Consider the following 246297-nt stretch of genomic DNA (forward strand, 5'->3'; position numbering starts at 1 on the left):
CCCCTGTTCCGTATTTTAATTGGGATATTTTAGCGCTATTAGCAGCGGAGTCTGTGTATGCTCATCGCACTTTTCTTTCCAAAACATCATGAATGCAGGTCTGCACTCATGGACACTACCAGGTAGGCCCTGGTGTCTTGAAATGTACAAAACCCTGGATGTACCTGCTCATTTGATGAAGGTTGAGTTTAGTGCACAAGAACTGGATAGATGCCATAGTTCTGAGGAGCTGCTGTTTTTGAGGTTGAGTGTGTAAAGTGAAGAGAGGGGGGCGTTCAGGCTCTAAGGGAATCGCACCATATGTTATGTCAGCATTCATTACAGTTTTATGGAAGCCTACAGTGCTTTGCTTTCAGCTGAATATTTTATCTATGTATAGGATGTGTCTGCTTAAAGATGTGCAGCAGAAAGCAGGTTTATTATGTGATATTATTCTATCAAAACTGGCAAGGTGTACACTGAAACCAATTATATATCGCCATCTGGTGGTTTTAGAAGTAATTGCATAGAGATTAATTCATGGATGGTCATATCCTTAAAGGTGCATGGAGTGTGGAAATGCCCAATGTAACTACTCTCCTTTTAAACGTTTCTTCCTTTCTGTCTTTCTCAAAGTAGTAATGAATAAAATATGGATAAAACAACTGTTATATATTGAAGCAAAAATCACAATCATGAAGGTAGATTTTAACCAGGTTCTTATAACAAGAAAGTGTTTTAAAACTGTTCATGTAGCTCAGTTGGTAGAGCATTGCATTTGCAATGCAAGCGCTCATGGGATTTATCCCAGAGAACCTCATAATTAATAAAATGCATGGCTTGAAAACACTGCAAGTCGCTTTGTATAAAAGCCGGGGTGCCCAAACTTTTTCCTACCAAGGGCCAAACATCAAACCTGACTGAGGGCCGTGGGCCAAAAGTAATTGTTGCTATGCTATATTAAAATTAAATATTTAAAAAATAAATAAGCAAACATTACTCTGTTTATGCATAACTAATGCAATTTTATTTTCAAAGGTAACTGTTGTAAAACAAGAAATAATTTTTTAATTTACTTTTGTCTGTGTCCCACTGCCTTCACCTCTCCATAGTCTATAGTACCCGAGTTCACTGAATTTTGTGACGCCTTTAAGAATGCATGTACATAAAAAATATTATTCACTTTAAAGCCTTGCATTTAATGTCAATTGACATTTTTGTAATGTGCACATAAAACAAAACATGTTCAATTTTAGAAAATGTTTAATTACATGTGGCGTCAATGACGTTTATCATTTTTCCTTATCTCACGTGGCATGACGGGCCAAATTAAAAGTCATTGCGGGCAAACTTGGGCACCCTTTGGATAAAAGTATCTGCCAAATGCATGAATGGTGGATGTCAGATATGTCAGAACAGTATCAAAACCAAAGATGTCCTCTGTGACAACTTACCCCTTCTTCCCATATCAGACAGTATGGCTCACTATAGAGACATGATGTCACCGAAGCTCTATATGCAATGGAGTTTCTATTATATTTTTATGGCAATTGCAATGAAAATTTTTAATTGTTCATGTGTACCTTTTAGTAATTTAGGGGGACGGTCTATCCTCGTCTCAGACTAAAATGCATGTTTGAGCTGCCTTAATTTTAAAACATTAAAATCGTAAATATATTAGTGCCGTTGTTTTGTCTCAGGATGCACACCAGTAATGTTGTATTTGTAAAATATACTAAAATGGCCTAACATAAACAAGGCCTAGTCCTGAAATCATAAAAACCCTGTCCAGGTAACTGCCCCATTTAGTATTATTCCTCAAAGGTTTGTTCATCTACTGTTTACCCTGTTGGTCAAAAAGGACACTGGCACTCAGATAAAAGAATGGGTGAGGGTCAGTCACTATTATTTATTGTTGATATCATACAGCAATTAAAAACCATCTGAGACTGAATCACTGCGTATAGGTGAGCGGAGATGCTTGAACAAACAGGAATGCAATACCACATAAAAACAATAACAGCTGGCTGGCCTCTGGCTAAACACAAACCGAAATAATGGAATACTGCCGAATGCCAGACGGCCATTTAACAGTTCTGTCCAATTTCAAGCTTGCACATGAAATAAATACACATGCATGCAAAGCAAATCCTTTTCCATATTTAAACACACGATAAACACACACAGCTCAGTGAGCTGCTAAATGGTTTTGGAAACTTAAACATATAAAGCAGTGAAAAGAGACTTAAGAGACTAGCTTAGAAATGAATGGATTGTCTGTCTAAAAAAAGAAAGAGGAGAAGAATAGAATGAAATGTTAGGAGTAGGAAGAGAGTGCTGATGAATCGGAGATATCCATCATTAACTCTGCTGAAGGTAATGGAGTGAAACAGAGGACGGTGGACGGCCCCAGGCATCGGCACGCGCACCGTCTGTTTCCTTCTTTCAAACCAGACACTAAACTGCTGAGAACAGAACCTCATTCTACTTTGACACACCTTAATGGACAACCCAGCGTCTTTGGTTTTAACAAGCTGGACTCAGACATTAAGAGCATTAAGAGACAAAACAGATTCTTTTGAGTTGCCAGAGTCTGTTGCATAGATCTGCAAAGGGACCTTTGCTTTTTTTCCCTTTATCTTAAATGTGGATGAAAACTTGGCAGGACCGATCAAGATTTGAGGAAAGGCATAATTTTCTCGCAATTATGGTTTCCTACCAAAAATGCTAGGTTGTTTTATATCATTGTTCACTTAAAAAAAAGGCTGGGTTGTTTTAACCCATGCAGGGTTGGATCAGTACTGAACACACTGCTGGGTTAAAATGACCCAACTGCTGGGTTATTGTTACCCATGAGTGTTGGGTCAACCATTGTTGGGACATTTTTTGGGATAATTGAAGCTAAAGGCTAAAATAATCCAGGTTTTTTAGAGAGTACACAAAAAATGCTGGGTTATTTTCAATTCAGAGTTGGGTCAAAAAGGCACAAGTTGTAATTTAACCTATGCTGGGATGTTTTAACCCAAATTGCCAGATCTAATATAAACATTTTCTGGGTTAATATAACCCTAACATGTTAGGTTTGTCTCTTTTGACACAACACTGGGTTGAAAATGTATTTTAATTTGTATTAATATTGTAATTTGTATTTTTTTGCTTGAGAGTACATACTAGTGATGCACCGATGTATCGGCCGTCGATATTTATCGGCCGATTTTTGATGAATTTGAAACCATCGGCATATCGGCAATAGCACGAGAAAGGCGGATACCAATTGTTTATAAATTAACCGCATTAAGAAATCCATTATATGTAAAAAAATTACTTAATGTTGTATATAAAATAAATGCTGAATAGCAAAAACCACCTTTGAAAGTTGTCATGCTGTCTCATTATATTTGTTTTAGCTTAATTTGTGCCTCTCTTATTATGTTGGTCAGTTGGATGTTAATTAGATCCAATCCATGTTCAGTAAAAATAATTTGATGCAGAAATAAACTAGCTAATAGACCAACTGTATAGTATTGTATACAAGTGTTTAATATCGGTATCGGCCAGAAGTTGTCTGTTTAAATCGGTATCGGACCAACAAAATCCTATCGGTGCATCCCTAGTACATACTTTTATGTACTCGTGAGACATTTGACGTTTTTACTGTTTATTGATCCAGGCCTATAGTTTTTCTTTAAAATTAATCACGGAAAACCAACTAAAACTTACCAGCCAGCCATATATTAAAGCTTTAAATCTTACGAACTTTCAGAAAGCTTTATTTTTGCAGGGAAAACATACTGTATATAACAATAACTTTTATGAAACAGTGTGGAAAAACGTAACAATTCAAATAATTGCTAAATGTGGACAACCCAGAGAATATCATCTGAAAATGTAATGCAATTAAGTACACGCAGTCTTGGAAACTAAGAGAGGTTGTGGCATTATTCAGTTTCACATTAAAGTTAGATGTTTCCCAAAAACCTCAAAAATCAAGGGTTAAATGGCTTTATTTATAAACCAGCACCCTGCTTCAAGATATACAGCTATGGTGGTGTTTGAAATGCCTACACAGCCACAGTAGCTAGATTGGCATCTTTGTTATAAACCTCATTCCATGCCCTTTAAAGAGGATTAGACTCCTGTGCGAGTACAGCCGGGCAGCCAGGACACAGCTTTAAAAGGATTTTCCACCCTGATGTGAAGCCAAGCCACACAGTTCCACCAGCCAGAAGCATTTGACATTTTAACTCTTTACAATAATGCACTACAGCAGTGCTTCCCACTCTTGGTCCTCAAGGACCCCCTTCCAAAAAGTTTTAGATGTTTTCTTATTTAAAACACCAGATTCAACAGGTCAGCCTAACAAGCAGATGAATTAAATCAGGTGTGTTAAATAAGGAGATATCGAAAACTTTTTGGGAGGGGACCCTCAAGGACCAGGATTGGGAAGCACTACACTACAGCTTTAAGAAATCACACAAAAGGCATTAGAGTCTCACTTCCGAAACTCAATCATCCAGTCTGATGTAAAGGATGGCATGGCCAATAATGAATTTAAGACAACATGTGGGCAGGCACACTGGGTTTGCAAAGCTATTCATCTAGCATGGGTTTCTTCCATCTAGAGAAAAAGTATGCAAATGAAAGCACAATTACCTAAATGTTTATATTGTAGGGCTTAAATAAAAAGTCACAACAAAACATGCAAAGTCACACACGTTTATTGTCATTGATAAAAAGATATTGCAATCGAGTATCTACCATAAAACATTAACTAGCATCAGCAATAAAGATTCAGTGTCTAATTCAGACCAGGCTGGATATGCTGGCCTGCTTGAGGTCATCATGAAGATCTGAGATTGGAATGATGGCAAAATATCAGCGTTACCCTGCGGTCAGTTTTGCTAGCATTATGGTCACAAAACCATGCTATGAATATGCTTGAATTGCTACATGCTGGTGCAGTCCTTAAACCCCTGAAGGGTCCATTTTTTAAAAACCGTGAACCTTCAACTGTTCCTCCTTTACGATGTTAATCTGCAAAAACAGAGAGTGCTCACAATCAGAAAAACAACTTGCACGGGTACAAAAAAACTATAGACATTATTTCTTAACTAAAGATAGTTACCTCCATCAGAAACTGACAAATGTTCTTTCGCTGGTCACCTTGTAATTGAATCACCTCTCCATACTCTGGATGCTCAATCACTGTACCATTGCAGGCAAATTTCTGTAAAGTGAAAGTCCAAGATTAGTCTTCCAAAAAACATTCAGGATGCAAAACCTTAGAACTTCATTTATTGGAGAATTTAAATACCTTTTTAAAGGCCTTCACCAGCTTCTTTTTATCATAATCATCGGCGATTCCCTGCACTGTGGTCAGTGTCTTACGCCCGTTTCGTTGTTGGATCCTGATGTGGATTTTATCCTCAGTCCCGGCCGGAACCAAGTCGTCACCCTTAGTTGCATCAGCAAAGGGATCTATAGAAAATTGAGGATTGATTGAAGAAGAGGAAACAAAAGGCTTAGTGAAGATTGCAAGCAACAAACACAACACGCATAACTACAATGGGTGGTCGGTTTTATTGCACGTGGGGGTGCATGAGCAAGATTCAAACTAATTTTATAAGCAAGCAAAACACGACGTTTGCATACGGTTACCATTAACGTTACTTATGATGTATGTGTGCGTGTGAATGATTGTAACGTTAGCTGTATGCAAACTCGTGTTTATTAGCGCATTTTCCTACACGCGCTTGTTTGGCAGGGTACTTAAGTTTGGTCAATTCAATCTTAAATGTAATCATAGTCGAATAAAATCTATTCTTTTGTTGGATTTATGCAGTTAATCGAAGGATTATGCGTGCAATCGTTAATAGATTCACCGAAGTATAGCCTCGTGCACGAGGCATTGCAACTTACCAAAAGACTGGAGGTTCTGTATATTGGACATGCGATATTACTGCGGTAACTGTAACAGATGAAAGATGCCGGCAAACAGAGCCGTTTAGAGACGCTTGTAAGTTGTTGTTCTTAAAAAACCCGAAAGGCAAGGAGCGGCTTTTTGTAATCTGCCTGACGCAACTTCCAGTCCGTCTCCAGTGTGAAGCCGAGAGCACAGCGGAAGTGCTTAAATGCGCCACAGAGCGCGAGGACAAAGAACTTTAACTACACTCTCAGGTGCATTTAATTTAAAATTGTACCTTTAAATCGATATATACATAATTATCTCAGTATTTTTTTTTATCATGGTGTATAAACTATACGATTTTTTTTTGTAACGTTTTATGCAATTATTTGATTGTTAGTAAATTAAAAACAAATTTCATGACAGGGCTTTATAATGCGTTAATTGAGGTTATACAGTTAAAAAAAAATAAAGAATAATTCCTAAACTACACATTCGTTGCATAACTTTTATTTAATCCACGCTAATAATTAAAATACTATTTTTTTCTAATTATCAGTTGTTTTGACTGCTCGATTTACAATTCAAACATAAATTACGGATTAAAATAGTTAACTGCATACTGAAATGTATTCAGATTTTTTAAATTTGAGGTAAAATAAAATTTATATTTTAGCTCCCCGTTCTTCTTTGTGCAACCCGGAAGTAAAGCTAAGCATGTTTGCTGCGTAAGATGTTAAGGCTTGAAGGGATACAGCTAGGGCCAAAATATCATGAAATCTCGCATAATGAGCGTTTATAACATCCTAATCCAACCCAAACCTAACACTAAACCCATCATTTCACGGGATTTAGGCCGTAGCTGTATCATATCCTTCCAAAACCGCTGTTTTCCCCCCTAATCATACCCACTGAACCTAACCCTAAACCCAACATCTCGCGAGATTTGGTCGTAGATGTATCTCCTCTAGTCAGAATCTAGAAGAACTACATGGCTTATTTGTAAATTTGGCTTGCTTTTCTTTGCAAATAAGAAATAATGATTTTTGTTTAAAAAACATTAAATGAGTAATCTACCCAAAATGTATTATATTATATTTTTGTCCCATTGAAATTGTTTAAATATTGTAAAGCAACGTGGAAACGAGCTATGTATAGAATGTTTCTAAAATATAAGTTTTTTTTTCTTCAGTTTTTGGTGCTTTATGTTGCTGCCAGCATTAAATCTACATTAAAATACTGTGAAAATCATGTAAATATAAGTGGTTGCCGCCCCTTGCATTTTTCTCCAGTGGGTGGCAGTCAATAGAACTCATTCGGAAACTAAATAACCACCGAAGAAGTTAAGACTGCGTAACGATCGATTAGTTCGGTGATTTTAACAACTCCGTTTGGGTGTTCAGTGCAATGACGGGGTGGAGTTACCGATTATATTAACAACACCAGTAAACAGAAACCAAGAAAAGAGCACAGCTGCGGATTTGACAGAGACACAAGACCTCTCAACTAAAAAAAATCTGAGGAAAATATGTTTTCTGTACCTACAACCTTTCAGTCGCAGGTATGGATTTAATCGTGTTTAGCATTGCGTTTTTAACCATTCAAGTGAACAAACGAACGACATAAGAGTAGAATAGTAGACGTGAAAGTAGTTGTCAAGTGCATGTGTGTTTATAAAAGACACAGATTTATTTCTGAATGTAGGTAGGTATGACTAATAATAATACATTATAATACTAACGACCCAAAACAATGATATTTGCTGTTTTTAAGTATTTCTGATCCTTGTATTATACATCGAGAATAGACCTACGCAGTCACCAATGAAATTACATCATCTGATTTTGATGCTTACATCAGATCTTTACGACCTTTAAACTTTTGGTTTGTCAGCTAATATAAAGATTATTTGTTATTAATGCTATTATTGTTGTGTCTTTTGTCACATAAAATTATTTAGTTCTTTAGTAGCCTATACAAATATTTATGCCTAGCTATTGCTACCTGCTATGTATTTTGTTGACCTATAGGTTAACAGAGGTATTGCTGTGTAGGGTTAGTAATACTTAATTCTGGTTATTCATAAAAAAAGATAGATTCGGAAAAAGGGAATATGTGGACTTTTATAAGTGATTGTGTGTATGTTTAGTTTGCTGTATTGTCTTAAATTACTCACTGACAATAGCCTCTTTCACACAGTAATTCTGGTAAATTACCATGAATTTACCAGAATGAATTTACCAGTAAATACAAAAATGTGCTGTTCACACATGCAGTGACATTCCGTCTTTTTACCAGTAAGACATCATTCACACATCAGTATCAAAATACCGGTAAATTCGGAGAGAAAGCGGAAGTTACCTGTGGCGCGCGGCCGGCGAGCTCCGTCCGTGTCGTATTTGTAAACGGCGGGTTATGACTTAATATCCACGGTCCGTATTTTGTTGTTTTCACATCTGTGGCAAACGGTCGCGAAGTTGCTCGTGACCAAACAACATTGCGTTAGGCGGCGTCAAACGGAACCTGCGCGTTTGCATATTAGGCTTCACAGATGGTGTGTTAAGGACGTCGGCAATTTGGCAATTAGATGGTAAGCTGTTTTAAACAACTTTGGTGAAGAAATGTGGATGTTAACTTCAGGTGTGCTCGACTTTTAAGCAACATGTGTGTGGAAACGTCCGTAAACAGTCTGGGGAAAACCGCGTCACCTGTATAAAAAACTTTCTGATTGGCCCGCCCGATCTGTCAGCGCGGTCTGACGTCATCTAAATGCCGGTAATGCTATATTTTTCGTTCACACACAGCGCTTACCGGCAAATTACCGTTAATCTTACAACCTGTCTTACTGGTAAATTGGGAGCACTGATTTACCGGAAAGGTTCTGTTCACACATGACATGTTAACTGCAATTTACCAGTAAATTACCAGTAAAGACTGTATGTGTGAAAGGGACTAATGCACTGGTTTGTTATTTTTTATTTGCACTTTTTTTATTATGCAATGTGACCAAACAAACATTGGTTCTTTCTATTCTATTTTAGGGAACAGTGCCTTTGACCCATTTTATCAATGTGATCCAGTACCTGAAGAGTTCAGCCAATTCTGCCGTCAGCACATCAGTTCAGAGTTTACATAAAGACCTTCCATCTGAACATGACCTACTTCACAATGAGGTGACATTATTTTGCTTTATAGCCTTAGAGTTCATATTTGCATTTGCATTGCAGTCAGAACATAGCTTACGTAATGTCCTGGATTTCTGACAAAAAATCTTTTACAGAACAAAATCAACCTGAAGGATCTGGGTCTATCGGAGCTGAGGTTAAGTCACATAAATGATGTTTTGAGAAAACTGCTGCCTTCTTTTGATCTGGATGAGAAATCCATCACCAGCACCGCTCACACCTTAACATCATGGAGAACATCTCACATTTCCGCACCCTCATTCTTCCAAAACAAATATGGTGAGATTACTTGTGACATAATGTAATGATATCATGCTTGTTTTGAGGAATATCAGGCTCAGTGTTGTCTGTGTCCTTAACCATTTGTCACCATGTGTCTGGGAATAATTTAGACATCGAACCCACAACCATTGAGCTGCTAATGCAATGCTTGAACAGCTGAGTTACATTAACAAGTATATCTTGTGATGTCATTTGTTTTATCTTCTGCTTTGTTAACACAGGGTTCCCTCACAGACACACAGGACTCCTTGGATCTCCAGTGTTTTATAGGCAAAGCCCCAGCCCTCTTCATGCAGTCTGCACAGATTTGCACCATCTGCAGTGTAATGCAATAAATCATTACATCACATAAACGCAACATAAAGAGTTACTTGCATTGATAAATTTTGATGTATGCGTCTTTACATGTTCTCCTGCTTAGTTTGGGTCCAAAACAGAGGATTCAAGACAGTGAGATCCAAAACCAGATATCTGCAGCAGGACAGTCGTATAGAAGCAGAGAATTATACCCCACCATTAATAAAGGTTAGTGAATAGTGCTGTAGGTAATGCAGGCCTGCTCTTAGACATTATGGGGCGGTTTCCTGAACAGGGTTTAAAGTAAACCCTGTCTGGGAAACCGCCCTAATACTTTTCATAATGGCCTACCTTTGTTAATTTTCCCCTGCTGATTTTCTTTCTTCTTATTCTTCTTATTGTGTCTGTCAGGGTTTCCTTACCAAGGATAAGCAAACTGCAGAGAGTCTTGAGCAGGTATTAAGACACAAGGATGTGCCGGAGTCTCATGAGGATCCGTTTAAGGTCGGCTTTACAGAGGGCTTCATGAAAGCTCAGGCACTGACAAAGAGAACTCAAGGTAAAGCTTTTGAGCTTGTCAGAAGCCGAAACCCTGAAGACATTTAAAAATGGTAAAACAAACTAAAAATCCATTTATTTTTTCATTTTTAATAGATTCTGTAAAGAAGACGCGTCTACTTGTATTTGTGCTTTTCCTGGTTGGTCTTTATGGGCTCTCCAGAAGTCCGCTCTTCTCGGGCAAAGGATCATTTTCTGACGCTGGTTTGTTTCTCATTTTGTTCAGCATGGATGATGTATTTTTGTAGGCAAAACCTGGAAACGAACGTTTTAGCACTTCTGGTTCCCTTGTCCTAAAGTCAATAGGGTTTTGGTTAAACACTTAAAATAAGATTTAGGTTTAACACAAACTCAGGATATTTTCATGTTTCATTCTGCGACATACAATACAACAGTTTTTATTAACAGATTATTATTATTTTTTAGTTAAAAAGGGGGTTTGCTAACAAGCTGCTACTAAAATGGGACTACAGATGTTGTTATTACTATTTAAATTTATTTATTTGTAAATGTATTTAATTAATTAATTAATTAATTTAAATGTCTTTATTATTAAATTATTTATTAAAATTTGAAAGAGTTGTCAGTCAGAAGCTTGGTGGTGTGATGTTGATATTGAGCGACCGTGATGTAGCTTTACTTATAGCATAAAGTTAGCTTTTTATTTTTAGTAGTAAACGCATTCAGACTACAAAATCAAACAAAGTTGCGTTCGTTTATGAAGACTATAGTAATGGACGAAACGTTTGGGTATCATAACCGGTTGGTGATCACGGAGCTTTTTTGCGATATTTTAAAAGCCTTAGGAAAATTCCCATTGGTTTTTTTTATGTTAAAATGTTTTACCTATTCTGGTTATTCATGATCTGTTGTGTTGATATGGATTGACAGTTAGTTTTCGCACAAGCTCCAGTCTGGATTCAGCCGTGGATCCCATGCAGATGAAGAATTTCACCTTTGAACATGTAAAAGGTGCAGAGGAGGCAAAAAATGAACTTCAGGATGTTGTTGAGTTTTTACGAAATCCCCAGAAGTTCACAGTCCTTGGTGGTAAACTTCCCAAAGGTAAAATACCTTACTTTACTATTCTTGTTTCAGTTTACGTAGTTGTAAGTGGTTATGGTTGCGTGTTGGCTTGTTGTGTTTGTATGCGATTATATTTTGGACTAATTATGGTTGTGTTGAATTGGCTTTCTTAAGGTGTTCTGTTAGTCGGGCCTCCAGGAACAGGAAAGACCCTATTGGCTAAAGCTGTTGCAGGGGAAGCAGATGTGCCTTTCTTCTACGCTTCAGGTTCTGAATTTGATGAAATGTTTGTAGGAGTTGGAGCGAGTCGCATCAGAAACCTTTTCAGTAAGTCTTTACATCTTTTAGACAGGTCCTTGAAATCCTTGAAAGTTTGTGAATCTGGGGGGAAAAAATTCAAGGCCCTGGGAAGTTTTTGAAAAAATACATACATAGAGATAGGTCATAGGTCAAGTGCTTGAATCTATTTTATGCAAAAAGTTTTCTAAAAAAAAAAATCCATATTATTCCCTGTGTAGTGTAGGATAATATCATAAAAATTCTACACTTTAAATGCTTATATCTTATGTATACGAATGTTGATTCATACCAAAATACTTTTTTGCATAGTTGTGTTTGACACATGAAAACGTCTCGGGTTACGTATGTAACTGTTGTTTCCTGAGAAGGGAACGAGACGCTGCATCTCTCTTGCCATATTTCCTGCGTCCCTGTAACGCCGTCTTTACTTCCTGGCTCCCGCTTCACCCTGTCTTTGTCGTTAAGCCTCACCATTGGTTAAATTTGATTTACACATTCAGACGCACTTACCCCTGGATGCGTCCCCAAAGTGTCACCGCAGTGACGCAGCGCGAGTTCCCTCAAGTGCTCTCACTTGAAATGTGTTCTCACATTTAGTCCTTAAATTTAAGGGTATTTGGACCTGGAAAGTCCTTGAAAGGTCCTTGAATTTGAAGTTAACTAAGGTGTGGGAACCCTGTTTAGAGTTACATATTGAACATTTATTCTTGCATTACACATAGTAAGTAGCAAAAGAGTAAAAGGAATATTCCACTTTTATAAAAAAATCCTAATAATTGACTCACCCCTATGTCACCCAAGATGTTTGTCTTTCTGTGTTCAGTCCAGTAAATTATTGGGATTTCTTATGAAAGTGGAATATTTTTTTATGCTTTCAACATCACTTTCTGTTGTGATATGTAAATACTTTTCTATTTCCTTAATTTTTTATGTAGAGGAGGCCAAAGCTAGCGCTCCGTGTGTGATTTTTATTGATGAGCTTGACAGCGTGGGTGGAAAGAGAATCGAGTCCCCAATGCACCCGTACTCACGACAGACCATCAACCAGCTGCTGGCCGAAATGGATGGGTCAGTCCTCATCTGTTTGCTACATTTACTCTCTTTTTGGTATTTTTTTACTTTGTTCTCATTTGTATTTTTTATTTATTTCAGGTTTAAACCCAATGAAGGAGTCATCGTGATTGGTGCTACAAACTTTGCTGAAGCTTTGGACAAGTAAGTTTCTTCAGTCTTCCGTTTATGGCTGTTTTTATTACAAAGATGCAAACCAAAAATCCCATTTTAATTTCTTAAAAAAAAACTGTGCTGTTACATAACCAATGCCCATGTCTTCCTATATGTGTTTTTAGTGCTTTGATTAGACCAGGCAGATTTGACATGCAGGTCACTGTCCCCATACCTGACGTAAGGGGCCGCACTGAGATCCTTCAGTGGTACCTCAAAAAAGTTAAAGTTGATTCTGGTAAGAATGATTTATGAGGGTGTATACCTAATTGGTTTACCAGACCCCAGTCAAGGAGTGTTTAATAAATGCGTTGCCTTTAATACAGCTGCAAACCTTATCACAATAGATTCATGCAACTTTCGGTGACCGAGTACTGGCTTGGTGTCCTATGTCAGTTCCCTTCCCATAAAAATAAGAAATATAGACAAGGCAGTCAACCCTTATCAAATATCTGATCATCCATTGTGACCCCTGGTCTTCATAAATATCTACCATATGCATAGACTAAATGCACACACAGTTATCTGTAATTGGACAGTCCTGTAAAGTGATGTGTGTATTGTGTTTCGTAGCTGTTGATGCTGAAATCATCGCTAGGGGTACTGTGGGATTTTCTGGAGCAGACCTTGAGAACCTGGTGAACCAGGCTGCGCTGAAAGCAGCGGTAGATGGGAAGGAGCTGGTGACCATGAAGGAGCTGGAGTTTGCAAAGGATAAGATCCTCATGGGTGAGATTTTGTGGGCTCATGGGTGACATTTTAGGGATTTTGCTGTAAACCATCAGATTTTTCCTGACACTTCCATGTCTGTTTGCGAAGGCCCAGAGCGCAGGAGCATGGAGATGGATGAGAAGAACAAGACGATCACAGCCTATCATGAGTCTGGACACGCTATAGTGGCTTATTACACCAAACACGCCATGCCCATCAACAAAGCCACCATCATGCCACGCGGGCAGTCTCTTGGGCATGTAAGTGATCACCTGGGCAATTTTTAGCACCTGACTTTGATTGATATTGACTAGTTTGGTTTCTTCAGTCGAAAATTCTCAAATTGATCAATCAAATGTTTTAGGTTTAGTTTTATAAACCAAGATGTTTAAGGCAAGTGTATTATGTGCCGGAAGGCTCTGTCTTGTATCTGGTGATATATAATTAAAGTGATTTATGTGTCACAATACTTTCATCTGTGTTGACAAAATAATATTTTTTAAATAATGTTTAATGTATGTTTAAATAATAAACCCTTCATTGTTTTTCCGGTCTTTCTCAGGTGTCATTACTTCCTGAGACCGATCGCTGGAGCGAGACGCGGGGCCAGCTGCTGGCTCAGATGGACGTCAGTATGGGCGGCAGAGTTGCTGAGGAACTGATCTTTGGAAATGACAACGTTACAACTGGTGATGATACTTGATCACAGCAGATACTACTGTCAACTTTGATTTTCTTGATATTGTCTTTATTATAAGCTTCTGTGTTCATTTTTTTTAAACAGGGGCATCAAGTGATTTTGATGGAGCCACTAAAATAGCACAGATGATGGTAACGCAGTTCGGCATGAGTGACAAGGTACAGCTTTTGTCATAGACCCACAAATGTTAAAGGTTCATTTAATAAACATATTTGTTCGCAAACTTTATCGGCATAAAAGCTCTTTTTGAAGATGTTGCAGTGTGAATGCCTTGCCAATAATTCACCTTTGAAAAAAATAGATTTGCAAAGGAAATAGAGCCTATTTTTTTTTTTTTTTTGATATTGTGTAGGGCTGTCAAAAGATTAATCGTGAGTAATCGCATACAAAATAAAAGTACATTTTTGCATAATATGTGTGTGCACTGTGTGTAATTATTAAGTGCTGGGCAAAGATTAATCGCGATTAATCACATACAAAATAAAAGTACATTTTTGCATAATATGTGTGTGTGCTGTGTGTAATTATTATGTATATTTAAACACACACACACACATGCATATATATATATATATATATATATATATATATATATATATATATATATATATATATATATATATATATATATATATATATATATATATATATATATATATATATATATATATATATATATATATATATATATATATATATGCATGCATGTGTGTGTGTTTAAATATACATAATAATTACAATTTATTATTATGACTTTATTATATATATTTTATATATAAATAATATATATATATATTGTATATTATGCAAAAAAAATCACTTTTATTTTGTATGTGATTAATCGCGATTAATCTTTGCCCAGCACTATTTTGTGTATATAAACACACAAATGCATGTATGTTTTTAAGAACCATTTACATGTGTATATATGTGTTTTTTTTTTAGATTTTTAAATATATTATATTGTAATTAAAAAAAATATATATACATAAACTAAAAAAATCTTACATTTATATGTACGTATGTATGTATTTATATATACATAATAATTACACACAATACACACACAAATACATTATGCAAACACAAACTTTTTTGTTTTTATTTATTTTGTATGCGATTAATCTTTGAAAGCCCTTATGTGACCTTTTAAGAAAAATTTTTTCCATGAAGTTACATAACATGTTGGGGAACAAATTAATAAGTAATGTGACAATGCCCAAAAAATCTTTACACTTAAAGGCGCTCTAAGTGAATTGAAGCGTTTTAGACCATAAAACATTTTTTGTTACATACCAGAAACATCTCCTCACTATCTGCTTGCTGCCTGTCCGCTGATCAAACTGTAAAAAAGGCGATCTCTGTAGACAGCCCAGGCTTTACAAACGGCAATATCAACATAGTGGCCAAACCTAGCATCGCAAAACAAAGTATTCCAGCCAATAAACAACAAAAAGGATTTGGGGATGGGGGTTGGGCGGGGTCACGAAAGGGAGGGGGAGGAGTTAGCTACGCTCCGTCTCTTTGAAAACAGTTCAAACGTCAACAATAACTAACGTCTCGCAGATTCGCTTAGAGAGCCTTTAAGTCTAAAATGATATCACACAGACATTTATCTTTGCCCATTATATGTGGTACGCAATCTTATCGAGTCCTTCCACATACTGAAAGCCATTAAGGTTATGTGAGTTCTCACATTCCAAACTAAAATCTGGGTTTCATCCTAATCCTTTCCCTGGCTTCATACTCAAATCTGAACTGCATTCACCAACACACTTTACTTGAACCCTTTGTTGAATTACTGTTGTGCCTGTAGCTGCTGTTCACTCTTATCTTTTTGGTTTCCACAGCTGGGAGTGATGACCTACAGTGACCTGACCAGCCAGAGCCCAGAGACCCGAGCCGCTGTAGAACAGGAGATCCGAGTGCTTTTAGAGGTACAATACGCTGCTTATTCAGTTGTATTTTTGCCATTCATATTGTATGATTGTGGCTATTAAATTTCCTCTCTTTCTCTCTTAGGGTTCATATGAAAGAGCAAAAAACATACTTAAGACATACAACAAAGAACACAAGCTATTGGCTGATGCCCTGCTGACGTACGAAACTCTAGACGCTAAAGAAATTCAGATGATCCTGGAGGGAAGACCACTGAACGTCAGATGATGAAATCCTTTTCCTTTAAAAAGAGACATTAAAAGACACTTGTGTAAATAATCATCTTTCTTATAAGAAGTTTCTTGAAGAGACTTTTTAACAATCTGCCTTTATATTTTCATTTTACATTCAAGCAGGTTATTGGTTTTCACAGACTTTTTCATTCAACTGAGTCTGTAAATTGACGCCAGCAGTATTGCATTGCTGGGCTCCGATCTCTATGTGATCAGGTAAACGGTACATTTGTTTTATCTTTTGCCAGAAAGTAAACACAAAAAAGAAAGTTAACATGGAAATCAGATCTGAAATAATTTTCATAACTTTTGTTTTATCAAGTCATCAGATACAAAGTAAACATATTAACTTGTATAAGGGTGCATTTTCAGATCAAATGCCAAAGTGGGCGACCGCTATTAAGAAGTCTCAAAAAACATACAGATCCTTTAGTTTTTCATGCAACGTTTGAAACAAAACGATTCCGAATGTGACTTCAGTATGCCAGTATTATTTTTTTCACATAATACAGTCAATTTATATCTGTATATGTAAATTGAAGTGGTAGGCTGAATGCAAAACTGTATTTTTCTGAACTGTAAGCTATTTATTTGAATATACTATTCCAAATGTGGCTAAAAGTCATCTGCTGCCATCCCATCACACTTTTCTGTGTGAGTTTATAAATGGCTCAGATGACTGCTGTATAGATGTGTGATTGAAACCCTATAAATGTACTTTGTTTTGAAATTAATGCTATGTTCAGATCTATTTATCCCAGTCATGAGTGATACAATTAAATAAAGCTTATTAAAAAATCCATTGTGCTTTATTTCTAAATGTAAGAATGTAAAGCGAAATCACAAAAATAACTTGCATTTGGTTTATTTCGGTGTATCCGTTTCAAAGACCATTAAAATAAAACTACTCTAGTCTGATAATTACTGGTATCAGATAAAGTAAACTGGGATAATTATCAGTTATCTTATTTCAAGTTGGTGGTCCACAAACCGATTCTGGCTTCATTCACTATACATCTTCAGGAAAGCCAATTAAAATCAATCATGAATTTACACAGTCATCCCAATATCTCTGAGACAAAGCTTTGTTGTGTTCGCTGAAGGAAACTGAAGAAGTGTTTTACATCTCAGCTCAAGCCTTCAATTACAGGCTTTTGTTTCAAACCATCTCAATTATTGGTTACATACACAAAGAATTGCATCTAAAGATCCTTTGTTGAAAAAATGTGCTTTCTCATTGGTTTGCAGCCATGAAAGGCTTTAAAAGCACCTCAACGCTCTTCAGATAATACTAGTCGCAACCATGAGCTGAACAAACCTCATGCTTTCATTGTTTCTTGTATTTTGCTATTTAACTTTTTCAAAATATGATCATTCAAAACAATTGACAAAATGGATGAAGATATTGCTGTCATTGGCATTGGATGTAATTTCCCAGGAGGTAAACTTGCTTAGATAATTATATCATTTATATCTATGTTAATATCATGTTAAAGCAAACAAGAGGTATTTGTTACTTTGACAGGTGAGGGTGTTGATAATTTCTGGAAAGTTCTTGTGGAGGGTAGGAACTGCGTTGTGGAGATCCCAGATGAGAGGTTTAACAAGTCGGAGTGGTTTCATCCTGATGAGAACCAACCTGGAAAAACCCAGACGACCGAATCTGCTCTCATCGAAGGGTTCGTTTATTGATCAATTTATTGCAAAGCATTTCAGAAACATACTAATTTAAATAATCGGGATTAATTTTGGGTTACTTGTTTTTTTGCAGATTTAATGAATTTGACCACAAGTTCTTTGGTATAAATGAGGCTGAAGCAAACTACATGGACCCTCAGCAGAAGCTGTTGCTGCAGTGTGCTTATCGAGCTTTAGAGGATGCTGGGATGCCATTGGAAAAAGTGAGCGGAACCAGAACAGGAGTTTACATTGGTAATCAAATTGATTTTTATTGCACTTTTTACAATTAATGCATCTTTACAAGAAAATGCATTTTACTTCTTTAGCACTTTTCACAACTTTGCATTATTGCAAACAGCTTTACAGAAAATACATTTTAGCAGAGAATAATAGTAACGCCATTGTAAATGTTAATGTGGAGAGTGTGCCAAGTTTGTTTGTTTTTTGATATTATATGCTGTGTATTGTTTTAGGACTTATGAACAGGGATTATGAGACCCTTCTGAACAACAGTCCCAGCTCAATAACCCACTACAATGGCACTGGAACTGCCATGAGTATAGCTGCCAACCGAATCTCTTACACTTTTAACCTGACCGGACCCTCCTTTGCTATTGACAGTGCATGTTCTTCATCGCTAGTGGCTCTTCACTTGGCTTGTCAAGCCATCAGACAAGGTAAGGCCAACACAAATGTATCTACTTTACATAATGACAACAAATAGTATTTTTTTTTGTATACATTCAAGTATACATTTTCAGTGTGGCTAAAAGTTCGGTAACTCTGCAACTTACTTTTAAAAATGTATCTATACTTGATATTACTTTGATCTCCAGGAGACTGTGATATGGCTTTGTGTGGAGGAGTGAGCTGTATCATTGAGCCTCGAGTCTTTGTGGCCCTCAGCAAGGCAAAGATGATCTCACCTGAGGGCACAAGCAAACCATTCTGCCGCACAGCAAATGGCTATGGCAGAGGAGAGGGATGTGGTGTAGTCCTTCTGAAGCCTTTGAAAAAGGTTGATAATTTCATTTTGTGAAAAAAAAATGTATATTATGACTTTAGGTTATTGTTTTTAAACCAATAAATGTGTTTTTTAATGTTTTGAAACATTGTGTTTTAGGCACTTGAGGATTTTGATCACATTTGGGGTATTGTCAGCAAGACTGCTGTAAACCAAGACGGTCGCACTGTTACACCAATCACCAAACCCTCAATGAGCCAGCAGGAGGCTTTACTAAGCACCGTCTACTCCTCTGAGAATTACCTTGCGAACGTCCAATATGTAGAAGCTCATGGCACCGGAACACTAGTGGGAGATCCAGTTGAGGCGGGGGGTATCTCAAAAATCATTGCTAAAGCGAGACCATCAAGCTCTGGGCCTTTATATATCGGCTCTGTCAAGAGTAATATCGGACATACAGAATCTGCAGCTGGGGTAGCAGGACTCATAAAAATTCTGCTGATGATGAAGCATGAAACCATTGTCCCATCTGTATTCTACTCAGCGGATAATTCCAGCATAGACACTGAAGCTCTCAATCTTAAAATCCCCAACAGAGCCGAGAAATGGCCTTACTCTGGCTCCAGGATAAGGACGGCTGGACTAAACAGTTTTGGGTTCGGTGGCACCAATGCTCATGCCATCATCCAAGAGTATGTGGCTGTGAAAGCCCCTGACATGCAGACTCTTCAGTCTTCAAAACTGCTTCCTCTATCTGCAGCCACGGAGAAGTCGCTTAAAATGTGCATAGCTGACACTTACCAGAATATTTCTGTAGATGAGACAGTTGATCTACAAGCTCTTGCTTATACAGCCGCTTGCAGGAGAAGCCACGAGAGACACAAATTTAGGAAAGTCTTCGCTGCAACATCCCTGTCAGAGTTAAAATCTCTACTCAAATCCAGTGGAAACAAAACATTAGCTCAAACTAAGCAAGACCTAAAGCTGGCTTTTGTGTTTTGTGGGAATGGTGTTACGTATAGGGGAATGTGTAAGCAGCTACTTGAAGAGGAACCTATCTTTAGGGACAAGGTCAAAGAAGTGGAAAACTACTTGAAGAAGTTCAGATGCACCAGTATTTTGCAAAAAATCACAAATGATTATGACAACGAGGATTTCTCAAAACCAAATGTTGTCCAGCCACTTCTTTTTGCAATTCAGGTTGCAATTGCTCACCTTCTTAAGCACTGGGGCATCAAACCAGATATTGTTCTTGGACACTCTGTTGGAGAGGTGGCTGCAGCACATTGCTCTGGTCTGCTATCCCTTCAGGATGCAGTGAAGGTCATATACTATCGCAGCGCTTTGCAGAGCAAAGTGATGGGTGGAAAGATGCTGGTCATTGGTAACATAGCCATCACAGACGTTTTGAAAGTTCTGCCAGCATATACAGGAAAGATCTGTCTAGCTGCTGTGAACAGTCCTATGTCATGTGTGCTGTCCGGTGATAAAGAAGCTGTTGACCATGTGCACCACAAGATCCAGTCTTCATTTAAGAACAAGAATCTGTTTCTTCGTGTCTTGGATGTACCTGCTGCATACCATAGTCATATGATGGATCCTGTACTGGGCCAGATCAAAGACAGTATTGGGAATCTGACGCAAAATCAAATGGTGTGTGAACTGGTTTCTACAGTAACTGGAGAGATATGTCATAAAGGAGACTTTATAACAGGTGAATACTGGGCAAGGAACATCAGAAAGCCTGTTGCATTTGAACAAGCAATCAAAGCAGTTTCCAACAACAGGGCGAACGTAGTCTTTGTGGAAATTGGGCCAAGACGAGCTCTGCAGAGAAACATCATGGAGATCCTGGGAAATGACACCACAGTGCTCCCTACAGCACAGCCAGATAAAGATCATGAGACTATTCTCACTACTGTATCAAAACTGTTTGAGGTAGGGGTCAATGTGAACTGGAACCAGTTTTACAAGGGGTTTGAAACAAAGCCCATGTATATCCCAAGGTATCAGTTCGAGTGTCTGAAGAATGAAGTATTTTTTGAGGATGTAAGAAGGGGTAATGAGATAATCTCACACTGTCCACATCCACTCATACGCCCAAGTATACATGACAACAAAGTGGTCAAGTGCAACCTGTCACCAAGTACCACCTCCTACCTTTGGGAACACAAGAACAATGGTATAGCCATTGCCCCAGGGGCTTTATATGTTGAACTGGCTTTTGCATCTGTAATGGAAACAGCTGTGCCAAAAATGCCTCTTTCTTCATTACAGCTCTCAATCAATTTTCAAAGTTTGTTTGTTCTATCCAAAAGCTGTCCTTCTCTTACAGTGACACTTGAGACAACCACAGACAAAACCTCATTTCAGATACAATCCACAAATACTGTACATGCATCAGGTGATATTATCCACGTAAGGGGACCTGCCATGATAGAACATCGAACCATCCACCTGAACACAGTGTTGAAAAGATGTCCCTTGGTCATTCAAAGCAACGATGTGTACAAGACTCTTAACGAGGTAGGATTTGAGTACGGGCCTAACTTCAAACAGCTGGGTGACATTCGATATGGGCAAGAATTTAAGGAGGCAATCACCAGCATCAGGATTCCAGAGGAATTACTCAACCATCTCTATGAGTATTTCTTACACCCAGTGGTCTTGGATTTATTCTTGCAAATGTCCTCAGTTTTAACTAGCACTATCAGGCCTGGATTTCCTTCAGCAATTGGTGGCATGGTTATATCTGCACCTCCACAAAAAGAGATGTTCATGTATATAAGACAAACCAAAGATATGTCAGACTACCTGGAGGTTTGTGGTTGTTTCACTGACAAAGATGGACACGTCTTGATTGAACTAAAAGGCGTCAGAATTCATTTTCTGGAAAACCATGCACATATCAGGGAATCATGTTTTTTTCATAACCAAAGGATAGCAGTTGACACTGAAAGCAGTTTTTCACCCAGAATCAAGGCTTTGGTTTTTGAGGATACCTTGGGGATAGCCAGAGGTTTGAAGCCATGCTTGCACCCAGAATCAGTGTTTGTGCCCCCACCTGATTTAACAGAACGCTCCGGGTTAGACGTCCCAACCTTGCAGTCTCTTTTGAGCATGCTAGATGCAGATTTAAATGAAGTACTGTTTATCTGGGGTGTGCAGAGTGTTTCTAGACACAGGACACAGGACATTCTAGACAGCTTGTCAGACAACTGTGAACTTTACCGTCAAGTTGTTTTGTCTATGAGACGGTACAGACATGCTTGTTCCATTCGTGTCATAACATACAGATCAGCAGAAGGGACAGCTGATAAGATAAATCCTGGGTTTGTGTTTTCAGGCATGACAAGGGCATGTGCTGCTGAGCTGTCAGACATTTCTTTCCAGTTGATTGATCTTTCATCAGTCTCAAGAGAGGACATAGAGTCATTAGCTCATGTGCTGTACTCATACAAGAGTTTTGAGTGTCCAGAAGTCTTGATTGTCAAAGGAAAGGTTTACTCCAATATGATAACTCGAACTCCCATTACCACAGTCAGCAAAGCAGAGGTTGAATTAAAACCCTTGCAGTTCCAGGAATTTACTTTGCAGATCGCCAATCCCTACAAAGTGACAGGCTTATCTGCTCTGCCCTCAGACGCATCAGTTGGTGCTGTTGAGAGTAAAAGCGTTGAAGTTCAGCTCAACAAAATATGTGTGCATTCATCTGACTATTTTCCAGTTAGTACATCGGAACTACACTTTGGTCAGACAATGTACTGGAACAAGTACTCAACTCATAACCACAGCCTCCTGGCACTTGACTTCAGTGGGACTATTACTGCAGTGGGTAAGGATGTCAGCAAACTTAAAGTGGGAGATCATGTTATCTGTTGTTACCCTGTAAAAGCCACTTCCAAAGTTGTCCTCCCAGAAGCTGTTTGCTTTAAAGTAAAAAGTCTACCATTTCTAAAGGATGTTCCATGTGTCTCGTACATTGTCTTAATCTGGGAGATCTTACAATGTGCATTACCCAAGTCCAAACAACAGCAGAAGTTGGGCATCTTATCCACTGTTTGTGACTCTGCTCTGGTTAAGCTATTGATGCTTATAGCAAATAAATCAGGCTGGACTGTTTTCACAGAGACTGAGCTAAGTGAATTATCCCACAATGTAAAGCAGTGCCATCTTTTGGTCATTCTTCCTCCATATGACCTCTCACACCTCTCAGAGATCTTCAGTGTTGCCAAATCAAATAACATTGTTGTAGTGTGTGACCACAGGCAGACACTGTGCTCTTCATTGGATGTAATTCACAGGGACAGCGAGACAACTTGCTTGCAGACTCTCAGGATGTCTACAATCTTTCAGAAGTCACGTCTTAAGATGCATGGAGCTCTCATACAGAAATGGTTATCAGGGATGCATTTGCAAAGAGCATGGCTATCAATACAGACCAGCACATTTCAAGAAGAATCCTCTGAAAGTATGTTTCCAGAATCTACAGAGCATTCTGGATCCTATTTCAGTGCACAAACTCTGGACTTGATCGCTTTGGGGAGTGATGATGCTACAAACAAGATCTCAGCCATTCGTTTGCTTCCAAGACCAAAGCAGATGTTCTCAAATGTGGGTGTATACATCGTTTCAGGTGGTCTCTCTGGTTTGGGTTTTGAAACAGTTAAGTTTATTGCCCAAAGAGGTGGGGGATGTATTGTTACACTCTCACGGAGTGTAGCATCTGAAAAGATACAGGAGAACATAAACGCTCTCCAGAGAAGATATGAGGTAAGAATTCTGAATCTTCAGTGTGATGTCTCTGTGTTAGAACATGTTATGGAAGCCATTACTGTGATTGGACAACATTTTTCCTCGTGTCCAATCAGAGGGGTGTTTCACAGTGCTGCTGTGCTTCACGATGGGTTACTTGAAAGCCTTGATCGGTCTCTTTTCCATAAAGTCCTGCAACCTAAAGTATGTGGTGCTTTGAATCTTCACCATGCAACTCTGCACAGCCCAAAACTTGATTATTTTGTGTGCTATTCTTCAATCTCATCCTTCATTGGAAATGCAGCACAGGCTAATTATGCGGCGGCTAATTCTTTCCTAGACAATTTTTGTCACTACAGACATAACATTGGACTTGCAGGGCAATCCATAAATTGGGGACCACTTAAACTGGGCCTGCTAATGAACAAGGAAAACTTTCAACAATTTCTGGAAACAAAAGGACTCATAACCATGGATGTTTCAGAGATCCATAACGCACTAGAGCAATGTCTATTAACTAACAATATCCAGCAGGTGATCTGCAAATTCAGTTTTAGGAACCTAAAGAACCACGTCCTTTCCCAGAATGCATCTCTAAATTTTCGCCTATCTGCTTTAGTCGAGGAAGGACTGAAAAATGAAGCTCTTGAGGATTCCAGGGTAGATGTTCGATCATCAGCAATCGACTCCATTCGAAGAATTCTGGCTGAAATCTGCGGTGTAGATACTGATGACGTTCGCGACGAAACAGCTCTCATGACACTGGGAATGGACTCAATGTTGGCCATGACAATGCAAAATCGCTTGTTTCAGGATATAGGAGTGAATATTCCTCTTGTTGCTATACTTGATCCAACCAGTACGCTGTCCTCACTGACTGCACTCATTAAACCGAGTAATGTTGAGGATGGTGATGTAGATGTGCTCCTGTAATTATTTCCCTTATAACAACTTCTGTAAAGATAAACCTCTTGTAAAAATGCAGCATTGCTTTGTTGTAAGTTTGGTTATGTGGAAGATTTGTTAACTACACATCAAAAACAAAAGTAAAACATTTTATTCATTCATTTTCATTAATCCTTTCTGATTATTTCATGCTTCTGTACTACTATGGTGTCACGGGTGAGGTCACTTCTCTGCAAAATTTATAAATCCACTGGGGTACTCATGTTAATTGATATTATATGCAACAATAAGTTGTGTTCAACTTCACTCTTTGCCACAAGAACCGACAGGGAGATGACATCTACATACTACAATCTGTAGTGTGATTCCGTATTTCATTCGTCTGTCAGTTCTTGTGGTGACACATAAGGTCAAACACACCTATAGACTCATGGAAAATACAAGAAGTTAACAGAGAATAGTTTGACTAAGAATTAAAACCAACAATTTGCTGATATTTATAGTGTAAATGTAAATATGGCCACACAAAATTGGTTTAAAATAGTTTTGCAAATCCTTACATAGACAATCCTCTTTTCATGAGCTGTGTGAGGAAATATTTACTAACAGAGACGGTGGGTATATTCCCTTAAAGCGATAGTTCACCCAAAAATTAAATTCTCATGTTGTCCTAAACCTGTATGAATTTCTTTTTTCTGATGAACACAAAGAAGATATTTTGATAAATGAGGGTAAGAACACAGCTGATTGTAACCAATGACTTCCATAGTAGGAAAAAATATTTTGGAAGTATTGTGATAAATAATGAAGAAGATATTTTGATAAACAATGGTAAGTACACAGTTGACTGAACACATTGAATTCCATAATATTTTGTTTATCCTACTATGACAGTCAATGGTTACAATTTACTGTGTGCTTACCATCATTTATCAAAATATCTTATTTTGTGTTCATCAAATAAAAAAAGAAAGAAATTCATACAGGTTTATAACACAACATGAGGATGAGAAAATGATGACAGAATTTTCATTTTTGGGTTAACTACCCATTTAAAGGAAGGAATAAACTTATTGGCTGATTTAAAAAATAGAATCAGCTAATGAAAACAACCATTGAGATTGAACTGTAAAGTCATGTTTATAATAGGCGTCTACGTAGAAAACAAAACAGAAAACAATTTTTTTTTAAATTACAAATACACAACAATCTGTGTGATTAGTTTAATAAAATAAAGTTAAAAAGAAAAGTTTAAAAAAGAAATGTTTATGTAACGTCACCATGAAATGGTGTCCCCTCTTTGAAATGACCTCATTTCACTTCCTGTCATGAGGAATGGCATAGGGGCGTGGCTATCAGAGAATTATTTCAATAGACCCTTTTATTGTTTGTACACAATGATGACATGGCAACATATGTGTGCAGTTTGGCAACGGAAGTATGGCAAGAATCAGCAATGAAGCAACACCGACAGAGAAAGTTATTTAAAAAAGTTGACTAATCAACTTTTTCAACAAACTTACCAGATCCTTGTACTATAGTGGAGTAGAAGACGTTAGCAGATGGCCAAATATAAAGTGGCCAGATACATACATATGTATATAAGTATATTATATAAGTGCAACTAAACGCAATAACCAGACATTTTGATGCTGGGAAATCGTTTTAATAAACTTTTTGAGTTGCTAACACATTAAAACCAATGGGGAATAACACCACTTCCGTTGCCGAAATGCGCCTGCAGGCTATTTGATCACGTGGGCTGTAAAAGGGTCTATTATCCTCCACAACTGACTGCAAATTGCCATTCAGATTTGCCTCGATTTTGTTAGCAACGCCCAACTTCCAATGAAATCAAGTCCTGCTCTAATTTTATTTCTCATTTTAGAAGCCGTTTTGCTCACAATATGGAAAACAAGGCAATCGCTACTTCCATTTCAAGGTGACTAACTGATTATTAAGTGCTTATTTTCTCATTGTGTACATTACTTACATGAGTGTTTTTACAAATATTTTTTTACCGTACAGATTCATTATTGGAACAAACCTTTTAAAAACTGAACTAAACTTTTCAAATATTAAACAATGTAGGCATACTGTATAAACATTGTATTTTATAATATCAACCAGTGGCGGCTGGTGACTTCTTTTTTCGAGGGCGCTCGATGCGAAGTTGGTCACAACATGTATGTAGCCCGTCATGTGTGTGGTTCCTTTTTTGAAAATATGTGTTCTGCGCCTCAAGTGATCCTGTGTGCATCACATGTCTTGTCAAAATAAGTGCCTGCTGCAGACGTGTCTAAAGGGTTTATGATAAAAAAGACGCTCGCGTTACCCAGATACTCGCAAAATCTCATGCATAATCAGAGTTTACTGTTAAGGAAGTGTCTTCTGTGTATTTTGTGAACGTGAGCGTCTTTTATCAAAAACGGTTTTGAGGCGTGTGCTGCAGGCACTTGTTTTGACAAAACACGTGATGGTTCACATGACGCAACAAACACATATTTTGAAAATGCAAGCAACACACGTGACACTCCGAACACTTAATTTGAATTAGCACCAGGGCATGAAATTAACACCCGACCACGCGCCAAATGCGGGTGGATTTTGCAATTGGCGGGTAACACTGTCAATCTACCAGCCAAATTGGCGGGTAGCCAATGCGAATCAGTGATGCGCCGGGTCATTGTATAAACAACCCACTCCCGACCGACATTTTCAACTAACCTGCCCGTAATTGTTCAAAATAGTTTTTAAACTCGACCGACTGACCGCGGCCTGAATATCATTAAAATATTTTTGGATGACTCGTAACCGGCACCCGCTCATTTCTTATCAACCTGCGCATATCACTGATGCAAATTGAGTTATTCATTGAGAGGATGCGACTGCTGTTTCGCAACGTTCATGCGACTGGAAAGAAGATGAGGCACTTCTCTGACTACGTTTGGATGTGCGAGTAAGTATTAAATTGTTGGTGAGATGGGATGAGAATGCAATGCTGACATAGACTACAGTATAATCACAGTTGCACAGATGTGTAGTTCTGCTGTGACAGATCAGAACTCTTGGATGTGTAAACTTTAAAGAGAGTTGCGCTACTGTGTCTTATACTGTAGTATATAACATACATTTTGCGAATATAGTAATGAAAAACAACGTATGTGCGGCGTTTATGTGCGCAGTTTGTGCCCCCTCTGTCTCTGTGTGCGTGCGCGGGTTTAAGGGGACTCAATAGGGCACATCGGAGAGATGCGTTCCTAAAAGCATGTGTACATAAAATCTTTCTGCTCTTGACAGGGCACATATAAACAAAATTATCTCAACAGTATTCATTTTCTAATAAAACATTTCTTTATGTCTTGTGTATGTATAGAGTCAAAAACCAGTCTGTGCTGGTCTTAAAGAGACAGTAACCTCAATTAACCTACTTAAGTATGTGTCATTAATGTTAATCAAACAACCTAAGACAAAGAGAAATTCACTTTTGTAGCTCTGAAAAAAAATCTTTTTAATTCATACAATAAAGACAGTGTTATAATTCACTATTCGGGCAAAAAAAAAACTGGCTGGTAAAAAGTCTCTGTGGCAGGTGGATTTCTAAATCCACCTGCCACAGTGGCTGGTGGTCAAAAAAGTTAACTTCAGGCCCTGATTAGCACCCCTCGGATGAGCAGTCACGAACCGCCACTGATATCAACATGGCCAACATTAAAAAATAAGCACTTTAACAGAACAGATTGTGATATAGAATTACAATTACTTAAAATATACAAAAGTTTATATACGTGCAAACATATTTAAAACAAACGGAGGATAAGCATTTCATGAGATGGCCACATTTGAACAATTAAGACTAGGAACTTGGAAGTCTTGCATGTTGTTACCATTTCCTAAAACATGATTTGGATTTTCAGAGCCCTGTTTTGACTTACAATTCATTGTAAACACAGTATCATCGGAGATTGTATACATGTGAACATCATAAGTCTGCATATCCACTCGGAACATTGGGATAGTGCTGACCATACACATTTCATTATCGTGATTTTCCAGTTGTCATCCAAATGGCAGAGCACGGCTGATCTTGACATGCGTGATTGTTGGCCTGAATAGCGTGATTGTCATGAACGCTCGGCTCTTTAATTTCACCATCTTTTGCCTTTGGTTGAATATTATTGGTATGGCTATTCTTCATGACGTGTTCCTGACGTAGCTGGTGTGCCACTGCACATGTCAAAGAAGGTCAAGAAAACTGGGATGAAATAATAATTGTTATTAAACTGTAGAAAAACAGATAAATTATCTGAAAATACATTAAAAACAACTATCAGGTTAATCTCTGTGAATGTATGGCTTTTATTTGTTACCTTATTAAGTTGCTCTGTATTTTAACAGTAATATTCTTTTAAAATACAGTTTGTCTTAGTAAAATAACTAAGAAAAAAGTATAAAAACGTAATAAGTATGTGAAAATACATTAAAACATCTACCTTTCAGGTTAATCTCTGTAAAAGAATGGCTTTTATTTGTTACTGTATTAAGTTGCTCTGTATTTATAGTAGTTTACTTTTAAATATAGCTTATTTTTGCAAAACAACTAAGAACAATGTATAAAATACTTCAAAAACATTATTATGTAATTAGCAGGCTTTTTAATAAAAAACAAATATTGCATTTAAAATATATTTATATCCAAGCATTAAGAAAATATCAAATAAAGTGGGTTTAAAAGATAAAAAAGAAGCTTGTTATAAGTTGAAAATATGAAAAAGCTGCTCTACTTAAAAAAAAACTTACTTCAATTGGGAAAGACCTATAAAATAAGGGTTATTAACTTAATTTAAGGTGAACAAACTTTTATTGTTACCACTTAAAATATTTGAACATTTTCATCTTACATTTTTCACTTTAAAGTTGATCTAACTTTAATTTTTTACAGTGTAGCTTTTAATAAAAAATGTTATTGTTAAACTTGGAACAGATTCATAGTTAATCTTAGACTGCTCTGATAGTAGATCTACTTTATGAACCTATTCATACTTCTTAAAATTGTTTTGGAGAACAGTTGGTTTAAAAGTAGAATTGAAAGTTGGGTCAATGAAAAGAAACTGTATTTTGTCATTACATGGTATAAAATTACATCTAATGCAGATCCAAAATAGGACCACTTTTTTATTAATATGATGGAAAGAATTAAAAATACAGTTCAAATGCTTACAAAAAGAAATGAAAATATTTTATGTTGGAAACATTACTTACGTTGTTGTCTCTGCTCTTTGGGCTCCATCAAACCAGAGTGATATGAGAAGAAAATGACATCCAAGTTCATTCATGAACAGAGAGCTCCATTCATGTTATTTAATTACCTCAGTGTTTAATTGACCCAAAAGTGCCTTCACTTCTCAAAGCTTTGATTTTCTAACAATTGGTCCTTCACATTATAACCACACAACTTTTTAAATACAGAGCTCTTAGTGTATCAAAAGATCTACTTAAACTTAAAAATATTTTTATTATTGCAACCAGTGTTGCAATATCACTTTATTCCTGAATATAATTTAACAGAAACTCCAGAAGGTGGTGCTATTGATTATTTTAAGTATCACATGGAGTATACTGCTGCTGCCATGGTAACAGGTTACAAATAGAGAGGTCGTCTTGGTGATTGTGTGTGTTGGTTGGGGGGTGACACAGCTGCCATTCAAGGTTGTCATAGTGACTGTGTGGAGTGAGGTCGTCATGGTAATCAGGTCAAGAGGATGCTGTGATGTAGACTGACTGAATTTTTATTATCATGTATTTTTTATCTTATACTGACAAGTCAATACAATATTTGTACATAAATGTTTTTACTTTACATCTGTGACTCTCAGCAAAAGTCATTTTTTTGTGCTTTACTGTTTTCTACATAATGTAAAAAACATTTATGACATTATAACCTTGATTTGTTAAATATTTACTAAGTAAGATCATGTCAAAGATTGAAATCAATATAAAATCAAACTTTGATCCCCCGAATCTCATCGTTAGATTATAAGACTTGACATATTGTCACTTTTTTGGGCATAAAAAGTATGGAACAATTATGTAAATACTTTATTAGGTCACACCACACCTTTATTATTACAAATTATTATTACAAATTCAACATTTCATTAATATAAACATACTTACATTGCATTTTGAATTACCTGAGTTTGACATTTACAAAACATAATACTTTAGCAGTATAATATAAAAATAAAAAATGTTAAGAAAGCCAAAACCTACACCCGTTTAAAATATTTTTATATTTTATCATTTATAAAGTCCAATATATCATTTTAAATTAATTTTTCAATAATTTTTAGTTTGTTAAATATTTGTCCAAGCCCCCCATAGGCAGACTACAATAACACCCTTAATAGTAAAGAACTGAGGTTAGTTTTTACTTCCATTCGATACTGAGCATCTTACAGCTGAGTTCCCAGAGGCGCTGGGCCATATCATCATCCAGGGCAGCTTGAGTGCAGTTTGCAGGTGCGCAGTCACTGCATGGAGAGCAGAAGAAAGTTAAATATCAGCTAGCTTCTAATAGACTATTAAAATGTTACTGTAACTACCTAAAACCAAAGTTATTAGAAATCGGGGTTTATGACCTATATTGCATTCAAACATCCAGCTTTCTATTTGTTATGAGAGTTTGTAATAAGATCCGTATTCACTGACCTGTAATATTTTCCACTTTCTTTGTCCAGTTCAGGTGCCACGGCACAGTAGATGGTAGTCTGAGCTCCTTGCACAGATGTTTTAGTGAAGGGTCGAGCCATCCACATAACAGCTTGTTCAGGTTTACTCAAGTGCCTCCACAGATCAGTCTGCACCACCCCGGGGTGGAGAGCATACGTTGTCACTCCAGTACCTGAGACATTTTACAATTTTAATATCAATTCTTATTTTTATCCTTACACTAATTTTATAACCCAAAAATATACATAAATAAACCTTCTAGTCTTTTGGCCAATGAGCGAGTGAAGAGAATGTTGGCCAGCTTGCTCTGACTGTAAGCTTTTCGTTTATCATAGCTCTTCTCACTGTTGATGTCCTCCAGGTTGATGGCTCCCCATTTATGTGCCATGGACGATACAGTGATGATCCTGGCGGGTGCTGAGCTTTTTATCAGATCCAATAACAGGTATGTCAACAAAAAGTGACCTATGGGAATACGTTAACATCTATGATGACCCTTTGTACATTTGAAGAGCTTACATTTATTTATGTTTAGGTTAAGTAATTTCACTTTAATTGCAAAGAAAATGTCAGTAAACTGAAACGCCTAATTTTTACGAATGTCTCTTTATTTTATTGATATTTAACAAATTTGACTTTTTTCGATGCAAACTCCTCTAGTACATACATACATGCAAAAATATCAACTTCTAAAAAAGTCTTTCCTGTCCTTTCAGAATAAGGGTAAAACAAAAAATCAGTCAATTCCTAATAAACCTAACTTAACTAGATGGCATGCCGCCATTCATCCTTTTCTTCTTTTGCTGAACGGATTTTGCCAACAAAGGGATATTTCTGAATGGCCTGAGGCCGGGATTAAGCGGATTTGTTCATCAAGTATTTGTTCATCAAGTATTTGTTCATCAAGTATTTGTTCATCAAGTATCTCAATTTTTTGACGGAGGTGGCGTTTAGTGGCCTTTGCATTTTAGTTCTTCACTTACAGTTGAAAAATGGTGAGTTTTGCACAAATCACATACCGTTCACTTACCCATATGGTTCACCCCAATCTGCATTTCAAAACCATCAGCAGTTTTCCCATAAGGACAAACCATCACCCCTGCATTATTGATGAGGATGTTGACTTGTTTCTCCTCTGCAAAAAGACACCACAGTAATGCTTACATTACATCCTACATTTATGCATTTGACAGACACTTTCATCCAAAGTTCCTGACGGTGAGTGCAACACAAAGTATTCATGTTATCAGTCTAAGCCATGACCTTTGAGTTACTAATGCAATGATCTACCAACTGATCAGGAACAAAGCTTTCTAAAAGTTATATATATAATTCATTTATTTATTTTATAAACCATGTGTAGTTTTAATAATCTTTTCTAAGAAATATTATGCAAAAATTTGCATTTATTTATAAATATATCTCACCAGTATTTATCTTCTCTGCAAATTCCCTGATGGATTTGGTATCTGCCAGGTCAAGTCTACAGGTAACAACATTCTGGTTTCCTGAAGCTTCAATAACTTCCTTCAAGGCTGCATTGGCTTTCTCCATATCCCTGCAGGCCATGATGATCCGAGCACCTGAGGACAAAGCAACAACTCTGTAGTAAGAGACGAATTTGATCAACTTTGTAAACTCGCATGAAACTCAATTTGCCAACCTCTTTTCGCCAAGTCTGTGGCAGCGTGTTTGCCAATTCCAGTATTGGCTCCAGTTATGATAACAGTTTTGTTGTCGAGTGTGACATCTGATGACCATGAACGGAATCGGTTTCTAAAAAAAAAAAGGAAATTCTTTATATTATGATTCATCATTTATTCATTTCCAGCCATTCCATTACGTTAAACAGGTGTTGCTGTTAACTGTTCCCTATGATCACATGACTACATCAAATATTATTGACAATATGAAACAAAACGCCTTCATACCTCAGTGCTTGCATTTTGTATTGTTTGTTTGTATCAACGCGCAAAAATACTTAAGATGTAGTAGAGTCAAAGTGTGCTTCTATACTCTTTGGTAGGGTTAGGCAAAAAGACACAAACATTCACGTGACGTTTCAGGAAATACAGTAGATCGGTTGTTCGCTATTGGTCTGAGAGAACAAACCCCGCCTTTCTCACGCGTTTCTATTTATTTATTCTATTTTTAATTGTTTATTTTTCTTAAATACGAAAGTATTCTAGAGTTTTATTTCGACTGTAAATATCGCTGTTATCTTAAAAATAGAAAAATTTGACTTAATTTAAGAAAACAAAAATAAATTGATAATGTGATTCTAGATTTAACCAGCAGATGTCAGCAGACGCATAGGAAAAATTAATTAAATATAACCTTAACCTAAATAGGCTGATAAACAATTGGGAAGATAGATAGATCCTCTTATTGTCCTCAAAGAGTTGTACATGTACAACATTTGATGTACTCTTTGAATATTTATTCTGCTTGCAAAACATAGAAAATGGTTGATTATTAAAACCACGAGTATATACAGTACACAAATGGGAAAATACTTATATGTAATATACATGTATATAATAGTTATATGTAATATATATATATATATATATATATATATATATATATATATATATATTTGTGTGTGTGTGTGTGTGTGTGTGTGTGTGTGTGTGTGTGTGTGTGTGTGTGTGTGTGTGTGTGTGTGTACCTGGTAATTATCCAAGTAGCAATACCAGTATTTTTGTGTATATGTGTGTGTATATATAAACCATCTGTGGTTTTAATAATCAAACTTTTTTCTATGTTTTGCAAGCAGAATAATTATTTAAAGAGTAAAACAAAACAAAAGTCTTTGAGGACAATAAAAGGATCCATCTATCTATTGTGATTGTTTCTGACATTTAAAATCCTTACCCTTTTCACTGTGGTACATTTGCTGGTCACACAGGCAGACATTTAAACCAGGAAGTGAATTGTCAGCAATCAGATGACTGTTAAGTAAACATTTCCTTCCCATGATTCAGACAAGACAGTCACTGAGAGACATAGAAAGAGCTATAATTAAATCACCTCTGATTAAGACACATGTTTAACATGACACGTTGAATTGCTAAAACACTAAACCCCACTTTCTGAACTAAATCCCAAGTGGCCTAAATGCAGTTGTCAAATCATTCACTATTTAAAAAAAAGTTTAGGTAGTTCTTTTTTTTTGCAAAACTTTAAACACAATCAGCAAAAGTTCAACACAAATACAACAACAACTCAACCATTTTCACGCTTCTTTCTAATTATGTTTTTTTTTTACCAATTGTACACAATAGAAACCAGCTCAGACTGTATGGGTGATACAGGTGGGTTGTATGTTTATATACCAACAATGAATGGAAACAATATGAGAGGAAAAGAAGGAAGGTGATACTGTAGATGAGGTGGAAGATTATGAGGACGAGCAGGACCCCAGAGGAAATGCAAGAGGGTTTTCAAGAGGATTTATCCTCTGTTTACTGGCAAGGGACAAAGTTATCTGTGATGTGGATGGAGGCTTATGTTCAGACAGATGGGATCCTGAAACAGAATACATTTTGATTTTGCAGTTACACATTTTTGAGTATTGTAACATTTTTATTTGGGATTATTTTGGCCTTTGGACTGCTGGGTTTTGACAGAATTCATATGCTGCATATCAGATATTCACAATGAACTATTACTGTAATTGCAATACTTATAGTATATAATATATTCACTAAACTAGTGTTTACTTCAGTATTTTGCGTTAAACATATGTTGTTCTGTGTGTTATTATACTGTAAAGATAGTATCTAATGAATGCTCTTGTTGTGTGTATGTTCTGAAATCACTGTTTGATTCTGAGCGTGGCAATTTTCTAAATTACATTGTTAAACCAACTTCACTTTGTACAAGCCCTTTTACACTGATTTGTTTGTAAAGAATCAATGCATAATATAGGTAAAAGGTAGGACGAACCAGAATGCTTTATTGCATAGCACAATAGCCAGGCTGTCACCTCCTTAACATATGATTTATGAGTTAGCTGCCGAGTCAATGAAAGATGTGCTTTCCTGACCCACACATTATAATACCAGTTATTTAACCAGTTTCTATAATTAGACAGTGTGCACTTTTAGATATGGGTTATTCTGTTGTTGCTTGGTCTGTCAACATAGTCTGTGTCTGTTAACAACAAGATTTCAGAATAAATAGAAAATGATCTGAGTAAAACCATTGTGCATGCAGGTATTTTTACTTTTAGAGCATATAGTGTACTGCTTGCAATACCAAGCACACATACTGATAGGTTTAAATGCACTGTAGGTTGTTTTAGATAAAAGCATCTGCTTAATGCATAAACGCAGGTGTAATAGATACTAAAGGAGGTGAGGATGTACTCTGTCATAAATCAGATTACGACTGTAAATGTGTTGAAATACAATCTCTTATATACATGTATTTATTAAGCATTATGAACAATACCTTTATTAATATTTTTATTTTATAAGATTTACCCTCAAAGACCCTCAGAGAATGTTTTTATTAACCCTTAAATGCATGATATGTAATAACGATACAATCATTATGATATATTTGGGTCTTTAGCAACCCAGAATGTACACTGACCTCTAAACTTTGTTATTAGCATAAAACGGTCCTAATACTTTAATCATTTGCAACTATATTTTTTAAATTTTATTGGACATCAAGGAGTTTTCAAAAAATACATAACGATAAAATAAGGCCATTTTAAAGACTTTTTGTCTATTTACTTCATAACATGTTTAGTGATAGAAAATATGTCTTAAATAAAAACTGAATGAAAATGTAATGATGGTCTTTAGTGAACAAGTATTAAAGATCCACTGTGTAGATTTTTAGGGGCATCTAGCGGTGAGACTGTGAATTGCAACCAACGGCTCAGTCCACAGCTCGCCCCTCCCTTTCGAAAAGCATAGTGAAGCTACGGTAGCCGGCACACAATAAAGATGTCATCGTCTAAAACAACGTAGTGACAAAATGTGCATTATATTGTCCATTTACTGTAGAAACATGGCGGAGCAAAATAGCAACTTCTGTATAAGGGGACCCGCGGTGTATGTAGGTTTCAAACATCTCATTGTAAGGTAATAAAGACAATAAGGTTAATTTTGTAAGGTCTTTATAAACCACTGATAATATAGTTAGGCCTATGTATATTATATTACATTGCTGTCAAGAGATCCTTCTAAAAGTTACACAATGCACCTTTAATGTTATTTACAGGACAGATCTTTTAAGTAAGTCACAGATAAATACTTTAGCATTAAAAAGTATTTACATACAGTACTGATAACATACTGAAGGCTTCTGTAATTTATTGTGATCGCTATTTTATGGTATTTTTCCGGCACCCCAGCTGCCGGAATTTTACAGTTTTTTACAGATTTTTTTGACAGTGTTAATGTAAAATGACAGAAAACAGTATTTTTGTATCAAGGAAAATTTCTGTAATTTATTGTGATCGTTATTTTAGGGTATTTTTCCATTTTTACAAAAATATGTTTTTTGACAGTGTTAATGTAAAATGACAGAAAACAGTATTTTTGCATCTCTGAAAATGTCTGTAATATATTGTGACCGTTATTTTATGTTTTTTTTGGGCACCCCAGCTGCCAGAATTTTACCGGTTTTTATGTTTTTTTACAGTGTTAATGTAAAATTACAGAAAAAACTGTATTTTTGTATCATGGAAAATTTCTGTAATTTATTGTGACCGTTATTTTACAGTATTTTTTCCATTTTACCATTTTTACAGGTTTTTTTACAGTGTTAATGTAAAATTATAGAAAAAAATTGTATCACGGAAAATGTCTGTAATTTATTGTGACCATTATTTAACGGTATTTTTCCGGTACTCCTGCTGACGGAATTGTACCATTTAAAATTTTTTTTTTACAGTTTTAATGTAAATTACAGAAAAAAATGTATTTTGGTATTGCGGAAAATGTCTGTAATTTATTGTGACCGCTATTTTACGGTATTTTTCCAATTTTACAAAAAATACGTTTTTTACAGTGTTAATGTAAAATTACAGAAAAAATATTTTTGTATCTCGGAAAATGTCTGTAATTTATTGTGACCGTTATTTTACGGTATTTTTCTATTTTACTTTTTACGTTTTTTTACAGTTAATGTAAAAAAAAAATTTTGTATAGCGGAAAATGTCTGTAATATATTGTGACTGTTATTTTATGGTATTTTTGGGCACTCCAGCTGCCGGAAGTTTACCGGTTTTTATGGTTTTCTTACAGTTTTAATGTAAAATTACAGAAAAAATATATTTTTGTATCATGGAAAATTTCTGTAATTTATTGTGACTGTTATTTTACGCTATTCTTTCCATTTTACCATTTTTACAGGTTTTTTTACAGTGTTAATGTAGAATTACAGAAAAAAATTGTATGGCGGAAAATGTCTGTAATTTATTGTGAGCGTTATTTTACGATATTTTTCCGGCACTCCAGCTGCCGGAATTGTACCATTTTTCACAGTGTTAATGTAAAATTACAGAATTTTTTTTTATTTTGGTATTGCGGAAAATTTCTGTAATTTATTGGGACCGTTATGTTACAATATTTTTTGTAAATATTGCCGGGCTGTCAGAAATTTACCGGTTTTTACCGATTTTTTTTTTACAGTGTATGTGCCAGTTTGTCGTGCTCTTATTAGTCTCTACAGAGCTTCAAAAAAGCTCATCTTTTTTTTTATTTTTGTTATTAGTGGTTGTATATTGTGTGTTTTTCCTTTAGTCATTAGCTTTGTAACTATTTAAATACGGTCTTTTGTCACAACATTTTGAGAAAAGGTTCTATTATGTTGCTGCTCACATTAGCGAGCAGCGACATAATGAACCTTTTCTCAAAATGTCAGCGTGTCAATGCATGATGCATGTATTCTGCAAGTTTCTCATAGATAGAGCATTGTTCATCTAGTCTTTATAATCTTTACATTAATCATTATCATCTATGTCAGTCACTTTAGTTTTTTGTGTTTGTTTTGTGAAATAATAGATGCTGAGGATTTGAGCTCTGTGTCAACAATTGAAGAGTTTAAACACCTTTATATGCCAGTATATCCAGATGCGACTCTTTTGTATTGTTAGCTCATATTGATTTTTGTGAAATTCGACTGAACATAAACACCCCCATGACCTACAAAAACAGAACAGTATGTAGCCTATTATAATCCTCAATTAAGTTAAAAGGGTGTGACTTATGTCATATGTGCTAAACCATAATTTACTAACGCCACAGCTTGCGATGGCGCCTATGTAATTCAGAGTTCTGAGCGAAATCTCCCACACATCAGAAGATTTTCTTTGAAATGACACACAGAATGGAAACGGTTCACTGGAAATGGTCAACAGGAGCCTATTAGTTCATCAAACAGGGGAAAATTCAATTCATTTATTTTTAGCAAGCAGACACAATGCAGCTACCTTCACACGATTTTCTGGTTTTCAACCTGGTGTGTTTCAGAAACGTCCCAGGTGCAACTGACCACACGATCCCTTTCCCCCAAGATTAAATTACCAGCCGTAATTCCTCTTAATCCCACCTGCTTACTGTCTAAGTAGAACAGATCACCTCAATAACAAACTTGTTGTCTATATGCATGTCGCACCTGCATCACTTTTTTGTAATGGTGCATGAAGCACTGCACATTCTAAACACATGACCTGGGTTATTTTAATACTAGTATGCAGGAGTTAACATTATAGGTCAGATGCACTGAACTGTAACTCATGTCTGCAGCGCCCCGCCCACTGCTGTGAATATTTCTGTGCCAGTTTAGCACTGCTGTGTCGAATGGAGATGTAAGACGCCCGACCTTGTGTTCTGCTACGGCGAGTATAAAAGTCAAAACTGTCAATGTAACAAAGAAATAAGAGAGTAATCACTACTAATACTAAACTAACTGAAAGGTCAAACGTCTATGAACTGGTCACCTTTCACAGTCATCTGCTGCACCATTGGACAACATGTTGGGTAGCAACCAGCACACCCGAGTATACAGACAGATCGAGGCATGATCAGCAAGATCACTCTTGATTCAGCTTTAATACTTTATTCAAGGTTAAAACTCAGACTTACGAGTCTTAATGTATGCTAAATTATATAAAGTTATATTGTTGCCTCAAATGTAACATTTAGTTTTTATCTGAAGTGGCTGGAAACAATTTATACAAAAGCCAACAACAATAGTAGGGCCTACACTAATGGGAGTATCTAAATCTTAAAATAACCTGCTAATGTTTATTAAATCGCATTCTTATAAAAAAAATTTAGCACCTTGTTTGTTTGAAATAATCTTAAAAGAAAGAAGAAAGAATAGGACAGAGGGTGGTTTAGAAAGTTGTTTAGGGAAAAAGAATTGGTTTGGGTGTAGCACAGAGGACTGGCGTCACATGGGGGATAGTCGTGTACAAAGTCTCTGAGATAATCAAAAGGAAAACACACAGCTTTTCCTGTCTCGGGACAAATATATGTCTACTAAGCTTTTCATCCTGCTTAAAAGTTGGACAAGCCAGGTAAAGGCAGACAGATGTAGGGTTATTGTACTGTGAAGTTTTATTCCTGAAGTACTTGATTTGTCACGATGACTAATGCAACGCTTAATCCAACTTAAGATACAAGATTGCACATGCAGAACGTGGGAACGTTTCCTTTTCTACAGCATTAATGTTCGGCATTTTCAAAAGCCATTACTGAGCAAAGGAAACAAACCTCATGACCTCATGATATTGATCTTTATTGAAGGTTATTCTGCAATTCAGGTCAGTAGTCACTCTTACAACCTCAAATTGACTGGTAATGTTGCCAATCAATTACTGTACATATTGAACTACACTCTTAAAAGGTCTGGGTTATTATAAGCAATGTTGTGTAAATATTAGACACAACACATCCTGGGTTAAAATTTACCCATGCTAACAACCCAACACTGAGTCATTTTTAAACCAGCATGTGTTCTGTCCAATATTCACCCATTATGGGTTAAAAATAACTTTTAGAGGAGTGATCAAATAGCAAGCTGTATAAATCATCCACTTTTAAATATTAATTTTGTATTTTGAATTGCTTTTAAAGTTTTGTAAGGACACATCAGGGACTAGCGTGGACACATAACGGACTGTGTTTGGCAACTGGACCAGAAACACATCTAAAAAAATCATTATGTTTATCCTGCACTCTTAAAAATCCCTTCAGGCTTTGTTTTCCCTGCCCAGTCTCATGTAGATGCGTATAAATAGCACGAAGTGTGAAAATCGTGCAATACATACGCCAAATTCCAATTGGGCGTGCATATGATACGCCAGTGCTTCCCATTCACTTAAACGGCGCATATTTTTTTATCGTTTTATTTAAGTTTTTTTTTTAACCCCTAAACGCTCATCATTTTCTGTTTACACCTCTGGCCCTTGGGGTTTATATAACACCAAAACTGAAAGTATGATTGTAAGAAAAATATACATTTTCAATAATACAAATAATATATGTTTTTTTTTTTTGTTGACTTCTTATCTATACAATAAAGCTGTGTTTTGAGAGATTTGCTTCATTAGCTTGCCTTGAAAAATATCGAATTTTTATAAAAATTAACATAAATTATGATCTTAATTTGATTGAAATTGTTTTTAGATATTGATCTGGGTTTTAAGTGTTGAATTCAGCCAACGTTTTTTTTAAAAAAAACATAAAAGATTTACTGTTTAGGAATTAAATCATTTCAACCAGCAGATGCCCATAGAGACCCATTCATTTATTGGATATGGAACCCTGCTCAAATCATTACTTAAGTGATACATTTTGTGAATTTATGTTTATATAAACATTAGAAAGGACATTAAAAATAAATATTATTTCAAATAGTAATTTTTTATAGTTTTTGATGCACACTGAGTGTAAGTGTGTGTGTGTCTGTGTGCGTGTGCGTGCGTGCGTGTGTGTGTGTGTGTGTGTGTGTGTGCGTGCGTGTGGGTACGTGTGCACGTGTGTGTTTGTGAGTGTTCATGTGCGTGCATTAGGTCACACCCCTTTATATCTTATTTTCTGCATTTGTGACTGATTTTATTTGCCAAATTCCATACAAATGCTCCCTGTGGCAGTCATACCTTTGTGTGTGTGTTTGTTTGTATGTGTTTGAGTGAGCCTGTGTTTTTTGCATTTGTCCCATTTTTTTGCATTGCATTTGTGCACAAGAACCAGGCCTTAATTTCTGTGTCAACATTTTCAGATTTATGCTGGATTTATTGATATTTATTTTTTGACAAATGAAAAAAAAAAATTGCATTTCCCGTTCACTTTCAATTGGGGTCATATTGACCCCAAGGGACAGAATAATGAATTTTTTTTTACATACCTTTCGAACAACCGAATCAAGCCCAGTTTTTTTGTGTATGTAAAGATAGATTATTTAGGAAACGTCACAAAGTTTTTTATCTCTGAGATGAAGGGAACCTTTTTTTTAACTAATGAAATGTCGTTTGGGGTCATATAGACCCCAAGGACCGATTGAGGGTTAAACCATTTTCGCTTGGGTTTAGGGTTAGATTTCAGATTTGCTTAAGGAGGTTATTTAATATATAGGTTTCTCCATGTTTTTGTCTATATTTAAGCCATGGTCCCTTGGAGTTGGGGTTAGAATTGGGATTTGGGTTGGGATGTCTTTTTAAAAAACCCAAGCAAAAATTGTAAAAAAAGCAAAAAAATTAGAAACCAATAAATAAAGCGACAAAAAAAGATGTGCCGTTTAAGTGAATGGAAGAGACATATCATATGCACACCAAATTGGAATTTGACGTATGTATTGCACGATTTTCACACTTTGTGCTATTTATACGCAACTCCGTAAGACTGGGTTCGTTTTCCACTCAGAAATAATTTAGTTGTAATAAGTCATATATCAATTTTGAGAATACCATGTTTTTTTAAGATAAACAGCATGGTACATGAACAGTACAATCATTAATACCATGGCATACTGTATACAAACTGTTACCATTAATACGGTTGTATATGAGTTTTAAAGCTCATTATACCAACTTTGTTGAAAAATACATTGGCATGAATACATTCAGGACATTACTGTGTCACCAATTCACAAATTTTTATTGCCACCATCTTGAAAGGTACAGTTTCCCTTTCTGCTATCAGAATAGCAAATTGCATATCTTATATAAAATTACTTCCTTTAGTAATGAATCATGATGAGTTGCTCTATACATACAGATGCCCACATTATTTGCTGTATTTTGCAAGATGGAAACTGATCAGTATCTTTCTGAGGCTCTGCGGTTTAGCAGAGAGGCGAGCAAGCATCTATCTTTAGTTCTCACCTCTCGCTCACCTCTCAAGTTTTGACATAACATCATTTTCATTGGCTTTCACCTACTAGAAGATCAGGAGTGGTTTGTCTCTTTAAGCTTTCTGTAGTCTGCTGTAAATTCATTAGGTAGAAAGGTGTGTCGGGAAAATGAGGTTTCTGTTCAGAAGAAGGATGATTCACATCAAAACCAATTTAATTTCACCCCGTCGATTCATTTTGAATCATTTAAGCCCAGAAAGAGGTGGCTCGTCAATGACTTCACCATCATTAAATCAAAAGACATCACTTAACTAGACACTCATTAGTTTAAATGAGTGCCGTCTAAAAAATAGTAATTGTTTGTATTTATCAAAGTAGCAAAGTTCTTGATATCATGGTTGAATTAAAGAGCAGGAACCATTCGTGATCAGGTTTTTGTTTAAAAAGCACAAAATATCAGTGAAATATTTTACTAAGATTGATCTTAAAAGAAAAATATAGCGTTTATCTAATGCAACTCCAATGCAACAAAGACATAGTGTTTAGTAAAATGCTAATTGTATTTAAAACATACGTCACATCTGTGAGGGACTGAAACAACCTTCAGATGTCATTGATGTGGATTTAACTAAGATGCTTACTGCTCTGTGTTCTGCATAAAGATAATGAGATCTGTCCTATTTGTAGAGGAAGTTGAACGATAACCCAGACCCATAATTTGGGTTGGTAAGGTTTCACTTTTATTAGAATTTTAGCCATTTGTGACCAAGTCTGTAAAGTAAAAACCCAGCTAAAGTCATTTTTCTTTTTGTTATTTAATGTTTTCCAGATAAACCAATCCTATATAATGTAAAAGAACATTCTGTTAAAATACAACCTTGATATCTGAAATACTGAGTAAGGCCATGTCAAAGATTTAAATGAATGTGAAATCAATAATTGAAATCAAACTTTAAAGCTCCTAATCTCATTATTATAACCTGGATTAAGTCACATACGTTTTTGTTTTTTTCTGAAGCAGCGCTGAACTCAAAGTGTGCAAAGTGCATAAGTGCTATTGAACTGAATGAATTATCAAAATAATAACAACAATACAATCCATTGCACTCACTAAGCTTCTTCTGATGTCATGAAGTGGTTTGAATCTAAACTGAAAATGCTTATATTGAATTTCCTCACTATAGTTGATAATTTCATTATGTTGTGTAAGATTAGGACAGTGGTCTCCAAAATGGTGCCATCGGGGACCAGGTTGCCCACACAGAGTCTGTGAGTTGCCCATCAAAGCAAATTCTATTAAATGTACTTATTACATATTTTTTTATATTGGCTTGGCTTCTTTTATGCATGTACACATTTTAAACAATAATAAAACAAATAAAATAAAGTAAAGTAAAACACAAAAGTTTCGGGTAGACTATATACAAAATTTAGCTTTCCAGATTGTTTTATCAGTTTAGTGGTTTGAATCTAATCTGAAAATGCTTATATTGAATTTCATCACTATAGTTGATAATTTCATTATGTTGTGTAAGATTAGGACAGTGGTCTCCAAAATGGTGCCATCGGGGACCAGGTTGCCCACACAGAGTCTGTGAGTTGCCCATCAAAGCAAATTCTATTAAATGTATTTATTACATATTTTTTATTTTGGCTTGGCATCTTTTATGCATGTACACATTTTAAACAATAATAAAACAAATAAAATAAAATAAAATAAATGAAAGTAAAACACAAAAGTTTTGGGTAGACTATATAAAAAATGTAGCCTTCCAGATTGTTTTATCTATTGTGGGAGCCCTTGCTTACAAATTTGAAGACCCCTGCATTAGAAAGTAGGCTTACATTAGTATGCATGAAAATGCATTTTACTCAACTCGTTTTCCCTATACCTTGATATCGTAATCTTGTGCAGCGTTGTAGTCGACAACACCCATTAGCACTGTGCCTAAAATTTGTAAAAAATGTCACGGGCCAACTCGCTAGCATTTGTGCTTTGCCGAATTTTAGGCCTTGTTTGTTGGTGATCTTTGAAAGTTCCTATGAATTTTGAGTCATTTATATTTAGCATACATTTGTGTGTTACAATGGAAGCCCAGTGTCAGTGACAGGTCAGAGAAAATACCGTATGTGAATCTTCCCATCGCATGCATCTGTAAATAAAGAACTGGGATGTGTGCAGTTACTGTCCACAAACATCACCCTTGAAATGTTGCATACTCATCACCGGTGTCACAAACCACTTCTCTGTTTAGCGTGTTGGGTGTTTGTGAATCAGCTCCAGGCAACCCTTACAGAATGATTGCAGTACTAAGATCTCCTCGATTACCAAGGACAAAGTCTGATTACAATCATTCTGTCGTACAGTTTAAGATATGTTTTGACTTCAGATAAAACACGGTATGCATGTTTACATTGGCAACACGTTGGTATGTTTCCATTGAATTGCTTTGTTAGCCTTTGGTTTTTATTTTATTTGTATTTCTATAAATAAAAAGGCAGTGGATTTCTCAGAAGAGTTGGATTCTCAAACAACATTCTTTAAATGTTTTCATAAAATGTTACCAGAAAATGATTCGATTATTATCGGCATGCCCAGAAACCTTAGTCATCATTAAATAGGTCTGGTGTGGGTTTAGGTGTGATAAGTTTCAAGATGAAACCACCCTGAGAACTTATGAAAAAAAGTCATAAAAGTCAAAAGTCTTTCTGTAAATCGTTTTGGGAATGACACTTTTTGACTACTACAAGGAATGAGATCAAAGGTGTTTTGACCGCATAGGTGAGGATTGTTGATGAGTTTTTATCTTACAGCTTCTGTGGGTCAACAGTTCACAAATTCATCATGAAACACTCTTTGGTTAAATTCACAGACATCTGCATCATTTACCCAGCTTGGTTTATTCATATCCAAGGGTTTAGATTTGAATAGCATTTGAATAGTAATTCTGATATTGTGCTCAGAAAACCTGCTAAGAACATGCCAGGGTCATACCTAACCCTAAATTCAAAACAAAGAAATTGCTTATACTAAATAAATGTGTTTAGAACCATTAAGATTTTGTTTAGATTGTGACATTAAAAATAAAGGCATGTGCCATAAAAGAACCATTTTTGGTTCACAAAGAACCTTTTACTCAAAAGTTGGCAAATAAAATGTTTCTTTCTCATCTTTTATAGCAAAAATAAATATTTTTTTTATAGTTTTGTTGATGTTAAAGGTTTTTATGGAACCAATACAACCCGACAAAGAACCTATTAGAAACTTTTATTTTAGGGCTGCATTACGATTAATTGTGACTAATCACTTGCAGAATAAAAGTCTTTGTTTACATCATACAGTATATGTGTGTGTACTGTGTATTATAATTATGTATATATAAACACACACATGCATGTTTAATTTTAAGAAAATAATATATTTAAATATTAAGTATTAACTTATATATATTTATTATAAATTTTATATATACACATTTAAATATTTCTTAATTAAATACATGCATGTTTGTGTATTTATATATATTATTATACACAGTACACACACACATACTGTATGATGTAAACAAAAACTTTTATTTTGCAAGTGATTAGTCGTGATTAATCGTTATGCAGCCCTACTTTTTTTAAAGTGTGTAAAAATGTAAAAAAATCTTTAAAGTATTGTGCCAATGTAAATTCTCAGAAATACATGTCAAAAGCTGTCACCGGGACAACACCCATTCAAAATATCCCATATATGTCTACAATCAATGTAGGTACAAATAGGCCCTTGAGGCACTATTAATATGAACTCTGTGCACTTTTAAAAGAGTACCACCCCCGATGTACCAGCCCTGATGAAAGCTTTTGGACCATTCTTTAAGAATGTACTACATGTTGTAATGCATTGGCTGATATAAATTATTCTGTACATTACACACTGTAAATTCCTTTTTGCACTTAAATGTTTTAGTTTAATCAGCTTGAAGGAGTCATCAGGAGTCCTTTATTTAAAGTATTATCATTGCTTTAATGTATAGGATTGTGATGTCTGCTTATTAAGCTACTTATTGTGTGTTTAACCCACCCAACACCTACAGTTCACTTACCGGTCATTAAAAGTTTCCATGCAGGACAACAATAAAAACCACCTGACAGAGAGGCTTCTGTGTAAGAATTGAACACAATGAAGGAAATGAGAAATAAAAATAGGTTGCATTTGTAAACAATGTGGCTTTTTATTATTTTCTGGAACAATAAGACACACGTTTTAATTTTGTGAATGATGTCAAACTCTAACATGTGACCATGGACCAGTCATAAGTACATTCTCAGAAAAAAGGTGGTGCAAAAGTTGTCACTGATAAGGTACCTTTGCAAAATGTACACTTACAAAGGTGCATATTGGTACCTCAAAAGTACACATTGGTACCTTAGAGGTACATACTGGTTTCTCAAAGGTACATATCTGTACCAAAATGGCACCATCCCAGTGACAAAGTTTGTACCTTTTTTCTGAGAATGTATGGGTTTATTTGTAGCAATAGCCACCAATACATTATGCCAAAAAAATCATAAGGATATCAAGTAAACATCATGTTCTGTGTAGATATTTCCTATCGTAAATAATCTATTTATTTACTATCTATAAAATGTATTTATTTATTTTAATGTATTGGACAACTTTAAAGGTGATTTTATCGATGTTTAGATTTTTTGCATCCTCAGATTCCAGATTTTTTGTATGCAAAAAATATGCCGGCTTAACATTGTCCTATCCTAACATTACATCAATGTAAACCTTAATTATTCAGCTCAATTTAAATCTCAATTTCAAAAAATGTACCCTTATGACTGGCTTTGTGTTGTAGGGTCACATATTAACAAAATATGACTATGCATTAGCTACGACTTTGATATTTTGTTATCATGCTGTTTGCCAGGACGTTTGTCATGCAGTGCATCCTGTCATCCAATTCCTAATCAAACAGTCGTCCAGACTTCTCGACTCATTACATCAATCGACAACCACTGTTGTTTCCTCATTTTGCCTTTTTCTGTCTATTTAAAGATTCATTGTGTTGGTCACTATCCATCCTATATTTGGAACCGGAAGTAAATGTGTTTTTCAGTATGTTCAGCAGGTGTTACCAACACAACAAGATTAGACATTCAGTTTTATGCTAAACTCTAAAACAATCCTGATCGTACATATTATGATTACATTGTTGCCTGTATCGAGTTTTGAGTGTTATTTTAGTTTACAGGGACTTTAGCAACAGTGAGGTCAGGTTACCACATGATTCAACTAACAAATGATCAACTACCACAATGTTAAGATACCACGTATTCAATTTCAATTGTTTTACATACAATACTGCCAAAGCATTAATACAAATGCATGCACACGGCACACAAAAACACACACAAAAAGTGCATCATAACCAAATCGGAAAAAAAAACTCTGAATACTTTCAGAATTTACTGTATATATGTATATATGTTTATATACTATGTAAATATATAATATTAGGTAAAAAAATATCCAGTGAAGCCTCATCATACTGTTACAACTCTTCCTCTATTTTAACACAATAAGTTATTTATCTCCAAGGTTTCCCTTTAGATTTGTTTGTTTTAGAGACTGTCTTTATTTTGCTTGTTCTAGTTTAATTATTGGATTGTGCGTAATTTAAGTTATTTTGTAAATAATCCTCAAAGTTTGATTATTTATTATTATTTATTATTTATAATACTTCTGTAAATATATGCAGTGTATATACAGTACAGTACAGGTACATATGTGATCCTGGACTACACAATCAGTCTAAAGATGCAGCCAAAAATAAATTTTTATACATATTTTTATGCCAAAAATCATTTGGATATTAGTAAAGATCATGTTCCATTAAGATATTTTTACATTTCCTACCATAAATATATATATAAATGTTTATCATACTGTATGTGTTGCCAAGGACTTTATTTGAATTTTTTATTAAACATAAATGAAGATGATATATGAAACAGAATTAAAACAGTTAATGGATAACATAGGTGTCATAGTTATGCCTTAGTTTGTTAGTTTTTCCTCATGTTTGTCATTTACTCCATTCATTTGGTTATTATCTGTTCCTATTATTTCTTGTTTGATTTAATTATCTGTCTTGTTTATCTTTCTCTTGTTTCGTTCATTCTCTGTTGTTTGTAGTGTATGTTTGCAGCCCGTCTGTTTTTTTTCTTGTTTATTAATTAAAGTTTATCATTCTTTGTCCTCCGCCACACACATCGATACAATAGGACAGTAGGACACAACACACATATGTGATAATGCCTTTCTTTAGGCTTGGTTGCATGTTCAGACGCTATGCAGTAATGACCACTAAAAGTTTACATCACAGGTTGAGCATTAAAAGTAAAGCGTGTCAATTTTTTCAACAATAACTATGCTAAGGTTTCCCATTGGTTGGGCCGGTGTTGCTATGTTGAATTGTATGGGATGATCAAACAAACAGATGAGTGTTATTACACTAACATTCAAAAGTATGAATACACTAACATGAATGTGCTTTTAAATCAGTTCACCAAAATACTAAACCAAAGCATTACAATACCAATATATGAGAAATGTTTGAAATAATGGATTTATAGTTTTGTTTATTTAAAAAAAGCCCTATTTCGGAAGCATTCATTTAATTTACTAAGGAAACTCTGTGTTAATTTGTTATTTGTGAAATTTTAAATCCATCCATTCTCCAAATCTGCTTTTCCTCTGCAATGTTATGGGAGGACTGAACAGGCACACCGGACAGATGGCCAGTCCATCAGTGGGCATACATTTTACATACAAATTCACTCTCACACTATGGGCAATTTTAGTACTTCATTCCATCTAATCTGCATGTTTTTGGTTTGTGGGAGAAACAGGAGAACTAGTTGGAAACCCACAATGACATAGGGGGAACATGCAAAGTTTACACGAGCAGGCCTGGAATCAGGAACCTTCTTGCTTGGAGGCAACAGTGCTACCCACTGAGCCCGTATAAAATTGTTTACAGTAATTTTTGAACAATTTATTGCATCAACAATGCAGCTGTATAATAGGCTCCAGTTCTCCATAACATTGCAGATGAAAGCAGATTTGCAGAATGAATTGAATTATTTAAAAAATGTTTTAAAAAAGCATTATACTGACTTTAACACTTATGGGTTGTTGGGGACATTTTTGGTTTTATTTTGGGCAACTTTATCTGTGTTTCAGAAAATGGAATGATTTTTGGTAACAAATCTTATATTGAAATATATTTTGAGAAAATACTTTTACATTTTTCAAAAATGTACCAATATACTGTGGGCAAATTTACTACCCTTTTGGGTTGTTCATGGACAAAAAATTATCAGATGATTTCTTTTCCTCTTTTTTTTGTTGCATAAATCTGTTAATCAACCTCAGAACTGATCAAAACTACCAAATGTTTACAAAAATGACACGATTTTAACTCTTTAATTGCCAAGTTCATAAGTGATGTCACTGATTTGGGGAAAAACAAAACAAAATGACAGATTTTCAATATAAAAAGTGATTGTGAACTGGATCTTTTAAAAAATTGCTCACAGTCTTGGGCATGTCAGAGATAAGTAAAACATTGGCTTTGATGCATTTTTAGTTTTTATGCAGCATCAGATTTTATTTCTTTCTCCCTCATTTGTTCTGCGTGGCTGTTTTTGCCCCATTGACTTCCATTATCCCAATTTTTTTTCATTGCAAAGCCATGACATCATATAATCATGCATTCTTGATTGTTGGTGGTTTTTTAAAGATGTAAAATTTGTCATTTTTACTTTTGATCGCCATGCATGTGGCACCATTAACCCTTTAGTAGGCCTGTGCAAAAACAGAGCTTAAAGGGGCCATGGCACAAGATTTTTTTTAAAATGTCAAATAAATCTTTGGTGTCCCCAGAGCACATATGTGAAGTTTTAGCTCAAAATACCATATAAATAATTTATTATAGCATGTTAAAATTGACACTTTGTAGGTGTGTGCAAAAGTGTGCCGTTTTGGGTGTGTTCTTTAAAATGCAAATGAGCTGATGAAATTTAAACACTGATCACAATGATGGTTGTTTGTTGCAATTAAAACTCAATTGTGCTTTTCTCTGCACTAAATGGCAGTGCTGTGGTTGGATAGTGCAGATTAAGAGGTAGTATTATTATAATAAGAGCTCCTTATGACATCATAAGGAGAGCCACATTTCAACGACCTATTTTTTTCATGTGCTTGTAGAGAATGGTTTACCAAAACTAAGTTACTGGGTTGATCTTTTTCGCATTTTCTAGGTTGATAGAAGCACTGGGGACCCAATCATAGCACTTAAACATGGAAAAAGTCAGATTTTCATGCCATGGCCCCTTTAATGTCTGGCTTTTTCCCCAAATCACTTAGTAACTTCGTGGTGTATATTAAAAGTCTGAAGTAGCTAAAAATATTTGTACACACCACCTTTGACTCCTTAATTATAAAGCAGCTTGACCGCAGAAGTGGATGTTAATATATTCAAAACATCTGAATGCTGATCTTATTTAAAGAAACTCTCCCCTGTCCTTTGCATGCAATGAGGTGCTGACAGATGGTAATGGGAGAAGCTTTAACCCAATAGGCCATGAAGAAACTCAAGCCGGTCTCAAGCGTATCTTGGCACTCAAGTTCACCCTGGGTACCACGTACACTTGATAAAAGCCCAGAAAAAAATGACTTGATGAAAGACAGAAAATAATATTTGCTAAATTATTTGTTAATAAAAATAGTAATTTGCTTTATTTAATATGCCTGTCAAAAGCTCTGGCAGGATGAACAGTAACCTCTTACTTATTATAATGTCTGTATGGGCACGCAAGTCTGGCAGGACCAAAGCAACCCGAGGTATCATCTAAAATCCAGTTACACTGACTTTCTTGGCTGCACAGCAGATGCCTGTTTCAGTTTCTAGATTAATTTATGTCACTGCTGGAGAGTAATCAAGAATTACAGGTTTGCAGACGAAACATAACTTTTGATCAGACTCCGAGAATCTGAACATTTTCTTCATTACACCTTGTACTGTTTGGTGAAAAACATTAGTAAATGTGTTACCTAACATGAACTAACATAATCAATGTGTTTAGTTAAATGTGCATCAGCCCAGTCTCACGAATTTCATTATAGTCACGTAATTTTTTGATTCTTTTTTCGTGATATTATCAAAAATGTTAGCGTTTTTTCATAATCGTATAACGAATTCTTGTTTTTGTGTGTTTATCACGTATTGGTTACTCAACTGTTTTGTTCTATTTTCTTACCATTGTCGCTTCTGTTTAGGCTTAGATTTACATAAAATGACATCCCTACCCAACCCCAACTCTAACCCTAACGCCAGGCGACATATAAAAAAAATAAATTAGAAAAATAGCATTAACCATTATATAAAGTGACATTCTAATGCAAGGCCCAAATCTAACCCTAAACCAAAGTGACAGTGGTTTAAAAATAGGAAAAAGTAGTTGAGTAACCAATACGTGATTTCAGCAGTAACAACATAAACAAGCGGCTGTCGGGTCCGCACGTAACTTCCGGTAAACTCAGCTAAGAATAAATAACAACAAAGTAGTTTAAACATAGTTTATTTATTTAACAAGCAAAAAAACAACACATAGATTACCTATGAAACCAAAACATTTGTTATTTTCGACGAGGCATTTGTTCAAGAGATTAGTTTAGCAACTAGTCAGACCACTAAAAAAACAAAACCGGAAGTAAAGTTCGAATCCAGACGTGTATCGCGTCAGCTCACGTGCATCCGATGAGACCGTCTATACGATCACAAAAATGAATCAAAAAATTACATGACCATACACAAAACCTCGTGAGACCTGATTTTAAAAAGTATTAATTCTTAAATGTTGTAGAAGTATTGTTCATTGTTATTTCATGATAGCTAATTCTAACTAGTAAAATGTTACCAATACGTTTATGTATTCAAGCCATTGTAGGATTATTTTCTTGATAGCGTGTGTGTGGTTTTACAGTGGCCTACCCCACCAGACAGTAAGCTTCCTTCCGTGTTCCTTCTTTTTCCTTTTGGTTATTCACAAAAACAGTCACACAACTATACAATATTATCATAACATCCCTTAAAACCATGGTTTTATTATAGTAAAAGTGTATTCAAATCTGGAGGATCTAACATTTTTGACATTATTGCATCTATTACTTTGGCACACACTGTCAGAAAATTGTCAAGAAATTGTCCCTACAGTAGCTGTCATTGGGGTAGTACACTTTTAAAAAGTAGGCTAAAAACGTACTTTTTAAAGGGTAGGCCTACTGCCCAAGCGACATCTTAAGACCATTGTTTGCATAGTGCATGATAATATCCTATTATGATAATACTTTTCTGGCAAAGTAAGGCAGGGTGTGTGCTGTTGGTCTAGCTTAATACCAATGATTTTGGAGGGGGGATTTAAAACCATTTGTATAACCAAAGATTAACAACAAATATTATGGTTAAACTATAATGGCTGCAGTAAATCCTTGGTTAATTTGTGGTTTCGGTCCAAATGAAACTAAAGAAGCATGGTTACTTTACGAGGGTTGGGGGAAAGGATCTGATATACTTTGAGGTCAAATAAATATGCATATGTTCATAATTTTATATAAACCATATTTGTAAAAGTTTTAAAAATCATGCTTACAATACCAAGATAAGGTAGTTAAAATATTCTTTTATGTAAAATAATGATCCCAATGTTGACACCAAATCATTCCAGTTTTTTGTCCACGTACTTGGACATCACATTATTTGTTGATTGCACCATAATACTTAATTCTGTGTAACTGGAACTTGTTGTACCAAACATGTTTAATTTTCTCATATCTTGCATTTGCATCAGAACAAGCTGTTCAATAAACTGAGTTGCGAAGTGCACAGAGACAATGCGCACGCACTGAAAAACAAAAAGACATGCACATTCACATTCTTCACGCCTGAAACACAGATCTGTGCGCCCACATGGACAGGGAAAGATCTGATCATCCACATTTTTTTTGTGCACTGAAACAAATCTGCGCGTCCACAGCACTGAAATTTCTCGACTATTCCTGTCTTTAACTTGCGCTGGCATTCCCGAAAAAAAATTTTGGTAAGCTTCATAATGCTTAAGGATTCAGCATTCTTCATCAAAACATTGTTTGAACAAATATAGATTTGAGGAATAAGGTTGGGAACCACTGGGTTTCATCATGCTTACACTCATGAAGTATACACTCACCTAAAGGATTATTAGGAACACCATACTAATACTGTGTTTGACCCCCTTTCGCCATCAGAACAGCCTTAATTCTATGTGGCATTGATTCAACAAGGTGCCTAAAGTGTGCCAAGAAAACATCCCCCACACCATTACACCACCAGCAGCAGCCTGCACAGTGGTAACAAGGCATGATGGATCCATGTTCTCATTCTGTTTACGCCAAATTCTGACTCTACCATCTGAATGTCTCAACAGAAATCGAGACTCATCAGACCAGGCAACATTTTTCCAGTCTTCAACTGTCCAATTTTGGTGAGCTTGTGCAAATTGTAGCCTCTCTTTCCTATTTGTAGTGGAGATGAGTGGTACCCGGTGGGGTCTTCTGCTGTTGTAGCCCATCCGCCTCAAGATTGTGGGTGTTGTGGCTTTACAAATGCTTTGCTGCATACCTCGGTTGTAACGAGTGGTTTTTTCCGTCAAAGCTGCGCTTCTATCTGCTTAAATCAGTCGGCCCATTCTCCTCTGACCTCTAGCATCAACAAGGCATTTTCAACCACAGGACTGCCGCATACTTCATGTTTTTCCCTTTTAACACCATTCTTTGTAAACCCTAAAAATGATTGTGCGTGAAAATCCCAGTAACTGAGCAGATTGTGAAAGATTGTCTGGCACCAACAACCTCAAAATTGTTTAAATCACCTTTCTTTCCCCTTCTGACATTCAGTTTGGAGATCAGGAGATTGTATTGACCAGGACCACACCCCTTAATGCATTAAAGCAGCTGCCATGTGATTGGTTGATTAGATAATTGCATTATTAAGAAATTGAACAGGTGTTCCTAATAATCCTTTAGCTGAGTGTATATCAAATGAGTAAATCAGAATGCACCAACATATTCATTTTGATCTATATGAAACATATTAAACTAGTTTGAATGTCTTTCAAGGCTTTAACAAGACTTTAATTTCATGTAATATGCATATATGGGTTACACTTTATAATAAGGGTCCATGAATCAAAGTAAACTAAGACATAAATTTATCTTTACTTCAGCATGAACTAATGCTAATGAGTTAATGCATGTACTAATCATAAACTAATGAAGAGTCATTATTAAGTACAACATGACATGTTTTTTCATTGTTAGTTAATGTAATAATTAACAATGAATAAATGTGTTGAGTCAAGAGTCATGTTGTAGTTAATGAAGACTCTTCATGAGTTTATGATTAATACATTGGCCTCTCCTTTTAAAAATAGCATTTGTCAATAAGCAGAAGCGAGCGACTTTTAAGTTTTGAATGATTATATCGGCTGTGTGAATTTTGTCAATGTTTTGGTGCACGCTAGATATCCTTAAAGCAACACTATGTAGTTTTTTTTACCTTTAAATAATGTCTCTAAAATTATTTCAGTGATAGAACAACTTTTAACTGGACAAATTGTACTGTTGCTGCAACCTGAGCAACCTCCTAGCTGCTACAAGCACACTCTGAAAGTGGCGGTGGATGGTAGGAAACACAGCCCCGCCCCTCCCCCTGCCTGCAGAAGAGTGTCTGATACCAGGCACTGTTGCGCTTTTCAACCACATGGGGGAGCTGTAAGTCATTTTTACATGGAAACTACATAGTGTTGCTTTAAGGCAAACATATTTATAATAAATCCCCAAAACTCTCATTTATTAAGTAAGGGATAATGTTACCCCAGTTTATTTTAAGTTGTCAGCTTGTTCATTAAAGCATGCATTTTAATGAATGATTTCCCCAAATGTAGTGAGGTCATGTCATAATGGTCATAATGCACACACTACTACTGGTTTGAATGTTTATAATGCAAACTTTTACTATTATATACTAACAACAATGCATGGTGTACTGCACAGTATTTAGTAAATATCATATTTGAAACATATAGCCTCAGTTTGTTTAAATGGTCAAACATACAGTAGTGGCACCAGCCTTCTGTACTGTACTTCAGTTTAAAAACACTTTCGTAAACACTTTCGAGGAAAACCCATCACACCTTGACAGCTGAATCGGTTTGAACAGTTGTCATTTGACACACACATACCAGAAATGTATTATGGCTGTTTGAGCTGTGATTGCTTTGCATGCAATAAAATCTATTGTGTTTTGTTGGTTTGTTGTTATTTCCCAACCTTAAGCATTTTTGAGTGCATTCTGTTCGGGCTGTCAATGGGTGTATCAGTGACTGCCTCAGGCGGGTAGCCTTTCCCCTGTTATAGAGACTGTAATAATGCCACCAAGAACAAATCAGCAAAAACCAGCTTTCTAGGAAACTGCACAAGGTATGAGATGAATCTGGGGTGTGAAATTCCACACATGAACGCCTTCGTTTCATGTGCAACCTCCTGTGTATTACTGTGTACCTAACCCAACCATGTTACTTTATGAATACAATAACTAAATATACAAAGGCCAAAACATGCAAGAAAATCCTTAAACAGATTCTATTACAGTTTTTCTGAATTGCTAAAACAATAAACCATATTCTCTGAACCAAATTCCCAGTGGCCTAAACCTAAAACGTACAAACTAAAAACACCAAAAACACATTTTACACGGCAATGCACTTGTTTTGACAGGCAGGCAAATGTTGAACACAACTAACACAGTAAACACAAATTTGTTCACACTTTTCCTAATGATGTTTTTTACCAATTGCATGGATTGAAAACTGTCTGGGAGGCGTAGGAAGTGCACAGAGCAGGACACAAGAGCTGATGCAATTGGCATCAGTCCAAACACAAGTACTGCATACGAACATATTGAAAGTACTATTACTAGCACTACTTACAGTATATTTACTGAACAAAACATGTGAATACAGGTCGGAGCCAATGGCGTAGTGGGCAGCGCTCCGACATATGGTGCAAACGCACTTCCGGCGACCCGAGTTCGAATCCCGGCTCGAGGTCCTTTGCCGACCCCATACCCCTCTCTCCACCCTCTACTTTCCTGTTGTCTCCTACAACTACTGTCTATCAATAAAGGCAAAAAATGGCCCAAAAAAATATATATTTAAAAAAAAAAAAAAAAAACATGTCAATACAGTAATCTAGATTTTTTTAACAGTAATTTTTAAGTTTGTTATATTCAATAAACATTTTTTCTGTAATGTCCTGGATGTTGTGTTTTCCATTTTTTTGTGTGTGTGTGTCTAACGCAGTGGTCACCAACCCTATTCCTGGAAATCTACTTTTCTATAGAGTTCACCTCCAACCTTAATCAAACACATCTGAACCTGCTAATCAAGATTTTCACGGATACAAAAAAATAGGGGCTGAAGCAGGGTTGGATATAAAGTGGGCAGGAGGGTAGATTTCCAGGAATAGGGTTGGTGACCACTGATCTAATGGATTCTCTCTGATATTATTGACTCACATGTGTATGATTTGAAAGCTTGGTTGGATTTTAATTACAGGAGAAATGGTTTTGAAGGGATTGTTCGAGAAGAGTCAGGGGTTTTGTGAATTTAGTTTATGGATTTGGTTTTAAAGTGCACCTATTTCAACGTTATGTTGTGTGTTTGGTATAATGAGCTTGTGTGGTTTATGGCATGGGCGGACTGGGACAAAAATTCTGCCATGGCATTTTGGACCAGACCGGCCCCTCGTTCCATAATGCACACATTTTCGGTCTTTTTGGTCTCTTAAAATTTGTATACCACACATCGATTTTGCTATCCTAACATATGCATTTTAATAGCTAGTTGCATTTTATTATTTGTGATGAGCATTGACCCATGACCCAATCATGTAGCAAACCTTCAGCTTATAATTTTCAGTTATGTGTTATGTTACACGGAAAAATTCTTTGTGGTTTCTTCCGATAATGGAAATGCAGTGAGGCCTGAAAAGTTACGGTTATCTGATCATTGAATGTGTTATGATAAACTGAAACACGAAAAGCAAGTTGAAAACAAACATTTTCCCCTGGTTACACCTGCATTAAAGCCACTGAGATGCAACAAAACAGCCAAAGGCAGATAGCATAGGTAGACAAGACTGTGTGAACAACCTTTGTGAACTCAGATAGAATAATAAACTGACTGCATAACAGATTGTTGTGATAGTTTTTCTCAAAAATGAAAATGCTTCATGATGCCACAAGAACCATTTTTGGCTGAATGGTTTCATAAATAACATTTAATATCCGAAGAACCTTTACTGCAAAAAATGACTTTCTTACTTAGTGTTTTTTTCTTGTTTCAGTAAAAAAAAAAAATCTTAAATTAAGATGTATTTTCTTAATGAGCAAAATGACTTAGAAAAATAAGTACACTGCAAAAAATGATTTTCAAGAAATAAATTCTTAGTATTTTTGTCTTGTTTTCAGTAGAAATATCTAAAAATTCTTAAATTAAGATGCTTTTCTTGATGAGCAAAACGACCCAAGAAAATGAGTCTAGTTTTTAGACCAAAAATATTAAATGTAAGTTTTTTTTTTGCATAAAACAAGCAAAAAAATCTGCCAATGGGGTAAGCAATTTTTTCTTGAATTTTTCTTGAATTTAGTGTTTAAGAAAAATGTTCAAGATTTTTTTGCTTACCCCATTGCCAGATTTTTTTGCTTGTTTTATGCACAAAATCACTTAAATTAGATTTTTTTATTTTCTTGGTCGTTTTGCTCATCAAGAAAAAGCATCTTAATTTAAAAAATTTTAGATATTTTTACTGAAAACAAGACAAAAATACTAATATTATTTTTTCTTAAAAATCATTTTTTGCAGTGTATAGTTTTGAAACAAAAAAATATAAACCTTAAGTAAATTAGTGCTTACAACAAGCAAAAAAAATCTGCCAATTGGGTAAGCAATTTTTTTCTAGAATTTTTCTTGAATTGAGTGTTTAAGAAAATGTTCAAGATTTTTTTGCTTACCCCATTGGCAGATATTTTTACTTGTTTTATGCACAAAATCACTTAAATTTGATTTTTTTATTTTTTTGGGTCATTTTGCTTATCAAGAAAAAGCATCTTAATTTATAACATTTTAGATATTTTTACTGAAAACAAGACAAAAATACTAATATTTTTTTTCTTAAAAATCTTTTTTTTGCAGTGTATAGTTTTGAAACAAAAAAATATAAACTTTAAGTAAATTAGTGCTTACAACAAGCAAAAAATCTGCCAATGGAATAAGAAATAAGAAAAAATTTCATAAACACTTACTTCAAGAAAATTTTTCTTATTCCATTGGCCGATTTTTTTATTTTTTTTGCTTGTTTTAAGCAAAAATTAGCTTACATTTTATTTTTTTTGTCTAAAACTAGTCTTATTTCCCTTGCTCATCAAGAAAATACTTCTTAATGTAAGAATTTTTAGATATTTATATAAAAAAAGAGACAAAAATACTAAGAAAGTCTTTTTTAAGATGTAAGATGTGATCAAGTCAATGAATCCCCAGCTAAAGTAATTTTTTATGATTTCCACATGAAATCATCCTACGTAATGTAAGAACACTGCGTTAAAATATAACCTTGATATCTTTAATATTAACTGAGGTCATGTCAAAGAATGAAATCAATAATTAAAATCAAATATTGATGCTCATATGAGACTTTAGCCTGGGTCACATTTTTGCAGTACGTATTGTATTAAGATCTCAGTCTACCTGCTGGGTTGACCTTCACAGTGACATTTGCCCTTGTACCTCAGTACCAAATAACAGAGTCAACCTATCAGTGCAAAGGTTCCCAAACTCATCATGACAGTTTTATTGAGAAAAGTCTTGTGTAGGTTGCTGTGGTAACACTTTAGAAACTAGGTAGTTACACATAAATGAATGGTTAGTGCTGCATTAACACTTTAGTCACTGATAACTCAAAAGTGAATAACTTATCAGTAACTTTCGGTTTGCGGAGTGTAACAACTAATTACTTATTTAATAGTCATTATTAACCACTACTAAATGCTTGGTAAAAAAATCATTTATGATATTTATTACATTAAAAGTGCATGCATGTTTAAAATTTTTATCTGCAATGATATGTCTTCTCTCACTGAATCTTACAAACATGGGAACGGCTGTTCTGACTGCAGTGTAGCTTGTAAGGATGCTCTTGCATGTTACCTACACTGCAAAAAAAATTTTCAGTAAAAATATCAACAACAAAAAAATCTTAAATTAAGATGCTTTTTCTTGATGAGCAAAACAACCCAAGAAAATAAGTCTTTTTGGACCAAAAATATCAAATTTAAGTGATTTTGTGCATAAAACAAGCAAAAAAATCTGCAATAGGGGTAAGCAAAAAATCTTGAACATTTTTCTTAAACATTAAATTCAAGAAAAATTCAGTGCCTAATTCAGATTTGTTTGCTTGTTTTATGCACAACATCACTTAAATTTGACATTTTTGGACTAAAAACTTGACTTATATTCTTGGGTCGTTTTGCTCATCACAGAAAAGCATCTTAATTTAAGAATTTTTAGATATTTTTACGCAGAAGACAAGACAAAAATACTAAGAAAATTTTTTGCAGTGTACAATCAGTGGCAACCGGTGACTTCTTTTTCAAGGGTCCTCAATGCGAAGTTTGTCACAACATGTATGTAGCTCATCATGTGTGTGGTTCTTAATTTCAATGTTCTGCGCGTCGAGTGATCCTGTGTGCATCACGTGTCTTGTCAAAATAAGTGCCTGCTGCAGACACATCTAAAGGGTTTATGATAAAAGAGACACTCGTGTTTGCCAGATACAGTTTTAATCAGTTTTTACTGTTAAGGAGTGTCTTGCATGTATTTTGTGAACGTCTCTTTAATCATAAACAGTGTTGACGTGTATGCAGCAGGCACTTATATTGGCAAAACACATGATGCACATGGTTCATATGACACAACAAACACATATTATGGAAATGCAAGCAACACACGACACTCCGAACACTTATTTTGAATTAGCGCCCCTCGGATGTCATGAGCCACCACTGCCTACAATACATTCAGTTTACTTGAGTGTGTGTGTATAAGAGTTATACATTATTCACTCTCATTTACATCACCCAGACTATATTCTTATGTAACACATTGATCTCGGTAGAGTGGGTTTGTTTGGTGTAAGGTATTGTATGTCATGTTGGCATCAGTAACTCTTTCCCACATCATTACATCCATTCCTCTGCATCCGTGGCTATTTCTGTGTGAATATAAATGAGATTGCGTTATGATGTCATTAAGGTTATGAGGCAGCGAGTCAGCTGACTTCCCCTGACTCCAGCATCACACAGCTGACAAAACACCACTGACTGCGCTCGGGTACACATCTGTTATGAAAGACATGAGTAAGGAGGAGGGGGTGCACATGGCAAACTATGTTTTACTGATGATGCATGCTCCATTAAAGGTGCCGTAAAACTGTATTTACGTAGGCATAGATGAACAATAAGAGTTCTGTATGTGGTAATGACATATTGTGAGCTTCAAACACTATTGTTTCCTCCTTCTTATGTAAACCTTATGCGAACGAAACTGGGAAACAGGCCAATCTCTACATAACACCAACTGTAATGTGGAGATGTACACCCCCTACATTAAATTACACATTTAAATAAGTACTAAGTTAAATATGTATGTTGTTACAATGCTAAAAATAATGTTGTGACTGCTGCTTAGTTAGCGCTATTTGCTAGCATTTAGGCTGACGTTCTAGCATTACATAAATGTCCATTAACAATTTTCAAACAATTGATTATTCCTCAAATGCCATATTTTCATTTGATACAGGCTCAGACATTAAGGGCCCTATTTTATCGATCTAAGCACATTGTCTAAAGCGCACAGCATGGTCTAAACGTGCGTGTCCGATTCCACTTTTGCTAATTTACAACGGGAAAAATGGTTTATGCGCCAAGCGCACAGCCTAAAAGGGTTGTTCCTATTCTCATAATGAGTAATGGGTGTGTTTTGGGAGAAACGTGCAAAAATTCCTATTTAGAAAGCGGAATTTGGAAACTGAAAAACTAAGCGGAGGAAGAAGACCACCAGTTTAAGAATAATGTTAAAAAAATGTGTTGTTTTCATTTTATTGAAATTGTTATTTTTTGGATTGAAACCTTTAAAAGCTGTTTTCTTTCAGTAATAGAATTAAAAATAGCAGGCTTTTAATTGATGTAAATGTATTGATATCCTACATAATCATTGTAGTCTCATAAAATAATTTGCAAATATGCAAGAAAGGGTTTGTACTTAAAAATACAAAAAAGAGATAAAGAATTTACAAACTTGCAGAGAGCCGTTTCAGCACTCAGACAGCGCCATGTTTTTTTTTTAAAAAAGCATTACTTAAAAAAGGTTCTCATCTCACCATATCCACCAGTACAGAGTCATCATACACAATAAATACGTGGGAAAGCATTTAAAAACATTTAAAAATAGATGCATTTGTTTAAAGTCTCATAATCGGTCTTCATTTATGTCCAAGAGACTCAATAATAATCTTTTACATTTTAATCCTTTAATTTTTCATATATAAAAGCGTTTTAGTGCTGCTGCGCATCCATGTATGTGATAAGCAAACCCGCGTTGTCGTCCCGTTTATAGGCGCATATTACTAACGCGCTCATTAAATTTAAAAAAAACATATTTGCGCCATTGACTTTAGACTTTAGAGCAGGTTTTAGTTGGTCAATGGCGTGGTCTATTTTAGTAGCCTCAAATAGCAACGCGCCAACAATCCACCTAAACACTCCTCGTTTTTAGAACAGAACGCCCATGGGCGCAAAATTGGGCGCAAATGCATTTGCTATTTAAACAACGTGGCACTAAATGTGAAAATGATCATTGCAGCGGGTTGTAACTAGCAAAAGACACTTGCGTCGCGCATTGCACTGCTTGGCGGAGGGTGTATGATAAAGCCCAAAGTCTGTTTGCACACACACAGATCTACTGAAGTAGCTGCTCTGTGAAACAGCCAATCAGAGCAAAGCTTAACATTATTAATCATGAACCTTTCATTCTAACCATTTCATTATTTAAGCAAATCTTAATGTTGTTAATGGACATGTAAAACCATCTCTGGATCATTTTGCCCTTAATAAAGCCACATACCTTTTATCTAGATATCAGGGAACATTTTATTTCAATGCATTTTTTGGCACCTTTAACATGAAAAATGTACCTGCTAATCATTAGGAAATAGAAATGCAAGAAAGGTTCAATCTATGCTTGTTTACTCTGCAGTGTTTGTAGCTTCCCTGTGGAGGTTTTAATGCAGTGGTTATAAAACATACTGTTGCTTTGGCTATCCTTTAAGCCTCGTGTTCACTTAAGCCAGACTGTTTTATGTTGTACCCGATGGTGTACTCGTAAAAAATAATGTAGTATCCTCGGATGTAACCTGTAAAAGCGATAGTTCTGATTTTTTGTTCTGATAAACAAAAATGTATAAATTTTGAGCAATGTTTGTAACTAAGCCATTTTAATTTATAGTATTTTGGAAAAAGCAATGGTTCTCCTGCTATCTGCTTGATTTTAAATGTCTTCGTGTTCACCAAAACAAAGACATTTAAACTGAAACGACTTGAGGGCGAGTAAACAATCCCTTTAAGGTTTTCTTCTAAATGATTTAAAACACAATAAACATTTAAGTATCTCCGGTGCATCACAAAGTATAATAAAAATGTAGCAGGACCAAAACATGAAACAGAAGATAGGCATAAAATATCTTTATTTAAATTCTCCTCTTTGAAAATAGCAGATGGCTACAACAATATTGCTTAAATTCCACCGGATTTCAAGTGCATACACATTACACATTTAATAAAACGAAATCCCCTGGTCCCTGTACTAACCCCATTATTATGAACTCTACACTGTAAAAAAATTCAGTAGAAATTACAGTATTACCGGCAGCTGGTTGCCAGTATCTTAATGTAGATTTTACATTTATTTACTGGCAACAGTTTGTTTAAAGTTAAATGAACATTAAACATTTTCAGTCTTTATCTTCTACAGTAAGTTACTGGCAACCAGGTGCATAATTACAGTGTGTAAAGTTTTTTTAAAGTGTATGCTAATGTCATATTGGCATGTGGTTTTTATTAAGACTAACATCTTATGCATTGCAGTTCAACACAACCTATTGACAAGCATGGCGTTGCGAAACAACAAAAGGAACAGCACATTAAAGGAATTATTCAAGTAAAATAAAAAATCATGCAATTATTGCTACAGAATTCAAGCAAAAATCTTGTGCATAGCATTGTTACAGATAGCATATTATAAAGAACCTGCAGATTTAATGACGGTGTGCATAAATATATCATTATTCCATTGCATTGCTACATGTTGTGCGTTAAATCACATGGACGTTCTCTCGTGTGTATTCGTCAAAGGGGATTTTTCTCGCAGTCTGATAGCACTGTGCTGTTGGTTGTGTTAAGCTGCCCTGATGCTGAGATTACAGCCTGGCAGGGAAGGACAGCAGCCAGCACAGATGGCATCGCTTCGGGTGGAGTCTGTACCCCTGGTGTCTTAATCTGAAATGCTGGCTAGTCTCTAGAGCACTAAAAATATAATTTAAAGACCCCTAATGCCCTTTTAAGACTTAAATACACTCCAAACAGTATAGTACATATCATATCATTTTTATATTATATAAGTATCTCTCTATATATAATATTCTCTATCTCTATCATATCTATTTCTCTGTATAAATAATCGAAGCACACAATGTTGGCACATATATTCTTAATTCAAGCATTTGCGCTATGAAACCTAAAACAGAGTCTAGACAAACACAATGAGATCTAGGAGAAAAGTGCTTCCTTTAATCTTGTCACACATTGGACAGCTGTTGGCTTGACTGGCATCACCTCGGGCCCAATGTCCGCACACGACGAAAGGAAAGAAGAGGCAGGGTCCTCATTGGAAAGACGCACGGACCACGCGGCTCTTTAGAGGCTGAGGAGGGCGATAGTTGTTCACCATGCAACATGCCTCTTCATCCTCCTTGGAAAAGCGAAGGCTACGGAATCTTTCCATCTGTTTATGGAATAAAAGGAAATGTGAGAAGTGCCTGTTTATGTACGAAAAAACTTTTGAAGATACCGATTATAGGTTTGCAAACCGTTAAACATTAACTGTCCTGAACTGAATGCAACTCTTATTCATTCACATTTCCAAGAGAATTCACAATAGGTTAATTTTTATGCATAAAGTCAATAATTCAACAGGAAAGTGTAACTGGCAAATGAGGCATGGCCATCTGAGGTTATGTACACAGCCGAGACCTTGAAGAGCCAACCAACGTAATGACATGGGTGGTGTTAACTTTCACAAAAGCACTAGATCAAGGAAAGTTTTATATACTGTATTTAGATATTTCAAATAGTGTATGCAGTAGCTCCCAGTCTGATATGTTTTGTACATAAAAATGCATTTAATCATCACATTATATTTTTGTCCTATCGTAAGTGCATTTTTTATTTCTTATGACCTCATATGAAAATGTCATGACCTCTTTTTAACTGTGAACTGGCAACATGCAGCCATCCAAATCTTTGCTGTGCAAGATTTCCCATTTCACTGCTAAATATGCAAACTCCTCTATGTTTGTGTTACGGCTATAAATGAGCATGACATGAGCAGGACCTGAGCAGGGCTGACGCTGATTGGCTCCTTGCAGACAATCCATGTGACGCTCTCGAGCAAAGGGGGTGTGGTCAGAGACCCCGGGTAGGTCCAGTAATTCAGTGACGTCGGGAGCAGGACACTGGGGTCAAAGTTCGGAAATGTGGTCTGCTGTCCCTGCAAGATAAAACGCACAGAGTGTGACATTGTGGAAGCCTGTAGAAATCCATTTTTTTAAAATTCTTAGCAAAATGTAATTGGTGGACATACCTTGCATTGAATGGCATTCATTACTTCCAGAATCCTCTGAAGTCCAGAATTGTCAGTGCCAATCTATTGAACAAAAATGAAGACACAAACTTTAATGTGGCCATAGTGAACACTGCAAAGCGATATAAAATAATTCACCAGATAAAAAGAAACGTATGACTGTATACAGACTTCCAAAAAGACTCCAACTACAGCGAGACCATCAGGTTTACTGGCCGCTTCACCGAAGCTGGAATATGCTGTGTTCCAGTGAACCAAATGGAGCTAAAAAAATAAATTGAAACATTAATACTTATTTATGAGCATCAAAGAAAACATATTCATGTCTAGGACGGTTACATACCTCGGCTGGATAACATTTCCCATTGACGGTGTGTTCAGAACCTTTGTCATCTCTGTCCCCCCAATGAAAATGGAACTGTTTGAGTCTATAGATGCCTGAGATCGGACCTCCTTTTAGAACTGCCCCAAAAAATGTAACAGATCATATTTTGGATGTGATGTCAATCTTAGTGACATTTCCATTGTGTGATTACAATTCTTGGAATACAAAACTTGTTAAACAGGTTCCATCTGCCCATTCATTTTACCATCATTCACACAAATGATAACCACAACAAACTATTCACTGCTTGGCACATGTTAAATAAAAATGTGTGTACTTATATGTGATTTTTTTGTCTGAGGTTCTTGAGTGAACTAACATTACAGTAAGCTAATCACAGATGAGCGTCAGCGTTCTGAAGCGAATCATCTTTCGTGTACGCGCGTCAAAGCGCAAAATACTTTTTTGAACTGCGCGCGCGCTCATGGAGCTGAGGATGAAAACAGAGCTTGTGGCGGTGATAATAACACTTTACATACTTTAGGATAGTAGTTAGTGCACTGTACAAATTTTTTTTTTTTAAATGAGAATAAAAATGATGCGCTGTCACTCTAAACAAACGGTTACGCAATCTGGGTTATATTAACACACTAAATGCGTAAGATACATGTGTTATAATGGAACAACACATTTTGTGTTAATTTTAATTTATTTAATAAATTTAATTAGGCTAACTCAAAATGGCACATCATGTGGTAAATAACACAAACAATGTGTAAATTACCACATCCTTTTCAGAGTGTTTGTGGATGTTCACACGTTGTAAATGTTGTTAATGCTTAACCATGTAAAAGTGAAAGCCAACGGTCTAGACTCGCTTTCTAAATGCGTAATAATTACGTACCATTATGTAGATACTTAAATACATATTAAATAGCAAGTTGCAATAAAGCTTTTATATTTGTGTCAAATTCAGTAATACCACGTCTGCAGATAACATCATTATTATATAACTTTTCCTTCAATTGTAATTGTTATCTGTTATAAACAATGCGTCATTTAAAATGCCCTGTGCTAAGTGAAGCTAATTATTATACAACATTCAGACAGTCAACTCAGCATAATAGAAAGTTAACAAATAAAGGCACGCACTTGAGCTGTCGACGTCGTCGGCAAAGGTGACTTGGAAGGAGTGTCCGTTGTTAAGGATGTCCATTGAAGTGGATGGATCATACTTCAGAGTAAGTGGCTGTAATGAAGAATCATATGATGCACCTTTGGGTATTATGTCTATAGGAGACTGCCGTGGTCCGTTAGCAATCGGGAAATTTTCACACCATTTGTCTGGTCCTAAAAGGGAACACAAAATAGTTGTTATTATATGAATTTTGGATAAAAATACATTCAGATTAAAAACGGTTATTTTTGCAATTTGTTGCATTTAGGGAAAAATACTATGTATGTATTCGTGTGGAACAAACATCCATTTACTTCAAATAAAACACTTATTAACACACACAAAAAAATTATTTATGTGAACCAAAACAGCATGTTATTTGAAAAAAAAAATATGCATTTATGACAGACATCTGTAAAGCTATATTGTACTTGTCACACATTGTGCTGACTGCGCAGTGGCCAAGGTGAACATGCCATTGCAAAGAGATCTAATGTAGGCTGAGACGCGTAATGCATGAAGAGACGCGTAAAAATAGACATATTTGATTCATCCTCGCCTGACTAAAGATGTTTCATTCACATGTAAAACCCACACGTGTCATGCATCTGTGTTATTATAATTGTCAGAATCGCGTGGGGGTCTTACCGTTATGTTTCGCGTATCCCCATCCTTTGGACATTTTGACAATGTAGCGCGTGTCCTGCCAGATCTACAGTAACATCACTTGCAGGTCATCAGGTTTATATAGAGACGCGCTGGACGATCTTTCTTACCGGGTTCGTCCCCATGACCGTAAATTAGGTGTTATCACCAGGAGGAGCTACCAAAGCAAACGCTCGTGTGCTCTCTCTCTCTCTCTCTCTCTCTCTCTCTCTCTCTCTCTCTCTCTCTCTCTCTCTCTCTCTCTCTCTATCTGTGACTCCTCAGGAATGTGTGATCTGACAGCGCACTACGTATAGTTGTGGCACGCCTGGCTGTTATGACGTAACGTGATACTGAAGCGTGCCATCAGTCATCATTTATTGTTGATGGTTTTATTAGAAATTTTGCTGTAATCGATTTAAACTTTAAGATCCCCATATAGACTTCATTGTGTTATGCTAGATTTTGCACAGTGTTGCTGAAAGTCTATAAACTATGAACTGTTTTATGAAAGGCTTATAAAATTCCTAGACAGTATAGTGTTGTTGAACTTAATCTTAGAAATAATATTTACAGTACCTCAGCTTATCAATTCACAATAGTTAATACTACAGATTGCTACAGTCTAAAAAATAAAGTAAAGTAATTCGTGTAGCATACGGATTACTTTTATAGGAGTGGTTCATAGGTGTGGTGTTTTGGAAAGCAGTGACTTAAATGGCAAAGAAGTGGCAACATGTAAGATTTGTGTTTAAAGGAGAGAAGTTTGTTTAGTGTTGTACAAAGCACGGTGTGTATTGTTTTTCAAAAAGTGTGAAGCTGACAGTGTCATACTGAGAGTCAGGTTTCACTAACTGTGTGTTATTTACAGTATAAAACCTTTCTACTTGTGTGTGTGTTTTGACAAAAAGCCTTGATTTTAAAATTGTGCTAAACAATCGTAAAACTTTGAAATACCACTGTACATGCCTACTACAATTTGCTCTCTGTTGGTCTAAAAGTATATTATTATTATTATTAATATTATTATATTTTAAATGCAACAATTTAAAGCTGTAAAGTTCAGTCTGAAATTGTCTATACAAAGTGAATGACCGCCACCTTGTGGTTGAAAGTCATGGTTTTAATTTTAAATGGGTCATCATTCCTACTATTTGTGTCCCCAAGACATAATAGTGTATATTTTATTTAAAAATGTAATTAAGTAATACTATTTATTTTAAAACTTGCCTTATATGATGAACTCCTCTCCACCATAGAAAACAATGTCATGTACCTAGAATTAAATGAAATTAAAAATAATTACTCATTATTTAGGACAAGTAGGCTGAACTGCCATGTCCGCAATTATGCTTAATTTTAGTTACAAATAAAACTAATTAAATAAAATAAATTTCTATTTATAGAAGAAACAAATTTTGAGAAATATTGTTAATAAAATAAATATTGTTAAAAATCTCCCTCTATGGTCAATGTGTTGTTTACCACATGAGTAGTAATGGCCGAGTTTAGCATAAAATGTCACTCCATTTACCGTCCAATATATTTTTTGTACAGATTAATAAACCCTATTTAAGATGAAATTATAAAATCATGCTAAAAACAAAAAGGAAAGTACGATTGATATTTTAACAACTGATTTATTTCTATCTTTCTCGTCATATTTTAAATCACACAAACTCCATATCGCTAGAGGGCGCCAGTGAGTTTGCAACGTGAAGGAAATACGAAGCAGACAGTCACGGCAGACACGTGCATGTTTGGATAGCTGGAGCTGTCTAACGTTACACGTATGGAATAGATTCAGTTTTCTTTTATGTTGCTGTAATTGTTTTCTAGGATATATCTAATCTACCGTTAGCGTGATCGAGCTACAAGTAGTTTTGTTTGTTTGTTTGTTTGAAACGGTCACAGTTAAATCTACGTCCAGACAAGGCTACAAGGTAAACATGGCCAAAAATAAACAGAGAGGCAAAAAACAGCAAAATGTCTTTCAGGTAGCGAGCAGACAATCAAAACCCAAGAGCAAAGCAAAACCTGTGAAGACCTCCCTAAAACACGTAAGTTATAGTTTTGTTTTTTAATGGATGTGCCACACAGAGGATTGCAATTAATATTGACATTTCGCCTTCAGATAAACACTTTAAAAAATGAAAAAGTGGAAAACTTAAATCAAATATTCACCGAAGTACAGAGGGATGTGAAGAGTTTATCAAAATGTACTGCCATTGAACCAAAAAAAGGACAAAAGGTAAACATCTTTAAATGTGCTGCTCTTTTACTTTCGCTATTATAAAGTGTAGTATACTTCTCTATTAAAGTAATTAATACACTTATTTATGTATACTGTAGTTTCTGTAGTATTATCTATATAAAGTGAGTTGATAAACTGTGCTATACTGTAGTATTTATTTACTATAATAAAGTATTATAGTAATAATACCCTATGTTGATCTATACTATACCATTATGTGATATAATGTATAGTGAATTCATAAACTGTAGTATATGGTAGTACTATAGTAAAGTGTAGTATACTGTAGCATAGCATATTCTAGTAATAATGCACCTTGTTAATGTATGCAATGCTATATTTGATATTATCTGTAGTGAATTGATGAACTGTAGTATTTACTATAGTAAAGTGTAGTATACAGTAGCACAGGGGTCTCCAACCTTTTTGTGAACAAGGGCAACCACAATGGATAAAACGATCTGGAGGGCTACTTTTTGATATAGTCTACTCAAAACTTTTTTGTTTATTTTATATTACTTGTTGATATGTTTTAGTATTGTTTAAAATGTTAACATACGTTAACCAAGCCAAGCTAATATAAAAAATATGGAATAAATACACACAATTGAGATTATTAATAGAATGTGCTTTGGCGGGCACCTCACAGACTGTGCGGGAAACCTGACCTTGACTGTTTAAAACCTCGGTATACCTTGAAACCGGTAAACAATGTGAAACTAAAGCTAATGCCGTATAAATGGTTCAAATATTAAACATAAAAATATCTTGTGCATATACTTGAAAAGTGTATTTGTACTAACCTATTTTATTTTATATCTGATACAATGACATTCATACATTTAAGGTGTCTGAATAGTTTTTGGAGCCACTGTATATACAGCAGTGGTCTCCAACATGGTGCCCGCCCAAGCACATTCTATTAATAATCTCAATTGTAATATTTATTTATTGCATATTTGGTTTTTTATGTATGTTAACATTTTAAACATGATAAAACATATCAACAAGTAAAATGAAAAATAAAATCAGATGTGGTTTCCCTTGCTCACAAAAAGGTTTGAGACACCTGTTATACAGTATGTTTAGATCATGAGGACTGAAATATATTACTGCCTCTTTTAGGTGGTCAGAGAAGCTCCACAGGAACCTGTAAACGTGGACAATGCAGCGCTGCTTTTCTCTCAACTTTAGATCTTCAAAGTTTTTTATGGCAAAGGATCAAATGGACTCTGGACAAAATCATTTTGCATAAATAGCCCATCATACCAACTGATCATCTATATAGTATATTGCATGGGTATGCCTGAGAGATTTTGTTGTGTGTAATAATAACTTAATATTTCTTCTTGCCCTTTGAATGCTGAGAGATGCATTATATAGTTTTTTTAAACAGTGGAGATTTTTTTCTGCATAACATAGCCCAAAAATAACTTTCCCTAATGCAGTAGATATTAAGATGTGAATATTGTGTTTGTTTGTCGAAGCATAAAGAGTAAAGCTATTAAAAAATGAATGGTACTAATGAAACTGAAGTGACTGCGTGTAATGACCTCTTACGAACACTAGAGGGCGAACATTCATTATGTTGATCTTACTTAAGCTGTGGTGGTTAGATGTGGATGTAAATATACAGTATGATGTTCATATGTCATTAAAACATTATCAAGACTCATGACACAAATGGTCTAATAATTATATTTTTTACACTCACCTTCTCATTTCTGTTTATCTGTATGATGATTTAGTGAAGTGCAAGTTCCCCTATACAGTTAATGTAAATATAACATTACGTATAAATAATGAATCTCTCCTCTGTTTTGTAATGTAATTATCTGCTGTGGTGAAATGCTCCATTATTAAGCCATAAAATCAGTTTAGTATTCATAGCAGGAGCTTAATATCCTAATAGAAAACTGCACATTAAGCTTTTTCATAAAAAAAATGAAATTGCTTTTCCTCAAAATGCTTTTTGAACATTTTCCCCTTCAACTTAACAACAGCACAATGTAGGTAATTCAAAATGTTTGCAATTTAACCTGTCAATATATACCTTCATCATATTTATCACTGTAAAAAATCATTTTTTACCATTAATCTGTCAAGAGCAATATTTTGCCTTTTTAGAAACTCTTCATGTTGCAACAGTTGGAGCTCTTTCATAAGATTGCAAATATAAAGAGCAATGCTTTATTTTCAAGCATCTGTTAAATCAACACAGCATCTCGACATTGCACGGCGTTCATCTTGTGAAAAGCTAAAAAAAACAGATGATTGCTTTTTAAACGGCATAACAAACAGTTGCTAAGCACTTTTAAAGAGACAGGAAATTTGTGTGTTTTTGTCACACGACTGAAATGATAAAAAGCTGTACATGTGCATTTTCTGTACACCTGTCATGTCTGCGTGATGTCTTGATCTCTGTAATGCTTTCTGGCATTTTGATTTTGAGCTTTGCATATCTTGCACGATACCAAAACATTTTAACACATCCGAATGTGTCAGGCAAAGTCTCTCTCGATTGCACTTTGGTCCTGCCATGTTTTCACTTGTCACATCTGCACCGGTTAATGTGTATTAAGGGGTTTCTTTAGAAACAATGTTTGTTACTTAAGCTGTCTGCCATTTTTTCTGTGTTAGTTTTGTTAAGTTCAGCATGATCTGAGTCCAATTTTTGCACTTAAAATTCCAAACACACCTTGTTGCTCTCTGCAAAACCTCCTGGAGAGCATAAAACAGGTCAGATCAGTCAACAACAGTGGAGTGGAGATGATATTGACTTCATCCGCTGGATGCCGGATCTGGATGAAGTCAATCAATGTTAATTCCTCAGTGCTTTCCGGTGGAAATAAGATGTACGTTCAGTTTTGTATTCATCTGGTATATCGAAATGAAAAGCTTGTGTTTATTGAATATTATCTCAGATTTGCATTTATCCTTTAGTAGATGATTTTATCCAAAGCAACTTACAAATGAAAGCGCATTTAACATTTGGTCAGAGAAGAGGGTGACATTTTCATTTTTAAAAGATACTTGTGAAGTCGGTAACACTTTACAATATACACTCACCTAAAGGATTATTAGAAACACCATACTAATACTGTGTTTGACCTAGTGATGGCAGAAACGAAGCTTTTCGAATCAATTGAACCAATTGCTTCGAAAATTGATTCAGTTTTTCGAAGCAGTTCGAAACCCACACACGCTGGCGACCCCTGCTGGTCAAAACAGTGTAAAGCAGATCTGTCCACACATTTTACACTTTTTTTTACAAAATAATAGCAAGATTTTTATTAAAATAAGTTAAAAAAATTATTTAACTTAATTAAGACATAGTTAAAAGTGTATTATGTGTTTTTAGTTTTATTTAGGGCAAACAAATGAATAAAACTAACTACCCTTTTAAAGGAGCGGTGAATCAAATACTCAATTTTAACTTGATAATTTGTTATATAAGAGGTCATCATACTTAAATGAACATCCTGCAAGTTTCAGAACTGAAAACGTCCGTGCTACTGAAATATAACAGTTTTTGGCACCAAGCCAGTAAAACAAGCCAGTGTGGAATTCGGAAATCTATGACGTCAAAGTAGAATTGAAGCACCGCCCCATAGCCAAATACAAGGACCACTTTTGTAGCCCCACCCACAGCTTCGCGTGACACACGTGTGTCTCAACAAGTAAATAGGTGTGTTCGAGATCATCCGGCGCTGCGCAGACCGATCGGCGAGGTTTGCCGCTTGCAGGCGAGGGAGGAACTGAAGACGGAGCCGTGAAGCCGGACACCTGCTGCTTGCCGTAGTGACGTGTGCGCCGTGTTTCCTTGTTTTTAATCGCAAAGGAAGTGAATTAAAAGCTGAATTTGATAAAAACAAACCTTTTAATAAAAAGTTGCAACCAGAAACATTTTATATCGAATATTTTAATTGCTGCTGCTTATACTGTATACCCGAAAATAACGGGAAACAAGCCTATATTATTAAAATACCAATAGAGTTTGTTATTTTCATTTTTATTTTAATAATGCACTGCTTCAAGTCAGCCACCGATCGGTCTGCGCAGCGCCGCGTGAAGTCGAACACACCTAGTATGTCTTTAAAGATTGACAAATGTAACAAAAATGACTTTTAAATACATTTTTTCTGAGAGACTTTTATTTTGACGCGGTGATCTGTTATGATAGACTGGAAACGCATTTTCGGTTGTGGAAGAACCGCGTGGGAACAACACAGAAGCTAAATACTTTAATTCGGAGGCTTGGAACATAACATTAAATGCATGGAAAAAGTTTGCTTTTTAAGAAGTTCCAGCTCGTGTGGGGAGTGTTTGTTAACTTTGTGTACACGGATTTATTTGGAAAGAAGTCGATGCTGGATTTGCAGAGAGACTGTGATTAAAAGCACCACTTATATTGGATCTGACAACAATGACACAGCATTATACACAGTAAGACATTTTACTTTATTTAAGTTACTGCATTTCACTATTTCTTTGTTAGAAGAGATCGCTTGATATGTCCTGTTGTAACATCCGTGTCTAAACACGTTTGTTTGACTGTTTTAATTTACTAAAAACATTAAACGATTAATAAAGGTACAACACTTAACAATACGACTGTAATTTAAAGGTAGAAATATACAAAAATAGTTATAAGGAAGGATTTATCAGCCGCAGTTTAGATTCTGATGCCCGTTTACTGTGTTTTATACGGTATTTAGGCGAGTTACGTTTGAAAGGTCAAACACTCAACAAAGCTTATTTTTTATCATATAACTGTGGTATTTAACATTACGTGAATGTAAAAGCAACTTCACAAGCACAATCGAAATATACAAAGTTATTGATAAGGATTTATTAGCCGCAGTTTAGATTCTGATGCGCTTACTGTGTTGTATACGGTAATTTAGTCACGTCGAGTTTTGTTTCTACTTTAATATACGTATTGTCATTTATGTGTATCATATTTAGCACCCAGAATCTTTTGTGGCTCAAACATATTTGTGTTCGGCTGCTATTTTTTATCACATTAATGTTTTTAAAACATTTGCCCACATGTAATGAAGCTGTCCAATCATAGCAGTGGGTGTTTACGTCCAGGTCTTCAAACGAACCATTTCTCCAGAGAGCCACTAATCCATGTTACAAAATAGCCTATTACTTATTGTTTTTGATGTTTTTGAATGTAAAAACCATGCAGACATCAGGCAACAGTATAAAACAATAAAATCAACAAATTCACCGCCCCTTATAATTATGCACATTTTTGTCATTAAATCTGTCTATAAACAAAAAGTAGACAACATGGCAGTGTTATTAGTCAGAAGGATAAATGTTTTATGAACTTTCATAATAAAACTGACCCGAGTTCACCTAAACTTATTAGACACTGGTCATGTGATCAACTCCCCCTAGTGGTGAACTATCGGATTTTCGAAACGTTTCGAAACACTTATGACGTAATGAAGCCTCATTTGCTAAAATCACGTGACTTTGGCCAGTTTGAAACAAGCCCTGAACCACTGATTCGAAACAAACGATTCGTAAATGTTTCGAAGCCTCATGAAGCAGTGCTTCGAAAACGACCATCACTAGTTTGACCCCCATTTGCCTTCAGAACTGCCTTAATTCTACGTGGCATTGATTCAACAAGGTGCTAAAGGAGAATTCTTTAGAAATGTTGGCACATAATGATAGGATAGCATCTTGCAGTTGATGACGATTTGTGGGATGCACATCCAGGGCACGAAGGTCCCATTCCACCACATCCCAAAGATGCTCTATTGGGTTGAGATCTGGTGACTGTGGGGCCATTTTAGTACAGTGAACTCATTGTCATGTTCAAGAAACTAATTTGAAATGATTCGAGCTTTGTGACATGGTGCATTATCCTGCTGGAAGTAGCCGTCAGAGGATGGGTTCATGGACGTCATAAAGGGATAGACATGGTCAGACACAATGCTCAGGTAGGCTGTGGCATTTAAACGATGCCCAATTGGCACTAAGGGGCTTAAAGTGTGCCAAGAAAACATCCCCCACACCATTACACCACCCCCACCAGCCTGCACAGTGGCAACAAGGCATGATGGATCCATGTTCTCATTCTGTTTATGCCAAATTGTGACTCTACCATCTGAATGTCTCAACAGAAATCGAGACTCATCAGACCAGGCAACATTTTTCCAGTCTTCAATTTTGGGGAGCTCGTGCAAATTGTAGCCTTTTTTTTCCTATTTGTCATGCAGATGAGTGGTACCTGGTGGGATTTTCTGCTGTTGTAGCCCTTCCGCCTGAAGGTTGTGCGTGTTGTGGCTTCACAAATGCTTTGCTGCATACCTCGGTTGTAACGAGTGGTTATTTCAGTCAAAGTTGCTCTTCTATCAGCTTGAATCAGTCGGCCCATTCTCCTCTGACCTCTAGCATCAACAAGGCATTTTCACCCACAGGACTGCCGCATGCTGAATGTTTTTCCTTTTCACAACATTCTTTTTAAACCCTAGAACTGGTTGTGCGTGAAAATCCCAGTAACTGAGCAGATTGTGAAATACTCAGACCGGCCCGTCTGGCACCAACAACCATGGCACGCTCAAAATTGCTTAAATCACCTTACTTTATCATTCTAGCATTCGGTTTGGAGTTCAGGAGATTGTCTTGACCAGGACCACACCCCTAAATGCATTGAAGCAACTGCCATGTGATTGATTGATTAGATAATTGCATTAATGAGAAATTGAACACATGTTCCTAATAATCCTTTAGGTGAGTGTAGTTGCATTTTTTAAAGGGGTCATAGCGTGAAAATCAGACTTTTTCTATGTTTAAGTGCTATAATCAACCTAGAAAATGTGAAAAATATCAACCCAATAACTTTTTGCCATTTTCTGCAAGCATGTGAAAAATTAGGTTGTTCAGATTTCACCTGTTTTGTGAGGTAGGTAGCAAGGCGAATTACAATAATACCACCCCTTAATCTGCACTATCCAACCAAAGTACTGCCATTCAGCACAATTGAGTTTAAATTTCGACAAAACACCATCATTTGCATTTTTTCTGCTCATTTGCATTTTAAATGACACACCCAAAAATGGCACACTTTTGCTCAGCCCTACAAAGGGGCAATTTAAACAAGCTATAATTAATGATCTGTGAGGTATTTTGAGCTAAAACTTCACATACACACTCTGGGGACACCAAAGATTTATTTTACATCTTTAAAAAAATCTCATAATATGACCCCTTTAACATTAGTAAATGGATTAGCTAACATAAACTAACAATGAGCAATATAGTTAGCATTTATTAATCTTAGTTAATGCCAATACAATTGTACATGTATATCATTGTCTTTTAGATTTAAAAAAATGTATATGCTAAAAGGAATATGAATATTGTAGAAGTATTGTTCATTGTTAACGCATTAACTAATGTAACGTCGTATTCACCCACACAAATGTCTCAAGATCTAATCACCGAGAAGTCTTTCAGCCATGCTTAAACGGCCAATTAAAGATTGTCTGAGAAGTCTAAACATCAGTAGAGCACAGTATGTGCTCGTATTCAGCCCTTAACGGTTTTAGCAAACCTCATTTCGCACACAATGACTCACTGCTCACATCCAGCAGACCTTCATAATTATAATAACCAATCCAGTGATTAACCTTACGTCCCCACGTCACGTCCAGTTATGCCCTGAATGCCACCAAGATGAAGACAAAGCTACTGCTGTTGTTCACTTTAAGACTCAAATTGATTTAGCTCCTCTAGAGTCCGTAATGAAAAGCTTCATTAACACCTAAGCTTCAGAGAGAACCACATGTTCCTCTACAAATCCTTTAGCAGTTTTAAAAGGTTTTCCTGGAAAACGTTGCATGAGTCACTCTCAGATACAAAGGGTTTTTGTATAGGCATTTTTTTTTATCAGTGAGGCTTGATGGAAAATTGACTTTGAGTGTCTGACAGACTGATGTAGATTTGTGTGACGTCTAAAGCTGATTCAGATTCAGAAGTAGTGATTGAAGTGATTCTGTGTTGTTGAGAGAATAATCAGTTTTTTCCTTTACCAGCTCATGTTCTGTACATTTCACTTTGGCTGTATTGATTAGATACTGTAAAGCCCGTTTGATTACAGAAGCCCTTGAGAAGTTTTTAGACGGGTGTCTGAATGCTTGACCCGATGATTGATGGAGAGAGAAAAGTCTGATCAATGGATAAACCCATGAGATGGATTCTCAAACTTTTCTTGCACTTTCACACTTGTGACTTTAATACTGCTTTTTCCAAGTGGTTGTTGTCCTCAGGGCAACATATTGTGTTTACACTGGGACAACATTTTTGTAAATAAAACCTAAACTCACCATAAACATAACTGAACCCTAAAATGAGAGGGAAATGATGAGAGAAAAACAATGGTCTAGAAGAAGCTAAAACTGTAAACTTATTTCTGGAATCTGATTGGTTGATTGAAATGTTTTCCCAGGGTCAACAATGTTGCCCTGGCCCCTGAGGACATCAACCACTTGGCAAAATCAGGAGAGCTGTGCCAATAGTCAATCTTTTAAAGGATTTTTCTAGATTTTTTATTCTAGATTGCATAATTATTTAAATAATATGCAGAATTATATGTTTGGTTATACTAAATGTACTTTTCCAGACAAACTTTTTCTTTGACTTGCATTGATTGAGGGTTTTTGGGGTGGCTTGGAAATTTCACATTCCCAAAAACTTCTTATGGACTCACATTAAATTTACACATTTTATCCAAAGCGACTTAAAATTTTTATCAGTATTTGTTTTCCCTACTGTAAAAAATATGTTGTACTTAACTCTTTCACCGCCAGCGTTTTAAAAAAAGTTGCCAGCCAGTGCCAGCGTTTTTCATGATTTTCACCAAAGTTTAATGTCTTCCAGAAAATGTTCTTCTTCAAATATACAAACATACAATATACCAAATGAAAGAACAGACCCTCTGCTTTCAAAAAAAAAAAAAAAAAATTTCATCCTACCTTCAGTGGTTCTTTTGTAATCAGCTTTTGAATATGGGTAGGTTTCTGCAAAAACACCACATTTTGAGCAAAAAGCAGAGATAATTCCATTTTTGTGACGGACTTTTCATAGAGTTCCCATTCAGAGCGATCTTTAAAACAGACACGGACATGCAGCAGCTTACCATAGGGCAATACTTCCGAGTTTAAAAAGTTGCAGAAGGGCGCCACCTAGTGGATAATAGCGCTATTGCGGAAAGACAGAAAAATACGTCATTGGCGGGGAAGCGTTTTCTCTTGATTGACGAGATATCTCATCAATGGCGGGGAAAGAGTTAAATGTACAAGTCATTACAAAAAATTCTTATTTTTTTGAGTTGGTGTAATTTAAAAAATAAAGTTGAACTTTATTAAAGTTGAATTTTTACAATATATAGCAACTCCTCACTACACTGTTAAAAGTGAAAAGTTAGATCAGCTTAAAGGCGGGGTGAATGATTTTTGAGAAACGTTTTGGAGAAAGGAGTCGAGCCGAGTACCAAAACACACTTATAGCCAATCAGCAGTAAGGGGCGTGTCTACTAACCAACATCGTTGCCTGGGTTGTGTATGTGTGGGGCGGGTCTATCAAAAGAAGGTCCAGATTCTATTGGGGTAGGGATGTGTTTGTTTAGGTGATTTCAAATGTCAACATTGGCTTTCAGAGATCATGCACCCCCGCCTTTAAATAAAAAAAACTAATTTAATTTTAAGTTAAGAAAATTTTTAGATGTTACCAATTTAAGTTGATCCAACTTTACTTTTTATAGTGTAGTCAAGAAAGTTGAAATTAATTGTATATTCAAATTAATTAAACTTAAAGTGCACCTATTTTATCGCTAAAGAACAACGTTATTTTGTGTATTTGGTATAATACAATGTGTTTGCAGGGTTTATGGCTCAAAAAAAAATTGTTTGTAGCTCCAGATATCCTTCCTCAAACGCATTGATTTTGTACAAAACTCCTTACCATGTTTAAATGATTCGCTCACAATGCAATGCTAACAGGAGTTAACTTACAGGCTGTGAGTCCGAAGCGGGAGGAATTATGATAATGTCAGTCTTGTCTACATCACCAATCCCAGGAAGTAAACCGTTTGCCTTAATCCATGTGTTTGTTGTAATCCAAAAAAGGAGATTTACGTTGGAGAACTTGTGTCATCGTTTACTTTGAGGTATGTACCTTTTGCATATCGTTAACATGTACTATACAAACCAAACGAAATGTAAAATCGTGAATCGGACCATAGGTGCTCTTTAAACTATTTAAGTGTAACAATGAATTTTTACGGTGTGGGTGGAACCCATAACCTTTTGTGCTGTTAATGCAATGCTGTAACTGCTCTCATCTTAGTACTCATGTTTTGTGCACACAATTTCATGGCAATTCATATTTATTTTACAAGGTGGCTATTTCGTACAATCAAGTTAATACAGTTTTGTAGGATGTGCTTTCGCCCAAGTGACATTGGGTTTAAGGCTGGGTATCACTAATGTTTATTTTCTAATAATCTTATGATTGTGTAAGCTTTGCGTACAAATTCATACAAATTAATTACCTCCCAATGTGCATTCCTGTGAGACCAGGTTGTTTAGTGATATTTGGTATAAAAAGCATCTGAAGAAACCGTTCATTCGAGGATGACATAAATGTATCTAAAATCTCAAATTTTGAGCTCAAAATGGCTTTAGTTGACAATTATCGACCGCTGCTGGCCTGTGACCTCGCAGAGTGATCGCCCATCAGTCGTACTTCAATCAAAACCCAAGGAACATCAGACGGTGGAGAGATATGGACCCCAAACATCCCTGAGACTGATAAGGACATGGAAGCGTTTCCAGCTCCAACAATGTTGAAGGAAATCAATACGCAATTTTCTCTCAGAATCTGGGCTGGATCCACAAAAATCCATTTTCCATTTCTTCCACCTGAGTTTCCAAACAGCTGGGTCGACAGCTTCAGCTCCTGAGACGATAGCAATTACGCTTCCCTGTCTGAAGTCACTTAATGACTTGTGTTAATAAATCTAAATAAATAAACAAAAAACTCTGGCAAGGCTTTAAAATAAGAGAAAGGGCAAGCGGTATTCCAGGAAGTTTATATCCTACAACAAAAAGTTCATTGCCGTGTTTGTTTACCGTGCAGTAATTAACTTTCAAGAACTCATAAGAAAAAGCAGTAGGATAGGACAGAGAAGACACTCACTTACACCCTCGATGTGCATGAGTGCCATTTCACAATTTACTGGCCTGACTGAAGAAGCAGCCCTGAAGAGAGTAATGAACAAATCCAGCCAGAACTATCGGCTTGTGAAAAGACTCACATACCCATAAGGTCTCTCTCCATGCCCTTGGGACTAGGAACCCTTGTTAGTAAGCACAGATCCAAGACTAAGAAATTCACTTTGGCACCCAAGGGTTTGCTTAAAATAGCATTTGTACTCCACATTAATAGCTCTTCATGGGTTGATGAGGATTTCTGGTTCCCAGAATGCTTTGCATAAGAGTGTTATTTTATAGTTTTATTCTTTAAAGACTTGTTAGTGTTTAATGTTTATTTAACTTTGAACAAACTGTTGCCAGTAAATAAAATGAATTTAAATCTTCAGTAAGTTACTGGCAAACAGCTGCATAACTACAGCTTTTTTTTTACAGTGAATGTAATCAAAGTGAAATCTGGATTACATCAGGTTGGGAAAAACTCTTTGTCACTGTTGCTTAATAGTGGGGATATTGAGTAAAAATGATCTCCCAAGCTGTTACTGCGGCAGTACCCTTTAAAAAGGTCCTTATATGTATCATTTACAGACAGTATTTGGTACTCTTTAAGTGCAAAGGTTTACTTACTGCTCCAGTGACAGCTAGGGATTTTTTTTTTTGACTTTTTTCTGACCTTGTTGCACTTCAATTTTAAAGTTTAATGAACTAAAATTTACAATTTATTTCAACTTTCTTGACTAGCGAGGAGTTGCTATAAAATATTAAAAATAAAGTTGAACTAGCTTAAGTTATTTCAACTTAATTTTAAGGCTTTTTAATTTTAAATTTTGTGCTATAAATTGTAAAATAAATTAAACTATGCAATTTAAGAGCAACAATTAATTTTATACTGTCAAATTTGCAATGACAATTATAAATGTAAAAATCTTATAGTGGAGAAAAGATCCTTCAAACTAGAAAAATCAGTCGGTAATCAATTTTGGATCCTGGGGCCTCATTTATAAAATGCTGCGTAAAAACCATCCTAAATTTGATCTTACGATCATTTCACAAAAATGCGTACGTGTGATTCATAAACCGAACGTACGCGCAGAAAACGCGCGTACCCCTTTCAAATCTATAAATCAGAAATGAACTTGAACTTGTGCGCGCAGCCGAGCAGTTTCAGATCTCCGCCTTTAAACGATGCGTAATTAATGTCAGACATATAAAAAGCGCTTGTCAATGTTTAAACCGAATTTCAAACAGCAAGAATAGCTTATATTTCCAAAAACCTGCAGCAATCAGACAAGCAAAAGTGCGTACGTCTGCTCAGACCCTGACGTGGCGCTAAGCACTTTTCCACGTCAAAGACGGTTTTTATAAATATGGACTTTGCCGTGGATTTTCGCCTACGCACACTTTACAATCAAATCTGTGCGTACGCACGCTTTATAAATGAGGCCCCTGATGTCTGATCCTGACGATGGATCCTGACGTTGGATAATCGTTGGAGTTTGACGTCAAAATTCAACGTTGGAGTTTGAAGTCTGATCAACGTTGGATCTTGACGTCGGATCAACATTGGATCTTGACGTCCGATCAACGTTGGATCTTGACGTCCGATCAACGTTGGATCTTGACGTCCGATCAACGTTGGATCTTGACGTCCGATCAACGTTGGATCTTGACGTCCGATCAACGTTGTATTTTGACGTCAGATCACCAGGCCACCCCCTGTGCACAGCCCTGACTATTTAATATGTGCAGAAACCCTTAAGGTCAGGAGTGGGGATCCCTGGTTCCTGGAGGGCCACTGTCCTGCAGAGTTTAGTTCCAACCCTAATCAAACACACCTGCATTTCATTTCCAAGTAATCCTGAAGACTTTGATTAGATTTTTCAGGTGTGCTTTATAGGGTTGGAACTAAACTTTGCAGGACTGTGGCCCTCCAGGACCAGGGTTCCCCACCCCTGCTTTAGATTGTAAGCTAATATTTCATAATAAATGTCCACACATACATATACTGGAAAAACATTTATGTTGTCAGTTTGCTGAATCTACTTGTGCTGGATTTTGACATCAGATCAACGTTGGACTTTGAATTCAGATCGACGTTGGATTTTGAAATCAGATCGACGTTGGATTTTGAATTGAGATCAACCTTAGATTTTAAATTCAGATCAACGTTGGATTTTGATGTCGGATCAACATTTGATCTTGACGTCGGATCAATGTTGGATCTTGAAGTCCGTTCAACATTGGATTTTGACGTCGGATCTTGATGTCGGATCAACGTTAGATCTTGACGTCGGATCAACATTGGATCTTGACGTCGGATCAACATTGGATCTTGACGTCGGATCAAAGTTGGATCTTGACGTCGGATCAACGTTGGATCTTGACGTCGGATCAAAGTTGGATCTTGACGTCGGATGAAAGTTGGATCTTGACGTCGGATCAACGTTGGATCTTGACGTCGGATCAACGTTGGATCTTGACGTCGGATCAACGTTGGAACATGACGTCGGATCAATGGCGGATCTTGACGTCGGATCAATGTTGGATCTTGATGTCGGATCAAAGTTGGATCTTGACGTCGGATCAACATTGGATCTTGACGTCGGATCAAAGTTGGATCTTGACGTCGGATCAACGTTGGATCTTGACGTCGGATCAACGTTGGAACTTGACGTCGGATCTTGACGTCGGATCAATGGCGGATCTTGACGTCGGATCAATGTTGGATCTTGACGTCGGATCAACTTTGGAGTTTGACGTCAGATCACCGGGCCACCCCCTGTGCACAGCCCTGATTAAGACTATTTAATATGTGCAGAAACCCTTTAGGTTGTAAGCTAATATTTAATTTCCACAGACATATACTGGAAAAACATTTATGTTGTCAGTTTGCTGTATCCTATTGTGCTGGATTTTGACATCAGATTGACGTTGGATTTTAAATTCAGATCAACGTTGGATTTTGACCTCGGATCAATGTTGGATTTTGACCTCGGATCAATGTTGGATTTTGACCTCGGATCAATGTTGGATTTTGATGTCGGATCAACCTTGGATTTTGACGATGGATCAATGTCAGGCCAATGTTGGATTTTTTGGATTTTGACGTAAATACCCAATTTTAATATCTGCAGAAACCCTTTAGGTTGTAAGCTAATATTGAATGAATTAGTAATTTGGTAGTTTGTTTTTGTATTTCGGTCAGTAATGATTTGCTCTCTGTCTTCTAAAATTGCTAACAACTTAGCAAGCAAACAGGTACGTCTGTAAGATGTCTGCTAAAGAGTTGTTTTTCATCCATTCTAAATCGAAGACTTCTACAATGTGTCTATATGACATCTTCTAGGAAACGTCTCAGAGACGTATTGCAGATGAGCAAACGATCAAAAAACAACATTTTGCAGATGTAAATGCAGACATCATATAGACATCTCCGAGATGTATGTGTGCAATCGGTAACAACAAAATATCCACATTTTTAGAATTACATTTAATGTCTTATTAAATTAAAATACCCACTCATAAATATAACCAAATCTGTGATTGTTGGCACACTTTGTAGAGGAAAAATACAAAAAATGCCTTCACAAAAAAAAGAAAACAAAAGAAAGGAAGGCTGCTAAAGGCAGTTCAACATTGGATTTAAAGCTCCAGCAAGTCATCAGGTAAATCATATAGAATATTTAGCAGTTTGTCACACTTTAAATCTTGTTATTAAGTATATTATAATCACTTGTTTTAGTTGCTACTAGTAATCTATAATAATAATCATATTTTATTAAAACCAGATAATAGTACCCCCCCCCCCCCCCCAGTGCCCCTTAAAATGTCTGTGCACGGCTCTACTTGAGCTAATATAATATAAATGTTAATGAAGATTTGTGCAGTGAGCTGAGAGATGAATATTTGTAATTCTGCACAACCACTTTAACTTTTGGATATGAAATTGGATATTGCATTGCATCTTTTCCAGGAGTAACTGTTAAATAAATTAGGCCTGGAAAAAGTGAATATTCTATACTATTATATCAATAAAGACCTAAATGAAAGTTTGATGGTTGAACATAAAATATTTTTTTAAGTCTTAATAACTTCTAGGGTTAATAGTCTTGTAAATGTTGAAATGAGATCAGAAGAAAGTTAATACAATGAAATGGTTTCATGTGAAGTGGCCAGTGGCCCTCATTAACCTTGACGTTTGCTTTTGATGTTGATAAATTGACTGTGTTTGATTTGCCATCTGTTACAGCTGCTCTCAGGTGCATCCAAAACAACGACAGGTGCTGCAGTCGCTCCTCACGCGCACACACAATGTCATTGCCAAGTTCTCTTTGAACGCACAGCCCTGCAATATATTTCGTATGACTCGTACGAGTACAAAGCCGCTCTACGCATACACATTGAAACAATTTGCAATACCAATCCCGCAAAAACTAAAATGCACATGTGCGATTTACGCGTACAAAGTATGTAAATCCATTGATCCACTACACTGTAAAAACTAAATTCTGTAGAAATGACTGTATTACTGGCAACTGTTTGCCAGTAACTTACTGTAGATTTACATTTATGTTATTTAGGGGCAACAGTTTGTTCAAAGTTAAATAAACATTAAACATTAGAAAGCCTTTATTTTTACAGGATTAAAGTAAAATAACAGCATAATGCAAAGCATTCTGGGAACCAAAATCTAAAGGAAAAAACAGAAAAGAGTTGATGAGGATTTCCGGTTCCCAAAATTCTTTACATGAGGCTGTTATTTTATAGTTTTATTCTGAAAAGACAAAGACTTGTTAATGTTTAATGTTCACTTTAAACCAACTGTTGCCACTAAATAACACAATTTAAATCTACATTAAGTTACTGGCAAACGGTTGCATAACTACAGTAATGTTTTACAGTGTAAATTTTTATCTACAATAAGTTACCGGAAAACATCTGCATAACTACGGTAAATTTTTTGGATGATGTAAATTTAAATCTACAGTAAGTTACAGGGAAACGGCTGCATAACTACGATTTTTGTGTAAATTTAAATCTACAATAAGTTACCAGGAAAATGCATAACTCACTGTAAAGAATTTGCTGTAATTATGCAGCTGGTTGCCAGTAACTTACTGTAGAAGATAAAGACTGAAAATGTTTCATGTTTCATAAATTTAAATCTACGGTAAATTACCGGCAACAACCTGCAAGTTAAACTGTAATTTCTACAGATTTTTTACAGTGTACGTTTTTCAATGTAAATTTAAATCTACAGTAAGTTATCGTGTTTTTCTTCAGTGTGAATTTAAATCTACAGTAAGTTGCCGTGTTTTTCTTCAATGTAAATTTAAATCTGGCTGCATAACTAGGGATTTTTCTACAGTGTAAATTTAAATCTACAGTAAGTTACCGTAAAACGGATTTAAAACCAACAGTAAGTTACCGTGAAACTGCTGCATAACTAGGGGTTTTTCTTCAGTGTGAATTTAAATTTACAATAAGTTACCGTAAAACAGATTTAAAACCAACAGTAAGTTACCGTGAAACTGCTGCATAATTAGGGGTTTTTCTTCAGTGTGAATTTAAATTTAAAATAAGTTACCATAAAACGGATTTAAATCTACAGTAAGTTACCGTGACACTGCTGCATAATTTAGGGGTTTTCTTCAGTGTGAATTTAAATCTACAGTAAGTTACCATGTTTTTCTTCAATGTAAATTTAAATCTAGCTGCAAAACTAGGGTTTTTCTTCAGTGTGAATTTAAATTTACAATAAGTTACCGTAAAATGGATTTAAATCTACAGTAAGTTACCGTGAAATGGCTGCATATTTAGGGGTTTTTCAGTGTAAATTTAAATCTAGCTGCATAACTAATGGTTTCATTCAGTGTGAATTTAAATCTACAGTTAGTTACCGTAAAACGGATTTTAATCTACAGTAATTTCTTCACTGTGAATTTAAATCTACAGTAAGTTACTGTGTTTTTCTTCAATATAAATTTAAATCTAGCTGCATAACTAGGGGTTTTTCCTTCAGTGTGAATTTAAATCTACAGTAAATTACCGTGTTTTTCTTCAATGTAAATTTAAATCTAGCTGCATAACTACGGATTTTTCTTCAGTGTGAATTTAAATCTACAGTAAGTTACCATAAAACAGATTTAAATCTACAGTAATTTACCGCAAAACTAGCTAGGTTTTTCAGTGTAAATTTAAATCTAGCTGCATAACTAATGGTTTTTCTTCACTTTGAATTTAAATCTACAGTAAGTTACCGTGTTTTTCTTCAATGTAAATTTAAATCTAGCTGCATAACTAATGGTTTTTCTTCAGTGTGAATTTAAATCTACAGTTAGTTACCGTAAAACGGATTTTAATCTACAGTAATTTCTTCACTGTGAATTTAAATCTACAGTAAGTTACTGTGTTTTTCTTCAATATAAATTTAAATCTAGCTGCATAACTAGGGGTTTTTCCTTCAGTGTGAATTTAAATCTACAGTAAATTACCGTGTTTTTCTTCAATGTAAATTTAAATCTAGCTGCATAACTAGGGATTTTTCTTCAGTGTGAATTTAAATCTACAGTAAGTTACCATAAAACAGATTTAAATCTACAGTAATTTACCGCAAAACTAGCTAGGTTTTTCAGTGTAAATTTAAATCTAGCTGCATAACTAATCGTTTCATTCAGTGTGAATTTAAATCTACAGTAAGTTACCGTGAAACGGCTGCATAACTAATGTTTTTTCTTCACTGTGAATTTAAATCTACAGTAAGTTACCGTGTTTTTCTTCAATGTAAATTTAAATCTAGCTGCATAACTAATGGTTTTTCTTCAGTGTGAATTTAAATTACAGTTAGTTACCGTAAAACGGATTTTAATCTACAGTAATTTCTTCACTGTGAATTTAAATCTACAGTAAGTTACTGTGTTTTTCTTCAATATAAATTTAAATCTAGCTGCATAACTAGGGGTTTTTCCTTCAGTGTGAATTTAAATCTACAGTAAGTTACCATGAAACGGCTGCATAACTAATGTTTTTCTTCACTGTGAATTTAAATCTACAGTAAGTTACCGTGTTTTTCTTCAATGTAAATTTAAATCTAGCTGCATAACTAATGGTTTTTCTTCAGTGTGAATTTAAATCTACAGTTAGTTACCGTAAAACGGATTTTAATCTACAGTAATTTCTTCACTGTGAATTTAAATCTACAGTAAGTTGCTGTGTTTTTCTTCAATATAAATTAAAATCTAGCTGCATAACTAGGGGTTTTTCCTTCAGTGTGAATTTAAATCTACAGTAAGTTACCGTGTTTTTCTTCAATGTAAATTTAAATCTAGCTGCATAACTAGGGATTTTTCTTCAGCTTGAATTTAAATTTACAATAAATTACCGTAAAACGGAATTTTTTTAATCTACAGTAAGTTACCGTGAAATTGCTGTGTAACTTTTTTAACTACAGCAATTTTTTTCATTGTATTGTCATGACATTTGTGTAAAGCAGACTGTACACTGATGACCATGTACGTGTATAAAGTGACCCAGACCTTTTAAAAGTAGATGATGTTAAGCTGTATGTAATCCTGAATTTAACAGACTATTGTAGTCCAAAATAAATCTAGAAAAAATTAGAACACTTGCGTTTTTGTAAATTTTAATATTGTGATGGTAATGACAGTCTTCCCACCATCATGAAGCTTTTAGCCAGACCACAAATGAAACAACTGAAAATACATAAAAATAACAAACATGCTAATCATAAAAATATCTTTACAAAAAGTTTACATTTCTATACAATGATGTTGTATAACTAAACCTCTCAGCTTAGCAGTTACGATAATATTCTGTATAGAATCTTTTTTCCTCTCAAATCACGATTTCAAAATATTTAAACTATTTCTTGTCAGTCTGTTTCAAGCTTCACACAAACAACTCACATACTTCATTTAAACAAATTAATTATGTACAGCAGCAGAATGAATGTCAGCAAAACAAATATTAATATTTTGAAGCATTTCGTGTAAATCTGCCATAGAAAAATAGAGAGTTCATTATGACAAACTCTAAACTCATTAACATCAGAGAAAACATAAAACATGGATATAAAGCAGATGTAGTTTGATAGACCAGTCATTAATCTACTGGATTAAAACAGTGGGATGTGACACACACATGTTCCGGGGTCTGACAATATTTAATTTTGTGTTGAGGAATGTGTGGCAGTACAGCGTTAAACTTTTTATATATAATTTTTTTATATATCTTGATAAATAATGGAAAAAATGGAAACCACTATACACAAAACATATTTAAAAAAACTGGCTTTGAAATAAGTGTGAAAGACTGCATGACATTCAACAAATAAACACAAGCAAATTACAAATAGGGTTGGCGGACAGCCTCATTAAACATATTCATTTTTAGACATATTTAAAAGCTTTCATGTTTTAAAACTCTTTAAACAGCTTCCCTGTTAACACTGAGGGTGACAAAAATGACAGGTTACATTTTCTGACATTTAAGGCTTTTTTTCCACACACAGACTGTTGCACTGTAAATGGTAAAATCACTTAAAAAGTCCCATCAATTCCCAAAGTTTGATCTGTTCTCAAAGAACACGACTTTTAAAGAAAATACTAAAGTGAAACGTTCACGTGATGATGATCTTTAAAACTTATTTTACAAGGAGGTCTGTAAATCAAAACACAATTGAATGTAACGTTATCATAAGAAAGACAGCAGAAGTGACCAGCAGATGCTAAATGGCGTCCAAACATTTGTTCTTCCTTCAATTACAGCCGAGAGAAAGTTCACAGCCTCTTTTGAGAGATGTCGGTCTTCTCAGAGTTAGACGTCTTGTGTCGATATCCTCTCCGGATTGAACACAAGTCTATGCATAGCACAACATTTAGTGAACAAATAAATCGCAAAACAAAAATATCTATTAAAACTGGGGATGCACCGATATATCAGCCTATAATAAGCAGATACAAGCAATCGGACATGGTGCAATTGTTTAAAAAAACGTAGATGTTGCACTTAATGTTTTTTCAATCTCTTTAAGTTTAATTAACTTGGATTTACAAGTCATTTCAACCTACTTTTTCATGAGTTGCTGTAACTAAAAAAATGAAGTTGAATTAGCTTAATTGATTTATTATTTATTTAATTTATAGAAACTCCTCACTAGTCAAGAAAGTTTAAATGAATTGTAGTTTCAAATGAATTTAACTTCAAAAAATAGGTGCAATAAATATTTTTTACAGCATACTAATTTGAAACACGGCGTAAAAACCAAGACTATTGTTATCTATCGGTATTGGAAAATGTAATTTTTAAGTAATCAAAAATTGTTATCATAAAAGAAATGTTGTATTGGTGCATCCCTAACATACATTAATCCAAATAAAATTTAAATAATAATAATAAAAAACATTTTGCTGACTCACCTTCAGTTGTCAATGTCAGACACATGATTTTCCATCTAAAAGAGAAATACAGATTCAATTTAGTAATGCAAATGTATTTGTTTTTTTTTTACTACCCAATAGCTTTTTGTTCCATCACAGCTGTGAAAAATAATTTGCTACTTGCTAGACAGAAACAGATGGCATTGAAGTACATCTTCTCAATCTAGAGAGCATTTTACTGGACAAAAATATGGATACACCTGTGAGCGTGAGATGAGTCGATATTTTTAGTCCATCAAGAGGAAGACGCATGCATATGTCTGCTAGAAATAGTACACTAGCGTATAGAACCTCTCTAAGCTAATGGACACGAACTACATTCCACGAAAAATCGATTTTGGATTCATGGGGACAAAAAAGCCGGGCGTAATGTGCCTGAAACGTTTTTATGTGAAGGCTCATTATGCTTGTGCGTGGCGGCTCTGTTGAGAGTCACGTGAAAGGGACTTTATAAATATGGATGAACAGTCTGAATGGTACGAAGTCCATTAGAGAGAAAAAAAACACAGAGGCAGAACATGAACCAAACGTCTCATTTGATCTCAGATGGGCTGGTAACTATCAACAGGACCGTGTGGAAACGGATACTTTGATGGTTCGGCTATTAAGCTATTAATCAGGTAAAACAGATCTTAATCTACTGAGATCAGGGTTTTAAAACATTTTCTTTTCAAACTGAAGCAAATTTGAAGCTGTAGTTTTGGTAAAGAAAAGCAGGCAGTTAATCTTGCATAAAAGAGTTCTGTTAGATGTTTCCACTTCATTTCCACAGTTTTAGGAGCTCATTTGAATACAGACTTGCTGTATCGGTCATCCTAAAGCTTTTTTGACTTTGCTCTTGGTCCTAGTGCCATTTGATTCTTGAGCCTCTAGAGGTTCTGATTCTGTTTTAATTACTACTTGTGACAGGCGAGGGTAAAAACTGAGACACAAGTTAAAGGGTCATTGCACTTTTTTTTGAAAATATGCTCATTTTCCAGCTCCCCTAGAGTTGAATATTTGATTTTGATCGTTTTGGAATCCATTCAGCCGATATCTGTGTCTGGCGCTAGCACTTTTAGCATAGCTTAGCACAATCCATTGAATCTGATTAGACCATTAGCATTGCGCTAAAAATAACCAGAAAGTTGAGATATTTTTTCCATTTAAAACTTGACTCTTCTGTAGTTACATTGTGTACGAAGACCAATGGAAAATTAAGTTGTGATTTTCTAGATATATATGGCTAGGAACTATACTCTCATTCTGGCGTAATAATCAAGGACTTTGCTGCTGTAACATGGCTGCAGCAGGCGTTGTGATATTACGCACTGCCCGACAATAGTCCCCTTGGTTACTTTCAATAGGGGGGAATATTTTCGGCTGCTGCGTAATATCACTACGCCTGCTGCAACCATGTTACGGCAGCAAAGTTCTTGATTATTACGCCAGTTTGAGAGTGTAGTCCAAGCCATATCTGCCTAGAAAATCACAACTTTTAATTTTCTGTCTGTCTTAGTACACGATGTAACTACAGAAGAGTCAAGTTTTAAATAGGAAAAATATTGATACTCTTTGGTTATTTTTGAGCGTGATGCTAATGGTCTAATCAGATTCAATAGATAATGCTAAGCTACGCTAGCGGCAGACCCGGAGATCAGCTGAATTGATTCCAAAATGGTAAAAATCAAAATGTTTAACTGTAGAAGAGCTGGAAAATTAGCATATTTAAAAAAGTGGAATGTCCCTTTAACTTCTTGTACTTGTGTGTGTCTCTCTCTCTCACCTTCGTCACCTGTCTTTCATTCTCATTACCCTCTTGTCCCTGCCTCTCTTTTATCCTAATCTTCCTCTCGTCTCTATCTTTCTTCTATTCTTATCTTCCTCCTGTCTTTCTATTGTTATCATCTTCCTCTTGTCTGTGTCTCTCTTTCATCCTTCCTCACTACCCTCTACCCTCTCTTATCCTTTCACCCTGTTGTCCTGTTCTCTCTCCATCCTTGTCAACCTCTCATCCCTGTCTCGCTTCTATCCTCATCTACCTCTCATCTCTATCTTTCTTCTATTCGTATCTTCCTTATGTCACAATCTTTCTTTTGTCCCCCTTTCTCATCTCTCTCGTCCTTGTCCTCTCATGTACCTGTCTGCTTCTCATCTTCGTCTCCATGGTCCTTGTCTCTTTCCCAACCTCATGTCCCTTTCTCCCTTTTAACTTTCTGTCTATCTCATTCTTGTCTTTCTTCCATCCTCATTCCCCTTCCTTCCCTGTGTCCCATCCTTTTGTACTTGTCCCTCTATCAGCCCCGTCACTCTCTTGTCTTTCTCCCATCCCCATGTTTATTTCATTTTGTCTCCCTTTTATATAGTTTTTTCTTCATTCTTGTCTCTCTTTTGTCCTCGTCGTCTTCTGTCATCAACTTTCTTTTGTCGCGGTCTCTCTAAATTCCTTGTCTCCTTCTCACAGTGGCCCCATTCTCATTGTCTTTTCATTTCAGTCTCTATCTGGTCCCAACTCAACCCAACTCACTCACCTGTCTCCATAACTGTGAATAAATCAGCAGAATTAGCTTCAATAGGGATTTTTAGTCCCAGTGCTGCATGGGATGGAGATGACTTACCAGATCAGTGCTGCCTTCTTCATCATAATCATCCTCGCCTCCGTCGGTCATCTCACCCGCCTCCACGTCTAAGGTCCCCTCCCCTCCCTCTTCTCCAGAGTTCTCCGCTGTTTCTGATATTGACTCCTCATGCAGAGAGTCACAGTTATCCTCATACTTCCTATGGGATTCTGAGGATAAGAGCGAGCGAGAGAGCGAGAGAGAGAGAGAGAGAGAGAGAGAGAGAGAGAGAGAGAGAGAGAGAGAGAGAGAGAGAGAGAGAGAGAGAGAGAGAGAGACATGTAAAGATTGTGATTTATATAACAAATATCTGTCATATACAGAGACAGGTATTAACTCTTTCCCCGCCATTGATGAGTTATCTCGTCAATCCGCAATACCACTATTATCCACCAGGTGGCACACTTCCGCAACGTATAAAACCCGGAAGAATCGCCCTAAAGCAAACAGCTGTATGTCCGTCTAAGTTTTGAGGATCTATCAAAAGTCCTTTACAAAAATGGCATTACGTCAGCTTTCTGCTCAAAATTTGGTGAAGAAACCTACCCATATTTGAGAGGTCACAAAAAGAGAACTGATGAAGGTAGGATGAAAGTTTTTTTGTTTCGTTTTTTCTTTTAAAGCAGAGGGTTTGTTCTTTCATTTGATATATTTTATGTTTATATATTTAAAGAAGAACATTTTCTGGAAGGCATTAAACTTTTGTGAAAATGCTGGCGGGGAAAGAGTTAAAGCATGTTTCCCAGGTCAAACCCAAAAACAAAACAAAACTTCTATCATTTAATCACCTTAATGGCATTTCGAACCCACATTACTTTTACGTTCACTCTGGTCTTTTATATATTTTATTAAACATAGAACCTTTCAGATACATTGCCATACATTTTTAAAGCATCTAGCAGTGAGATTGTGATTTGCAACTACCGGCTCGATCCACCGTCTGAGACAACGTAGGGACGAAATGCGCTCTGTAGAAGAGTTTGGGCTATTATGGCTACTGTTGAAACATAACAGCCACTTCCATGTAAGGACCCCCGCGGTGTATGTAGATAAAACGGCTCATTGTTAGGTAATAAAAACAATAGAGTTCATAATGTAAGATATTTATACACCACCGATAATAGAGTTATGTAAATTATATTGCATTTCTATTCAAGAGATCTTTTTTAAAAGTAACACAGTGCACCTTTAACGTAAAAGAGCAGGGCCGAAAATGCAATTAAGAAAAAGATAATGTTTTAAACAAAGATATTTTTGGTGTGGTCAATAATTCACAAGTGTGGTCTATCTATACCTGGTGGAATTTTTAACAAATGTAGTAAATTGTTGCCTACAATCTGTGTGTTTGTTGTAGTCCAAAAAAAGGGATTTACGTTGGAGACGATAAATTTACTTTGGGGGTTTTACCTTTTGCTACTAATAATGTACTAATACACACTTACACACCAAAGGAAATGTCAAATCGTGAATCGAATAATCCGTGCTCTTTAAAGTAAAACAGTGCAAGATTGCCTTTATAACAGTCATGACAAATTGTTATCGGTCTCCCCGCCTGTCACAGAGATTGATAGCTTGTGCGTGCGCTCTCAATATTCCTCTCGTACGGCTGATGTTTGCACCCCCCTCCCTCTGGATTGGATTTGATTTCTGCTTTCTAAAGAGTTTTCTTTCATTCTCACCGCACTCGGCTCTTTGTTGTTTCTCGATCTTCTCCAGGCGGCCCAGAAGAGAGTCGATTTTTATCTTGATTTGAGTCAGTTCACGTTTGATGGTCTGGAGTTGGTCCGACTTTACTACAAGGGGAGATAAAGCAACAAAGATACACATCTGAGCAGATATACATTACAGTGAACGCATACGTTCGTGCATTATTATAGCCCACAATGGATAATTTATTTCTCAGCCAGTAAATGACTTGGTTTAAAGTATTTTCCTCCCTGTTGTTTTTAATTTAGCTTTACCCAAAATCTTACATGTCGTGCTGGTTGATATCATCAGACACTAGGAAGATTATATTTTCCATTTGTTTTATGGCATTTTAGTCAGTCAATACAACCTGAATAAATGTTTGAGCAAGATACAGATTATTAAGCGCAATATATAATTTATTTCCATATATTTTCACTTGTACAAAGCATGCTATTGTATTACGCTGGCCTTAACTAATGGCTTTTGCTTTGAACAGTACTATGCTTCATTACACGTTTAATGTTTCAAACCTTATTAAATGTCTCAATCAGTACTAAAACCACAGTGCATTCAGGAAATGGTGTCCAGTTCATTAAGTAAATAAGTACTGCTATTTAAGATCAGAATGCATGTAAAATATACATTTTAGCTGACCAAAGAGATAAAAATCATCTCTGTTAATAGGAGGTCAAGTCCATTACATCATGGGATACAGTATTCAATGTAGTGTGCTTTGAATATATACAAAGTCCCTTTAAAGAAGTCGCACCACTAGGCGGCCATGTTTGCAAAACATCCAGACCGTTATTTTAGTCATGCAAGATTAAAGTCTTATCTACTTAAATGTGAAAATACAGATATCTCTAAAATCATGTGCTAAAATTACAATAAAATGACCAAAATTAAACCTGTACCATAACTTTTGTTTTTTAAAGGATTAGTCCACTTTCTTAATAAAAATCTGGATAATTTACTCACCATGTCATCCAAAAAGTTAATGTCTTTCTTTGTTCAGTCAAGAAGAAATTATGTTTTTTGAGGAAAACATTCCAGGATTTTTCTCATTTTAATGGACTTTATGGACCCCAACACTTAACAGTTTTAATGCAGTTTAAAATTGCAGTTTTAAAGGACTCTAAACGATCTCAAAGGAGGCATAAGGGTCTTATCTAGCGAAACGATTGTCATTTTTGTCAAGAAAAATAAAAAATATGCACTTTTAACCACAACTTCTCGTCTTCCTTCTTTCTTGTAATGAGCCAGTGCGACCTCACTTAATGCGTCAAGAGGTCATGGATGGCGTATCGAAACTACCATCCCAGTGTTGACAAATGTGGAGAAAGAGGACCGTTCCGATGTTGTTGTATGTGGAATGATACTAATTAATGTCTTTGTGTCAGTTTATTGTTTAAAATGCTCCACAAATGTGCGTTTCATATATGTAACACGTGACCTTTCCACGGCATTACACAATTGAGGTCGCGCTGGCTCGGCACAGGATCGGAGTAAGACAAGAAGTTGTGGTTTAAAAGTGCATATTTTAAATTTTTCTTGCCAAAAATGACAATTGTTTCGCTAGATAAGACCCTTATGCCTCATTTGGGATCATTTAGAGTCCTTTGAAACTGCAATTTTAAACTGCATTTAAACTGTTAAGTGTTGGGGTCCATTAAAGTCCATTAAAATGAAAAAAATCCTGGAATGTTTTCCTCAAAAAACTTAATTTCTTCTCGACTGAACAAAGAAAGACATCAACATTTTGATTGACATGGTGGTGAGTAAATAATCTGGATTTTTTTTTAAGAAAATTGACATTATTTAAGCTTAAATTGGATTTAAAACTCCTTTTATCAAGGTTGTTTTAGCTAAGACCCATACAGCAACTTGGCAAGCACCTCATGCGACTCCCCCAGATAATCGTCAGTCTTTATCAATTGATGATTGGTGGTTTTAACTAAAAGGCGGGACTTACACTGCAAAAGCCAACATCCTAAGCTTTGCATTGTCTCCTATTCATATAAATATTTTATATCTTGTTTTATACAGTATATTTGATGTATACCAGTGATGTATAATCAAAATATCCAAATATCATCCAAAACTTTAAAGAGTCATCCAAAAATATATTTATTTATTTATTTATTTATTTATTTATATATTTTTTTTTTTTGCGGTCCGAGTTGGTTGCAGGTTAGTTGAAAACATCTATATTTAAAGTCAAAATATTGGATTATTGCATTCCAAGGGTACAACTTATTTTAAAAATGCATTGGAAATTCACTATTCTCAGCTGAACTGCACATCAGGACTGATATCACAAGTTGCAGGCTCAAAAATTTGACCTGGGAACGAGAAATGTTACAATCCTGTATTATCATTGTTGTCCTCTAAAACCGTATATTACTCGCCGGTCCCTCGGGCAAACTAGCCATCCAATTAATATGCTGCATGTCACACATGGTTGAAATGTTTATGATAATTGCCTGCTCGCCTAATTCATGTTGCTAATTTCTGTAAACTTTCAATGATTAAAATGTCCACTGCTTTTCAAGTCTGACAGCTGTCACATTAATCTCCCTCAGATGATTACACCACGAACGCAAACTGAATCTAATAAACACTTAAAATCACAGTTTGCATCTCAAAATGACCTTGCTGGGAAGTAAAAGCAGCGGAGAGGTTAGAAAAACGGGCAGCAGATGGGATCAGACACAGGATTGCTTTAAAATTATGGAAATGTCTCTTGACATCTTTCAAAAACAGTTAACTTCTCATTCAGAGCGGGATCTATTTCATAGGAAATATCAGAACTGAATAATTTATGACTTTCGGTTCCATTAACATTTACAAAGAGCTTTTTTTACTGATATGGGAAACCAAACTAAAATACTGACACAGTTCCCGCAATACCGTTTAGGAAAATATATACGAAATATAGGTGTGGGTTGGAAAAATGGTCAAAAAAAGTCTTGAGCTGACACAGGGGGTGGTATCCTTTCAAAAAATACACCTTAAATAGTATCTTAAAGGTATTTATTGCTACCAAATGTATACATATGGATAACTAAATGCTAATATTACGGATTTACTAGAGATAAATATAAAAAAGATCAGTTTTTTCAAGATAATTAGAGCTTCAGGAAACATCGGAGTGATTTGTTGAAAAATTCATTAGTCTGTATTTTCCTGTGGCTCCTCTGCTTGAGGAAGCCAGAGCTTGTCTACTGTCACCGCCGTCAGCCATGACAACACAGCGTGACCCGACACGACTGTCACACCGCTGCCAGCTTTTCTGCTTCCTCACAAGATGCTGTGTACACCTGCCGCCACCCGCTCGAGGCTCAAAGCTCAGTGTAGGTGGTTAGCTGACACGTCGCCGTATCTACTGAAATTCAGCAAACACATGTGCATGCTTGTGCGACAATTGGAATGGATTAAATAAACTAAAATAACAAGAACCTCCAAAACATTGCCTTCAAGCGTTTTTATTAAGTGTTCAATTTCAAAGAAGTATATAAAGACAATGATTGTTTCTCATGCTATTGGTCCCAGGAAACACACATGCTTACACTGTCCGAAAAAATCGTCAAAACTGGTCCCAAGTTGTCACTGAGGTACTACTGTGCACTATTGGCCCCAATATGTGCCTCTCTGATGTACTAATGCGCTCACTTTGGCACCAATACGTGCCCCTCCAAGGCACCAATGCGCTCTCTTCGGCACCAATACGTGCCCTTCCAAGGTACCAATGCGCTCTCTTCGGCACCAATATGTGCCCCTCTGGGGTACCAATGCACTCCCTTTGACACCAATACGTGCCCTTCCAAGGTACCAATGCGCTCTCTTCGGCACCAATACGTGCCCTTCCAAGGTACCAATGCGCTCTCTTTGGCACAAATATGCCCCCCTTCAAGGTACCAATGCACTCCCTTTGGCACCAATATGTGCCCCGCTGAGGTACCAATGCGCACTCTTTGGCACCAATATGCACCTCTGAGGTACCAATGCGCACTCTTTGGCACAAATATGTCCCCTCAAAGGTACCAATGTGCACTCTTTGGTACCAATATGCGCCCCTCGGGGGTACCAATGCGCTCTTTTGGCACCAATATGCGCCCCTCTGAGGTACCAATGCGCTCTCCTTAGCACCGATATGCACATCTGAGGTACCAATGCGCTCTCTTTGGCACCAATATGTGCCCCTACGAGGTTCCAATGCGCTCTCTTTGGCACCAATATGTGCCTCTCCGAGGTTCCAATTCATTCTCTCTTTGGTACCAATATGTCCCCTTGAGGTACCAATGTGCACTCTTTGGCATCAATACGCGCCCCTCAAAAGGTACCAATGCGCTCTCTTTGGCATCAATACGCGCCCCTCAAAGGTACCAATGCGCTTTCTTTGGCATCAATACACGCCCCTCAGAGGTACCAATGTGCACTCTTTAGAACCAATATGCGCCCCTCTGAGGTATCAATGCGCTTATTTGGCACCAATACCTGCCCCTCAGAGGTACCAATGTGCACTCTTTAGAACCAATACGCGCCCCTCTGAGGTATCAATGCGCTTATTTGGCACCAATATGTCCCCACCAAGGTACCAATGCACACTCTTTAGCACCAATATGCACCTCTGAGGTACCAATGCGCACTCTTTGGCACCAATACGCGCCCCTCCGAGGTACCAATGCGCTCTCTTTGGCACCAATATGTCCCCTCCAATATACCAATGTGCACTCTTTGGTACCAATACGCACATCTCCGAGGTACCATTGCGCTCTCTTTGGCATCAATACACGCCCCTCAAAGGTACCAATGCGCTCTCCGAGTTACCAATATGTTCCTTTAAGGTACTATAAAATCTTTAGGTGCAAAGGTGTACTTTATTGAAAGGGTACCGCCCCAGAGACACCAAGGGACAATTTTTTGACAGCGTATATTTGACAGCATTTTGGATAAAAGCGTCTGCCAAATTAATAAATGTAAATATTAATATAATGCTTTGTTGTAAAGAGCTGGTTTTACTTTAAGCAGAATCATCCAATTAAAGATTTTCTAACAGTTGTTTCTGCATATTAAGATGGGAAAATAAAAAAATAAAAAAACTATCATCAAATCATCTTTAAGCTGTGTTTATTTATGATTTATTTCTGTTGTGATTTGTGTTTATATGTTTCATCTTTTTTTGGTGCTATATTTGATATTGTTGTGCTTACAGTACAGATTTTTAACTGTTAGATTAGCTAACATTTGGTGTTTGCTAGGGACAAAAATATCCAATGTCAAACCAAACAGAACATCTGAATTTTTCATTAGCATTTCACATAATTTTGACCAAACAGTCAGTGTGCTTAACCAAACTTTTTTGGTTATAAAACTAATCTTCAGTTTGTGTTGTGTAGGAGGGGGATAGCTCCAGTCAAGTGTAGATGATTGTAAACAGTGGCACTTTTGTGTACATGCCATGAATATGTCTGCGTTGATATAAGTAAAGCCCCCGGAGGGACGACAGCACTGCAGTTAAGAGCATTAGTGTCATGCACCGCCGCTAATCTCAGCCTTTGAGCTCCACGATCGAAGGAGTCGCTAAGATGCTGACAGATGCTATAAAAGCCGCTACTTACGGCATAGAGATAAAATCTGGTTTAGTGTTATGAATTCTAATTTGCAAACAATGCGTGATGTTCACTTTTTCTGAATTTCAGTCTTTTTCTGAACTAATGCAACATTTCTGAACGCCACAAACCTCTTTAGTTGAATCAATACATTCTAGCATACACTTTCAATTTTAACAGTAAATTGCTGCAAGTTGCCGACTAACACGTTTTGTCTGTCCTGACTGATAGCCCATTAGCAAGTGATAAATAAACCTCTTTGGATAAAAGCGTCTGCTATGTGTCTAGACAAATTCACATGTGAATTTACACTTAAATATTTAGGGTTGTTATTATAGTAGATAAAAAATATATATCAAACCAAGTGACATTTACTTTTGAAAGAGATGTTGTCAAACAAAACATTTAATTTAAAGAAGTTGCATATTAAAAAAATATAAGAGAAATTTAATGTTTTACTGATTAACTTTTTTAATAACTCAAATATCAAGTAAGTTCAACTAGTAAAAAAATGGTAAGTATGCAAACACTTTATATACCAAAATACTTGATAAATAAATAGTAAAGAGCCCTTGTTTTTAGGCCAGACAGTTTTTTCATGATGAAATTAACATTCAAAAATATTCTTGTATAATGCAGATAAGCTAGTCTTACATTTCTGACCAGAGGTGAAGGACGACGATGACGATGGGGGTCTTGAAGAAGAGGATGAGGATGTTTTAATGGGGAAGGAAGTCTTCCCTCTCCGAGTGGATGGAAGGACCACCCGTGAGCGTTTCAAAGGAATCACGGCCCTCGGAGGAGGAGCCACACGTCCATGATAGTCAAACAGCCTGGACAGATAAAAGATCCACAAGAAGATTGAAAATAGAGATTTTTAACATCATTAAAAAATCGTAAAGTCAAGATTTTGATTCTAACATTATGGGGTCTTAAAGTTTTTTGTGTGGAATGCATCATTTTTATCCCTAGAATTAGCAAAGTTTTCTTTAAGTCAAACTTTCTTAAAACAGTGGGGAACAAGAAATGTTAAATAGCGCAAGCCCTTGCTATAATTTATCAGTCTTTTCTACCTCTGGCTGACATTTAGTAACTAATAAAAGATGAGATCAAAAGCAGGACACCAGAGAAATGAGACAGATCTTCTTAAAAATGAAAGCTCCATTTACTCAAGGCTAATAAAAATTATCCACACAATATCACCTTTGCTTTCATGTTTTAATTCTTGTCAAGGACAAACCGTAGGTGTTTAGCTTATATAAATTAAAAGAGATTTTTCTGTTTAATTTCTTTCATATCTTTGTAATGTTTCGATCTCTTTAAAAAAAACTGTGACAATTGCTTAAAAGCCATGAAAGACTGTTCATATACAACAGATGAAGAACTCAAGTGTTTAAACTTGCTGAATATGATCATATATTTCTAAAGGCATACATACCGATTGTAGAAATCCTCCCTGTAGTAATCATAATCAAATTCATAACCACTGAAAAAGGACAAAACAGAGATATAAGATAAGTGAAATAGTATTAACAGGTGTGTAAAGTCTAATAGGAAAACGTTCAGGGTTGAAAACAGTTCTTTTAACAGTAGGAGTCTTTATTTAGAAAAAAGATGAAATATTTTTGACCCTCAGTCATTCAGCTTGTATTTTTTTTTTTTTATTACATTATTGTACTATAGAGTGAAAGTTTATAAAAGTGTATCACGATGCTTTAAATGCAGAAATACTTTAATTATATAGTCAAAAAAATTTATTTAAAATGTATTTTACAATCCAGTTCCACATACAGTACTATGTAGTTATTGTGTAACTCTGTAATTACTAAGTACAAGCCCTGAACCCAACACTAATCCTAACCAGTGTTGGGCAAGTTGCTAAAAAAAGTAATTTATTACTAGTAGTTACTAATTACATCTTCAATCATGTAATTAGATTACTGTACAAATTACTCTCTCTAAAACTATTCAACTATGTATTTCTACTATTACGTATTACTATTACTTTCTACATTTTATTTAGTAAATCCTACAAAGATAGGCTTGAAACAGCTCGAATAAATCATATAGAAGTACATAAAAGTATATAAAAGTTCTGGTCACACATTTTAAGGTCCAATTCTCACTATTAACTAACTATTAACTACTTTTGCCTCTATATAGTTCTAATTACTGCTTATTAATAAAGTGAAGTAGTTGTTTAGTTAAAAGTATTTGTAGGAATTGGGTAGGATTAAGGATGTAAAATAAGGTTTTGCAAAATCAGACATTAATATGTGCGTTTTAAGTACTAATAAATATATTCACAAGAGTCACCGCACAACGTACCAATGGCAATAACGCTCGCTACGCTAAAACTCTCTCAAGTTGGCGAAGTTACCAAAATCGCAGTGACCTTTATTAACGCTCTTGGAGCTGTGTGGATTACTTTTGTGAAGATTGGTTGCGCTTTTGGGGGGTTTTAAAGTCAGAAGTTGTTCCCTGATCCCTATTTTCTCCCATTATAAAGCTTGGAAAAGCAAGGACATTTACTAAAATAACTCCAAATGTGCTCGTCTAAAAGATGATGGAATTACTGCCTAATTCACTATGAATAAAAGAAACTGAGAAAAATTGTGTCTTCAGGCCTGTGTGATCTGAAAACTGACATACTGATAGAGGGCATGAAGGACCACCAATCCAGACTTACATTTACAGTCCAATTGTCCGATCAGAAACATCCGATTTGATCGTGCACTTTGAAAGCGAATCAATTTGTACCCGAGGTATTAATTTGTAAAGAACAGAATCAAGCTTGCGTGAGTCACAAAATCTGATAGTACAGAACAATCCCATCCATCGGCACATCAATTAAAGACCCTGTTTACAGATAGATCAATAGACCCTTTTACTGTTTGTACACAATGATGACGTGGCAACGTATGCGCGCGCATTTGGGCAACGGAAGTATCGTAAGAATCAACAGTGAAGCAACACAAACAGTAAGTTATTTTAAAAAAATTGACTTTATCAACATTTTCAACACAGCTACCAGATCCGTGTACTATAGTGGAGTGGATAAAAGACGTAAGCAGATGGCCAAAAATAAAGTTGCCAGATACATATATACGTATATTAGTATATTATATTAGTGCAACCAAACGCAACAACTGGACATTTTGATGTTGAGAAACCGTTTTAATAAACTTTCTGAGTTGCTACCACGTTAGAACCAATGGGGAATAACACCACTTCTGTTGCCCAAATGCGCGCGCAGGCTATTTGATCACGTGAGCTGTAAAGGGGTCTATAATATTTGCCTCCAGAGAACAGCGGCGCTCTTGTAAACACAGTAAGTCATCAGTAACGGAAATCATTAAAGCTGCTTATTAACTGCATGGAAAAATCTGGATCCACAGCAACTTTGATAGCTTATTCCAGGCTAAACTGCACAAGTTTATAAAGACTTATTATTAAGCAATGTTTATTTGGCAACTTCAGCAATATGTATACTTTTTATGGGTCAAAGAGCTAACACAATATGCAGAAGTGTCTAAATGTCTGACACAAGTTTCTATTAAAAATTATTTTTAAATCTTTAAGCGCGACTTAAAGAAATTGCGAAGGATTTTCTTTTTCCGGGTGGATCATCAAGACTATTGGTCCTTCTAGTGGTCAATCAGGAGTGTTGCGCAATTGCATTTTTTTTAAAAGTGGAGAGGGCGCTTCTTTTCTAAAATTCGAGAAAATCCTCTGCTACACCTTTAAGGCTAAGGCCGTCCCAATTCAAAGGATGCTTAAAATTAGGCCTCAAAGTGTGTCTTTATTTCTCCACGCTGTTAAGGATAGAACGAATGGATCCTTCACAGCCGAGGCTATCTCAAGATTGCACACCTGTAACGGCTGAATATTTTAATAAACAATTAAAACCTTTATTAAATAAAATTGTGTTTAGCAGAAAAAAGTTTAGTATCATAAGTTTTGTTTTGTATTAATATTATTCTGTTTATGTTGCATATATTTATAAGGTTAATGGTTAAGGGTTGCCAGGCCTACGGTTATTATGGCAGGTCAATATTATTTCTAATATTTTGTTAAGGTCTACGGTTTTCCCATGGAATTAGGATACTTACGTAAAGCGCTTTGAGGTCTGCAGAAAAGCACTATATAATGAATTATTATAATTATTATTACTTTAATACTGTATTTTGTCATGTCCACGGGTTGAAGTGACCCCAAAAAAGTGATATTGTACTGAAAACAATTGTGCATGTTTTCGGCCAGTTTTGAAAACCTGGCAACCCTGATTTGAGTTTTCCCTATTTTGCTTTAATCAGCTTGTGTAAAATCTTGAATAAAAAATCTATTTGTTTGACTAGTGGCATAGAAAGTCATATTTCTATAAGCTTTGTGTTTATGCTATTTTCTGTCTCATTTTTCTTTGTTATTCTTCTTTTGTTTATTTCTATCTTCCTTTTTGGAAACTTTCTGTGCTATCATTGTTATTTTTAACACAAGTTGTGTTGTCCCTTTTATTTGTTTGAACACAAAATGAACGCAAAATGATACATCATGTGTTAAAATGACACACAGTTTGTTAAATAGCATAACACAAACAATGTGTACAAAATTAACATTCAAAATGTATGTGTGTATTCCTTTAAGATAATGTGCACTGAAATCACACACAATAAGAGCAGGAATAATTATTTCCTAAGTATAATTATAACAAGACTATTTATTTATTTATTTATTGCTAAGAAAGCAAATAGGGTTCATTTTCTTTTCACACCGTGTTAAAATGTGTCACGCATATCCGTCAACCATAGAAATTCGAGTGATGGTGATTTCTGGTCATTACGGTCAAAGTCACAAAAACCAGCTCATTATTTTTTTCTTTATGCACAACTCTCATTCTCTTTTGACTGCTTTATTCTTAACTAATTAACATTCACAGCTATTCTTTGTTAAATTTGCGCTGAAGTCCCCTGCCCAGGTTACAGAATACATGTAATGCATGCAGCTCATTTGAAATGCAAATTCATTCTTAATTAATTTCAAAAATACAATGAGAGGGAAGAAAAGAATTAAAAATGCATTAATTAGAAAACAAAACCATAATTATAAAAAATGCTCCTTTAAGCTCCTAAGGTACTGAATTCCAGAAATCCAGAAATGAAGGCTTCATTACATTCTTTGCGGTCAACATTAAAAATACAAAACTATTTATGAAGAAAGAATAGAAAGTAAATGCTAATATAAAAGCTAATATCAAGATCTCTAATCAAAGACATAAATTCCTTCTCAAACATTGCTTTTTGACTGATTTCCTGCATGATTAGTTTTTTCATCCTGTAAGAGTTAAACAAGCCAACTAAACCTATGAGACACAATTGCAGGATCAGCAGTTGAATGAATTTATGCTGATTATCACAGACTGGCAGCCGCTCCATTATCTAAACCTGATAATATGACAAATGTGCTGACGGCTTCATTCGGCAACCATGCTTCAATCTGCTCTACCTTCACTTTCCTAACAAGGGAATCAATGTTTACTGAGTGTTGGAGAGCAGCGATGACTTTTCTATTTACATTGCACTATATTATCTAAAGTGAACCGCAGAAAGGTGACGTATAGTTAAAATACCAATTATCAAATGTGAAGTATAGTGGTTGTCACACAAAGTGATATTCAAAAAGCCCAATACGTACCAGCCCTATTTAAACCTACAGTATGAGATACATGGAGGCAGATTTTTTGTGACTCACGACAGCCGCTTTTGCCGCTAAAAGACATGCAATGAAAAATTTGCAGTGGAGTTATTGCGTATGCATTTGTACGAGTTTACTAAGGTTTGCGCTCTTCAGTTTATTGGTCTGGATCGGAAAACCTACATGGGCTGGATTGTGTCTATATATCTGTGTTATTTACCTGGGCTTGTCTGTCTAGCATAAAATTGGAAAGACTCACCCGTAGACTGCAGTGATGGGTCTTTTGGTTCCTGGTTTGGGCCTGTAGGGTTTGGGCTCTCCGGCCATGTTGATATCTGCACAAACACAAAGAAAATGCATTTAAATTAAAACCTGATGTTAAGATTATGAGTAAAGAGTTTTCAAACCACTCACTGAGGTCATTTTTAACAATCAATGCAATTTTATTTTGAATTATCCAATATGATGATCTGGAAAGGAGCTGTGGGGGTACATTTTTAGTGGTCAGCAAATTATAAAACTTCACGAAGATACAAGTAAGCATACAAATAAACGTGCTTCAAGATGCCATAGAAGAACCATTTTTGGCTGAATGGTTCCATAAAGGACCTTTAAAATTTGAAGAACCTTTCTGTTTTATATAAGTTTCTTTGTAGTTTTCTTAGATTACCAAAAGGTAGATTGTTAAAGTGGACATATCATGAAAATTTGACTTTTTCCATGTTTAAGTGCTATAATTAGGTCCCCACTGCTTTTATCAACCTAGAAAATGTGAATAAGAACAACCCAGTAACTTAGTTTTGGTAAACCATTTTCCACAAGCATGTGAAAAAAATAGGTCATGGCTCCCCTGGTGATGTCAGAAGGGGACAATTCTGCCCCTTAATCTGCACTATCCAACCACGACACTGCCATTTAGTACAGAGATCAGGGGTGCGTTTCCCAAAAGCATTGTTAGCCAACGAACATCGTAAATTCCATCGTTACTAACATCGTTCAACAATTTGGTGTTTCCCGAAACCATCGTTCAAACAAACATTCGCAAACTGCATTGTCTTGACCTGTCGTTAGAAGCATTGTTCCTTGTTATTATCATATGTAGACTTACGTTGATCATGCTTTTGAACAAAATAAGCAAAAAACATGTAGTAGAGTCTATATCCATCATTCTAAATATATTACAATTTTATTTAACGTCTTTAAAATCGTAAACAGAATGAAAGCAATGCATTTGAAAACTGCGCATGTGCGCAGACGTACGTGCTTTAAGACCCTGGGGAATCCCTGGGAGGAGTGACGTAAGAGGGAACATGTGGGTGAATTAAATATCTTGAAAATAAACAACAGATAACTAAATCACGATAACAAAATCAGTCTTCCGATGCAATGTTATTTACAGCAATAATCTGACATTAAATACTTCACCTCCCACGTGACATCATCAACTATGTTGTTAAACCAACCAACATGGTTCAAACGACGAATGTGCGACAAAGTTACTATGCTTTCGGGAAACAGTCGTGACAAGGTAGTTCGTTTCTCCAACGATGCATCGTACTATGGTCGTTCAGCAACGAGTTACGTCGTTGTTTGGGAAACATCCCCCAGCTCATTTGCATGTTAATGGACACACCCAAAACGGCACATTTTTGCTCACACCTACAAAGTAGAGTCCGACCGATAAAGGATTTTGAACGCTGACACTGATACAAATGTTTGTTGGTTTTAAAATCTGATATTCCGATATATCGGCCGTTTTTTTTTTCCAGAAACGCGCAACAAAACATTAACGGATTTACTTTTATTGTCTTGTGACCAACTAACCATGAACTCACTTAACCGTTGTTCTCTCTGCCTGACTCTGGCTGGATCAGCAGGTTGCAGGATCTGTGACGCGTTTTACACGAGTGTTGCCAACAGGGAGGTTGTAGAGTGCCCTCTGGTGGACAAACTATACAACGGCAACAATCATGACATGATAGAATGCGGTTTCATCCGTTTTTTTTTAATATTCATTTATCGGCCATTATGAATGCAGATACCGATAGTTTGGAAAATGCCTAATATCGGTCAATAATATCGGCCTGCTGATATATCGGTTGGGCTCTACTACAAAGTGACAATTTTAACTTGCTAAAATAAATTATCTATATGGCATTTTGAGCTAAAACATCACATATGATTTTTTGACATCTTAAAAAAGTCTTTGAATAAATGCTTCTTTGAGAAACCAAAAACGATTCTACTTCGGCATTGCTTTGAAGAACCTTTTGTAGTACCTTTATTTTTAAGTGGCAAAGACTGTACACATCTTATACTAAACATTTACTGAAGGTAGGTATTTCAGAGATCAGCTCATCCCAAGAGGACCCTACAAATCAAAACAGTGATATACCTTAATCTTAAACTCGTTATTTCAACCATTGGACTTTATTCTGGACGCCTTTTTGAAAAGTACCGTATTATGTCAAATGTTTGCTTGAAAAATGTGCATTGGCATATACATTGGCTTCTAAAACTCAAATGCCAATGGCTTGATATGTAATGCAACGACATTCATACATATTTAATTGTGGCTGAAGCATTTTAAAACCTTCTGGGGCCGCTGTACATATCTATGGCTTCTATAGGGTCTAAAAGTCACGAAACATAGATGAGACACCATTTATCAGTACATCTAAAGAAAGATAACGTCTAAAAACAAATGGAGACAGGAAAGTAAAAGAGCTCCTGCATAGCTCAGTTGTAAAGCAAAAGGTCATGCGTTTGAAGCCAAGGAACACATACTGATAAAAAATGTATAACTTGTAATGCACTGCAAGTTGCTTTAGATAAAAGCACCTGCTAAATACATAAATGTGAAGAGATAGAGAATGATGAATATAAGACGATATTTCATTAAGCTGCTATAAAAACTAACAAAAATCTGTATATGGTTTAGAAATGAAATGGCTTGATGCTAAATATCTTTATCTGAATATCTCAATTAAAATTAAAAAGGCTACATTTTACAGCTCAACAAAAGACCCACGGTACTTGACCTTCTTGGTACATTCAGCTCTGAAAAAAATTGTTTTAACATGGATTTTAGGAATAGTTAAAAAATGAATATTTAATGGAATAACCCTGATTTTTAATCACATCTTTCATGTGTCATCTCTTGCTCTCAGTCTTTCATGTCACTTTCGAAGTTCAGATTTTGTTGAAATTGAACAGACACTGGACTGAAATGGTCATAATAATGGTCTAGAAATTATAATTAAAGTCAAAACTGGAGTGGTCTCTTATTTTTTTCAGAGTCGTATAAATGTATTTTACAAGCTTTTTTAAATCAAACCATTATCCGAGAGCGATACTGCAGAACACAAAGGACAAAATGTCTATGAGAAATATCTCCAGCATCTGACCTCCACAACCCAGCGGTGATGTTTTCTGAATTCTTCACACACGCACAGTTCTGTGGATTCAATAAAGAGAATTCAGGGTGGAAACTGCCACAGAGGTGCTTTAAGATAAATGTGATAAGGTTACATTCATATCTTATACCAGAGCTCACATTAATAGCTGTGTACAGACAGTCTGATACAACAGAACTACACACAGCAGTGTGTACACACAATACAGTGTGCAAACACAGATTTTATAAATTTGGAGTTGTAGTGGCTGAGTGATCCAATACATTGAGCTGTACAGATTATGTGACCTGAATTTGAGTCCTATGCCCATAATTCCCAATCTTACAGAAAATGTGCTACATATGTACTATATGCCTACTGTAAAACAGCATGAAAAGTATGGTGAAACACGGTCAGTAATAATTGGCCAAAACTATCCTTATAGCTGTTACTAGGGTGGTACCCTATCAAAAAGTAAATATTTGCACCTAAAGAGTTTGTATTAATACCTCAAAGATGCATATTGGTAACAAAAGCCCTATTTGGACCGTAATTGTTTCTTGCGGGGACGTAAAGTATTTTTATTATTTACGCTTTAGCTATGCTAATCTTGCAGGCTTCTTTGAAGATGGTCTTTGATTTCTGTATCCTAACCGTATTTGCGTTTTCTCTATCTGACCTTATCAGATCCACTGTGGATGCCATTTTGTTGCGTTGGCAGCCAGCCTTGTTAAAAACACAGGTGTGTAATTGGCATCGAGCATCGTTGTGATCATTGCTAGTTTAACTTCTGCTCGCTCGCTTCATTTTTTTTCTCTGGCTGTATGTGTTTTGCGCAGGCGCCGTACACACAAAGAATCTTGCTAATTAGACAATTGTTTTATCGATTAAATTTTTATCGACAATTAATCTAAGATCGATTAATTGATAACATCCCTAGTGTTTCTTTGCATGCAGTTTAAACATTGACACCTTCATAAATGAAATGATGAGAAGTATATGGGAACAAAGTTTCATCATCGCTCCACTACAGCGAGTGAAAGCTGATATTATAAATGTTTAAATGTTTATTAGCTGCAAGCGCTAAATACAATTTTAAAGGGGACATATCATGAAAATCTGACTTTTCCATGTTTAAGTGTTATAATTGGGTCCCCAGTGCTTTTATCAACCTAGAAAATGTGCAAAAAAACAACCCAGTAAATTTTGGTAAACCATTCTCTGGAAGCAAGTGAAAAAAATAGGTCATTGAAATTTGGCTCCCCCTATGATGTCAGAAGGGGATTATACCACCCCTTACACATGCAAATATATTTTTACAGACATCCTCATGAGACACAATTACCATCTGAATCGGGCATATCAGTACCTCAAAAGGTACATATTGGTACCAAATGCACACATATCTGTTGAATATTAGAACGTTTTTAAAGGGTACTGCCAAAGTGAGAGTGTATACTATTGCAGACATACCCACTACTAACATAACACAGCTAATAAATTATACAAGAAACAATTGGCTGTCGCTCTACATCAGCACAATGAGATAAAATGTTTACAGAAAACAAAGCTTTTTCCATATTCCTTTATTTATGTGAACTGAAATAAATGCTACAGCACAATGGGTTTCAATGGGACTCAACAGACTATCGATCTAACAAAGCCCAATCCTCAACAATCTCAGCCCATGGAGCACTGGCTGAATGTCTGATGCACAAACTTTGAGAATGCAGACTGCATTTGTTCCTTCAGCTTTAAGCCTCGCAGACGCTTGAGTACCTGTCCAGTAAAGGAGATCGCTTTACAGACGTGATTTATAGCAGTTACGGGAGGGTCAAAGTTATAGTCTGAAGGGGAAATTTCCTTTCATATGCATCTGCTCATTGGACTTCAGACGATTGGTTGCCTGGAGACAGATGAAGCCGAGCGGAGCTCTCCGTGGTCCTGAACTGTGGGTCGGCTGAGGGGGAGTGGCTCTTTTTCCCTGTTTGGATTGCAGTGTCATGAAAGCTTTCCATTGAGACACTCACAAAGAGACATCCGCAGCATCTGAAACCAGCACTGTCCTCAATGGAGATTTTTAAAAGCAGCTCTGATGTACAAACATTTGCACAATGCGGGGAGCAGAAACAGAGGGCCAAAACAGAATGTAGATATTTCAGCCCTTTATAAAAATGTATGACCCAAATATCAAACTGAGATGGGATAATAAAGTAGATTTTAAGCAAAACTTTTAGGTCTGTTAGATTTTAATAGTATCCACCGTTAGTGGTCCGTAGTGTGATGTACTGCACACTGTTGCACACATGTAACCTTGAAGGCAAGTGTCTTCATGATCATACTGTAGTAAAAAATTCTGAGAAAAGGTCTAGCATAATTTATTTATGTACTCTGTGTGATATTTTGTTAACTAAAAACATGACATTTATACATTTCTAATGTGCATGAACTTTCCAAATGTTATTGGGGGGCAGTGTTTAGCATTTACCTATGAAAAATGTCCTAAAGCATGGCCGGTTTTCGTCTGTGGCCAGGAGATTTCAGTTTATTGAAAGTCATTTCATCTTGACAGAAAATGAACTCAACAACACAGAGCTGCACCTGATTGTCTGTAATCACGTAATAAAAACTGTTTATTAGGATACTGGTTCACAAATGGTGATTCCCAAAGATGGGGTGCATGGCCCCCAAGGGAAACGATGGTAAATGCAAAAAATAAAATGCTAAATTCAAAATCTATCTGTCTGTCTGTCTGTCTATCTATCTATCTATCTATCTATCTATCTATCTATCTATCTATCTATCTATCTATCTATCTATCCGTCCGTCCGTCCGTCTATCCGTCCGTCCGTCCGTCCGTCCGTCCGTCCATCCGTCCATCCGTCCGTCTATCCGTCCATCCGTCCGTCTATCTGTTCATCCGTCCGTCCGTCCGTCCGTCCGTCCGTCCGTCCGTCCATCTATCTATCTATCTATCTATCTATCTATCTATCTATCTATCTATCTATCTATCTATCTATCTGTCCGTCTGTCTATCTATCTATCCATCCGTCTGTCTGTCTATCTATCTATCCATCTGTCCGTCTATCCATCAATCTATCCATCTGTAAGTCTATCTAGCCGTCTATCCATCCGTCTGTCAGTCTGCCTATCCATCCGTCTGTCAGTCTGCCTATCCATCCGTCTGTCAGTCTGCCTATCCATCCGTCTGTCAGTCTGCCTTATCCGTCCGTCCGTCTATCTATCCGTCCGTCCGTCCGTCCGTCCTTCCATCCGTCCGTCCGTCCGTCTATCCGTCCTTCCGTCCGTCCGTCCGTCCGTCCATCCATCTATCTATCCATCCGTCCGTCTGTCCATCCGTCCGTCCGTCCGTCCGTCTGTCTGTCTGTCTATCTATCTATCTATCTATCCATCCGTCTGTCCGTCTATCTATCTATCCATCCGTCTGTCCGTCTGTCCGTCTATCTATACGTCTGTCCGTCTGTCCATCTATCCATCTATCTATCCATCTGTAAGTCTATCTAGCCGTCTATCCATCCGTCTGTCAGTCTGCCTATCCTTCGTCTGTCAGTCTGCCTATCCATCCGTCTGTCAGTCTGCCTATCCATCCGTCTGTCAGTCTGCCTATCCATCCGTCTGTCAGTCTGCCTATCCATCCGTCTGTCAGTCTGCCTATCCATCCGTCTGTCAGTCTGCCTATCCATCCGTCTGTCAGTCTGCCTATCCATCGGTCTTTCAGTCTGCCTATCCATCCGTCTTTCAGTCTGCCTATCCATCCGTCTGTCAGTCTGCCTATCCATCCGTCTGTCAGTCTGCCTATCCATCCGTCTGTCAGTCTGCCTATCCATCGGTCTTTCAGTCTGCCTATCCATCGGTCTTTCAGTCTGCCTATCCATCGGTCTTTCAGTCTGCCTATCCATCGGTCTTTCAGTCTGCCTATCCATCGGTCTTTCAGTCTGCCTATCCATCGGTCTTTCAGTCTGCCTATCCATCGGTCTTTCAGTCTGCCTATCCATCGGTCTTTCAGTCTGCCTATCCATCGGTCTTTCAGTCTGCCTATCCATCGGTCTTTCAGTCTGCCTATCCATCGGTCTTTCAGTCTGCCTATCCATCGGTCTTTCAGTCTGCCTATCCATCGGTCTTTCAGTCTGCCTATCTATCCGTCTGTCAGTCTGCCTATCCATCCGTCTGTCTATCTATCAGTCTATCTGTTCGTCTATCTTTCTGTCTGTACGTCTGTCCATCCATCCATCTAGCTGTCTGTGTGTCTATCCATCTGTCAGTCTATCTATCTATCCGTCTGTCTATCAGTCTGTCTGTTTGTCTTGTATCTAATATATCTATCAGTCAATCGGTATATCAGTCTATCCGCATATCAGTCTGTCTGTCTTATATCTAATCTGTATATCAGTCTATCTGTCTGTCTGTCTGTCATCTAATCTATCTATCAGTCTATCTGTATACCAGTCTGTCTGTATATCAGTCTATCTGTATACCCATCTGTCCCGTATATCAATCCGGCTTATATCTAATCTATCAATCTATCTAGCAGTCTGTCTGTCTGTCAGTCTATCAGTCTGTTTGTCAGTAAGTCTAGCAGTCTGTCTGACTGAACACCAAATTAACCTCAGCTTCCATCACTGTTCCTGCTTGCAAGAGAAAAGCAGACGCTTACAGACAAACCTTAATTTTCACCCACTTAGCACGTGGATATGTCTAAGGGTACCTGCACGCACCTTAATGTAGTGCATGTACAGTAGCACATACATTTCTCAACGCATCTCCATTGGGAATCTTATTAAAAGCTGACATTCAGCATGGTGAATATCATCTGACATTTGATATGTCAGGGCAAAACGACCTAAAACCACAACCTGTTCAAACGATGTACTCTATATGGCCAACTGACTTTCATAACTATAATTTTTTTACATAGGAAACCTGCCTCTTTGCACTTTTAACAGAGCAATCACCATACTGTAGCCTTCCCGTAATGAAAATGAAATATATGTAGACACAGAAGAGTTGAGCATGGCTTACTTATGCATTCACTTCTTACTTTAAACATGTTGAGTATGGTGACTCTCATCTGCTCAGACCTATAAACACAAACTGCTTTATTTGCTACAGTTGGGTCTAGATGATTTGGTCAGTCTGACCAGCCAAATGAACAGCACTGAATATCATTCCAGCAGGGATCTCCACAAGTAAGTCCGCCTCATCTCATCCTAACTCTGCTGTGAACAATACCACGATATAACCAAAAAGCAAATACATCAAGTGCAGACTCTGCTTTAAATGAGTAAATAATGCAGTGCAGCATGTGCCCGAGGGAATTTGTGGCGTTAACGGCTTACGGTCCGTGATCAGAAACATCACGCGGCGGAATGGAACTGCTTGAGCAAACATAAACATCTTCAGCGTGGGCTCGCTCCGATAATCCCGCCGTACGAAACGATGATGGATTTTGATGATAATCTGGCTGTGAAATTTTCCTTTGCACCAAATCAGTTACAGCAATGTAATCACGCTATAAAAATCCTGTTAGCATGCTTTGAACTGGAGATCAAGAGATTTTCGAAGCCTGAAATAGTGGGACATCACCAAAGTGCACCACGGATTTAAAGCTTTGAAGCTGCGGTGGTGATTTGGTGATGTGCAAAAAGTTGTCCGGTTATGTATCGTCGGTTTAACATAATGTGACAAGATTATACGACTATATTTTTCACACTACAGAACAGTTACAGAACATTTAGCTCATAACTAAGGGGACACGCTTATCTGAACCAGACAGATCAAAGCCCTTTGCATTGGCTCTGTTGCTGTAAACAGAAGGCAGACTGATAGGATGGCTGGGATTTCCAAGAAATCCGTCCAGAGAATTAAGTGCATATGACTTTATCTTTTTGTCCTTGGTAAGCGGTTTTATTTCATTATTTCCCGTAAAGGTCTTCCACACATCTTGTGTCACCGGAGGAATTTCCATACCTTGTTCGCTTGTCACGAACACAAGTAAGACATCTGCCATACACATAGCTGGGTTTTTAATTGTACCATCAGGTATAACAGCTGGGCTGGGTGAATTTACAAGATCACAGCAGGAAGCGATGAATTAAGCGATTAAGTGATGTTGACAGAACTAATATGCATGATTCAGTCTGTAATGCAGATGTGCGCTTCGTCTAAACCAAACACAGTTACCTTGCAAGAATATCTTGGTATTGGGGGTTAAGTTCCTCTGAAAACCAAAAATATTTGCAACACTACCATCTACTAAACAAACAGCAAATGCGAAATTTTTGGCAATATGTCCGTTTTTGTGTGTCTAAATCAGTGGTTCTCAAACTTTTTCAGCGTGCGGCCCCCCTTGTGTACGCTGCATTCCTTCACGGCCCCCCCAAAGAAAATGTATGACAATTTTGTTCTAAAACATAACATTTTAATTAGACAAAACATATTAAAGTATACAAAGTAATTCTGTTGGTTAGTAGCCTTATTTTTTTAGGTTTACTTACACAGAATTTATACAAAATTAATGTATTTTATAAAATGTCATAAAACTGGGGCCCCCCTGGCACCATCTCGCGGCCCCCAGTTTGAGAACCACTGGTCTAAATGTGTCGAGTCTTAGTCTAGTAATCTTTATCACAGTCTTGGCACCGTTCCTCATGGCCAACTGGAATGATGACCAGGTCAAATAAATCCATCAGATGTCCACAGTGACTCTGAAATCTATAAACCTGGACTGACAGGGTTATCTCACGGCATATGACAAATCCAGAGAGAACTGTTATTATGGACAGGGAGGCATGCAGGCAGGTTTCACAGATAAGGAAAAATCTCTCTAAATGCAATCTGAATGTCAAAGAGGTCGCAATGAAGTGTGTAGCGGTTCATAGGTTTTAAAATTGCTATATTTAAAATGTGCTATACTTAAAGAGTAACTAAACCCCTGGTCAGAGCCTGACTCCACCCACTGGCAATATTTGAAAAATGCAAGAAAAGTGGGCAGATCCCAACGAAGATAGAGGGGACGAACTAAGCTCGTATTAAGTGTGTGGTGAGATCGTAACAAGGGCGTGGTGAGCTTGAACCTGCCTACGTCACGAGTCATTTTTTGGACCCAACATCCAATGGGAAAATTCAACTGCAGTAGCCACCGTTCAACCTGAAGAGGGCAGCAATCAGACGTTTTTACACCATATATTGTAGTATTGAAACACTTTATATCCAAATGTCAAAAAAATTACTAAAATCAATGAACAGCACTAATAAAGCATCATTCTTACAGATCATTAACTAAAAAAAGTTGGTTTAGGGTTTAGTTACTCTTTAAAAAAATGGGATTTATGGGTGGGAAGCATACATATTTAAACAGGTTCTGCTTAACACAAGTCTAGGTTAGTTTCACAAAAGAAAAATGCAATCTCGTGAACGTGCATCTGATGTTTTTTAAGTTTGCAAAGTTTTAAATATGAATATACATTTCTTACAAAATTACATTGATTGCCCTCAGAAGGCCTGTATTAACCCCCTAAGCTATCATGGGGTAATTTTCATTTTTGGGTGAACTACAGTATCACTTTAAGTACTACTTCAGTGACACCAAACAAGACATTATTATATTGGATAATGGATATCATTTAAAAATGTGATACTGTGGATAGAAAGATACTGTGGCTGTCAATCACGGTGTACCCTCAGAAAAAAGCACAATAGTTGTCCCTGGGGCGATACCCTTTCAAAATGTATATCTTGATACCTAAAGGGTGCATATTAATACATTAGGTCCTTATCTGTACATAAGTGGTACATATAAAGACCTTTTGAAGGGGACATTTCACAAGACTTTTTAAATATGTAAAATAAATCTTTGGTGTCCCCAGAGTACGTAAGTGAAGTTCTAGCTCCAAATACCATATAGTTCATTTACTATAGCATATTACAATACCACTTTGTAGATGCGAGCAAAAATGTGCCGTTTCAGGGTGTGTCCTTTAAAATGCAAATCAGCTGATCTCTGCACTAAATGGCAATGCCGTGGTTGGATAGTGCAGATTAAGGGGCAGTATTATCCCTTTGTGACATTACACGGGGAGCCACATTTCGATGACGTGTTTTTTCACATGTTTGCAGAGGGTTTACCAAAACTAAGTTGTTGTCCTTTTACACATTTTCTAGGTTGATAGAAGCACTGGGGACCAAATTATAGCACTTAAACATAGAAAAAGTCCCCTTTAAAAGGCTACCGTCTCAGTGACAGCATAAATACCTCTATTCTGACAGTGTAGTAGTAGATGCAAAACTATCACAGTTTTATTTATTTTTCAACATTTTCAATATTAATCTTAAAGGCTTCTTCTCGTAACTAACATTTTCCACTAGCTCTGGCGATGTGACCATAAAATTACAAAAAAATGTATGCAGCTTCTCAGTTAATATGAGGTAAAATAATTATAAAAGCTTCAGCAAAATGAATGATTTAGTATAACGTGTTACAACACAAGGTGTCCACTTCCTGATTTTCATGCACCTACACATTATCAGTATTGTATTCAATGGATCACAAATCTATCTAATATTGCCACTTGAACTCATAAACATGCAAAGCTGTGAATACTGGCATACAGTACACAATCTGCTCCAGTCCTCACACAAAGGGATATTAACATTTATGCAATTTCCAGATGCTATTATCCAAACTGACATAGTGTGCATATAAGCTATACATTTTTTATACAATGTGGGCTCAAACCCATGACCTTTTCTGCTGCTGATGCAATTTTACAAACTAAGTTAGGAGCATACGGACATATTTTATGACTACCATCTTTCCAGTGCTTTTTGGTCGTTTTTTCAACCCCCATCCTCATTCACTTCCATTACACGAAAAGCCTTTTGAGTTCTGCATCAGAAAAAAAAGTTCGGGTTTGGATCACTGGAGGGTGAATAAATGGGTTTTCTTTTTTGGTTGAACTACTCTTTTAATAATGGCTAATATGAAAGGTCTATGTCACTGCGATGATAATGGTAATGATGAAGAGGAGAGGAGACGCTCATGAAAGTGCCATTAAGGAAAAAATCTATGATGGAAAATATTAAGTGGCTTGATGGATTTGGGCTATTTCCCCTCAATGAAACATTAGAAAAGAACAACGTCTGAGTATTTTTCCTCAAGCAAGATTATATTAGTCCCTGAATAACAATGAAAATTTGCACAGTTGTACAACAATAGGTCACACAGTTGAGTTTTGAAAGGTAGTACCTTAACAAAATTCAGACATTATAACATTTTAAACATGAAATAAAACATGCAAAATAAATAAAAATAGCCTATGTGAATGGTGTTGGACATTTTGAGGATGTTATACAAACATACAGTCTGTCGTGCACAAAACCGCAAAGTCTAAAATCCAAGTGATAGCTTTCCAAATAATAATATTCAGATTTCTATAACAATAAACATCACCTTTCCCAAACAATAAGAATGCATTCAGTGCAAAACAACATATTGTGAAAGTTACAGAGTGATGCTTGTAAAAACTCACACCGGTAATTTCGACGTTTCCCTTTAAACATGGTCATGCGGAAGAGATCCAGTTTGACGGATGGAGATTCCGGTTCGTTATCGGACGGCAAGATCAGACCTTAAACCTCTCCTAGGTTTGTTGTTTATAAAACAGATCCGCTTCTTCCTAACGTGAGGTACCGAGAGCTACAATCAGAGCCGAGACGATACCATTAACGCTGTTTAGAAAGGGGTGCGGGTAACCGAATTGACGGATCCAACTACCGTGAAGATTTATGTGTTTAATATTCATGAGCCGTTCTTTGCGCGCAACGTCATCAGTATGTGTTTTGATATTCATGAGCCGCGCTTTCGCTATTGGAAAGTTGCCAAGGAACGTCAGCATGAGCTAATTAATATTCATAGGCCACCTTGTGCGTTACGTTCAAACAGAACTCGCATCTTATATAAAATAATACAGGATTTACGTTAAAAATAGTGCTAGAAATTGTGTGTTCATATGTTCAGATTGACGTTTTAAAAAAAACTAAAATGCAACTGTGTAAATTCTGGTTACTGTATTAAAATCATGGTTTTGTCAATGATAATCATTAAGGCAAAACACAAAACAAAAACATGGATACAATTTTTATTTTTTATTTTATAAGGGTAATTCTGTGTACGTGGTACCCCTGTATATTGTCCTATTGTATAATTGTGGAATATGTTTATTGTGGAAAATTGTATGTTACTTTTTAAACTGCACTGCTGCTAGAATCTATTTACACAATTTTCCCTTCTTGCACACCTGTTTCAATAATGTGACAATTAAATTAAATTAAATTAAATCAATTATTCATTGAACAAACCCACCAAGCACAAGACATTTGTTGTTTTTAGGCCATGACATGATTTAGCCCAAAAAAAAAAACATCATCCAAATTATTAGCCACCAATACAATTAAACAAAATGTTATTTGCATAATGTATTACAAAAAAAAGTCTAAAATATGCATGCATATTCTGATAAACTAATGTTAAATAAAAAACAAAAAACATGGTAAATATCACACAAAACCACCCTGGCAAATATCTAATCTGAGTTTCCAAGAAAATATTCCAGAATATTTAATTACAAACTGCACTATATTAAAACTCACTTTTTACATCCAAGTTCATTGTGACCCGACATCAATTTCATTTCAATCTTACAACTAGGATTTAGGAGCAAATTAAAATGACATAATTACAGTTTATAATAAGGTTACATGAAAAGCATCCTGTTATGTGCTGGGCATCCATCCAAGTTTTTTTTGGACATGTTTCACAATAAAACCTAACCATACTGTTTATCACATGAGCATATTTTATAATGAGAGAGAGCCTACTGTACTGTATGTTGTTAAGGATACAGAGGAAAAAATGTTTCTAATCTTGGTCATGATGACCGCATTGCCATGTTTTACCCTGCATTCAGCTCTGTTGTTAGGGAATATATAGAAAAGTCCTATCTTTCTAATAATGTGTAATTGATTCAGTGAGCTGTCAGTGCGTGGCTATCACTGTGTGGGTTGTTCCTGACCAAAATAGCTATAAAAATGTACTTCTCAAGATCCAATGCAGTGAGGAAGATACCGGCAACAATGCTGGACAATATCTACAGTCTCTAGCAAACATAAATTACATTCTCTAAGGCAGTGAAGGTTTTAGTTTAGCATAAATAAATGTGCTCCCATTTACAGGAAAGTTATTTATATAAACACAAAAAAGATGTTTGAATATTTTAAAATTTAGTATAAAAATTAAGAGGGTGAAGTGTGCACATAAATCAGTGTAAAAAGATTATATAATATTAATCACTATTTAATTTCAGTGTATTTTTAATGATGGTTTGATTTTAGTCCAATTAAAGCATCAGATGTCTGTGTAGCACGATTGCTACAATATGCCACAGACAGCACAACAGCACCATCTACTGGACATGCAACGCAACACTTTTCTTACATTATATCTATGCATAGCACTATTCAATTGGCAAAATTCTTAACCAAAGCTTGTGTGGCGATTGAGGAGGCCTATTTGTGACTTTAACTTTAATTAATTAAGGAACTGAAGTATTTTCCATAAATATTATTGATGTATCTTTAAAAATAATATCATGTGTTTTATGTTTATCATAGGCATACAGGGATCTTTATAAAGAACTTTCACATGAGCAAAGGCAGATTTTAACAGCACAACTTCATTACATTTGATCCTGTCCAAACGTCTACCTCACCATCCAACATCATCTTTATAGGTTGCAAAGAGCATTTTTATTTCCCTTTAGGGGTCTTTCTCGATAACCTTTATACACCCAACTGATGCTTTCTTTCAAAAATGGGTTGATGAACCCATTGCTATTTGGGCAGGACTTTTAAACAAATGGGCAGGGCTTTTAAACAAACTGCAACTTCTGCAACTTTAGCAAATGTTTACATTTTACTCCCTAAACAATTGAGACATTAAAGAGATCTCATCTGTCATTTTTCTTTATATATAAAAAAACATAGTGAGAGTTTCCCACACGGGGTTAACTTAATTCAGGACTAAACCTTAGTTATATTTAAGTACTTTTTACAAACATACATTACAAAAAACATGGTGTGCATCCTGAGCAGTGATATATGTTAAGATGTCAGTGCAAAATGTTTTTAAATTAAGACACATCAAACGTGCATTTCAGTATGGGACTAGGAAACCACTCCATAAAGTTATATAAATTAGGCCAAATTGCAATATTTGATCTGATTATATTATATATAATATAATGTTATTTTGTAAATGTGACAGATATTTTAGCAGTGCTATAATGATATAAAACATCCATAGTTAATGTGGTTGCATGGATATAATCTCCAATAATAGTGTGTAAAAAAAAAGTAGTTTATTTATCTGTCAATACTAGAGATATGAAATAATTAATACTAAATTATTCCGATGATTGTAAATGTTTGAAGCTATGATAATACCTTAGAGTTAGAGAGAGTTATCACATTATTGCTATATAAACATTCACTGGGGTGTCATAATGCATCACAATAAAATATACACACACACAAATATCTTAACAAATAATGGCTTTCAAAACAGTAAAAGCACCAAGCATGGAATCTTATGTGGTGACAAAAAGGTTGCAAAGAGCATTTTTATTTCCCTTTGGGGGTCTTTCTCGATAACCTTTATACACCCAACTGATGCTTTCTTTCAAAAAATAGAAATTATGAGGACCGTATTGTTCAGTTCAGTAGAGCTGATATCAACTGTGATAGCAGACAGTCTTGGGTTAATGGAGTGTGGTTGATGGGTTGTACGTTGCATCACAGCACAGAGATTGGCAGTCTTACAGTTACAGAGAAGGGCTAGAAATGAACTGAAAGTCTTAAAGCATCTGGTATTTAAAAAAGATGTTGCATCCTTTTGCACATATGCATATTTAGGAATTAAGGAGCTCTCAGATGCAAAAGCCTCTAGACGCTTTTCTACGCGGATTTAAAAGAGGAACTATATTGTATATATATAGTTCCTCTTTTTCAATCCGCTTAGAAAAGCGCTACGTTTTATTTTGTACCACCAAACTTGCTCGTATAACTACTCGTCTTAAATAGGAAAAACGTTGATGTGTTTGGTCACTTCTAACTTTATCTCTGAGTGGTACCATTGAATGAATGGGGCTAAGCTAAATGCTATCGAAGTGTAGCAGCGCGCTCCAGCGCTTACGTGCACGCACTAAGATGATAGAGGGATGTACCAACTCTTCTTAGTTAAGGTAATAACATATGTTAATATTGAAAATGAGTAGACTATTCCTTTAACGTTCGATTACTTGTTTTGTGTGCCTGAGCAAGATTGTACAGATGTGCGGCTTAGTTAATTTTTTTTTAAGAATCAGTGTCTGTTAAGTGTGAACATTTCAATGCATTTCATTTATAGTCTTTTAAAGTACAATATATCACGGATTTGAAACCTTCAGGCTTTAGCTGTTCTTACTGGAGTACAGTTGCACCTCCAAGCAGTTATGCTCTGTTGTCAGTTTGAGGTGAAATGTTATTTAGTTTGATAGACTGTAGCATGTGACCTTTAAACACACACAAAAAACAAAAATCATCATCACACGACTGGAACAGAAATATGAAAAGGTCCCGGAAAGACAGACAGGTTATCCAAGTGAGAATAGGATGGAGAGTAATCTCATCAGTTCTGTCAAGAAGATGTTAAGTCTGTACCAAAAAGCAACACTATCTCCCCATGCATTTCCGTTACCATTTCCAAATTTTCTGCTGGTCTCATGTCAATCAAACGGTGTATTATTGTCTAAGTAGATGCTTCTTGACTAAGCCTTAACCAGGGGTCAAAGATCAGGCTACACGAAACGAAAGGCTAGAGTAATACAACACGCTCTGTTTCACATCAGTGACTCTTAAGGTCTAATTCCCACTGCCTGTATGAGTCATAACACCCTGGTCATGTCCGGTTCTGATTAGGCACTGATCCGGGGTCAGTGCACCCGTAAACCCAAACTCTCCACTAAGCTAATTTAGACTCCTCAGTTGACAACAGACTGATCCGCAGCTTTGTTATAAATTTAGTCATAGTTTTCCTCCTGCTAGGAAACGGAAGGTGCTTTTGGAGATAAGAGGGATTAGGAATGGTGGGAATGGTTTTGTACAGCAAAGTAATCTGAGGGAGATTAGTAAAAAATGCATGTTTTTTTGGATAGATGTGTATCTGGTTCATGCACTAGGTTCAGTTAAGGTTAAATGTACAATTGGGGAAATAATATGTTACTTAAGATTATATGCAGTATGCAAATCAAACACATCTTGAACATTGGGGTGGAAAAAAATTTAATGCTTATTTATTTATTTATTTATTTTAATAAAAATATCAAAGTTTCGGATTATTGGGAGGGGGGCATATCCCCTTCAAGGTCTATTGTGGTTATGGCCCTCACAACTTGTATTCACAGCAACAATTTTTTAGTGATCACTGCACTTACAGTATCAGCCACAGTGTGGCGCTCCATGATTACTAAATCAGTTTTGCATCCATTGCTGAATTCAGGAGATGTCCAACACTGGCTGCAATTTCACAAAGAAATTATTAGTTAATACAATCTGATTTAGGCTCTATCAAGAGTTATTCATCCTATCTAGCGACTAAATTACACTTGACAGCGTAATTTTAACAGAATTGAAGGGTGGGAGCGAGAAGGAATATGGATTCATTTTCTCGGCTGATATGAAGTGCGTAAATCCGTGGGGAGCTCGTAATAAAAATGTCACCCTGAAATCGGGCCAAGGGTCAGTTTGTTTAACACTCTGGACCAGTGCTTCAATAATGTAAAGTAAGCATATTAAGAATTTCATTGTACAGTGTGACTTTTTTATGCACATGATAGTGAAGGTCTTGACGTGACTCGATTCGCCAATGGATGTCTTGACCCTATAAGCTCGACTGTATAAGAATGATAGACCCTCTGATGTAATACCAAGAAGCCTCCAGAGGAAAAAATACATCGCTTAAGGCTTTCACACCTCTCAGATGTTTCTCCTTAATTTCTAAACTGTAAAGAAATGCAATTTAGACAAATGTTTACAAGTGAGAGAAAGATAACATTACTAGAACACTATATGTCAGATAAAATGGTCCCAAGCTGTCACTGTGGCACAGCGTTGCCAGGTCCACAGCCTTTCGCCGGACATCTGAATTGGGATACTTTTAAACTGTTTCGGCATGTTGATGTTTTCCTGCGGATTACAGATGAAAATTGGGCTGTGAATAGTCATTGAATTGCTTTTGGACTCATTTTGAATGTTTTAATATGTGGATCTGGCAACCCTGCTGGGCAATGCCCTTTTAAAATGTCCTAACATATACATTTGGGGTACTAATATGCACTCAAAGGTACTAATATGAACACTATGAAATTTAAGCACACTAGTTTTGGAAATTTGTATATTGAAGATCACTTATTTATCGAATCGTTGTCGTTTTTTAAGTTGCACAGCATCTTCTCTCTAACAGTGGACAGATGAATTATTTTGGTTTTAAAAATATCTATTTAACTTATTGCTGTCTAGGTGAAACTATTGAGTTATTAAAAAGATCCCATTAGCTCATTTTGCTCCACTAACCTGCAAATCATTACTTGAACCGCAGGTGAAGACTTCAGGATTGACCTGAGGTTAAGTGTTTAGCTCGAGGGCAGCGCGGTAACAGGACAGCGATGGAATTTGAGTAACTCTCCGTTTCCCGGGTCACACCCACTTGAGATTAAAAACCTGCAACCGGAGGCAAGTGACACATTAGTCTATCCGACTCCTTTTCAGCGCGAGACCCGGAGGCAACTGGAGCTTGGACGGATCCCTCATTTGGTATTAGACGTTTGCCGTAAACTTCCCTGTACTTGCCTCCCTCTGGCTTCTCCTGCATCCTCCCCCGTGACATTTTTCCTTTTAACTGGAACATCTCCTGTATTTTCTCCAGGCATCAGCAGTAGATCAAAGAGGTTTACGGAAGGCTGGCGTCAAACTGCCGCATGAACGCTGTTGATGCAGTGCTGACGGTCGGCAGTCATGACTCAGTGCCTCGTTCCGACACTTACTGTGAGCGGATGCACTTTAAGATCTATTTTTTCCACATTTTATATACTTGTAATTACTTGGAGGCTGCATTGGTACGGTTAGATTGAAGAATAGGTGGGGTGGGGGAGAAAGCAGTCTGGTGTGATTTTATGAAGCACTCAGGGGTTGAAGAGTCATTACAAGTCCTGTGCACATGGTGCTGACACTTTCTTTTAAATCAACGGTAATAATAGACCTGAGTTTGGCCATCATGATGTGGATAAGTGTGAGTTATTTTGCTCAGCTGGAAAGAGAAAGGTCAGCTTTTGTCTTTTTATGGAAACCCTGAAGTTGTAAGGCCGAGTTCACACTAGAATCTTTTTAAAATCCTGGCCAATTATGAAATAATGGCTGCAGCACAAACATAAGGAGAATCTTGACTGATTTTCTTCTCTTAAATCTTAGACATGCTCACACTACAAGATATTATTAAGATTATGGTGTCAGTGAGAGCACTTTAAGTGACCTGTATACCAGTGGTTCTCAAACTGGGGGCCGTGGCCCAAAGGGGGGCCGCAAGATGGTGCCAGGGGGGCCTCAGTTTTATGACATAAAATACACTCATTTATCACAAAATTTGTGTAATTAAACCTCAGAAGAATTATGCTACTAACCAACAGCAATACGTTGTATAATTGAATATGTTTGTTTAATTCAAATAAAAAAATATGTTATACATTTTCTTTAGGGGGGCCGTAAATGTGTGCATTGTACACAAAGGAGGCCGCACGTTGAAAAGTGTGAGAACCACTGGAAATTGTGAGACTTTTTGACCATTTTTATTATTATTATTTACATTTACATATTTTATATGAGAGAATCATGTATGCGTTATGCATAGCGCAAAAATATGTTTTTCAAAATATTTTTAAATACATATCCAAATATTTAAAAATAAATGGTCAAATATGTAAAAAAAACTATATTTTTCACCAATAATTTTTTTGTATATTCTGAAATTTATTTTAAAAAATAAATATATTTTAAAGCCAGTTAATAAAAAAATTTTTCACATTGGAAGAAAAACCAAACATAACTGTTTTAAACAAGTTAAAATTAAATATATTTTCAACTTCAAAAAGTATACTTTATAAAATTAGATTGTATTTAGCTAGTGCTGGGAAAAGATTAATCGCGATTAATCACATACAAAAAAAAGTGATTTTAAGCATCATATACAAGTGTGTGCTGTGTGTAATTATAACGTATATATAAATACAAACACATTCATGTATGTATTTAAGAAACATGTACATGTGTATATATAATTATTTATATTTTTATATATTCTATATTGTATGAATAAATAAATATGTATATGTATATGTATATGTGTATGTGTATGTGTATGTGTATGTGTATGTGTATGTGTATGTGTGTGTGTATATATATATATATATATATATATATATATATATATATATATATATATATATATATATATATATATTTCTGAAATGTATATATATGTATGAGAATGTGATTAGCATATATTTGATTTTTTGATTCTTCATGGTTTTTAGCATATATTTAGATATATTTTGGCCAAGAATAAATTTCTTGCCATATAGGTTGTAAAATTAGAAATGTTTTTTCTTGCCCTTGAAATAAATTTTGAAATACTTAATTCAACATATATTTTCGAAAACTTTGTAACCATTGATTACACATTAGATTATGTGAGTATCTGGCAAACGCGAGCGTCTCTTTTATCATAAACCCTTTAGACGCGTCTGCAGCAGGCACTTATTTTGAGAAAACATAGTACATTCAAAGTACATTCAAGCTATACATCTTATGTATGCGTTCCCTGGGGATCAAACCCATGATGTTTTGCATTGCTAATGCAATGATCTAGCTACAGGATGCTATAATGGAGATTTAAGTGATTTTATACATTTAGGTACGCTGTAACAAACACTTTAACAAACACTCAAGTTTAACCGACTTGGATTTACAAGTCATTAAATTATATTAACTAGTAATGAGTTACTGTAACATTACTAAAGCAAATTTTACTTAATTTATTAAGTTATAGCAACTCACCATTTGTCAAGACAGTTGAAATGACTTGAAAATCATAGTTGATTAAACTTAAAAATGTAAGTGCAAAAAGAATTTTGACAGTGTACCTACAAGTTAAAGGCAGGAAGCATTTTTTTGACTGGATATGTTTCTAATTGGCTGAAAAGCTCCCCTGACTCATTTGAACTGTTTACAGAGCTCAGGGCTGTCAGAGTGACAGGTGTGATTTCTCAGGATGCCCGTTTTATCTGTCACACAGTTGGGACAATTTATGCACAGCATAAAACAACACTCTCATAGCGCTTTCAGCGAGAAACAGCACAGATAAACAGATACGTGTGAGGATGATGATGATGTGAAGAGATAGATCTGAATGTAAAAACGAGGCTTTGAGGATGAGAAATGCAGAAACTGGAGGTTTTGCATTTCATTACCTTTCAGCCATCATTAAATCATACTGATTCGAAACCTACATCCTCTCCTTATCGAGCGAATCAGATCTTTGATTCATGTTTGCATTAAAGGGCACTCTGAAGTGTCTTTGACACAAGCCGAGTAGAATTTTAATGACTAGATTGACTTCCTGGAGTTACTCCACCTTCTTGCAGAAAGTTTAAAGTAAAGATAAACATTGTATTAGTCACAGTAAAGTGTGAGAACAGGAGTGAATTAGAGGCGATTAAACCAGCAGCAATAATAAGAAACAATTAAGCTAACTCGATTCAAACTATAAAGTGCCGCCGGGATGACGTATTTTTGTAGCGGGATACTGGTTTCAAGAAAAAAAGGCCATTCATTATTTTTCCGACAGACTTTTGGATCATCTAAAAAAAATAACCTCTCTGTTTAACAAAAGTTTATGACACCCATGGGTGTTTCACACGATACACAGCAGTCACGAGTGTCTAGTTCATTTTCAATAGGAGATGTGCGGAAAGCCGCAAAACGTGGGAGTTACAAGGTGGAGCGGGTTCGGTCAGCACTAAGGCTTTGATCCGGTTCACGGAACGAAAACGAAAACCAGACAATTTTGATGTTTTTCAAGTAATAGAAATGAAACAAGAAACTTAAAAAAAAAAAAAAGTTCAATACATGTTCCGGAACAAAATCATTTATTTAAAATATTGGTAACCTGTTAATATCTTTAGTTTTTCTATATTATTTCTTTGCAATATGACTCGGTGAAGTTCACTTCCGGATGTCGTCGACTCATCTGAGAAATAAGAAGCTTGCCATCAGCAAGTAGCTTACTCAAGCACAAGTCAAAAATATTGTAGGCTACCAAGTAACTCTAGATGTTTGTTTTTTTAATACTAATTTGTGGTGTAACGGATCTCAGTTGATCCGTGATCCGTACAGATCACTACCCGGCTCACATGCGATTTACGGATTAATACGCAAATTTAAATAGGGTGAAAGTCATTTTCAATTTATGTGAAGCGACTGTTTATGCTGCATCTTCTTCCGAAGCGCCGTTTGGAATTCGTCCTCCATCTGTCTGTGTGCACGTGTTTAAGTGCACTCAAAAGTGCATACACGGAGAGACGCGTTTCAAATAGCAAGCGAACAATTTTTTTTGTTCTTGACAGGACACATACAAACAAAATGATCTCGAAATACCACAGTATTCTTTTTCTAATTAAAACATTTGTTTAAGTTGTTGGCCAATAAACGACATGGCAGAAATTCATGTATAATGCTGAAATGTAGGCATTTAGGTCAGAATTACAGTTATGCTGCTTACATAATGTAGCCTTTTTTAATGTTTGATGACAAGATAGAGACTTAAGGAAAATTATGTAGACTAATAATTTAAGTTTAATGTCCTAATGATCAGCCTACTTATTTGTATGCCCTACAGCTGACGTATGAATGTTATTAACCGGTTCGGGGACTTCATTTTTTGTTCTAACCGGTTCAGGAAAGTCAATTTTAGGGCTGAAGCGAAAACGTTAAAATACTGTTTCTGTTCGGAACAAACCAATTTGGAAAGAGTCTGGTTTAAAGCACTAGTCAGCACGCCTTGCTAATGCACCCAAAATCCTGCCCTAGCCGCAAACACAGCTCTTTCAGACAGGAACCCTTTGTAGATAAATGAATTTCACTAAGGGGGCGTCCACACCAAAGCTGTTTAAAGTGTCTGTAAACATCAGAATGCCAGCTGTTTTTTAAGCCGAGCACCAGCTTTTTTCAGCTGAGCGCTTTGGTAGCTGTGATACTTCTGCCTTGTTTTCAGTACAATGCAGCGGTTGGTTTCTGTGGTAATGTCCCGCCCCTTCTCCACTATGATTGGACGGTCGTGTGAGAACTGACATTGACGGGTGGAGCTTTTTTACCCAAAGTTAAATCTTTACAGACGCGGAAAAACTGCTGAGCGCCGATTTTCAGCGCGGAATAAAAACGGTAACTGCTGGCTTTTTTAAAAAAAAAAAACGCAGAGCTGCCATTGGAAACAAATGAAAATATACGCCGGCCACAGGGGGGTAAAAGCTTTGGTGTGCACGCCCCCTACATGCTGCACAAAACGCTCCAACTACCCAAGATAAACTGCACCAGCACGGCAATTCCGCCGCTTTCCGTATACCGTGTGAAATGCCCATTACACGTTTTGTCCAACAAGTTAGTCTGCACAGATGAACACAACTTTTATGTTTTTGAAGTCAAATTTCAGCATTTTATATTTTTAGTAAACGCATTTAGACTACTAAAAATTCATAAAATTGGTATTCATCTGTCAAGATTAACTTGTTGGAAAAAATGTAAGTATCTTTTTGTTAAACACAGAGCTTATTTTCTAAGTCTATGGAAAAAATGAACGACTTTTTTGCGAGGGAACCAAAGTACCGGTAACTTCCGGGTTGGCCTACAAAATCCCTGCGGCACTCTATAGAAGATAAAGTTAGTTGAATTTTAATTTTTTTTTAAGTTAGTTGCATTTTATAGTTTAGCATTGTTTATCAGTGCTTTCTTCAGAATAAATCTGAATCTGTTGAGGTTTATCATTATAGAGTAAACAGACATCCTCATTTGGACAGAGAAACGTTATTAGTTACCATAAAACCCCAAGAATGATGTACAATTATCTTTTTTTCCAATGATAACACTAAAAATGGGTATAAGCAAAGCCCTGGATAACCATAATAGCCATGACATTTGAAAGAGCCAAGGCAGCCACGTGTAAATGCAGAAACTCTTTCGGTGTAACGACGGCCCGTGCGGTTTGTGCGTAATCATTGGTCGTGCCGCGTCTAGCATGTATCCCGCTGATTGTGTCATAATAATGACGGTTGTCAAATTTCCTGCCTCTTTTCTTCCTTTAAAGATATTATTATCAATTAATGAGCATTTTCTGTACCTGCTGTCGCAAGATAACTGCCACATTGTATCTGGCACAAACACATTTTATTATCTAGCCTCAGGCTACAGCTGTGGGAACGAAACTCTTACCTTTCTTTATTTCTCACACACACTGATATTTACCCACGACTTTTCAAGCTCCGAGAAAGCTTGGCCGGTCTCAGACGGAGAACTACACGACAAACAGAGGGCTCACGCTGATTCATTTTAATAGAAATGAAAAGCCTCGCGTCCAAAATCGCCTTCTGTGTACAAACCCGCCATGTTTGTTTTCACTAAACCGAATTCTTTCATTGCGTGGCATGGCACAGGGACATTGTTTGCAGGGCACAGGATAAAACAAGCCACAACGCAAACACAGCTCTGTACCAAATTAAACCTAAGGCGATACATTGCTGCCTACCGTCTGCATAGGATGCAATCCTAGATCCCAACATCCTATCGTTCATGTAAAGGATTGCAAAAAGTACATTTGATTCAAATTGTTTCAAAGCAACACAATGATTCTCCTTACAGTGTCGGGCGTCTTAAAATGCTGTCACACTTTGTTTTTAGACAGCGCTCTTCAACAGGTTGATCTGTGACCGTAGGCATATGAGGCCTGTCAGTCGCTTCTGTTTGATTTGGGCAAATTGGTAGAAATCAGTGTCCAGGATAAACCCAAGAGAGAATCACTGAAGGGGAACGGCGTGCCAGTATCTGCTTATTACGCAGTATAGGCCAGAGAAAAGTGAAATGGATTTGAGCGCACTGTTACAACAAACAGCCCTAATTCTTTGATTACAAATTAGGGTTGATGTGCGAGGAAATTTTAAGCCGTAAATCAAAGCCGTGAATGAAAAATGCTCAAGGGCAGAGTTGTCTGATGTTTTCTTTGAAAGAGAAATTTGATTTCAGGTAAAATATACAGTAAAAGAGTTCAGATGCAAAACCATGTCTGATATGTTATCTTGTAAATGAACTTATGTTTAGGTTAAGTAATTTCCATTTAATGGCAATGACAAGGTTATTAGTCAAATAATTTTTTACAAATGTCACTTTAGTCATCGTTTCATTGGTATTTAACAAATTTTACTGTCTTTCGCAGCAAAAAAACAAAAATCTCTACTAAAAAGATCTTCAGTCCAAAGGGTCTGTTCTTTCATTTGATATATTTGTATGTTTATATATTTATAGGAGAATATGATGGAAAATGTGATGTAAAATAAAAAAAATGCTGGCGGGAATGAGTTAAGCACAAAAATTCTCATTAGGTTAATGCATCCAGGTTTTAGTAATGGTGCGTTCACACCAGATGCGGAAGAGGCGTCAAGCGTGAGTGATTTCCATGTTAAGTCAATGCAAAGACGCGAACAAGCATCATGCGGCGCGGTAAGCGCGAATGGCGCGGCATACGCAAATTGAGTTGAAAAATCTGAACTTTTTGCACTTTGTTAACCAATCAGGAGCTTGCTTAAGCTGTGACGTGATTACAGGAAGCTAGCGGAGGCAGAAAAACAAAACAACACTGGAGGACAATCATCATCGCTACACGAGACATTTTCGTACTTTTACAGAAATTAAAAGTATCTTTGGAAGAAAGTGAGTGACGAGTTAGAACAATCTGGTAAGTTTACTCAATTTGAGCTATATAAGCCGCTCCCATGACGCGAAATTATGCGTGAATGTCTCGAATGACTAGAATTTCATGCGCGAATGAAGCAAGTAAACTCAAAATGTTCAAGCGTCGAACTGCGTGCGAATACCGCATTTTTCCCACCTTTTCCGCATCTGGTGTGAACGCACAGTACTGTTCTTATTCTTATTATTCTCAATGATTTATATGAGATTCTCATATGCGTGATTGCATTTAACTCTTTCACCGCCAGCGTTTAAAAAAAAAGTTGCCAGCCAGCGCCAGCGTTTTTCATGATTTTCACCAACGTTTAATGCCTTCCAGAAAATGTTCTTCTTTAAATATATAAACATACAATATACCAAATGAAAGAACAGACCCTCTGCTTTCAAACAAAAAAAAAAACGTTTCATCCTACCTTCAGTGGTTCTTTTGTAATCAGCTTTTGAATATGGGTAGGTTTCTGCAAAAACACCACATTTTGAGCAAAAAGCAGAGATAATTTCATTTTTGTGACGGACTTTTCATAGAGATCCCATTCAGAGCGATCTTTAAAACAGACACGGACATGCAGCCGCTTGCCATAGGGCAATACTTCCGGGTTTAAAAAGTTGCGGAAGGGCGCCACCTGGTGGATAATAGCGGTATTGCGGAAAGACGGAAAATCTCGTCATTGGCGGGGAAGCGTTTTCTCTTAATTAACGAGATATCTCGTCAATGGCGGGGAAAGAGTTAAATATCAAGGTAACTGTATTACATTAAATATGTTAATTATAAAAAACCATGCATTAACTAAATGCAGTACAACAAATACCATCACAAGAAATACAAATATTTATAAAACGTATTGTCTTTGTAAATGACAGTCATATAAATTAGATTTTTTTTGGTTTGCATTTACACTAATGAGTATTTATAATGAGGTTTATAAGCACAATACAAAAATCTTAATGATCCTTAAAACAGGCTTTGCTTTTTCTTCTAACAAAATAAAACTTTATTACCAGGAACCTTGCATGCACGGAAAATTTTACCATTGTTTGTGTGTGTGTGTGTGTGTGTGTGTGTGTGTTTTACAATAACTGTAAACTATGAGAGAATAATATCCAACATACAAGACAAGCAATTTTTTTCTGTAAATGAGATGAATTATACGACATACGAGCACAATCCAGGCTAAATTTCAATTACATTCTCATCATTGCATTACCAAGTGACCTTCTGTTGTCACAGCTAGAATAACACAATTATAAAGAACCCACAGGAGTACCACACACACAAGAAACGTCCGGCCCGTTCGGCTCTCAATTACGTATGATAATTTTACCGTCTAAAGTCCTAGCACACGCCAGCAGCAACAAATCAAGACCAATGGGATGTCAGCGATGAGGACACTGTTTGTTGGGCTATCACATCAGAGCCTCAAAGTCTGTTTATAATGAACACACACACACACCATAATCAATCATTCGCGACGCATTGCGATTGCTCACAAGGTCAATGAGTGTTGAAGACAGATAGCCGTCTGGAAGAAGCTAAGCGTCTTATGCTGCAGATAGACCTTAGATATCGTAGAGAACCATGTATGAGATCATGTGGTAATAAATGATTAGAGATATTTATTCCTGCTCTTTCATCTCATCTTACAAACTATTTTTGGAAGTGATAAAGCATTAATGTGTTGAGAATTGTCATTGCATCTATCATTTCATAGCCATATCCATACTACACTATTGTAAGGCTAACACATCAATTTATTTCTTAATGCTATTCTGGCCTCTATGGCTATACTGGTTAATCGAAACACAAGTTGGGGAAGGACACTTTGGCATCTCCAAATCACCTAACCAGCATTTTTTCGGACTGTGGGTGGAAACCAAAGTATCTGTGGTAAACCCACATGACACACAGGAAGAAACTTTACACAGAAAGACCTCCCGACCTAGCCGACGAAACCGGGGACCTTATTGCTGTGAGGCAACACTAAGACTCTTTGCAGGAATGTATATAAGATATATATACACACCGTATCATAAAAAGATTTTACACACATTTATAATTTTATAATTTTATTTTAACGCTTTCAAAATATGGCAGCAGTTACATTTTTATTAGTTTGTTTATGATTGGCAAGCAACAAAGCAAGCAACACCACTATATAATTTTAGTGTTTATAGTATTTATTTTCATTATAGAGTCTATAATAAGTTTTATGTTGAAACTTCAAAAAGTTTTGTAAACATCGTAATGTTGGGTTGACTATAAAATGCATTATGAGGCCAAAGCTAACTGTGTAACCATTTCTAAACCTTAATTTCAGTGAGAAGAATAGATAAAGTACTAGGGGTAAATGGGGGAGCGAGCGAGAAAGAGAGAGAAATGGAGGATAAAAGATAAAGTGAGTTTGACCAGATCCCCAGGCTCCACGTGTCTAGTCTTTATGGTTTTGTGATTGCCACTATGATTATTTATCAGCATGTTATTCCTATTCCTGCATTTCTTATCCTCAAGAATGATGATGAAGTGCTGCAGTTATCCCACTGTAATGCCGTTTACATGGATTTTTCATTCGATTCGGGCACTTAAATCTACCTAATGGCGTCTGGAGAACCCGTACAGCGAGACAACTTCTCTAACCTTTTAGTCTAAGCTTTACCAATAAAATCTTCCTGTGTTACAGATGCTGTATATCTAATAGATTCGTCATCTGCACCTGAAGGCCATATTACCTGGAGAAAGCTATCCGATAACATTCCTGTTTATATCAATGGAAGTTGCTGGTGCACGACAGCTCCAAAAAAATATTTGAAATCTTGAGACCACAGTATTGAATTGTAGAAAGAGCAAAAATAATATAGCTGTATCAGTTTTTACTTGTTAGAGTTTAATAAAAAAAACAAATGTATCATGTTTGTACAATGCACAGAACTAATGTGTTTTAAACTGATCGGTTTATTCATTCGCCGCCAGCAACTTTTTTTTCTTTTTAAAAAGTTGCCCGCCAGCATTTTTTTTTTAATTTTCACAAAAGTTTCACAAAATGCCTTCCAGAAAATGTTCTTCTAAAAATATATAAACATACAAATACATCAAATGAAAGAACAGACCCTCTGCTTTCAAACAAACAATAAACAGACAAAACGTCTTTCATCCTATCTATATTTTTTCTCTTCTTATAAACTTCTAAATATGGGTATTTTCTTTAAAAATATTTTTTAGCAAAAAGCTGAAATAATTGCATTTTTGTTATAATTGCAAGGAATTTTGTTAGAGATCAGATTCAGAACGATTATTAAAACATACACAGAGTTTAAAATTAGTAAAAAAATGTATAAATTGGGTAAGTGCGCCATCTAGTGGATAATCGTGGTATTACAGATTAACATAAAACCTCATCAGGAACACGATTTTTATGCAAATGTTTTCTCTTAATTGATGAGATAACTCTTCAATGGTGGGGAAAGAGTTAAAGATCAGACCAACTTTAGTAAGAGAAATTAATTCAGGTTGCATTTGGAAGAAAAAAACTGAAATTGATAAATTGTTGAAGCCACTTTGAGTTTGATTTTTTGTGCTTTTCAGCCAATCACTCGAGCCATAAATACAATGTGACCAATCATTATAGAGCCTTGAGAAAATGACAAGACACAGATTAGCTGATGGCACACAAAACCCTGCGCTACAGCAAAAATCAGCATCATATTCACCAAACATGAAGTAAAATATTTTTTCGAAAATACTTGCATGCATGTGTATGAACTGGTGTAAGATTTGCTCCCCTTGACAACTAGTTAAACATCTTCAATTTTCCTCCATGTAATAAACTCTTATTGTTCTTAGACAGCCAAAGCCTTGAGCACAGAAAATGGGCTTTATACTTTGTATGCATTGTAGATATTTGTAAGCCTGCGTTCTCTATCCTAAAGCACCACACGCGGTCTCCTACAGGTGCCACTCTCTGGAGATGTCATTAGCAACCCAAGTTTGACTGTATAGCTGCGGGCGGATGATTCTTTGTAGTCGACTCAGAAGTACAGCGTCCTCCAGAAAACATCCAGAGAACACGTGCGCTGGCTTGCCGTACCGATCGAAAATTTCTGCTGCCCGAGGCTCCTCAGCCAGAACTCATCATTCTTCAACACAGAATTAGGCCTTCATAAAACAACAGGCAGGAACGCATGCTGATCTTTAAATTCCCTTACTAAACAGCATCACTAAGACACATTCAGTAAAGATAAAGGTTTAATAAGAACTAAAAAGTGATGCCAGAGATTTTGTAATAAGGTTGAAATAGTTAACATTAGTAAACCCTTTAACTGGAGCAGCCCTTTTTGAGTGGGGGGTGAAAAGCATCTTCAAATTAATATAACTCTGGCATTCCTTTGTCTAGAAGCGTAATTTAGGTCTTGTTTTTAACTCTTTCACCGCCATTGACGAGATATCTCGTCAATTAAGAGAAAACGCTTCCCCGCCAATGATGAGATTTTCTGTCTTTCCGCAATACTGCTATTATCCACCAGGTGGCGCCCTTCCGCAACTTTTTAAACCCGGAAGTATTGCCCTATGGCAAGCGGCTGCATGTCCGTGTCTGTTTTAAAGATCGCTCTGAATGGGATCTCTATGAAAAGTCTGTCACAAAAATGGAATTATCTCTGCTTTTTGCTCAAAATGTGGTGTTTTTGCAGAAACCTACCCATATTCAAAAGCTGATTACAAAAGAACCACTGAAGGTAGGATGAATTTTTTTTTTTTTTGAAAGCAGGGGGTCTGTTCTTTCATTTGGTATATTGTATGTTTATATATTTGAAGAAGAACATTTTCTGGAAGACATTAAACTTTGGTGAAAATCATGAAAAACGCTGGCGCTGGCTGGCAACTTTTTAAAAAAAACGCTGGCGGTGAAAGAGTTAAGAAGACACTTTGTATGTGAAAATATATATATATTTTAAAGCAGTTTACATTTATTTGTAATAAATAAAAAATGCTATATATATTTTTTTTAATACATGAAATTAAAAAAACTGAGGTTTGTGTTTGTTTGCTGTAAGGTTTGCTGCATACTCTTGTCACAAATGAATAAATTACAGTTACTGCATTATTATTACTGCTAAAAGGTTTGAAATATAAAAACTACATTTACACCTCTACCTCATCCTACCTTTATTTGTTCTCTTTTTCATCTCTCAAATATTGGTAGGTTTCTTCAAAAATACAAAATTTTAAGCAAAAACTAGAGATAATTGCGCTGTTGTAAAGGATTTTTGTTAGATATCAATTCAAAGAGATGATCTAAACATACATTGAGTTTGACCTGTTTGCCCTAAGGAGATACTTCTGGGTTTTATACGTTTTATAAGTTGGGTAAGAGCACCACCTGGTGGATAATAGCGAAAATACGGATTGTCTGAAAAACTTGTCATTGGCAGGGAAGCGTTTTCTTTTAATTGACGAGTTAACTCGTCAAGGGCGGGGAAAGAGTTAAAGATTAATAAATGCTAAAATTCTATATTCATCATTGTTTGGTCATATAAGTTCATGCATTTTCTAAAAACTATGGCTTAAAGGGCACTTACTATGGTGATTTTTACAAAAATATGTCTGTGAAATGTGTCAAAAATACCCTACAGATCATTTATTATGTCATGTCCAAAATGCTCCTAATTGGGTGCAAAAATGCGCTGTTTTCAAGTCTGTACCTTTAAATGCAAATGAGCTACTGCTTCTCACTCCTTTGCCAAAACAGCTTTTACTTAAAATAGATCTAATTCCCATGAATGCAGTCTGAGACCGTAGTATTAACTATTGAGATATGGCGGACAGCTTACAACTCGCTGAGGAAACAATGGTAATGCAAGACTGTCAGTCAATGGCCATGGGCGGGGCTTTATCAATGTGACGTCACATTAAATAGCATGTCTAATGAGTCTGCTTTGGTTTAATGGGGAGTAGGTGCATTTTTTCATTGTAGGGTGGTTGTGTTCACACACCGCCAACACACATTTATGTCCAAACCTTGTAAAAGTGGATTTTACATAATAGGTGCCCTTTAAACTGAGTTGGATAATTTCCTTGGACGAGCCAGAGATCTGGGCTGTCTCCTGGCATGTATGAACCCAACATATGTGTGGGCTCATGACATGACACTGGGCCAACACACACAGAAATGCTCTCTTTGGTTCACTTCAGCACATACACGTACATAAAGCATTACCTGAGGGACTCTGTGGCCAATTTGGAGAGGAACAAACAAAAGCTGCCCACCTACAGGAGGGTCTGCAGAGCCTGTGGTGAGCTCTTCACTCGGGGGTACAGGATTTTAGCCTAACACGTGATACTTTTAGTCCTGAACCTCGGGTCGGACCTCAAGTTTTCGGATCTAAGTGGACCTGTGAAGACCTCTAGTTCATACTGCACCCACACACTTATAATTAAGTACTTAAGTACTTCATCTAATTCATTACACATTAATTGTGACAGTATGCAAATTTCGGAGTTTTAGCTTCCTCTGCATATTAAGCTAGGTCAAGCAATTTTATCATAGAAAAAATCGTCACCTTTAAGACGTTTTTAATGACTATGCCAATGCAGACAAAGGTCAAATCTATGAGTTATTATGCGAGTTACTCATCAGTCATTTTGATCCATCTTCATTAGGAGAACCTTAAAAAAGAATTTAAAAATAAAATAGTTAAAGAAGAATCATTTACTGGTTATCTCCTCTCCACCTATCAGAACATTAGTTTCCATAGCCCAGCGCAAAGGTCATGGGTACTGATAAAACATATAGATTAAATGCATGGTAAGTTGATTTGGATGAATGTGTCTGCCAAATAAATAAAAGTAATGTTATATTTATCGCAAATCTTATTTGGCGTTTTTCAATAAAGCGATGCACCACTTTAATCAATAAGAATATGAATCACAATTAACAATACGTCCATACGAGTATAGTTTATTAGTATAGCTCTGTTTATGGTTGCTGTAATGTAAACATTGTAATGGTTTGTAGCAATTTGACAAATTAATATGGAGCTGATGTGAAGCCCCAGGAGTGTGTTTATCCGCTGTACTACAATCCAATCAGACTGTAGATCCATTTCATAATAGAGCTTCTATAGATACTGTCACAATATTTCCAGGCCTTCGATAATTCTCTACATTTTGATCCTACAGGGAAAGCCTCTGGTGACTTTCTGTTATAAAGCATGGATTAGAGTCTTGTGTAAAAGCTGAGCATTAGAAGCAGAATCAATACTTATGTTCCACTGCCGGCACTAAATGGCCGGAGGGGGAAGCTTTTCGGGGAAAAATCTGACAAGATATATAAAAAATAAAACAAGGGTGCTGTATGGTTTCCTGGACCCATATGACCCTTAAAGTATTTGCCGTGAAATTGCAGGAACACAAGATGCTGCGAGATTTCAAAGACAAAGCCAGCACGCTAAAGCCCTTTGATGAAGTAAACACTAGCTTCAAAGTTATATACGGCAAAAATGAACCAGATATTACTGCAGTCTATAATACATCATGCATTCTGGCGTGAAACATCTCAGTCCCAAAAAAACCTTTTGTGTGTTTTGTTAATGTAATGCTGGTCATGTTTAGAGGGATAGTTCACCCCAAAATGAAAAAATGTCATAAATGACCATTGTTGGGGGTAATGCATTACAAGTAACGTGCATTACGTTATAATTTTACTTTTCTGAAGTGACGAGTTACAGAGCCCCTAAGGGGCCATGGAGCAAAAATGAAATAAAGTTTAGTTTCGCGCATGCACGTGAAACTTTCGCTTTTACGTGAGCACGCAATAGTTTCATGTGCGCGCGCGAAAGTTTTACGTAGGCACGCAAAACTAAACTTTAAAAAAATTCTGCACATGAAGGTTTCGCATGAGCACATGAAAGTTTCACATGAGCACGTAAAAGCAAAAGTTTCACGTGCGCATTCCAAAGTTTCACGTGAACACGCGAAACTAAACGTGGTAGCTTCACATGAGCATGTGAAACTAAACGCGATAGTTTCATGTGCGCGCACGAAAGTTTTACTCCGATGTCACCTTAGGGGCTCTGTAACGAGTAAAGCAACGCATTACTTTTTAAATGTACACATTAATATTTGAGTTTCTTTTTCAAAAAAGTAAAATAATGAAAATAATGTCATAAATGACCAGTGTTGGGGGTAATGCATTACAAGTAACGTGCATTACGTAATAATATTAATTTTCTGAAGTGACGAGTTACAGAGCCCCTAAGGGGCCATGGAGCAAAAATGAAATAAAGTTTAGTTAATGACTCACCCTCATGTTGTTCCAAACTTGTAAGACCTCCGTTCATCTTCTGAACACAGTTTAAGATGTTTTATATTTAGTTCGAGAGATTGTTGACCCTTTATTGAAAATCTACATACGGTATACTGTCCATGTCCAGAAAGGTAATAAAAACCTCATCAAATTAGTCCATGTGACATCAGTGGGTCAGTTAGAATGTTGAAGCATTGAAAATACATTTTGGTCCAAAAAAACCAAAAATTACGACTTTAGTCAGCATTGTCTTGTCTTCCGCGTCTGTTGTGAAGCGCATGCGCGAGACTAAAGTTACGTGACTGCAGTGACGCGGCTGACGTGTTATCCTGAAGTTTTTTTTTAACTTACAACCTGCGTCTCCCTCAGACTATAAATGAAGCCCGGGCGCACAAAAAAACAAAAACAAAAAAACAGCTGGGGCGCACCAGATAACACGTCAGCCATGTCATACGTCATCTGCGTCACTTCAGTCATTTTACTTTACTCTCGTGCCTGCGTTTTACAACAGACGCGGAAGACAAGACAATGCTGACTAAAGTCGTAATTTTTTTTTTTTTGGACCAAAATGTATTTTCAATGCTTCAACACATTCTAACTGACCCACTGCTGTCACATGGACTAATTTGATGATGTTTTTATTACCTTTCTGGACATGGACAGTATACCATATGTAGATTTTCAATAAAGGGTCAACAATCTCTCGGACTAAATATAAAACATCTTAAACTGTGTTCAGAAGATGAACGGAGGTCTTACGAGTTTGGAACGACACGTGGGCGAGTCATTAATGACATTATATTCATTTTTGGGTGAACTATCCCTTTAACAATTTGAATGCAGCATCATTCTGGAGGGTGGTAGGCCATTCCGGTAATAATTTGATGTTAATATGTTGGCCAATATTAGAAGACAGCTCCATCTATAATTAAACAGCTTTTTTAGGCCACTCTTAATATATTTGGCCTGAGATTAATCTGGAGATTCATCTCAGCGTACATTATTGCAAGCATTCATTATGTGAAAACCATTTATGAATGAGTAAAAAAATACTTTGTGAACACTTTGTACGCCTGCCCTCATTATGAAAAGTTAACAGCACCGGCATTTCATACTTTATTATTACCATTCGTTTTGCATTATGACAATTAGCTGAAATTTTGACAGCATATTCCCCTACAGTATCTAAATTATCATGCAATTTGGGAAAAAAAGGTTCTGCCTGATGATTTTGGACCATTAAAGCAGACCTTCATTGAGGACTCTGTCTGACCCCACTTGAAAAAAATAACTTTATCTGAATTTCCCGTCGCAAAATTGACACATAAGCTACTCTGTCATTTCTAGACGTGTACTGACCTGTTTTGGCCTTTAAAGCAGAGCATTGTGGGAAGGCTCCAGGTAAAGAAAAGGCATAATTATAATCCTCTGTGGTTGCCATGGCAAATCCGGACACAGGTTTGTCTCTGTTCATTCGCAGTAAATTGCGAGACCAGAAATGTGCTTATCGGAAGAGGAAATTCTTTACTCTGAAGTCTATATTGCGATAATAAACCAGCTTTACCTGGAATGATGCCTCAGAAAATCTTCTTTACATCGAATAAGGCCGAATAACAGAGACTGTAATGTACCCGAACCTGTTAAAGATCTGATCGTAATGAGATTTTCCCTCTAGCTGTAAATATTCCCCGCTCCCCAGCTCCGTTCTCTATGCTGTTGATTTTTTTATAGTCCTCTAGACAGACCAGCTTAGTGAACGGGAACAGAATTAAATAAAAATAACAAACTTCATAACCCAGGGTTATGAAAAAGCCTGTGTGAGACGTGCAAACGCACACTCCTTTCAATGCCAGGCTACACATATTGAGCTGCTACATACTGTAAGGGTTTACGATATGTAAGGAATATTTAATAAAATAATAATTCAGTCGGATCAAAACGTACACTGACAAACAAACGACTGTCGTGGTAATATAATCGTTTTAATGGAATCGGATTGTGTGGTGGAGGGTGTCGATGGGTTATTTATCTTGTTTTTCGGCGAAAAACTCAGTGGAGAATTCAGACATAAGCCAGTTTTCAAAGAGAGAACAAAGCCAGAATTGCAAATGCAGTCTTATAAACTCCCATTTATAATTAATCAGAATGTGGAACATGAACTTTTATCTCCCAGGAAACAAAAAGAGGGAATGAACAAGATGAGTCTCTGGATCTGAATGCAGATCGCTGTTTCTCTCTCTCGAATATCTCGCATGCATGTACACCGAGCAAAAAGAGAGTGAGTAAAAGAGACAAAACATGAGGCTTGGCAGGGCATGAAATGTCTCTCCAACATCACAACCTATATGCACATACCTGACTTACTTCATTTCTGAAATGAGCACTCCTGTGGTGAAGGTAATTTCGAGACAGAACTCCAGAACGGGCTTCAGAAGATCTCTAAAAACTAGGGGTCTAACGATTAACCATGCAAATGCGCGTTTTCTCAATGAATGAATTTGAATGAATCCCGGGACATCCGAATGCCAGGGGGCGCTCCCGTGCAGAAACTCCCTTTGTGCCACAGAAGAAGTAGGATTACGAATGCTATTCCAGGAAATGTCTACAGGAATATTAATATCACTGTTCTTCAAATAGTTTAAGGTATTTTCATGATAATAAAGAATACTTTAAATTATTTGGTTTAAAGAGTGTTGCTTTTTTAAATGCTCGTTAAAAACGACTCGTTATGATTTTAGTTTGATAAAGACTTCCTACTGACCAAATGCCGTAGTATACGCACAAGCTGTGCATTAAACAAAGAATCGCAGCCTTGCGAATCAGAATCGATTTCAGACAGGCGTTTTTAATGGGACACACGGTTGAATCGTTACATCCCTACTAAAAACTAAACCCTTTTTGATCTGTGCATGTGTGATAATGCAAATTTTGATCGTGGATGCTGATTGGTTATTTATTAGAGATCCTATTAGTGTTATTACGTTATTTTTGCTAATTGTTTTGTTAATTTTCTTCAAATAGAAGGATGACGTTTAATGATAATGTTTTTAAAAATATATATTAACTTATTCCCGCTAGCCTTTTTTAAAAAAGTTGCCCACCAGCATTTTTTGTGATTTTCACAAAAGTTTCACAAAATGCCATATAAACGAAAATATATAAACATACAAATATATCAAATGAAGAACAGACCTGTTGGTTTCAACCAAAAAATAAACAAAAAAATAAACAAACAAACAAAACCGGAAAAAAATCCTATCTTTATTTTTTTCTCGGTTTCTAAACTAAAAATTTTGAGCAAAAAGCTGAAATAATTGTATTTTTGTAAAGGATTTTTGTTAGCGATTCAGAATGATTATCTACGGAGCCACTAAGGGGACATGGAGCAAAACTTAAATAAAGTTTAGTTTCGCGTGCACACGTGAAACTATCGCATGCTCACGTGAAACTGTCGCGTGCGCACAAGAAACTGTTGCGTGCACGTTAAACTACCATGTTTAGTTTCGCATGTGCACGTGAAACTGTCGCGTGCACGTTAAACTACCGTGTTTAGTTTCGCATTCGCACGTGAAACTGTCGCGTGCGCACAAGAAACTGTCGTGTGCGCACGTGAAACTGTCGCGTGCACGTTAAACTACAGTGTTTAGTTTCGCATGCGCATGTGAAACTTTCGCTTTCACGTGTGAGCACATGAAACTAAAGTTTAGATTTTTTTACTCCAATGTCACCTTAGGGGCTCGGTAATTATCAAAACATACACGCAGTGTAAAATTAATAAATAATTGTGTGCCATCTAGTGGATAATTGCGGTTTTACAGATTAACATTAAAAATCATCAGGAACACTTTTTTATGCAAATGTATTCTCTTAATTGACGAGATAACAATCAATAATCATTTGTACTAATGTTAGATTTTAATACCATGTGAACTTTATAAAGTAGTGTATCCAGCGGCTATCAGGGGTCCTCACTTTTGTAAGTCTCTTTTGATAAAAGTGTCTGCTAAAAGCGAAATGTAATGTAATGCTTAGGACTACTTCATTATTTTATGTAGGATCAATGAAGAAATGTGAATATTACAGAGCTGTACATAATCCAAATGAGCTAAGCTGAAGGAATTTGGATGTGAATGTTTTTAAAGGGGTTGATTATAATCTGAAAACAGCAAATTTGTCTCCTGCCATCTGTTGAAGTACTAAAACTACTATTAGAGCCATAAGATATGTTTTGTATCAACAGTAGGAGTATATTTTTAGGATGAAGTAATAAGCCATGACAGATGCAGTGATTTAACAAAAGTAATGGGTTGATCTTAGGCATGACATAGCAGGTGGCTAAATCCCAACTTATAAAGGCTTATATAAAACAGCAGCAACAGCAATACTAGAAAACACAAATGTTAAAAAATATATATATATATATAATAATACATTTAATTAATAATAAATATATTGCATACATATGGATTCCACAAGCTGTTGATGTGTCATCACAGGTATTCTTAGCTTATTATACTATTAAATATTACTTCCTCACTAAATTATACAATATAACAGCACACATGTGACATATTGGCCGGGACCTCTTATGTCTATATACGGACGTGACATTATCACGCAATAAGTTCAAAAAGTTCTAGTTATATTTCCTGTGAAATCCAACCTGATCAAGCAAATTATAAATCATTATACCCCTGGTCTGTGAATGCTTTATTCTGACTGGTTGAGAAATGTTTTACAGGTATGAATTATTTTTTTTTAAACACACCTGATCTGCCAAATGTCTTAAAATAACCCCCAGAGCAATGCCTGTGGTAACCGTGGTATAAGGGGAATAATTGACTCCGGTCCTTTAAATTATTTGAAAATAATGCACACTCCTCTTTGCGTCGTGAAGCACCACCTTGAATATGCATTATTTTCAAATAATTTAACGGTCTGTCATCAATTATTCCTTATTTATTACACAGCTTTTTGGACTGCTTGATTCTGATTGGCCAGTCGCGACATTTGCAGGTTTGTTATTTCCAGATAACAATCGCTCAAAAATAATAACACACAGTAACCCGGATGCTGCAAATCATTTTGACAGGTACAGTTTAATATTACACACAAAAAATATATAAATATGTCTTTTAATAACATATATGACATTATTTACATACAAATTATTTAACCAAATAGTGTGTTTGTCATTTGAAAGTCTTATCTTAAAACTGAAATAAGTGGGTTTTTCCTGTTCATATCAATATTTAATGTTCCTTACGTGGTAATTAGCCATGTAATAAGGGGTATAATGCACAGGCAGCCGGATATTATAGTAAAATAATCCCTCTTCAGTGTGATTATGTGCAAATTGGGGTAGTAAGTATAAGGATATGTATTTATTTACTCAATAACAGATTAAAAGTTATTATATGCAACTTTAAAAAGACATAACACAAAATCGTTTAATATAGAAAATAACAGTTTTGAATTTAAAGGGAACATATCATGAAAATCGGACTTTTCCATGTTTAAGTGCTATAATTGGGTCCCCAGTGCTTCAATCAACCCCCCCCCCAAAAAAAAAAAAAACTTGTGAAAAAGGACAACCCAGTTTGCAAGCATGTGAAGCATGTGGAAAAAATAGCTAATTGAAATTTGGCTCCCCTTGTGATGTCAGAAGGGGATAATACCGCCCCTTTAACTGTACTATCCAACCATGAGATCAGCTCATTTGCATTTTAAAGGACACACCCAAAATGGCACATTTTTGCCCACACCTACAAAGAGGCAATTTTAACATGCTATAATAAATTATCTGTATGGTATGTATGTTGAGCTAAAACTATACATATGTACTCTGGGAAACCAAAGACTTATTTTACATCTAGAAAAAGTTTAGTGAAATGTCCCCTTTAAATCAAAAATAATTAAGTTGTGAGTTTAATGGTATAAAAATGACTCAAACCATCATATACAATATCACACAGGCCAGCTCCTGACAGGACTGTTGTTTGCAGATTAAAAGGGCAGTGTTTTCTACAGCGAAGCTTCTTGATTAATCACCACCTTTCTGCTAAATTGGTATTACAATGATCAATTCAATGACAGTTCGAAATGACAATTGCTCGGTATAAATTGTTAGACACCACTGGCTGGCGTCCAGCAGCCTCAGCAGAAGAGACCGCAGGTCTCAGCCATGCTAATAAAAGATGTCAGCTCTGTACGATGAGACTGAGCGTGGATTTAATTGGCAATCAGGAATTTATTTTCCCCTCCGCTTTGCACATCATCTGATCATAATGGCAGAAATGGCTTTCAGCAATACCGACCTTTATCTGACCTTTAAAGTGATGAAAATATTATAGATTCGGCTGACTATTTTGGACGCAAACGCACAGATGGAGTGTCACATGAGAACGTGTGAATGCCGACAGCCAGCATTTTCAGTTTTTTTGTATTGTGGTCTGTCTGTATTTCTGTCTGTCTCTTACATTGCTTGTCTCTTGCACACCCACACACACATATGTTTCAATAAGTGAGTTTCAATAAGGCCTTACCAAGGACAAAAATAAAGCTCAACAAGTGCCAATCTGAGTGAAAATCTTAGCTTTGCTGAGTAAATAAAACATTAACTTGCCAATTTGTCTGTTTAATTAAATCAAATCTTTAAAATAAAGGTACAACCAAAGGATCTTTACAGCAATGCCAAATAAGAACCATTTTTGGTTCCTCAAAAAAAACTTTTTATTTTATACCTTTATATGATCTAAAGAATTCTTTTTTTTTCACTACAAACATTTTGTGAAAGAGAACACAAGGTGTTAATGGTGCTTTAGATACCAAGCAACCAAAAGTGGTTCTTCAATGGCATAGGAGCACCTTTATTTTTAAAGGGTTGGTCCCCCCTTACATTGTTACAAACTTGTTTACATTTCTTTGTTTTGCTGAACACAAAAAAGGTATTTGTAATCAAGTAGGAAACAAAAGCACCATTGGCTTCCATAGTAAGAAAATAAACATACTATGGAAGTCAATGGTGCTTAAAAACAGTTTGGTTACAAACATTGCTCAAAATATGTTCAGATATTTATACAGCTTTGTATTAACTTGATAGTGCGCAAAATATGACAAAATGTTGATTATTTAAGTGAATTATTCCTTTAAAGGAAAACACCACATTTTTTCAATATTTTACTATATTCTTACCTCAACTTAGACGAATTAATACATACCTTTCTTTTTTCAATACATGCACTTTGTCTTTGCACAGTGTGTAGTGAATGTGTTAGCATTTAGCCTAGCCCCATTCATTCCTTAGGATCCAAACAGGAATGAAAGTAGAAGCCAACAAACAGTTTTTTTTTGTATTGTGGTCTGTCTGTATTTCTGTCTGTCTCTTACATTGCTTGTTTCTTGCACACCCACACATACATATGTTTCAATAAGTGAGTTTCAATAAGGCCTTACCAAGGACAAAAATAAAGCTCAACAAGTGCCAATCTGAGTGAAAATCTTAGCTTCGCTGAGTAAATTAAACAGTAACTTGCCAATTTGTCTGTTTAATTAAATCAAATCTTTAAAATAAAGGTACAACCAAAGGATCTTTACAGCAATGCCAAATAAGAACCATTTTTGGTTCCTCAAAAAAAACTTTTTATTTTATACCTTTATATGATCTAAAGAATTCTTTTTTTTTCCACTACAAAAAACATTTTGTGAAAGAGAACACAAGGTGTTAATGGTGCTTTAGATACCAAGTAACCAAAAGTGGTTCTTGAATGGCATAGGAGCACCTTTATTTTTAAAGGGTTGTTCCCCCCTTACGTTGTTACAAACTTGTTTAAATTTCTTTGTTTTGCTGAACACAAAAAAGGTATTTGTAATCAAGCAGGAAACAAAAGCACCATTGGCTTCCATAGTAAGAAAATAAACATACTATGGAAGTCAATGGTGCTTAAAAACAGTTTGGTTACAATATTGCTCAAAATATGTTCAGATATTTATACAGCTTTGTATTAACTTGATAGTGCGCAAAATATGACAAAATGTTGATTATTTGAGTGGATTATTCCTTTAAAGGAAAACACCACAGTTTTTCAATATTTTACTATATTCTTACCTCAACTTAGACGAATTAATACATACCTATCTTTTTTCAATACATGCACTTTGTCTTTGCACAGTGTGTAGTGAATGTGTTAGCATTTAGCCTAGCCCCATTCATTCCTTAGGATCCAAACAGGAATGAAAGTAGAAGCCAACAAACAGTTTTTTTTTTGTATTGTGGTCTGTCTGTATTTCTGTCTGTCTCTTACACTGTACATTGCTTGTTTCTTGCACACCCACACACATATGTTTCAATAAGTGAGTTTCAATAAGGCCTTACCAAGGACAAAAATAAAGCTTAACAAGTGCCAATCTGAGTGAAAATCTTAGCTTCGCTGAGTAAATTAAACAGTATCTTTCCAATTTGTCTGTTTAATTAAATCAAATCTTTAAAATAAAGGTACAACCAAAGGATCTTTACAGCAATGCCAAATAAGAACCATTTTTGGTTCCTCAAAGAACTTTTTATTTTATACCTTTGTATGATCTAAAGAATTCTTATTTTTTTTCACTACAAAAAACATTTTGTGAAAGAGAACACAAGGTGTTAATGGTGCTTTAGATACCAAGCAACCAAAAGGGGTTCTTCAATGGCATAGGAGCACCTTTATTTTTAAAGGGTTGGTCCCCCCTTACGTTGTTACAAACTTGTTTAAATTTCTTTGTTTTGCTGAACACAAAAAAGGTATTTGTAATCAAGCAGGAAACAAAAGCACCATTGGCTTCCATAGTAAGAAAATAAACATACTATGGAAGTCAATGGTGCTTAAAAACAGTTTGGTTACAATATTGCTCAAAATATGTTCAGATATTTATACAGCTTTGTATTAACTTGATAGTGCGCAAAATATGACAAAATGTTGATTATTTGAGTGGATTATTCCTTTAAAGGAAAACACCACATTTTTTCAATATTTTACTATATTCTTACCTCAACTTAGACGAATTAATACATACCTATCTTTTTTCAATACATGCACTTTGTCTTTGCACAGTGTGTAGTTAATGTGTTAGCATTTAGCTTAGCCCCATTCATTCCTTAGGATCTAAACAGGAATGAAAGTAGAAGCCAACAAACAGTTTTTTTTGTATTGTGGTCTGTCTGTATTTCTGTTTGTCTCTTACATTGCTTGTTTCTTGCACACCCACACACACATATGTTTCAATAAGTGAGTTTCAATAAGGCCTTACCAAGGACAAAAATAAAGCTCAACAAGTGCCAATCTGAGTGAAAATCTTAGCTTTGCTGAGTAAATAAAACAGTAACTTGCCAATTTGTCTGTTTAATTAAATCAAATCTTTAAAATAAAGGTACAACCAAAGGATCTTTACAGCAATGCCAAATAAGAACCATTTTTGGTTCCTCAAAAAAAACTTTTTATTTTATACCTTTATATGATCTAAAGAATTCTTTTTTTTTCACTACAAAAAACATTTTGTGAAACAGAACACAAGGTGTTAATGGTGCTTTAGATACCAAGTAACCAAAAGTGGTTCTTCAATGGCATAGGAGCACCTTTATTTTTAAAGGGTTGTTCCCCCCTTACGTTGCTACAAACTTGTTAAAATTTCTTTGTTTTGCTGAACACAAAAAAGGTATTTGTAATCAAGCAGGAAACAAAAGCACCATTGGCTTCCATAGTAAGAAAATAAACATACTATGGAAGTCAATGGTGCTTAAAAACAGTTTGGTTACAAACATTGCTCAAAATATGTTCAGATATTTATACAGCTTTGTATTAACTTGATGGTGCGCAAAATATGACAAAATGTTGATTATTTGAGTGAATTATTCCTTTAAAGGAAAACATACTTTATTTTTACCTCAACTTAGACAAATGAATACATACCTATCTTTTTTCAATACATGCACTTTGCCTTTGCACAGTGTGTAGTTAATGTTTTAGCATTTAGCCTAGCCCCATTCATTCCTTAGGATCCAAACAGGGATGAAAGTAGAAGCCAACAAACACTTCCATGTTTTCCCTATTTAAAGACTGTTACATGAGTAGTTACACGAGTAAGGATGGTGGTACAAAATAAAACGTGGCAATTTTTTTAAGCGTATAAAAATGAGAACTATTTTGTACCGCGGAAGAACACTTAGTTGGCAGCACTTTGACCTCTGGCGCGCAGTAACATCAATACTCCTGACTACTCCCCTCTTGCTCAAACTTCAGTCAATATTACTGCACAGAGGTCGAAGTGCGACAAACTAAGTGTTCTTCCGCCATACAATATAGTTCTAACTTTTTATCTGCTTAAAAAATCCCCAGGTTTTATTTTGTGCCACCATACTTACTTGTGTAACTACTCATGTAACAGTCTTTAAATATGGAAAACATGGGTGGCTTCTAAATTCATCCCTGTTTGGAGCCATAGGAATGAATGGGGCTAGGCTAAATGCTAACACATTGAAGACACGCTGTCCAAAGATGAAGTGCATGCATTGAAAAAAGATGGGTATGTATTAATTCATCTAAGTTGAGGTAAGAACATAGTAAAATATTGAAAAACGGTGGTGTTTTCCTTTAATAGTGGTCCGTAACATTAAATGGTTTAATTTGTATTATAAAAAATTTCAATCAGACCACTGCTAAATTCAGACCACCAAACATTACATAAACCTATCTTTAAAAGAACTAAAGATTTTCTTAGTTGTAGGTTGGCAGGTGTGATAATACGCGCTTATAATTTAATTTCTAACAGTACACCAATAAATCAAATTTTTATGACATCAATACTGGCCGCCATTGCATTTGTATTAGTTGGTTTCCAAAAAAGAATCCCAAACTTTTTGTCCTGAAATAACGCCGGGATCATTGCCCCATGCATTGAAAAAAGAAATATTATGTGTGTGAAGCTATTCCTGTGTATTTCCTTTCTGCTTATCAGTCAGAAGTGCTCGGCAGCATTAATATGTAACATCCTGCATGGCCTTCTGATGTCGTTGTTACACCTAAAGGAGAGCGAGTCGTGTGTTATCGCTGCCGAGCAGAGTGATGGTATCTGCGGTGTTTGACTGGTTTCCATTAGGCTATTGCCAGGTCAGGTTGGGGGAGTGTAGTGCAGACCTGTGGTAATGAAGGAATTGGCCTCCGTTGCTTGGCCAGGAATATATCAGCATTTACACATTACTCAAATGCCTGCAGTACGAGGAGATTAGGAACGAGACCAGGATCGTTGCGCTTCTGACAGAACCGGGTTGAGATAGACCCAAAAATCATCCTTGCATAGTCAATTCGAAACAGTAGACCTAATAAAAGGCTCTGCTTTCCATCCGTATTACTTCTATATGTGATTATCTACAATGTTTTGTAAAATGACATCTTGTTGTTTCACAAGTTAAGAGTTGTTTTTGTGACATACAGTATTTCAGAGCAGGTTTGAAATAATGGGAGTGTGGGATGGGAAAATGTTAAAAGCCGGACAAAGACTTGGGCCTTAATGGCATGTCAAGATTAAAATACTCTAGCTGCAGTGCATCAATATCAGTTTTCAAGCTACAGTATGGCCCAAGCCAGGTCCTTTGTTGTCACATTTACATCTGCTAAATGACTAAAAGCGCTGTATTATGCATGCAATTCCAGTAGTTGGTGATGTGACTTTGTAAAGAAATGCTACGTGCACACATACACATTCTTGAACAGAATGATAAACACAAACAATTAAGAGCAACAAGCAATTTTGTGAAGATGGACGATGAGGTGGATTTATTACTACAAATTAGGGGTATAACCATACATCGATTATATTTCTAACGATACGATGCATCAATGCCACAAATAAAATATCAATATGAGGTATATTCATTTTGACACTCTCCACATCCTCACTCCTTGACATAATGTCCATCTACGCATTTATGCCAAAGCGTGCATTTTTGTTTATTTTCGTCTGCTAGTATCAGCAAATTAAAGGCGCTCTAAGCGAATCTGTGTGACGTCACTTCTTGTTGACGTTCAAATTGTTTTCAAACAAAACGAAGCGTAGCTAACTCCTCACCTCCCCCTCTCTTCCGTGCTTTCTAAACGCGCCCAACCCCCACTCCCAAATCCTTCTTGTCGTTTATTGGATGGAACCATAGGCCGTAAAAATTATGGACGTACTGTCCGTGACATCATCACCCATTGGGCACGCGTCACCACGAATCACTCAGAAAATGGGTAAAGAGGCAAGACATGTGTGAACCTGAGGTGAAACCACGCCCACCTATCGCGAGTGTAGTGACAGCAGTGGCTGTTCAACCGTCACTCAAGCGGCCACCCCCTTAATTATGCAGAAGTTTAAGGCTTAATATTATTTAAATAAATGAGTTCAAAAAAATTCACCCCCCTCACAGTTGTCATAAAGGGCAAAATTAGCTATCTAGACCAAAAACACTTTTTTTACCAGGTTGTAAACATATTATTTTCTACTGTAAATTTGGGAATTTTTAACATGGGAGTCTATGGGAATTGACGGCCTTTTGGAGCCAGCCTCAAGCGGCCAGTCGATGAATTGCAGTTTAAGTCACTTCCGTATTGGCTTCATTAGAGAGATCGGAAGGTTGCCCCTCGTCTGGAACACTTTATGTTTCGTGGTGGTAGGTTTGACCACTTTGTTTTTGATGTAGTTTGCGAAGCCTGGGCTGTCTACAGGAACTGGGCTGTCTTACAGTGTGTTCAGAGGACAGGCAGCTAGCAAATAGTGAGTAGATGTTTACTGTACGAAACAAAATGATTGAAACAGCCAACGCAAAATGAAGAGACCATTGCATCACTTATTTGACAGTTAGATATAAAGTTGTGTGACATATCAAATTCTTCAGTTTAAAGGTACAGTAAGTAGGGTTTTAACTGTTTTATTATTTAAAATCAATGTCTTTATTCATAAATATGTCCTCGTTAGTGTCAAATGACCTTTGCCAATGATCTGAATTTACTTTATAAGCTTAGAATTTCTTCTCTTTACTTACATTAAACATTCCATGTCGTTTCGCCGTATTGATAAACTACAGTATAAAAGCAGAGAGTAACAAAAAGCACTAGCATAACAACGTGTTTCCATTCAGAACACGTGAACCAGCTGATATGGACAAGGAGATACATTTACATTACATTACATGAGATCAGTGAGCTAGAGCAGTGGTTCTCAAACGGGGGGCCGGGGCCCCCAGGGGGGCCGCGAGATGGTGCCAGGGGGGCCCCAGTTTTATGACATTTTATAAAATACATTTATTTATCATGAATTCTGTGTAATTAAACCTAAAAAAAAATACGGCTACTAACCAACAGCACTACTTTGTATAACTTAATATGTTTTGTTTAATTAAAATGTTAAATTTTAGAACAGTTTTTTTGTCATACATTTTCTTTGGGGGGGCCGCGAAGGAATGCACCGTACGCAAGGGGGGGCCGTAGGCGAAAAAAGTTTGAGAACCACTGAGCTAGAGAGCACTATTCGTTTGAATGCAAAATACAATTTCACCACTAGATGGAGAAAATCCTACTTATTATCCCTTTAACAGCTTTATTTTTTATATAAATTTATTTTTCAATTTTTTTACAACTACCTCAGTGATTGTCCAACGTGATATCATGAGAATAAGTGTGTATTTTTACGTAATTGTAGTTGTACCAAACATACATTTACTTAAACACACTAAAACGTATAATATCGACGTATTGAAGGGACTAATACGTTAATTATTTACGTATTAACAGCTTTACATACAGACAGATTTGTACACATATTCCTAAATAATCAAATAAATAGCATGCATTGGCATTTCTTATTCATAGTAATGGCATGTTGTCAGTCATATTTTCGGACTTATTTTTTTAGTTTACTCAATAGTTTAGTTTTTTTTTTTACTCGTTTACCTAATGAAATGTTCATGACTTTCAGGGAATAACACAATATAAAACAAGACTACACTTTAAAACCTTAAAATGATTAACATTTCTGTAATCATTTTGTAATATTTAGTTTATTTGCCATGACACACAAAACTCGTTTTCTTCTATGCAGTCTTCTCTTATGCAACAATAATTATATCAAAACACAACATAAATTCACAAAAGATGTTAATTTAATTTATTCGTTATTATTGTTACAAACATTTCTTTTTATTACGGAATATAAAAAGAATACATTACGTATTTTTACATTTTTGTATAAAAAGGGTTTGTGTTTAGGGTAAGGTTTGGGGTAGGTGGTAACATTATCGATGAAATGGTTAAAGGGAAGATCTACAGCAATCTTTATGGTATAAAAGATTTGTTTTAAGTTTTTGTAGCTGTAAAAACATAATAATGCTATAATAAATGTTGCAAAGACATCTACATTGTACACTTTAGCCTCTAATTAAACATACAAAACGTACGTTTTATGTTTTTGAAAGTTATGTATTATTAATATGTATTAACAGTGAGACCAGGCTAGAATGTCACAAAATACTGAAATACTTTATCCGTTGCCATCATAAGCCTGATTTTATGTGACATTTTGCCCCTCATTATTCATTTTTCTTTATTTAAAACAATATATTTTTTGTTAGTATTTTGTTGTAAATGTTCCAATTGGAACTGTGCTATTTTCAAAGAGTTTAATTAAACGTTAATGTTATAGATTTTTTATTGCCTTTGTAAACTACTAAAAACGTAACTGTTTACCTATATGCAAATAATATGTCGATAAATTAATCGAACCAAATACTATAATTGCATCGAATAAGTGTTTGATGTATCGGCAAATATCACATCGCTGGTGGAAAAAAATCGATACTGTAATACATTGTAACGAACTGTCTGATTTACACCCCTACTACAAGTGACCCTGGACTACAAAGCGGCATTTTTTTTTGTAAAATGTTGGAGAAGCATTAATAAATCAGTAACTTGAGTAGCACAAACAGTCCTGTAGGCCGCCATTGCTGTTTTGGTTGTACAGTAAAGTACTTGCATGTGACTAAACACGTAATGCACGTGCGCATGAAATCACTGTTTTACATATTTGCATGTTTGTCGCTTACGCAAAAAAAGTGATGAATTATCACTATTTATATCATATGAATTATCAGGACCTCAAAACGTCACTGTTGGGTAAACAAATAGCCAAAATGCATCAAAAGTTAAGAAATGTCATTTAAATTATGAACCATACATATTAAAAGATATGTTCATGAATAAACATGAGAAAAAATATAGGGCAGATTGTACAAAGTATCTGTATGTGGCAGGTGGCTTGAGAGCAGGGGTCGAATAATAAAACAGCTTCAAAGTAAAGCTGCTCGAAAGATGAAGCGAGTTATGAAAACAGATTTTCTCTTTGGAATAACATGCACGGATGAATCCCTCGCCATAAGACCAAGGACATGTTAAGACGGTAAATTGGGTCAATTTTGATTTCATTGTTGACTAATAACAAAAACCCTCATTAGCAGAAATCCCCAATAGTGGTGTGGTTGCACATGTTTACAGCCTGAAAAATGAGATGTTAGCTGGTCCTCTGTGGCCATTCCCAATGAGAGTCCCCTGGCTATATTTCACATTATATATTAAATGTCTCTCAGTGCAAACAGAAAAACAAGTTTGTGAAACAGGCCAAGGGTACAAGGATGGAAAGAAAAGGAAGTCTTTGGTTATGTCTCCTCTTTAAATATACCATTGGTCTCAGAAAGTTACAAAAGAAATTTTGCCAATTGGCAGTCACCTGTATGTTGATCACACAAACCCTTCAGCACACACTATATATATATATACTACCTATCATAAGGGTTAATATCAATGTCTTTATTATTCTAACTTTTATGATCATTATTAACCCTTTCTCTGACCCTTAAAATTACATGGGCCATTTTTGCTGCTGTATTCAAATACTAGCTAGACATGCTGATCCTGAAACAGCACAGGATTTAGTGGATTTTCCCTTGTTTTCTTATTGTTAGTTTCAATGCTTGGGAATATTATAGTGTCCTTCCTATTACTGCTGATGTTTTAAATACTGAAAAGATGTCTCTGACAAATGCATTGCAGGGTTTCCCACAGCACTTTGCAGTTCGGGTGGCCCACCTAAGCTGGGAAACCCTACCACCTTAACTAGGTTGTCCAAAAAAATAATAATTTCGCAGCACAAAAAGCCGTCAAGTGCATCTCGGAGAATAGGGTGGACACGCTTCACACCGTGAGCGGGCACGCGCGCCACACGGCCTAAATGTTCTACAACATCTGCTTCAGTTTGTGTTTATTAACCCTTTAGTTTCACTTCATCACGCAGCTATTTTCTTTTGAGGTATCTGTTAAAAACATTTAATTCATTAATAATCTAGTATGTGTTCATTTTCTGTCATAGTTTATTCAAAAATAAGTTTTATTTGAGAGTTTTTAATAAAATTTATTTTCATCATGACGCGTACGCCGCCCCGCACCTTTGATTGTCACGCCCCCCGGCACCACCCACCGCCCAACCCTACCACCTTAACTAACACATTTTCCGCGGGAAACCCTGCATTGGATGATAATATGTTTGTGTATTATTTCCCCGCCATTGACAAGTTATCTCGTCAATTAAGAGAGAACGCTTCTTTGCCAATGACGAGTTTTGTATGTGTATGTTATCTGTATTTATTATTGATTATGTCTAACAAAAATCCTCTACAAAAATGCTATTATCTCAGCTTTTGCTCAAAATTTTAAAGAAACCTACCCATATTGGAGAGATGATAAAATGAGAACAAATGAAGATAGGATAAAACTTTTTTGTTTCAAATCAGAGGGTCTCTATTCTTTCATTTGATATATAGATGTTTATATATTTAAAAAAAAAGATTTTCTGAAAGGCATTAAACATTTGTGAAAATCATAAAAAATCTGGTGCTGGCTGGCAACTTTTTTTTTAAGAATTAAATGTATACTCTTAAAAACCAATGTTGGGTCAGAAAGGGACAAGCCCAGCTGCTGGATTAAATTAACCCAGAAAATGTTTATATTTGACCCAACAACCCAGCATTTTGGGTTGAAACAACCCAGCATACTGTAGGTTGAGTTACAACCCAACGAGCTGGCTTTGTTCCTGTTCGACCCAACGCTGGGTTGAAGACAACCCAGCATTTTTTTTAGTATTTATTTGACCTTAAAACATAGGCCTTGTACACACTACAAACTTTCGGGAGTGACAACCGCATTTAAACGCAACCCCTAAATGTTCGTTACATGCCTGTACGGAACAAGAATCACTCCTGAAAATGTGATGATTCACACACAGATAACCATAACAACATTCTGCCTTCTCGCGTGCTTATCACTCACAGCTTTGACGAAATTGTGTTTTGCAATAAACCTCCGCCTTGGCGTTGTGCATTGTACACATTTTTGAGGCTGCTCCAAAGAGAGCAATCTTGCCGTGTTGCCAAGTCCTCGGTTTTGTACATACATACCGTTTTGGCGCATAACCGTTAAGGCTTTTGGCTCATAAAGCGATCAAGATTTTGGTGTTAATAAAGTGTGAAGGTGCCGGTCCCAATATTTTGATCTTTGAGGTGAAGCATTTGGATGTATTTTGGTTTATTATTGGATTTTTCTTGTTTGCTGTTTTTTCGTGCAAGATCTGGCAACACTAGTAGTCATAATGATTTTAATTTATTTATTACAATAACATGGCAAGGTTGAATTGCGCCAGCTCCAGCGGGCAGTGCGCATTAGTGACGGCCCGATTCTGGCTTGATTACGGCAATGCATGCAAGCTAACGGCTGCCACATCTGGGCCGATTGATTGGGGCCGGAATTGGGCAGTGAGTAAACTGGCATCCGGCACGAGTGCGTCAGATGGAAGCGGACCGTCTGATAAGTCTCCAGCATGTATTTATCCTAAAAGGTAAATTTTTTCATCATCATATTTTGGAACTGTTGAAAAAGTTTTAAAGTTACATTATGAAAATTTAACTCAAGACACACTCTAAAAATGCTGGGTTGTTTAATATTTTATCTGGGTTCGCCCATATTTTACCCAATCATGGGTTGAAAAACTATTTTATATTTTGCTATATTTATATTTTAAAATAATAATGATGGAATTGTTTTTGTAAAATCAAATAAAAAATTAAATCAAATCCATTTCAGCGCTTCAACACCACAATAAAGGCAAAAATATTTTCACACCATGACAATGTCACAGAGCGCCCGTCTTTCCCACAAACTGTCAGAACACTGAAAAACACTTTGCATGTCCAACAATCACAAGTGAAATGAAAAGCGCTTTGAATCTGCCTCAGGCAACACGGGTCCCTGTGAACGTCAGTCAGTCAGTCCGACAGAGCTGAGCAAAAATCGTTTTGTTCAACATAGCGCAGCTTTGGTAAAGCTAAAAAGACTCACCGAGGGGTTGTCCTGCGATAATCCTGGCGTTCTCGCCTGCCACCGCTGCCCGTGCGTTCCGTTCGCTTATGTACTGGACGAAAGCGTAACCCTTATGCACCGAACAGCCCACGATCTTGCCGTACTTGGCGAAGATGACCTCGATGTCGGTCTTCTTCACGATGGCAGTGTTGAGGTTGCCAATGAAGACCCGTGAGTTGAGGGAGCGTGGGTCATTCTTGTTGGTGACATTGCTGGTCTGACTCTTTCCAGTCATGTTTCTCCTGTGGAACACGAGCGAGGACGACATCAACAACAGACGGCACATTTATTCGTTTCTTATATCTTTAATATCTATAAACAGTGAAGATCATATGATGTTGACACAGCTTTGTTATAAAATATGGATGTTTTTCTGATAAAGAAAATGAATGTCCAGGTTTTTGTTTTAAGTAAGAGAAACCTTTGGAGGAGGCCTATGGTTTAATGTCATTTAGGGCTGATGTGATACCATATTTTACTTGGTCATAAAAACATCATTATCTAATATGATTACTTAACATTTTCTGCAATGCAATATGAGCATTCTCGGAAAAATTTTATTCATAGATATAAATCCTCTATGTTTTATAACAGCTCAAAACGGCATGAGATCCAATCATATTTTTCAGATTTTTCAGATTGCAGCAAGGCGTTTATCTGGCAAGTGCTAGCCATTGAAATCCTCTGAAGTGTTTGTTCAAGTACACTACCAACCTTTTTGCTCTTAATGCTTCTGTTTCCTTATAAAGTCATACATTTACTTGAAAAAAATATAGTTTTAACCAAAACAAACCTCTTAAAATATTACAATCATGTCCCATAAATGTGAGCTTACAACTTTTCAAACTTTCTACAGTACAAGCAAACGGCTCATTTAACCTTCAAAACATTTTATCATTTATCACGAAGAGACGCAAGAAATTATTGCATATTGTTTTCTATGATATATATTTTGTCATAGATGTATATACGTCTTCCTATTGACTCTTTGAAAAGATTAATGATACCGAGTGATGCATTTATCTTTTTGTAAGATTCAGAACCACCAACACAAGGAAAATGTGAGAATGTGTCATTTTCATGAGTAATGCCTGCTGCGTGTGAGAGAGAGAGACGTGTGTGTATAGGTTTGGCTTTACATCATCACAAATATAATCAAACATGAATCAACCAAATCATATTTGCCAAACTTGCTTTGAATATTATTAATGCAAACAGGTTTCTGTGAAGGTCTATTTCTGTAGCTCAATGGGTAGTGCATTGTGCAACACAAAGGTCGTGTGTTTGAACCTCAGGCAACACACACAATAATAAATAAGATATTGAATGCACTGTATTTGCATCTGCTAAATACATAAATTGACACTCTAAGCTTATTTTTAACCCAATGCTAGGTAAATATTGCACAGAACACATGTTGGGTTAAAGGATTAGTCAATTTTCTTGAAAAAAAAAAATCCAGTTAATTTACCATGTCATCCAAAATGTTGATGTCGTTCTTCGTTCAGTCGAGAAGAAATTATGTTTTTTGAGGAAAACATTCCAGAATTTTTCTCATTTTAATGGACTTTAATGGACCCCAAGAGTTTTAATGTAGTTTAAAATTTCAGTTTCAAAAACAATCTCAAAGAGGCATAAGGGTCTTATCTAGGGAAAACTTCTCGTCTTCCTCTGGCAGTATGACGCACCAGCGCGACCTCAGGTAATTGCGTAATGATGTTGAAAGGTCACGTGTTACATATATGAAACGCACATTTGCGGACCATTTTAAACAATAAACTGACACAAAGACATTAATTATTATCATTCGACATACAACAATGTCGGAACGGTCATCTTTCTCCACACTTGTAGGGGCATAGTTTCGATACGTCATCCATGACCTCTTGACATGATGACGTATTACGTAAGGTCGCGCTGGCACGTCACAGGACCAGAGGAAGACAAGAAGTCGTGGTTTAAAAGTGCATATTTTTTATTTTTCTTGCCAAAAATGACAATCGTTTCGCTAGATAAGACCCTTATGCCTCATTTGGGATCCTTTGAAACTGCAATTTTAAACTTCATTAAAACTGTTGGGGTCCATTAAAGTCCATTAAAATGAGAAAAATCCTGGAATGTTTTCCTCAAAAGACATAATTTCTTTTCGACTGAACAAAGAAAGACATCAACATTTTGGATGACATGGTGGTGAGTAAATTATCTGGATTCATCCTTTAACCCAACATGAGTTCTGACCTTTGCATAAAATTGATTCAAGCACTTTCAATGACCTGTATCTATGTATGTATATGTTCAAAAACTTAAGCAGGGCCTTGAATTATTTCCCCCAGATTCACAAACTTTCAAGGATCTCAAGGACCCATGGGAACACTGTATTTGGAGGACCCCCAGTAATACCACCAAGGACCACCAAGGGTCCCTGAACCCCCTGTTGAAGACCCATATGTTACATTAATATGAAATCGATTGGATTTAAAGGGATAGTTCAGCCAAAAATGCTAATTCTGTCATCATTTACTTACCCTCAGTTTGTTACGAATACATTTCTTTGTTCTGCTGAATACAATCAGATATTTGAAGAGTTCGTTGCAAAACGAGATAACTCTGTTTTTTTTCAGAAATCTCGCTTTTTGGTTGTACATTCCAATTAATATCAATTAAACTGCAGTTGGTTTGTTTTGATTTAAACCTTCATAACTTAAAAAAATAAACTGCTCAGTAGCACCATAAAACAAAATAATAACATGATAACAATAATAATAAACATGTTTTGACAAAAAAATTAAAAACTGAGTTATCTTGTTTTGCAACGAAACTCTTAATTTGTAATCAAGCAGTAGCACCATAGACTTTCATAATAGGGAAAAAAAATACCATGGAAGTCAATGGTGCTTAAAGACTGTTATAAACATTGCTCAAAATATCTTCCTTTGTGTTCAACAAAACAAAGAAATTTATACAGGTTTGAAACAACTTGAGGGCGAGTAAATGATGACAGAATTTTCATTTTTGGATGAACTATCCCTTTAAAAGGTCCTCACTAAAAGTCAGTGTTTATTTGTGTCGGTGTCTATAGTGTACATGTTTACAGGTGAAAATTAGTTAAAAGTGTGTGTGTGTGTGTTACTGAGGAAAAGGAGTTTGGGTTTATGCAGTGTCTGTATTACTCACTGAACACACCGTCAGTCACATTAGAGAACAGAGACGCAGATCTTCCAGCGTTACTGACGCTGGGTTTCTATTGGGTGTCATCCAAACCCCCCATCACACATGCACACATACGCACACAGAGAGAGAGAGACAGTGAGAGCTATTGTCTGCGACAGGGTTGTATTATGTTATGTCTCTCACGCTGTCAACGAGCTACTCTCACAAGACGACAAGAATATACACGCCGCTCCATCGGGACAGAAGCCACACTGAATCGTACACGCTGACCGAACGCGACACACAGAGTTTTCCAAAAACATCTTCATATTTGTCGAGTAAAACACAAGCCCGGGGAGCTCTGAATATCATGCCGAGGGTGCATCATATATGCTGATATGATGACACTATATTTTTGCGTGACGCCCGTCGGAATCTGAAGCTGTGAGAAATGTAGATTAGATTTATTTAGCTCGGGGACCAAATGCTTGAATAATAGATTCAATAGTCTGTAAATAGGATTAGTTTCCAAGGTTACCTGCATTCTGGGAATGAGGCTGGGCGAAGGCTCGCACATTCAAACACGCGCTCGCAGACACATTCGTGCTCTCGTGTGTTCAGTCAGTCATGAAGACAGAAATTGGAATAGTGAAATATGCCCTCTTGTAATTTCCCAAGCCACAGTACGACCAAATACGACCCGTTTTTGGACCTCACTGTCTATCTGTGACTTTCTCAATTTCAGTCTTGCCCATAGGAAAGAAATACTGAAAATCTATTGTTCCTCATAGACAGCGATGAGACTTAATGGAAAATGAATGGAAATACATTTGCAAAATATTTGTTTTTACATCCAGACCAACCCTCCACCCCCAGCCCTTTTTATTTGTATGTTTATGCATTTGGTGGACAACTTTATCCTAAGTGACTTCAAGCTATACATTTGATCAGTATTTGTCACAATTAAAAAATGTATAGTAGCTCACATCAGTGTCTAAGCCATTTTTATGGATGTTTTGCAGGAAACACACAAGAAATCATCCAACAGTTGTCTTTCTTGCTTCATAGAGCCATACTGAGATCCCCATACTGTATCAATGGGATTTTATATAGGGCCTTTTTAAAATGAAGATACCAAGACACACTTGTTAAGAACCAGAATTATCATTAATGCTACTTGATTTACAGATATGTCTTTTACCTTTTGCCAATGCGTGTTTTGTTTTTATCCTTAAAGGGACACTCCACTTTTTTGGAAAATAGGTTCATTTTCCAGCTCTCCTAGAGTTAAACATTTGATTTTTACCATTTTGGAATACATTCAGCCGATCTCCAGGTCTGGTGGAACCACTTTTATCATAGCTTAGCATAATCCATTGAATCTAATTAGACCATTAGCATCGTGCTAAAAAATCGTGCTCAGAGTTTAAATATTTTTCCTATTTAAAACTTGACTCTTCTGTAGTTACATCATGTACTAAGACCGACGGAAAATTAAAAGTTATCAGAGGGACTATTTTCGGGGCGCTGCATAATATCATTGCGCCTGCTGCACCCATGGTACGGCACCAAAGTATAGTATAAAGAGTATAATTCCAAGCCATATCTGCCTACAAAATCACAACTTTTAATTTTCTGTCGGTCTTAGTACACGATGTAACTACAGAAGAGTCAAGTTTTAGATAGAAAAAATATCAAAAGTCTTTGGTTATTTTTTAACGTGATGCTAATGGTCTAATCAGATTCAATAGATGATGCTAAGCTATGCTAAAAGTGGTACCGCCAGACCCGGAGATCAGCTGAATGGATTTCAAAACGGTAATAATTAAATGTTTAACTCTAGGGGAGCTGGAAAATGAGCCCATTATCAAAAAAGTGAAGTGTCCCTTTAAGCTAGAAGTATAGTTTAGTTTTTATGGATAAGCAAGGGTCCGCGAAAACAATACAGGGTCCGCAAACAGAATAGTATGCGCACGCTGTACACGCATCGCCAGATTTTTGTATGTGTGGACTTAGATCATGCATGTGCGTACAGGAAAATGTAGTATGCAGCCGAGAAGATGCATCGCATTGCATTTTGTTGCAATGTGCATGCGTCGAACGTCTGTGTACACGTATGAGTCAAATAAACTATTCTTCGCCAGGCTGTGCTTTCAACCTTGCATGCACTTTTGCATAAACATAAAAAAAAAACTATACTCCAGCCTAGACAATCAATTGAAGACGAAAAAGTTAACTTGACAAGATAACTCGTCAATTAAGAGAAAACGCTTCCGCAACTTATACAACCCGGAAGTAACGCCTCACGTTAAACAGAAAAGATCGCTCTGCATTTGATCTTTATCAAAAGGCCTTCACAAAAATTGAATTATCTCAGGTTTTTGCTCAAAATTGGGTGTTTTTGAAGAAACCTACCCATATTTGAGAGGTGATAAAAGAGAACTGATAAATGTAGGTTTGAAATCACATGGGTCTGTTCTTTTATTTGATATATTGTATGGTTATATATTTAAAGAAGAACTTTTTCTGAAAGGCATTAAACTTTTGTGAAATCGTGAAAAATGCTGGCACTGGCTGGCAACTTTTTTTTTAAATGCTGGCGGGGAAAGAGTTAATTATGCCTTGTATGGCAAGTTGAGTAAAGTACTTTACTGTCAAAGTACTGCTGTTTAAGTACCACTGTTAAAGTACCATAAAAGTAAAACTTGAAATGTAGGATGAATTCAGGTTTTTGACATTTATTTAAATGAAAATGTCCTGATCTGCCTGAATTGACCCAATTCACTAAACAATTTTTAAAATACTTAGGGGCAGTTTCCCAGACAGGGATTAGACTAGTCCTAGACTAAAATAAATGTAAGAGCTGTCCAAACTGAAAACAACTTGCATTGACATATCTTAAAATACATCAGTGCCCTTTATTTTGCCTCAAAATGCACACAAGTAATGTTTTTAGTAAAGCACATTTGTTAAAACTAGTTATATTTCATAATTAAACTAAGGCCTAGTCCTGGCTTGAGCTAATCCCTGTCTGGGAAACCACCCTTTAATGAAATAAAATCCCTGAGAAGTTATATTAACAAGTATTTGTTCTTATTCATGACTTTACACTCCTAGTGTGATGTAAACAATGTAATGTTTTATAAGAACCAATAAATTACCCACTTTATTGCATTTTCATGCTTTAAACATAACCAGCTCACAATGTGTGTTCGAAAAAAGCTTGTTTTTTTAGCATTTGTGTTAAATTTTTAATCATCTGAAGCCATACAATAGTTTTGCTGTATGGCTTAAAAAGAAGTGAAATTTAACATGGTAACACAGGCCACTTTTATGGTTTTTGGTATTTATGGGTAATTTCGCAAGCTTGACAGTCCCAATGCCCGTGTTATTTTTTATTTGGACATTTTCCAGTTCATCTTCTGTTGTGTCTTGCAAAAAAGAAATAAAGTCATGCCGCTCTGGAAAAGCATAAGGGACGAGTAAGCGCTGCCAGAATTTTCATTTTTGGGTGAACAGTAAGTCTCCCGAGCTTGTAAGAGCAAAACAATTTTCCTCCGGGTGTGCGGCTCTTGAGGGTTTCAGGGACGATAAACTGTGACCGACTCCAAAAAGCAGCTTGACAGAGAACAAGTGGTGTAATAAACAAAACCAGATCTACAGCCACTGTACCATCTGTCCCCTTAAGAACATTCCTCTGACTGATGTCAAGACCCAATTACAGTGCCGTGAGGTTAGTGGTTTTACCACCTCTATCTCGCAGAAGGACAAAGATCTCCTTTCCCCCCTCCTCCTCCTTCTCCGGACGGCAAATCAGCTGCCTGTTATTTAGAGCCCATGCAGTGGCACTCGCATTGATGATAGCGGACAGAAAAGCGAGAACATTCACAAATCAGCAAAGATGTGTTAAATTGCACCTCTTATCTGATAAATCTCCTGTGCTGAGCATTTGCGGGAGATCTTCTTCCAGCATCTGTCAGTTGATGGATCGCTGGCCCACGTTCACGGCAGGTGTTTGTTGATTCTCAGTCGGCCTCGCCGTTGTGGAGATATTTTCGTAATGCGCCGGGTTTGGCCACACGTCTGAAAACACGGTTTGCAGTGAATTTAGTGTGTTGAAGTCTATATTTTCTGTATATAAACACAATGTTGACCTCTCAAAAAAAAACAAATTACATGATTTTTATCTTTCTATAAGTAAACTATTTGATAAACACTTCTAGTTCTGTAGCACTACATTCCTATGTATAACATCCAAGACATCGAAAACTGTAACAATGACTCAACCAATGGCGTGAGTTTGAGGCGGGACTATGTGTGTGTCTGACCAATAGCAGATGGGGGAGTGTTTAGAAAACCTGTTTGAAAACATCTATACCAGAATAACCTGTAAATAAATGCATACAGTATAATAAATGCACATTTTATACTATTTCTGCGACAACCTACAAAATGTGCTGCAACTCAAAATATAACTGTACAGTGGAGTTGCTGCTTGCCAAAAGGCAAGGGTGTAACTTTGGTTTGAGGAGTGGGGTGGGGCACAAAAGGGGGAAAATGTTGTTGATTTGAATCCCATTTCTTGCATTTACATGCGTTTAGAAACTATGGTGATAAAAAATCTGAGAAATAATTAAGTTAAAGGGGACATTGTACAAGACTTTTTTAAGATGTCTAATAAATCTTTGGTGTCCCCAAAGTATGTATGTGAAGTTTTAGCTCAAAATACCCCAAAGATAATTTATTATAGCATGTTAAAATTGTCACTTTGTACAGTAGGTGTGAGCAAAAATATGCTGTTTTTGGGTGTGTCCTTTAAAATGCAAATGAGCTGATCTCTGCACTATCTGCAAAAAATAATTTTCAAGAAAAAAATTCTTCGTATTTTTGTCTTGTTTTAATTCTTAAATTAAGATGCTTTTTCTTGATGAGCAAAATGACCCTAGAAAATAAGTCTGGTTTTTAGACCAAAATATCAAATTTAAGTGATTTTGTTCATAAAACAAGCAAAAAATCTGCCAATGGGGTAAGCAAAAAAATCTTGAACATTTTCTTTAACACTAAATTCAAGAAAAAATCAAGCAAAATTTGCTTACCCCATTGGTAGATTTTTTTGCTTGTTTTATGCACAAAATCACTTAAATTTGATATTTTTTGGTCTAAAAACTAGACTTATTTTCTTGGGTCGTTTTGTCTTGTTTTCAGTAGAAATATCGAAAAGTTCTTGAGTCAAAATGTATTTTCTTGATAAGCAAAATGACCTAAGAAAATAAGTCTAGTTTTTAAACAACTATTATACAATTTAAGTGAATTTCTGCTTAAAACAAGCAAAAATATCTGCCAATGGGGTGAGAAAAAACAAGATTTCTTTTTTCTTAAACACTTAATTAAGAAAAAAAAATTCTCACCCCATTGGCAGATATTTTTGCCTGTTTTAAGCACTAATTTACTTTATTAGTTTATATTTTTTGTCTAAAAACTAGACTTATTTTCTAAGGTCATTTTGCTTATTAAGAAAATACATCTTGATTTAAGAACTTTTCGATATTTCTACTGAAAACAAGACAAAAATACTAAGTAAGAAAGTCATTTTTTGCATGCAGTGTTGTGGTTGGAAAGTGCAGATTAAGGGGTAGTATTATCCCCTTCTGACATCACAAGGGGAGACAAATATCAATAACCTTTTTTTCCACATGTTTGCAGAGAATGGTTTACCAAAATTAAGTTACTGGGTTGATCTTTTCGCATTATCTGGGTTGATAGAAGCACTGGGGACCCAATTATAGCACTTAAACATGGAAAAAGACAGATTTTCATGATATGTCCCCTTTAAGTACAGTAAGTTAAGGCAGACTCTCAGTCCTGCTCCTTTGTTACGACATGCGGTTAAAAAATCATGACAAATGACTTTGAAATGGGGAGGACACGAATAGGATTTTGAAAAGTCCCCAGTGGAAATCTCGCCAATGCTAAAAGGCCATATTTATTTTAATATACAGTAAAGCAGGTCTTAAAAACTAAAATATTGTGCCAGGAATCACCATTCATTCAGTGTCAAGATTGAGTCTGTCCTAGACTGTACTTTACTTTCTAAAACTAATAATCTAAAAACTAAAAATTATGCCTCATAACCACTTGAAACTATTTGACTTTATTCCTTGTGAAAAACCTTTGGTAGCATTATTTATTATTTAAGTGTGAGGGGCAAACACTGTTCGCCCTGTGTTAAAAAAAAAACGGGTGCATGATGTTCCTGTGTGTGTGTGTAATACAGTAGCAGTATATAAATCACACAGTATGAGCTCTTTATGGTACAGTAGATCCAGTAACCGTAAGTCCTACAGTATCTCAAGAAGAGTTGAAGTTTAAAAACCTTCAAAACCTGTGAGCTCAGAAACCGCTCCACTTGTGATTTCCAATTCAGTGAACGTGTGAGTTTGGCTTTGCGAGACCCTGCCACGCAACAGTAGACCACCTGAAGAAACCCACAATCATGCCCAGACAGAAACGGAAGAGAGCGTTTTCTGCACCTTCTGTGATAATCCAACACAGCGACTACATCCAGGGTTAAAAATCACGTCAGTGTTACCGAAACACCCGGGGTGCTACACACTTTGGCAGAAATACCCACAATACCACTGAGTATAGAGGTATGCATGTAAACATTATTGAATGGATGGTTCTGGACAGATCTGGCTAGATTAGCCATGTTGGGAGCTGCAGGAAAGCGGGTGACTTGTGCACACCTGTGACCACACATCAGTTCAATTCGATGTGCCAGAATGCCTACTGTTAAGCTAATGAGATAAAATACTTGGCAAAGAAATGTTAATTACACTTCAAGAAAAATAAGTCTGAAGCAGCTTTCTCACTACAAAGGAGTCTTTCTGCCACAGCACGCTTGTGTGGATGTTAAAGGTTCTTTATGGAACTATACAGCCAGACAAAGAACCTTTAAAGGGATAGTTCACCAAAAAATATAAATGTCGTCATCATTTAAACACCCAAAACGTGTTCCAAACTTGTATAAATGTCTTTGTTCTGCTAAATAGAAAGGAATATATATATATATATATCTTGGGCACAATTGCGTTGCATAGTAGGAAAAGTACCACAATGGAAGTGAATGGTGCCCCAGATCTCTTTGGTTATTAACAATTTTCCAAATATCTTCATTTGTGTTCAGCAGAACAAAGACATTTATACAGGTTTGAAACAACTTGAGGGTAAGTAAATAATCAAACCATTTTCATTTTTTGATGAACTATCCCTTTAAATAACCTTTACTTTAGTGCAGTGATACTTTTAATGGAAGCATCATTAATATTGCTCCTGGCTAGTGGTTAACAAGTATTATATTTTAAGCTGCATTTAACCTGTTAACCTAAACCCCACGCTTGAAAAAAAAAAACCCACAAAAATGTAATTGCCAACTAAAATAGATACAGTTCATGAAGCCTTTGCACTAAAAACATAAGTTTGGTCTCTTAATGCAAACACTTGTGAAGTCGAAATTAATTAGTGTCAAAATGAAAAACGTTGTTATGAAGAGCTTACATAATACATTTTTAATCATTTCAAAAACTAATTTTTTTATGAAATCTAAATGAAAATGGCCTTGAAGCAATCTAGTAATGAAATGCAGATAAAGCCACAGGTCTGATATCCTTTCTAAAACTCAGTATTTTATTAAATGTTTTTAACTGATGTCATGTGAATTTATTTAGAAAAAAAGGGTTAGTTTATTTACATCTTCCAAGTATCCTTTGAGTTTATTGTTACTATTTTTTTCGTGTGTTAGACAGACCTATTTAATTTGAGCATATGGAAGACACATTAAAAACATGACTGATACCCAAAATCACCTCAGGGACACTCTAATGGTCCTTCTAGGAAGTTTTTATTCAAAATGGGAAGTTGTAATTATTACATCAGGTGCGTTCAAGTCAACTTGGTTGAAACAATTTCTTTTATAAACTTTTATGCACCTGAATTTTTAAGAGTGTACGGCTCTAACTCAGAAACTACGGACTCAAACAAAATCCTGAGTTTTTCATTCATAATTAACTCTAAAATGCGAAATTTTCAACATGACTTAAATGCGTCATAACAACATAACATCATAGCAACACCCTGCAACCTTTCAAAAGTGGCTGGAGATTCGCACAATTTGAACTGCATCCATACAGCATAACAATCTATTATTATTGAAATTATGCACAGTCTCTCCTGGCATATTGTCTTGTTGTATCCGTCCAGTTGGAACGAGAAAGCCTCTCTTTCTCAGCTCAGTTTTGTCTTATAAACAGCTGTCTTCTCTCTCAAGTACTAAACTCTGATTGACAAGGAAGCAAATGGTGCTGCGTGTCATTTGGGGACGGATGAGTCTGACAGTAGGGGATTGATTTATGGGGATGGGGTTGACGGTTTGTTATGATGGGTTTTGATTGCCCGAGAGAGCTCTTGTCAAAAGGAAACTGAAGATATGCGTTCCATGACAATATTTAATTGCTCGGCTTGTTTTATGGATGCACTTGCAACATTTTTTCTGGTAAAATCCATACGCAGTAGAAGAGTGGGGGTTGATGGAGCTGGTGAGGGCGGGGTGATGAAGAGTCGAATGATTTGGGGCGACAGGAATGAACTGAACAGGGTCATTCTCAGGAAATGTGTGGTACGTGCCCTATTTCTGTCCCTTTAACTTAACGCTGATACTGTAATGAACAAAATAAATACTGAAGTAAGGTCACAATATTTGCTGGATCTTTCTATGCAAACAATATTTTCAAAGGCCATTTTTGCATGTCAGAAAAAAGTACTGCACCTTTTCTGTCACTGGGGTGGTACCCTAAGGTTTCTTTTAGTACCTATACAAAACGTAAAACAATTTTGGGTACATTACTGTACCTTAATGAGGACCTTTTGTGTACCTTTAAAGGTACAGATAACTGGTACACAATAGGTCCTTAGTGTATATTATTGTACCAAAAAGGTACAACATTTCAATGTGTTGTATACCCATAAAGGTACAAAAAGGAACCTTTTACCACCCCAGTGAATGAAAATGTACAGTTTTGTACTTTTTTCTGACAGTGTACAAACGGTCTTTATTTTGAACAACCGTGGGTTAAAACGACCTACCATTTTGGACTAAAACAACCCAACATGGGTGAGCCCAAACCCAATGGTTAAGTTGGTCAATTTTTGACCCAACAATGGTTTGAAAGCAACCCATTATTTTAAGAGTGTAGTATTTACGGTTATGATACATGTCCCTGCATGTAGTTCAATCATGGGTTTCATCCTCACAAATACTTTACAATGCACTGTACAACAACAGTACATTCACAAAAGCGTCAGCTGTAACACTTCTCATTTACTTTGAATGGGTGACATCATGTGTTGCCGAACTGAAATGTGGATCCATCTGCATCGCATCACTAGCGTTGCTCACGGCAGCAGTTGTACATCTTAACTTTTCCAGCGCCAATGCAGGTGTCAGCCAATCAGACTGCCGTATGCAAATAACCTAGTGCAAATGTGGCCGATTGCATTTATGCAAGACTGGAGAACAGAGTAGCATAAAAATGGAGGAAATATTAATCATTATCATTCGTTGCGTACACTTAAAACATAGACTATACTTTGAGATAGAGGTAGATTGAGTAATTGGTTTTGCCAATTAATCGGCACCGATAGTTCATTTATGGAACAAAAAAAAAAACTTACTGGGTTGTTCTTTTTCACCATTTTTAGGTTGATAGAAGCACTGGGGACCCAATTATAGCACTTAAACATGAAAAAAATCTGATTTTCATGATATATCCTCTTTAAAAAACTATCGGTCAATTAATCGGTTATCTGCAAGCAGAGACCAACTTAGTTATCGTATCGGTAAAATCCACTATCGGTCGACCTCTACTCCGGGCCTAAGCATTTCTTAAGTTGGAGTAATGAATATGTAAGTGCATTTTGTGCAGGAAAATAGAATATCGGATTAATATCAGTTAAGCTAAGACTTATTTTTGTGGCCGAATGTAAATGGAACAGTTTTAAAGGGGTCATATTATGAGATTTTTTTGTTAAGATGTAAAATAAATATTTGGTGTCCGCAGAGTGCGTATGTGAAGTTTTAGCTCAAATTACCACAAAGATAATTAATTATAACATGTTAAAATTGCCACTTTGTAGGCCTAAGCAAAAATGTGCCGTTTTTGGGTGTGTCCTTTAAAATGCAAATGAGCTGATGAAATGCAAACACTGATCACAATGATGGTGGTTTGTTGCAATTGAAACTCAATTGTGCTGTCAATTATTTTTTCTCTCTCTCTTCGTCTCTGCACTAAATGGCAGTGCTGTGGTTGGCTAGGGCAGATTAAGGGGGCGGTATTATTGTAATTGGCCTTGCTACCTACCTCACAAAACAGGCGAAATCTGAACAACCTAATTTTTTACATGCTTGCAAAATTACTGGGTTGTTCTTTTTCAGATTTTCTAAGTTGATAGAAGCACTGGGGACCCAATTATAGCAGCTAAACATGGAAAGTCAGATTTTCACGCTATGACCCCTTTAACAAATCAGCTTTCCGATCAGAGAAATGATGAGGTGTAAAAAAGGCCCTATAATATCTGCTGGAATGTTAAAAAATGTCATTGTTAAATAATGTGAAATAAATATAGTAAAAAGGAAATGTAACTTATGCAATGGTGATAAAATCGGCAAAATAATTAGGAAAAAAAACATGTTCAGTATTCAGCCTTCGGCTGAGTGTTTCATTTTATTAGCTTCGGTCAAGAATTTTCCTTTTAGTGCGTCCCTAGAAAATAATAATCACAATTGCAATTTCTCAAGGTGAATACTCAACAATTATAATTTTTGTCATAATTGTGCAGCCATAGCAGCCACCCTTTAAAATAAAAATACAACACTTTTTTCTTAAAATCTCTCAAATAAATGACTTTTCATAGGAGGAGCCTAATTGGAGTACCTCTTTCTCTTAATCAGATATTCACTCGGGGCTTAACATGCAATAAACATCACAAAATTACTTAATTGCATGTGAGAATAATAACAGGGAAATGTTTTACATGAGCACACAGCTGCTACGTCTTGCTAAAGCGCACCTCTGTAACCGCAGGTGAATGAAGAATAATCACAGGAACGGCTTTAATGAGAAGAATTACAACTTGTTTACATTCAGCTCTCCACGTAAAACATAACTACCGCTTTAATGAAAACGTTTTATCCGTGCTGCACAAACACCAAAATGTTTGTGATGTCGCGAATGTGCATTACTTCCGATTAAAAAGCTATTTCATCACGTTCTTTAAATGCTCCGAGCTGTGGACTGACAGTTGTAAAACAGACTGTTTTTTTATCTCTAATACCCAAAATGTAGCACAAATCAGAACAAGAAAAGAGAAGCCTTGCTTTCATTATAATGCAATAAAGAGTATATAAATATTTGAACAAGGACAGCAAAGGAAAAACAGACAGCTTCTCTCAAATGAATGTTACTGTGTGATGATGACATGTTTGTTATCAGCTGCTCTGATTGGAGAGGGGTACAGAAACACTCTGTGGTAATTGGGTAAAAATTCTGGCATTGGAAAGCAGCACACGGTAATGACAGACATGCGAATTAAAAGAAAAATATTCAGTGACGAGCAAACGCTGTGCCACAGTCCATTCAGATAAAGACTTCTTATTTATACGCCTGGAAACCTAAAGGCATGTCACGTAAGTGTGCATGCATTTTTACAGTATACATGTGTTGTTAACATCAACAAATGACGCCGAAATTTGATGCCTTTTCTAAATGGACATACTGTTGTTTTCACAGCGGCCTTGCAATTGCCATCATAAATAAATGATGATATCTCCTAATGTAATAAGGGCTCAGATTTAATTTTATTTTAATATATATTTCTGAATATTATAATATATTTTTCTATATATATTTTTATATAACTAAAAGGCCAGCATGCGATTTTTGATTAGTATTTTTTTCTGACTCATAATGTTCTTTTGTCCTTTCTAGCACAGTTAACAAATATTGGGGTTGGTCAGTGCCCCTCTGTGTCATTTTTTTGACACACAGGGTACCCCTTTGGCATTGTCATCATGTGTTAGGCATCACGTGTTTGCTTCATGCATCCAATCGAGATGAAGTTAACGCTTTGCATTTGTTAAATAAAAAGAGAAAAAACATATCAGGCAAATTTAAGTATAGTCAAATAAATTTATTGCAAAACATGACCCCTCAAGAAAAACGCCAAAGGGGTACTCTTTGCATCAAAATGCACCTAGTTTATTGCTTAAAACGTTATTTTGTGTATTTAGTATAATACAATGTGTTTGCATGGTTTATGGTTAAAAAACACATTATATTCCACATACCGTACATTTTTGTAGCTCCAGATTTCCCTTTCTTCCTGAAACTTCCTTATATTTTAGCGCGATGCTAATGATCTAATCAGATTCAATGGATTATGCGAAGTTATTAGCCTGGGATTCCCAATGCTTCCTTGCATGCAAATATATTTACACTTCTGCAAGTCTAGCATGGAAACTCTGGACCTATTTTGTCCCTGAAATAGGGAACCAATCACAGAACGGGAAGGGGGCAGCAAGACGATGACGATGTCTATGCGACACAACGACTGGCTATGAGCTACATACAGATGGATTTGATAGACATTCGTACCACACAATAAATGGCATAGGGAACCAATCACAGAACGGGGAGGGGGCAGCAAGACATAACGACGTCTATGCGACACATCGATTTGCTATGAGCTACTTACAGATGCATTTGATAGACATTCGTACTGTAGCGCCCAATAAACGGCTCTGGGCATTTGTAAACCACGCCTCAAATAGGAGAAAATGAACATGTGGTTCCCAGCCCATGTCTCATTCTCTATGAGACTGGTCTGGTTTTAGCCAGGCTACTAAGCTATGCTAAAGTGGTACCTCTAGACCCAGAGATCAGCTGAATGGATTCCAAAAATGTAAAAATCAACTGTTTAACTCTATGGGAAGCCGGAAAATGGGCATATTTTCAAAAAGCTTACCCAAAAATTTACTCATCTTTGTTTGTCATCACTAAACAACACCATTTTTCACATTTGAACTTACAGTGAGTAAGATTTGAGAGCTGCGGCGGAGGGGTTCTACCAGTGTAGTGGATGGGATTTTGTCATCCGTTTTGGAAAAAACCCAAACCCTAATGAGCGTAGTAATGCTTGCCTGAAAATACACCAAATATCCCAGCATGCTGTGCAAACAAGTCTGAACAAGAACAGACTGTCCTTCCAGAAATTGTTCACAAACAGAGATGTGCACATAATAGAACAGGCAACCGTTTGAAGGCCTGACCTTAGCCGAACACATTAGTGGCTCTGAGTCATAAAAAAACAACAACGAAGCTTAGTAGAAAATGAGAAGCACAGAAATGTCTGTCCATAAATCAAATGTAAGTTCCTCTTCATTTCCTAAAGCATGTATTTATGTTGAAAATGTTTTAGAGGTTTGAATTCCACAAACAAAAAACAAATACAAAAAAGACCTTTTTAATATCTTTAAAATACTAAACAGAAAAAACAGAAATTGGATGAAGTGGATGAAGAAATGTTAATATATTCTGTGTACTGTATTCCATGATTTTTTGCTCCAATGGTATGTCTGAGACAAAACGAATACTTACATGAAACCAAATAACTAAGAACTTCATTTAGGTCTCCACTAGAACTACGACAAAGCAAAACATTTCTTTAAGTGCTTTCTTGTCCTTCACGAAACCACAGCGGTGTTAGACACTAGCCAGTCTAATTGAAGTAGATTCAGCCCCCTGCTTGTCTGACAGAAGACACCAGGATAATTACAAATGTCAGGACGTCCACATCAGTCAACCCAGTGTGCAATCACAGGTTGAGACATGACATTAAATAGCAACTTGTTGTCATTAGCATCCCCATAAATATCTGTGGCGTGATTTGAGGCTACGCCAGTCAACATCCAAACCCAGAATTTCCATGCTGCCACGTCACATTTGTATGTTTTTTTCTGTCTCTTGGAAATCTAGGGACCTTTTTAACTTTCTTAGCACATGGTCTGAAGCGAACAGTCTAAAGGGTGTGTCCAAATCCACTTTTGCTAATTTAACGACGGGAAAAATGGTTTGTGCGCCTAGCCCACAGTCTAAAAGGGTTGTTCCTATTCTCGTAATGAGTAATGGGTGTGTTTTGGGCATAACGTGCAATAAACCAATAAGAGTATCATCTCCCATCCCGGCTCTCCTGATTTTGCCAAGTGGTTGATGTCCTCAGGGTAACATTATGTTGACCCAGGGACAACATTTCAGTCAACCAATCAGATTTCAGAAATAAGTTTACAGTTTGTTTTAAGTTTAAGCTTACAACCAGGATTAGCTGTTTGTTTTTCACTTATCATGTCCCTCTGATTTTAGGGTTTGGTTATGGTTAATGTTGGGGTTTGGGGTGGATTTAGGTTTTATTTAGAAAAATGTTGTCCTTGGGTCAACACAATGTTGCCCTCAGGACATCTTTCACTTGGCAAAATCAGTTCGAGCCTCGCATCCCCTTTAAAAGCAAGTTGCGCTGTGGCCATGACGATTCTCTATTTAGAAAAAAAATCATGTTGTTTTTATTTCTATTAAAATTGTCATTTTTTTGTAATAAAACCTTTGGTTCTCTTTAAAAGTAGTTTTCTTTCAGTCACGGAAGTAAAATTAGCAGGCTTTTAATTGCTGTAAATGTATGGATAGTCTACATGATCAGTGTAATCTCAAAGAATAATTCACAAATATGCAAGAAAAGGTTTGTAATCTAAAAATACTTTTTTGGAAACAGTGCCATAAGTGTTTTGAAAAGCATTACTTAAAACCCATTTACTCCTAAAACTCCTAAAACGTATGTTATTCTAGGATAAATACCCTTATCTCCTGAGGGTTTTCAGAAAAAATACTAAGAATTGTCAGCGTCTACCAAAAACTTAATATCTAAGCCTCTGTAGCACTTAGAAACATGAAATAAAATGACCGGCGGTGGATGTAATGTTTCGGCACGCAGCATCAGGAGCAAATGGGTTAAACATTTTCTCATCTTATCACACCTCGTTTTCATCCCAGAATGACCATGGCCGCACAAAATGGGCGCAAAATGTATCTGGTACTTTAATACTGAACGTAAAATGACAACTGTGCCAAGCTAAAACTAGCAAAAAACCTTGCGTTGCGCTATTGTATGATAGGGCCCCTAGTCTCCACTCTTGATCAGACCCTCGGATGGCAAGGCGTAAGGAACACATGTTAAAAGACGCATTTCCATAATGACCAATGAAATCTACCAAAAGCAGCGCAAATTAGTATAGGGTTTAAGACATGCTTTTTGTGAGTGTTAAACAATAGATCCCATACTACCAAACTGACAGGGACGAAGCTTAGTAAATTGCGCTGCGTGATTTATATTAAATACTCCTACAAGTGTCTATGCATTAAGGTTAGTCGCAAAAGCAACGAGTCAATGCCTTTTCAGCGCAAATTTTTCATTGCTCGTCTTCAGTAAATCCTGACGGTAGCCAAAAGAAGTGTTGCAAACTGTTAGTAGATCTGGCCCATAATGTACATGTCTTTACAAAAAAATGAATTTTTTTAATAAATAATCCTGAGCAATATGGAGAGTGTGACAACTAGCTCCGCCTACTTTATTACAAAATAAAGTCTTCTTGGCTTGTTTGAATGTGACTGATGCCTTTAGCTCTTTGATGTTTCAACCCTTAAGAGGTTTTACCGTGATGAGTAAGACACAGGACTGGGAACAGCTCTAAACAAACGTACATATTATATAGATGCTGTTGTACATTTGGATTTCAATCTTAAAGATGGTTTTCTTCTGAAACTAGCCGGAGGTCTGGAAAAACTTCACAATTAATCATGATCAAATTTCAAGTGCTTTATCAAAAAACTTCTCTAAATTGAAAGAAATGATGCATGCTGGGATATGCACACCTCCACAGAGGCTGGTAATTTCTAACTCCAAGCTAAATCTATATTAACCCTATTACTTCAAGTGGCAATCTATAGTAATCCAATTCATTTAAATTTCCATGTTTCAGCATTACATGAGCACATAAACTGGATTGTGCATGGTTAGTAAACATTTATGCATTTTTTCCAAAGCGACATTCATTTTAATCAGTATGGATGTTCCCTGGGAAAGTTTTTTGCTGCTTACAGTATTCAATGCGCTGCCACCGAGCTATACAGGAACAGTACAGGAGTCCAAAATTTGGTAAAACACTGCACATAAACGTAGCACGGTTGTTCACAAAATTCGCCACTCTCTATTTCACTTCCTATTTGTTTCGATAATTCCCCCAGTTCGCCTTTCTACACACACCAATACACCCATTTAAGCTCGCGCTTTAGAGAGGAGAGTGAGCGATGGTGAGATGAGGTTTGTAGTAATGGACTCATAACCCCGTCATCAACCCCTGCTGTCGGCCTGGTTGGCCATCAGGGTGACATCATTTACACCAATTTAGAAGGTTGAAGGGGAAATTGCACATTGTTTGGTGGTAAATTATATGTTGGGTTTCATTTCTTAATTAGATCCCACAGCCAAGCGGCTATATTTATTGGTGCAGCATCCCTCTCTCCACTCTTTCAGTACGGTTCTGGATTACTCCGGCTTCGAAATGCATTTCGCTCGAGCGAGTAAAGCAGAAATAGATCTCAGCGTTTTTATAACAGTATAGTGGAGATGAATCTATTAGTTAAGGTGGATTCATTGACGCTTGAGCCTGTGTGGTGAGTAATTGAAGGGTGTAGTTAAAGCATATAAGTAAATACATTAGCAAATGGGTTGAAGAATGCATGAGAGATGAGAGAGAGAGACACGATGAATAAGATGATGTTAATGAAATAAGAAGTGTTTAAATTTCTTGGTTTGTTCCTCTGAGAATTTAGTCATGCATTTGATTTTTTTCCAACTTTTTATTCATTTGTAAAGAGCACTCTTCGTTCCATTGACTTCCATTCAGACGCATACGAATGCTTCAGACTATATTTCAGAGATATTTCGGCGTTTTGCTGCACACCAAAGTTCAAGGCAGGTGAACTCTGACCTGGCGTAGCAAGAACATAGGCGCCAATCCTGAGAAAAACGCCAATGCTCAATTCATTTTGAATTTGGTGGATATTACGAGTTGTATTATCTACAATGTTTTGATGAATAGGTTGAATAAGGAGTGCTTCACATTTTGCACCTACAACTGCACGCAAAATGCGACCGCGCCACTTGCCTCCTTCTTTTCAAAGCACTTGGGCTCTCCCGTAGCGTCTGCCGTTGCTAAGCAACCTAAGAGTTGTGTGACGTGCCAAGCACTCACCGGCAAAAAAAATAAATCGGTACCTATGCCTGCGAATTTCTATCACGTGACCGGTAGAAAATTGGTTTGTCATTGCGTGACCTTTTTACAGTGTAAAGCAAAGATAGACAAAGCGCTCCCTGCCCATATTCGCAGCAACGTCTAAAAATTATTGTCATCCCAGTCCCTTCAGAAAACGCGTTTATGCGATCGCATTATTCAACGCATAATCAGCCAAAGTCCACATATTTATGCAGGGGCCACATTTTTTCAAATACGCCGCACTTTCGCAGCATAAATTGCAGATTTCCGTGTGCAAAATTTGCAAGGCTTGCATGATTTCACAATCCCCGCATTTTCATATCAAAAATCTTAGCAAGAAAGTTGAAAAATTTTGCATTTACTTCACACAAGCACAGCCATGTCCCCTGTTGCCATGGGAACGTTAGGAAGTGACGTGATTATGTGACATGAACATCATTAAAAAGCTGCAAACAGTTTTTGCAAGTTCCCGCAGTTTTTGTAAGTTCCCGCAATTTTTGCAATTTCCCGCAATTTCATTGCATAAAAATCCCGCATATTCAGTCGCATTTTTTAAGAAAACGTCCCGCAAGATAAAGGATTTTTCCTGCAATAATCACAGAAAACTGTGTTTTTCTGGAAGGACTGTCATGCTTACAGTCTAGTGTGAGCACACCCTAACCGTTGGTTCACACCAGCCGCATTTGAGGCATCAAATTCGCTTCTACCGCCTTTACTCGCTTCTTTCACGCGTGAAATTCTAGTCATCGAGACATTCACGCGGAAATCCGCGTCATGGGAGGGCCTTCAATAGGCTTCTGCGACTTCTCTCGCTTCCTTTAAACGCGGCGCATTTTTCCGCCAAAGCTCAAATTTTTCATCTCGCGCGTTTGACGCGGCAACGCTCAATTCGCGCTATTCGTAGAGGCGGCAAGCGCGAGTGATTTCAATGTTAAGTCAATGTGAAGACGCACTTCTAGAGGTCTCGCGGCGGGAATGAGGCGTTTAGACGTGAGACGTTCACATTGACTTAACATTGAAATCACTCGCGCTTGACGCCTCTACCGCGGCTGGTGTAAACGCAGCATTAGACGCTTCAGATAAAAGCTTCTGCTAAATATATAATGTTACAAATACATAAACAAGTTATAATTAAAGCAAACCTATGTATACTAAGTAAACATTCAGTTCATTTAGGATAATTTACAAGTACATATTTATATCAGTTTCTTTGTTTAAAAATTTCTGCTTGGTACACATTCTGATCATACATGCATTTTATAATTAACCCCTTGCTAATAGGTTGAAGAATGCATGAGATGAGAGAAATAAAAAATGATTAATAAGATGATGTTAACAAAAAAAGAAATGTCGGAATGTCTTATTTAGTCCCTCTGTGAATTCCCCCCCATTCGACTTCTCAATCTTTTCCAACTTTCCAGTCATAAATGACACAGCTAATAAGCTGCTTTTCCAGCAACTATCCAAAGACAAATTATTCAGGGGCAGCAATTAGCTGGCAGGCTGGGAGGACCCATAATGCTGCTCTGAGCTGAGTACAGCAGAGCCTGGAGGGGCCCCCTGTGGCCCCTGAGGCAGCGTGAGAGGCCCCTGCGGCCTCGTCATCGGGATCTGCCTAAAAAAATCTTCTAATGGCAGACTGTGGCTCTTCAAACTCAGACAAACAGCTCTCTGTAGTCTCCTGTTTTCCCCGCTACGCAAGAAAGTTCTGCTTTAAATTACAGCCTCTCTCTGCTTCATCTCCTTTCTTATGTACCATCATCTATATCCTTCTGCTTTCACTGGTCTCAAGGGACAAAAGTTTGGAGCCTGTGTGTGAAGTAAACCTGAGAGGCGTACTGTATAAGGTGCATATATGAGGCCGTGTGCTTGTGGCATTCATTATTCTTACACAGCACTGACATAAACAACCGAAGACAGGCAAACCTAATCTCATGACAATTTGTACAGTACGTATTTTACGTAATTCGTAAAACCTAATTCATACATTTTGCATGACTTGCTTTCATTCATGTGACATTTGGTTTAGGGGCGGGGTATCATTATTGTTTTATTTCTAGTACAATTCACAATTCATACAAATTTAGTCCTAAAATCTGTATGAATTCACTTGAGATCAGGTTGGACAGACACACTTGTCTATATTTTAGGGCTGTCAAAAGATTAATCGCGATTAATCGCATCCAACATAAAAGTTTGTGTTTACATAGCATATGTGTGTGTACTGTGTATAAATATTATGTATATATAAATACACACACATTCATGTATATATTTAAGAAATATTTGCATTTAAATACTGTATATACATTTCTATAATTTATATTATATATAAATATAAATATTTTATATATAAATATAACAATTTTTTCTTAAATATATACATGATTGGGTGTGTTTTTATATATAAATAATAATTATACACAGTACACACACATATGTTATGTAAACACAAACTTTTATTTTGGATGCGATTAATCGCGATTAATCTTTTGACAGCCCTACTATATTTGAATGCAAGAAATGATAATGTGCAGTGTAGTAGCTAATAATCTCTTTTATACATTTACATGCATTTAGTTCGAATATTTTCTTAGTATGTGTGTACCCACAATCTCGCGTTAAATATGACTGTAGTAAAAGAAACATTTAAAATACAATCACATGCTTGTTTAGACGACAGCATGAAGCATATTGAAAATGTGATTTTGACCAATGTTTTTGAGGATTTTCCTGTAGCACATGGCAACGCCAAGATTGTCAAAATGAAACGGCGACAAAATGTACAGCTTGAATGCACTGTTAGTCACTTGAACTGTTAGTTAACTGAAAAAAAATAAAATGGGTGCTTGCAGATGTTACCAATATGAACATTTTGACATATTCAGAAAGTCAAATGAGGATATTTTACCTTAGCTGTTAAAGAACTGTGTTATAATTATCATACGTCCTTGAGCTCTTGTGTTACATGCAGCACCAGGTTGTTTTTCATGTCTATAAAGCAAATAACATGATGTGGTTGGGTGTCTTCTGAATAGAGCTGCACATCAAATGGGTACACGTGAAAAAAGCCTGTGCAGCTCTAAACAGCAATGTGCAATGATTTTAACGCTGGAAAGAGCATTATGTAACAAGCACAGTATGCACACTACATACGAATAACTAAATCCTGTGAAAACCCATGAGTAATTTTTTTGTGATTTAATGTTTTCTGCATAAAATCAGCATCATGATGTAAAAAATGAAAATACATTTTGTATTACATATAACTTTGATATCTTTAATATTGAGTGAGTAAGGTCATGCCAAAAACTGAAATTAAAGTTGAAATTTTAATGCTCCTATCTCATAACTAGATAATGAGACTTTGGCCTGGATTTCAAAAATGATCAAATAAAAAATTATATTTAAATAAGATTTATATAATTTGTTAATAAATTCTTTTTTAATAATTAACATTTACATAATTATTAATGTATTATTTTATTAATATTATTAAATTTATTGTTTTTGTTGTATGTTTTATAGTTATAGTTTTATGTTAATTATAAATTATTATTAACAAAACGTTAAATGCTCTATTATTTGTAGGATACCTTTGATAAAACCATTTGCTAAATGAATAAATGTAAATAAATGTATTAAAGGGATAGTTTAAAAAAAATCTGTCAAATTTTTGCATTTACGAACTGATCATGAGCCCCATTCACTTCCATAGTAGGAAAAAATAATACTATGGAAGTGAATGGGGATTATGAACAGTTTGGTTACAAACATTCCTCAAAATATCTTCCTTTCTGTTCATCAGAAGAAAGAAATTTATACAGCAGGGTTCCCACACCTGGGTTAACTTCAAATTCAAGGACCTTTCAAGGACTCTCCAGGTCCAATGTCCTTAAATTCAAGGACTAAATGTGGGGACACATTTCAAGTGAGAGCAAGGTTACATCGTGTTACCTTTTAAGATACATTGTTACAGTTCCCTTTCGAGGGAACTCGCGCTGTGTCACTGTGGTGACACTTTGGGGAAGCCTCCGAGGGTAAGTGTGTCTGAATGTGTATATCAAATTCAACCAATAGTGAGGCTTAACGACAAAGACAGGGTGATGTAGGAGCCAGGAAGTGTATCGCTATCTGAAATAATGCCAAAGACTGCGTTACAGGGACACAGGAAGTATGGCAAGGGAGACGCAGCGTCTCGTTCCCTTCTCAGGGAACAACAGTTACATACGTAACCAGAGACGTTTTTATGTGTCAAACACAACTATGCAAAAAAAGAATTTTGGTATGAATCATCATTCACATACAGAAGATATAAGCATTTTAACGTGAACAGTTTGTGTACTTAAAAAGTCTAGAATTTTTATGATATTATCCTACACTACACAGTGTATAATAATATGGATTTTCCCCCCAGAAAAGTTCTTGAATAAAATAGATTCAAGCACTTTCAATGACCTGTATCTATGTATGTATATTTTCAAAAACTTTCCAGGACTTTGAACCCCCCCCCCCCCCCCGATTCATAAACTTTTAAGAATTTCAAGGGCCCGTGGGAACCCTGCACAGGTTTGTAACAACATGAGAGTGAGTAAATGATGACAGAATTTTCATTTTTGGGTGAACTATCCCTTTAAATTATGATAATTTCAGCAAACCCCTACTGCTAAGTATTTTCTTCATTCTGTTCAATTGGTAAAATATAATTTTACATCAGTTTCTTTCTTTTAAAATTGGAAATGTCAACATACAGTACTCAATTCTGGTATACAATCTGATCATACAGCGCATGCTTTTATTCTAAAGCCCCTTGGTAATAAAATCTTGTTCACTGTCATTTTTACAGACCATTATGAAGTCCTCGGCAAAGAACCCTCCATGATCCAGAACAATGTCAAGCCTGAAGCCTTGTACAAGTCGTGCAAGTAAAGATAATGGGAAAAGGTCTTGCACGGTATCTAAATCTATCATCTACACCTGTTTGGGCATAGTGAGCGAACTGCAGCCGGTCCAGATGGTCTCACTAGAAGATGATGCTACTTGGGAACCAAGCCACAGTATTCTTGATTTTAATGATGTGTGAAGCCAGAGTGACTGGTATGTAGTCTTTAGGGTCGCTAAGACGAACGCCGCGGGAAGTCAAGCAAACCCGAGGCACCTTTCTCAGACTTTAATCCGAAGAGAAAGAAAGTATAAAAAAACCCACCGAGCCGAAACTTCAACACTTGGGGGCAGATTCCAGCAGGCCTTGTGTGTGGAGCTTACCCAACTATCTCCTCACCTGTTCGGCAGAGATAGGGTCGGACCGTTGGCTTTGAATCAGAGTTTTTCTGTCGAAGAACTGATTCAGCTAATTAGCCTTGTGTTGCTGTACTATCAGGCCATTTGTGGCTGTGATAAATGATCTCACTTCGCTCTTGGAGACCCTCTGCTCCGCATTCGATCCTGTGAAAAACTGCAACACAGTTTGTCGTTTTTCTCCAGAAATTAAGCTTCTTTTCAGCAAGTTCCCTCGTGATCAATGAGCAGTTGTCAGGGAGGGTAGGATGTGGTCGTGGAGAAAAAAACAATTGTCCATGCAACAAAAATGATGCATTCTGTGTTTACAAAGACTCATCCGGGTCATACAGTAAATGCCCTGGAAAATGTATTCAAGTACATGTGGGTTTGGTTTTCTAGTGTTACTAGTACAGTAGTAATAGTGGGTTGTTTTTTTAACCCATGCTGGGTAAATATTGGATAGAACACACTGCAGAGTTAAAAATAACTGGGTTGGGTAACAACAACCCAGCATTAGATCACATTTCCGGCTAGTTTCAGATGTATTCAGGTCAACCACAACCTACTGGTTAGCTGGCCAATTTGGTATAATACAATGTGTTTGCGTGGTTTATGGTTAAAAAACATTTTGTAGCTCCAGATTTCACTCTCTTCCTGAAACACATCAATTTGAAAAGCTTTGTGTCCCTGATTACCCAGCTAATCTGTTCTTTGTGATTGGCCTGAATACCTCTGACGTCAGCAGGAAACGTGACGCCCCTTACCATGTTTGAAGGATTCGCTCACAATTCAATGCTAACAGGAGTTAACTTACAGGCGGAGTCCGAAGTGGGATGAATTATGATAATGTCGGTCTTGTCTACATCACCAATACCAGGAATAAACTGTTGGCTACAATCCTTGTGTTTGTTGTAGTCCAAGAAAAGAGATTTACGTTGGAGATGATAACTCGCCTCATCGTTTACTTTTAACATGTTAACATGTACTTATACACACTCACACACCAAAGGAAATGTAAAATCGTGAATCGGACCATTGGTGCCTTCCACCGATCATCTAAATTCATCTCCTGTAGTAGGGTTTAGATTTTCCAACACAAACTGCAACATCCTTACAACTCACCAATCACCGTGGGAGTTTCCTCCCTGATGATGCGATCACTGTGTGAATTGGGGCGTATCGAGACTTACAGCATCTGGGGTGAGATGAGGTTAAGTGGTGTATCTCACATAGGGTTCTCTTATCAGAGCACACAGCTAATTAGAGGTTTCGACATGACTAATTTAATCGAGCATAATTTTCCCTTTAGGTCCGCGGGCAACACACCAAATATAGATTTAATAAAAACTGAACGGCACGTTCTCCAAGGAATTACATGGCACTAAAAGGGATTTAAGACCTTATCTGATATGTCGTCGAATTTTGCTGTTCAATAGCGCCGCGTACACTTACCGAGTTGAAACGAATGGGGAACTCTCTTAGGGGAAATGCTGATTTGGATTCTTTTTATTTTTACAACCTCGTGTATTTAGTTTGCAAAACCACACGCTTAGGAATCTCAAAGGATGCATGTCTGGCAGCCATACAGTATTTGTATCTAGTGCACCGAGACAGGTCTCAAACAGATACAGGTTATAAATAGGCTATGAATATCAAGTTAGACAAAATGGCATCTTTGATTTTAATGCATTTTAGCGTTAGGAATCATCCATCTTAAGCGTGCACAGTATTCTCTGATGCATGCTAAATGTAATCCCCTGCTTAAAATGTATGCATTTTTTTCACTTAATTAAGATGTTACCACAGAGGACAATTCCATCAGCGGCTAACTTGAGGAGATACATCAACAACAATCTAGCATCTTGACAAGATGGTGAGACGCAAAGGAGAAAAGAATTGAATTTTGGATGTCTGATTATGATGGAATGGGCCAATCACTCCTTCTCCCACATCAAGCAGGCACACGTAAGCAAATCCATATTCGTATTCAGCATGCAGGCACTCTGGGTTATACCGTGTGTGATACCTACGCAAACACTGGAGTCTATCAAAATAGCATTTTCACAGTTTTTCTCGGTGGATAATTGAGTGTAAATGAATTTCCATTTGGCAAATGCGGTTATTTTGCCCTGCATAATGGGGTTGGAATAATGTGTGTGCAGGTGGCCATAATGAGGAACTGTGGTGAGATTCGGTACTATCACATCATTAAAATGTTTGCATAGATACGAGCACAAGCACACCAAATAATGAGCCCGTTATAAATTATGAAAAACTAATTGAATATTTATGCTTACTGACAGTAAAGCTTGGCAACATCGCTGTAGCTTTTGAATAATGCACATGGTCGTTTTTAAAGGGATAGTTCACCCAAACATAAAAATAATGTCATTAATGACTCGTAAGACCTCCGTTCATCTTGGGAACACAGTTTATGATGTTTCATATTTAGTCCTTGAGCTTGTTGACCCTTCATTGAAAATCTATGTACGGTATACTGTCCATGTCCAGAAAGGTAATAAAAACATCATCATAGTGACACCATGTGACATCAGTGGGTCAGAATGTGTTTAAGCATCGAAAATACATTTTGGTCCAAAAATTACAACTTTATTCTACATTGTCTTTCCTTCCGCGTCTGTTGTGAAGCGCATGCGCGAGACTAAAGTCACATGACTGCAGTGACGCGAATTAAGTGTTATTCTCAGACATGTTTGACAAGTTTTTTTTTTCAAACTTACAGCGTGCGTCTCCCTCAGACTGTAAACGAAACCAAAAACAAAAACCAAACAGCTGGGGCGCACCAGATAACACGTCAGCCGCGTCAATGCAGTCACGTGACTTTAGTGACTTTAGACTTTTGCGCTGGACATGGACAGTATACCGTACGTAGATTTCCAATGAAGGGTCAACAAGCTCTCGGACTAAATATAAAACATCTTAAACTGTGTTCAGAAGATGAATGGAGGTCTTACGAGTTGTGGGTGAGTCATTAATGACATTATTTTCATTTTTGGGTGAACTATCCCTTTAAGTATAAAGGTAAAGGTTACTGCATTTGCCAGCATTTTGAAATATCAGCCATGTTTGTTAAATTCAGATTTAGATTCAACATCATGATCTATTTACGTGCAACTAAAAATACAATCACTGCTGGCTGAACTCACTGTAAACTGGAAGTATGAAACATGAGTCAAGATGGGAAATCCTTATTTAATGGGATTGTGGGTAATGATGTTTGTTTAGCGGTAATGTGGCGATTGAAGCTGTAGTTTAGCAGCTGGGTGATGTAATTACTGGCATGCTGCCGCAGTACTCTTCATCTCATTTAAATCCCTTGTTTATCGTCACAGGGGCTGTTGACTTGAGTCAATTTGTCCAAATTCTCTTTTCCCCACGTCTTAAATTTCATTTATTTCAAACCAGCTAGATATGATGTTATGAGTCGGAAAAAGAACTATCTGACCGTTTCCTCCGAGCTGCGGGCGAATTTAAGCAGCGGCATTCAAAATTAATGCTATTAGAGGATTAGATTCTTAGAAATGCTAAATATTTCGTGAGCTCTCTGTTGCTGTCTACCGTACGCCATTTACTTGGGGAATCCAAAGTTTGGAGAGTTACAGAGAGGGATGGAAAGGGGTGAAGATGAAGAGGATCATGGGAGCGCTTGTGAGAGAATATTTATGAGGGCCACGTCAGGTCAGAACCACCCAGGATCATTTATAATTAAATTGTAGAGATACACAGCATACGTTTCAGTGAATATGTTTTTGTTCCTTGGAGTACAAAGAGTTTCTTTTGTTCTTTTCTCTCTAGACATGAAAAAATTATACGAGTAAGACATGAAACAGAGTGTAGGTATTTAAAAAACTTCATTTACAGTTGAATGAAAATCACTAGCTATCAGGACAGCAGCATGGACTCTATGAAACCCTGAAAATACCTAGATTTAAAGGCCCGCTGAAGTGACTTGACATGCACAGTATTATTTAATGAGTTACGTAATTTCGACTGAAACAGGAAGTTAGGGCGGGACATATTGAGTGCCGCCTCCCTTTTTAAAATTGCATTTAGTTTATCTCACAGCCTGAAATATGAGAAGATGAAGTGCAGAATGATGTCATAAAAATCATTGATATAGAGTTCGGGACGCCCATCTGTGTACGCCACCAAACGTGAAATGAAATGAATGGTGCCAACAGGAGTTTCCATGCGCACTTTAATTTAAAGAACACATATTTCAATGCTAAAAACAATGTTATTTTGTGTATTTGGTATAATGCAATGTGTTTGTGTGGTTTATAGTTAAAAAACACATACTGTACCATACATTATTGTAGCTCCAGATTTTACTTTCTTCCTGAAACGCATGGATCTGAAAAGCGCTGTGTCCCTGATTGGCCAGCTAATCGGTATGTTGTGATTGGCCTGAATACATCTGACGTCAGCAGAAAAAGTGACGCTCCTTACCATGTTTGAAAGATTCACTCAAAATGCAATGCTAACAGGAGTTAACTTACAGGCTGTGAGCCCGAAGCGGGAGGAATTATGATAATGTGGGTCTTCTCTACATCACCAATCCCAGGAAGTAAACTGTTGCCTACATACAGCCAAAGTCTGCATATTAATGTGGGGGACAAATTTTTTCAAATACGCCGCACTTTTGCAGCATAAATTTCAGATTTCCGTGCGTGAAATATGTGGCTTGCATGATTTCATAATCCCCGCATTTTTGTAGCAAAAATCACATAAATCTTAGCAGAAAGTTTAAAATTTTTTGCGATTATCTCACACAAGCGCAGCTGCCATGGGAACAATATGAAGTGATGTGATTATGTGATGTGAACATCATTGAAAAGCTTCAAAAGTTTTTGCAAGTTCCGCAACTTTTGCAAGTTCACGCAATTTCATCGCACAAAATTGCATAAAAATCCCGCATATTCCATTGCATTAAAAAAAAAAAAAACGTGCCGCAAGATCAAGGATTTTTGCCCGCAACAATCACAAAAAAACTTTTTCTGGAAGGACTTACTAATGCACACTTACACACCAAAGAAAATGTAAAATAGTGAATCGGACAATAGGTGCTCTTTAAAAGATATAGATATGTAAATCCAAAACTTAATAGATAAAACATATCAGATCCCTATAATGCCCTTTAACGTGTATAAGTCCAGTTATTTTTCACATTTTGAGCATGGCGACCCTTATTTAACTCCATATAAAGTTATGTGAACGTACTGCTCATATCTTTAGGGGAAAACTTTTTTAATAAGTTAAAAATATTGAGTGTTCCTTTAAGTGACATGGGCAATTTGACTTTTGGGAAAAATGTGTAGACTAAACAAAGATGACTTTGATTAGTAGCTAAGGGCCATTGTGATTAACTTCTTTTATATACGGTGAGGGGCCGAGGGCCCTGGTGGTCGACCTAAACTTTATGTGCCAAAAGCCCAATGTTCAGCTTTCCTAAACACCAATGGGTCGTGTGAAACTGGTACTGGCCAAATGATCTGTCTGTAATTTTAGTTTGGTTGGGTTATTTTATACTCAACCATTCACCTACTGTATTAACAAACACACACATCAGTTATGCAGGCAGCTGAATATAATGTTTCCATCCAAACTCAAGCACCCACAAACACAATGGGCTTACGAAAATGTAAATCCACCGTATACTCACGCAGGCATGCTGTCATTGTGCCCCATTCAGACACACACAGCTTAATCCCAGTCTGGACCAAAACCCTCACGTATTTCCATTGTTAAGCTGAATTGTACAACGCCTGCCAGGACACACTCAGTTTGGGCACCGGCACAAGAATTTTAAAGCGAAGAATGGAAATCAAATTTTTAGACATTATGTTTTATGAGCTGTTGAATAGAAACACTCTCAAACATTTTGTTTTAAAAAATGATACGTACTGTAAAGCTGTGAACCTGAAGACCACCAAGCATTTGATTTAGCGATTTTATATGCTTAAAAAACACAATGTTCTGCTTTTCATTCATAATTTTGATCACAAAGCACAGAAAAGTGTTTGTTAGCGTCCAACTTATTTGCAAGTGCAAAACTAAATCACCTATAATACGGCCATAAAGAGTACACTATTAAATTTGATTTGGTATGTGAGATACTCGACTAACCGCGTCTCATTTGCACGTAAATTCGTGCCTCCCAAGGAAACTTAAGAGAAACACAGAAGGCAGAGCGGAAACTTTACCAGAACACAACTTAGGCCTCTATTAAGTCCCCTGAGCCATGAAAGAGCAATATAATTTTCCTCTCGGTCAGTCCCGCTCCCCTCTCAATTCCCAAACCGCAACGTTTTCTCTCCAATAACAACCTTTCCTTAAAGACTGTACCAATTATCTGTGTTTGGCTTGATTACAGAGTCGGAGGCAGAATAGCAATGAAAAGCCGCTGCTGATGGTGGCGTGAAAGGATTGGACGGCGGTATCCTTGGCCAGGACAGGGGTGAGATAGAGCATCAGTAATGAATTTATTATTGGTGAGTATGAGACTCTACCGTCTGTCATTATTCAGGCTGAGGTAGATATAAATTGGCTTTCTGCGGTAATTAATGACTCTCTGGGGCTGTTTCATAAAGGATAATAAGGCAAGACCGTTTTAAGCACTCAGTCCAATGAAGAAACAGGATACTGACTTGCTACGAGAAGCAGTTTAGCTACAAGTATGGCGTTATCATTACCGCATCATGTGACACCTGTGTACCTTTTTTTTTTTGTGAATCACAAATGGAGAAATTCCATTTACTAAAGGATGATGGTGATTCATTTCTGTGAGATACCAAAAGAAAAAACATCAAAATGACTGCAATTAGACATGAAGGAACTAAAGCCATGCAAAACATCTTTCAAAGGCAAGTCTCTCTTTTTGTGTACCACAGAAGTGACATTTACATTTATGCATTAGGCAGATGCTTTTATCCAAAGCGATTTGCAGTTATACGCTTTCCCTGGATCGAACCCATTACCGTTGTGGTGCTAATGCATTCATCTACCCATTGGGCCTTAGGAACAGTAAGTCATATGCAATCTCATAAACAAAAGATACAAAAAGGTACAAAAGTTGCCACTTTTCAAAAAGTACACTTTTGTACCTAAAAGGTGAATATTGGTACATCAAAGGTACACATTTGGTACTTTTGTGCGCGGGCAAAAACTAACATGGGGTTAGTTGTAACACAGACTGTTTACATTTTTGCACAAGGTTGTGCGTTTTGTTTTTCTGGTATTTTTTTCACGCTGCCAAAAGACGATCTCCCACAAATGATTGGAAATGTATAATGTTTTTCCAGAGAGTTATTGATGAACGAGTGTTTTGGTGGCATCATATGTTTTTTCGGTTTCTAAGTTGGGTGTGTAAGATACCAAATCCAATGCTATGTCATATTAATCAGTGTCTTGTTGACTAAAACATAGCATCGTTTTGTCTGCAGCTCTTAGCAACTTTTTGTGTGGGCTTGAAAATATTTTAATTGTAACGTTGTGTTACAACTAACCCCTCAGGACTTACGATATGAAAACCGCTAACGTTAGCATAACTCTTACCGTTGTTTTTAATAGGCTACACACGAATGATTGCTGGCTGTCAACAAAATAAATGTGCCTGTCTTATCAAAAATTGTGTGTCAAATTTATTTTTGTTCATATCTTTAATATTGATTAAATAAGGTCACGTCAAAGATTGAAATCATAATGAAATGAATGGCTAAAATCAGACTTTGATGCTCATTATTTCAGAATTTGATTTTGAAACTGTAGTATGGTTTTTACAGACTGGGTCACATATAAAAAATGTTCTGCTTTTCTCGCATATTTAGACATTTGTATCTATTCATACTTGAACTATTGTTAGAAAAGGGCTGGATGAATGAATACAGTGTGGATACCTTTCTATTATAGACAGGTATATAAACAATATCCAATTCAAGTATATAGACAAAATAGTATTAAAATATTTGCCTGCAAACTTAATTTTTAGCAAGTGTTACAACTAACCCCCTGCCTGTTACAATTAACCCCACCTATGGGGTAAGTTGTAACGTTTGCACTTCTGTCACGTTTGGTGTAATTGTCCAAGAATGGTAAGTAATAGAAACAAACTTAAAATGTTTACTTGTAGCAGAGATGTGTGTGTTGCTTGTGTAAAAATATAGTTAATCAAACTCAAATATTTTTTGAATGATTGAGCCAAAACCAAAAAGTGTTGTGCCCCGCTCTCCCCTACATATATACCAAAAATGGTACATATTAGGACCTTTTTAAAAGGTACCGTCCTAGTGACAACTTTCATACCATTTTTGGAGTGACATGGCAGTCTGTAATGACAAAATAAATTTTTGGTGAGCTATTTCTTTAATGTATTTTGAAAAAAATGATGCATTCAATGGTGCCAAATGCTATAATAAACAATAACAATGTTTTTACAGCACTAACCAATCACCCAAACCAAGCTGAACAGGCAAATAAGGCATTCAAGTCCCTTGTCAAATATCAAAGGGGCAGGGTTTACAAAAAAGCTAAAGGATTTTCCGTGTTTAAGCTCTGCTCCCAGCGTGCTGTTTCACACGGACGGTTGGGAGCATTATTTTCTACCTTCAAAGATTATCTCGTTCTGGACAAATTCTAAGCCGACGTCACAAGTGTCCTTCACAGTTCCTTTAATCCTACAATTTATTGTGATGACTTCTGTGAGTCATTTCATTGAAGATGATGTACCAAAAGTAAGTATATAGATTTTAAGTATCAATGCAATGTTGATTTTGAGGATGCAATGGTGGAAAAGTATGGGTCAGACGGTGTAGGCTACAGTAGATAACAAGGACAACCAAATTAGACGAAATTATTGAACAAAATCAAAAAATGAAATAAAATTTTATACAATTGTGTGAATGAAAAAAGTCATTATTCTGCTGAAATGTGACCCTGTTGGTGAAATCCAGGTTAAAGTCTCATAATCTAATGAATAGTTGAATAATCTAATGAATAATGAATAGAATGTTTTTGATATTTGTCATTTAAATGAATTTATGTAGAAAACTGTAAATCATTCTGGATTTTCACCTGCAGGGTCACAAATCTGCAGAGCTTTCTGTGTATAAGATTGCATTAGCATACTCCCTTAAAAGACAGCTACCTATGTATGCAATGTAAAATCTCTCTGGATTTTGAAATGGAGCCTTTATCAATATAATCATACTTTGTTTGGAAGAGGGAGGAACTTCAAGGACAGAGAAAATGACTAATACAAATCTTAGATATGAAGCAGCTTACGGTTATGATGTTCAATGCTTTCAACCTAATAGCATTTTAATCAAACAATTCATTTTTTCTTACTTGTGAAACAAACAAGAAGGAGTGGTCGATGACTGGTCAAAAAATTTAGCCGAATTGTGCCAGCCATTATATGAAATTGTCAATGCTCTAAAACAGCAAAGAAACATCCATCATAACTTTGGCTGAAATAAAAAAGCCATTGCCAATCTAAAATAAAAATTAGTCATTGCCGATCATTTAAAGGAACAGTATGTAGGATTGTGGCTAAAACTGGTATTGCAATAACAAAACTTGTGGCTAAAACTGGTACTGCAATCACCCAACTAGTGGCCAATACACAACATGACAACATAAACATCAGTTGAGGGCTGCAACTCCACTTTTTAAATGACAATATCCTGGCCAGACCACTGTTGTCAGTGATATAAGTATTTGAAATAAAAATGATTTCAAAATGTCTAGTGACATATCCGGACCATTTTATGATTAATTGATATAAATTTCTTACATACTGTTCCTTTAAAGTACTGTAGCTCAGGGCTTATGGCTGATTGTCCAGAATAAAACAAATACAATTATCAATTATGACCCTGGACCACAAAACCAGTCATAAGTCTGAGGGTGCAAAAAAAGCTAAATATAAAAAAATCGCCTTTAAAGTCGTCCAAATTAAGTCCTTAGCAACCCATACTATAATGATAAATAATTTTTTTATATATTTATGGTAGGAAATGTACAAAATATCTTCATGGAACATGATCTTTGCTTGATCCTAATATTTTTTGCATTAAAAATAGGGCTGTCAAAAGATTAATCGCGATTAATCGCATCCAAAATAAAAGTTTGTGTTTACATAACATATGTGTGTGTACTGTGTATAATTATTATTTATATATAAAAACACACCCAATCATGTATATATTTAAGAAAAAAATGTTATATTTATATATAAAATATTATATTTATATATAATATAAATTATAGAAATGTATATACAGTATTTAAATGCAAATATTTCTTAAATATATACATGAATGTGTGTGTATTTATATATGCATAATATTTATACACAGTACACACACATATGCTATGTAAACACAAACTTTTATGTTGGATGCGATTAATCGCGATTAATCTTTTGACAGCCCTAATAAAAACAAATCAATCATTTTGATCCATCCAGTGTATTGTTGGCTATTGCTATAAATATACTCGTGCGACTTAAGACTGTTTTTTGTTGTCCAAAGTCAGAATTTAACTTAATAATAATACTTAAATATATTCACATTTAGGCATTTAGCAGACGCTTTTATCCTAACTTATGTTTTTTTCACACAACAACAGCACTCACAGTGGTCCATTCCAGAATGATATTTCACCAAGGTGACACCTTTAATATTTAATAAGCGTAATGATAAACGACAGTCACATTTAGCTGAAAAGATAAAGACGTTCTTGCTCTCAAATGGGGGTAAAAATAAACTTTAAATGTGTCCTCTCTCTTTAATAATCTGTCATTGTCTCGTTCTAATCACTTCAGCGAGGCACATTTTTCTCGCAGCGTGTGGCCTGTTTTGCAGCGGCATCACAACAGAGATGTTTTTGTCCTTCGCAGAGCGTCACCTCGCTCAGGAACGGTGCTGGAACGACCGCGGCGCTTTCCCAAACACGAGGCATTTGTGGAGCCCATTACTGCTCCGTTTAATTTGATCATTTCAATGGAGAAAAACAGCAGGGGCTGCAGCAGGAACTCGATGGGCCAGATGCACTGAAAACACATCAACTCTCCTTTGAAAGCGGTACGATTAAATAAAGTTATGAAACTTTCACCTCACCGATATCAGAAGGGCTCGAAAGTTTCCAGCTCGCTGGTTTCCTGAGATGATTCAAGTCCATATTAGAGCTTTAATAGAAGTTTAAGAGAGGACAGAGTAACAGTGACAGTGAGTCCATTACTGTATATTTAAGTGCCATCAATTGTGGTCCGCTCAAGGGTTTAATGGACGAGTGCTTATTCTTATGTTAATGGAGACACTTTTAAAAAGTATATGTTACCAGTCCTGATGGTACTTGAACGCAAGGCTTGTGCATTTAAAAAATGGTGGATTTTTATTGTATAAAGTAACCTAACAATGAATTGTCGGTCAAAATTGCATGACATCTCAAAATGTTCACTGACACGGACCAATCACATTTCATGTGATAGTAAAATAAAAGTCCTACTTCAATTATATTCTACTGAATTCCATTGCTACTCAAATTCACTTCGTTCAATTTGCCTTAATGCACGTGTGTGTGTTTTTTTCAAAGCAAACTGAAAAAAATATGGAATTAAAATCACCACGTGCATGACTGCAAACACAATACACGTCTTTAAGGGATCTTTACGCAATGTTTGTGAATTAATTGTCCATGTATTTTCCAAAATTTTTGTGTCAAAAGGGCCCTAACCGCTTTCCTACACTCGCAAAAATAAAGGTACACAAGTTGTTACTGGGACAGTACCCTTTTGTACCCAAAGAGTGCATATTAGTACTTCAAATGCACATATTGGTAGTTCAAAGATATATATTTGTACCTAAATGGTACATATTAGGACCTTTTTTAAAGGGTACTGCAGTGACAGCTTTTGTACCTTTGTTTTTTAAAGTGTTACCCTATAACAGTCTTATGATAGTAAGTGGATAGTACTGTAAGTGATAGTAAGTCTTAAGATAGTAAGTAAACTTGCAAAGTTACTTATTGTTAGTACACACAAAAGAAACCATCCTTGGGTCAAAAAGGGACAACAACCCGCTGGGTTGTAATTTAACCCATGCTGGGTAGTATCAACCCAAAATGCTGGGTTGTTTTAACCCATTGCTGGGTCAAATATGAACATTTGCTGGGTTTATTTTAACCCAGCTGCTGCACTCATCCATTTTTGACCTTATAAGGGAAAGATCCATAGCAACACACAAAAAATACTAGGTTATTTTAGCCCAGCATTGGGTGAAAAAAGGACACATACATTAGGTTAAATTAACCCTGAAACTGTTTATATTTGACCCAACAATGGGTTAAAACAACCCAGCATAGGTACAGTACAGCCCAAAGGGTTGGGTTTGTCCCTTTTGGATCAACACTGGGTCGGAAACAACCCAGCATTTTTTTTTGAGTGTACACACAAAAAAATAATGGGTTATTTTAGCCCAGCATTTGGTCAAAAAAGGACCCATCCATTAGGTTAAATGAACCCTGAAAATTTTTATATTTGACCCAACAATGGGTTAAAACAACCCAGCATAGGTACAGTACAGACCGAAGGGTTGGGTTTGTCCCTTTTTGATTGAACAATGGGTCAAAACAACCCAGCATTTTTTTGGTGTGCACACAAAAAATACTGGGTTATTTTAGCCCAGCATTGGGTCAAAAAAGGGACCCATCCATTAGGTTAAATTAACCATGAAAATTTTTATATTTGACACAACTATGGGTTAAAACAACCCAGCAAAGGGTACAGTACAGACCGAAGGGTTGGGATTGTCCCTTTTTGATCCAACACTGGGTCGAAAACAACCTAGCATACAGTGTACACGAAAAATACTGGGTTATTTTTAGCCCAGCATTGGATCAAAAAAGGACCCATCCCTTAGGTTAAATTAACCCTGAAAATATTTATATTTGACCCAGCAATGTGTTAAAACAACCCAGCATAGGTACAGTACAGCCCTAGGGTTGGGTTTGTCCCTTTTTGATCCAACACTGGGTCGAAAATAACCCAGCATTTTTTTAGTGTAGATTGTCTAAAGTAAACAATAGTTAAAATCAATTTAGTTCAGAGACCTAACTGTCAGAAATAAAGGTACAAAAGCTGTCACTGGGATGGTACCCTTTAAAAGGATCCTATAATGTCCCATTTAGGTATAGATACGCATGTACCAATATGTATCTTCAAAGTACCAATTTATACATTTGAGCAACCCCTTAGATACAAATGTGTACTTTTTAAAAGAGACAGCTTTTGCACCTTTATTTCAGAGAGTACACTGTGCGAACATTATTTCACCTTCTTCATAAGTCCCGGTCTGTTTGAAACCTTATTGTGTGAAAGTCTTTAAGAAAAGCTCTGAAGCAATAGCACAGTTTCCTGAGTCTTAACAAAGCCACCGCTGACTCATAGTCTTAAAGAAATCAACTTCATTACTCAATATTTATTGAGTTCTGGCATGTGGAGGTCTAGGCATCGGCCCCTTTAGGTTGCTGTTACCCTCAGGCGAATGTATCACTGCTGTGTTACATCTTTTGCTGCTTCGGGCTGGTGGGCAGTGTATGGATCCTATTGATGGATTTAACACACTCGGTGGACAGGTCCAGAGGTCTACCTAGGCAAATATCAGGGGCGCAAATTCCAAACACATAATTTTCGCTCCTGATGATGATGCAGCCGCACCCGTAAAATGCAAAAAAGGAACAATGCACAAAACCAAATGGATGAAAACATAGGGATGCGCTCAGGCTGAGCTTTTAAGTGGCGTTTGGAAATGGCAGCTTGTGTAATTTTTGTCAATCTCCTTCACACAGGGACACAATGGGCCCAATCAAACCACTCAATCCTGCCTAACCACCAGGCAAGCACTTACATCCGTCAATCACGGCACAGAACGGAAAATGGCTTCTCCTGAGCTATGGATCTTTCCCTTATAAGGCTCTGTTTTCAACGGCAGCACTCCAACATGGATGAAATGTGTTTCCTGCGCTAATCAAATCTCGGGGATCATAATTAGCTTGCATAAAACTAAAATTACCCAGAATGTGAAGAGAACCTCAAAGCAAAAACACCGGCACCCGTGATTCGCCGTCTGAGGCCTGATGAAAAATAGTTGATTCTCTCTTCTTAATACTTTGTTGCACACTCCCACTTTAATAATATTTACACTTACGGCTTCTCTCGGAAGATGAAAGCGAACGCTCGGTCTGATTTCCATTTAAAGATTTCAAATCCTCTTAAGCTTAACGTGGGATGCCGCACTGCATTATTGAGCAGCTTTGAAATCGCTAAGTCTGGCCGGTTGTTTCGGGGATATATATCGACATTTTTGATAATCTCATAAATGCAAAAAATTCCACTTAGTGAGCATGAGATAGATTTGTCTCAAGGCCATGAATCCAATTAAAGATCTTCGAGTGTCAAAGCGGTCAGAGATGCGATGACGACATCCAAGGCCCGCGGCTACGTTCACGTCCGTCAAACGACACATCTTACAACCTGCAATTAACGAAGAAAGAAAGCAAACCCACCGCAGACTCGGTTCACGCGGGTCAAAAGTGTAATGAATTTTGTGAAAGCAATCAAGCCGAGCCGTACGGTTCTGTTTGAGGAGCGGCACTTTCACAGCATAACAAATTTTACATTAAACCAAAAAGGCTCACTTAGAATACATATCTTCCATTTTTCAAATATGATAATGGCCGTGGCAGCTCCACAGACACCGCCCGGGTCCTATTAATGTTTTCGCCGTCGTTTCGAATGCTGTAAACAGCTAGGAAATTCATATGCGTTTCTGGGAAAGTGCTCCTCTGTCCGTCAACATGGTGTGACTGGAATGTTATTAATGCAGCTGTGAATGCTTCCTTGTCAATAGGAAGAATGTGTTTTTATGAGAAACCTGTAATGTAATGAATCACCATTGAAAGAAATATTCAAAGCTTTCATGTTGAAATATTTTTGTTCAGGTGTGCATGCAGGGACAGCTTTAAGTGCCATACAGTATATATGCATGCATTGTAAACAGTGACTGTTTTGTTTGTTTAATTCCTGCCACCCTGTGTGACACAAGCTCAACCAATAGCAAGGGGTTGGGGCAGGACTATCTGTTTGTCCAACTAATGGAAGACAGGGAATGTTGCAATTCAGTACAACAAAAAACAAAAACAGAAACTAATATATATAGTAGTACATCCACATTATTTTTCACAAAATGACAGTCACGTATAAATGCATGTGTTTTCTATACAGTACTTGCCCCCTGAAGAGAGCGCATCCCCATTTTTAATGAGACTGACTGAAGCAGAATAAACCCATTAGATGAAGTTTGTGAAAACAGTTTAGAGAAAAGCCTTTAATGTATTTATGTGCTTTGTTACGTGGAGTCAGAAATCCAACTATGAAGTCTAATCTTCATTCTTATGGAAGGCAGGTTAAATCCAGTTTTCATTTAGAGAGTATAAGATGAGTATTCACTTGCGTCGGCTCACAGAGACAATTAATTATACCGGAGTAAAAGTTTCCCAGACTGATTTAATTAAACTTCTTACTGTTATTGATATTGTTCATGCGGTAGCTGCTGTTCTTCTTGTGAAACATTTCTGATGTGTGATTGTGTTTTAATGAGGCGACAATTTAAAGCAATGAGTGATAAGTCCTGCATCTTTAAAATTAAAGAAACTTTTACGTTCGGTCTATCAAAGGCATTTTTTAATTGTGTTTTGTGGCTTGGTGCTGACATTAATGTCAATATGTAATATGTAAGGCACCAACCTGTTCTACCAGGAAACGTTAGTATGTATATTTCATTATTATAACGTTAGTATATTTTGTATGATTTTGTATGATGTGAACCATGGAAACATGTACGATAATAAAGCAAGCACGAAGCTCCGTCCTTAAGCCCTCTCCTAAACCTAAAGTCACTGGGGCGAAAGCAGATCATCCTTAAATGAGATCGTACGAATTTATATAAATAAATCACGTCATAAAATAGTCACAATTTGATAAAAGTTTGTATTGAATGCACTAACAACAGAATTACACACTTTGATGGGTGAAGCAAAAAAATGACACTTGTCCTTTTGCTGAATCTGCAAAATCTCTAAATCATCATTTCTACTTGGACAATCTTCTAGTTATGTATTTCTGATTTTAATCACTTATTTACTTATATCTGTCAATATGTAGGCCTATACAACATTATAATGTGCATATCTTAATATAAATACTTGTTTCTTTACTCCATATCTTATAACAAGGTTTCAAAAAATGCTGTATTTTTATGTACAGTATGCATTATTTTTATTTTCATTTATTGCATTGCCCTGTTTACATCTATCGTAAATGCTGTATGTACATTTGATATATATATGAGTGATTTCTGCATATTTTTAATAATCAACATTATGCTGTAAGAATTTAACTCAATATGGACCAGGGTTGCCAAGTCCGCAGTTTTCCTTTTTTTATTAAATTTATTAACTTTAATACTGTAGCCGCTAACTGTTTTTCATGTCCGCAGTTTGAAGCGACCCCAATAATGTAATATTTAGACCTGAATGAGAATTTTTTGCAGATGAACCTGGCAAAGATGCTAATTTTACCCACAGAACCAACATGATCTCTCAAATTTCCGTGGTATGGTCACGGAATATTTTGCTAATTTATCGGCGTCATTGTTACGGATCTCTGCATTTTTCCATGTCCGTACCACAGACTTTCTTTTTCATGTCAGTTTCATGTATTGGTTACTCAATTGTTTTTCCTATTTTTAAACCATTGTCACTTGGGTTTGGGGTTAGATTTGGGGTTTGGGTTAGGATGTCACATTAACTATTGGTTTATACTATTTTTTCTGATATGAAACAATCTTCGCCTGGCATTAGGGTTAGAGTTGGGTTTGGGTTAGGATGTCATTTAATGTAACAGAAAGTCATTCTAACCCCAAACCCATGCGACAATGGTAAGAAAATAGGAAAAACAATTGAGTAACCAATACATGAAACTGACACGGAAAAGAAAGTCTGTGGTACGGACACGGAAAAATGCGGAGATCCGTGACAATGACACGGAAAAATTAGGAAAACATTCCATGACTATAACACGGAAATTCGAGAGATCAGGTTGCCAGAACACAATTTTTACCAGAGACCCCTCCTTGAAAAGCGATGGGCTAGTTTTCAGTAGCAATTGGGTGGAATTTGCTGTGAAAACCTGGCAACCCTGAATATGGACCTTAAATCAGAGCATTTCCTCTGTTCACCACATCCACACAAAACGTTTAACCATGCGACCATTTTAACAATTTGTCAGCCTCCCAAAGTTGAGTTCATTTTCTTAGTACAGTACAAACAGTACCCGAATCTCCAAATCTCTGGTTTTCGCCGGTACCTCCTGGTGAGGTGAGAGTCACGTCCGTCTCTGTCTCTTATTTGGAGAGCAGTGTATAACTAAATGACCCATGTGTCTTCTGCAGAGTGGATTGGCAGTAAGATCGTTGCTGTGGGCAAGAACCTGTCTGCAGACTCCTGAACGCTGTACGCTCTCTTCTCATATGGTGTCACGGCACATTGCTGTGTTGAGATGGGGTTCAGATGAACAATGACCCGCTACACTTATCTGGTTTTCACCATCTCTTCCTTAGCCTGGGTCTAGATCAGTGGTTTGATAATCATAAATGTGCTTTATGATCAAGCCAGCAGCGTTTAAAAAGCTATACAGTAGTTTCCGAAGACACAAGCAACTTGTGGTTTAACACTTAAACAAAAAAAAAACTCCAGCTATTTGAGGTGATAGTATCTTTTTAAATATATAACTATGGTAATGAGCGATATAGTTTTTCTTCATTATTTATTAATATTTGTTAAAAGGAACATTTTACAAGATTTTTTAAAGATGTCAAATAAATCTTTGGTGTCCCCAGACTACATATGTGAAGTTCTAGTTCTATGCTAATTTATTATAGCATTTTAAAATTTCCACCTTGTAGGTGTGAGCAAAAATGTGCCGGTTTGGGTGTGTCCTTTAAAATGCAAATGAGTTGATCTCTGCACTAAATGGCAGTCCTGTGGTAGGATAGTGCAGATAAGGGGCGGTATTATTCCTTTGTGACATCACAAGGGGAGCCAAATGTCAATGACCCATTTTATCACATGCTTGCAGAGAATGGTTGACCAAAACTAAGTTACTGGGTTGATCTTTTTCACATTTTCTAGGTTGATAGAAGCACTGGGGACCCAATTAGCCAGATTTTCATAATATGTCCCCTTTAATGTTAGTTGATGCTCATACAAAGATTGACAAAATTGGTCATACGAATTAATACAAATTAGCCACCTTGTGAAACAGTTATGACTTGCTATGAGATTGAATTCAATTAATTTTAAAAAATAAACAAAAAAAATTACATTGCAAAATACAGGAGTGTAACAATTAATAGCAACTAATAAAAGTTTTTGTTTCCATCATATATTTGTTTGTATTATGTATAAACTATGTATTTATAAATAGACACACATACATAAATTATATTTAAGAAATATTTACATGTGTATATACAATTTTATATAATATTATATATAAATACGTAATATATACATCTATTTCTTTATTATACATATGCATGTATGTGTATTTATATAAACATAATTATTCAACACAGTACAAAAACTTTTATTTTGTAAACAATTAGTCACGATTAATCAATATGCAGCCCTATAGACCGCTTTATCGCGATATGCGTCTGGTCCAAACTTTACTTCCCGGTTTCATTTTTGTTAATGGTCTGACTAGTTGCTAATCTGAACTCTTGAACAAATACCTCGTCAAAAAGAAAATGTTTTGGTATCCTATGTAATCTACGTGTTGTTTATGTCGTTTGTTACATAAATAAAATACATTTAAAGTACTTTGTTGTTATTTATTCTTAGCGGAGTTTACCAGAAATTACGTGTTGACCACGAAAGCCGCTTGCTTATGTTGTTACTGCTGAAACCGTCTATAGCAAAAACATTATGTAACCTAGTCAAACAATTGAATCCTAAAGTGAATCCAAAACAATTTCATGGCAATGTGGACATACAGTATTTTTGCATGAATTCGTGTGATAAATTTTGTACATCTTTGTATGATTTCCTATCACCCCTGTGATGTTGGGTTTAGGTGCTGGGTTAAGAGTGGGGTGTCTTTTTTTATAACCATACGTTTTTATAACATACAATACATACAAATTCCCTTGAGATCTGGTTATGTGAATCTGACTTTTAATGCTTCACTGGAGACATTATTTCCGCCATTCATGCTGGTCAATACAAAACGTAGCTTGTCAAGTCCCTAGTTACTGAAAAAGTTAAAACCCTCCTGTCAGAACAGACTTACATTTTTCCATATGCCGCCAAGTTAGTAGCTTTGCTACTTTTGGTAAGTTTCACCCAAACTGTGCAAAGACTCCAGTTGATCTTCAGACTTTAAGGACCAACAAATGAGGGAAGAGCTGCAGTGGTAAATCTCCTGCTGAAGCCTGTCAGAAGATCTCAAATGTTAAGTCTATTCCGACAGGAGGCTTTTTGCTCTAAAACCTTCCTTCTTTTCACTCAACTTGAGTTTAATCACATGAGCACATTCATGTTAGCGAAATCACGCTGGACCCAAAACACGTTCAGTGATGCTGGTGAATCTGACGGGAATCACAGTGCCCATCATGTTTGGGTCCCTCTTTTTAATTAATCTGTCACTGTAAATCCCGATGTTGTATAGAGACGCAAACACACATACGTGCACAGATACACAATGTGCTGATTAGTTTTGGCCCCAGATGGCCGTTGAGACTATTTGATGTGTAATGCACATCAAATATTCTCAGTGTTGGTGTTTCTGTAGCTTAACAGGTCATGTGTTTGAATACACAAACGGATCAAATGTATAGCTCACATGCACTGTAAAGCATCTCATAAATGCATAAATGTAAATGAACTGCATCAAAAAACATCAAGCTCAAATCTGATTGGTTGGTAGCACCAATTTGTGTTTTACAATGAGCACTTTTATGATAGAGCTCGTCACTAGATTTGTTAAACTACACTTTGTACATTTTATCCAATTTTTTAGATTTACTTGCATCTAAATGTCTCTGTAAAACAAACTGTGGTTGCTCACTTCTCATATAAGTCAGTCCTCTCTGTCGAAGTGGGCGGCCCTTATGACCATAATTTGAAGTCTGGCTATGCGTGACTGCACACTGACAGATTCACAAAATATCTTCACCCTGTTTTACATTCAACAGTGGGTCTCGGATACCACAGGGCTACGGATGACACCTTCACTCCGTCCATCATCTTCAGTCTAGACTGCAGAGCTCTCATTTAACTGGCCATTACTGATGGTAGTCTGCATTAGCCGTTGATGAGAAGGCGTGGGACTCGGAGCTCATTAATTCCTACAGGAAGATGGAAATAATGAGGAAAATCAAGCCTGACTGCTGGAGATAGACACTGTGTCATTTTTCCAGTTCTTTGTAGAACTGCAGTTCAGAAAATGCCATATTCCTTCAATTCCTTCGAAGTATCTAAATGATTATTTACCTTATGATACCACCAGAGAAAAAACCCAAAACGACATTCCGATGGAAATCTCACAAAACATGTCTGTGTCACCATATTTAACCAGTCGTGTGTGTAGCGCGTTTGCTGTTTTAGGTTTAGCTGGTCATGAAGAGTCCCCGCATGACAATCACAGTTTTTGTTTTACAGTCTTTCTCCAGTTTTATGTGAATGATACATTAGATATGGTTTGTGGACATCACCTCAGGCTGAAATTATTTTATCTACCAAAATAAAGGTAATAAATTATATTTTGCTTAGGAAAAAAACATATTTTAGGACCACTTATTTTCTTTAGATTCGTATTACTGAAATTACTGGTCCTAATGGGCCAAAACAATAGACTTTATCTTCAAGGAAAATATTATTTCTTAGGTTTTTCTTTATAAGGAGACATATCATGAAAATCTGACTTTTTCCAAGTTTAAGTGATATAATTGGGTTCCCAGTGCTTTCATCAACCTAGAAAGATCAACCAAGTTACTTAGTTTTGGTAAACCATTCTCTGCAAGAATGTAAAAAGGATAGGTCATTGAAATTTGGCTCCCCTTGTGATGTCAGATGGGGATAATACCAACTATCCAACTGCAGCACTGCCATTTAGTTCAGAGATTTAGCTCATTTGTATTTAAAAGGACACAACCCAAAAAATGGCAAATTTTTGCTTACATGTACAAAGTGGCAATTTTAACATCTCATAATAAATTATCTATATGGTATTTTGAGATAGAACTCAAAATACGTACTCTGGGGCCACCAAAGTTTTACATTTATTTTACATCTTAAAAAGGTCTAGTGAAATGTCCCCTTTAAATTTTGGTGTAATGTGATTCACACATTCATGTAATTCACCCATATTAAAAACATAAAACGTTCTTAAAATAAAACTGAACCTAAATTTATCCAGAAAAAAAAGGTCTTCACCACGATGCGATAGAAGAACCATTTTTGTTTCCACAAAGAACTTTTTTGGGGATCATTGTATATTTGAGGAGGTAAATTGAAAATAAAAATGAAATAAATGAAAAAAAATCTCTAAAAAATTTTATATGGGTGATTATCACAAAATCCAATACAAAATCAGAATTTTTAAAAAGCCCTTGAAGCATTTTTTTTTGCACATGTAAGATTAAGGTCTGAACTTACTATAAACATTATTTTTAGAGGATTTAAAAATATTTCCTATAGAATTATTTACATTTTTGAGATTATCATTATCAAAAATTATCATTACCGGAACATGATATTACATTAAATATATGCATTTACAAACTCATGTTTCGGTAATGAGAACAAAAAAGTTGTCTAGGTACTATGACAAACAAAATTTCTACTTTTATCTGGAGAGAAAAAAATAAGAACTGCTGACCAGGCAGCCATCTTGAGTGTCACAGTCAATTATGTCCATTCAAACAAATTTTTTATTTATTTATATTTTTTTGAAAATGTTAGTTCATTGAGGGCTTAAACAATGATTGCAAAATTGTTGCGGAGGATGAGAAAATGGTCTTGGACACAATTATATTCCTTATTATTGCCTCTACATTTACCCAATGATCACCAAACACCAAATGCTTCTTTATTGTAAATGTTTATAGTATAACATGCACTGAAGCTATTTATGTTTTAGATTTTTAATTATAAATATTTCTATGTCAAAAAACCCAAATCCAGTCATGGACACGTTGCGGTAATGAAAATGTTCCCCTTAAATGTGGAAAAAACAACTAAATTGGTTTGTATGATGTCATTTGAAATCCTGTGCAAAATAGTACATGAAGAGATGTTTATAACTGTATGCTTCTTAATTTGATAGAATTTACTTTTTTTATCAAAACGTTTCATGACACCTCATAAGTCTAATTTTGCGAGAATCACATCATATGTAATGAATACATGGTACAATATAAATACTCTTTCTTGCTTTTCCTTTCGATTATGTACAAAACACTCACGCACTACACACAGCTCTCTCTCTCTCTCTATGGCACTACTGTAGGTGTTATTGAATCAGATGGGGGTTCACAAAAAAGACATTTGCCAGAGGTCACCTTTCCCACAATTCACTGGGGCTGCTGAATCACATCTGCCATGTCAACAGCAGGAGAGCAGAATGGACTCCTGACACGGCAGAGATTAAAAACGCAATAGGCTTAAATCAGAGAGAGAGAAAAAGATTGAGAGAGGGAAACTCAATTAAGTGCTGCTTTTTGTAATACTTACACACTACTATTGTCTTAAACACTGGAAAAACTAGATTTGCTGGTACCGAGTTAACAACCTCCTAATTCACAATTTACTAATAATGGCTGACTGTTAACATGACTGAATACCCAGAATTCTTAGCATAAGCAAAACAAATAAAACAAAGTCGCTCAATGTTTATTAAATTCCCTTACTAAATTATTTAATAGGATGATAATAGGATAAATCTGACTATTTACATTAAAGGGCACATTTCACGAGATGTCAAATAAATCTTTGGTGTCTCCAGAGTACGTATGTGAAGTTTAAGCTTCAAAATATCATATAGATAATTTATCATCGCATGTTAAAATTGACACTTTGTAGGAGTGAGCAAAATGTGCCGTTTTTGGGTGTGTCCTTTAAAATTCAAATTAGCTGATCTCTGCACTAAATGGCAGTGTATGCCTTGGTTGGATAGTGCAGATTAAAGGGCGGTATTATCTAGGGATACTCTGATCGATCGGCCGCATAAAATGACTCGATCGTTACTCGCTAAATTTGCTGATCTCATTAACCGATCTTTCTATTTATTTTTTCGTCATAGGGCTCCTGAATGCGGCTGCAATTAGAGATCATTTTTTACGCAGTGCGAGCATTTAAGATGACCCGTTGCGCATGTGCGACATGGATTTCTCTCTCTGCGTTTACAGAGATATGTGTATTTTCTATGTGGACGCGCTCCGATCCTAACATGCAGCGCAACGTGTCTTCACATCGCCAACAAACAGCGTATACAACATACATCTATCGCTGATGCAAGCAAAATTCTCTTGCGTCTTAAAGCTACAGTAACCTTATTAATTTGTCAATAATATTAAAGAGAAAGTCACTCTCTGCTCATGACTGAAGAACTGTTTTACTTTATAATAATGCATCTATATTTAATTTATACACTGAAGACTGTACAGTTTTATTTAGGGATGTCCCGATCTCCACTAATAATACGTGGCCGATCACATATCTGAATCGGACAGCCGATCTTATTACAGCTATTTCATGTACTACGGCTTTTGATCAGTAAGTCCTTATCGATCTAAAATCACTGTTAGTTTGAGTCGTTTATAACATGCATTTGAAAAAGCAACACTCGTCAAACATAATTATTAAACATATTCTTTATTATCATGAAAATACCTGAAAAGATTTGAAGAACAGCAATATAAATATATCCTTCAGCCATTTCATGGAGCTGCGTGTCATCACAGCTGCGTGTGTCTAGTTCTTCGTCTACAGCACATTTTGAGTTTCTGCACGAGAGCGCCCCCTGGCTTTTGGATGTAGTGGCATTTCACCGTAATTCATTGAGAAACATAGCAAGCATTATCGGCCGATCGATCGGAGCATCCCTAGTTTTATTTACATTACTTTTAATGCTGCGTTCACACCAGCCGCGGTAGAGGCATCAAGCGTTAGTGATTTCAATGTAAAGTCAATGTGAAGACGCGTTAAAGCACGTCTGGAGGTGTGGCAACGCGAATGAGGCGTTAAGCGTGGCGCGGTAGACGCGATTGCGCCTCGTTCGCACAAATGTTGCACATTTTTGTCGCGGGAAATGCACGACTTAAAAAATTTTCCCTTTGACGGACACACGCGCCGCCTTAACCAATCAGGAGCTTGCTCTAGTAGTGACGTGATTACAGGAAGCGAGCAAAGTCACAGAAGCCCCTTCAATGACATGAATTTCCAAGTGAATGTCTCGATGACTAGAATATCACACGCAAATGAAGTGAGTAAACTCAAAATGTTCAAGCGGCGCGAATTTAGACGCGAATTTGACGCCTCAAATGCGGCTGGTGTGAACCCACAGTAACAGGCAAAAGCCTTTTTATAGCTTTTTGTATAATGAATATTTGTTGTGGGTTTTTTTTTGGATTCTCTAAAAATGTTTACTTTATCTAGAAAAAGGTTAACACTTACAGTTATCAAACAGCTTACATATTAGCTTAAAGAATCAGTATTGGGGATAGCCATCAGCCAATCATAACGAAAAGAAATCCGTACTTGGTATCGCCTGCAAAAATCCTGATGAGAGCATCCATATCCCCTTCTAACATCACAAGGGGAGACAAAAATTTTTTTCACATGATTGCAGAGAATGGTTTACCAAAACTAAGTTACTAGGTTGTTCTTTTTCACATTTTATAGGTTGATAGAAGCAATGGGGACCCAATTATAGCACTTTAACATGGAAAGTCAGATTTTCATCATATGTCCCCTTTAAAAATCTTGTTACTATGTGCTGCAATACATAGAGGTGCTCACAAGGCTACGTGTAAATTCTGTCACTCCCTATCATTTTGGATTGTCTTTTTTAGTGTGAAGGAATTAATTGGATCTGGTTACAGTAGATTAATCCAGTGAAATTTATTTGGGTTGATGAAAATCTATGCATGTAAACACAACAATATTACAGTCAAATGGAGACATATGTGCTATAAACCATAATGCATGCCGGAGGGGGACAGAACCACATGGCAAATGAACCCGACAGTCCATCCGTCCCTCACACCCGTGACCGCCATTATCCCCCGCACTCCGTCGGCCAAAGAGCCAATGAGCAACATCTGTTAGACTGTCAATCTCCCATACCACCCCCACAAACACACCAAAATCATATCACAGACAGCAACCGTCCTCCCAACACTGGAAAGGTTGCTGTGCTCACATGGTTAGCCAAGCTGCTGACATTTGTTAGTCTGTTTATGTGGAAATAGATAGTGTTATTACAACGAGGTGCGCTTCAGTCGGCCCATCTGCACCGGCAGCTGCTAAGCCTTGTGGAAAAACAAAAAGAGGAAAGTGCAGGGGGAGAAAGAAATAAATGTCACTACATAAAAACCCGTTGGCATTGAAGGGCTTGCACTTATGCCTGGGAGAGTATTTAGGAAACAAAGCCAGGCGATCATTAAGAATAAAAAGTGTGGCTTTGTTCCAAAAGCTAATGAGCTGCCTACAAGTCAGCTGCCTTCTAAGTCAACATTTCAGCGTTGAATTAATTCGTATAATAATAATTATAGATCCCCCACTTTGTCCAGCATCTTATTGCTGAATGATCTACAGTAGGTGTTTTTCACAATGACTTGTGGGTTGCGTTGCCTCTTCCATGACAGATGCTCAATGCTACAAAAAATAAGGTATCTTAGAAAGCAACGTAATTAAACACCCTACACGTTGCATTTACAATGCACAAATTTCTCCTCGATTTTAATGGCTTGCTCGCACTTACTGTGCGTTTCTGCATTTGTGGCACCTGAACCTCTTAACCGGCCTGCTGAGGAAGCAGCTCCACATTCCCCAATGACTGATGGATGAAACCGAAGCAGTCAAAAAGCATTTCGGTCAACAAATACAGCTAACACCGTCTCTAGGGAAACACTATTCATTCATTTCCCTCCTGGAAGTGTTTCTTGTGCGGCATGCCGGCTTATCAACTCTCGGCCCGATCCTTATCTGAATCGCCTTCTGCGGACAAACGGATGGAAGAGAGACGGGATCACACAGACATTTAAACTCTATAATGCTAGCACAACAATGCCACTGTCAGGGGCCTGGGACCTCATTCATAATGCCTTATAGCGGTGTCGTAGTCGATTATAGCGATTGTATTGTAATTGTGTACAGTAGTTCGCTGTTCATAATTTGTAAAGAATACACAACGCTTACAAATTCTAAATAAACCGCGCTCCCACTGTGACTCGTGTGTGTGTATAAATGTGAATATTATAAATCTCAAACCAACCGAATTTCCTTACATTTGTGCTCTTCAAAACATAAGGCATATACTAAAGAACAGAAAATAAGCTCTCAGCTGGAGAAAGAGAGATAGAGAAAGAGAGAGGGAGCGATCTGAAGATCAAAACCCAACACAGGATGTTTATTTCTGAGAAGGGTCTGCGGCTCGGCGCAAACATCAGTAAACGCGTGTCGAGATGCACGCCAGTCACGAGCTGTTTGCACTATTCAAAAGCATTCAAAGGGACCAAAGTAGTGCAGTGCACTCTGGGAGGCAGATTTCCCTCAATTTTTAATTCCATCCATCTCGGAGCACTTCAGATCTGTTATTTGTGGTGGCTTTGCAACCCCATTAAGTTGCATTCAGAATGCATGTACACGGTGTTATGGGTTTTGCTTTCGGGTTATGAACTTTAGCAGCAAACATGGCTTGTTGAAATGCTCATATGTGCTCACAATTACAGCCCATATCAGCCTTAGACCGCAGTTGAAAAACTGCGAGGTTGGGTGAAACTCAGGAGATGCAATCTTTAAAGGCAGGGTAGGTGATTCTTTCCAGAAACATTTTTTGTATCCTGTGCTCTTCGCATCCTGATAACAATCACTTAGTAAAGCTGTCTAAATATATTTATATAAATATGCATCTTCTGTGGAAGGTACAGAACCATAAAATGTTCATCCAATCATTGCATTCAGTCCGAATACAATGATAGGCTATCCTGTTTGCCTTTCAAACTACTGTACCATGCTGAAAAAACCAGCATCAAACCAGCATGGGAATTATGTTCTACTCACAATAGCGATTTAAGTACAAAAAACGGATGAAGCCCTTTAAATATATCATGTGATCGATGTCTTGAGGTGTGGTAACTGTAGTATAAGCAGAATAATTGACCCCGGGCCGTTGAATTATTGAAAAATAATGCACACCCGCGGTGTAACGGCCACTCCGCTTCATGTCGTGGCCACATCACCACCTCGGGTGTGCATTTTTTTCCTAATAATTCAACGGCCCAGAGTCAATTATTCCTTCATTGCTTTTGAAACGCATAAAGAAGCTACAATAGCCACCACCGGCAAAAAAATGAAATCGTCGGAGACGAAAAAGTAAAAAAAAGTTTGTCCGTTAAGGGCCTCTATAGAAACATGGCGGCACAAAATGGCGACTTCCACGTAAGGGGACAGTCCGTGTATGTAGATAAAAACATCTCATTCTAAGGCAATCAAAACTCAACGGTTCATTGTAAAAAGGTCTTTATACACCCCTGAAAATATAGCTTTGTATATTATTTTGCATTTCTGTCAAGAGATCCTTTTAAAAATTACACACTGCACCTTTAAAGGTGCAAAAGAGGATGTTTGTTTTATACATTTTTGCAATATTACTTCAAACTGTCTTTACTAAATGATAAAAGACTATTTATTAGCTGCACTGAAAGTAATAATATTAATATACGTCATCTGTGCACAAGATAGGGCCTTAAAAACATCAGCCAATTGCTCATGCGGTCATCGGATAAGCGATTGGCCCTCTGGCTTGTCAATCACTGCCATTACGATCCTTGTGAGAGACGTGCGCGCTCCAGTAACTAAACACAGGCGACGCTTGCGCATAGCGCATGAAACTCCGTCTTAAGTTTCGTTTTGTTTTCATTGTCGATCTTGCTTTCCTCCTCGAATTTGCACCACGGTAGAGAATAAACTCGAAGGAGGACGCAAAAGAAAGACTTTTTTAAGCTGCTGGGAATAGGAGAAAATTGTCAGAAGAACGTAATGTAAACAGAGTCGTTATTGGAGAAACATTTCACCGCTGGAGAGCAATGAAGGAACAGAGAGGTGTCAAGACAGACGCGCAGTTCGCAAAATTCTTCCCGACAGGTAACAATGATTATTCTTTCTTTGGGGAATAATTATTGTTGTACTGTTATTCAGGTATATTGACGTTGTTCTTGTACTGTAGTTGTAAGGCAGTGTGACCAGTCTGCTACATGCTAGTTGAAATGGGAGTAGCGTTGACTGATCTAACATTTTAACGTCTTATTTGTTTATTATCATCATTTCACATAATGAATCCACTGACGCGACACAGCATATGTTGGTGATAAACAAACACTCGTGTTCAAATATTCGTGCACGAGTTTTGGAAGGCATTCCCTAGAAATGAGCCATGAAGGAGGGAGGCTGTTCTTACGCATGCGCTTATTTAAAAAACTCAGTAACCGTTTTTGGATTCTCAGTCCGCGAAAAACATCCTCTTTTGCACCTTTAAAATGACAAAACATGCCACAGGAAAAGGATGCAAACAACAAAGTCAGTTGGCTATCAAGACAAACGTCTGGATCAAGAAATTGCTAAAAGCGGCGTTGGAGGGGGCGTGGCTTTGGAGAGCTCTCTGAAGGGTTGGCGGTTCTTATGCTTTTAAAGCTAGCTTGCAATGGCTTAGGCTGTGTCCAAAATAGCTCCCTATACCCTTAAATAGTGCACTATTTGAGGGGACAGCCATTTGATGTGAGGCGCATGGCAAATTAACTAACATCTGTTAGACATTCCACACGTCCTAAACGTGACGCAGCAAATGTTTGAAGGACTTGCTGTCGTTGCAAGTGAACCGTAGCGAAATTTCCATGTTCTGCTTTGATTTATAAGTGTCCGTGAAATAATCTTGCATTGCACTGCCTCCGTGTTTGTCACTTAACCTCGGTTTTCTCCACGAGGACCATCTCAGCAATGAGTATCCTGTGAAAGCATAGCGCTCTCTCATATTTGTGATGTCATGGATGAACTCGCACAAACACAGAGGCGGTAACAGGGTAATGTGGAAACCACAGAGGTGCGACGGGAAATGGACAAGGGAACTTTCGGGGAAAATGGAACGTAATGATGAACTCAACCTGAAAGAAACCACGAGCTGTCAATCAGAAGTCCCGGGGCATTGTGTGGGATTCTGACAGCGGCAAAGCCTGTGCTTAGCGACCTGCAAACAGCTGAAATGAGATCTCGGCCAATCTGATTGAATTATTCTGCTCTCAAATAGAAGGGCCAGTGCTTTGGGCCCCAATATACCTCTGTGATAAGGGCATTGGAAAGAAAGAAAGACAGAAAGAAAAAAAGAAAGAAAGAAAGAAAGAAAGACAGAAAGAAAGAAAGAAAGAAAGAAAGAAAGAAAGAAAACTTTAGATGTAAGAAAGAGATTTAGAAGAGCAGATCTAAAAGTGTCCCCTCAATGTGATCATTACACCTGGTACACGCTGTACAAAACTCAATACTCTTGCAATAAGAGGTTTCCTGTCTTTACGAAGAATGAAGTTGAAAATGATGGCTGAAGCTTTTGCCAGCAGCCGGCGAGAACAATTTTCTCCAGCAAATCAATTCGCACGTTAGTTTGCTTAAGGCATTCAATATAATCTTACACACTCAATTTAATCTTCATCACATCAACAAGTGATACACAGGATGCAGAAATGAAAAACAAGTAAATTAATTCTGAGGGATGAACACGCTCACACAGCCGTAGATACAGAAACATTCACAACATTAAAGGAGATAGGATTATTAAAAAAATATAAATGTTGTGTCCAAAAAGGGGAAAATAACTTAATTGGCAACAGCTGCATATATGTTAGTGGTGCAACGGATCGCAGTTGATCCGTGATCCGTACGGATCACGACCCACGGTTCGGCTCGCATGTGATTCGCGGATTAATACGCAAATTTAAATAGGGAAAGTTTATCATTTGTAAGTGTTATAAAGGTTTGCAAATGTTAACATTCAAGTGATTTTAAACAGTTTAACTGCAAAACGGCGCTAAAGTGATCAGTTTACTTTATGCACAAACGCACGCGTGCGGTTGAATGCGTCCGGTCCAGCTCGAGTCAGACATCATCCTTCAAAGATCAGAACTCTTGATGTGTAAACTTCAGAGAGTTGCGCTACTCTCTCTCATACTGTAGTGTATTAAAATACATTTGGCTAATAGAGCAATGAAAAACAACGTAACGTTTTTATGTGGGACGACTGTAATGCTACGCCGTCTGTAATTCGCCCTCTGTCTGTGCGCTCGTTTAAGGGGACTCGGTAGTGCACAAACAGAGAGATGCAGTCTGTGCATATTTGGTCTTAAAGAGACAGTAAGCTCAATTGACCTACTTAAGTCTGTGTCATTAATGTTAATCAAAGAACCCAAGACAAAGAGAAAATCACTTCTGAAGCTTTAAAAAAATAATTACATTTAATTAATACAATAAATGCAGTGTTATTATTCATTAGATTTCTGTAACTAATGATTTTAGACCTTACTTAATGTGCAACCTTGTTCTTTTTATAAATGTTTGTAATTTCTTGATTTGTTATTAGAATTTTCCCATACTTTTTTTTGCTGATCCGAAAAATGATCCGATCCGTGCCTCAAAATCCGTAATGTGATCCGAACCGTGAGTTTTGTGATCCGTTGCACCCCTAATATATGTGGACCACAAAACCATAAGGGTCGATATTCGTATTGAGATTCATACATCATCTGAAAGCTGAACCTTTGTTAGCATAGGGCAATATTTGGCCGAGATACAACTATTTGAAAATCTGAGGAATTTGAGGCATAAAAATTGATAATTTTGAACTATACAATGCATTATTGGCTATTGCCCACAATATACCCATGCAACTTAAAGCTATAGTTCACCCAAATATTACAATTCTGTCATAATTTTCTCACTACCGTGTTGTTACAAACCTGTATACATTTCTTTGTTCTGATCATAGACTGTAAAAAAAGATGGACGACGCCCGTTCCCTCTATTTCATTGGTGATTGATGGCTGATTGTAAACAAACTTGGCTTGCTGTCCCCGAAGGGAGCACTGAAGCTGAGCTCTGAACCTTCAGAGAGAATGAACCTGAGGCCGGGGCTCGAGCCCCAAATTCAATCCCCCCCTGCAACGGAACTGCACAGAGGAAGAAAGAGAACAGTAAAGGAGGAGATGGGGAGGAGGGGGGATGCCGGAAAAATTGCAGCTTGACCCGGAGGCCTGAAGGCTGCCTTATACATGCCTATAATAATGATTGACAGGCCTGAATGTTCAGGCTCCTCTCGAACCTACGTTTAGAAATTGGGTGTCTTTTTCCTAGTGACTCCTCTTTTATTTCCTCCAGAAAATATAAAATTGGCAAACAATATGTTTAAAGAGTTAGATGTTAAAAAGTCCTCTGCCTTGTACAGTACCACGCGCTCTCTGATGTCTCTTCTATCAGCTACAATTTCAGCCATTTCAAGCACAAAATGATTTAAGACATGCTTTTTTCGGCGTTAAATAATGGTGCAAAAAACAGTAATATCACACGTGCAAACATAAACAAATTGCGTGCATTGTTTAAATACTCACAATTTCCCATAAATTTTGGAAACTCCTAGAAATGCATATGCAATAAGGTCAGTCGCAAAAATAATTAGACAACACCATTTCAGCGCTAATTATCCACTGCGCGTCTTTAGGAAATATTTATGTCTTTGGCAGTGACTGTACTACAGTATATGCAACGACTTTGCTTCATGTTCAAATCACTAGAGACTTCTTTTTCAAAGAAAAGCCTGTATGTAATGGCACGAACACCCTGCATTATTTATGCGTATTCCTGCAGAAGGATTTATGCATATAAACCCCACATCACGTTCGCACTAATCAGAGATTGAAATAGGTTTTCTGACAGATTGTTTGAATGTGGATTGACTTTCCTAACTAAGCCTCTGATGCTCTTCATTTGTGTATCGCTGCCTAATTGCAGTGACTAATTTCCATAAATACTTCAGAGCATTGACAGTAATTAGCTTTATCTTGTTTCTAATGAGTGTGCTCGGTTTGATCCGGGATGAAAGATACTGCTCGTGTATCAGATATAGGCAGAACCGGTAACTTGGTCTGTGTTCAAGATTCATTGAAACTTACCATGAACAAGGATGCATACGAGAAAAATGAACACACAGAAACGATAGAGAGAGAGAGAGAGAGAGAGAGAGAGAGATTTGACGTTAGATTTAATTAAACATCAACTGAATAAACTATTAAAATACAATAATTCAAACAAATACCAATTAAACACCATTGTTCTACTTGGACTGACTGACTAAAGGGCATAATTTACATGTTGTGTTTAACAGATTAGTGTACTGCATACTACAGTTCACTGAAGTACAGTGCATCATTACTATTCCATCCTGAAAAACAGCTGTTTTAAAACAAAATCTATAACTTTTGTTAATAATTTGTAATAAATTACCATTTTAATGATTACCCAGATTGTGGAAGACCAGCCTAGAACATTTAGGGGCGGTTTCCGAGACAGGGCTTGTCCTAATCCCAGACTAAAATGCATGTTTGAACTGCCCTAACCTCCCCAAAACCTGGATGTCCACACACGTTTTTCCATAACGCAATGAACGCCACTCCTCCTTTTCTGCAGAATGCAATAAATCCGCTCAACAAATCACAGCGCACCATTCCACGCATTGTAAACAATAATGGCGGCGCGTTGAATACACGAACTCCTAGTTTTCCTTATCTTATACTTCGTGATCAACAAACAAACAAAAACAAAATAATACTTTAATGGCATTGATAAACCTGTGGTGGGGGGGGGAAGAAACGTAATCCATCAACATCTAAGAATTTATGCGAGAGGCACTCGGGAGACAAAAAATGCCGGTTGCTTGTTCTCCCGACAACATCAAGCTTCTCTCATGCTAACACATTGACCCCAGGGGATCTTAGGAGAAAAGCACAAGCCAACGAAAATCGAGCAGGACAAGCTAATCGCTGTGAAAAATGTTAAGCGACGACATCCTAAGTATAACCGCAGCAATAGTCAACTAAATGAATATAAAATGGTAAAATGGTAAAGATGAATGCACATTTATATATAAATGTATATATATATACAAATATATATAAATATATAAATTTATTCAGTAGATTTATAGCATTTTGAAAAAAAAATTGTCATGGATTTATTGCATTTTGTGGAAAAAATTATGGATTTGAATTTTTTATGTTATTATAACCTAAAGATGCTATGTGAAAGTTTCAAAGTCACTTTCTAGGTATAGAAAACACATTTTTACCAAAATTAGTCAAAATGGATTTATTGCGTTTTGGAACCAAACTCTTCATATATCAGTCACATTGTTTTGTCTCAAAATGCAAACCAGTATTGTTTTTTGTAAGGTTGTTTGTAAAAACTACTTAAATGTCCCAATATATTTTGCTTCTGTAGCCGGTTGTATAAACAGTTTAGACTGGTCTTACATTATAATTTTTTTGTTGTTTTCTTCTAGACTGGTTATAACTAAGTCAGCTACATAAAAATGTAGATTGGTCTAATCTTAAAAGTAAGACTCATTGGCCCCTAATAACTGCTAGTGGGTCAGCCTAGTTAAGACTTAAGGGGGTCGCACACCGGACGCGCAGCTCAGTGCCGAGTCGTGTCTAGGACAATAAATATTTTCTTTAAAGGGGCAATCAGTAGGATCTACCCCCATCTAGTGGTGGAATTGTATTTTGCATTCAAACGAACAGTGCTTTCTAGCTCCTCCCCTTTCCAAATGCGTGTTGCAACTACCGTAGCCATTATGTAATTGCTGATCTCCTTGTCCGTTGCAGCTGGTTCACGTGTTCTGAATGGAAACGCGTTGGTAGGTTAGTGCTTTTTGTCCCTCTCTGCTATTATAGTTAATCAATACGGCGGAACGATATGGATGCCTCCTTGGACATACCCGTTCAATGTAAGTAAAGAGAAGAAATTCTAAGCTTACAAAGAAAAGTCAGATCACTGGCAGAGGTCATTTGACACCAACAAGGACATATTTATGAATAAAGACATTGATTTTGATTAATAAAACACTTAAAATCCAACTTATTGCCCCTTTAACAGAATTCGCCTTTCAAAGCCTACAGCAAACAGCCGGTTTGGATTACAGCCCTCTACTTCCTGCTTTAATGACGTCACTAGAACAGTTTTTGACTTAACACCCACAGGAATACTTCAGTCGCCAGCTAAGCTAACGGTAAGCTAAGCTGCTGTCAAATCACAACACACTAAACAAGCTACACAATCAAAATTCGATACGTCTTTCTGAAGGACTTCATAGAACAAGGAAAAAATCAGCCCGCTTTGACGACAACGCTATACAGATAAGTAAATTGTGAGAAAAATACCACTTTTTTTTTGGCCCCTGGACCTGGTTGACACAACACAATCTCATGGCAATATGTACCGTGACTGTTTAACAAGGTTGCTAATTTTTATGTTCATTAATACTAGTGATGCACAAAATTAAAATTCTGGACCAAAACACAAATGCAATTGGTCAAAAAATTGGATATTGGATGAGACAATATTGTCTATATCGGTGTGGTCTGACCTTCATTCTTATCAACAGAAGCTCTGCCATATATGTATTGTACATTAAGGTCAAACATAAGCTTTTAAACCAGCTCAAATGTTGTGCAGCCTTATATTTTCAAACAGGGAGGAAAAGCTGTCTTTGAATTTTATTTTATTAATTAAGGTGATTGTGACATCTCACATAAGGCTTTGACTTGCATGTAAACATTTATGTAGAATATACAGAGAGATATTGATCGTATATCGCCATTGTCACTTCGTACTGATGAGGACTGTACGGTCAATTTTGTTGAAAGCAAAACCTATCCCAGCGAGAATTCTGCCAAACTATGGGGAAAAATTGGAGCCTACAAGGTTTGTTCTTTGAAAACATGAAATAATGGTTGTGTAAATACCACCTGAGTTCCCAATATACCACAGGAATCATGTAGTCGTTCAATAAAACACATTTCAGCCCTGCTGCTAGACTACTGTGTTTACCATAAAAATCTGCCAACACCTGAAGCGTCTGTATTTATATTACTGTGAATAATATTTACATGTGATACAGAAAAACAAAACAAACACCAGCCTATGCATGCTAGCTACCATTTATGATACTACACCTGAGAACAGACAACAGTTTGTGTTTAAATACAGATGCTTTAACATCAGACTGCATGATGCCTATTGCATTATAAATGACTTGCAATGCATTCAAAGCTATACATTTTATCAGTATGTGCGTTTCCTAAGATCGAACCCACATATTTTTTTAGCAAATTTTGCAACGGTCTACCCGTTAAGCTGCATAAACACAAAATTGCACACAAAATGGCACACTTGGCAAATGAACAGGCCGGCAAGCAAATTCACAAATGCACAGTGACATTTAAACACTAAAGTCATAAAGTTTCCTGTGAAACAGTAATCACTTTAGTCTTTAATGATCTGTTTTTGATTTTAAAAGAGGAGCTTGTAGAGTTCCTCTTGTATCACACCGTGCAAATCTCCCAAACAGATACAAACAAAGTTGTTACACTTTACGGCTGGAAAATATTCATTAGAAAAAAGAACGAAAGAGCAGATAAAAGGCACAAGATCGAGCATGATAACGTTTCACACAGCCCGGTCTCGAACAACCTCATTTCACAACATCAACGTCAACATGGGAAGGGAAAAATCAATAAGCAGGACAGAGATGAGAGACTCCACTGTCATCAGAAAGACAGAGACAGATGCTGATATACAAAACGAACGGCGCGCCGCACGCCGCTGCCATTTACGGAGAGAAAAGGACAGTCAGAAGGTTAGTTAAACTGCGGTTCTTATCAGATCAATGCCATTTCAATTCAGACGCTTAAATAACTGATCTGAAATGCTATTGCTGGCTCGGTCCTGCCGTGGATGTGTTATCTTTTGTTTGAAATGTGCACGTGTATGCACACGTACTATCACACACAAAAACGCATTGAATCTGACATGCATAAAAATTGCATTGGATCCCCCACAACTCGGAGTTTCTTGTGTTTGGAAATGAACACTGCCCTGGTCTCTCTCTCTCTCTTACATCTACAGACTTTTTACATTTATACATTTGGCAGATGCTTTAATTCAAAGTTACTTACATTTAATTTTAAGGGGACATGTCATGAAAATCTGACTTTTTCCATGTTAACTCTTTCACCGCCATTGACGAGATATCTCGTCAATTAAGAGAAAACGCTTCCCCGCCAATGACGAGATTTTCAGTCTTTCTGCAATACCACTATTAACTTATACAACCCGGAAGTAGCGCCTCACGTGAAAGAGAAAGAACTCCGTGTATGTTTTAAAGATCGTTCTGCATCTGATCTCTATGAAAAGTCCTTCGCAAAATTTAATTATCTCAGCTTTTTGCTCAAAATTGGGTGTTTTTGAAGAAACCTACCCATGTTTGAGAGGTGATTACAAGAGAACTAATGAAGGTAGGATGAAAAGTTTTTTTTTTTTTTTTTTTTTTGAAAGCAGAGGGTCTGTTCTTTCATCTGATATATTGTTTGTTTATATATTTAAAGAAGAACATTTTCTGGAAGGCATTAAACTTTTGTGAAAAACATGAAAAATGCTGGCGCTGGCTGGCAACTTTTTTTAAAAATGCTGGCGGGGAAAGAGTTAAAATGCTCTAACTGGATCCCATGTGCTTGCATCAAATTATCAAATTTGAAAAAGATCAACTAAGTAACTTAGTTTTGGTAAACCATTCTCTGCAAGCATGTGAAAAAATAGCTAATTGAAATTTGGCTCCCCTTGTGATGTCAGAAGGGGATAATACCGCCCCTTAATAATACCTTCTATAGGATTTGGGCTGTGCCATTCTTCAATGGGAGTTTGGTTATTAAACAAACAAACAAAATGTAATTAAAATCATGCTGTCTTGTGTCTTTTACAGAGGCACACATCATAATCTCATGCAAAGTCTGTCTTGAAGGGTTAATAAATTTAAATGTAATTCTCTATGGAGATTTTTACTTTTAAAAAACCATATTGGCTTTATCAGTGTGGCCATTTTTTATTGTCTTTATTCATTCAGTACTTCGCTTATTATATTTTCTCCTAACCCTCACACAACCCTATTCATTTTTTTATTTCCAGTCAGACATTATTAAGTGCGTTTCTTAAACTGTTTCCTTATTAAGGACTGTTTACTGGTCCCTTCAGTTTTTTTTTATCTTGGATGCAAAACCCTCTGACATGGTTTCTTGTAAATGAAAATTTTTGCCAACGGACAGATTAAGCTGATTTGACGGAAAAGTATTTGATTACGTGCTGAGAGCATTGGTATAAAATCTTATTTTTAACTGAGGTGGCGTTTATCGGTTTTAACGTAAGTGTGTTATTGAAGATGTGTCAAGTACGACATATTTTAGCTGAAGTATTTCTTTTCACTAAAGAAAAAGTAAAGGTTAACGCAGGCCTTGAGTTCTCTTTCATTATAAGAAGGTACTGTTTCATTGTAAGAAAGTACTGAAACAAACGTTCCCAAACATGTGACCATGAATGTATATTGGAAAATATCTTTGATGGACAAAAAGACTTTCAACAGGCCTTGAGTGCTCTAACATGAGTTTATTCAAATGTAAAACTTCAAAAGAATTGTGCACAGTCGTGGTCCTTGCCAAAGCATAAAGAAGCTATTACAGATAATTTCTTCTGATATCGCTATTGATAGTGTTATACAATATTGTTCTCATACGGCTCCCTGAGGTGAAATGTAATTGCTCAGAAGTTGCTCTTTCATGGCTCAAGAGGCACAATGGCATCGTATCCATAATATTTCACTGTGGTATCAACTGTAGATGATTTCTCTAAAACTCTTTAGAAGACATAAAATACACGAACTGGGACACAAATTATTGACACACAGTAAGACTATAAAGCTATCAAAGTAACGTGGATAACATTTCCTGGTGTTTCAGAGACATTTGACTTGATTTGAAATCACTTTGATGGAGACTTTTGATATCTTGGCACATCTAAGCTATGTTTGAGACAATGAGATCACCTTGGTAAATCTGGCAGATGCATGTGAGATTACTAGAGTGTCATGATAAAAAAGTATTTTTACACTTTATTACTTATTATTGCTGGAGAAACTATTAAGACATGGAAATCTGAGATGTCATGGGTAGGCCTGAAAGTAACCCGGCAAGCGATTTTGCATTTTAAAGACGTCTACTACATGTCCAAAACAAGGCTCTCAGTGAAAATTGAAACTATAGCCCCAAAATAAATAAATCAATGAAACCAAACACCTTGAAATCACTGTTGACTTTGCTTAAAGGAACAGTATGTAGGATTGTGGCCAAAACTGGTACTGCAATCACACAGCTAGTGACATACAGTATCAGGGCCATTTTATGATTAATTGATATACATTTCTTACATACTGTTCCTTTAAATTATTGGATACCATTCATCTCACAAGTTATTTTGGTAAAAAACTAAACATAACCAAATTTTATGTTATTTTGGCTAGAAGTGGGTTACTCATAGCCAGACAATATTGGCTCTTAATTTAACCTAAATGGTGAAATGACGGCTAGTACTTGCTGGGTAACCATGTTCAGACATTTGACTTCATTTAGCAAAAAAAAGATAATTTATTACCTTGTATGTTCAGTAAAACTGGAGTAAAGCTTATTTATAAAAACATACACTGTAAAAAATGAGCTGTAATTAGTGCTGCCTCACGATTAGTTGCGACTAATCGCTTGCAGAACAAAAGGTTTTCTTTACATAGTTAACATAGTTGTTTTTGCAACTATGCCAGTAACTTACTGTAGATTTATTTTATTTACTGGCAACAGTTTGTTCAAAGTTAAATGAACATGAAACATTTTCAGTCTTTATCTTCTACAGTAAGTTACAGGCATCCAGCTGCATAATTACAGTAGTGCTGACTCACGATTAGTTGCGACTAATCGTTTCCAGAATAAAAGTTTTTGATTACACAATATATGTGGGTGTACTGTGTATAATAATTATGTATAACACACACACACACACACACACACACACACACACACACACACACACGCGCACGCGCACACACATTTATATAATTCAAAAACATTTGCATGTGTTTACATTTATATATTACATGTTTATATTTATATATGACATTTATATTATACATTTTATATATGTATGTGTGTATTTATATATACAAAATGATTATACACAGTACACACACATGTATTACGTAAACAAAAAGTTTTATTTTGCAAACGATTAGTCATGACTAATCGTGAGTCAGCACTACTGTAATTATGCAGCTGGTTGCCTGTAACTTACTGTAGAAGATAAAGACTGAAAATGTTTTATGTTCATTTATCTTTGAACAAACTGTTGCCAGTACATAACATAAATGTAAAATCTACAGTGAGTTACTGGCAGCTAGTTGCCAGTAATACCCAGTAATACTGTAATTTCTACAGAAATCTTTATTATTATTTACACTTATGAGGCACCTTTACATGCAAAAATGAACTGCGAAGAGAAATGATTATTTGATTCTTTATTTAAATGAATGAATAAATGAACCATATTTTCATTCTGAATTACATTTGATCTTACTGCATGTGGCAACATCGACAGTTGCTTCATTTTATTACCACAATCTGTTTCGGTCCATAAAATCTGGCAAATTTGATGTGCATGATCGCCTCTGTGGTTTCTCTTATTTTGGCAAATCGTTGTTAGTAAATATTTTCTTCATTTACATTACTGTGCAAAAGTCTTAGGCCACCACTACCAGACCTTTGTTTTAGAAATTTTAATGTCCATCCATACTTATTTTCAATCTATTTAATTAAAATGCAAACAAAAAATACAGGAAATATGTATAAAAAATGTCTTACTAAATGACTAAATGTCTTCTTTAGGCATCGTCGATGTTTAGTGTGACTTCTTTTGGCACTAAACACATCTTGAAGGTTTTTGAGCAGAATGAAATAAAAAGACTAATTACTTTAAAATTAAAAATTAGGGTTTCATTTTATTTACGTTTAAGAGTTTCAAGTAAAATTTGAGTTTTTAGTTTACCCTAAAAACTTGACACATCAGTTTACATATTTGTACAGTTTTCAATATACACATTTCCTGTATTTTCTGGATGTATTCAATTAAAGAAACTGAAAAAAACAATTATATATGATCACTATAACATTGCAAAAACAACAAATCGAATTCTAGCATGGTGGCCTAAGATTTTTGCACAGTACTGTATAAACATTGTCAAGTCAGGACAGTTTAACATTAATGTCTGACCTACAATCCATTTTAACAAAAGAGACGCCAGTTCAGATTTTGCGTTTTGAAGGCATCTCACCAGCTCAAATGATTTGCAGACGTTTCTGTCAACAATGCCTGGACCCTCACGCTTCACATCAAACCATCACTTCCTCAGTCAAACCTTAAGACATCTCACAAATGCAGAGCCCCACACGAGTGCCGCTTTCGTTCTCCGAACACCTCAAAGCCACACAGATGCAAATCAATTTTCCCGTGCATGTATCCTGCTCTTTCCTCGTGTGAAAGGAGGAGGAAATTGAGGTCACGCTCCATCAGAAACTGATCGTCCCCGAATGTTCCCATTGTGGCTGCTGGAGTAGGAGAAGGAAGGGAGAAAGATTGTCTGTGTCGGAGAGCGTTGGGCTCTGTCGCTTATAAAGTCTAGGGGTGGTTGATGCAACCCCTGGAGAAACTATAGTGACCTGCGAGAAGCATGACCTTCAACAAATCATGTCTAATGATGACACTGATCTACGACATGAATCTTGAAATAGAAAGATACAGTATTTCTGACATCTGTCTCAAGAAGCAAGTTTACAAGGGTAAACACGTCAAGTGGATCCAGCTCTGGTTTTCACAGCTGTTAATCGGCACTAAAATACATAACGGCTAACATCATGTGGTCTATGACAGGTTATGTTCTTCATTAGATTGCAAATAGACAATAAATTGTGAGAAAAGTGACATCCATTTGTCCCTTACTCGAAATTTATGGGCACTTCATTTACATATTATTTAATCATGTTTATTTAAAGACCATTACCACTGCGAATCAAACAGCTCCATGGTGTCACAATGGTAGATGCATACACAATTGATGCCTTCTATACAGATTAACTGAAACCTTGCTCCCCATTACTCAGAACATGCTAGTCAGATGTCATACTTTCAATGTGGATTGTGGGATTGAAGCATCACATGGTCTAAAGTTACCATTTTGTAGGCGAATGGTACTGTAGTAAAACTTTAAGTAAAAAAAATGTAGGTGTGTTCATTTCTTCCCCGCCACAAAAAATTATTTAGTTTTTGTTTGTTTGTTGAACACATGTACAAAGTAGTTGAGGAAAACTAGGATTCTGTGTGTATTCAACGCAGTGCCATTGTTGTTTACAATGCTTGAAATGGTGTGCTGTGATTGGTTGAGCGGATTTATTGCATTTAGCAGAGAAAGATGACTGGCGTTTATCGCGTTTTGGAAAAAGGGAGAAAAGATGACAGAATAACACGGCACATATTGTATTTTGCGTAAAATTAAGAATTTACTTTTTAATACTGACCTGATAAAATACTGATTTTGGTGGTAACTAATGTTTTTAAAACAAATTATTCCAAAACTAAACTATTCATATATAAACATTGTTCCTGTCACAGTCATTTCTTCATGCTTTAAAACCGCTTGAATGTAACTCTTCATCCTTACCTCATTTAGTATGCAGATCTGTGAATATGCAAATTAGCTACTGAATCACTACTGAATCACGTCTTTAACTGTGTTCTTATGATTGGTTACATGTTTGTGACAAGGGAAACCAAGGTGATGTTAAACCATAGGAATGACACTCTTATTTGATGGAGAAAATACTCAGCAAAGGTGTTAAATGATGAATTTTCTCATGGCTTGTCTTAAAACATATTAAAGGATTAGTCCATTTTCTTAAAAAAAATAAATCCAGATAATTCACCACCATGTCATCCAAAATGTTGATGTGTTTCTTTGTTCAGTCGAGAAGAAATTATGTTTTTTGAGGAAATTTTCTCATTTTAATGGACTTTAATGGACCCCAACACTTAATAGTTTTAATGCAGTTTAAAATTGCAGCTTTAATGAAGTTTCAAAGGACTCTAAACAATCCCAAATGAGGCATAAGGGTCTTATTTAGCGAAACGATTGTCATTTGTGACAAGAAAAAAAAATATATGCACTTTAAAACCACGCCAGCACAACCTCACGTAATTGCATAGTGACGTAGAAAGGTCACGTGTTACATATATGAAGCGCACATTTGCAGACCATTTTAAACAATAAACTGACACAAAGACATTAATTAGTATCCTTCCACATACAACAATGTCAGAATGGTCCTCTTTCTCCACACTTGTAAACACTGGGGCGTAGTTTCGATACGTCATCCGTGACCTTTTGACGTGATGACGTATTACGTGAGGTCACGCTGGCGCATCACAAGACCGGGGATAGACGAGAAGTTTTGGTTTAAAAGTGAATATTTTTTATTTTTCTTGTCAAAAATGACAATCGATTCGCTAGATAAGACCCTTATGCCTCCTTTGGGATCATTTAGTCCTTTGAAACTGCAATTTCAAACTGCATTAAAACTGTTAAGTGTTGGGGTCCAACAAAGTCCATTAAAATGAGAAAAATCCAGGAATGTTTTCCTCAAAAAACATAATTTCTTCTCGACTGAACAAATAAAGACATCAACATTTTAGATGACTTGGTGGTGAGTAAATTATCTGGATTTTTTGACGAAAATGGACTAATCCTTTAAAGCCACCACGTAGACATATAAACAACAGTAAAAACCCCAAGTGGGACTTTAAGAAAATAAAGCATATTTCAGAAATGTTTGCCTTGTTGTGTGTTGTGTGGTTCTAAAAAATTTCTCTATGAAAAAAAATTTGTTTCTTTTGACTTTACTATACTGTAAAATACAGTATGTCCATTGCATGTTTTAATGAGATCCACTCCATCCTACCCATTTGATATCTCCGGTCTTACAGTACACTTGCAGTCGGTCCAGGTGAAGTCCAGCTGATCTCGGCTCAGCCCAGCTGTTTGCAATGTGACCCAGATGGAGCAGTTGTTGTGTGTGTTCATCTCTCAGAGGACATTTGGATCTGGTATTAACCACTTCACCAACATCTGTACCTCCATACAACCACCTGCTCACCAGTTTGGACCAACACCGTTTCATTTTGCTTGGCAATGTGTGATGGGGCAATGTGGTAAGCACCCCTGACAAATAATGTTAATCTGCATTTATCAGGACCTCTTATAAAGAGTGTCAGCTTCTTGTACTTATAGCTGTGAAGAAGAATGCAGTAAACTGTATTTATTCCAGCGATTTCCTGCTAATCCAAATGCTCAGAGAAATGATTGATTCTTAACCTTGCTAGCATGTCTTGAAGAGAGAGAGAGGAGGGTTTGGGAGGAGCTAATGTAGACTCAGCTGTAGTTATAAATGAGCGAGGCATGTCGCTTACACCCCTTACATGACTGCAATGTAAAAAACAGGCAATTTTTTGGTAACACTTTACAACAAGATTGTATTTGTTAACATTAGTAAATGCATTAGGTAAGATGAACTAACAATGATCAATACATCTACAGCGTTTATTATTTTTAGTTCATGTTAATTTTAGCATTTACTAATACATTATTAAAATCAAAAATTGTAACTGTAAACATAAGTTAATGCACAATGAGCTAACATGAACAATTGTATTGACATTAAATAACATTAAAGGATTAGTCAATTTTCTTAAAAAAATCCAGATAATTTACTCATTACCATGTCATCCAAAATGTTGATGTCTTTCTTTGTTCAGTCGAGAAGAAATTATGTTTTTTGAGGAAAACATTCCAGAATTTTTCTCATTTTAATGGACTTTAATGGACCCCAACACGTAACAGTTTTAATGCAGTTTAAAATTACAGTTTCAAAGGACTCAAACGAGGCATAATGGTCTTATCTAGTGAAACGATATATATATATATATATATATATATATATATATATATGCAATTTTTCTGTCGTGTGATGCGCCAGTGCGACCTCACGTAATACGTCATCATGTCAAGAGGTCACGGAGGACATATGTGAAACTACGCCCCAGTGTTTACAAGTGTGGAGAAAGAGGACCGTTCCGACGTTGTTGTATGTCGAATGATAATAATTAATGTCTTTGTGTCAGTTTATTGTTTAAAATGCTCCGCAAATGTGCGTTTCATATATGTAACACGTGGCCTTTTGAAGTCATTGCGCAATAACGTGAGGTCGTGCTGGCGCATCACAGGACAGGATTTTCACAGCAATTTTAAACTGCATTAAAATGTTAAGTGTTGGGGTCCATTAAAGTCCATTAAAGTGAAAAAAATCCTGGAATGTTTTCCTCAAAATATAATTTCTTCTCGACAGAACAAAGGAAGACATCAACATTTTGGATGACATGGGACATTGGATGACATTTTTTTTTTTTTAATGAACTAATCGTTTAACAAAGATTAAAGAATGCTGTAGAAGTATTGTTCATTGTTAATTCATTGTTAGCTAATGCATTTACTAATGTAAACAAATGCATCCTTATTGTAAAGTTTTTTTTTTTACTTTTCCTCCAACATTTTAAGCAAGATATTGAGATGCAAAATGCATAGGGTATAAAATGTTTTGCTTTAAATAAGAAAGAGCAGTTTGCCATTGTGGTAAGAAAAATAATCAGTTTTTTCCTTTTGAATTTGATTATTTTTCTTACCCCATCAGCGAGCTGCTTTTTCTTATTATAAACAAACTTTAGGTTTCTCTGAAAGCAAGACATAAAATCTAACTTGTTTAGGTTGTATTGCAATTGTATTGTATTAGAAAACAAGACCAAAAACTGAGTAAGAAGAAGATGTGCAGCCGCAGCAGCGTGCACATAAATCAGATTTATTTATAAAACCTGACCATCCATACTGTCATTCAATAGGGGAACCACATATGGACCAGGTTAGTAGTACAGATCAAATTCTGTGTACTTGATGTTCAGAGTACAAACGACTAAACCAAGCCCAAAAATCTTATTCTTGCTGCCCATCTGTCTGTAAATCAGATTGGGTCGATAGCTGCAGAATGAAAATATCAATAGAAGTGTGCCAGGTTCAAAATATACCGATCCAAACTGCACATCTATTTTTATATCTGACTGAACAGATTACATAAAACTATTTTGTGTACATCTCAGTTGCCAACACTGAACCGTACTGCATAAAGGTGAGCACATTAGCATTAAATCAGCCTGTGCAGAAGCATTCATACTAAAAAACATCCCAGATACAGTACGAATTTGTCCAACTAAGACTGTACAAGAGCGAGTGTTTATCAGCACAAGAGTATGACAGAAAAAGAGCTGTACTTTGTCACAGTATAACTGTGTGTTAAAGTCGACAGCTCTTATATCGCTGAGCCGATGTAACAATGCTCTCCATGATGCTGACAAGCGAAGAGACAGCAGAAGAACTGCGCTTAACACTTCTGCAATGTGCTGGTATCCCCTTTATAAATAACACACATCCCTATGAACTCACCGTGATTGTGTCTGCGTAATGCTGAGCTTTCAATCATTCGCATTAATGAAGATTTTATGCAGGCTGATATGATAAACAGAGAGGGATAAATACATTGGGAAGGCTTGTGCATCCCATGCGAGACAAATGGTGGGGTAAAATGACATCAGTCGGATGCGCAACACAGTGCTGCTGAAATAGACTGTGAAATTGATTCCTTGAAGTGAATCATGATTTAATCTGCCACGGGGAGCGAGGTATAAATATTTCCCGGTACGAAATAAACATTAAGCCTTACGACATGCAACATGTAAACACATTCGCAAGGCTATGATTTTAATATTTAAAGTAGTAAACATTTGGGGACGTCTCCAAATTATCACAATTACGTATCGTACACTGTCAGAAAAAATAGGTCCCAGGGGGTCATTGGGTACCATTTAAAAATGTCCTAATATGTACAGGTATGTATATATTTAGTACTACATGTATGTGCCTTTAAGGTACTAATATAAACTCTTAAGGAGTAATTTTTGAAAAGGTACCACCCTAGTGACAGATAGGGATATTTTTTTTTACTCTTTATGTACAGATATGTATATATTTGGTATGACTATGTGCCTTTGAGGTATTCATTTGAACTCTTAAGGGGCAAAGGTATAGTTTTTAAGAGGGTACCGACCCAGTGACAGCTAGGGACCATTTTTGATCTTTTGTCTAACATTGTAGATATTCTTTTAAGGTGCCATGAAGCAAGTATTATGTATTAGGTTTTATGTAGGGATGCACCGAATCCAGGATTCGGATTCGGCCGAATACTGGGCTCTTTTTGACGGGGCTCGGGTTCGGCCGAATCCTAGATTTTTTTCCACCGAACCAAACCCTAGGCTTGCACTACGCTGGTCGACGTCACACATCAGGTGCTGACGTGGAAATAAGCTTTTTCTTTCAGTGAGCCTTAGGGGCGGTTCACATTTTGCGGACGCGAACGTGTCGCACCGCATCGCTTTATGCATAGGTTTATGGTAATTGTCAAAATAGTTTTCCCACTTGTCATCCTGGCATAATGTTGCCTATACTTTTTTTACAGTTAAAATAAAATAAAATAAAATAAAATATACACTGCTGTGGACGTTGTTTACTTCATTAATGTGTTTTACTGTGCTAATGGAATAAGGATTCGTTGCATCCCTAGTTTTATGTGAATAATAAATTCAAATAGTTAAATGAAAACAAAAATGTGCAATTTAATGACTTGGTTATATCAGTGTCCTGGAAAAAACTTTTTTGCTCTTCTACATACAATAAAGCGCACATCAATGATGGTTGCCATGTTGAGACCACCTGCCCAGCCAAATATCACTTCCTATCTAGGCAATCTTAAAAAAAAAACGCATACTTTGAATAAAAAATGAATTAATAATTTATGCGAATGCAGTGTTTTAACAATAATGTATGATAGCTAAAAAAAACTTATTTATTATAAATTAATATAATATCTAGTCTAACTTTAAAATGCAGTTTTTTATTTTGCTCTCATTTACTGCCTTCTTTCTATTTGGGAATGCATATACTATATGTGTTTACTAAAAAATATATATTTAAACTTCATGTGTGCAAGATTTTTACAAAAACACCCTGTGTTTGGTATCTGGTAGCTAAAAACATGTGCTTTTGCATGATGTTATATGAAGTCCAAGACCATCTTAACCTCCATATGTACAAACCAGAAATAAAGCTCTTTTTGCACAGGCCTACTAAAGGGTTAATGGTGCCACATGGAGTTCAACAGTAAAAATGACAAATTTTACCTATTTACAAAAGGAAAAACCACTAAAAATCAAGAATGCATGAGGTGTCATGGTACTGCAATCAAAAAATGTTGTTATAATGGAAGTCAATGGGGCAAAACTGGCCACGAACCATAAATGAGGGAGAAAAAAATAAAATCTGAGGGTGCTCAAAAACTGGCTTTTATGCATTTTTAATGTATTTACTAATCTTTGACATACCCAAGACTGTGAAAAAGGTGAAAAAAATCCAGTCCACAATCACTTTTTATATTAAAAATCAGACATTTGTGTTTTCCCCCCAAATCAGTGACATCTCTTATGAACTTGGCAAATAAAGAGTTAAAATAATGAAATTTTTGTAAACAACTTGGTATTTCAATTTGATCAGTACTGAGGTTGATTAAAAGATTTATGCAAAAAAAAATTGAAAAAAAATTAATCTGATACATTTTTACAGCCGTTTAATCCACTAACAACACGAAATGGTAGTAAATTTAAACAATGCACAGGGATTAAAATGCAGGTTTGTATTTTGCTCTCATTTGCTTCTTCCCCTATTCAATTATGCGTATGTGCGCAGGTTACTACAAAAAATGTTTCTCGCTAGTAACAAAGTGAGAAACAACCCTCAGTTGGAACTATTTGTCAGAGTACAACTCAAAATGAGGTCTGCAGAGAGGAGAAAACATAAAACAAACGGTAGCCAGCGCGACTTTCCATGCCATCTCACCGATATTAATTTATCTTTTGAACGACATAAATGAGCAGAATAAATGAGACAGAACCTTGGCAATTAGTGCTTAATAAGTCAAATTTAAAACTGCAAACTTAGATGTGCACTCACACATAGGAATGAAGACAGATTAATCTCTTACAAGGCTTAAAGAAAACTCTCAAACGGACATTAGAAAGGGTGCTACGTACTGGACTGTAGCCGATTGGCTCAGGAAACAGAGACTTCAGCAGCGAGCCGAAGACAGGATCTGACCACAGATCAGACCGCACACTTATTACAGCGATGCCCCTTGGAGCCACATCCCTCAGTCCAGCCTATTAACCTGCTGTCAAGCTAAACACACTGTAAAATAACTGTGTGTTTAAGCTGTTAAATGAGTCTGTCAGCGTGCCGAGACAAAACTAAGCTTTAATGCAATTAAATATGATTTAAAATGAAAGATGCTACATTATAATTTATTGCATTAAGACAAGATCATGTCATGTTAAAAGTGTAGTTGCAAAAAATAAGTTTAAAGGTCACATGATAAAACCTGGCAAGCAGTGATATTTATAAGGGCTATAACGATTAATCGTGCAAATGCGTGTTAATCACGATTAATCGTTTGCAGAATAAAAGTTTTTGTTTATATGTGTGTGTACTGTGTATAATAATTATGCATAAATAAATACAAATGCATGTAGATATTTAAGGCGTATTTACATGTGTATATACATTTTTATATTTATATATAATATATATTAAATATAAATATTTAATCTATAAATATTTTTCTCTTAAAATTATACATGCATGTGTGTATATTTATTTATACATAATTATTATACACAGTACACACACATATATGATGTAAACAAAAACTTTTATTCTGCAAACGATTAATCGTGATTAATCGTTATGCAGCCCTACTCAATTTATAAATTTTTATGAATCACGGTGAAATCCAAAAGCCAGAGGGCGCTCTCATGCAAAAACTTCAAATGTGCCACAAAAGAAGTACCAGTACAAACACTATTCCAGGAAATGTCTTTAAGAATATTTATATCGGCGTTCTTCAAATTGTTTTAAGTATTTTCATGATAATAAAAAATATTTTTAATTATTTTGTTTAACGAGTGTTGCTTTTTTATAAAGCACTTCTTACGAACCCAAAATGATGTAGTACATGCACAAAATGCGCATGAGACTCACAGCCTTGGGATTAAGAATCGATTTCAGACATTTTAATGGGACACACGATTCATCGTCACAGCCCTAATATTTATATCTCTAGATATAAAGAAAAAAGAATGCTTGGTGATGTCGGCTGAGAACTTGGTTTAAAGGCGGCGTGTGTAAAAACATTGACAAATAATAAATATGTATTAATTATACAAATAGAGTCAGGTTTGATTTAGGATAAAAAATATATAAAGACATTATAATTTAGTCAACTCACTTTAACGAAAATGAAACTCAAGGTTAACTAAACTACTTAACTGGGAAGGTTAGTGGAGCACGCGTCACACAAGAGGTTGTGCTTAAGGACTGTTATAATTTAAATGTTTTAACATAATTGGCACTTAAAAGCTCAGACAGATTGCCTTTTTCTTCTACAGAAATGGCTTTGATTGTTCAGAATATGATAATTTAATGAAGAATTCTCATTTATCAAATTGACAGAAATGAGAAACGGATTCCTGTGAGCCTATGAAAGCTCGGCGCTCGCTGCCAAGGGTGAGATGTTTCTGTTCATGGGTTTATGAGAGGGCTTCATCCTTGAGGAGAGAAAGTAAAGGAGAGCGAGAGAAACAGAAAGAGAGAGAGAGAGAGACAGAGAGAGAGATAGAGAAAAGCTTTTATCTAATTCAGCTTGTCATTAAGATTTGACCATGATAGGAAATAATCTCATTGTGAACTCAAAAGCATTTCTGTCCTTCGCCACTCTGATGTTTTGTTGATTAGACTACGAGCCTAAGAAAGCAATAAAAGCTTGTAGTCATTAGAATATCATTTAGAAATCTGATTGTTTAAACATCCATGTTAAATGAGGCAGACTTATTTTTTACATTGAGAAAGTCACAAGTCCGTTTAATCGTAACGGTGTGCTTGACTTTTTAAAGTCAACATGAAATCAAGTCAATGCCATTTACTTTCTCCTGTACAGCTCAGTGATAAAGCATTGCTTTAGCAGCGCAAAAGGTCATGTGTTCGAACCCAGGGAACACAGGTACTGATAAAAATGTATAACTTGTAATGCACTGTGAGATGCTTTGGATATAAGTGTCTGCTAAATGCATAAATGTTAATGTACTTTAATACACATTCCTTACAGGTCACAGCTTAATGCATCAACACACATTATGCAAAAAAAAAAGGAGCATGTTCGTCTTTGTAATCTCTGCATACTGCTGTAAATTAATAGCTTTCCTATTCAGTGAATGGGACCTACACATAATGTCCACCAAAGAGCTATATACGCATTTTTAGGCTACAGTTTTAAGTAACAGTGATGTAAATAGCAAAATGCTGAATTTATAATAATGAGCCATTAAAAATCAAAAATCTTAAAGAATTAGTAAATTCTCCTAAAAAAAATCCAGATAATTTACTCCCCACCATGTCATCCAAAATGTTGATGTCTTTCTTTGTTCAGTCGAGAAGAAATTATGTTTTTTGAGCAAAAACATTTCAGGATTTTTCTAATTTAAATGGACTTTAATGGACCCCAACACGTAACAGTTTTAATGCAGTTTAAAATTGCAGTTTCAAATGACTCTAAACGATCCCAAACGAGGCATAAGGGTCTTATCTAGCGAAACGATTGTCATTTTTGACAAGAAAAAAAATATGCACTTTAAAACCACAAGTTCTCGTCTATCTCTGGTCCTGTGCCGCACCAGCGAGACCTCACGTAATTGCATAATGAGGTGGAAAGGTCACGTGTTACATATATGAAACGCACATTTGCGGACCATTTTAAACAATAAACTGACACAAAGACATTAATTATTATCATTCGACATACAACAACGTAGGAACGGTCCTCTTTCTCCACACTTGTAAACACTGGGGCGTAGTTTCGCATACGTCATCCGTGACCTCTTGACGTGATGACGTATTGCATGAGGTCACGCTGACCCATCACAGGACCGAAGATAGACGTGAAGTTGTGGTTTAAAAGTGCATATTTTTTATTTTTCTTGTCAAAAATGACAATCGTTTCGCTAGATAAGACCCTTATGCCTCGTTTGAGAGTCCTTTGAAACTCAGTTGAAAAAAAAACTGTTAAAGAGTAACTAAACCCCTGGTCAGAGCCTGACTCCACCCACTGCAATATTTGAAAAATGCAAGAAAAGTGGGCAGATCCCAACGGAGATAGAGGGGACGAACTTAGTGTGTGGTGAGATCGTAACAAGGGCGTGGTGAGCTTGAACCTGCTTACGTCACGAGTCATTTCTTGGACCCAACATCCAATAGGAAAATTCAACTGCAGTAGCCACCGTTCAACCTGAAGAGGGCAGCACTCAGACGTTTTTACACCATATATTGTAGTATTGAAACACTTTATATCCAAATGTCAAAAAACTTACTAAAATCAATGAACAGCACTAATAAAGCATCATTCTTACAGATCACTAACTAAAAAAAGTTGGTTTAGGGTTTAGTTACTCTTTAAGTGTTGGTGTCCATTCAAGTCCATTAAAATGAGAAAAATCCTGGAATGTTTTCCTCAAAAAACATAATTTCTTCTCGACTGAACAAAGAAAGACATCAACATTTTGGATGAAATGGTGGTGAGTAAATAATCTGGATTTTTCTTTTTAAGAAAATTGACTAATCCTTTAAGGGAGACGTTAACCATCACAACCCAGCAGCCCGGATTTCTTTCCTCTCCCAAAAATTGCCGTTTCAGGAGTGTCCACTAATCCCACTTTTAGTTCTGGATCCATTTTGTAATAAACCACCCTGTTTTCACAATCCAATCAATTTCCAAACTTTGATTCGCTGACATAATTTTTTCCTTAAACTGCCGTTTAATGATGACTTTTAACCTCACATGGTTCTTAAAAAATGCAACCTTATTGTAAAAGAAATCACTGACAACAAAATCAATGGACTAACCGGTACGCTGTAGCAGTTTCTATATCCCAAAGTGTCCCGTTTCACTAACCGGCCCTGTAATTTTTTCCCCCGTGACAGATCAGAGGCAGCAGTTCAAAGGGTTTTTGACTCTGATCCTTTCTGTCTTGTTGCTTTGGCAGTGTGAGAATCTAAGAGCTCTCGCATTCCTGCAAATGCTTCCATTTATAAATCTTCTCGCTATAGCTGTAAGGAGACAACCGATATCAACACATGGTAATATCTTTCCGAGCCCATCAAGAGTAGAAGAAGAAAACTCACAAATCAACAAACAAGATATGAAAATCAAAAGAGAGGCAGGTTAGTCGGCCCACTTGCCAAGCACACAAACGCAGTCCGGCTCAACTCCGATGGCGGGCGGGCACATGTCCAGCGTAAACAGTTCTTTACTAGCGATACAATGTTTTATTCATAAGCGCGAAGCCATCTCCACACATGAGCTATCATATTTCTCAACCCTCATTTATAGCTCTCATGTGCAACGCCCAGATAACAGGGGAAAATTGCCTGGAGGGCTGAGACGACACCGCAGGAAGTAACACTGGCTATCATAACACCCAGCTGGAGAGATGACAGAGAAAGACACATTTATCAACGCAGCAGAGGCATCTTTCAAACCACGCCACGTACACCTCTGTCCCGCCACCTTTACAATCACTAGGGCGAGCAGCATTAAGACTGAAGCTATTTGAGGCACTAAGTGACATAGGTGATGCTTAAAGAAAAAGCAAAACAGCAGTTACAGTTTGGTCTGCCCACACACGCACCCTGCCGTGTCATTGATTAGGTAAGTATGGGAAAGACTGTGCACAAAGTAGTTGAAGAAACTTAGGCAGACAATTCTGAACACAAAAGCTCTGTATGCATCACAATAGGTCTCCTGGTGTACATAATAGCTCCCATGGGAAAAGTTGGCTGTCCTTGTTTGCAGTGCTGAAAACCTATAGGGTTGTGATTGGCGCTGTCCATGGTGCTGAAACACTAAAATGACAAAAGAGCCTTAAATGTTTCACGTGCCTATCATCAAATGCTTTTGTGCTCATCATTTTACAAAGATAAAGATTTATTATGGTTGTGCATGTTATTTACCTGTTTGTATCCAAGTATGAATGATACATGTGTGTACAGCTTCAAGATTTAGATTCTTCCAAACCTCAAAATGTCAATATTGTTTATAAGAAACATATATATCTACAGTATAGTTAAACATGCTATATCCTATATTTAATAATAAATATGACTTGCTGCAAATCTGAACCATAACAGTAGTACCCAAGAGTCTTCAACTGATAAAGTATAGTAAAATTCTGCTTGTTGTTTATATGAATACAACAGTAAAGTTATGTATGTACAGATTTCACGTAGAAAATACATTGCAATGTGGTTATGCACAAGTACAACTACAGATACAGTATTTGATATGATCAAGCACCCAGCCAAAGAATAAGAATACATCATTGACATATCAGCATTTCAAAATCGCCTTGCTTTTATTGCAAAAACACAAACATGTGCTATAAGATTTCCATTTCTTGTCCTTATATACCTGCAAGGGAGAATCGTCTGTTCATCTTCGTGGAAAGCAAAGACGCATTGATATTTCTCCCAAAGAAACACTCATTCCACTCACAGAAACCTTACTTTGCATCATCTACGCGAAAAATGATCACATCCAAAAATCACTTCACCACAAGATCACCAGCAAAAGTAAAAGGCATCGAAAAAGGAAAGAAAAACCAAAAACAAACAAACGCCATCAGTAGTAAGCCGCAAGAAAAGTTTCGCATTAAAAGGTCAGAAAAGGACTTTCTTTTGTGTGGGCAAAGAAAAGACGCACCAAAATAAAAGGCAAATGGTGACATCAAAATCACAAAACTCTCACGAACAAACACCGCAAAATACAAGCAAAGCACATCTACACCAAAAGTCAAGGGTGGGAAACCAAAAAAGAAAAAGATGTTTAAAAACCACTATCATTGCACATAGGTAAAAACGGATTTAAAAACCAGTTGACACCAATGCAAGCGCGTATTTGCCCAGTGTCACTACTGAACAGCCCGATAGAAATCACCGCATACTGAAAACTTGAGGCACGGCTCGCAAAAACGCCTAAAAACAACACTTCTCAAATCTTACCGATCAAACCCCAACGACAGGAGAGAGAAAAAATAAAAAGAGCAATTGGAAAAGACAAAAAAGGGTTACAAAAAGGCCTGAAAACGTACTCACCGAGTGGGAGTAAAATGTTGCGATAAAAACGCGTTATGGCACAAAACACAGTATGGCGAACGGTGCGCGTTCTCTCGGTCCTCTCAGGCGCGTTCTCGGCGAGTCCTCGCTGCTGTCATGTGACCGCGGCTGCCCGAGAAGAGGAGGTTAGTCAGCCCTCTGTTTCTCTCCTCTTGTGTTTTTTACTCTCTCTTTTAAGCTCGCGGAGCTCCCATGATGTCAGACTGAACGTAACATCTGAAAAGAGAGCATTTGTTGTTGTTCTCGCTCATATAACGTGAGCTATGCGCACGTGCACTCGCGTGAGAAATAATATCACGTCACAAGTGTACGATCTAATGCGCATCACGTCATGGGTTGTAGGTTTGTGTCCTTGTTATTGTTTTCTGGATGTTTTTCTCATTTGGCTGTCTGGGTGCATCAAAATGAATGGAGGCTTTGTTAAGCTGCAGTCCTTTCATTGATATTTTTCCTTAGTACTATAAAAGAGAAGTATAGGCTATATAAAGCATGCTATTTAAGTTAACAGTTCTTAACTGGATTTTACACCTTGCATCAAGTGGTCGTCCAACACAATACCACAAATGTTTTCTTACAATAATACAAATCATATAGAATTGTGCAAAATTACTAGCAGGACATACAGGCTGGATAAACAATTGTATCACTTATATGCCTATCTGTATCCTTAATCCCATACTTTGAAAGTACTTACTAGATTAAATGAAGTGACCACTAACCATTTAATATCGTACTGTATGTACTGCACGTGCACATACCTCACGTAAAGTATGCATACTAGGGCGACAAAACGATTAACCGTGACTAATTATTTGCAAAATAAGAAAACTTTATACAAAAGTTTTTGTTTATATCATAAATGTGTGTGTATAATTAGGTATAAATACACACACATGCATGTATAGTTAAAAATATATTAAATATTTATTATTATATATAAAACACTCACCTAAAGGATTATTAGGAACACCATACTAATACTGTGTAATACTAGTACTGTGTTAATTCTACATGGCATCCTTTAGAAATGTTGGCCCATATCAATAGTATAGCATCTTGCAGTTGATGCTCTATTGGGTTGAGATCTGGTGACTGTGGGGGCCATTTTAGTACAGTGAACTCATTGTCATGTTCAAGAAACCAATTTGAAATGATTCGAGCTTTGTGACATGGTGCATTATCCTGCTTGAAGTACCTATCAGAGGATGTGTATATGGTGGTTATAAAGGGATGGACATGGTCAGAAACAATGCTCAGGTAGGCTGTGGCATTTAAACGATGCCAAATTGGCACTAAGGGGCCTAAAGTGTGCCAAGAAAACATCCCCCACACCATTACACCACCACCAGCCTGCACAGTGGTAACAAGGCATGATGGATCCATGTTCTCATTCTGTTCACGCCAAGTTCTGACTTTACCATCTGAATGTCTCAACAGAAACCGAGACTCATCAGACCAGGCAACATTTTTCCAGTCTTCAACTGTGCAATTTTGGTGAGCTTGTGCAAATTGTAGCCTCTTTTTCTTATTTGTCGTGGAGATGAGTGGTACCCGGTGGGGTCTTCTGCTGTTGTAGGCCATCCGCTTCAAGGTTGTGCATGTTGTGGCTTCACAAATGCTTTGCTGCATACCTCGGTTGTAACGAGTGGTTATTTCAGTCAAAGTTGCTCTTCTATCAGCTTGAATCAGTCGGCCCATTCTCCTCTGACCTCTAGCATTAACAAGGCATTTTCGCCTACAGGACTGCCTCATGCTGGATGTTTTTCCCTTTTCACACCATTCTTTGTAAACCCTAGAAATGGTTGTGCGTGAAAATCCCAGTAACTGAGCAGATTGTAAAATACTCAGACCGGCCCGTCTGGCACCAACAACCATGCCACGCTCAAAATTGCTTAAATCACCCTTCTTTTCCATTCTTGCATTCAGTTTGGAGTTCAGGAGATTGTCTTGACCAGGGCCCCACCCCTAAATGCACTATAGCAACTGCCATGTGATTGGTTGATTAGATAATTGCATTAATGAGAAATTGAACAGGTGCACCATACCACCTCGAACCCGGGTAACACATATTGATAAAATGTACAGTATTTCTTGAAATGCACTGTAAGAATTAAAGCATCTGCCAAATGCATAGAAATGTAAAAAAATAACGCCTCTGTAGATGGTGGTTTATAATAACAGCAAAACATAAGCAGTAACGTCAATCATCACAGTTTCAAGACCGAGTCTTGTACTGTACATACATGTGCATTTTAATGCGGTTGTTACTCCCGAAACGTTCCAGTGTGCACGAGGCCATATCCCTTGGATAAAAATACAGCTTACTGGTATTTTTAATTTATTAACTTCTCGAATTCGGTGGCTCCTGTGGCCTCATGGGATTGAAAAGTGTCCATCCGATGCATAGAGAGAAAACTCAGCAGAAACAGTAGGCCATCTGGGTATGTCTCACAGTGTTTTCTGCATACCGATGTTTCGGACGTACTACTCATTTCGCATACAGATTTTTACATATTATTTGAGTATCCAGTTTTGGATACAGGGAATTTGTCTCATTTTTTAATAAAGGTCTGAATGTTGTCTTTCTTTCTTTTCATGGATTGTCATTTTTTCACAGTTACAGGAATTCAGATGTAATATCGCACATAAAAAATATGCTGCAAGGAGGAGAGCGCATTTAAAGGGGCCATGTCACATGCCTTTTTTATTAAGTAAAATTAATCTTTGATGTCCCCAGAGTATGTATGTGAAGTTTTAGCTCAAAATATCACATAGATAATTTATTATAACATATTAAAATTGACACTTTGAGCAAAAATGTGCCGTTTGGGTGTGTCCTTTAAATTGCAAATGAGCTGATGAAATTCAAACACTGATCGCAATTGAAACTCAATTGTGCTGTGAATTATTTTCTCTCTCTCTTTCTCTCTGCACTAAATGGCAGTGCTGTGGTTGGATAGTGCAGATTAAGGGGCGGTATTATTATAAGATCTCCTTATGACATCACAAGGAGAGCCAAATTTCAATGACCTAATTTTTCATGTGCTTGCAGAGAATGGTTTACCAAAACGAAGTTACTAGGTTGATCTTTTTCACATTTTCTAGGTTGATACAGCACTGAGAACCCAATTATAGCACTTAAACATAAAAAAGTCAGATTTTCATGCCATGGCTCCTTTAAATTACTGCGTAACGTTCTGCAGGCATGCACCAGATGAACTAGGATTTGTTTATGTTTCGGATTTAACCAAATCTAATAAGCACTGAATTTCACAGACACAAAGTGGAATATATGCCTGTGGTCTTTAAGACACAAACCACAGACCACTTGCAGTGCTTATTTCACACCAACTATCGACTGATAGCTCTTTCCATATCAAAACCATCCCCAACATTTTGTGTTTTTGTGTTTTGCAATAAAAAAAATACAGTCGAGTCGAGACAAAGCGAACATAGCCAACCAGAACATCTACTGGTGGACCTCTTTCTTCACAGTTCAAATGTTGAAGCTAAACAAAGCATAAATAATACAGTTGCTGTGATGGAGTTTGCGAGCTTATCATGCATGAACAGGTACAACTTGGATGGCACGTTGCATAAGCAGCAGCAATGGTTAGGGGCCAACAGCACAAAATAGTGGATTTTTTGCAGTTTGCCCTCGAGCATTACTTTGATGGCATTGCCCCAAAAGCTTTTTAATAGAGGACGAAGCTAAGATATCAGCAGATGTACATGCCCAGCCTTGGATTGTGTAAATATATTCAGTGGTGCGATATTTTATTAACTCTGAGTATCCCATAGCACTGATGACTGTCCGCAGCTCATTAACTCAACCTTCACATTTCCAATAACCACAAGTGTCATTAGAGGCCGTTAGATGCACAAATTGTTATTAGCTGTAATGCCGTACTGTCAGTTTCAATAGCAAACATACATCCCTCTGAATCCACGAGTCCCTGGTAAAAAAAAATACGCCGGCCAAGGCTAATGTTTATCACGCGTGGCGTTATTGCCCTCCTCTGAAATTCCTCAGCAACCTCCAGCTAGTGAAATATTAATCGATAAATGTATATGCATTATTTATTAGCTGATTCAGAGCATTCAAGAAGCCTGGCATCTTTCGGCTGTGTTTCTGTGCTGCGGTAAAATAGGGAAATGAATAAATATCTGGTGAGAGACGGAGGCTTTGTGCTTTGGGTTTACATTATATTTGCTGAAAGATCACACAGTATTTGCACTGTTGGGTTTATTATAGCACCGTAGCCTAATCCCGAGATTCTTTGTTTTAAATCAAAGTGTGACTGCAATTATTTGAAAGTCTTTGCTTTTTTGTTTTTATAATTAAATTAACATCAAGTTTGACAACACAGCCAGAGCACATTTATTATTTAAGTTCATCGTGTTTAAGCCGCTTGGGAATATTTTTCCAGGATAATATTTTGAGAATCAAATGATCTCGGCATATGTTCATATTGATGTAAAGGCCTTACGTAAGGCTGAGCTTTAGCACTCAACGCTGCCAAAAAACACAGCAGATGATACAGTGGGTCTGTGGTCAGTGGTTTTATTGTTTCATGGTACTTTGAGTTTATTGCTGCGTATGAAATTGATAACGCAATTCTCCGCATGGCCAAAACCCAGTCGGCGGCCAGCCTGGAATAGTCGTACGTTTCTCCGGCACTGATTTATACGCAATATGGATTTCATTTTCTTTTGTACCTCATACTCCGTACGATGATTCCTGTTTTCTAGGTTGCATTTCAAAGTATTGGAGATGTGCAATTGTTTACGTAGTTTAAAGCAGATTGATGATTCATTATTAGAAATGCACTCCTAGCAAAGGCAGATGGGCTTTTGTCTCTGTAGGCCTGTCTTTTGTTTGTTTTATTTGCTTACCAAGTGGCTTTTCTTCCCATAAGGCAGTTTTTTTTTATCTTTTCTTGTTGGCTCAGTTCTGCTCTTGGAGTGCTGTACAGGTTCTGTAAAGCTTCGTGACAGTACTGTTGGTTAAAGCACCATACAAGTCACTTTGTAAAATCACAAATTGATTAAAAAAGGGGCAGTGGGACATATATTACTGCTATTTACAGTAATGGATGTGGCCTAGGAGATGGCACATAAAACGGGTAACAAACAGACATTGAGGGAGGGACCCTAACTTTACTGTATAGGTATTAAAAAAAGCACTACAGGGAATAAAACATTAATTCAGTAAGGCATTACCTCTGAAACCTTATTTTAACACAGACCCATTCGTTTCTTTCCAATATTTTTCTATACAGTAGCGTTATGTTAGCACCACAAACGTTATGGGTTTGATCACACATACAGCTAAAATGTCTGGGTTAAATGCACTGTAAGTCGCTAGTTTGGACTCAGCAGGAAAATAGTGAAAGAAATGTATACAAAAACAAGCATGCACACATACTCTAATTCAGTCGCACAGTTTTCAGTCAAAAATTTGATGATGATTATTAACCGAATACTCTCTGCATGTATTATACGCAATAAATCTGCTTAATCCCATTCATGTTATTCTAAATAGATTATGAATGAATGAACTATA

General features: G+C 36.5%; 7 protein-coding genes across 14 annotated transcripts; 3 read left to right on the forward strand and 4 right to left on the reverse strand.

The window, feature by feature from the left end:
* Positions 1-4681: 4681 nt before the first annotated feature.
* On the reverse strand, positions 4682-6097 carry eif1b (eukaryotic translation initiation factor 1B). Its single transcript, XM_065258555.2, has 4 exons — positions 5899-6097; positions 5294-5457; positions 5105-5206; positions 4682-5013 (listed from the first exon to the last, which is right to left on the reverse strand). The coding sequence occupies exons 1-4, from the start codon at positions 5927-5929 to the stop codon at positions 4969-4971; spliced, it is 342 nt and encodes a 113-aa protein (XP_065114627.1). The 5' UTR covers positions 5930-6097; the 3' UTR covers positions 4682-4968.
* Positions 6098-7287: 1190 nt separating this feature from the next.
* Positions 7288-17131, forward strand: yme1l1a (YME1-like 1a). Its single transcript, XM_065258556.2, has 18 exons — positions 7288-7445; positions 8926-9057; positions 9165-9348; positions 9573-9674; positions 9773-9876; positions 10060-10207; positions 10303-10410; positions 11098-11271; positions 11407-11559; positions 12468-12600; positions 12685-12747; positions 12882-12994; positions 13330-13485; positions 13576-13727; positions 14030-14156; positions 14252-14325; positions 16018-16104; positions 16190-17131. Exons 1-18 carry the CDS (start codon positions 7413-7415, stop codon positions 16331-16333), a joined length of 2187 nt encoding a protein of 728 aa, XP_065114628.1. The 5' UTR covers positions 7288-7412; the 3' UTR covers positions 16334-17131.
* A 599-nt stretch (positions 17132-17730) lies between these two features.
* On the forward strand, positions 17731-24804 carry pks1 (polyketide synthase 1). Its single transcript, XM_073813130.1, has 6 exons — positions 17731-17779; positions 17864-18017; positions 18110-18270; positions 18492-18695; positions 18855-19036; positions 19142-24804. Exons 1-6 carry the CDS (start codon positions 17731-17733, stop codon positions 24668-24670), a joined length of 6279 nt encoding a protein of 2092 aa, XP_073669231.1. The 3' UTR covers positions 24671-24804.
* Positions 24805-30727: 5923 nt separating this feature from the next.
* On the reverse strand, positions 30728-33441 carry rdh12l (retinol dehydrogenase 12, like). The gene is made up of 7 exons (XM_065258558.1): positions 33307-33441; positions 33039-33151; positions 32803-32958; positions 32406-32510; positions 31631-31840; positions 31355-31547; positions 30728-31176 (listed from the first exon to the last, which is right to left on the reverse strand). The coding sequence occupies exons 1-7, from the start codon at positions 33318-33320 to the stop codon at positions 31074-31076; spliced, it is 894 nt and encodes a 297-aa protein (XP_065114630.1). The 5' UTR covers positions 33321-33441; the 3' UTR covers positions 30728-31073.
* Positions 33442-63639: 30198 nt separating this feature from the next.
* Positions 63640-68184, reverse strand: ca2 (carbonic anhydrase II). Its single transcript, XM_065258560.2, has 7 exons — positions 67981-68184; positions 67308-67505; positions 66174-66292; positions 66002-66094; positions 65831-65893; positions 65582-65737; positions 63640-64972 (listed from the first exon to the last, which is right to left on the reverse strand). The coding sequence occupies exons 1-7, from the start codon at positions 68012-68014 to the stop codon at positions 64853-64855; spliced, it is 783 nt and encodes a 260-aa protein (XP_065114632.1). The 5' UTR covers positions 68015-68184; the 3' UTR covers positions 63640-64852.
* Positions 68185-69697: 1513 nt separating this feature from the next.
* LOC135740321 (ribosomal biogenesis factor) lies at positions 69698-71902 on the forward strand. The gene is made up of 3 exons (XM_065258562.2): positions 69698-70037; positions 70112-70228; positions 71357-71902. The coding sequence occupies exons 1-3, from the start codon at positions 69927-69929 to the stop codon at positions 71423-71425; spliced, it is 297 nt and encodes a 98-aa protein (XP_065114634.1). The 5' UTR covers positions 69698-69926; the 3' UTR covers positions 71426-71902.
* A 17197-nt stretch (positions 71903-89099) lies between these two features.
* LOC135740322 (RNA-binding Raly-like protein) lies at positions 89100-240968 on the reverse strand. 8 transcript variants are annotated; one of them, XM_065258566.1, is made up of 10 exons: positions 240711-240968; positions 166917-167082; positions 159829-160091; positions 106775-106850; positions 102263-102310; positions 101488-101657; positions 95203-95316; positions 93524-93693; positions 90906-90940; positions 89100-90346 (listed from the first exon to the last, which is right to left on the reverse strand). In XM_065258566.1, the coding sequence occupies exons 2-9, from the start codon at positions 166970-166972 to the stop codon at positions 90908-90910; spliced, it is 930 nt and encodes a 309-aa protein (XP_065114638.1). In that variant the 5' UTR covers positions 166973-167082; positions 240711-240968; the 3' UTR covers positions 89100-90346; positions 90906-90907. The 8 variants fall into 8 exon arrangements, with proteins under 8 accessions (XP_065114638.1, XP_065114635.1, XP_065114637.1 ...); XM_065258563.1 differs by having other exon boundaries at positions 101479-101657; positions 240711-240962; XM_065258565.1 differs by having other exon boundaries at positions 101479-101657; positions 240618-240962.
* Between the last annotated feature and the right edge of the window lie 5329 nt (positions 240969-246297).

The sequence above is a fragment of the Paramisgurnus dabryanus genome, chromosome 22 (assembly GCF_030506205.2).
Source record: "Paramisgurnus dabryanus chromosome 22, PD_genome_1.1, whole genome shotgun sequence".
NCBI lineage: Eukaryota > Metazoa > Chordata > Actinopteri > Cypriniformes > Cobitidae > Paramisgurnus > Paramisgurnus dabryanus.

Bases quoted from the DNA above. Each gene is read 5' to 3' on its own strand.
- eif1b (XM_065258555.2), bottom strand. From the start codon at position 5,929: ATGTCCAATATACAGAACCTCCAGTCTTTTG. The intron at 5,458-5,898 runs GTAAGTTGCAAT...AATTTTCTATAG, and splicing joins ACAGAACCTCCAGTCTTTTG to ATCCCTTTGCTGATGCAACT. The intron at 5,207-5,293 runs GTATTTAAATTC...TTCACTTTACAG, and splicing joins TGGTGAAGGCCTTTAAAAAG to AAATTTGCCTGCAATGGTAC.
- yme1l1a (XM_065258556.2), top strand. From the start codon at position 7,413: ATGTTTTCTGTACCTACAACCTTTCAGTCGCAG. The intron at 12,995-13,329 runs GTAAGAATGATT...TGTGTTTCGTAG, and splicing joins AAAAGTTAAAGTTGATTCTG to CTGTTGATGCTGAAATCATC. The intron at 16,105-16,189 runs GTACAATACGCT...TTTCTCTCTTAG, and splicing joins AGATCCGAGTGCTTTTAGAG to GGTTCATATGAAAGAGCAAA.
- pks1 (XM_073813130.1), top strand. From the start codon at position 17,731: ATGGATGAAGATATTGCTGTCATTGGCATTGGATGTAATTTCCCAGGA. The intron at 17,780-17,863 runs GTAAACTTGCTT...TTACTTTGACAG, and splicing joins TGGATGTAATTTCCCAGGAG to GTGAGGGTGTTGATAATTTC. The intron at 18,271-18,491 runs GTAATCAAATTG...GTATTGTTTTAG, and splicing joins CAGAACAGGAGTTTACATTG to GACTTATGAACAGGGATTAT.
- rdh12l (XM_065258558.1), bottom strand. The intron at 31,841-32,405 runs GTAAGTGAACGG...GTATTCCCATAG, and splicing joins GATTGGGGTGAACCATATGG to GTCACTTTTTGTTGACATAC. The intron at 31,177-31,354 runs GTCAGTGAATAC...CTCTCCATGCAG, and splicing joins GAAAGTGGAAAATATTACAG to TGACTGCGCACCTGCAAACT.
- ca2 (XM_065258560.2), bottom strand. From the start codon at position 68,014: ATGTCCAAAGGATGGGGATACGCGAAACATAACG. The intron at 67,506-67,980 runs GTAAGACCCCCA...GTTCCCTTTTAG, and splicing joins GGGATACGCGAAACATAACG to GACCAGACAAATGGTGTGAA. The intron at 66,293-67,307 runs GTGCGTGCCTTT...TTTTTGGGGCAG, and splicing joins CGACGACGTCGACAGCTCAA to TTCTAAAAGGAGGTCCGATC.
- LOC135740321 (XM_065258562.2), top strand. From the start codon at position 69,927: ATGGCCAAAAATAAACAGAGAGGCAAAAAACAGCAAAATGTCTTTCAG. The intron at 70,038-70,111 runs GTAAGTTATAGT...TTTCGCCTTCAG, and splicing joins TGAAGACCTCCCTAAAACAC to ATAAACACTTTAAAAAATGA. The intron at 70,229-71,356 runs GTAAACATCTTT...TGCCTCTTTTAG, and splicing joins AACCAAAAAAAGGACAAAAG to GTGGTCAGAGAAGCTCCACA.
- LOC135740322 (XM_065258563.1), bottom strand. From the start codon at position 166,972: ATGCTGGAAGAAGATCTCCCGCAAATGCTCAGCACAGGAGATTTATCA. The intron at 160,092-166,916 runs GTGCAATTTAAC...CGTGTTCCACAG, and splicing joins GGAGATTTATCAGATAAGAG to GAGAAACATGACTGGAAAGA. The intron at 101,658-102,262 runs GTATGTATGCCT...TTATCTGTCCAG, and splicing joins AGGGAGGATTTCTACAATCG to GCTGTTTGACTATCATGGAC.